Genomic DNA, 288358 nt, shown 5'->3' on the forward strand with positions numbered 1-288358 from the left:
TATCTTTGGGAATGAAGGGTTTTTCCCTGAGCTGTCGCATAGGGAGTGTATGTTAGTTTTTTGTAGCTTTTTTTTAAGTTGACGTGTGAGGAGCGCCCCAGGTTTGTTACTTTGGATATATAATCTAAGTTTAGATTTTTTTAAGTGCATGTTCGTATTGGTATCAAAAAGATTCTGTAATTCAGTTTGTAAACCTTTTAGCTGATCTAATATTAGAGTTGAATTTGATGTTTTATGTAGCTGTTCAAGAACCTTCATTTGTGTACGTAGTTTTTTTTCATGCAAGCGCTCCTTTCATTTTTAATCTTAGCTGCTATAGCGATACATAGGCCACAAATGCCTTGTGAGTAAGCCAGACTGTTGTATCGCTAATGTCAGGAGTGTTGTTTGTAGAAAAGAATTCTGTCAGTTGGGTTAGAGGCAGCTGTGGCTGTATTATTTATCAGGGTTAGAGTTAGAAGGAGCATGATTGTATGAATATATTTCTCGTATATCCATGTGTATGGGTGAATGATCTGACCATGAAATGCTCTATGAGCGCTGGAGATCTTCTGCATTAGGTGGTTATCAACCCATATCGTATCTATACGGGAGTATCTAAGGTGTGGGGTTGAAAAGGTAAAATCTCTTAGATTACCCTTTAAGCATCTCCAGGTGTCATGTAGTTCAGGTGACCACAAGATGTTTAAGGGCATCTGAATGGTATCTGGTGGGGTTTGAGGTATCTAGGTGTTTATCCAGGATATAATTTTAGTCCACCATCAATAGGTTGCCTTTTTGCATATCCTCACTTTACTAACCTCCCTGGCGGTACGCAGTTTCTGAGGATGGGTCCGCGGGAGGGATTTTTTGAATTAAAGTTGTTGTAGCCTTTGTAGCTAGCACCTCACTAGCTACCATTGTCCCCAAGTCCCCCCGCACCCTTCTGATCCCCCTGATCGCCACCGCTATACAGTACCTAGCCGCCATCCCGCGAGAGCCGCAGCCTCCCCAATGAGCTTCAGTCGTTGCTATGGCGATGATCGGACATGATGTCTGACGTCATCGACGTCATGCGCAATCCCGATCCTCCCCATAGCGAAGACTGGAGCCGATTGGAGAGGCTGCGCCATCGCGGGATCCGGGTGCGGGGGTACATATAACGGCGGCGAACGGGGGTGATCAAAAAAGAGTGGAGGGATTTGGGGGACAATGGTAGCTAGTGAGGTGCTAGCTACAAAGGCTACAACAACTTTAATTCAAAAAATCCCTCCCGGGGCAGAGAAATCCTACACTTGGGGTTACCGCCAGGGAGGTTAAGGATCTTCTGCAGAAAGGCAACTTGAAAAGTATTTGGTAGACAGATATTCACAATAGTGTAGAAGACATTATTCAATTCAGCCACCAAGATTATATACCTGCCATGTGGGTCTATGTAGGTATTATGGATTTGGCACGATATCTTTCTATGTATGGCTAGCATTACACCTGTTGTTTTAGAATTTGAAAATACGTGTATGATTTCATGATATTTAGAGTGGATACAGATAGGTGCTTTATTCAATTGTAAGTGAATCTCTTGTATTCCTAAAATATCAGCTTTGAGTTTAATGGCTTGATTCCACATCATTGATCTGTTAAAAGGGGAATTCAACCCCTTAAGATTTATACAACTCTCATTATTGGGAAGTGATAAAGTTGTAATTACAATGATTAGAGATGCTCGGTCGGATTCCACGGAAATGACATTTCCGAATTTCCGCATCGAAATTCGGAAATCGGTAATGGAAGTGCGGTAGGCGGATTTTCGCTGAAATTTCCGCCGACTTTAACATCAATTTTCTCAAAAACTACAAGGTCTCTTTGAAAGATTTTTTTTCCTCTTGTTCCTACTTTTCTGCTTAACATATTGAAAATTTGGTGTTTCCAGCACTTATGGGGGATTTGGTATTAACCTCTAAAGTTGGCGTCATACCGCATAGCGGTTCCAATGCGGATTTTCACTGTAATTTCTGCCGAATTTAACATCGATTTTCTCAACAACTAGAAAGGTCTTTTTGAAATATTTTTTTCCCTCTTGTTTCCACTTTTCTGCTTAACAAACCCTACAATGTTGGTGTTTGTAGAACCTATGGGGGCTTTGCTATTAACCGCCAAAGTTGGCCACTGTTGACTGTAATGTAAAATGCAGAAAATTTGCATTAGTGATATGTGGTTTGATGCCAACTTTAGAAGTTAATAGCAAAGCCCCTATAGGAGCTGGAAACACCACATTTTCAGGGAATGTTAAGCAGACAAATGGAAACAAGAAGGAAAAACATTTTTCAAAAAGACTTTGTAGTTTTTGAGAAAATCGATGTTAAAGTCGGCAAAAATTACCCTGAAATTCCGCATTAGAACTGCTATGCGGTATGACACCGACTTTACAGGTTAATAGCAAAGCCCCCATAGGAGCTAGAGACTAGTGTTGGGCGAACAGTGTTCGCCACTGTTCGGGTTCTGCAGAACATCACCCTGTTCGGGTGATGTTCGAGTTCGGCCGAACACCTGATGGTGTTCGGCCAAACCGTTCGGCCGCATGGCCGAACTAAGAGCGCATGGCCGAACGTTCCCCGAACGTTCGGCTAGCGCTGAGATTGGCCGAACGGGTCACGTGGTTCGGACCCGAACGCGCTCTGATTGGCCGAACTGTCACGTGGTTCGGGTAAATAAATACCCGAACCACGTCATATTTCCGCCATTTGTCTGTGGGTTTAGCTTTGGGTAGGCAGGCAGGGTAGTTCGCGCTCCAGCCACGCTAGCCAGGGTCCCCCCAGTCATTGTGTCGCTGCTGGGAATAGTAGTACACCGCTCGCTCAGCATTCTGTTTACTGCCACTCTGTGTACCTCGCTCAGCCACACTATATAGCATTCTGTTTACTGTTCTGTGTCTGCTGGGAATAGTAGTACACCGCTCGCTCAGCCACACTATATAGCATTCTGTTTACTGCCACTCTGTGTCTTCTGGGAATAGTGGTACACCGCTCACCCGCCACTGTATAGCATTGTGCTCTGTGTCGCTGCTGGGAATAGTGGTACACCGCTCACCCGCCACTGTATAGCATTGTGCTCTGTGTCGCTGCTGGGAATAGTGGTACACCGCTCACCCACCACTGTATAGCATTGTGCTCTGTGTCGCTGCTGGGAATAGTGGTACACCGCTCAGCCACCGCTCAGCCATTCTGTTTACTGTTCTGTGTCTGCTGGGAATAGTAGTACACCGCTCGCTCAGCCACACTATATAGCATTCTGTTTACTGCCACTCTGTGTACCTCGCTCAGCCACACTATATAGCATTCTGTTTACTGCCACTCTGTGTCTTCTGGGAATAGTAGTACACCGCTCACCCGCCACTGTATAGCATTGTGCTCTGTGTCGCTGCTGGGAATAGTGGTACACCGCTCACCCGCCACTGTATAGCATTGTGCTGTGTGTCGCTGCTGGGAATAGTGGTACACCGCTCAGCCACACTATATAGCATTCTGTTTACTGTTCTGTGTCTGCTGGGAATAGTAGTACACCGCTCGCTCAGCCACACTATATAGCATTCTGTTCACTGTTCTGTGTCTGCTGGGAATAGTGGTACACCGCTCGCTCATCCACACTATATAGCATTCTGTTTAGTGTTCTGTGTCTGCTGGGAATAGTGGTACACCGCTCGCTCAGCCACACTATATAGCATTCTGTTTACTGTTCTGTGTCTGCTGGGAATAGTAGTACACCGCTCGCTCAGCCACACTATATAGCATTCTGTTTACTGCCACTCTGTGTACCTCGCTCAGCCAAACTATATAGCATTCTGTTTACTGTTCTGTGTCTGCTGGGAATAGTAGTACACCGCTCGCTCAGCCACACTATATAGCATTCTGTTTACTGCCACTCTGTGTACCTCGCTCAGCCACACTATATAGCATTCTGTTTACTGTTCTGTGTCTGCTGGGAATAGTAGTACACCGCTCGCTCAGCCACACTATATAGCATTCTGTTTACTGCCACTCTGTGTACCTCGCTCAGCCACACTATATAGCATTCTGTTTACTGTTCTGTGTCTGCTGGGAATAGTAGTACACCGCTCACCCGCCACTGTATAGCATTGTGCTCTGTGTCGCTGCTGGGAATAGTGGTACACCGCTCACCCGCCACTGTATAGCATTGTGCTCTGTGTCGCTGCTGGGAATAGTGGTACACCGCTCAGCCACACTATATAGCATCCTGTTTACTGTTCTGTGTCTGCTGGGAATAGTAGTACACCGCTCGCTCAGCCACACTATATAGCATTCTGTTTACTGCCACTCTGTGTACCTCGCTCAGCCACACTATATAGCATTCTGTTTACTGCCACTCTGTGTCTTCTGGGAATAGTAGTACACCACTCACCCGCCACTGTATAGCATTGTGCTCTGTGTCGCTGCTGGGAATAGTGGTACACCGCTCACCCGCCACTGTATAGCATTGTGCTGTGTGTCGCTGCTGGGAATAGTGGTACACCGCTCACCCGCCACTGTATAGCATTGTGCTCTGTGTCGCTGCTGGGAATAGTGGTACACCGCTCACCCGCCACTGTATAGCATTGTGCTGTGTGTCGCTGCTGGGAATAGTGGTACACCGCTCAGCCACACTATATAGCATTCTGTTTACTGTTCTGTGTCTGCTGGGAATAGTAGTACACCGCTCGCTCAGCCACACTATATAGCATTCTGTTTACTGCCACTCTGTGTACCTCGCTCAGCCACACTATATAGCATTCTGTTTACTGTTCTGTGTCTGCTGGGAATAGTAGTACACCGCTCGCTCAGCCACACTATATAGCATTCGGTTTACTGCCACTCTGTGTACCTCGCTCAGCCACACTATATAGCATTCTGTTTACTGTTCTGTGTCTTCTGGGAATAGTAGTACACCGCTCGCTCAGCCACACTATATAGCATTCTGTTTACTGCCACTCTGTGTACCTCGCTCAGCCACACTATATAGCATTCTGTTTACTGCCACTCTGTGTCTGCTGGGAATAGTAGTACACCGCTCACCCGCCACTGTATAGCATTGTGCTCTGTGTCGCTGCTGGGAATAGTGGTACTGTATAGCATTTCTGTACTGCCACTGTACTGCTGCCAGTCAGCGTGTACTGTAAGGATAAGTGAAATGAGGAAGAAATCCGGTGAAAGAGGGAGGGGCAAGGGAAGAGGTGTTTACCCTGACGGTTCACGTACAGGCCACAGGGGAGCACCCAAGAAAACCCACTCAATACCGCCCATGGTTAAGCAGCACCAGCACATCACGCACGAGGTCCGAGTCCTCAGCCAGTTACAAGGAGCCAGTGGGCACAAAGCTGACACAACCGGCAGCGACACCACGCACACAACTGCCAGATAACCAGTCCGATGAATTACCTCAGGACACAATGGGGTATTTGCAGGAGCTATTCCCAGCCCAACAAACTTCCACCTTTCAAAGGTCAATGGAGGAACATCCAGAAATGTTGTGCCCGGATTCACAACCATTAACTGTGGGAAATGCACCGCGCACTGAAATACAAGGCGAGTCCGAGGAGGACTCGGAAACCCAAATCCCAGAGCAAGTTGGGCAGGAGGGGTTGCAATTGCAGGAGGTCGGCCGACAAGATCTGGAAGACGACGTTGGAGTGAGCTGCGCAGAGGTTGTTCTGGGGAGCTCTACTCCACGGCGGCGGCCCACAATGACATATGACGAGTTTGAGGAGATGGAAGAGGAGGGTATGGACAATGTGGACAGAGACCCAGATTTTGTTTGTGAACGAGAACATCGCCGTCGTAGCAGCAGCACAGATGAGTCTGTTGAAGAACCCACTGCTGCACGAGTTCGCCTTGTGCCACAAGGTAGGCGGCGCGCAATTTCAGGCACCACAAGCGTGGAAGTTCAAGTGAGAGGCAAAAGAGGAGCAAACAGAAATCGCCAGCAAGGCAGGTGCTCCAAAGTCTGGGCTTTCTTTGAAGACTGCACTGAGGATGTTACCATGGCGATTTGCAAGGTGTGCAAGACCCGCCTGAGCAGGGGGAAAAGTATTAACAACCTCTCCACCACCAGCATGAGCCGCCACATGCTATCCAACCATCCCACTCTGTGGGCAAACGCGGCAGGACAGGGTACCAGCAACACTGCCTCCCTTGGGTTCACCAGACTCACCACCAGACCCGCCTCAGCAGCAGCAGTAGCCCAGCCATTGCGTGGTTCACAACATTCACAAACATCAGACGACGCTGACACTGTCACTTTCCGGAGTAGTGCTCTTGAGGTCTCCCAGTGTTCATCAAACACAACAACCAACAACCCTTCCGTGTGCAGCGCTACGGTTCAGTTGTCTGTGTCGGAGATGTTTGAGCGCAAGAGGAAATTGCCAGCAAATGACCCCCGGGCCGTGGCAGTAACAGCCAGCATAGCCAAGCTTCTGGCCTGCGAAATGCTGCCATATCGAGTGGTGGAGACAAACAGCTTCAAGGGCATGATGTCAGTGGCCATCCCACGTTACGTGGTTCCCAGCCGCTACCACTTTGCGCGCTCTGCAGTGCCTGAGTTGCATGAGCACGTGGTCAGCAAAATAACCCGAAGCTTGAAGAATGCCGTTGCCTGCAAGGTTCACCTCACCACTGACACCTGGACGAGTGCGTTCGGCCAGGGTCGATACATCTCCCTTACTGCGCACTGGGTGAACCTTGTGGAGCCTGGCAGCGATTCCTCACCTGCTACGGCGCGGGTGTTGCCCACGCCGCAAACAGCTGCACCGCCGTCCCTCCCACTGGATAACAACAGCAGCACCTACCTCTCTGACTCCTTCTCCTCCAACGCATCTCAAAGCTGTACCTCATCCGGAAACGCTAACCCAGCAGCAGTAGGATCGTGGAAGCAGTGCAGCACAGCTGTTGGCATGCGTCAGCAAGCGTTGCTGAAGCTGATCTGCCTTGGGGATAAGCAGCACACAGGGGAGGAAATTTGGAAGGGAATAAAGGAACAGACGGATTTGTGGCTGGCACCGCTGGACCTGAAACCGGGCATGGTTGTGTGTGATAATGGGAGTAATCTCATTCGCGCTTTAAGGTTGGCTAAGCTGACACACATCCCTTGCCTGGCGCACGTGATGAACCTAGTAGTTCAGCGGTTCCTGAGGACATACCCAGGCGTTGCCGATCTTCTGTTGAAGGTGCGTCGAGTGGCCAAACATTGTAGAAATTCCAGTACTGCTTCGGGGGCACTCGCCAAGATGCAGGAGCGCTTCAATCTCCCCCACCATCGCTTGCTGTGTGATGTCCCTACGCACTGGAAATCTACGCTGCACATGCTAGCCCGCTTTTGTGAGCAGAAGAGTGCAGTGGTCCAGTACATGACGGCGCAGTACCGAGGCGCATCCGGACAGCTGCCAAGCTTCTGTGGATCCGATTGGGCCAACATGTTGGACCTCTGCCAAGTCCTCCAAAATTTTGAGCAATCCACGTTGCTTGTGAGCAGTGACAACTCTTCAGTCAGCATTACCATACCACTGCTGTGTTTACTGAAGAGGTCAATGTTGAAAATCAAGGAAACAGCTGTCATGATGCAACTGGGGGAATCTGAAGGAGAAAACGATCAGCGTGATGGTACCAACATCAGGCCATCCGCCTCAGGGAACGCTGGCCCCAGCAGCTATGACGAAGAAGAGGAGGAGGAACAGCTGGAGTTGGAGCAGGAATTTCATGCCACCACTGACGAGGGCCAGAGCGGTGCACGTTGGACTTCCACAATTCAGCGCGAATGGTCAGCAGAAGCAGACCAGGAGGAAGGTGACGACTATGATGCATCACAACAACTATCACAACGCTCACAAGAGGATGATGAGGATTCTGGTAGGACTCTGGCACACATGGCTCAATTCATGCTAGACTGCATTGAACGTGACCCACGCATTGTGCGCATTCTGGACAACACCAATTACTGGGTTTATACCCTTCTGGATCCACGGTACAAACACAATGTTCCAAAACTGCTTGAAGAAAGAGTCAGACAGGTCAAAATGGAAGAATACCAGCAGGCCCTTGTGGAGACTTTAGAGAGGAGATTGACATCCTCCCCCTCCTCTAGCCAGTTGTATGCCGACAGACTGACTTCCGCAAACCCAGGACGACCAGGAGGGCAGCAAACAACGCAAGCCGCAGCTAGTGCCCAAAAGGGAATGGTATCGGCAGTGTCCTTGGAGTGGGAAAATTTTCTGACACCCATGCAGCAGCAGCCCACTGAACAGCAAGCGTGCAGATCCACCTCCAACACCGATCGCCTGGAGAAGATGGTCAAGGACTACATGTCAGATGACGTAGCTGTGTCGAACAATCCATCTGCACCCTTCAACTATTGGGTATCGAAGCTAGACACCTGGCACGAACTGGCAATGTACGCAATAGAGGTGCTGGCTTGCCCGGCAGCCAGCGTTATGTCGGAAGGCTGTTTCAGTGCTGCCGGAGGCATCGTCACAGATCGGCGTATCCGCCTCTGCACAGAAAATGCAGACCGTCTGACTCAAATTAAAATGAATCAATCCTGGATTGGAAATGACTACGCAACACTCCAGGACCCCAACCAAGTAACATGACCAATAAACATCTGGGATGGTGTAGCGTTTCTGGTCCCTGTTTATTGAACCTCTCATCTGTATTACATTTATGACTACATGGCGGCAAAAAGCATTGCTGCTATATCCGCACGCTTTTTGTCCTCATGCAAGGCCTGGGTTGTTGTGTCTCAAAAAGCATGGCCTTCTCCTCCTGCGCCTCCTTCTGTTCCATCACGTCTGCTGCTGCTGGGTTAGCGTTGCCGCGTGGTCCCTGTTTATTGAACCACTTATCTTTATTACATTTATGACTGCATGGCGGTACAAAGCATGCTATCCGCACGCTTTTTGTCCTCATGCAAGGCCTGGGTTGTTGTGTCTCAAAAAGCATGGCCTTCTCCTCCTGCGCCTGCTCCTGTTCCATCACATGTGCTGCTGCTGTTGCTGGGTTAGCGTTGCCGGTCCCTGTTTATGGAACCTCTTATCTTTATTACATTTATGACTGCATGGCGGTACAAAGCATGCTATCCGCACGCTTCTTGTCCTCATGCAAGGCCTGGGTTGTTGTGTCTCACAAAGCGTGACCTTCTCCTCCTGCGCCTCCTCCTGTTCCATCACGTCTGCTGCTGCTGGGTTAGCGTTTCCGCGTGGTCCCTGTTTATTGAACCACTTATCTTTATTACATTTATGACTGCATGGCGGTACAAAGCATGCTATCCGCACGCTTCTTGTCCTCATGCAAGGCCTGGGTTGTTGTGTCTCACAAAGCGTGGCCTTCTCCCCCTGCACCTCCTCCTGTTCCATCATGTCTGCTGCTGCTGGGTTAGCGTTGCCGCGTGGTCCCTGTTTATTGAACCACTTATCTTTATTACATTTATGACTGCATGGCGGTACAAAGCATGCTATCCGCACGCTTCTTGTCCTCATGCAAGGCCTGGGTTGTTGTGTCTCACAAAGCGTGGCCTTCTCCTCCTGCGCCTCCTCCTGTTCCATCACGTGTGCTGCTGCTGGTGCTGGGTTAGTGTTACCGGTCCCTTTTCCTGGAACCTCTTCTCTGTATTACATTTATGACTGCATGGCGACAAAAAGCATGTTACCTGTGCAAAGAAACATGACATTTTCCACATTTAAAAGACAGTTTTTCCTTTGAAAATTTACAATCAATTTTCTCAAAAACTATAAGCTCTTTTTCAAATATTTTTTCCCTCTTGTACCCACTCCCAAGGTGCATATACCCTGCTAATTTGGGGTATGTAGCATGTAAGGAAGCTTTACAAAGCACGAAAGTTCGGGTCCCCATTGACTTCCATTATGTTCGGAGTTCGGCGCGAACACCCGAACATCGCTGCGATGTTCAGCGAACGTTCGCGAACCCGAACATCTAGGTGTTCGCCCAACACTACTAGAGACACCAAATGTTCAGGGTATGTTAAGCAGACAAATAGGAACAAGAAGAAAAACAATATTTCAAAAAGACCTTGTAGTTTATGAGAAAATCAATATTTAATTCGGCGGAAATTACCACGAAAATCAGCATCGGAAAGCAGAAATTGTTGCCGGAAAGCGGAATCGGTAGCGATAGCGGTAATTGGATTTTCGGACTGATCCATCTCTTTATGGGAGATTCTCAGCAAGGCTTTTATTCTTTATAAAGACATTCCCTGAAAAAGATTTATACAATGATGCTGGCCAGCCTCCCTGCTCACTGCAAACTATTCTGCCAGTTGGAGGAGCTGCCATTCACTAAGTGCTATTAAAAATAAAGTCCTGAGAATCCCCCATGAATAGATGGGCTAGTGCAAAGCCTATCGGTTCTGTCAGATTTCTACTACTTACTGTAAGTGACAGCAACATAGGAGAAAAGTAATTTACATCTCATTTTACTCTGTAAGAAACGTACTTCTTATTTGCATGTGTTTAGAAGAATCTTACATTTTATGATTTTCTGTTAGTGGTCCTTTGAAGATGTTTAGTTGTGATGCTGCAGGCTGTTGTTTATTCTCCTAGGATTATGTTGAGGATAAGGCTCTTTGTCTCACGTATCAAGAAATAAGACAAGAAAGGCGGACCTGGAAGGTTTTATATAATAAAGGGCACAAGGCACTCATTATAAGGAGCGTACTAACATCAGGCGAGGATCAGCTCAGTGTGAGATAAAGTGTGCGTCCTGCAGGTTGCAAAGCTATTGAATATAGATATGTGTAGCCACGTAGGGAATGTGATGATAGTCTTGGATGATAGCGATAGCATCAAAGTGGATGATAGCAACACAGCAACAAAGCGTGATGATAAATATAGCTGTAGAATTCACCTATTGGCTCCTGTGAATATGCAGCTACATATGAGATTCCTTTCTGGCAGGTTTCAGAGTCATATAGAAGAAGGCTGCATATATGTAACTGGTCTGTGCTGTGGAACAGAGATAAGACTTCTTTGAGTCCAGTAGAAAACCAAAAGAACAACTGAAGCAAGAGAGAGATGGAGGCTGCCATATTTGTTTCCTTTTAAGCCTTTTTCTCTAAGCCACACACAATGCCTGGCTGTCCTGCTGATCCTCTGCCTCTAATACTTTTACCCATAGCCCCTGAACAAGCATGCAGCAGATCAGATATTCCTGACATTATTCACAGATCTGACAAGATTAGCTGCATTCCTGTTTCTGGTGTGATTCAGACAATACTGCAGCAAAATAGATCAGCAGGACTCCCAGGGAACTAGTATTGTTTAAATGGAAATAAATATGGCAGCCTCCATAATCTTCTCACTTCAGTTTTCCTTTAAGGGATTTCCCAACCTTCTGCAGAGCTGTGTATGTTGTGGATGTTTGCAGCCTTGTTTTCAGATGAGAGGCCAGTTTTTAGCAGGCTGGTCTGCAGGGATGGTGGTTGGAGGAAGATGGTCCTCTGGTTCAGGCTGGTGGCAAATGGTGGCAGAGCGGCTGGCTGGGGAGAGAGAGGGTCTAGCAGGGATAGGGCTTGTGTGCTTTCCCTCAGTGCCAGTTTTCAGAAATTGAGGCCTAGTCCGCCCAGTGAGGCCTGAGCCTCGATTAGTTGCTGGGGCCGACCGGAAGAGTAGGTCTGGCACGGTTGTGCGGCGGGAGGCTCTTTTTAAAATGTTGTCCTTGCCCAGTGGATGTGAGGTTGTGGGGTTCCTTGTAGTACTGGATACACAGTGAATCGGGGATCAGTTGAAAAGGACGCCTCCATAGACATCAATGTTATTTCTGAAAATATCGGCTACAAGGTGGTGAAAAGGACGCCAGACTATTCATATCAGCTACAAGCGGGCGCCCCTTGGTAGCCCATATTTTATTTGGATACGTTCGGCTACAGTAGGGCGCTCCCATATTTTTTATTCGGCTACAAGTATATCCCAGGCCCCCTGGTGGCTGGACCGCTCAATGCCTTCCAAGGTGTTTCAACCCATAGACTGTCCAACCTCTTGGACGCAATAGAAGAGCTGAAACAGTTAGAATTTGGCCACAGACAGGCTAGAAGGGGCTTGCGAGTTACAGTAACACAAATTGCACACTATTTCAGGGTAAAAAACTGCCCACGTCTGCAGAAGGGCAGAGGACCTAACCTCACTGATTCTAATACCTGTGAATAAAAAAGGTTAAAACACACTCTGTTTTATCTATCTGGCTATACAGACAGTAGTAGTGACTCCTCAGAAAGCTAGGATTCGTTTTGTGTGGCTGAATAGTAGGTGTAGCCGAGAAATAAGTGACTTTTAGAAGTCTTTTATTATAAATGCAATATAAATAATTAATATAGACAGAAAATCATTAAAATTAACGATTAAAGGGAAATGTAACCCAGTATAAAATAAAAGGGAAGAAAATAAACAAATACTTAAGTTTCAGGTGAAATATATCCGCTGTGAGAAACAAGTTAAAGTCCTTTGTTCCAGATTGGAAGAACAGAGAACCAGCACCATGGTCCTCCGGCTGGTTCTGGTCAGATGGAAAATGGGAGAACTAGCCCCTCCCTGTATGCATCCTGGTTTTATTGAAGCTAGTTTTGGGGTGGGACAAAGCCTGCCCCCTCCAGTTTACCAACATATCACAGTCCATATCCTTGGAGAGAGATTTTAGGTGGAAGTTGTGGAACACTGCGAGTCAAAAACGATAAATGCCATATTTGTGCCGATGACAGATTCATAATCCTCCGAATGTGACAATTCCTATGACATCAAATTTGGCTACTGTAGCATGACCAGTTCATGGGAAGTTTAATAAATTTGTTGTGGCTTATTCCCGACCCTCCATATTGGTATCAAAGTGTTCAGCAAGACACCATGAATCAAATGATATAACTCCCATAACTGTCCTGGGTACGATAAACACACAAAAATCATACATTGCATCTATTTTCCCTCTGCCCCAGTGGAGTCAGCAGGTCTGATCTCCTGCTGGGTTTATCCTGTCCATAAAGGAAGCCAGCAACAGCTTTTCCCACCTCGGTGTCATTGGTCCCTGAAGCAACTCCTTTTGAACCAGTTTGTCCTGTTAACAACAATCGGTGCAGAAAAATGATTGCAATTGTGTTTTCTCATGGCTGACCCGTGACAACAAGGTTTTCAGCTACAAGGTTTTTTATTCTGCTACAAAAGGGCGCCCCTTTGTAGCCCATATTTTTTATTTGGCTACAAAGTTTTGGGCTACAAGGTTTTTTTGATTCTATTCAAAAGGGCACCCTTTTATAACTGAGATATTTGATTTGGGGGTGCAAGCGGGGGTTAGGATTAGGAATCACAAGCGTGGGGGTCTTAGGGTTAGGCACCACTAGGGGGGTCTTATGATAAGGCACCACCAGGAAGGGGTTAGGGTTAGGCACCACCAGGAAGGGGTTAGGGCTAGGCACCACCAAGGGGAGGGAGTTAGGGTTAGGCACCACCAGGGGAGGGTTCTGTGTGAGATTAGGGAGAAGTTAGGTCATAGTAATTGTAAGAAACTATACGTTGGTTGCTATTGGCAACAACACTACACCTTCGTTCCAGTACCAGCAACTCATTAGAGCTGAAACTCACTCGACTCTCATCACAGCAACAGCATAGGAGATAGAACTTCTTAGGCGTCCTCAAAGTTTAGGAGTTTATTCAGTAAGCAGATATACAGTACATGTGGTTACATCTTAGCGAAGCAGTTTGTTCTGTAGTAAGTCCTTTGCGTTACAGCTCTTGGCTCCCTTCCATGGAAACCAGGTTTTCTCTTACTATGTTACATCTAGGCTACGTTGCTCTTAGGCCTATATACAGCATACAGTTAGATAAGATGACAAGACATATTATAAATAAAAGTAAAGGGTGGAAGCCAGCAGTCACAAGAAGCAGAAGTGCCTCTCTTGGGCCCGTCACCTGCTTTAGTACTGATCACTAAAGGGTTAAAGGTGACATCACACCTCGCCTACTACTGGCTGGTACAAACCTTGTGATATAATGACAGGCACGGTCTTTACTGCGCCTGCACAAACTATGACCTTGTTCTAAGAAGTCCATGAAAATGTTCTTGTGAGAATATTTTCATAACAATAGTTCATGTTTACAGAACCAAGCTGCCTCAATGTCTGCCCATCGGGCCTAGATAAGCTCTTTAACCTTGGCTGGCTTTGTGTGAGACCCAAAACCATGTTCCAGTGTTTCTAGAAATGCTGCTAGTAGTAAAAATGTTTCTGTACCGTGTTAGCCATACAATATATTTAGGTAGAAAAAAACAAAGTCTTGTAAAAGTAATACCTTTTAATGGCTAACTGATAAAGTTCAATAATGCAAGCATTCAGGGATCTAGTCCCCTTCTTCAGGCATATTTCCAGATGTAAGCTGTAGTAAAACACTGATGCAGGGAAATGGTAAACATGAAGATGGCAGTTGTACTGGTTGCTGTTTAGCAATTAGATGTCAGGTGATCAGCAGCTTGCATAAGCTCATTGGCTCCAGCCTGCTGATCACCTGACATCTAACTGCTAAACAACAACCAGCACAACTGCCATCTTCATGTTTGCTATTTCCCTGCATTAGTGTTTTACTACAGCTTACATCTGGAAATATGCCTGAAGAAGGGGACTAGATCCCAGAAAGCTTGCATTATTGAACTTTATCAGTTAGCCATTAAAAGGTATTACTTTTACAAGACTTTGTTTTTTTTCTACCTACATATAGAAATGCTGCTTAAAGGGAGACTCTGCAAATCAAGTCTTTTAACTAAACTCAGTTAAAATAACTGCGGCCTTACATTCTAACAGTAATCACCAGGGGATCTTAGGGTTGGGCACCACCATTGAGTCTTAGGGTTAGGCACCACCAGAGAGGGGTTAGGGTTAGGCACCACCAGGAGGGGTTAGGGCTAGGCACCACCAAGGGGGGTTAGGTTTAGGCACCACCAGGGGAGGGTTCTGAGTGAGAGTAGGGAGAAGTTAGGTCATAGTAATCACCAGGGGATCTTAGGGTTAGGCACCACCAGGAGGGTTAGGGTTAGGCACCACCAAGGGTGGGTTAGGGTTAGGCACCACCAGGGGGTTAGGGTTAGGCACCACCTGGGGGGTGGTTAGGGTTAGGCACCACCAGGGGGGTTAGCCACCACCAGGGGGGTCTTAGGGTTAGGCACAATCAGGGGAGGGTTCTGTGTGAAAGTAGGGAGAAGTTATTAATTACTTTTCTCAGCTATAGAGCCCTTTTATAGCCCAACAAATTTTGCCTATAACAGCATCCTTTTTATAAACTATAACTAGCTTTTTTTGGCTACTCCAGGCACCCTTTGTAGCTGTATTTGGCATATGGGCTACACCAGGCGCCCTTTGTAGCCGAATTTGGAATATATGGGCTACACCAGGTGCCATTTGTAGCCAATATTTGGCATATATGGGCTAAAACATGTGCCCTTTGTAGCCGATATTTGGAATATATGGGCTACACCGGGCGCCCTTTGTAGCTGATATTTGGCATATATGGGCTACACCGGGCGCCCTTTGTAGCCGATATTTGGAATATATGGGCTACACCAGGCGCCCTTTGTAGCCGATATTTGGCATATATGGGCTACACCGGGCGCCCTTTGTAGCTGATATTTGGCATATATGGGCTACACCGGGCGCCCTTTGTAGCCGATATTTGGAATATATGGGCTACACCATGTGCCCTTTGTAGCCGAATTTGGCATATGTGGGCTACACCAGGCACCCTTTGTGTCATAATTCTAGCGGTTTATTTATGCAGGAAAAGCTGTCATATGGGTATGTTTTAAGTTTAATGTTCTATGCAAAATTTCATTGTAAACTGTAAAGTTAGGGTACTTCTTTAAAATATTGGTCTGGGACATCTCAGCATATTCCAGGCTGTGAAACTTATTATATTATTTTAGTTTAGAAGCTAAAACATTTTTGTTTCATGCTAAAAGCATCTTTCAAATGTCAAGGTTGTAGATAAGTGTACTGTGTGAAGATTGAAAAGAAGAAGTTTAAAGAGTAACTGTCAGGCTGCAAAAGCTAATTTAAACCTCTATTCTCCCGTGTTAAACAGTTTAGAAGGAAGCCAAAAAGGCAATACTGAAGTTAAAAATCTCTCTTACTTTTGATGTGTGCTGAACTGCAAGGCTGTTAGACCCAAGCTCTCAAAAGGACGAAAGGCCGCATACCATACTGCAAAGCATTCTGGGGCTGCTTGGGTCCTCCGCTCGGCTGCTAGTGAGAAAGTACAGGCTCATGTTACAACAGCGTAGCACTGAAAAATCTCCAGGCAGAGTACACTGCATGAGTCCGCTATTGTTCCTAGCCACATGGCTAATTAATATTCACTGCACAGTAGTGTTTTCCATTACGGATCTTTTGTGTGAGTGGAATCATCAGGAAGCAGGGAGGATATGACATCACAATTGGCTTCATAGGAGACAGACAAACATGGAACTGCCATGAGCTTTCAGGAGCATCATTATCTGCAAATACTATATAAAGATTCTGTGAAATCCAAACGTGGACAGTGAAATGCATATGTAATGTAAGTACAGCCAATATTTAGCTACTGATAGATGTGTTTTTTTTCTCTGAGACCTTATACCTAACAGCTCCTCTTTAAAAGTCACGTTATTGCAGCATATATATATATATATATATATATATATATATACATATGAATTAGTAGGGATTAGATTGTGAGCTCCTTTGAGGGACAGTTAGTGACAGGACTATATATATACTGTACAGCGCTGCGTAATATGTCGGCGCTATATAAATACTAAATAATAATAATAATAGTAATATATATATATATATATATATATATATATATATATATATATATATATATATATATATATATATATTTGCTCAGTTATTACATATAAATATTAATAACCAATACAGTCCTTCTAATAATAATTGTTAAACCTATAATTACATATAATAGAATCTATTACTTTGAAATACATTAAAAGCTGGATTCTGCCAGTGATACTTTGGCACAGTAAAACATTTTCATAAGATTGTTTTAGTTCTAGAAGATTGTTTATATGTTCTTCTTGCTTGAAGGAGGTCTCAGCTAGCTAAACACTGATAATACATGCTATGTTTTGGGAAAATTCATCATCTATATAAAACAATAAGAGGTTTTCCCAATTATTTAAAAATTATTCAATGATGACCTCTGCCGGTGGAAAATAGTAAATGTATTTATTTCTAAAAGACAAATTTCTAGAACAGGATTTACAATTATTAAGTTTTAATGTGCAATTATATTTTATATGATTAATTGTTTTAAGAATAATTATATAATAAGCTTTATATTTAAATAAGTATATTAGAAGCCCTGTATGTTTCAATAAGCCTTAAATTGCTGAAGACTTTTTACTGGGTCAACATGACCAATTTTATTTCTGCAAAAGGACAGACACATTCCAAACTAATTAGCAGAAGGACACATTATCAGAAATGCGTCATGAATGACATTGTTTAACCTCCCTGGCGGTAAGCCCGTGCTGAGGCACCGCTCAGGCCCCGCTGGGCCGATTTGCATAATTTTTTTTTTGCTACACGCAGCTAGCACTTTGCTAGCTGCGTGTAGCATCCGATCGCCGCCGCTACCCGCCGATCCGCCGCTATTCCTTGCGCCGCGGCCGACCCCCCCCCCCAGACCCCGTGCGCTGCCTGGCCAATCAGTGCCAGGCAGCGCTGTGGGGTGGATGGGAGTCCCCTTTGACGTCACGACCTCGATAACGTCGGTGACGTCATCCCGCCCGTTGCCATGGTGACGGGGGAAGCCCTCCAGGAGATCCCGTTCTTTGAACGGGATCTCCTGATTTTCGATCGCGAGGGGCTGGGGGGATGCCGCTGAGCAGCGGCTATCATGTAGCGAGACTTTGTCTCGTTACATGAAAAAATTTTTTTTAAAAAAAAACACTATTTTGCTGCCCCCTGGCGGATTTTTTTAAACCGCCAGGAGGGTTAATGTTTGAAAGTCTTATGTCTGAGGCAAATAAGTCAACCAGCAGACAAGATGGCTGGTTATAGAGGGTTCAAACCCCACTATGCCAGATTTACATGATAGCAACGCTTTAAGGGCTGGTCCTTTACTGAGCTAGCAATCATGAAAAAGTCAATTACCGCTCAGGTTGTTGACATCTGTAGCTGATCTTGGCATATGGGCTACACCAGGTGCCCTTTGTAGCCGATATCCTACTAATATTATAAATGGGAAAGTTGGGATGTTTAGATGTTTGGATGTTTGTTACTCGATCACGCAAAAATGGCTGAACGGATTTGAACAAAATTTGGCACACACATAGTACATTACCTGGAATAACATATAGGATACTTTTTATTCCTATATCCAAAAAGTGGGTGGAGACAAATTTCACTGAAAACTTAAACTGCAGCCATTCTTATACTGTTATTGGCAGGGTTTTCAAACTTTGCACAGTTGGTTACTGGGTAACTGGGATTAATATTCATAAAAGTGGGTGGAACCTACAAAAGGCAATCAAAATTCACCTATTGATTTTAAAGGGGAATATTTCATTGTTGCCATTCTTACACTGTTAATGGCACAAGCCTCAAACCTGGTAAAGTTAGTCATTGGGTGACTGTGGTTCAAATTCAGAAAAGGGGGAGAGCCACAAACAGCCAAGCAGATTTTTTTATTTTAATGCAAATTATTGATGCCAAAGACCACAAAGCTCACAAACTTGGTCATTGAGTAATTGTGTGTTAGGGTTAGAAAAAGTGGGTGCAACCAACACCAACCAAATACATACCCGGGCAATGTCGGGACATCAGTGGGCGAAGACAAATACAAATTTCACTGGAAAATGTAAACTGCAGCCATTCTTACACTGTTAATGGCAGGGTTCTCAAACTTTGCACAGTTGGTCACTGGGTGACTGGGATTAATATTCATAAAAGAGGGTGGAGCCTACGAAAGCCAATCCAAATCCATTTATTGCTCAATTGCTGCCATTCTTGTGATGTTAATGGCACAAGCTTCAAACCTGGTACACTTGATCATTGGGTGACTGGGGTTCAAATTCAGAAAGGGGGTGGAGCCACAAACAGCCAATCAGATTTGTTTCATTTCAATGCAAATTATTGATGCCAAATACTGCAAAGCTCAAAAAGTAGGTAATTGAGTAATTGTGTGTTAGAGTTAGAAAAGTGGGCAGAGCCAACACCAGCCAAATACATACCGGGGCAACGCCGGACCATCAGCTAGTTTGGCATATATGGGCTACACCAGGTGCCCTTTTTTCCAGGCGCCTTTTTCAAATGGACGCAGTGTATCGCTGGGTTGGTCGGGCTGGGGTGAGCAGGAAGAAGGAAGATGCAGCCTTCCTTAGCTCTGGTGTCCAAACCAGGATGCTGTGGATGGAGAGCAGGCTCCGGATTTTCTTTAAAGCATTCCCAGATGGTTGGCAGGCTCAGCTGTGGAGCAGTCTTTTGGCAACAGTGTTGTTGGATGATTTTATATGCAGGGTGGCTCTGGATATTTTTGCTGTGTCAGGAGCACAAGGAATATGCTGTCATCCACCATCGCTTGTCCTCACTTTACCCATAGCTGCTCCAATCCAATATAGCAATATAGCAATGGGGGCGTGATCAGGGGTGTGGCAGGGGTGTGGCTTAAGTATGCTATGACTCTTGTAGGAAAACCACATTCATGTAGTCACGGCCCTAAACAACACACTTAGACTGTTGTAGGGAAATTAGACCATCTATGACTACAACTGAACATTGTAAGAGGTTAGAACATCAGATGGCAAGTCTCTCTAAGGGACAATGGGTGGTGGGCATTGTTCAGTATTCCCTGTACAGAACTGCAGCAAATCTTACAGAGTTACATAATAATAATAATGTTTTACAGGAATTTTATATTTGGCAGAGGACCTGAATTTGTTTCAGTCCAATCTTAACAATATGACATGCTTTGGCCAGACTCGTCCTTTACTCCTCACTGCTGGTAGAGATGTGAGTGTTTGTGGAATGTGACTGAAGAATGTGTTTTCTCCTTACAGCGATCTCAGACTTGAAGCCGTCATTGGATTGCAGTGAATTTACAGTGACCGTGTCCTTCAGCGAATGTCTCCTCACCTACCTCAACTATGATCTGAAATCAATGTTTCTCAGCGACACTTCACCATACTGCATTTGGACTTATGATTACTTTCAGAATAACATTACTGTGACAGCCATTCAACTCCTGGCTGTCCCTGGATATTGTGGGAACGTTGTCACAGTAAGAGAAATTCCATTTTTTCAGTTACAAATATCATGTAGTGACCATGCAAGTGGCAAGTGGGACTATATGGGTAGTTCTGGAATGAGAGGGGTAGGTTCTCACAATCTGATGACAGCTGGAGTAAGTGAATTTGAGTCCTCAAGTGTGTTCAATAACCATGTCACTGGGGCCTCTATAGTATATCCCTTATTTGCGTAATTTTGCGTTGCCCTAAAGCGACAGATGCAAATTTTGCCGCTGAAATGCAAATTTATATCTTCGGAATTGCCATACAAAACCATAATTCGGAATTCTGTAATCAGAATTTTCGTCCCGCAATTTTGTGTTTTGCCGCGTTTAACACAAAATTTCATAATTTTGTGTTTTCTATAGAAACAGTCATTTTAATTACAAAAATTGACATAATTTCAGTAATAATGTCAATTTAAGTAATTACTAAACTCAGGAAAATCACTCATTGATTGCAATTATTGATAATGCAAGGGTCCCTGCACGTGCTGTCGCTTTAAATGTATCAGGAGGCTCTATCTGCAGCCACTTCTAAGACAGGTGCTCTTTGTCAAGGTGCACTTAGTGGTCATGCATGCTGAGACACTTGGTTTTGGGCCTTGCAATATCTGATAATGCAAAGGTGCTGTCACTTTAAATATATCAGAAGGCTCTGGACTGGAACACAAATTTGAGAACGTCCGAATTGCCACATTAAACATGAAATTCCGATTTATTTCTGTTACGAAAACCAATCGTAATTACGAAATTTTGTGCAAACACAAAATTTCACATAATTTTGCAACATTCTGAATTTCCGATTACACCCGTAATCGTAATTTCACGAATTACAAGAAATTTCACGTAATAGTAATTAGGTCATTACTCTCACCACTAAATGAAGTGACCAGCACAGCGTTCACGGCGGGACTTAAACGTCGTCAATTAGCAAACAGGAACATGTGTTCCCCGAGCCATTTATAGTGCCTGTGAATAGATGATGCTTTGACTGCACCAACTGTTCGGTCCTCACCCCTCCCCCCCAAATGGCAGCCTGGATGAAAGGGCGGATGTCACATCCTACTTTAGTTGCTACGAGGAGACTTGCATATTCACCATGTTGGCTTTGGCGAGCCAAAAAGGAAGCCCGTGATTCAGGAGATCCAGAGGAGTTCAAGAAACGCATCTGAAAAAATGAATGTGGAGAATGGGCCTTACAGAAGTTTCATAACCACAACCAGAACCCTTCAGCTTCCTACAATCTGCAGTGTGAGAACAATCATCCAATCATTAGCAGATTGTACACTGACTTGCGTTAAAGGGAACCTAAACAGAGAAGGATGTGGATTACTCTTTTTAAAATAATGTCAGTTGCCCGACTCTCCTGCTGATCCTGTGTCTCTAATAGAGTTGTCTCGAACCTCCGATTTTAGGTTTGCGAACCTCGAACGCGAACTTTCGCAAAAAGTTTGGGTTCACATGAACTTTGTTAACCGCAATGGACTTCAATGGGCAGGCGAACTTCCAAAACTATAAACACTGTTTCTGGCCACAAAAGAGATGGGAAAGATGTTTCAAGGGGACTATCACCTGGAAGGGGTCAGTGACTACAAGTGGATTTTTTTTTTTCAAAAAGACTTTATACTTTTTGAGAAAATCAATTTTAAAGATCTCGTACCGAGTGTGGGAAATGTTCCAACCGCCGCCGACTTTAACGATTAATAACAAAGCCCCCTTAAATGCCAGAAACACCAAATTTGCATGGGAATGTTAAAAAGAACAGTGGGAACAATAAGAAAAACATTTTTCAAAAAGACCTTATACTTTTTGAGAAAATCGATTTTAAAAGTTCAAAGGAAAAAACGTATACATTGCCTTCAAAGACAGATCGTGGGAAACAATTCCCTACGACTTTAGCAGTTAATAGCAAAGGCCCCTTACATCCTAGCAACACCAAATGTGCAGGATATGTTAAAAAGATAGCAGGGAACAATATTTAAAAAAAATAAAAATTATAGTTATTTTTATATTTAATTTTTTTTTGTAATGTCCAGAGTGTGGGAAATCCCCCCCCCCCCGGAGCCCTTGTCCAATCCATGGACAAGGGGCTCTTCCCCACCTCCGGTGCCCCAGGAGAAGGTGGGGGCGATGGGAGGGGGGAGTTCATGGTTTCATCTGGGAGTCCCCTTTAAGAAGGGGACCCCAGATGCCCACCCCCTCCCAGGAGAAATGAGTATACCCATTACCTATTTCCACAAAGGGTTAAATGAAATGAAAACACAAGCACAAAAAAAGTCCTTTGTGGAAATGGGTAAGGGGAGGGGAGTGGGCATCTGGGGTCCTCTTCTTAAAGGCTATCCCAGCCTGCATAGGGGACAAGGGGTTACAGAGAGCTCAGGATGGGGGACCCCACGTAATTTTTTGGGGAAATTTCCCACACTCTGGACATAACAAAAAAAAAGTTTATTTTTTTTTAAATATTGTTTCCCACTATCTTTTTAACCTATCCTGCAAGTTTGGTGTTGCTAGGATGTAAGGGGCCTTTGCTATTAACTGCTAAAGTCAGCGGGAATTGTTTCCCATGATCATGATTAACCGGCATTCAAATGTATACGTTTTTTCCTTTGAACTTTTAAAATCGATTCTCTCAAAAAGTATACGGTCTTTTTGATTTTTTTTTCCTTTTGTTCCCACTGTTCTTATTAACATTCCCATGCAAATTTGGTGTTTCTGGCATTTAAGGAGGCTGTGCTATTAACCGCTACAGTCGGCGGGCGTTGGAACATTTCCCACACTCAGTAGAGATCTATAAAATGTATTTTCTCAAAAAGTATAAGGTCTTTTTGGAAAAAAATCCTCTTGTAGTCACTGACCCCCTCCACGTACGCAGGAATAACCATAGATATCACCATGAAATAAATTTGGTGTTTATAGCATCTAATAGGGCTTTGCTATTAACCACCTTAGCGGTATGGACGAGCTCAGCTCGTCCATTACCGCCAGAGGGTGCCGCTCAGGCCCTGCTGGGCCGATTTACATGAAATAAAGAGCAGCACACGCAGCCGGCACTTTGCCAGCCGCGTGTGCTGCCCGATCGCCGCCGCTCTGCGGCGATCCGCCGCGAGCAGCGGCGAAAGAGGGTCCCCCCAGCCGCCTGAGCCCTGCGCAGCCGGAACAAATAGTTCCGGCCAGCGCTAAGGGCTGGATCGGAGGCGGCAGACGTCAGGACGTCGGCTGACGTCCATGACGTCACTCCGCTCGTCGCTATGGCGACGATCTAAGCAAAACAAGGAAGGCCGCTCATTGCGGCCTTCCTTGTTTATTCCGGGCGCCGGAGGCGATCAGAAGAACGCCTCCGGAGCGCCATCTAGTGGGCTTTCATGCAGCCAACTTTCAGTTGGCTGCATGAAATATTTTTTTTTTTATTTAAAAAAAACCCTCATGCAGCTGCCCTGGCGATCTTAATAGAACGCCAGGGTGGTTAACCATTAAAGTTGGCACCATTAAAGTCTATGGGAAAAATGCGAACTCAAACTTTTTTTGGGAAAAATATTTGTGGTTCACGTCGAACGCGAACCTCTGAGGTTCGCACGACCAAGTTCACCGGCAGACCGTTCGGGACTACTCTAGCCCCTAATACTTTTAGCCAAAGCCCCTGAACAAGCATACAGATCAGGTGCTCTGACTGAAGTCAGACTGGATTAGCTGCATGCTTGTTTCAGGTGTGTGATTCAGCCACTACTGCAGTCATAGAGATCAGCAGGATGACAGGCAACTAGTATTGTTTAAAAGGAAATATCCATAACACTCTCAGTTAAAGGATACCACAACTGACATGTGGCATAATGAGATAGACATGTGTATGTACAGTGCCTAGCACACAAATAACTATGCAGTGTTCCTTTTTTTCTTTCTCTGCCTGAAAGAGTTAAATATCAGGTATGTAAGTGGCTGACTCAGTCCTGACTCAGACAGGAAGTGACTACAGTGTGACCTTCACTGATAAGAAATGCCAACTATAAAACACTTTCCTAGAAGAAAATGGCTTCTGAGAGCAAGAAAGAGATAAAAAAAAGGGTGAAATTCTTATCAGTGAGGGTCACACTGTAGTCACTTCCTGTCTGAGTCAGGACTGAGTCAGCCACTTACATACCTGATATTTAACTCTTTCAGGCAGAGAAAGAAAAAAAGGAACACAGGATAGTTATCTGTGTGCTAGGCACTGTACATACCCATGTCTATCTCATCATGTCACATGTCAGTTGTGGTATCCTTTAAGGTTCCCTCAGGAGGTTTTCACATTTTGTGCCCCCCCCCCCCCCCCCCCCGGAGAGATCCCGCAGCTGAAAACCCAAATGCCTGGCACCCCCCGATCGCCGCCGCTCCCCCGTTTATACATTACCCAGCCTGGATCCAGCGATCGGCGCAGCATCCCCGGACAGCTCCGGTCCTCTCTATAGGGAGGATCGCACAGGACATCATGCGCAAACCCGACCCTCCCCATAGTGAAGACCTGAGCTGTGCATGGAGGCTGTCTGATCGCTGGATCCAGGCTGCGTAATGTATTAACAGGGGGATCGGGGGGGGGGATTGCGAGGGATCCAGGGGTGCCCAACACTAGTACTAGCTAGCCTAGTGCTAACTATAGGATTTACAGTCATTTGGAACTAAACATTCATGAAGGGGGACTCCTGGGGCCACAGAGCGGTATGCCCGACACAGTGTCAGGCATACCGCTAAGGAGGTTAAGGGTGTGATTTTCAGTGAGTGATCGTATTTACATTCAGATCATTTAGATAGTTAGAAAAGATCATTTTTAATCAATATGTAGCTTTAAACTCCCCGACTCCTCCTGATATGAAGCCACGCAGCCCGCATGCACAGATTGAGGGAATTGCTGTGACACACATCCTGCGCTGCAGTGAATAACGGGAGGGATGAGGTTGTGCAGATTTCCTTGTAAGTAAAATGTTGGTAATGGTGCTGTGTGATTGGCAGCGGTAGGGATCTTACGCTACTCGCTTATCGCACCAATCTGTGCAAACAGATCAATCTCTCTCTGATCTGGATCCGATCAAATCCCTCCATACACAGCACACAGGTTACAATAGATATCACCATGAAATTTACTGAAAATCTATTGATTTGCAAACTTGTACTGTTCAGCATAACACATCGTTATGGGCTATCGATCTGCTGCCGCTCCTCTGACACGTGTGATTGACAGATATTGTCTGGTCAAACATAATTTCAATGTATTTTTTGCCAAAAATCAATGTATTTATGTGTTACCTAAGAATCTTGTCCACCACTATCGGCACTACATACGAAGCACCAGATGGACGTGTAGTTGTTCAGAAGTGGCCAGGAAATGTGACACCTGCCACACATGTCACTGGTGGAGTGTCCAGGAGAAGACAGTGTGGTCTCCTGTGTCAGGAGTGTGGTCTTCTGTGTGGTGTTCGGTCTGATGATGTCATCACTGGGCGTCACTCTGCCACCTGAGTCTCCTGTTTCTAGGAGAAGACTTAGTCTATAATGATATCACATTAAGGAGAATGGGAATATCATGTTTATACAATGTTTCCTTCATCTATCTACTGTATGTCTGCCTAATTTCCCTGTATAATGATGAAGTTCTTATTTCACCTGCAGTATGACTCCGGCACAATATTTGTTTCCAATAACGTGACCATCAATCCGATCGCTGGCGTCTCCACAAGCCTGACTCCGTACAGCATCAACTTCACGTGTGCCTACAGCCTGTCCTTCCTCTCCATCCCAGCGTAAGACCTCTGCTCTGCCTACAAAGCATCGAACTATAATACAGTGTATATATTGTACTCCTGACCACAGATTATGCTCTCTTCAGTCATTATGTCTGGATGTTATTTTACAGGCCCGTCTTCCCATCAGGACTGAGTGGAGCCTGGGGATTACCTGTCACCATTTCTTTGTATTTAGATGAAGCATTCAGCGTTCCAGTGCCGACAACGACAGTCATCTACGCTTTTGACACCATCTATCTGGCGGCGTTTGCACCTAATTTTGCAAATGTCTTAGTCGTGAGGGTGGATCAGTGTGTGGCCTCCTCCACGGATAATCGCACCTATAACGTCCCGCTTGTGTCCGGAGGGTGAGTGCAATACCTGCTGCGTAACTTTATAAAATAATGACCACCTAATATTATTATTCATCTGATATTCAGCTGCAAGACCGCCCATAAAGGTTATTTTAGGCCAGCTTATGATAGGTTTATTCTTTTCCCCTATCACTCACGGTCTCAATGGGCAAAAAATTACACACATTAAGAGATGGAGAACCGATTGAGCCCTTGATTGAGATATTTGATCTGCCTCAAATTAACAGACCAGACTCGGTATCTCAAACCGAGTCAGATATATAAAGACGATGAAGATAGGTTATTAATCTTGGTTGGGAAACTGAATGGAAAATTTGTCATGCTGGCAAACATATATGCACCAAACAATGGCCAATGTGCTGTTATTAAAAAAAGCCCTAATTTAAAGTGCCGCTTTGTTTTGAGGTGTGGCTATCCATTTTTTAGAAGCGGCACGCCGCTTCTTTCGTGGATGGGGGCCTCAAGTTATGGACTGTTTGGGGCCACCAAAACCTTAGCTGCACCCCTGATATTGGGAAATATTATGCAGATCTATATAGTATAAAGCCGGAGATTTCAACAATATCAATAACAATAATATTTTTATAGTGCTTTTCTCCCTGGGGACTCAAAGCGCTGTGACCCTGCATTATGCAGTCTCAAAGGCTCGGGAAAAGAGGTGAGTTTTTAGCCTTTTTTTTAAAGCTGTCCAGAGAAGGAGCCTCTCGTACTGATTGTGGAAGTGAGTTCCATAGAGTAGGGGCTGCGTAGGAAAAGGCCCGAGCACCAAATGTTAAAGGGATACTGTACGGGGGTCAGGGGAAAATGAGTTGAACTTACCCAGGGCTTCTAACGGTCCCCCGCAGACATGCTGTGTTGGCGCAGCCACTCACCGATGCTCCGGCCCCGCCTCCGGTTCACTTCTGGAATTTCAGACTTTAAAGTCTGAAAACCACTGCGCCTGCGTTGCCGTGTCCTCGATTCCGATGATGTCATCAAGAGCACACAGTGCAGGCCCAGTATGATCTGTGTCTGCGCAGTACACTCCTGGTGACATCAGCGGGAGCGAGGACACGGGCTTGCAGGCGCAGTGGTTTTCTGACTTTAAAGTCAGAAATTCCAGAAGTGAACTGGAGGTGGGGCCGGAGCATCGGTGAGTGGCTGCGCCAACACAGGATGTCTGTGGGGGACCATTAGAAGCCCCGGGTAAGTTCAGCTCATTTTCCCCCGACCTCCTACAGTATCCCTTTAAGTGTATCCTGGGAATAACCAGCTTCATCTTGTTGGCAGAGCGGAGGTTGCGTGGAGGGGCATAAAGTTCCAATAGATCCGCTATGTATTTGGGTCCCATGTGGTGTAGAGCCTTGAATGTCAGCAGGCAGATCTTAAAATTGATTCTCCATTTTACTGGCAACCAGTGAAGAGTTTGCAGTACTGGGGGGGGGGGGGGGGGGGGTGATGTGTGAGCTGCGGGGGGCATTGGCTAGGAGTCTGGCTGCAGCATTCTGTACTAGCTGTAAGGGGCACAGAACCTTATCTGTAGATCCGATGAACAGGGCGTTGCAGTAGTCTAGGCGGGAGGATACAAATGCATGAACCAGGGCAGGTAGGTCTTCAACTGGGATAAAGTGTTTGATTTTCGCTATATTTCTTAGATGGAAGAATGAAGACTTGATGACAGCTGATACCTGCTGTCTGAGTTTTACATTTCCATCCAGGATCACCCCAAGGTTTTGCACAGAGTCTTTATACTGTACAGTATCTCCCCCAATTGCTAGTTTGAGGTGGTGAGCGTTTTGAACTTTATCCATCATGTGTGGACCACCTACCACCAACACCTCTGTTTTGTCAGAGTTCAGCCTCAGCCAGCTGGTGTTCATCCAATTTTGTAAATCCACTAGACACGCATCTATGGATACTGATGGGTGCCAGGCTTGAAGGACAGATACAGTTGTGTGTCATCTGCATAACAATGGTATCCTAGGCCATAGTTCTGGATTATTTTGCCCAGTGGGAGCATGTAGGCTGCAAAGAGTAATGGTGATAGTACAGAACCCTGTGGAACTCCATAGGGAAGTGGCACTGGATTAGAGTAGTGTGTGCCCAGACATACTTGCTGTGTCCTGCCAGATAGGAAGGTCTGAAACCAGCTAAGAACAGTACCCCTTAGGCCACAGTAATTCTTCAGTCACTGGATTAGTATTTCATGATCCACAGTATCAAATGCTGCTGACAAGTCAAGAAGAATCAATATTGAGCAATCACCCTTGTCCCTTGCAGTAAGTAGATCATTCATTACTCAGACTAATGCCGTTTCAGTGCTGTGCCTTTTCCTGAATCCTGACTGAAAAGTATCAAAGATGTTGTTATCTGTAAGCCTGGCTTCTAGCTGGTTGGCGACTGCTTTCTCGATAACTATTGATAGGAATGGTAACTTTAGTTGGTCACAGAATCAGGATCTAGTGATGGTAATATGAACAGGTGTCTTACACAAGTAAATTTACCAAAAATTACAGTCGAGGACAAAGATATGCTGGATGCCCCCGTAACAGAAATAGAGTTTATAGAAGCAGTAAACTCACGTAAAATCGGTAAGAGTCCAGGTCCCGATGGGTTCACCTCAGAGTTCTATAAAGCATTCATACAGGAGATAGCACCTGACTATTGTTTAATGAATAACCTGGATGAGAGCGAGACCTTTTCCAGATAATCTAATCTGGCCACAATCACCCTAATACATAAAGAAGGAAGGGCTCCCCTACAGTGTGGCAACTATGGTCCCATTTCTGTCATTAATATTGATGGTAAAATATATTCAGAAATTCTAACAATAAGACTGGAAAAGGTGTTAGATCAGCTGCTGGGGAAGGGGCAGATGGGTTTTAGGAAATCAGGCAGACTATCGGGGAAGCGGGAAAAAAGGGCGCAGGCAGCTAGTGGACAAAAAGGGCGCCGCCATTCACTCTCATAATAAATAACGTTTAATCGGCGCCGAGCAGGAAAAAAGGGCGCCGGAATTAAATAAAGTTTACAAACCGCGCCCGGAGATTTTTAATGATTTATAACTGTGCTTGTGGTGATTTAAGTTTATAAAATGCACCCGTGCCGAATAACGTTTATAAAAATACTAAACATATTTATCTTATTTAACTAATTAAAACATTATTTAAAGTTTTATCCCTTACTGTTTGTAAAACATTATTATTCACAAAATAAAGCGATCAGAACGTAACGTAAATTGCAATATATTTTTTGCAGCCACAATTAGTAAAATATTATTATCCACATAATAAAGCGATCAGTAAGGGGGATGGTTAGGGTTAGGCACCACCAGGGAGGTCTTAGGTTTAGGCACCACCAGGGTGGTCTTAGGTTTAGGCACCACCAGGGGGGTCTTAGGTTTAGGCACCACCAGGGGGGTCTTAGGTTTAGGCACCACCAGGGGGGACTTAGGTTTAGGCACCTCCAGGGGGGTCTTAGGTTTAGGCACCACCAGGGGGGGTCTTAGGTTTAGGCACCACCAGGGCGGTCTTAGGGTTAGGCACCACCAGGGGGGTCTTAGGTTTAGGCACCACCAGGGGGGTCTAGGGGTTAGGGATAGGTACAGGGAGGGTTCTGTGTTAGAGTAGGCTTAGGTATAGTTTTAGTAAAATTTTAGTAATACTTACTAATGTTTTACAACACTTATTACGAACGTAGTTATATTTATATCATCGTTATAAAGAATATTTTCAGATTTTATTATAAGAACAAATCATAAATGAAGGTTATTCACAATAATATACAATTATAACAATTAAACATATATTATTGTTTTTTAAATAAATGTAATTAGGGCTCTTTCACATCACAGGGTGCGTTGGAGAACGCTCAAAGCATACGTTTTGTTGTATGCATTTTAATGCGTTTTGATATGCGTTGCACTGCAGTGAGTGTGCGTTTTTAATCCGTTTTCAATGCGTTACAGCACATAGAAAAACGCAGGTAATTTTTTTTCTTTTAGTTTTCAATTTTCTACATTGTTCCTCTGTTGCATTCTGGGACTGATTGCCTGCGTTAACGGATTAAAAACGCGCATAGTGTGCGTTTTACATTGACTAGGCCCCGTTCAGACTGCAGAACGCAGACCGCAACGCATGCGGACCGCAACGCGTACGAACGCACACCATCCGCGTTCGTATGCGTTGCGTGGCTGATCCCATCACTGAAAAGTGAATGGGACAGCCATGCGTTTTTACAAAAAATGCGTGCAGCATGCGTTCCCGGACCGCACAGGTCCGGAACGCATGCAGTGTGAACATCAGACATTGCACTCTATGCAATGTCTGATGTCGTGCGTGTCGGCCACCTGCACGCGTTTCCAAAACGCGGCTGGAAACGCGTGCAGTGTGAACGGGGCCTCACATTGTAACGCATAAAGCTAGCGTCGGCCGAAAAACTGCGCCTGGGTGCAGTGTAACGCAACGCACAAAAAGGCTGTGTTATATATGAAAGCTACAATGAAAGTCTATGGACTTTCATTTCACCTTGGGTAACGCAAACTTTACCCTTTGCGTTGAAACTAAGAAAATCTGCCCTAATGTGAAAGAGCCCTTACTTTTGAAACAGGGAAGATTAACGTTTTCACAATTGACGATTTCATAAACATTATTTAGTGATTTATAATTTTGTTAAACATTATTTGTAAACCAAATATAGCACACTATTTTTATAAACGCTATTAATGATTAATTATTAATTAGCGTTTACACCCCGCGCCCTTTTTGTCCGGGCGCCCTTTTTGTACGTACGCGACTATCGGATAGCATATTTCCAGCAATAAACTTTATATATGTTACGGCCAGAACCCGAAGTTTGGCCACTTCGGGTTCTTGCCGGCCAATGTGTGAACTGGCCGCGGCGGTGCGGCCAATGTGAGAAATGAAATGATTCCAGTAAAGATTAATGTATGTTCCGGCCATCTCGCTGCGGCCAAATGTGTCAAAAGTGCGTTTATTTAATGAAATAAAGCCGACGGCAATGTAACAAATGAATCCTCCGGCTTCAGCTTTCTCTCCTCCCCCCCGCCTCTCTCTCTCTCTCCTGGCAGCCGGCGGGGACATGCGTGTGCCCCCAGAGTCCTTCGTCGCAGCAGGGAATCCTGCCGTTCGTTCCTGCGGGTGCTGGCAGAAGTAATGTCTGCAGCCTCTGCACTCTGCTGCCCTGGTGCGACGAACGACTCTCGGGGACACGCATGTCCCCGCCGGCTGCTCGGTGTTCTATAGGAGAGAGAGAGAGGCAGGGGGGAGGAGAGAGAGCTGAAGCCGGCGGCTTCATTTGTTACATTGCCGCCGGCTTTATTTCATTAAATGAACGCACTTTTGAAAACAGCGAGACGACCAGAACATACATTAATCTTTACTGGAATCATTTCATTTCTAACATTGGCCACACCGCCACGGCCAGTTCGCACATTGACCGGCCAGAACCCGAAGTGGCCGGCCAGAACGCAAAGTGGCCAAACTTTGGGTTCTGGCTGTAACATATATAACGCAAACAACCGTAACAAAATGCCATCTTAGTGGCCATTGACGCTGAAAAGGCATTTGACCGTATTTTGAAACCATTTATGTACACAACTTTAGAACCCTACGATATTGGTCCCATCTTTATTAAATTAATTAAAAATTGATATCTAAACCAAATAGCTAGCGTAAAAATGAACGGTTCTCTGACACACTCCTTCCCTTTGGGGAACGGCGTGAGGCAGGGCTGTCCAATCTCGCCAACATTATTTAATTTAGGCATAGTAGTATTAGTACGTATGATTCAGTCCAATAAGGAGATATCTGGGTGGCAAATAGGTAATTATGAAAACAAACTACTACCTTGTGCGGATGACCTGCTCTTGAAGTTGACCAATCCCTTGGCGTCTTTCGAAGCCGCAAACAAAATAATAACTGAATTTTCAAAATACTCCTATTTTAAAATAAATAATTTGAAAACTACGGTATTAAATATAAAAAGCCCTGACTCAATATTGAGCACCCTTCAACAAAGATACAGTATTAATTAAACCAACTCCCATATTAAACATCTCGGTAACAATTTATGTAGTGAATTCGATGATCACATCGGTACAAAAAGATTGTGAGAAATTATTGAATAAAATGAAAAATGGTCAATTTTATTCCTAAAATAATATTTATAGTACAAAATCTGCTGATAGACGCCCAGAGGAGTTGGTATAATATCTGGAGCAAAATATTTCAGAATTTCATATGGAGAACACCAAACCGCAGAATTTTGTATAAGATAATAAGTAGGCATAAGTTATTGGGGGAATGGGGGCACCAAATGTTTTCAATTACAAAGAATTTTAGATCTTAAGGTTTGTAACCAGAAGAGATTCTGGGCAACATATGAAAGGAGTCTGTTTAATTACGACATTCTGGATTCATGGCACCCCCACACGGGGTAAAAACTCTACCCCTCTGCCAAACATCCCCTATTAGCCCCAGCAATTAAAACGCACATGGAAGTGATAAGATCTATGTCGAGGAGTAATGACATATCATTACTAACTACTTTAGGCCCTGTTCAGACTATGTGCGTTCCTAGCCGTTTTTACAGAACGCATACAGAAATATTTTATGCATAGAAATGGCTACTAATATTTTCTAATGGCCTCGTTCACATGTATGCGTATGAGACGCATACGTTACTCATCCGCATTGCTGCACACAGTTCTGTGCGTCACGCACAAAAACGGATGCAATAAAAGTCTATGGATGAGTATCAAAAAGGCGTACTATTGCATTTTAGCATACGTTTCCCTCTGCGGTTCCCAGAATTCTTTTTTTTTTTTCCCTGGGTCACGTGTGTGTGCAAAACGCATTAGAAAACGCATTCGAACGCAAGAAAAACCAATGCATTTTTCAACTTGCGTTTCTTTGAATTTATACGCGTTCTACAAACGCTGACAGTCTGAACAGGGCCTTACACAAAAATCCAAACTTTCAACCTGGTTTATCTCCAGGATGGTTTTGGAAAAGTGGGCTCCCTCCGGATGTCAGCATTTTAGACTTGGTTGGGCATAGATAAAGTTAGAACAGATAATGGATTATGGTGTTATCAGGTCAGTAGCCTCCTTTCGAAACATAAGGACAATATCCGTAAAGACATAAATATTTATGAAAGGAGTTTTCTCCATTCTGGGGTGGGGAAGGCAATGACAGCTAAGTTCTATTTTTTGCTAGATAGTTCCCAAACAGATCCTCTACCTTAGTTCTGTAGAAATTGGGAACAAGACCTAACCCATATCCCAAACTTAGATTGGGCAGTAGTTTTTCAGGAAATTTGGACACCAAGCTATACTTGTAAGGGATCGCTCCTCTCGGCCGCAGTATAGTCTGAGGCAGCGACAGAGGTAGAGTCAGCTGACACTTAGGCAGGGGTTTATGTAACAGGTGGTGGTATGTGATGCTGACCCTGGCTGGGATTGAGCCCTGGTCTCTCATGTCAGAGGTGGTGCTCTTGGCCACTATACTATAGCTGACACACAGTCAGGAGGTTTACTGGTTACTATTGGTTACTCAGCTGGCATGTATTGCCACCCGCGTCGGCTGATCTCTCTCTCAGCTGATACTTAAACAAGATGAATGCCTGCGTGTGATTGGCTGCTGTGTGCATGTGGCCGGCCACTGATTGGATGCTGTCAGTATTTAAACCTTGCTGTGACACTTGCATCTTGCCTGTGATAGCTTCTAGCTTGCTGGTTGTGCTGTTACCTGCTGTTTATATTATATTATCTGGACTTTGACCTCGGCTTTGATTACTGGACCTCCCTTGTCTGCTGCCTGAACTGACCTCTTGCCTGGAATATCGTGACAACCCTTGCTGCCTGGTTTGATTTTGGAAACGTTCTTTGACTACTCTCTGCCTTGCCCTCCGGTACTGTGATATTTCTGCTTACCCGTGTATGACCCTGGACTGTTGCTGCGGTTTGCAAGGCCGGATCTTGGAGATGTTGTGTAGATGGAAATTGCAGGCCCTAGCTACGGTTTGGATGCGGGGGGTGAAGGGGAGGGCTGAGTCCAGGGTGACCCCCATGCAGTTGTCTTGTGTGGTTGAATGATTGTGCCATTGACAGTGACGTATAGGTCTGAGGGGGGTGAAACAGCACGGGGTGGGAAGATTAGGAGTTCAGTCTTATCCAGGTTTAACTTTAGGAACCTGGCAGACAACCAGGATGAGATAGCTGAGAGGCTGGAGGATACCTTCTCCATGGTGGTGGTGGAGAGGTCAGTGGTATGGAGGTTTTTCTTTTCTTGGTTCTTCTTTTCTTGGTTCTGCTTCTTCTTGTTGTTTTTCACTTGGTTGGCTAATAGAACTCCTGCCTTGTTCCTTTAAGCACCTCACTCTTTAAAGGACACACCAGATGTGAGAGGGATATGGAGGCTGCCATATTTATTTCCTTTTAACCTCCCTGGCGGTCTATTAAAACCGCCAGGGGGCAGTGCAGCTTCCCCTGTCGCCATGGCGACGATAGGGATGATGTCAGAGGGCATCCCGATCCACCCCTCAGCGCTGCCTGGCACTGACAGCGCTGCCTGGCACTGATTGGCCAGGCTGCGCACGGGGTCTGGGGGGGGCGGCGCGGCGGGTAGCAGCGAATCAGCGTGGAGCGGCGGTGATCGGTTTGTACATGCAGCTAGCAAAGTGCTAGCTGCGTGTACCAAAAAAAAAATATGCAAATCGGCCCACCTGGGCCTGAGAAATCCTTTGCGGCAGCATAGCCCTAACTCAGTTCGGGCTTACCGCCAGAGAGGTTAAACAGTACCAGTTGCCTGGCTATCCTCCTGATCCTCTGCTTCTAATACTTTTAGTCATAGCCCCTGAACAAGCATACAGCAGATCAGTTGCTTCTGACATTAATGTCATATCTGATGAACCTGCATGATAGTTGGGCATGTTGGCACAATAGTTTGGCAGGTTGATCCACCAGTTGGATTGGGCAAACCACCAGTTATCATGTCGTACACATGCCCAACTATCGTCCAACAGACCAAGTTTAGATGAATTGGATGGAATAGTTGCACATGTGTATGAGCTTTGAGACGCAGCAAGATAAACATAGCAGAGAGTCACATGGAGGCTGCCATTTCCCTGACTGGCGGCTGATTGGTCCATGCTCCAGTCTTCCATCTTTGGGCTCCTGCATGTCCATGTACACCCTCTGCTAGCAGTCTCCCTCCTCTTGCTGCACTTACGTATATTGCATATCTACTGCTAGGTTTATTGCTGAGTAATGACAATGACATGTTTTCTTGTTGACAGGTGTGCAGTTTCTGGTGATGTGACAGTACTATGGAATGGCAATGCTACTGAATCCAGAATCAGCATTAATACACTGAGGTTTAATGGACAGAGCAGTCTCTACATCTTCTGTGATGTGCGCCTGTGTCTCAAGACCGACAACTGCAGCCAGGTGAGTGTGTCTATGTGATGTCACCACAAGGGGGTGTGGCCAGGTGTGATGTCACCACAAGAGGGTGTGGCCAGGTGTGATGTCACCACAAGAGGGTGTCGCCAGGTGTGATGTCACCACAAGAGGGTTTGGCCAGGTGTGATGTCACCACAAGAGGGTGTGGTCAGGTGTGATATCACCACAAGAGAGTGTGGTCAGGTGTAATGTCACCGCAAGTGGGTGTGGCCAGGTGTTATGTAACAACAAGAGGGTGTGGCCAGGTGTGATGTCACCACAAGAGGGTGTGGCCAGGTGTGATATGCGCCTGTGTGTCAGGACCGACAGCTACAGCCAGGTGAGGAGGAGAGATATCTGTCAGCATATAATAATCTGGTCAGAATGCAAGCACACAATCATAGTCCTCGCTAGGGATGAACTACGATCTCACATAGTAGTCATTTTTCAACGAAAGTCCCAATTATGACGCAAAATCATAATGCAAAATTTCAAACTATTATTTTTTGTTTGTTTGTTTTGTTTTTGTTTCAAGAAAAGTTTCATTAGAAACAAAAACTGAGAAAACACCAAACATAGGCAATTGTTATGAAACTCAAAACAGAGATACATACAATCAACAGTTGCGTTATGTAAAAAAAATATAATTACAAGCATAACAATCCTTAATATGAAACACATGCTCATAAGAAATGTACTGGTACACAGACATACTTAACATATACAAACACAACAGATATATGTAGTAAAGACCACCGGGAAACTTGTCTAATAACCCAGCGAGGGTCAACTACTGTGAAATTAATTTCAAATATAATCACAATTAGAATGTGTCATTTTGCATTGACTTGTAATTTTGCAAAAATCATCTATGTGAATAAGCCCATTGATTTCAATTCATTTGGTGAAAAAAAAAAATCAACCGAGTTAATTGAAGGGTGCTGCTATATTAATTTAGAGCTGCCTATTCCTCAAGGTCTGGGGTATCCCCTTCCCCCTACCAATACTTGGAGCAAAAAAAGTTAATACAGAGGGTGGCGCTACAAACAGGCAGAGCTGAGACTCGAACACTGGTTGCCTGTGTCAAAGGCAGAGCCCTCAACCACTACACTATCCAACCACCACTGGCTGGACTATTCCGGGATGTATAGTTATTATGCACACAATCCAATATATATATATATATATATATATATATATATATATATATATATATATATATATATATATATATATATATATATATATATATATATATATATATATATATATATATGTATATATATATATATATATATATATATATATGGATAACGTCAGTTTTTCTGGTATATAAATTTGTTTATTAAAAGTACAATTTCACATAAAGCCTGGCATTTTTATCAGACCTTAATATTTATGTGAAATTGTACTTTTAATAAACAATTTATATACCTAGAAAAACTGACGTTATCCTTTCATATATATATATTGGATTGTGTGCATAATAACTATACATCCTGGAATAGTCCAGCCATGGTGGCTGGATAGTGTAGTGGTTGAGGGCTCTGCCAGTGTTCGAGTCTCGGCTCTGCCTGTTTGTAGCGCCACCCTCTGTATTAACTTTTTTGGGAAAAAAAATGTCAGCATGCCTGCCCATAAATGTGGACGCACACACTCATTTATGCAAAAAATATGTTGGAAACACTTTAGTGAATTCTGGGAACGTCATTCCAGATGACTTGTGAAAATAGCTGGAAATGAAGACTGCATGCAAATCATAATTACAATCAAGATTGTGACTGCTAAAATTATGTGAAAATTCATGAAAGGTAAATTATCCATTCTGATCAACATGACTTCTCTCCGCCATGTTCCCTGGAGTTCTGGGCAGCCACACTTTGCCTCCAGTTACTGGAAGGTGACATCAGGTGCTGCATCCGGATAAGGAGCTACGTAAAACTGGCTAAACAGAGCTTTGGAATAACACTCAACGTCTGTGTATTGTTATTGATGTAAATTGTATATACATCGGAATACACAATTCTTTCTGACGCACGTTTCACACTTTCTATACAGTTGTTATACAGCTGAAGGTCTTTATCTGGGGCTGATATCCAGGGATGGTGACCTTCTATCTAATTCACAAAGGGAAGGGCATCAGATGGTGTTTGGCCTGTGTGTGGTTTGGTGTCCATGCAGATTGACATGTTACCCAAAATAACAACATAATTAAACTTAGGAATTATGGGTGCTGCAAGGATCCTGAAAGATCCAGGACGTTCTGGGGCACCAAGAAAGGAAGCAGAGTAACGACACATCATGTGGCCCCCAGCAATGTTCACCCCAGTTCTCTTGCCTCTCCTTGGTGACCATTATGGCATGGTGACATAACAATCCTGACTCTGACTATAACAAATACATTTATGTTATCCATGGGAAGGGCCACAGTAAGGCCACAGGCCAGATAGATGATCTCTGTACTGTATGAGGTGAAAGCACAGACGCCACAAGTGCATTTAGGAAGGACTCCGCAGCTGATTTTATAGAGAGAGAGGGGTCCAGGAGGGAGGAACACCTGATTGGCTGCCATGTGTCTGCTGACTCTGGGGTGAGTGGTCAATTTTTGACTCCATGTATAAGTATGCGGGGGCGAATCAAACGCACCATCAGTTCACTGGTTGGCAAACAGCCGATGATTGCCAGGAACTGTCCTCCGGCAAATAGTTCCGGCCATCTCTACAGGTGAGGTTAGGTGAGGTGACGTTAGGTTTGTTGAGGTTAGGTGAAGTTAGGTTAGGTGAAGTTAGGTTAGGTGAGGTTAGGGTAGAGAGATTTATCGTCCGTCAGTGTCCTGATTACTCAAGATGTAAAGTACGGCAAATTTCTGCAACTCACACATGATTCTTTAAAAATACATAAAAATCTAGTTCTTTCTTAATCTCATACTTCTCTTTATTTTCTGCAGTGTAATCTCTCCATCCCGGATTCTGGCACCAAAGAGATGGTCGTTGCGGTAAACCTGACAGGTACACGGTCCTTTCTTTCCTTCATACATAATTTATTTCTAGATAGCAGGCCTATTCTCTACAGTGTATACATAGTGTTGGGCGAACATCTAGATGTTCGGGTTCGGGCCGAACAGGCCGAACATGGCCGCGATGTTCGGGTGTTCGACCCGAACTCCGAACATAATGGAAGTCAATGGGGACCCGAACTTTTGTGCTTTGTAAAGCCTCCTTACATGCTACATACCCCAAATTTACAGGGTATGTGCACCTTGGGAGTGGGTACAAGAGGAAAAAAAATTAGCAAAAAGAGCTTATAGTTTTTGAGAAAATCGATTTTAAAGTTTCAAAGGGAAAACTGTCTTTTAAATGCGGGAAATGTCTGTTTTCTTTGCACAGGTAACATGCTTTTTGTCGGCATGCAGTCATAAATGTAATACAGATAAGAGGTTCCAGGAAAAGGGACCAGTAACGCTAACCCAGCAGCAGCACACGTGATGGAACAGGAGGAGGGTGGCGCAGGAGGAGAAGGCCACGCTTTGAGACACAACAACCCAGGCCTTGCATGAGGACAAGAAGCGTGCGGATAGCAATTTGCATTTTGTCGCCATGCAGTCATAAATGTAATACAGATGAGAGGTTCAATAAACAGGGACCGGAAACGCTAACCCATCACAGATGTTCATTGTTCATGTTACTTGGTTGGGGTCCGGGAGTGTTGCGTAGTCGTTTCCAATCCAGGATTGATTCATTTTAATTTGAGTCAGACGGTCTGCATTTTCTGTGGAGAGGCGGATACGCCGCCGATCTGTGACGATGCCTCCGGCAGCACTGAAACAGCGTTCCGACATAACGCTGGCTGCCGGGCAAGCCAGCACCTCTATTGCGTACATTGCCAGTTTGTGCCAGGTGTCTAGCTTCGATACCCAATAGTTGAAGGGTGCAGATGGATTGTTCAACACAGCTACGCCATCTGACATGTAGTCCTTGACCATCTTCTCCAGGCGATCAGTGTTGGAGGTGGATCTGCACGCTTGCTGTTCTGTGGGCTGCTGCTGCATGGGTGTCATAAAATTTTCCCACTCCAAGGACACTGCCGATACCATTCCCTTTTGGGCACTAGCTGCGGCTTGTGTTGTTTGCTGCCCTCCTGGTCGTCCTGGGTTTGCGGAAGTCAGTCTGTCGGCGTACAACTGGCTAGAGGGGAAGGATGTCAATCTCCTCTCTAAAGTCTCCACAAGGGCCTGCTGGTATTCTTCCATTTTGACCTGTCTGGCTCTTTCTTCAAGCAGTTTTGGAACATTGTGTTTGTACCGTGGATCCAGAAGGGTATAAACCCAGTAATTGGTGTTGTCCAGAATGCGCACAATGCGTGGGTCGTGTTCAATGCAGTCCTAGGCCGAAGAGGTCATAGCCTAGGGTCACAAAACCTGTTTATTTGGGCAATTTCAATGGTGGCGAGTCTGACGTACATAAATCGCAGCAATGGCCGTTAGCAACGTCTGAATCTCACGAAATGTCTCATGCAGGTAGAAGACATATTGTTAGACTTGGATTCCAAAGATGGGGTCCCTACATCTCTGCAAACCAGAGTTACAGGGGTCCAAAATTGGTAAAATCCCCCATAGGATTTCATTGCCTCCCTATTTCACTTTCCAAAATCTCACACCATTTCAAAGGGCAATGGCTCAGCAGTGGCAAAACTCACCAGTCATGTTCCCCCTAAGGGTCCCTACAATGCTAGAAAATTTGGTACTGCTGAGCCATTGCCCTTTGAAAAGATGTGAGATTTTGGAAAGTGAAATAGGGAGGCAATGAAATCCTATGGGGGATTTTACCAATTTTGGACCCCTGTAACTCTGGTTTGCAGAGATGTAGGGACCCTATCTTTGGAATCCAAGTCTAACAATATGTCTTCTACCTGCATGAGACATTTCGTGAGATTCAGACGTTGCTAACGGCCATTGCTGCGATTTATGTACGTCAGACTCGCCACCATTGAAATTGCCCAAATAAACAGGTTTTGTGACCCTAGGCTATGACCTCTTCGGCCTAGGACTGCATTGAACGCGACCCACGCATTGTGCGCATTCTGGACAACACCAATTACTGGGTTTATACCCTTCTGGATCCACGGTACAAACACAATGTTCCAAAACTGCTTGAAGAAAGAGCCAGACAGGTCAAAATGGAAGAATACCAGCACTCCCTTGTGGAGACTTTAGAGAGGAGATTGACATCCTCCCTCTCCTCTAGCCAGTTGTACGCCGACAGACTGACTTCCGCAAACCCAGGACGACCAGGAGGGCAGCAAACAACACAAGCCGCAGCTAGTGCCCAAAAGGGAATGGTATCGGCAGTGTCCTTGGAGTGGGAAAATTTTATGACACCCATGCAGCAGCAGCCCACAGAACAGCAAGCGTGCAGATCCACCTCCAACACCGATCGCCTGGAGAAGATGGTCAAGGACTACATGTCAGATGACGTAGCTGTGTTGAACAATCCATCTGCACCCTTCAACTATTGGGTATCGAAGCTAGACACCTGGCACAAACTGGCAATGTATGCAATAGAGGTGCTGGCTTGCCCGGCAGCCAGCGTTATGTCGGAACGCTGTTTCAGTGCTGCCGGAGGCATCGTCACAGATCGGCGGCGTATCCGCCTCTCCACAGAAAATGCAGACCGTCTGACTCAAATTAAAATGAATCAATCCTGGATTGGAAACGACTACGCAACACTCCCGGACCCCAACCAAGTAACATGAACAATGAACATCTGTGATGGGTTAGCGTTTCCGGTCCCTGTTTATTGAACCTCTCATCTGTATTACATTTATGACTGCATAGCGACAAAATGCAAATTGCTATCCGCACGCTTCTTGTCCTCATGCAAGTCCTGGGTTGTTGTGTCTCAAAGCGTGGCCTTCTCCTCCTGCGCCACCCTCCTCTTGTTCCATCACGGGTGCTGCTGCTGGGTTAGCGTTACCGGTCCCTTTTCCTGGAACCTCTTATATGTATTACATTTATGACTGCATGCCGACAAAAAGCATGTTACCTGTGCAAAGAAAACAGACATTTCCCGCATTTAAAAGACAGTTTTCCCTTTGAAACTTTAAAATCGATTTTCTCAAAAACTATAAGCTCTTTTTGCTAAAAAAATGTTTCCTCTTGTACCCACTCCCAAGGTGCACATACCCTGTAAATTTGGGGTATGTAGCATATAAGGAGGCTTTACAAAGCACGAAAGTTCGGGTCCCCATTGACTTCCATTATGTTCGGAGTTCGGCTCGAACACCCGAACATCGCGGCCATGTTCGGCCCGAACCCGAACATCTAGATGTTCGCCCAACACTACACGTGACCCGTTCGGCCAATCACAGCGCTAGCCGAACGTTCGGGTAACGTTCGGCCATGCGCTCTTAGTTCGGCCATATGGCCGAACAGTTTGGCGAACACCATCAGGTGTTCGGCCGAACCCGAACATCACCCGAACAGGGTGATGTTCTGCAGAACCCGAACAGTGGCGAACACTGTTCGCCCAACACTATGTATACACTCTGTGTGTCTGTGTTGTGTATATGTATATTGTGTATATGTATATTAAGCACATGTATAAAGTATGTATATACAACATAATAGCTGAGTGCCACTAATGAACAGAAACTGCAACAATTATCTCTAGAATGAAGAAATCTCAGAATGCAGTTCCTAAAAGTTGTCATAAGGGGCCGGGTAGCTATTATTAGTTCTTACTGTAGCCAGAAGACGATATAAACAGACTAGTCTTGATGAAGGGCGAGTATGCAGTTGATACCAGTGAGCAGGGACAAGTGTTGTAGCTGCAATACTAATGGAGATAGCATGCACTCAGTCGCTGTGTCTGCACTAGGCAAAAGCGGAAAGGAAAAGTGAGGAAATTAATCTGTACTGAAGTGTGGGCAATGGTCCGTGTATATGGGGGGGTGTAAGCTGGAGCAGGGAAGGGTAGGATAAATATGGTAGGGGTAGTATGAAGAGGGGAGGGGTAGGATGGAACAGGGAGGGGTAGGAGGGAGCAGAGAAGATGGGAGGGGGGTAGGATGGAGAAAGGAGGGGTAGGATGGAGATGGGGAGAGCATGAATGGGTAGAAAAGCGCAGTGAGGAGTAGGCTGGAGAGAGGAGGAGTAGGCTGGAGAGAGGAGGGGTAGGAGCTAATGCTAATGTTTTGCTTTGGCAATGCTAAATGATTTGGCCCTGCCAATAAAATTTTTTTTAGATTTGAATGGAGGTGGGAGGGATAGTGCAGGGAGGAGTAGAATAGAGTGTGGATGGATAGGATGGAGTAGAGAGGGGAAGGGTAGGATGGAAAGGGGAGGGGTAGGGTGGAGCTAGAAGAGGTAGGATGGAGCCACGAGGAGTAGCATGGAGGGGGGGGGGGTTATGATGGAGCTGGAAGGGGTAAGATGGAAATGGGAGGATTAGGGTGGAGCAGGTAGGAATAGGATGAAGAGAGGGAGGGATAGCATAGTGTAAAAGACAATAATACCTGCGCCAAATACAGTAAAATACCATACTTTTTATTAACCACCCTGGCGGGTTTTTTTTAAATAAAAAAAAAACTATTTCATGCAGCCAACTGAAAGTTGGCTGCATGAAAGCCCACTAGAGGGCGCTCTGGAGGCGATCTTCCGATCGCCTCCGGCGCCCAGAATAAACAAGGAAGGCCGCAATGAGCGGCCTTCCTTGTTTTGCTTATATCGTCGCCATAGCGACGAGCGGAGTGACGTCATCGACGTCAGCCGACGTCCTGACGTCAGCCGCCTCCGATCCAGCCCTTAGCGCTGGCCGGAACTTTTTGTTCCGGCTACGCTGGGCTCAGGCGGCTGGGGGGACCCTCTTTCGCCGCTGCTCGCGGCGAATCGCCGCAGAGCGGCGGCGATCAGGCAGCACACGCGGCTGGCAAAGTGCCGGCTGCGTGTGCTGCTTTTTATTTGACAAAATCGGCCCAGCAGGGCCTGAGCGGCAGCCTCTGGCGGTGTTGGACGAGCTGAGCTCGTCCAGACCGCTCAGCAGGTTAAGTACCTAGATTAAAATCAAATGTAGCAGCCTCCACCTGATAGATATTAGAGGAAGAATGACACCTTTGTGCTAAGTGACATCATAACTCCACCACTAAAACCTCCTTTATGATTCCACACTCTGGCGTTTTCTATCTACCTATGCTTGTTCTATCAGGACATTCACTCAGATAGTTTTCATCAAGGACAAATCCTCTTATTGATATGTCCTAATTTTCCAATTATATATTTCGCCAAGAATATGTCCAGCTTCACAGTCACCAATAGACGTTCTTCCGCTTTACTCGGTATAACTTGCAATGAAGGAACTTTGCTGTCTATAAATCACGAGGAATCTGAGACCCTCTCCTCTCCCCTTTCCTGGATCATCACGCTAAAAGTGAGTTAAAACGAGGTGCACCTCCGCAAGTATTAATGACTCTATTTACCATTTTCATTGCAAGTTATACCGAGTAAAGCGGAAGAACGTCTATTGGTGACTGTGAAGCTGGACATATTCTTGGCGAAATATATAATTGAAAGATTAGGACATATCAATAAGAGGATTTGTCCTTGATGAAAACTATCTGAGTGAATGTCCTGATAGAACAAGCATAGGTAGATAGAAAACGCCAGAGTGCGGAATCATAAAGGAGGTTTTAGTGGTGGAGTTATGATGTCACTTAGCACAAAGGTGTCATTCTTCCTCTAATATCTATCAGGTGGAGGCTGCTACATTTGATTTTAATCTAGGTACTTCATAAAAAGTATGGTATCTTACTGTATTTGGCGCAGGTATTATTGTCTTTTATAATTTTAAAACGTAGGGGTGGGGAGCTCAACCCCTTTTATATCTTGCAGCCTGACTAAAATTTAACCTGAAGCGCCTGCAACCACAAATCAGGGATAGCATAGTGCAGGGAGGGGTAGAATGGAAAGAGGAGGAGTAGGGTGGAGTGGAGAGGGGTAGAATATTGCATGGAGGAGTAAAATGGAGTGGGAGGTGTAGAATGACAAGAGGGGGAGGAGTAGGATGGAGTGGGAGGGGTAGGATGGAGAGAGGAGGGTTAGGATAGAGCGGGGAGGGGTAGGATGGAATGGGGAGGGGTATGATGGAGTAGGAGGGGTAGGATGGGGAGAGGAAAAGTAGGATGGAGTGGAGAGGGGTAGGATAGGGTGGGGAGAGGTAGGACATTAAATGGAGGAGTACAATGGAGTTGGAGGGGTAGGATAGAGAAAGGAGGAGGAGTAGGATGAAGTGGGGAAGGGTAGGATGGAGTTGGGAGGGGTAGGATGGAGCTGGGAGGAGTAGGATGGAGAGAGGAGGAGTAGGATGGAGAGAGGAGGAGTAGGATGGAGTGGGAGGGGTAGAATGGAGAAAGGAGGAGGAGTAGGATATAGTGGGAGGGGTAGGATGGAGAGAGGAGGGTTAGGATAGAGCGGGGAGGGGTAGGATGGAGTAGGAGGGGTAGGATGGGGAGAGGAAGAGTAGGATGGAGTGGAGAGGGGTAGGATGGAGAGAGGAGGAGTAGGATGGAGTGGGAGGGGTAGAATGGAGAGAAGCATATTTTTAGCAATACAAACTACTGAATTTCTTGTATAAATCAATATATACTGTATTGTATAAAGCAATATATTTGTATGTAAATTGCCTATATCTAAATCTGTGTTGCTCTCTTTGTCTTTCAGACTCGGGATGTTACAGTAAGTACAGATCACACAGTCACACCGCTCACTGCTGCTCAGGCCAGTCTGTCACAACTTAGCAGAGGAGGTGCAAATATAATCCACCAATCAGATCAGTGATGTTGGGATGTACCATGGACGGGTCGGGGGGGTGGGGGCGGAGTGGGCGGATAACTGTGTACAGGTTTGTGTACAGGACACACATTCACCGATACTGGTATCCTGTAAATGCTCGAGTTACTTAGATAATGTGGGTCACACTAATTGTGCAGTGTGCACTATGTTTCCAGTGGAAGAAATAGCAACTTTATGCAGTTGTAATCATTCTTCAAAGCAAACCACCAGAATATCTTTCCCACTGACTTTGATGAAGTCAGGGCCGGTGCTTCCGTAGAGGTAAAGGGGGCAATTGCCCCAGGGCCCTAGACTTTTACTGCATGTTTTAACTTTTGGGGTCCATCTGAAAACTGCAAAACCAGGATTCCACCACACATCTGGAGGAGAACTCCCAGAGGTCCTGACTGAGGACAGTGTGCAGGAGGTGTTCAGCAGAGCCAAAGGCAGAGGAAAGTTCTGGGGAATAATAGACAGGTACTCAGAATGTGAGCAGCAACTGACAGATGGCCAGGGAAAACTTGGCAACCCAAATAGCACTGAGCCCATCTTTCATGGCCTGGTCTTCTCTCTGCAGGTGGAGGATTTCCCATGTGTAGAGACTGTGCCGGGTCCTGCAGCTCTGGTCCATGTTACTGTCCAAGCGGCTTACAATGCATCCCAACGACTGAATGTACGACACAGACTAACGAGTGCTGCCCCTCTGGCTTATACTGGGATAGCAGCAACACATGCTGCACAGGTGAGTGCTGCCCCCTCTGGATTATACTGGGATAGCAACAACACATGCTGCACAGGTGAGGACTGCCCCTCTGGCTTATACTGGGATAGCAACAACACATGCCGAACAGGTGAGTGCTGCCCCCTCTGGCTTATACTGGGATAGCAACAACACATGCCGAACAGGTGAGTGCTGCCCCCTCTGGCTTATACTGGGATAGCAACAACACATGCTGCACAGGTGAGTGCTGCCCCCTCTGGCTTATACTGGGATAGCAACAACACATGCTGCACAGGTGAGTGCTGCCCCCTCTGGCTTATACTGGGATAGCAACAACACATGCTGCACAGGTGAGTGCTGCCCCCTCTGGATTATACCAACAATACATGCTGCACAGGTGAGTGCTGCCCCCCTCTGGCTTATACTGGGATAGCAACAACACATGCTGTACAGGTGAGTGCTCCCCTCTGGTTTATACCAATAATACATGCTGCACAGGTGAGTGTCCCCCCTCTGGATTATACCAATAATACATGCTGCACAGGTGAGTGCTGCCCCCTCTGGATTATACCAATAATATATGCTGCACAGGTGAGTGTCCCCCCTCTGGCTTATACAAATAATATATGCTGCACAGGTGAGTGCTGCCCCCATCTGGATTATACCAATAATACATGCTAAAAACAAGGAACACCAAGAGCCCCAATAGTGTAATATGTACTGGTAAATGGGTACTAGATAGAGTAAATATTAATACTCACAAACCAGGGTTACCATTAGGCAACCACTGTAAAGGCAGGCGGGGAGATTTTCCTGACCCCACTCAGGAATAAGAAGTCGCTCTCTGTAGATGAGAAAAAGGGGGTTCAACCCTCCACCCAGGGTGGACTCAATATTATGCAGGAGAACAGAGGCGCCAAAAGGATAAAAGGAAGCTAAATGAGCTTAAATACCAAATTCTTGGTAATTAGAGGAGGTAGTGGTGGACTTACCTCCTCCAAGTAGACACACAACGACTGTAGTAAAGACAGTCAATATATTTTATATATGAACTCCAAATATGCAACACGTTTCGCAGGTTTGATCCCGCTTCATCAGGCAATAACAACGGAGCAATAGCATATGTGGTCAGTAGAGGAGCCAGGCACCACATCTATTTACCAAGAATTTGGTTTTTAAAGAGACACTGAAGCGAAAAAAAATATATGATATAATGAATTGGTTGTGTAATATGAATAATTACTAGAAGATTAGCAGCAAAGAAAATATTCTCCTATTTTTATTTTCAGGTATATAGTGTTTTTCTAACATTGCATCATTCTCTAATATGTGCAGATTGCACAACACTCTGCATTCAAAATGATTCTTTCTGAGCAGTCTGTGAACTAATGACCTCTCCTCTAGCAGAGGAAAAGACATTTGTTTACTTACAGTTGAGATAATAAAAGTCAGAAGAAAGCCCTCTCCAGGACTTTGAAAGTCGTAGGGCTTGATTCACAAAGCGGTGCTAACAGTTAGCACGCTGGTGAAAAGCCCTTTATCATGCCTAAACTCAGTTTAGGCATGATAAGTTTAGGTGTGATAAGTTTAGGTGTGATAAGTTTAGGCATGATAAGTTTAGGTGTGATAAGTTTAGGCATGCTAAGTTTAAGCGCCAACTGCGTTAGCACCGCAGTGCACAGCTGATCAAAAGTTTTACGCTAGCAAAGACTGGTGCACTTTGTATAAAGTTTAATGGCGCTGCTTTGCGTGCGGGACTTTGCAAGCGATCTAAACTTATCTAAACTTAGCATGCCTAAACTTATCACACCTAAACTTATCACACCTAAACTTATCACGCCTAAACTGGCTTTTCACCAGCATGGTGCAATGGTTATCATGCCTAAAGTCTTTTAGGCATGCTAACTGGGTTAGCACCGCTTTGTGAATCGAGCCCGTAGAGCTTAATGGCTTTTTTGCATAGAGATAACAACCGGAATTTCTTAACTCTTCCTGTACTGGAAACAATTAGACTGATGTATCTGATCTTAATGTTTTATTTCTTAGCTGTACTACACATACAAATCATAATATCATCATTTTTTTTCCGCTTCAGTGTCTCTTTAAGCTCATTTAGCTTCCTTTTATCCTTTTGGCGCCTCTGTTCTCCTGCATAACAACACATGCTGCACAGGTGAGTGCCCCCCTCTGGTTTATACCAATAATACATGCTGCACAGGTGAGTGTCCCCTCTGGTTTATACCAATAATACATGCTGCACAGATGAGTGCCCCCCTCTGGTTTATACCAATAATACATGCTGCACAGGTGAGTGCCCCCCTCTGGTTTATACCAATAATACATGCTGCACAGGTGAGTGTCCCCTCTGGTTTATACCAATAATACATGCTGCACAGGTGAGTGCTGCCCCCCTCTGGCTTATACCAATAATACATGCTGCACAGATGAGTGCCCCCCTCTGGTTTATACCAATAATACATGCTGCACAGATGAGTGCCCCCCTCTGGTTTATACCAATAATACATGCTGCACAGGTGAGTGCCCCCCTCTGGCTTATACCAATAATACATGCTGCACAGGTGAGTGGCCCCCCTCTGGCTTATACCAATAATATATGCTGCACAGGTGAGTGCTGCCCCCATCTGGATTATAGTGGGATATCTCTCATTTATTCCTCACATTCACTCCCTAACCAGCTCCCCTCATCTCCAACTCAAAACCATATCTCAAATCGGACCTTTTCTCACTCAGGACACAACCAAAATGTTAGTACATGCTATTATTATATCTTGCTTGGACTATTGCAATATATTGCTTGGTGGACTTCCAACTAACCGACTAGCACTGCTCAATTCTGTACTGAACTCGGCTGCTCGTCTCATTCATCTCTCCTCCCGCTCTTCCTCTGCTGCTCCTCTCTGTCAAGCTCTTCACTGGCTGCCAATTAACCAGAGGATTCAGTTCAAACTCTTAACCCCTAACTTACAAAGCTCTCCACAATCTCTCTCCCCGGTACATCTCCTCACTAGTCTCCAGATACCAACCCAAACGCAATCTCAGTTCTGTAATTTCTGTAATCTCAGTATGAGCTTATTTTGTCCTCCTCTAGAATTACCTCCTCACATTCACTTATAGAAGACTTCTCACGTGCCTCACTCCTCCTCTGGAATTCCCTTCCACAGCATATCCATCACTCTCCAACCTTTGCTATCTTTAAAAACTCCCTTTTTCTGACAAGCATATGCTCTAACTTAGGTCATTCTGCTTCAACCTCTCAAATTGTACTCCTTACTAGATAGATAACCTAAACACACACTGCCTGTATGCATACCACATACCTCCCCACCTCTTGTTACCCCCTTTAGATTGTAAGCTCACAAGGGCAGGGTTCTCTCACCTTTTTGTGTCATGTAATTTGTTGTTCATTTCATAGCTTGCTCTCTGTTATACATTTTAGTCATCATATTATATCTGTCGCTGTAATCACCAGTTCTGTATTTTGCACCAGTGTCCATATTTGATGTATATCATTGTCTGTATCGTTATGTATCCCTTGTTTTCCTACTTTGTACAGTGCCATAGAATATGTTGGAGCTTTATAATAATTATAATTATCATACATGCTGCACAGGTGAACACTAGGGATTTGTGAAATCATCGTTGGCAGATTTTTATTGGACTCCTGGATAGTCAGTGAGAATTTTGCAAACCAATTTCACGAAACTGGCACATTCGATTAGACAAAACAGTTGCAATCAGAAGTAAAACGATGGTAGATTGAAGAAAGATGGTTAATCAAATATGAATTTTGATCAATATTAATGGCTAAAATCGATCAAACTAACTTTTTCTTTTTACAATCTTTATTCGGAAAATCCTTGTTCTTTCCAATCATGACTTCATGGCGAAATTGACTTGCCAATTAGTGAGAATCTCGCCAAGGGAAATTAGGGCTAATTTGCTGTGAGATCAAACATTTTGGTGGTTGGATAATGTATGGCTGAAGACCCCTCCGGTGACACAGGAGACCGGGGTGTGTATCCTGGCTGGAGCTGAAACCTTTTCAGTAAAGAGTCCTCGGACAAAGCAATGTACACACTCTGGATGAAATGTGGCTGAGGTGGTCGATAACAACCGTCTCTGCCACGTACCTAGTGTGTGTACAGCATCCCGATATCTCATCCAGTGATCATCCTGGTGGACTGACCCGGCTGAGCGCATTGTCTTCCTCACTCACCATGCCTGCTCTGTGATGTAGATTGTGCAGCGCTCCATAGCACAACCCTGCCTGCATAGCTTCAGAACACATGGCTAGAGACCAGGGACACATCTGTACAGGCTCGAGGGGTGGAGCACCCAGTCCCTTTGGGTCTCATGGCTCATAAGTGTGTTCCAGGCTGGAGACTCCCGGACAGAGCGTGGCTGCATCTCTCCCACAGGAGAAAACTGCTATACCAATCTTACCATCTCATTTCATTACTCTGCTCTGATACAGAAAACAAATGTCCACAGATTGAGAGCTGCTGTATTATGTTATTTCAGGTACACCCCAGTGTCATCCGCCGTGTGCTGCTGACGAGGTCTGCAATGCCGGAAGCTGTAAATGTAGCCAGACCATATACCAGAACCAAAGTAAGTCACCCTGGTCTTGTGTTTCATGTATGGTTATTACTCCTGACTACGTCTCACACTGACATTTAGGGGTGTTGTTGTCGTTTTGGTCAAAGCAACTTAAAGAACGCCTCCAACGTGTTTTTGAAGCCAAAAAAATTGGTCAGGTGTGAAGATTTGAATGACTTTGGCAATGACCAAACTGTGATGGTTACATAACTGGTTCAGAACATCTCCACATTTGCAGGAGTTGCTGGTCTGTTCCCAATATGCAGTGGTTAGTACCTTCCAAGAATTGTCAAAAGGACAACCAGTGAGCTGGGGATGGGGTCAGTCAGAATGATGATGTGAAGCCTGGCCACCTCTGAAGTGGCTACAACGAACACGTGAGCATCAGACCCAGTCCATGGAGCACTAGGAGAAGGTCACCTGGTCACCTTGGCCTCCATATCTCTCTTATTACAGTTGTCATTTAAAGTGGAAATCCAGCATGTAGGATAAATTCAAGGGTTCCTCTTCTTACAGCAAGTTATAAATACCTGCTGTTATTTAATCTCCCAAATCCTTCCCATAGCTCGGGGGCTGGCCTCTTCCGGCATGTAGCCCCGCCTCTGCTTAAATACTCCATTAGGTTTTCTCTATCTCGAGAATTTATGCTGGATTTCCGGATTAACAAACCTTCAGCTAACATCTAGGTGACGGATATGACAGGACACCTTCGCAGGATTCCATACCTTGGCTGGTTACAATATTTTGGCAATGGAGTAGACCTTCAGAATATTATGATTATTATTCAGGTGTTTTTAATGTTTTCACTGGTTAATGTGTATAACTTAATTTCAGGCCACAGGAACATCAGCGAGACTATGAAAAGCACATTGGAGTATGATTATAGAATTAACATTACATTATGAATATGGAAGGCACATTAAACTGAGAGCAGGGATTAGCAAGAGCACAGACTGATTGCAGTTATATATATATATACAGTGGGTTGCAAAAGTATTCAGCCCCCTTGAAGTTTTCCACATTTTGTCATATTACTGCCTCAAACATGAATCAATTTTATTGGAATTCCACGTGAAAGACCAACACAAAGTGGTGTACACATGAGAAGTGGAATGAAAATCATACATGATTCCAAACATTTTTTACAAATAAATAACTGCAAAGTGGGGTGTGCGTAATTATTCAGCCCCCTTTTGATCTGAGTGCAGTCAGTTGCCCATAGACATTGCCTGATGAGTGCTAATGACTAAATAGAGTGCACCTGTGTGTAATCTAATGTCAGTACAAATACAGCTGCTCTGTGAGGGCCTCAGAGGTTGTCTAAGAGAATATTGGGAGCAAAAACACGGTGAAGTCCAAAGAACACACCAGAAAGCTCAGGGATAAAGTTATTGAGAAATTTAAAGCAGGCTTAGGCTACAAAAAGATTTACAAAGCCTTGAACATCCCACGGAGCACTGTTCAAGCGATCATTCAGAAATGGAAGGTGTATGGCAGAACTGTAAAGCTACCAAGACAAGGCCGTCCACCTAAACTCACAGGCCGAACAAGGAGAGCGCTGATCAGAAATGCAGTCAAGAGGCCCATGGTGACTCTGGACGAGCTGCAGAGATCTACAGCTCAGGTGGGAGACTCTGTCCATAGGACAACTATTAGCCATGCACTGCACAAAGTTGGCCTTTATGGAAGAGTGGCCACAAGAAAGCCATTGTTAACAGAAAAGCATAAGAAGTCCCATTTGCAGTTTGCCACAAGCCATGTGGGGGACACAGCAAATATGTGGAAGAAGGTGCTCTGGTCAGATGTGACCAAAATGGAACTTTTTGGCCAAAATGCAAAATGCTATGTGTGGCGGAAAACTAACACTGCACATCACTCTAAACACACCATCCCCACTGTCAAATATGATGGTGACAGCATCATGCTCTGGGGGTGCATCTCTTCAGCAGGGACAGGGAAGCTGGTCAGAGTTGATGGGAAGATGGATAGAGCCAAATACAGGGCAAACTTGGAAGAAACCCTCTTGGAGATGCAAAAGACTTGAGACTAGGGCGGAGGTTCACCTTCCAGCAGGACAACGACCCTAAACATAAAGCCAGGGCAACAATGGAATGGTTTAAAACAAAACATATCTATGTGTTAGTATGGCCCAGTAAAAAGTCCAGATCTAAATCCAATTGAGAATCTGTGGCAAGATCTGAAAACTGCTGTTCACAAACACTGTCCATCTAATCTGACTGAGCTGGAGCTGTTTTGCAAAGAAGAATGGGCAAGGATTTCAGTCTCTAGATGTGCAAAGCTGATAGAGACATACCCTAAAAGACTGGCAGCTGTAATTGCAGCAAAAGGTGGTTCTACAAAGTATTGACTCAGGGGGCTGAATAATTACGCACACCCCACTTTACAGTTATTGATTTGTAAAAAAAATTCGGAATGATGTATGATTTTTGATCCGCTTCTCACGTGTACACCACTTTGTGTTGGTCTTTCACGTGGAATTCCAATAATATTGATGCATGTTTGTGGCAGTAATGTGACAAAATGTGGAAAACTTCAAGGGGGCCGAATACTTTTGCAACCCACTGTAATTACATGAATCCTGAAAGAGGGCCAAATGAGGAAGAAAGAGAGACAGGGGGGCAGGGTTCCCAAAGAGGGACAGTTGTGAGCTATGGTCTCCATTTTGACAAGTTTCAGTTGCTTTTATTGTCCATGTTTCCGGCTGTTGTGAACATTTGTCTTTCTGCAGAGGGTTATCACCTGTTTACATGTAGATTGACCACGTCCCTCATTAGCTGTCTTTTCCTTTAAGTAGGTCCCCAGGAGGAGGAGCATCTGTGAGTGTGTGCAATAGCAGCCATGGTGGTTTGGCTTTAGGTTGTAGCCCACTTGCCCCTCTGCCAACATAGCCATTTATTTATTGGTGTGAGCGGTGCAATGTGTCACCCTTCCAGAGATAGTACGTAGATTTTTAAAGGTTAAGAACCACAAATGGCTTTCAGCCTGAAACCCGGGTACCAATGCATGAAGTGTTTGCTTATGTGCCGACTGGAGCAGGTAGAGTAGAGACCAATGCTAAGGAGGGAACTGTGAAAGTTGGCCTGGCCTAGTTCAACATATCCTGCGGTTTTGTTTTGTAGCAAAGATCCTCCATTTTGACGGTATAGAAAGGATGTAAAGCTATGACTCCATAGTCTGCAGTCAAACAAATGTTCACAGTAGCCTTGGAGTATTGTACTGTGAACTAGCAGGACATTAGATTATGACTATGATGGGACATTAGACTAAAACTGTGGTAGGACAACAGACTATGGGCTTGATTCACTAAAGGGTGCTAACACAGTTAGCACGCCTAAAAGCTTTGCACGTGCAAACTAGGGTGCTAAGTAGTTTGCACGGCAAAGCTGTTACTGTTCACGGGTCGTAAAAGTTTGCGTGCGTAAAGTTTTGTGTGCACCGCTTCACGTGAAAAATCAGTCGCTTTGCGTGCAAAGTATGCTTATCACGCTACTTAGCACGCAAAGCGGCTGATTTTGCACGTGAAGCGGTGCACCCAAAACTTTGTGTGCGAAGCACGAAACTTTGCATGCACAATCTTTTGCGCACATATTAGCCCGTGCAAAGCCAGTTTGCACGTGCTAAGTGGCTTTTCACTGGCGTGCTAACAGTTAGCACGCTTTTCTGAATAATGCCCTATGACTAGGCACATCAGATGGAGTGCGTCTCTGAGGAACAGTGGGTGATAGCAGAGGTGTAGCTAGGCTTTTCAGCGCCCCGGGACAATGGCAGTTTTTGCACCGCCTCTGGACAAATTGGGCATGGCCACGCATCAGAATGTGGGCGTGGTCATGGGTGGAGCCAAATGTACAAATGCTGTTTAGATAGCCAGATGTGCCCCCCCATTAAATAGCCAGGTGTGGCTCACTTCCCCTCGTAAGGATAGCCAGATGTGCCCCCCTTGTTCTGCTGCTGTTAACACTTCAGAGTGAGGGAGAAGCAGGGGCGCTTTGGGCAGCCAGCGGGCCGCCTCTCACTTACTTGGGGGTGCAGCGGCCATGCTCTGCGCCCCCTTACAGTTCTGCGCCCGGGGTCTGTGTCCCCCCTTACTCCCCCATAGCTACGCCTCTGGGTGATAGACATTGCTCAGTGTTCCATGTAAAGCACTGAAGGACATCTTATAGAGATATAGATAATAATAATAATTGACAGGAATTTATATCTGGCAGAGGATCTGGCTTTGTTTCAGTCCACACCTAACAATATGACCTGTTTGGGCCAGACCCGTCCTTTTATTCCTCACTGCTGGTAGAGATGTGAGTGTGGAATGTGACTGAAGTATTTGTGTGTTTTCTCCTTATAGCGATCTCAGACATGAAGCCGCCATTGGTGTGTAGTGACTTTGCAGTGACCGTGTCCTTCAGCAAATGTCTCCTCACCTACCTCAACTATGATCTGACCTCAATGCGCATCAACAACAACAACTCTTCACCTGACTGCAATCTTGCTTATGACGGCGTTCAGAATGGCATTAATGTCAGAAGCATTGAAACCAAGATCATCCCTGGATATTGCGGGAACGTTGTCACAGTAAGAGAAATTCCATGTCTGCAGTTAATGGAATCCTGTAGTGACTAGGATGGAAAGTGGGATTCTCCAGGTGGTCCGAGATAGAGGGGGGAATGTACTCACAATCTATGAGCCCTTTATTCCCATCCTTGTTGCTATGGCGGGGGTGTTCCCTTGAATAATTTGCACTGTTATCCAACAATCTGATAGGTTAAACAGTCCTAACCTTGTCTTCCCAGTGACATAAATCCCACCCACCTCCTCTCATTGCACAATCTTACAGGCTAGTGAGAAGGAGGTGGGTGGGACATGTGTTACTCAGGGGAAGGAGAATAGCACTACATCCAGGTCAGCTCTGGCCCGGAGTGAAGATCACTGGAAGGATTACCACCCCAGTTTTAGGAGGATGGGAGGAAGGATCTTATGGAAGAACCCCCCCTTGCCTTCCTATCTGTGACCACCATCTTTCATGGTCACTATAGTGCCCCATTATATAATATAACAATACTGTTTATGTATGAAGAGTTATTGCACATAGTATTTGGTTATCGTAAAGAACGGTGTTGTCAAATTTCTGTACCTCGGTAATACCAGGATGGCAATCATTAGTACCTGTAGCAATAAGTTTAGGTGCAGTAGTACAAACATGCAGCATTCAGCGCATCGAAACCTAATGTAAGGAATTGGAGCCCATAGCCTTACCGTCCTCCCTGGGACAGATAGTGCATCTAACTAATCCTGCACGGGAGCTGCTAGTACCTACATATGTACCATGGGGACACACCAGCAAGCTGTAATAGGGGAAGAGGGGAAGCACTAGATAAAATCCTGGCCACAAAGGATCAAATACAATCTACAAAACATAAAATCCAGGCTCCTCACCTTGAGCTAGGACATTGGAGCAGATTTAATGGGGACGTGCTGGAAGTTCATTTGGATTTTAAGGCACAGTAGTGCTTGTTGCTCCCTAGGCAGTTCAAAGAGCCTACATAAATCCCCATTTATGGGGTCATGTTTCGCAAGCACTGGTACTATTTTCCAGGCTTTCCGGTTCTCCTACGTTCTCCAGTTATGGTGGACATGATAAATGAATCCTGCCCAGGCTTTCTGGATCTCCTGTGTTCTCCAGCCATGGTGTACCATAATAAATTAATCCTGTCCAGGGTTTCTGGATCTCCTAGGTTCTTCAATGTTCTCCAGCCATGGTGGACCATAGTAAATTATCCCTGCCCAGGCTTTCTGGATCTCCTATGTTCTCTAGTTACAGTGGTCCATAGTAAAATATCTCCCAATTTCAACCAATTGGATTTCCAAATCATCTATATAAACCTCGGCAGTAAAGCCCCTTGTTAGATTCAGACCTGTTACCCTGGAATAGAAGAAAACGCTTTCCTGAAGCCAAGTAGTGATCAGAGGAGAAAATCCCAGGATCAATTTTTCTACTATTTATAGTTGGAAGTGTTTTATGCTGGGGAAGGTACGTTTCTGTACCGTGTATCGACCAGCTGATCCGGCCAGCTGATAATATTCAGCTGGCCCGATCATGCCGCTCGGCCCCCGCCCGCTCTATTCCCGTCGGCGGACAATGGCAGGGAATCGAGCGGTGATAAGGAAGCGCCGGCGGGGACGAGCGGTAATCGATCTGCGCGCACGGACGAGAGGGGGCGCGGCTGGGGTCGATCCTGGGGCTAATCGGCCCGTGTATTCCCAGCATTAGTCTCTTCCTTCTGGAATACATTTGATCTTTTATTTCAAACTAAAGAAGCTCTGAAAGGAAAATATTATTATTATTGATGTATAAAGCACCAACATATTCCGTGGCGCTGTACAAAGTAAGAAACAAACATGGGGTACATAATAATACAGACAATGGTGTACACTAATATACAAGATACATAATTAGTGACAAAATACAAAGAATGATACAAAATACAAATTATACAATTGGTAATGACAGTGATAAAACTAACATGATGAATAAAATGTATAATGGTTACCGAGACACAAAAGGGGGAGAGAACCCTGCCCTTGCGAGCTTACAATCTAAAGGGAATGGGGGGGGGGGGGGACAGGAGGAGGGGTAGTATGCAGCAAATATATAGAGGCAGTGTGTTTTAGGATACCTAGTAGGAGTGCAATTTGGTCTTAGTACAAAGGAAAGTGGCCTAAGGTAGAGCATATGCTTGTCGGAACAAGTGTGTTTTTAGAGAGGGTTTAAAGGCAACAAAGGTTGGCGAGTGACGGATGTGTTGTGGGAGGGCATTCCAGAGGAGGGGTGCAGCGCGTGCGAAGTCTTGTAACCGTGAATGTGAGGAGTTGATTCTAGAGGAGGACAACAGAAGATCATGTGCCGATCTGAGATTGCGATTGGGTTTGTATCTGGAGATTAGTGAGGATATGTACCGGGGAGAGAGATTGTGGAGAGCTTTGTAGGTTAGGGTTAGCAGTTTGAACTGGATCCTCTGGTTAATTGGCAGCCAGTGAAGAGCTTAACAAAGAGGAGCAGCAGAGGAAGATCGAGAAGAGAGATGAATGAGACGAGCAGCTGAGTTCAGTACTGACTGGAGCGGGGCCAGTTTGTTAGATGGTAGTCCACAAAGTAGTACGTTGCAGTAGTCCAGACGAGAAATTATTCCACCTTATCACAGTCGCTCTGTAAAGACAGCTCTCTCACAATGGGCCTGATTTACAAAGCGGTGCTAACAGTTAGCACGCTGGTGAAAAGCCCTTTATCATGCCTAAACTCAGTTTAGGCATGATAAGTTTAGGTGTGATAAGTTTAGGTGTGATAAGTTTAGGCATGATAACTTTAGGCGTGATAAGTTTAGGAGTGATAAGTTTAAGCGCCAACTGGGTTAGCACCGCAGTGCACAGCTGATCAAAAGTTTTGCGCTAGCAAAGTCTGGTGCACTTTGCATAAAGTTTAATGGCGCTGCTTTGCGTGCGGGACTTTGCCAGCGATCTAAACTTATCTAAACTTATCATGCCTAAACTTATCACACCTAAACTTATCACACCTAAACTTATCACGCCTAAACTGGCTTTTCACCAGCGTGGTGCAATGGTTATCATGCCTAAAGTCTCTAACTGGGTTAGCACCGCTTTGTGAATCGAGCCCAATGACTGAAGATTTTCCTCCAACGTCCAGGGTGACCCTTGTGTCTATGGTGGTGACCTGATGTGACATCAGGTCATTTATAGCTTATTCATGAACAGCTGTCTTTACCCCACTTTAGTCTCCTCTATAGATGAAATACTGTACGTTTTTTTCAGTTAGCGTTTCCTTGTGTCCGAGGTCCTCTAAACCTTTTTTTGTGAAGTTATTGCCTCTTCTCATATGGTGAGACCATCCAGAAATCTCTCTGCTGGGGCCTGATTCACAAAGCGGTGCTAACAGTTAGCACCCTGGTGAAAAGCCCTTTATCATGCCTAAACTCAGTTTAGGCATGATAAGTTTAGGTGTGATAAGTTTAGGTGTGATAAGTTTAGGCATGATAAGTTTAGGTGTGATAAGTTTAGGCATGATAAGTTTAGGTGTGATAAGTTTAGGCATGCTAAGTTTAAGCGCCAACTGCGTTAGCACCGCAGTGCACAGCTGATCAAAAGTTTTACGCTAGCAAAGACTGGTGCACTTTGTATAAAGTTTAATGGCGCTGCTTTGCGTGCGGGACTTTGCAAGCGATCTAAACTTATCTAAACTTATCATGCCTAAACTTATCACACCTAAACTTATCACACCTAAACTTATCACGCCTAAACTGGCTTTTCACCAGCATGGTGCAATGGTTATCATGCCTAAAGTCTTTTAGGCATGCTAACTGGGTTAGCACCGCTTTGTGAATCGAGCCCCTAGACTTAAACTTGTATCTCGGCACTGACAAAGCCAAAGGCTGGAGTCACACTGAACCTCAGAGGCTTTCTGCGTTTCCAGGGAGGAACAGTTAGGTGTCAGTTACAGTAATCGAGATGGAAAGATATTGTAATGAGAACATCGGTGATGTGTTTCTATAATGTAACAAGCAGGCACGTGCAGAGGGGGGTGCTCTGGGTGCCCAGGCACCCCCCTTTTTAAAATCAGCAAAAAGGCCCCTCTGATCGCGCAAAATAAGCCCCGCCCCTACCGCGGTAAGCCCCGCCCACCCGCGAGAACCTCCGCCTCCGCCTGAGGCACTTTCAGGTGAAGAGGCCTGGATAGGAATCCTAGTGTGCCATACTGACCTCACCCTCCACCTAGGACCCATACTGACCTCTACCTCCCCAAGCACTCATAGTGACTTCTCCCTCACCCACAGGGACCTCTCCATCCACCTAGCACCCACAGTGACTTCTCCCTCCCCAGCACCCACAGTGACCTCTCCCTCCACTTAGCACCCACAGTGACCTCTCCCTCCACCTAGCACCCACAGTGACCTCTCCCTCCACCTAGCACCCACAGTGACCTCTCCCTCCACCTAGCACCCACAGTGACCTCTCCCTCCACCTAGCACCCACAGTGACCTCTCCCTCCACCTAGCACCCACAGTGACCTCTCCCTGCACCTAGCACCCACAGTGACCTCTCCCTCCACCTAGCACCCACAGTGACCTCTCCCTCCACCTAGCACCCACAGTGACCTCTCCCTCCACCTAGCACCCACAGTGACTTCTCCCTGCACCTAGCACTCACAGTGACCTCTCCCTCCACCAGCACCCACAGTGACCTCTCCCTCCCACAGTGACCTCTCCCTCCACCTAGCACCCACAGTGACCTCTCCCTGCACCTAGCACCCTCAGTGACATCTCCTTCCCCAGCACCCACAGTGACCTCTCCCTCCACCTAGCACCCACAGTGACCTCTCCCTCCACCTAGCACCCACAGTGACCTCTCCCTCCACCTAGCACCCACAGTGACCTCTCCCTGCACCTAGCACCCACAGTGACCTCTCCCTCCACCAGCACCCACAGTGACCTCTCCCTCCCACAGTGACCTCTCCCTCCACCTAGCACCCACAGTGACCTCTCCCTGCACCTAGCACCCACAGTGACATCTCCTTCCCCAGCACCCACAGTGACCTCTCCCTCCACCTAGCACCCACAGTGACCTCTCCCTGCACCTAGCACCCACAGTGACCTCTCCCTCCACCAGCACCCACAGTGACCTCTCCCTCCCACAGTGACCTCTCCCTCCACCTAGCACCCACAGTGACCTCTCCCTGCACCTAGCACCCACAGTGACATCTCCTTCCCCAGCACCCACAGTGACCTCTCCCTCCACCTAGCACCCACAGTGACCTCTCCCTGCACCTAGCACCCACAGTGACCTCTCCCTCCACCAGCACCCACAGTGACCTCTCCCTCCCACAGTGACCTCTCCCTCCACCTAGCACCCACAGTGACCTCTCCCTCCACCTAGCACCCACAGTGACCTCTCCCTGCACCTAGCACCCACAGTGACATCTCCTTCCCCAGCACCCACAGTGACCTCTCCCTTACTCAGCACCCACAGTGACCTCTCCCTCCACCTAGCACCCACAGTAACCTCTCCCTCCACCTAGCACCCACAGTGACCTCTCCCTCCACCTAGCACCCACAGTGACCTCTCCCTCCACCTAGCACCCACAGTGACCTCTCCCTCCACCTAGCACCCACAGTGACCTCTCCCTCCCCCAGCACCCACAGTGACCTCTCCCTCCACCTAGCACCCACAGTGACCTCTCCCTGCACCTAGCACCCACAGTGACCTCTTCCTCCACCTAGCACCCACAGTGACCTCTCCCTCCACCTAGCACCCACAGTGACCTCTCCCTCCACCTAGCACCCACAGTGACCTCTCCCTGCACCTAGCACCCACAGTGACCTCTCCCTCCACCAGCACCCATAGTGACCTCTCCCTCCCACAGTGACCTCTCCCTCCACCTAGCACCCACAGTGACCTCTCCCTGCACCTAGCACCCACAGTGACATCTCCTTGCCCAGCACCCACAGTGACCTCTCCCTCCACCTAGCACCCACAGTGACCTCTCCCTGCACCTAGCACCCACAGTGACCTCTCCCTCCACCTAGCACCCACAGTGACTTCTCCCTGCACCTAGCACGCACAGTGACATCTCCTTCCCCAGCACCCACAGTGACCTCTCCCTCCACCTAGCACCCACAGTGACCTCTCCCTGCACCTAGCACCCACAGTGACCTCTCCCTCCACCTAGCACCCACAGTGACCTCTCCCTCCACCTAGCACCCACAGTGACCTCTCCCTCCACCTAGCACCCACAGTGACCTCTCCCTGCACCTAGCACCCACAGTGACCTCTCCCTCCACCAGCACCCACAGTGACCTCTCCCTCCCACAGTGACCTCTCCCTCCACCTAGCACCCACAGTGACCTCTCCCTGCACCTAACACCCACAGTGACCTCTCCCTCCACCTAGCACCCACAGTGACCTCACCCTCCACCTAGCACCCACAGTGACCTCTCCCTCCACCTAGAACCCACAGTGACCTCTCCCTCCACCTAGCACCCACAGTGACCTCTCCCTCCACCTAGCACCCACAGTGACTTCTCCCTGCACCTAGCACCCGCAGTGACCTCTCCCTCCACCAGCACCCACAGTGACCTCTCCCTCCACCTAGCACCCACAGTGACCTCTCCCTCCACCTAGCACCCACGGTGACATCTCCTTCCCCAGCACCCACAGTGACCTCTCCCTCCACCTAGCACCCACAGTGACCTCTCCCTCCCACAGTGACCTCTCCCTTCACCTACCACCCACAATCACCTCTCCTTCCCCAAATCTAGCAGTGATCCTGCCTACCCCAGCACCCACACTGACCTATCCTTCCCCCAGCACCCACAGTGATCTTTCCCTCCCCAGAGGCTACCCTCCTGTCCCCTGCAGCACTTACAGGGACCTCCCATCCCAAAAGCAGCGCCCACACTGATCTCTCCCAACACACAGCATCCACAACTACTCCCTCCTCCAATAACTACAATGACCTCTCCCAGCACCCACAGTGACCTCCCCTTCCTCCAGCACTCATACTGACCTCTACCTCCCCCAGCAACCACACTGAGCACTACCTCCCCTAGCAGCAACCATGCCATTCATAGCAGTACCCACAGTGACCTCCCACTCCCTGCACCCACCGCAATCCCACCAATATTCAGCACCCACATTACACTCAACCAGTAACCCCCATTATAGCAAGCACCCAGTACTTGCACCAAGCAACTTTCACCTAATACTTATATCCGACCTCCATATGGCACTTAGTACTTGCATCATTCACCCTATAGCTGGCACCCAGTACTCACACCCACTTGGCACAGTACTTGCACATTATCTGAACTCACATAAACCAGTACTAACACCCAAAGTACCTGCACTCAGAATCCACATGACACACAATGCCCACCCATAGCTAGCACCTAGTGCAGGCAATGCACCAAGTATTCGCACCAATGTACCTGCACCCAACACCGACATGTTTCATCTGCAGTAGTTCCAGTTGCACTAAGCCTCCACTTGGTGCCCAGCACAAACACCAAACACTCACATATGACATCTAGTACTTGCACCCAGAACTCACAAGGGCTTGAGTAACTGCAATCAACACCTACATGATGCTTGACACCAACCCATACAGCCAGAATGCACATGACACCCTGTGCCAGCACCCAGAACCCACATGGCACCCTGCTTCTGCATTTAGCACTCACATGACAACAAATACCCCACTAGCCAGCACCCATTACCCAGATGTTACCATGTACTCGCTCCCAGTATCCACTTGGCACTCAGTATTTGCACCTAAGACCCACATGACACCCTATAACCCCCATAATCAACACCCACATGGCATAGTACTGACACAGCACAAAGTTCCAAAGCCATTATATGCACCTAGTACCCATCCATGGCCAGCACTCAAATAGCAACTAGTACCCACCCGTGGTCTGAACCCATATGAGACTCAGTACTCTCCCATGGCACACATCCAGACCACACATGGCACTCCCTACTCACTCATGTCCAACACTCACATGGCTCCCTGTACCAATTAGCACTCACATGGCACCCACTATTGTTTATCACCATCTGCTACTCATTCAGCACCCAATACAGCATAGCACCCACTGCAAATAAACACCCAATACAAACTGGACCTTGGTACCCACAGCAGCTTGACACGGACTGTACTTTGGCACATCGGCACCCACTGCAAATTAGCACAAACTGGACCTTTGCATTTTACCACCCTCTGCATCTGGGCACCCACTGCACCTTGGCACTTACTGCAGTTTTGCATCTACTAATGCTTAGCAACCACTGCATATTGGCAACCACTGCTTCTTTGCCTGAAAAGAAGCTTGGGTGCTTATCTAGAGGGACAAAGGTCCCAGTAATGAAAGGTGAATCCATGCCTACATCAGGCTCCACTGTGCCCACTCTAATAGTGCGCACCTATGACTGCTGATTTGAGGGTGGTGGCACCAAAGAAGTTGGTTGGAAGAAGACACAAAGTCTGCCTGATACTTCTATAAAGGTGTGTGTGTGTGTGTGGTGGGGGGTTAAGACTGCCTAGTGCTTTCTGGAGAAGGGGTATGACATACACAATTTAGCACGATTTATCGATTAGGGCCCCTTTTTCAAATTTGAGCACCCCCCCTTGAGAATCCTCTGCACGGCCCTGGTAACAAGTCTCCTTTTATCCGCAGTACAATTCCACCGTTTACATTATTTCCAACAACGTGACTATCGACCCCACAGAGAGTAACCTCACCGTAGGCCAGAACCCGCTCAGCATGAACTTCACCTGTGAATACGGCCTGACCTCAGCTTCTGTCTCACCGTAAGAACACATTGTTACTTTGTAATATTAAGAAACTGCATATTAATGTACAACCTAGTTCCTATAGAAGTCAGGACGTTGTGCAAAATGTAAATTAAAACACAATTTGTAAATTATGAAAACATTATATTTAACTCAAAGACAAAATAGCAAACACTGAATCTGAGAATTGTTACTGATATGTTACTAATTTATGAAGGATATTTGCTGCTTGATTTGATGCACCATGTCCTCCATGTGCTCCTCTGTCCTGCATATCCTCCTCTGTCCTCCATGTCCTCCTCTGTCCTCCTCTGTCCTCCATGTCCTCCTCTGTCCACTATGTCTTTCTCAGTCCTACATGTCCTCCTCTGTCCTCCATGTCCTCCACTGTCCTCCATGTCCTCCATGTCCTCCTCTGTCATCCATGTCCTCCTCTGTCCTCCATATCCTCCTCTGTCCTCCTCTGTCCTCCATGTCCTCCTCTGTCCTCCATATCCTCTTCTGTCCTCCTTTGTCCTCCATATCCTCTTCTGTCCTCCATGGCCTCCTCTGTCCTCCTTTGTCCTCCATGTCCTTTTCCGTCCTCCTCCTTTGCCCTCTATGTCCTCCTTTGTCCTCCATGTGCTCCTCTGTCCTCCATGTCCTGTTCTGTCCTCCATGTCCTCCTCTGTCCTCCATGTCCTCCTCTGTCCTCCATGTCCTCTTCTCTCCTCCTCTGTCATCTATGTCCTCCATGTGCTCCTCTGTCCTGCATATCCTCCTCTGTCCTCCATGTCCTCCTCTGTCCACTATGTCTTTCTCAGTCATCCATGTCTTCCTCTGTCCTCCATGTCCTCCACTGTCCTCCATGTCCTCCTCTGTCCTCCTCTGGCCGCCATGTGCTCCTCTGTCCTTCATGTGCTCCTCTGTCCTCCATATCCTCTTCTGTCCTCCTCTTTCCTCCTCTGTCCTCCATATCCTCTTCTGTCCTCCTCTGTCCTCCTCTGTGTGCAGGAAACAGGTCAGCTCTCCCTGCTCTGTGGCTTGTATACTCTACATTCAGCTGCTCATGTTATATTCCTGTGATGCTTGTGATTCCTTACAGACCTGCGCACCCCTCTGGGATCAGTGGAACCGGCTCATTTGATCTTGTTATGGTGGCGTATAAGGATGCAGACAACACCATCTTCATACAGGACAGGGATGTGGTGCAAGCTGGGAGTGACATCTATCTGGCAGTCTATGCACCGCACACTGATGGAGAAATCTTTCTGCTGAGGGTGGATCAGTGTGTAGCCTCCTCCACCAATAATCGCACCAACAGCGTCCCACTTGTGTCCGGAGGGTGAGTGCAATACGTGCAATATATGCTGCTAGTACTACAACTGCAATATCTTGTAATGTGGTGCCCAGAACTGGATTCCATATTCCAGATGTGGCCTTACTAGAGAGTTACACAGGGGCAATATTATGCTCGCATCTCCAGTTTTTATTTCCCTTTTCCCAAAAATGTTATTTTATGAGGAAGCCCCACAAAAATATATGATTACAAATGTACATAAGCAGATTAATACTATAGTCCACCAGATAATGTCCGTGAAGAGTTTTCCCTGAGTGGAGTGAAGGATCACCAGAGTCTGTATTCAAGAGTCCTTTCCCAGCTTACACCAGGTAGTTTTCATAAATCCAGGACAGATATAGCCACCCCCACACCTGTATTACAGCACTCACCGTCCTTAACCACTTGAGGACCACAGTCTTTCTACCCCTTAAGGACCAGGCACTTTTTCCCCATTCAGACCACTGCAGCTTTCACGGTTTATTGCTCGCTCATACAACCTACCACCTAAATGAATTTTGGCTCCTTTTCTTGTCACTAATAAAGCTTTCTTTTGGTGCTATTTGATTGCTCCTGCGATTTTTACTTTTTATTATATTCATCAAAAAAGACATGAATTTTGGCAAAAAAATGATTTTTTTAACTTTCTGTGCTGACATTTTTCAAATAAAGTAAAATTTCTGTATACATGCAGCGCGAAAAATGTGGACAAACATGTTTTTGATGAAAAAAAACCCATTCAGCCTATATTTATTGGTTTGGGTAAAAGTTATAGCGTTTACAAACTATGGTGCAAAAAGTGAATTTTCCCATTTTCAAGCATCTATGACTTTTCTGACCCCCTGTCATGTTTAATGAGGGGCTAGAATTCCAGGATAGTATAAATACCCCCCAAATGACCCCATTTTGGAAAGAAGACATCCCAAAGTATTCACTGAGAGGCATAGTGAGTTCATAGAAGATATTATTTTTTGTCACAAGTAAGCGGAAAATGACACTTAATGACAAAAAAAGAAAAAAAAAAGTTTCCATTTCTGCTAACTTGCGACAAAAAAAAATGAAATCTGCCACGGACTCACCATGCCCCTCTCTGAATACCTTGAAGTGTCTACTTTCCAAAATGGGGTCATTTGTGGGGTGTGTTTACTGTCCTGACATTTTGGGGGGTGCTAAATTGTAAGCACCCCTGTAAAGCCTAAAGGTGCTCATTGGACTTTGGACCCCTTAGCGCAGTTAGGCTGCAAAAAAGTGCCACACATGTGGTATTGCCATACTCAGTAGAAGTACTATAATGTGTTTTGGGGTGTATTTTTACACATACCCATGCTGGGTGGGAGAAATATCTCTGTAAATGACAATGTTTTCATTTTTTTTACACACAATTGTCCATTTACAGAGTTATTTCTCCCACCCAGCATGGGTATGTGTAAAAATACACCACAAAACACATTATACTACTTCTCCTGAGTACGGCGATACCACATGTGTGGCACTTTTTTGCACCCTAACTGCGCTAAAGGGCCCAAAGTCCAATGAGTACCTTTAGGATTTCACAGGTCATTTTGCGACATTTGGTTTCAAGACTACTCCTCATGGTTTAGGGCCCCTAAAATGCCAGGGCATTATAGGAACCCCACAAATGACCCCATTTTAGAAAGAAGACACCCCAAGGTATTCCGTTAGGAGTATGGTGAGTTCATAGAAGATTTTATTTTTTGTCACAAGTTAGCGGAACATGACACTTTGTGAAAAAAAACAATTAAAATCAATTTCTGCTAACTTGTGACAAAAAAGTAAAAACTTCTATGAACTCACCATACTCCTAACGGAATACCTTTGGGTGTCTTCTTTCTAAAATGGGGTCATTTGTGGGGTTCCTATACTGCCCTGGCATTTTAGGGGCCCTAAACCATGAGGAGTAGTCTGGAAATCAAATTCCGCAAAATGACCTGTGAAATCCTAAAGGTACTCATTGGACTTTGGGCCCTTTAGCGCAGTTAGGGTGCAAAAAAGTGCCACACATGTGGTATCTCCGTACTCGGGAGAAGTAGTACAATGTGTTTTGGGGTGTATTTTTACACATACCCATGCTGGGTGGGAGAAATAACTCTGTAAATGGACAATTGTGTGTAAAAAAATCAAAAGATTGTCATTTACAGAGGTATTTCTCCCACCCAGCATGGGTATGTGTAAAAATACACCCCAAAACACATTATACTACTTCTCCCGAGTACGGCAATACCACATGTGTGGCACTTTTTTGCACCCTAACTGCGCTAAAGGGCCCAAACTCCAATGAGTACCTTTAGGATTTCACAGGTCATTTTTGTTTCAAGACTACTCCTCACGGTTTAGGGCCCCTAAAATGCCAGGGCAGTATAGGAACCCCACTAATGACCCCATTTTACAAAGAAGACACCCCAAGGTATTCCGTTAGGAGTATGGTGAGTTCATAGAAGATTTTATTTTTTGCCACAAGTTAGCGGAAATTGATTTGAATTGTTTTTCTTCACAAAGTGTCATATTCCGCTAACTTGTGACAAAAAATAAAATCTTCTATGAACTCACCATACTCCTAACGGAATACCTTTGGGTGTCTCCTTTCTAGAATAGGGTCATTTGTGGGGTTCCTATACTGCCCTGGCATTTTAGGGGCCCTAAACCGTGAGGAGTAGTCTTGAAACCAAATGTCGCAAAATGACCTGTGAAATCCTAAAGGTACTCATTGGACTTTGGGCCCCTTAGCGCACTTGGGGTGTAAAAAAGTGCCACACATGTGGTACCGCCGTACTCAGGAGAAGTAGTATAATGTGTTTTGTGGTGTATTTTTACACATACCCATGCTGGGTGGTAGAAATATCTCTGTACATGACAATTGTTTGATTTTTTTTACACACAATTGTCCATTTACAGAGAGATTTCTCCCACCCAGCATGGGTATGTGTAAAAATACACCCCAAAACACATTATACTACTTCTCCTGAGTACGGCGATACCACATGTGTGACACTTTTTTTGCAGCCTAGGTGCGCTAAGGGGCCCAACGTCCTATTCACAGGTCATTTTGAGGCATTTGTTTTCTAGACTACTCCTCACGGTTTAGGGCCCCTAAAATGCCAGGGCAGTATAGGAACCCCACAAGTGACCCCATTTTAGAAAGAAGACACCCCAAGGTATTCCATTAGGTGTATGGCGAGGTCATCGAAGATTTTATTTTTAGTCACAAGTTAGTGAAAAATGACACTTTGTGAAAAAAACCCAATAAAAATCAATTTCCGCTAACTTTTGACAAAAAATAAAATCTTCTATGAACTTGTCATACACCTAACAGAATACCTTGGGGTGTCATTTTTCTAAAATGGGGTCACTTGTGGGGTTCATATACCGCCCTGGCATTTTACGGGCCCAAAACCGTGAGTAGTCTGGAAACCAAATGTCTCAAAATGACTGTTCAGGGGTATAAGCATATGCAAATTTTGATGACAGGTGGTCTATGAGGGGCCGAATTTTGTGGAACCGGTCATAAGCAGGGTGGCCTTTTAGATGACAGGTTGTATTGGGCCTGATCTGATGGATAGGAGTGCTAGGGGGGTGACAGGAGGTGATTGATGGGTGTCTCAGGGGGTGATTAGAGGGGAAAATAGATGCACTCAATGCACTGGGGAGGTGATCGGAAGGGGGTCTGAGGGGGATCTCAGGGTTTGGCCGAGTGATCAGGAGCCCACACGGGGCAAATTAGAGCCTGATCTGATGGGTAGGTGTGCTAGGGGGTGACAGGTAGTGACAGGAGGTGATTGATGGGTGTCTCAAGGTGTGATTAGTGGGGGGAATAGATGCAAGTAATGCAATGGCGAGGTGATCAGGGCTGGGGTCTGAGGGTGTGGGCGGGTGATTGGGTGCCCTAGGGGCAGATGGGGGTCTAATCTGATGGGTAGCAGTGACAGGGGGTGATTGATGGGTAATTAGTGGGTGTTTAGAGGAGAGAACAGATGCAATGCACTTGGGAGGTGATCTGACTGCGGGTCTGCAGGCGATCGGATGGTGTGGGTGGGTGATCAGATTGCCCGCAAGGGGCAGGTTAGGGGCTGATTGATGGGTGGCAGTGACAGGGGGTGACAGGGGGTGATTGATGGGTGATAGGTGATTGGCAGGTGATTGACAGGTGATCAGTGGGTTATTACAGGGAAGAACAGATGTAATTAATGCACTGGCGAATTGCTAAGGGGGGGTCAGAGGGCAATCTGAGCGTGTTGGCGGGTGATTGGGTGCCCGCAAGGGGCAGATTAGGGTCTGATCTGATAGGTAAAAGTGACAGGTGGTGATAGGGGGTGATTGATGGGTAATTAGTGGGTGTTTAGAGGAGAGAATAGATGTAAACAATGGATTTGGGAGGTGATCTGATGTCGGATCTGCGGGCGATCTATTGGTGTGGGTGGGTGATCAAATTGCCCGCAAGGGGCAGGTTAGGGGCTGATTGATGGGTGGCAGTGACAGGGGGTGACAGGGGGTGATTGATGGGTGATAGGTGATTGGCAGGTGATTGACAGGTGATCAGTGGGTTATTACAGGGAAGAACAGATGTAATTAATGCACTGGCGAATTGATAAGGGGGGGGAGGGGGGGTCTGAGGGCAATCTGAGCGTGTGGGCGGGTGATTGGGTGCCTGCAAAGGGGCAGATTAGGGTCTGATCTGATAGGTAACAGTGACAGGTGGTGATAGGGGGTGATTGATGGGTAATTAGTGGGTGTTTAGAGGAGAGAATAGATGTAAACAATGGATTTGGGAGGTGATCTGATGTCGGATCTGCGGGCGATCTATTGGTGTGGGTGGGTGATCAAATTGCCCGCAAGGGGCAGGTTAGGAGCTGATTGATGGGTGGCAGTGACAGGGGGTGACAGGGGGTGATTGATGGGTGATAGGTGATTGGCAGGTGATTGACAGGTGATCAGTGGGTTATTACAGGGAAGAACAGATGTAATTAATGCACTGGCGAATTGATAAGGGGGGGGGAGGGGGGGTCTGAGGGCAATCTGAGCGTGTGGGCGGGTGATTGGGTGCCTGCAAGGGGCAGATTAGGGTCTGATCTGATAGGTAACAGTGACAGGTGGTGATAGGGGGTGATTGATGGGTAATTAGTGGGTGTTTAGAGGAGAGAATAGATGTAAACAATGGATTTGGGAGGTGATCTGATGTCGGATCTGCGGGCGATCTATTGGTGTGGGTGGGTGATCAGATTGCCCGCAAGGGGCAGGTTAGGGGCTGATTGATGGGTGGCAGTGACAGGGGGTGACAGGGGGTGATTGATGGGTGATAGGTGATTGGCAGGTGATTGACAGGTGATCAGTGGGTTATTACAGGGAAGAACAGATGTAATTAATGCACTGGCAAATTGATAAGGGGGGGTCAGAGGGCAATCTGAGCGTGTTGGCGGGTGATTGGGTGCCCGCAAGGGGCAGATTAGGGTCTGATCTGATAGGTAAAAGTGACAGGTGGTGATAGGGGGTGATTGATGGGTGATTGATGGGTAATTAGTGGGTGTTTAGAGGAGAGAATAGATGTAAACAATGGATTTGGGAGGTGATCTGATGTCGGATCTGAGGGCGATCTATTGGTGTGGGTGGGTGATCAGATTGCCCGCAAGGGGCAGGTTAGGGGCTGATTGTTGGGTGGCAGTGACAGGGGGTGATTGATGGGTGATTGACAGGTGATTGACAGGTTATCAGGGAGGATAGATGCATACAGTACACAGGGGGGGGGGGTCTGGGGGGGGGTCCTGGGGAGAATCTGAGGGGTGGGGGGTGATCAGGAGGGGGCAGGGGGCAGGGGGGGAGATAAAAAAAAATAGCATTGACAGATAGTGACAGGGAGTGATTGATGGGTTATTAGGGGGGTGATTGGGTGCAAACAGGGGTCTGGGGGGTGGGCAGGGGGGGGTCTGAGGGGTGCTGTGGGCGATCAGTGGGCGGGGGGGGGGCAGATCAGTGTGTTTGGGTGCAGACTAGGGTGGCTGCAGCCTGCCCTGGTGGTCCCTCCGACACTGGGACCACCAGGGCAGGAGGCAGCCTGTATAATACACTTTGTATACATTACAAAGTGTATTATACACTTTGTAGCGGCGATCGCGGGGTTAACATCCCGCCGGCGCTTCCGTATGGCCGGCGGGATGTTACGGCGGGTGGGCGGAGCCAGTTGCTGGGGGAAGCGCGCGTCATCAATGACGCGATCGCTCCCCCGGCTAAGGAAAAGGACGCACCGCCTTAAGGCGTATTGCGGTCCTTAGGGGATCCACTTTGCCGCCGCCCATGGGCTGTGGGCGGTCGGCAAGTGGTTAAAGGATACCCGAAGTGACATGTGACATGATGAGATAGACATGTGTATGTACAGTGCCTAGCACACAAATAACTATGCTGTGTTCCTTTTTTTCTTTCTCTGCCTGAAAGAGTTAACTATCAGGTATGTAAGTGGCTGACTCAGTCCTGACTCAGACAGGAAGTGACTGCAGTGTGACCCTCACTTATAAGAAATTCCAACTATAAAACACTTTCCTAGCAGAAAATGGCTTCTGAAAGCAAGAGCAACAGATAAAAATGGGAATTTCTTATCAGTGAGGGTCACACTGTAGTCACTTCCTGTCTGAGTCAGGACTGAGTCAGCCACTTACATACCTGATATTTAACTCTTTCAGGCAGAGAAAGAAAAAAAAAGGAACACAGCATAGTGATTAGTGTGCTAGGCACTGTACATACACATGTCTATCTCATCATGTCACAGGTCACTTCGGGTGTCCTTTAACCACTTAAGGACCGCGGTGTTAAACCCCCCTAGTGACTAGGCCATTTTTTAAATAATTAGGCCACTGCACCTTGAAGGCCTCGCTGCAGGGCCGCACAATTCAGCACACAAGTGATTACCCCCCCCCCCCTTTCTGCCCACCAACAGAGCTTTCTGTTGGTGGGCTCTGATTACTCCCAGCATGGTTTTTTTTTTTGTGTTTGCTTTTTTTGAGAAATATTTATTCTACTTTTTTCTAAAATAAATACACCTATTTTATTATTTATTTTTTTACAGCTGTTTCCCTCCCTCCCCCCGCTAGCCAATGACAGTAACTGGCTGTCATAGGCTTCAGCCTATGACAGCGGATCGCTCCAATGGGTCCCAGGGAGACAGCTGAGTGACACGGCTGTCCCCTGTACAGTGCTGCCATAGATCGCAGCACTGTACTATGTAAATAGATGGCGGTTTCACCATCTAACAGTGTCCTAGTGTCGCCGATGGGAGGCTGATGTTGGAGCTCCGCTCCATCATTCAACCGGGGATGTGCGTATCGGCGTGCATGATGCCCTGCAATCTCTGCCCCTAGAACTTCATGCTAATCGGCGTGGAGCGGTCGGCAAGAAGTTATTGACCTTCAGTCAGGTCCGTAGACGTCTTGGGACTGTTATTGGGTCGTCCCACACCTCCCTGGCAGAGCTGGTATGTGGAAGTAGGTCCACGTCTTCTCTCCAGACGGGATCAGAGACGTAGTGTGACCATCTATCAGCTGTGCACGCGGCGGCTGTTAGTCACTACAAGATCGGTTCAGAGAACGTGGTGCAGAGCCCACCAGTGGTCCACAAGCAGGGAGAGCCCGTGTCTAGATTACTCAAGCGCTTTTGTCAACAAATGGTGTGTAAGTGCAATGGTTGTTTAACTTTTAATATATTTTTATGCTTCAATATTCACCACCTTCTCCCTTGGTTTCTCACACCACGAGTGAGCACCTTGACACACCCCCACCATGTCCGCAATCACCCAGTAATCCTCCTTTAGTCTCCGGAGGTAGGATTAATAGCATATGGGGGGATGACAGTTAGGATCCAGTAATCGCCTTCCAATCAATGAACTGCGGGACTAAGAAGGTGGAGGTGAATATTGATGCCCATAGCGGAGTCACACTATCTGCTTCTATCTCTCTGTTTTTTTCTATATGACGTGTTGGCCTAGAGCAGAGTCTAAACCAGAGGGAATCCGAAGTGCCACTGTGGTGTAAACATACAGACTCTTGGTTGTTATCTGTGTGGACATTTATCAGGTTGACCAGGTTTAGCTAAACAGGTCTGGAGCGCTGCTTTGGTTGGGAGTATTAGTTTGTGACTTTCTTACATCAGAAGGTACTAAGCGCGCACCACGTACAAAGATAAACTGACCTCTTTTGCATAATTCCTAAGCGCAATTGTAGTGATTGTTTTATGAAATGTATAACTGTGCCCAGTGTGTGCATTTACACATTACCTGCCCGGTATCAGCGGGTTCCACATACACGCTAGCGGCGCATAGCATCTGACGTCAGACGCTATTCACCGCTAGCATGTACACGACTATGCGGCTGCCCAGCAAGATGGACTGTCGCTGCACAGAGGCTGCTACTGGACAGGTAATGTATAAATGCACACACACATACACCGCAGTCACCAACTGATTCAGGAGAAAAAGAACTGTACTCTGCTGCCAGAGGGATGAGCATGCATTTCCCACCAAAACCTTTACCAGATTTTCACAAAAGCTGCACTATATGTATTTATAATTTAGTAATCCTGCCTCCTCACAGCTGTGCGGTTACTGGCAACGTTTCTGTGGTCGTCTATGGAAATGGGAAGTCCCTGGAGACCAGAATCAGGGTTAATACATTGAATTTCAGAAGACAGAGCAGCCTCTACATCTACTGTGACGTGCGGATATGTGCTGGAACCAGCGACTGCAGCCAGGTGAGTGTGACAATGTGATGTCACCACAAGAGGGTGTGGCCAGGTGAGATGTGTGAGACATCACCACAAGAGGGTGTGGCCAGGTGGGATTTCACCACAAGAGGGTGTGGCTAGGTGTGATGTATGTGATGTCAGCACAACAGGGTGTGGCTAGGTGTGACATCAGTACAAGAGGATGTGGTCAGGTGTGATGTCAGCACAAGAGTGAGTGGCCAGGTGTGATGTCAGCACAAGAGGGTGTGGCCAGGTGTGATCTGTGTGACATCACCCCAAGAGGGTGTGGCCAGGTGTGATCTCAGCACAAGAGGGTGTGGCCATTTGTGATGTCATCACAAGAGGATGTGGCTGGGTTTGATGTCAGCACAAAAGGGTGTGGCTGGGTGTTACGTCAGCACAAGAGGGCGAGGCCAGGTGTGATGTCAGCACAAGAGGTTGTGGCCAGGTGTGATGTCAGCACCAGAAGGTGTGGCCAGGTGTGATGTCAGAGCTCATCAGCAACACAAGCAGTGTACGCCACTTAGGAACTCATATATGATGTATTGCATGGGCTATGTAAGGCTGTATAGGATATAGCAGCCATCTTGTGTAACTTGTATCTTGTGGGAGCCTCGATTTCCTGTATGACCGTCATTTTGTGTGGGCCTGGGCAGTGTGGATGATTTGGAGAGAGGGCAGACTCTCCATCTTCAATGCAAAGTGGTGAGGGTTTGCATTCCCTCTGAAGTCTACACATAATGGCATGTAAGTATCCCCCCCTGCCAGCAGCTGACATTCAGTGGCACACTTGAATGAGAGACCTGGCCTGTAGGCATTGTTAAAGGGAATCTGAACTGAGATTATTTAAAATAAACACATGATGTACCTGCAAATTAATATAACATACAGGTAGTCCCCGGTGAACAAACAAGATAAGGACTGTAGGTTCATTCTTAACCTGAATCTGTTCTTAAGTTGGAACACTGTGCCATCCCTCTCCCCTTTACCTCCTCTGTGCCCCCCTGTACCTCTGGTGTCCCCCTCTGTGCCCCCCTGTGCCTCTGGTGTCCCCCTCTGTGTCACCTCTGCCCTCTGTAACTTGGACCAGTGCTTTTCAGCGCTGCTAGATTTGGGCGCAGCCATAGACTGTAATGGGAATCAGTCTATAGCAGCGCTCAGTGAGTAACGTCAGAAGACGGAGCCGAAGTTGCTTAAAAATCACAATAATTCGGCCTCCAGCAATCGCTGGAAGCCAAATTACATCATTCCCCCATTACCCATGGCGGCCTAGAGGGGGAACAGTAATTAATATGGCCCGGACTTGTGCAGAAGAAGGATCAGCCTTATACCGGCTGTATCCTGCGCCCAAGTCTACCAGCGCCGATTTCAAATGTATGCCTGCGCCTGCTTATACAAGTTTAAAAGCCATTTTTTTCTTTGAATTTTTTAAAATCATTTTTTTTCAAAAACTACAAGTCCAATTTGAAAAAAAAAAAATGTTTTTGACTTGTTCCCATGGAAACACAGAATCCATGTCGTTCGTATTGGCTGGTCATTTGTAAGTCGGACGTTCATAAGTCGGGAACTACCTGTACTTACCTCGCCGTCAGTTCCTCTCAGAAGCTAACCATTGTCTTCTAACAACGATTCATTTCAGTTCTGACAAGATTTTGTCAGAACTTAAATATATCAGTTGCTGTCAGTTATATATCAGTTGCTGTCAGTAAAAACTGGAAGGACAACTGATGAGAACGGTAATGTCCATGTTTCCCTATGGCTCAAGTGGGCGAAATTACAGTGTAACAGTGCGCTGACCAGGAAGCTGTTATGGGGTAATGGCCGGTTTCAAAATGGAGGATGGAGAATTCCATTGATCACAGTGGACAAACAGGAAATGGGAGAGGATAAAGAGATTGATGAGTAGCCTACATGGGAGGTAAGTATGACGTGTGTATGTATGTTCTGACTTTTAATTTTCAGTTCAGGTTTAAGCTAATAAGGTGCAAACATCTTATTGTCACATGTAAATACCTTGACTGTTTTCAGTGTCTCAGAGGCTACAGAGCGAGGATGCAGGAAGGAAACAGTGATATTTGCATGTGAAAGCAAGCTTGGGTGTACCAGAGATCCTGGCACTGATCTTTATAGAAAAGTAGGAAATTCATTTTGGTTTAGAAGTGGGACTGGGAAGCTACAAGGCTACATGTCCCCCTATAAAAACCAACTCTCAGAGCCAGTAAGTGTCTTCTCATGAAGGTAGCGCTTGAGCGAGGGGAGTCCACTGATTCCTGAACAGATCTTGTGTCTTTCCACACCAAAGTTCAGACCTTATCGCTGGTAAAGTCCAATTCCTTCTTTTTTTTTTCTTTTTTTTTGATAAACAAAATTGTCTTGTTGTGTGCCTTTGTACTTTTTTATTTAGTTTTTGTAAATATTTTGTATATATTTCTTTCTGTCGCTTTTCCACTTTTTTGGACTATTAAATCTTTATTTAATAAGCTAGTTTTCTGAGTACTAAGCAGAGCTTTGCATCTCCTAGAAAGATCCTGCAGTGTAATTGTGCTACAAGTTCAGTGTCTAATAATTGTATGCTCGGATTGTACATTATTACCGTGTGAGATTGCGTGTGTGAGTGGTGTTCTCATACATTGGCCTAAAGCACATAGCTGACCCAATGTACATAAATGCTAGTCGAAGTGTCTAGCAGTACCATCGTGGACGACGGCTGGTGGTGGCAGAGTGTGGTTGTCGAAGTGTCTAGCAGTACCATCGTGGGCGACTGCTGGTGGTGGCAGAGTGTGGTTGTCGAAGTGTCTAGCAGTATCATCGTGGACAACTGCTGGTGGTAGCAGAGTGTGGTTGAGGGATGGCAGCCTTGTGTTAGCTTGGATAAGGCCCCTCTCAATCTGGTTGAAACCGCGTACGTTAAAAAAGGGCGCCGGGAAAAAAGGGCGCACGGTTTTAAACGATAAGCATGAATAACGTTTAAAAAAAAATTGTGCTATATTTCATTTAAAAATAATGTTTTATAAAGTTATAAATCATTAAATAATGTGTATGAAATCGGCAATTGTAAAAATGTTAATCTTCCCTGTTTAAAAAGTGAAATTTATAATAACGTTTTATAAAACATTAATAAGAATGTTACTAAAGCTATAACTAACCCTACTCTCACACAGAACCTTCCCTGTACCTATCCCTAACCCCTAGACCCCCTGTTGGTGCCTAACCCTAAGACCCCCCTGGTGGTGCCTAACCCTAACCACCCCCCTGGTGGTGCCTAGCCCTAAGACACCCCTGGTGGTGCCTAACCCTAACCACCCCCCCTGGTGATGCCTAAACCTAAGACCCCCCTGTGATAAGCATTAATAACGTTTTAAAAAATATTGTGTGGTTTTTCGTTTAAAAATAATGTTTTAAAAAATATTGTACTGTTTTTCATTTAAAAATAATGTTTAAAAAATTATAAATCATTAAATAATGTGTAATCATGAGAAGCAGTTATAAAACATTAAAAGTCTCCGGGCGCCGCTTTTAAAACATTATTTTTCTCCGGCGCCCTTTTCTCCTGTTGGGCTGCAGCATGAGGGGAGAGCATGACAACCTATATCGACAGGGAGGGGTACAGTCAGTTTTATTTTATTAAAAAAGGCTGATCAGAATACACACACAACAACCTTCCTATTACAGCTGTGTAGCCAGAGGACACAGAGGAAGTGGTGGTGGGTTGCGGAGGATTGTGGGAGTGTTCCTCTGTAGGCGTGTCCTCATCCTTAACCCCATCAGTTCCCTCCCACCTTTCTATCAGAGCTGTGAAGCCAGAAGACATTAGGGGGGGGGGGGTGGGTTGCAGTGGATTGTGGGATTGTTCCTCTGTAGGCGTGTCCTCATCTTTAACCCCATCAGCCCCCCCCCCCCCTCCCTTCCCCTCAGAGCAGTGAAGTCAGTGGACACATTGGTAGGGGTGGCGGGTTGTATTGGATTGTGGGAGTGTTCCTCTGTAGGCGTGTCCTCATCCTTAACCCCTTCAGCCCCCCCCCCTTCCTATCAGAGCAGTGAAGTCAGTGGACACAGTGGTAGGGGTGGCAGGTTGTATTGGATTGTGAGATTGTTCCTCTGTAGGCGTGTCCTCATTTTTAACCCCATCAGACCTTTCTTGGCCACAGAATGGAGGTGTGCACTCTGATTGGCAGCTGTGAGGTCAGAAAGTTTGTGGAAGGTTTCACATTTAGTTCTGCTGCAGAAAATGCTGGTTTATTGGTGGATCGGTGGGGCTCTGGAAATGTACTGCTACCACATATAGGGCTTGATTCACTAAAACATATAGCACACCTTATCATAGTTAACGTGCCTTATCAGAGTAGCATAGCGAGCGCTACGAACTTGTGCCTGCTAATTGGCAATGATGAGAGCTCCACTCGTCCTGCCCTGAGCCCCTGCGGGTTCGTAGCACTCACTATGCTACTCTGATAAGGCGTGTTCACTTTGATAAGCATGCTAATTAGTGAATCAAGCCCATAGTCTTCAGGAGGTGACACCACCCGTTTATGTATAAAGAGAGGCATAATGGTGGATTAGCCAATGAGCTTTGAATTCACCAAACAAGATGAATGGTGCCATCATTGAAAGGAATTTCAGCAGCTGGGTGGCAACTATTGAAATGCCAGAAAACACGGCTTACCCATTCAGCTGCCTGGAACCTTCCCGGAGATCGATACCTCAGAGAAGGAAGAGTCAGGAGCTGATAGAGCAGTAGGCTGAATACTGAAGGGATCAAGAATGTAAGAAAGTGAAATCACCAACCCCCAAACATCCACTCTATTACCTAGTGGAGAGTTCCCTCCTGTCTCCACTCAGGACAGCTGGGCACTTGGTAGAGAAGCTCACGCTGCAGGGGAAACGCACCAATGGTGGGATGGAGGATATATTAGCATATCAGACACTGTTTACAGCCTGTTCAGCTGTCCTGCTGCTGGTGGCATGGGTGCTCGGATACCGCTTTTCAAAATCCGGATTGGATTCAGATCCAGATGCCCAGATATCCGATCCGGGTCGGGTATCCGAATTCAAACTTGTCTGATCCGAATCCGAATTGGATATCCGACCTCAGTATCCGGGGTACCCGGGCGGATTTGGATATCTGGATAGAAAAAAATGGAAGTGGGCTTTAAATTGCTTTAAAAACGTTTTTTAGGGTATATGAGGCATGTAGCATCATTATTTTTTAAAGGGGAACACTAATTGATGATGTGGGGACTTAAAATCCCCCCCCCCTACAAAAAAAAAATGGCTGTCAATTAACATCAGGACTAGGTTTCAGACAGCGGTCGTGCAGCCCACATGGGGCTTGATTCACAAAGCGGTGCTAACTGTTAGCACGCCTGTGAAAACCCCCTTAGCACGTCTAAACAAACTTTTCGCGCATAAAACTTTACGCGCGCAAAACTTTATGCGCGTAAAACTTTATGCGCGTACTGCACAGAGCACAGGGCGCACCGCGCGAAGTGCCCATTAAAGCCTATGGGACTTAGTGCGCGTAAAACTTTGCGTGCGTAAAACTTTACGCGCGCAAAGTTAGAGCACGATCTGATTGAGAAATCCGGTGCTAACCTACTTAGCACCCTGGTTAGCGCGTCTAAAGACTTTAGACGTGCTAAGTAGGTTAGCACCGCTTTGTGAATCAAGCCCATTGTGTCCAAAGTCCAACCGCACAACTGGGACATGACAGTTTTCAGCCCAGACACCTCCAAAAAATTATGCAGCAATTGTGTTTTGGGTTAAATATAGGTGGTATCAGCACAGCAGCAGTGGCCTGTGGCACCCTGGCGGTGGGAGCAGCACAGTCAGCAGGAGCAGGGCAATGCAGCAGCAGCAGGTGTAACGTCTGCCAGGAGCATGCCGGGCGTGGCACTTGGCAGTGGCACTTGGCATGTGGCACTTTGCATGTGCCACGTGACACGTGCCAAGTGACACGTGACACGTGCAAAGTGCCACGTGCAAAGTGTCAAGTGCAAAGTGCCACGTGCAAAGTGAATAGTGCAAAGTGCCACATGCCACGTGCAAAGTGCCACGTGCAAAGTGCCACGTGCAAAGTGGCAAGTGCAAAGTACCACGTGCAAAGTGCCAAGTGCAAAGGGCCACGTGCCAAGTGTGTGGCACTTGGCAGTGGCACTTGGCATGTGGCACTTTGCACTTTGTACGTGGCACTTTGCACGTGGCACTTTGCATGTGACACGTGCCAAGTGACACGTGCAAAGTGCCACGTGCAAAGTGTCATGTGCAAAGTGCAAAGTGCCACGTGCAAAGCGAATAGTGCAAAGTGCTACATGCCACGTGCAAAGTGCCACGTGCAAAGTGTTATGTGCAAAGTGCCACGTGCAAAGTGAATAGTGCCACGTGCAAAGCGTCACGTGCAAAGCACCACATGCCACGTGCAAAGCACCACGTGCAAAGTGCATAGCGCCACGTGCAAAGTGCATAGTGCCACGTGCAAAGTGAATAGTGCCACATGCAAAGTGTCAAGTGCAAAGTACCACGTGGCAAGTGCAAAGTGCCAAGTGCAAAGGGCCACGTGCCAAGTGCAAAGTGCCAAGTGCCACGTGCCTAGTGACACGTTACACTTGCCAAGTGCAAAGTGCCACCTGCCAAGTGCAAAGTGCCACTTGCCACGTGCAAAGTGCCACGTGCAGGTGCCACGTGTAAAGTGCCACGTGCAAAGTGCATAGTGCCAAGTGCAAAGTGAATAGTGCCACATGCCAAGTGCAAAGTGCCACGTTCCACGAGCCAAGTAACAGTCAGACAGCAGAGGAGAGGACACTAACTGTCACTGCTCAGCAGCACAGCAGTTCTGTAGTAAGCTAACACAGTAGTACTACTACTCTAACAACTACTAGCACTGACTGCAGTACTACAGTACTAACTACACAATAACACAGTAATCCTATTCCCTAACCTAACCTATACTGTAGCTAGCTAAGGCTAATAGCTGGCCAGCAGGCATCAGCTGGAATGGTGGTCTGTGCACAGGCTCAGCACACACACAAACACATAGCAGCTGCCTGCAACCCTGCAGCACACACTCTGACTGTCACACAATGAAATCAAGCTAATTAACAATACAACAATAGTGTAGTGATAGTGAAGGGGTTAATCACTGAACAGCTTTAGGTTTATCACTGTGTACAGCCCTTGCTAGGCCAGCAGCACTGGAGCATGTCTCTCAGTGAGCATTCACAAGCTAGGACGATATTTCTCATCATGGAAGCCCGCCTTATTATACAGGGGGGGCCTGGCCAGGGTTCCTTTCTGTGATTGAGTGCCAGGGTATTCACAAACAAGAACACTACATGTTACGGAGGAACACCCTCCTTCATCAGGTCTAAAACAGCAATGAAACATACCCAGACAAATATATATACAATCACATATAAAGGACCACACCCTTGGTGGGTCCACCCACCAGTTAATTAACCCTATAATCCCAGGTTATATAATGCAAGCGGTCATATGGCACTCCTCATCGGCTACCAAATAAAATAATGCAAAGAACTGACCGTGAACCAGGCACTTCCGATCGAGGACTGCCACAAAACCACCTATGGATAAAACATGCAGTTAAAACTGATGTACATACCAACTTTTTTTTAGCAATAGTGCACTAACGTTCAATGCATCTTATAAAGTGACGTATGGCTTTACAAAAAACATTTGAGCGGCAACCGCTCATTCATCCCCCTAGGGGCTACCACATCCAAAGTGTTGATCCAACGTGCCTCTTTTTGTTTTAATACCTTCTCCAAGTCTCCACCTCTATTTGTAGGTGTCACAGCTTCTAAAACGCACCATCTTAATTGTGCAGCGTTGTGACCCGCTGCGTCAAAGTGTCTGGCTACAGAGGTATTGTAACTGCCACGCTTCCCTTCTGCAAAGTTACTGATCGCCCTCTTATGCTCTTGTATGCGGGACCTTACAGCTCTAGTAGTTTTCCCTACATACATTTACGCTGGGAGCCCTCTGATTGGCTCAATGAGGTCAGGTGGGGCTGGCCAGGGTTCCCTTCTGTGATTAGTTGCTAGGGCTTCTGCTGGGAGTCCCTGGGAGCCTTCTGATTGGCTCAATGACGCCATCTCCTTAGTTACAGTATTCAGATCCAGATATCTGCCGGATATCCATGGATATCCGGGTATGCGACCAAATATCTGCAGATAGCTATCCGGATTTGCACAGAAATCCAGAATCCAAATCCGAATCGGATAGCTAAAAGGTCGGATATCCGGGTTACTCGGATATCCGGAATCTGGATGAGCAGCACTGGGTGGCGGATCATGTATTTTGCTGGGAAACCATCTGAATGTTGCCGACTAGTGGTGGAGCATGGTGCAGCAGCATGGAGGACTGGTTCAGCCCCCCCCCGCCCCCCCCTGTCTCCCGAGTCATTCATACCTCTCGTTACACTGACAATGCCGTGTGTTGGGAATGTCTCCATCTAGTGGTGGAGCATGGTACAGCAGCATGGAGGACTGGTTCTCCACCCCCCCCCCCCCCCCCCCCCCGTGTCTCCCGAGTCATTCATACCTCTCGTTACACTGACAATGCCGTGTGTTGGGAATGTCTCCATCTAGTGGTGGAGCATGGTACAGCAGCATGGAGGACTGGTTCAACACCCCCCCCCCCCCCCCCCCAGCGTCTCCCGAGTCATTCATACCTCTCGTTACACTGACAATGCCGTGTGTTGGGAATGTCTCCATCTAGTGGTGGAGCATGGTACAGCAGCATGGAGGACTGGTTCACCCCCTCCCCGTGTCTCCCGAGTCATTCATACCTCTCGTTACACTGACAATGCTGTGTGTTGGGAATGTCTCCATCTAGTGGTGGAGCATGGTACTGCAGCATGGAGGACTGGTTCAACACCCCCTCCCCCTCCTCCCCCCCCCCCCCCCAGCGTCTCCCGAGTCATTCATACCTCTCGTTACATTGATTTTCCAAGAAGATAAACCCTTGATTTTTCTCTATTGTACAGTGTGACTCCAGCACAGTCTCAAGCCTGGAAGTGCAGCAGGTGGTACACTTAGAAGGTGAGTGAATTTGAATTATAGATAGTGATGTATAGTGATTATAGATAGTAGGCTGCTTCATCATAATTTTGCATTGTAATTAGCAACAACAATGCAAAATCATGCAGATAGGAGAAAGCAGGCTGGCACTGGCAAAGTTCAAAGCATAAAACTAGCTTTATTTCATCCGGCTGTTAGATTTAAAACGTATGAAGCATAGATCACATATATGAGATTGCCTACCCTTCTGTTGATGGCTGCGGGGCAGTGTGGGGGCAGTGTGGGGGCAGTGGGGTTGCCTAACGACCGTTTCGCTCCTTGAGCGTCTTCAGAGGTTACTGAACTTTGCAAGTGCCAGCCTGCTTTCTCCTATCTGCATGATTGATGTTTGTATACTCCCTGGCTCTGGCATACAATTACCCTATCTGCTGCCTCTGAACTTCCACCATCAATGCTTGCTAACAATGCTGTCTGCCAGCTGCTGCTAAATTGCTGTAGTGCCTGTTCTGTTTTCTACATTTACCCTGCACAATGCAAAATCATAATGCAAAGTTTTGTACCAACTTTAGCCTCAGCTACAGTTTATCTACGTTCTCTGTGACTTCATCTAAGCCATGAGGACGTAGATATACGTCTTGTAGCAGAATCACAGCTGTGCATGATTGGGCTGGCTCCTGTGTACACCTCCAGCACTATCTGCTGCCGCACTAATTGGTGAAAAGGAATATACGTTCCCTGAGCCAATAAGATTGATTTTTACCATTAAAAATATTTTTCTTTTCACAGTTGATAGTAAAAAATACACACAGAGTAGCATTATTTCAGAATCAAATATCCTCACCATAAATGTGACAGGAACATAATCTAAGTTTTGTGATAAACTGTAGAAATAGCCAAACCAAATTTGTGTTGTTGTTGTTGTTTTTTTATCTACATTAGCACTTTTTATTTTTAAACTAAAATTAAATTTTAGTAAATCTGAGAAAAAGGTGTGTTTTTTTTTTCTATTTTTTTCCCTCTTTATCTCGTTGAAATGCATGGAAAACAAAATTGTTTAGGGAAAAATAGCCATTCAATAAAAGTCTAGTTTATCTTGAAAAAAACAATATATATTTTATTAAGGTGTCATAAGTAGGGATAAAGTTATTGCTCATTAAATTGGGACATAGCTAAAATGTCAAAACTGCTCTGGTCCATAAGGAAGAAACAAGGGGCTTGATTCACAAAGCGGTGCAAAGTGTTTGCACGCCTGTGAAAAGCCCTTTATCACGCCTAGGGCTCGATTCACAAAGCGGTGCTAACCCAGTTAGAGACTTTAGGCATGATAACCATTGCACCACTCTGGTGAAAAGCCAGTTTAGGTGTGATAAGTTTAGGCATGATAAGTTTAGGTGTGATAAGTTTAGGCATGCTAAGTTTAGATAAGTTTAGATCGCTTGCAAAGTCCCGCACGCAAAGCAGCGCCATTGAACTTTATACGAAGTACACCAGACTTTGCTAGCGTAAAACTTTTGATCAGCTGTGCACTGCGGTGCTAACGCATTTGGCGCTTAAACTTATCATGCCTAAACTTATCACACCTAAACTTATCATGCCTTAACTTATCACACCTAAACTTATCATGCCTAAACTTATCACACCTAAACTTATCACACCTAAACTTATCATGCCTAAACTGAGTTTAGGCATGATAAAGGGCTTTTCACCAGCGTGCTAACTGTTAGCACCGCTTTGTGAATCAAGCCCTAGGGGCTCGATTCACCAAGCGGTGCTAACCCAGTTATCACGCCTAAAGGACTTTAGGCGTGATGACCTCTTCACCACTGAGTTAGCACCGTTTTTGGCTGCACTTCGCGCGAAGTTATCGCGCGCAAAGTTTTGCGCGCGCACCCGCACAGGCGCGCGCGCAAAGTCCCATAGGGTTTAATGGGCGCATCGCGCGAAGTGAGGGGCGCTTCGCGCGCACGCACGCGGGAGCGCGCGCAAAACTTTACGCGCGGAAACTTCGCGCGAAGCCCTTCTTATCATGCCTAAAGTGACTTTAGGCGTGAAGAGGGCCTTTTCACCACGGTGCTAACACTTTGCACCGCTTGGTAAATCGAGCCCTAGGTGTGATAAGTTTAGGCATGATGGGCTCGATTCACAAAGCGGTGCTAACCCAGTTAGCATGCCTAAAAGACTTTAGGCGTGATAACCATTGCACCACGCTGGTGAAAAGCCAGTTTAGGTGTGATAAGTTTAGGCATGATAAGTTTTAGGTGTGATAAGTTTAGGCATGCTAAGTTTAGATACGTTTAGATCGCTTGCAAAGTCCCGCACGCAATGCAGCGCCATTAAACTCTGTGCGAAGTGCACCAGACTTTGCTAGCGCAAAACTTTTGATCAGCTGTGCACTGCGGTGCTAATGCAGTTGGGGCTTAAACTTATCACTCCTAAACTTATCACGCCTAAATTTATCATGCCTAAACTTATCACACCTAAACTTATCACACCTAAACTTATCATGCCTAAACTGAGTTTAGGCATGATAAAGGGCTTTTCACCAGCGTGCTAACTGTTAGCACCGCTTTGTGAATCAGGCCCTATAAGTTTAGGTGTGATAAGTTTAGGCATGATAAGTTTAAGCGCCAACTGCGTTAGCACCGCAGTGCACAGCTGATCAAAAGTTTTACGCTAGCAAAGACTGGTGCACTTCGTATAAAGTTTATTGGCCCTGCTTTGCATGCGGGACTTTGCAAGCGATCTAAACTTATCTAAACTTAGCATGCCTAAACTTATCACACCTAAACTTATCATGCCTAAACTTATCACACCTAAACTGGCTTTTCACCAGAGTGGTGCAATGGTTATCATGCCTAAAGTCTTTAACTGGGTTAGCACCGCTTTGTGAATCGAGCCCTAGAAGTGATAAGAAGAAACTCGCGCGATCTCCCGCGCGCAAAGTTTTGCGCGCGTAGCGCACCGCGCTGCGCGCGCAGTGTGCCGTGCTTCGCGCGCAGCGTCCATTGAGCCCTATGGGACTTTGCGCGCGCAGCGCGGTGCGCTACGCGCGCAAAACTTTGCGCGCGGGAGCTTCGCACGAAGAGCAGCACAAATCGGTGATAACTCAGCTTTGCACCGCTTATCACGCCTAAAGTCTTTTAGGCGTGATAACTGAGTTATCACCGCTTTGTGAATCAAGCCCAAGGTGCTTGATTCACAAAGCGGTGCTAACAGTTAGCACGCTGGTGAAAAGCCCTTTATTACGCCTAAACTCAGTTTAGGCATGATGGGCTCGATTCACAAAGCGGTGCTAACCCAGTTAGCATGCCTAAAAGACTTTAGGGGCTCGATTCACAAAGCGGTGATAACCCAGTTAGAGACTTTAGGCATGATAACCATTGCACCACTCTGGTGAAAAGCCAGTTTAGGTGTGATAAGTTTAGGCATGATAAGTTTAGGTGTGATAAGTTTAGGCATGCTAAGTTTAGATACGTTTAGATCGCTTGCAAAGTCCCGCACGCAAAGCAGCACCATTAAACTTTATACAAAGTGCACCAGACTTTGCTAGCGTAAAACTTTTGATCAGCTGTGCACTGCGGTGCTAACGCAGTTGGCGCTTAAACTTAGCATGCCTAAACTTATCACACCTAAACTTATCATGCCTAAACTTATCACACCTAAACTTATCACACCTAAACTTATCATGCCTAAACTGAGTTTAGGCATGATAAAGGGCTTTTCACCAGGGTGCTAACTGTTAGCACCGCTTTGTGAATCAGGCTCATGGCATGATAACCATTGCACCATGCTGGTGAAAAGCCAGTTTAGGCGTGATAAGTTTAGGTGTGATAAGTTTAGGCATGATAAGTTTAGGCATGCTAAGTTTAGATAAGTTTAGATCGCACACAAAGTCCCGCACGCAAAGCAGCGCCATTAAACTCTATGCGATGTGCACCAGACTTTGCTAGCGCAAAACTTTTGATAAGCTGTACACTGCGGTGCTAACCCAGTTGGTGCTTAAACTTATCATGCCTAAACTTATCACACCTGGGGCTCGATTCACCAAGCGGTGCAAAGTGTTAGCACCGTGGTGAAAAGGCCCTTATCACGCCTAAAGTCACTTTAGGCATGATAAGAAGAAACTCGCGCGAAGTTGCCGCGCGTACGCGCGTAAGTGCGCGCGCAACACCCGACGCTTCGCGCGAAGCTCCCATTAAGCCCTATGGGACTTTGCGCGCGCACTCACGCGCGTACGCGCGAACGCGCTTACGCGCGGTAACTTCGCGCGAAGAGCAGGAAAAATCGGTGATAACTCAGTGGTGAAAAGGTCATCACGCCTAAAGTCTTTTAGGCGTGATAACTGGGTTATCACCGCTTTGTGAATCGAGGCCCTAAACTTATCGGGCCTGATTCACAAAGCGGTGCTAACAGTTAGCACCCTGGTGAAAAGCCCTTTATCATGCCTAAACTCACTTTAGGCATGATAAGTTTAGGGGCCTGATTCACAAAGCGGTGCTAACAGTTAGCACGCTGGTGAAAAGCCCTTTATCATGCCTAAACTCAGTTTAGGCATGATAAGTTTAGGTGTGATAAGTTTAGGTGTGATAAGTTTAGGCATGCTAACTTTAAGCGCCAACTGCGTTAGCACCGCAGTGCACAGCTGATCAAAAGTTTTACGCTAGCAAAGACTGGTGCACTTTGTATAAAGTTTAATGGCGCTGCTTTGCGTGCGGGACTTTGCAAGCGATCTAAACTTATCTAAACTTAGCATGCCTAAACTTATCACGCCTAAACTGGCTTTTCACCAGCATGGTGCAATGGTTATCATGCCTAAAGTCTTTTAGGCATGCTAACTGGGTTAGCACCGCTTTGTGAATCGAGCCCTAGGTGTGATAAGTTTAGGTGTGATAAGTTTAGGCATGATAAGTTTAGGTGTGATAAGTTTAGGCATGATAAGTTTAAGCGCCAACTGCGTTAGCACCGCAGTGCACAGCTGATCAAAAGTTTTGCGCTAGCAAAGCCTGGTGCACTTCGTATAAAGTTTAATGGCACTGCTTTGCGTGCGGGACTTTGCAAGCGATCTAAACTTATCTAAACTTAGCATGCCTAAACTTATCACACCTAAACTTATCATGCCTAAACTTATCACACCTAGGGCTCGATTCACAAAGCGGTGCTAACCCAGTTAGCATGCCTAAAAGACTTTAGGCATGATAACCATTGCACCATGCTGGTGAAAAGCCAGTTTAGGCGTGATAAGTTTAGGGGCTCGATTCACAAAGCGGTGCTAACCCAGTTAGCATGCCTAAAAGACTTTAGGCATGATAACCATTGCACCATGCTGGTGAAAAGCCAGTTTAGGCGTGATAAGTTTAGGTGTGATAAGTTTAGGTGTGATAAGTTTAGGCATGATAAGTTTAGATAAGTTTAGATCGCTTGCAAAGTCCCGCACGCAAAGCAGCGCCATTAAACTTTATACAAAGTGCACCAGTCTTTGCTAGCGTAAAACTTTTGATCAGCTGTGCACTGCGGTGCTAACGCAGTTGGCGCTTAAACTTAGCATGCCTAAACTTATCACACCTAAACTTATCATGCCTAAACTTATCACACCTAAACTTATCACACCTAAACTTATCATGCCTAAACTGAGTTTAGGCATGATAAAGGGCTTTTCACCAGGGTGCTAACTGTTAGCACCGCTTTGTGAATCAAGCCCTAGGTGTGATAAGTTTAGGTGTGATAAGTTTAGGCATGCTAAGTTTAGCTAAGTTTAGATCGCTTGCAAAGTCCCGCACGCAAAGCAGCGCCATTAAACTTTATACAAAGTGCACCAGTCTTTGCTAGCGTAAAACTTTTGATCAGCTGTGCACTGCGGTGCTAACGCAGTTGGCGCTTAAACTTAGCATGCCTAAACTTATCACACCTAAACTTATCATGCCTAAACTTATCACACCTAAACTTATCACACCTAAACTTATCATGCCTAAACTGAGTTTAGGCATGATAAAGGGCTTTTCACCAGCGTGCTAACTGTTAGCACCGCTTTGTGAATCAGGCCCCTAAACTGGCTTTTCACCAGAGTGGTGCAATGGTTATCATGCCTAAAGTCTCTAACTGGGTTAGCACCGCTTTGTGAATCGAGCCCTTTGAATAGTGATAATCATTAACAAACTGTTCCCCATCCTCTTCTTGCACCACTGACACTGTAGTTGCCATTGGCAGTGATTGCTATGTATAGAGTGCTTGGGGGTAATCAGTAACAAGCTGCTCCCCATCCCCTTCTTGCTCCTCTGACACTGTAGTTGCCATTGGCAGGGATTGCTATGTATAGAGTGCTTGGGGGTAATCAGTAACAAGCTGCTCCCCATCCCCTTCTTGTACCTCTGACACTGTAGTTGCCATTGGCAGGGATTGCTATGTATAGAGTGCTTGGGGGTAATCAGTAACAAGCTTCTCCCCATCCTCTTCTTGCTCCTCTGACACTGTAGTTGCCATTGGCAGGGATTGCTATGTATAGAGTGCTTGGAGGTAATCAGTAACAAGCTGCTCCCCATCCCCTTCTTGCACCTCTGACACTGTAGTTGCCATTGGCAGGGATTGCTATGTATAGAGTGCTTGGGGGTAATCAGTAACAAGCTGCTCCCCATCCCCTTCTTGCACCTCTGACACTGTAGTTGACATTGGCAGGGATTGCTATGTATAGAGTGCTTGGGGGTAATCATTAACAAACTGTTCCCTATCCTCTTCTTGCACCACTGACACTGTAGTTGCCATTGGCAAGTTTTGGCGCGCTGTATCAATTGTTATGTATAGAGTGCTTTGGGGGGCCCCATGTAAAACTTGCATCGGGGCCCAAAGCTCCTAAGCTACGCCACTGTATCTGGGTATTCAGATCCGAATTAGATCCAAATAGTGAGAAGTGGTATCCGAGCAGCACTGGCCACTATTCCCCTTAAGATATGTAGCAATCTGGTAACGATATCATGTAGGGGGATTTGCTATTAACCTCCAACATTCTAATGGCAATCAGCAAAAATTGTGTTTAAATTTCGCCCATTTGGCCCCCTAACACTCTAAAGAATGAAGACATGGCCCTTGGCATGAAAAGTTTGGGTACTCCAGGCATAGATAGGAGAGTTCCGGTGACAATAGCGGTAATGATAGTAAAATACTGGTAAAAGTTACTGATATGATGTTCTATCATACTGTTCAGTGTGAGTGCAGATAGTGCAGGGAGGCCGAGAGGATGGATATCAGGGCCAGTAATAGCTGTTTATTATCCTTTACTGACCTCCTCCTTGGGCAGATTGTTTAGTATTTGCACAAAGTGGATTGAAGGACAGTTTGTGAAATATTCAGTGAATAAATCTGTATATCTGTAACGATTAGAAGTCCTGGATTCAGCTTCCCCTGCAAGTATTAATCTATATTATTCTGTTTCTCTTTCAGATGTTGCGTGTTACAGTAAGTACACATCTAACTTAAATACAGTGGAGCCATCACATTGATTCTGTGTTACACAGGGCTGGATTTGTGGGAAGGCCAGGGACTTAGGCGGTGGGAGGGCTGGGGGTGGGACACACACTGATTCTGTGTTACACAGGGCTGGATTTGTGGGAAGGCCAGGGACTTAGACGGTGGGAAGGCTGGGGGTAGGACACACACTGATTCTGTGTTACACAGGGCTGGATTTGTGGGAAGGCCAAGGACTTAGGCAGTGGGAAGGCTGGGGGTGGGACACACACTGATTCTGTGTTACACAGGGCTGGATTTGTGGGAAGGCCAGGGACTTAGGCAGTGGGAAGGCTGGGGGTGGGACACACACTGATTCGGTGTTACACAGGGCTGGATTTGTGGGAAGGCCAGGGACTTAGACGGTGGGAAGGCTGGGGGTGGGACACACACTGATTCTGTGTTACACAGGGCTGGATTTGTGGGAAGGCCAGGGACTTAGGCGGTGGGAAGGCTGGGGGTGGGACACACACTGATTCTGTGTTACACAGGGCTGGATTTGTGGGAAGGCCAGGGTCTTAGGTGGTGGGAAGGCTGGGGGAGGACACACTGATTCTGTGTTACACAGGGCAGGATTTGTGGGAAGGCCAGGGTCTTAGGCGGTGGGAAGGCTGGGGGTGGGACACACACTGATTCTGTGTTACACAGGGCTGGATTTGTGGGAAGGCCAGGGTATTAGGCGGTGGGAAGGCTGGGGGTGGGACACACACTGATTCGGTGTTACACAGGGCAGGATTTGTGGGAAGGCCAGGGACTTAGGCGGTGGGAAGGCTGGGGGAGGACACACTGATTCTGTGTTACACAGGGCTGGATTTGTGGGAAGGCCAGGGTCTTAGGCGGTGGGAAGGCTGGGGGAGGACACACTGATTCTGTGTTACACAGGGCTGGATTTGTGGGAAGGCCAGGGTCTTAGGCGGTGGGAAGGCTGGGGGTGGGACACACACTGATTCGGTGTTACACAGGGCAGGATTTGTGGGAAGGCCAGGGTCTTGGGCGGTGGGAAGGCTGGGGGTGGGACACACTGATTCTGTGTTACACAGGGCTGGATTTTTGGGAAGGCCAGGGTCTTGGGCGGTGGGAAGGCTGGGGGTGGGACACACACTGATTCAGTGTTACACAGGGCTGGATTTGTGGGAAGGCCAGGGTCTTAGGCCGTGGGAAGGCTGGGGGTGGGACACACACTGATTCTGTGTTACACAGGGCAGGATTTGTGGGAAGGCCAGGGTCTTAGGCAGTGGGAAGGCTGGGGGTGGGACACACACTGATTCGGTGTTACACAGAGCTGGATTTGTGGGAAGGCCAGGGACTTAGGCGGTGGGAAGGCTGGGGGAGGACACACTGATTCGGTGTTACACAGGGCTGGATTTGTGGGAAGGCCAGGGTCTTATGCGGTGGGAAGGCTGGGGGTGGGACACACTGATTCTGTGTTACACAGGGCTGGATTTGTGGGAAGGCCAGGGACTTAGGCGGTGGGAAGGCTGGGGGAGGACACACTGATTCTGTGTTACACAGGGCTGGATTTGTGGGAAGGCCAGGGTCCTAGGCGGTGGGAAGGCTGGGGGAGGGACACACACTGATTCGGTGTTACACAGGGCTGGAGTTGTGGGAAGGCCAGGGTATTAGGCGGTGGGAAGGCTGGGGGTGGACACACACTGATTCTGTGTTACACAGGGCTGGATTTGTGGGAAGGCCAGGGTCCTAGGCGGTGGGAAGGCTGGGGGTGGGACACACACTGATTCGGTGTTACACAGGGCTGGATTTGTGGGAAGGCCAGGGTCTTAGGTGGTAGGAAGGCTGGGGGCAGACACACTGATTCAGTGTTACACAGGACTGGATTTGTGGGAAGGCCAGGGTCTTAGGTGTTGGGAAGGCTGGGGGTGGGACACACACTGATTCTGTGTTACACAGGGCAGGATTTGTGGGAAGGCCAGGGTCTTAGGCAGTGGGAAGGCTGGGGGTGGGACACACACTGATTCGGTGTTACACAGAGCTGGATTTGTGGGAAGGCCAGGGTCTTAGGCGGTGGGAAGGCTGGGGGTGGGACACACTGATTCTGTGTTACACAGGGCTGGATTTGTGGGAAGGCCAGGGTCTTAGGTGGTGGGAAGGCTGGGGGTGGGACACACACTGATTGGGTGTTACACAGGGCTGGATTTGTGGGAAGGCCAGGGTCTTAGGCAGTGGGAAGGCTGGGGGTGGGACACACACTGATTCTGTGTTACACAGGGCTGGATTTGTGGGAAGGCCAGGGACTTAGACGGTGGGAAGGCTGGGGGTGGGACACACACTGATTCTGTGTTACACAGGGCTGGATTTGTGGGAAGGCCAGGGACTTAGGCGGTGGGAAGGCTGGGGGTGGGACACACTGATTCTGTGTTACACAGGGCTGGATTTGTGGGAAGGCCAGGGACTTAGACGGTGGGAAGGCTGGGGGTGGGACACACTGATTCGGTGTTACACAGGGCTGGATTTGTGGGAAGGCCAGGGACTTAGGTGGTGGGAAGGCTGGGGGTGGGACACACACTGATTCTGTGTTACACAGGGCTGGATTTGTGGGAAGGCCAGGGTCTTAGGCGGTGGGAAGGCTGGGGGAGGACACACTGATTCTGTGTTACACAGGGCTGGATTTGTCGGAAGGCCAGGGTCTTAGGCGGTGGGAAGGCTGGGGGAGGACACACTGATTCTGTGTTACACAGGGCGGGATTTGTGGGAAGGCCAGGGTCTTAGGCGGTGGGAAGGCTGGGGGTGGGACACACACTGATTCGGTGTTACACAGGGCAGGATTTGTGGGAAGGCCAGGGTCTTAGGCGGTGGGAAGGCTGGGGGTGGGACACACTGATTCTGTGTTACACAGGGCTGGATTTTTGGGAAGGCCAGGGTCTTGGGCGGTGGGAAGGCTGGGGGTGGGACACACACTGATTCAGTGTTACACAGGGCTGGATTTGTGGGAAGGCCAGGGTCTTAGGCCGTGGGAAGGCTGGGGGTGGGACACACACTGATTCTGTGTTACACAGGGCAGGATTTGTGGGAAGGCCACGGTCTTAGGCAGTGGGAAGGCTGGGGGTGGGACACACACTGATTCGGTGTTACACAGAGCTGGATTTGTGGGAAGGCCAGGGACTTAGGCGGTGGGAAGGCTGGGGCAGGACACACACTGATTCTGTGTTACACAGGGCGGGATTTGTGGGAAGGCCAGGGTCTTAGGCCGTGGGAAGGCTGGGGGTGGGACACACACTGATTCTGTGTTACACAGGGCAGGATTTGTGGGAAGGCCAGGGACTTAGGCGGTGGGAAGGCTGGGGGAGGACACACTGTTTCTGTGTCACACAGGGCTGGATTTGTGAGAAGGCCAGGGTCCTAGGCGGTGGGAAGGCTGGGGGTGGGACACACACTGATTCTGTGTTACACAGGGCTGGATTTGTGGGAAGGCCAGGGACTTAGGTGGTGGGAAGGCTGGGGGTGGGACACACACTGATTCTGTGTTACACAGGGCTGGATTTGTGGGAAGGCCAGGGTCTTAGGCGGTGGGAAGGCTGGGGGAGGACACACTGATTCTGTGTTACACAGGGCTGGATTTGTGGGAAGGCCAGGGACTTAGGCGGTGGGAAGGCTGGGGGAGGACACACTGATTCTGTGTTACACAGGGCAGGATTTGTGGGAAGGCCAGGGTCTTAGGCGGTGGGAAGGCTGGGGGTGGGACACACACTGATTCTGTGTTACACAGGGCAGGATTTGTGGGAAGGCCAGGGTCTTAGGCGGTGGGAAGGCTGGGGGTGGGACACACTGATTCTGTGTTACACAGGGCTGGATTTTTGGGAAGGCCAGGGTCTTGGGCGGTGGGAAGGCTGGGGGTGGGACACACACTGATTCAGTGTTACACAGGGCTGGATTTGTGGGAAGGCCAGGGTCTTAGGCCGTGGGAAGGCTGGGGGTGGGACACACACTGATTCTGTGTTACACAGGGCAGGATTTGTGGGAAGGCCAGGGTCTTATGCGGTGGGAAGGCTGGGGGTGGGACACACACTGATTCGGTGTTACACAGGGCAGGATTTGTGGGAAGGCCAGGGACTTAGGCGGTGGGAAGGCTGGGGGAGGACACACTGATTCGGTGTTACACAGGGCTGGATTTGTGGGAAGGCCAGGGTCTTATGCGGTGGGAAGGCTGGGGGTGGGACACACTGATTCTGTGTTACACAGGGCTGGATTTGTGGGAAGGCCAGGGACTTAGGCGGTGGGAAGGCTGGGGGAGGACACACTGATTCTGTGTTACACAGGGCTGGATTTGTGGGAAGGCCAGGGTCCTAGGCGGTGGGAAGGCTGGGGGAGGGACACACACTGATTCGGTGTTACACAGGGCTGGAGTTGTGGGAAGGCCAGGGTATTAGGCGGTGGGAAGGCTGGGGGTGGACACACACTGATTCTGTGTTACACAGGGCTGGATTTGTGGGAAGGCCAGGGTCCTAGGCGGTGGGAAGGCTGGGGGTGGGACACACACTGATTCGGTGTTACACAGGGCTGGATTTGTGGGAAGGCCAGGGTCTTAGGTGGTAGGAAGGCTGGGGGCAGACACACTGATTCAGTGTTACACAGGACTGGATTTGTGGGAAGGCCAGGGTCTTAGGTGTTGGGAAGGCTGGGGGTGGGACACACACTGATTCTGTGTTACACAGGGCAGGATTTGTGGGAAGGCCAGGGTCTTAGGCAGTGGGAAGGCTGGGGGTGGGACACACACTGATTCGGTGTTACACAGAGCTGGATTTGTGGGAAGGCCAGGGTCTTAGGCGGTGGGAAGGCTGGGGGTGGGACACACTGATTCTGTGTTACACAGGGCTGGATTTGTGGGAAGGCCAGGGTCTTAGGTGGTGGGAAGGCTGGGGGTGGGACACACACTGATTGGGTGTTACACAGGGCTGGATTTGTGGGAAGGCCAGGGTCTTAGGCAGTGGGAAGGCTGGGGGTGGGACACACACTGATTCTGTGTTACACAGGGCTGGATTTGTGGGAAGGCCAGGGACTTAGACGGTGGGAAGGCTGGGGGTGGGACACACACTGATTCTGTGTTACACAGGGCTGGATTTGTGGGAAGGCCAGGGACTTAGGCGGTGGGAAGGCTGGGGGTGGGACACACTGATTCTGTGTTACACAGGGCTGGATTTGTGGGAAGGCCAGGGACTTAGACGGTGGGAAGGCTGGGGGTGGGACACACTGATTCGGTGTTACACAGGGCTGGATTTGTGGGAAGGCCAGGGACTTAGGTGGTGGGAAGGCTGGGGGTGGGACACACACTGATTCTGTGTTACACAGGGCTGGATTTGTGGGAAGGCCAGGGTCTTAGGCGGTGGGAAGGCTGGGGGAGGACACACTGATTCTGTGTTACACAGGGCTGGATTTGTCGGAAGGCCAGGGTCTTAGGCGGTGGGAAGGCTGGGGGAGGACACACTGATTCTGTGTTACACAGGGCGGGATTTGTGGGAAGGCCAGGGTCTTAGGCGGTGGGAAGGCTGGGGGTGGGACACACACTGATTCGGTGTTACACAGGGCAGGATTTGTGGGAAGGCCAGGGTCTTAGGCGGTGGGAAGGCTGGGGGTGGGACACACTGATTCTGTGTTACACAGGGCTGGATTTTTGGGAAGGCCAGGGTCTTGGGCGGTGGGAAGGCTGGGGGTGGGACACACACTGATTCAGTGTTACACAGGGCTGGATTTGTGGGAAGGCCAGGGTCTTAGGCCGTGGGAAGGCTGGGGGTGGGACACACACTGATTCTGTGTTACACAGGGCAGGATTTGTGGGAAGGCCAGGGTCTTAGGCAGTGGGAAGGCTGGGGGTGGGACACACACTGATTCGGTGTTACACAGAGCTGGATTTGTGGGAAGGCCAGGGACTTAGGCGGTGGGAAGGCTGGGGCAGGACACACACTGATTCTGTGTTACACAGGGCGGGATTTGTGGGAAGGCCAGGGTCTTAGGCCGTGGGAAGGCTGGGGGTGGGACACACACTGATTCTGTGTTACACAGGGCAGGATTTGTGGGAAGGCCAGGGACTTAGGCGGCTGGAAGGCTGGGGGAGGACACACTGTTTCTGTGTCACACAGGGCTGGATTTGTGAGAAGGCCAGGGTCCTAGGCGGTGGGAAGGCTGGGGGTGGGACACACACTGATTCTGTGTTACACAGGGCTGGATTTGTGGGAAGGCCAGGGACTTAGGTGGTGGGAAGGCTGGGGGTGGGACACACACTGATTCTGTGTTACACAGGGCTGGATTTGTGGGAAGGCCAGGGTCTTAGGCGGTGGGAAGGCTGGGGGAGGACACACTGATTCTGTGTTACACAGGGCTGGATTTGTGGGAAGGCCAGGGACTTAGGCGGTGGGAAGGCTGGGGGAGGACACACTGATTCTGTGTTACACAGGGCAGGATTTGTGGGAAGGCCAGGGTCTTAGGCGGTGGGAAGGCTGGGGGTGGGACACACACTGATTCTGTGTTACACAGGGCAGGATTTGTGGGAAGGCCAGGGTCTTAGGCGGTGGGAAGGCTGGGGGTGGGACACACTGATTCTGTGTTACACAGGGCTGGATTTTTGGGAAGGCCAGGGTCTTGGGCGGTGGGAAGGCTGGGGGTGGGACACACACTGATTCAGTGTTACACAGGGCTGGATTTGTGGGAAGGCCAGGGTCTTAGGCCGTGGGAAGGCTGGGGGTGGGACACACACTGATTCTGTGTTACACAGGGCAGGATTTGTGGGAAGGCCAGGGTCTTATGCGGTGGGAAGGCTGGGGGTGGGACACACACTGATTCGGTGTTACACAGGGCAGGATTTGTGGGAAGGCCAGGGTCTTAGGCGGTGGGAAGGCTGGGGGTGGGACACACACTGATTCTGTGTTACACAGGGCTGGATTTGTGGGAAGGCCAGGGTCTTAGACGGTGGGAAGGCTGGGGGTGGGACACACTGATTCTGTGTTACACAGGGCTGGATTTTTGGGAAGGCCAGGGTCTTGGGCGGTGGGAAGGCTGGGGGTGGGACACACACTGATTCAGTGTTACACAGGGCTGGATTTGTGGGAAGGCCAGGGTCTTAGGCGGTGGGAAGGCTGGGGGAGGACACACTGATTCTGTGTTACACAGGGCTGGATTTGTGGGAAGGCCAGGGACTTAGGCGGTGGGAAGGCTGGGGGTGGGACACACACTGATTCGGTGTTACACAGGGCAGGATTTGTGGGAAGGCCAGGGTCTTAGGCGGTGGGAAGGCTGGGGGAGGACACACTGATTCGGTGTTACACAGGGCTGGATTTGTGGGAAGGCCAGGGACTTAGGCAGTGGGAAGGCTGGGGTTGGGACACACACTGATTCTGTGTTACACAGGGCTGGATTTGTGGGAAGGCCAGGGGCTTAGGCGGTGGGAAGGCTGGGGGAGGACACACTGATTCTGTGTTACACAGGGCTGGATTTGTGGGAAGGCCAGGGACTTAGGTGGTGGGAAGGCTGGGGGAGGACACACTGATTCTGTGTCACACAGGGCTGGATTTGTGGGAAGGCCAGGGTCTTAGGCGGTGGGAAGGCTGGGGGTGGGACACACACTGTTTCTGTGTCACACAGGGCTGGATTTGTGGGAAGGCCAGGGTCTTAGGTGGTGGGAAGGCTGGGGGTGGGACACACACTGATTCGGTGTTACACAGGGCTGGATTTGTGGGAAGGCCAGGGTCTTAGGCGGTGGGAAGGCTGGGGGAGGACACACTGTTTCTGTGTCACACAGGGCTGGATTTGTGGGAAGGCCAGGGACTTAGGCGGTGGGAAGGCTGGGGGTGGGACACACACTGATTCGGTGTTACACAGGGCAGGATTTGTGGGAAGGCCAGGGACTTAGGCGGTGGGAAGGCTGGGGGTGGGACACACACTGATTCGGTGTTACACAGGGCTGGATTTGTGGGAAGGCCAGGGACTTAGGCGGTGGGAAGGCTGGGGGTGGGACACACACTGATTCTGTGTTACACAGGGCTGGATTTGTGGGAAGGCCAGGGACTTAGGTGGTAGGAAGGCTGGGGGAGGACACACTGATTCTGTGTTACACAGGGCTGGATTTGTGGGAAGGCCAGGGTCCTAGGCGGTGGGAAGGCTGGGGGTGGGACACACACTGATTCGGTGTTACACAGGGCTGGATTTTTGGGAAGGCCAGGGTCTTGGGCGGTGGGAAGGCTGGGGGTGGGACACACACTGATTCAGTGTTACACAGGGCTGGATTTGTGGGAAGGCCAGGGTCTTAGGCCGTGGGAAGGCTGGGGGTGGGACACACACTGATTCTGTGTTACACAGGGCAGGATTTGTGGGAAGGCCAGGGTCTTAGGCAGTGGGAAGGCTGGGGGTGGGACACACACTGATTCGGTGTTACACAGGGCTGGATTTGTGGGAAGGCCAGGGTCTTAGGCGGTGGGAAGGCTGGGGGTGGGACACACTGATTCTGTGTTACACAGGGCTGGATTTTTGGGAAGGCCAGGGTCTTGGGCGGTGGGAAGGCTGGGGGTGGGACACACACTGATTCAGTGTTACACAGGGCTGGATTTGTGGGAAGGCCAGGGTCTTAGGCCGTGGGAAGGCTGGGGGTGGGACACACACTGATTCGGTGTTACACAGGGCAGGATTTGTGGGAAGGCCAGGGTCTTAGGCGGTGGGAAGGCTGGGGGTGGGACACACACTGATTCGGTGTTACACAGGGCTGGATTTGTGGGAAGGCCAGGGTCTTAGGCCGTGGGAAGGCTGGGGGTGGGACACACACTGATTCGGTGTTACACAGGGCAGGATTTGTGGAAAGGCCAGGGTCTTAGGCGGTGGGAAGGCTGGGGGAGGACACACTAATTCTGTGTTACACAGGGCTGGATTTGTGGGAAGGCCAGGGTCTTAGGCGGTGGGAGGGCTGGGGGTGGGACACACACTGATTCAGTGTTACACAGGGCTGGATTTGTGGGAAGGCCAGGGTCTTAGGCCGTGGGAAGGCTGGGGGTGGGACACACACTGATTCGGTGTTGCACAGGGCAGGATTTGTGGAAAGGCCAGGGTCTTAGGCGGTGGGAAGGCTGGGGGAGGACACACTGATTCTGTGTTACACAGGGCTGGATTTGTGGGAAGGCCAGGGTCTTAGGCGGTGGGAGGGCTGGGGGTGGGACACACACTGATTCTGTGTTACCCAGGGCTTGATCACAACCAGCCAGATAACCAGCTACACAACCAGACTCACAGCTAGCCACACAACCAGTCACAGAACCAGCTACACAACCAGGCTCACAAGTAGCCAGAGGACCAGCTAAATGAGCAGGCTCACAACCAGCCACACAGCCAGCTACACAACCAGGCTCATAGCTAGCTACACAACCAGCTACAGAACCAGCTACACAACCAGGCTTAAGGCTAGCCTCACAACTAGCCACATGACCAGCCACAAACCAGCTATACGACCATGCTCACAACTAATCACATGACCAGCTACAGGACCAGGCTCACAACTATCCACATGACCAGTTACTGGACCAGGCTCACAACTAATCACATGACCAGCTACAGGACCAGGCTCACAACTATCCACATGACCAGCTACAGGACCAGGCTCACAACTATCCACATAACCAGTTACAGGACCAGGCTCACAACTATCCACATGAGCAGTTACTGGACCAGGCTCACAACTATCCACATGACCAGCTACAGGACCAGGCTCACAACTATCCACATGACCAGTTACTGGACCAGGCTCACAACTAATCACATGACCAGCTACAGGACCAGGCTCACAACTATCCACATGACCGGTTACTGGACCAGGCTCACAACTAATCACATGACCAGCTACAGGACCAGGCTCACAACTATCCACATGACCAGCTACAGGACCAGGCTCACAACTATCCACATGACCAGTTACAGGACCAGGCTCACAACTAGCCACATGACCAGCCACAAACCAGCTATATGACCATGCTCACAACTAATCACATGACCAGCTACAGGACCAGGCTCACAACTATCCACATGACCAGTTACTGGACCAGGCTCACAACTAATCACATGACCAGCTACAGGACCAGGCTCACAACTATCCACATGACCAGCTACAGGACCAGGCTCACAACTATCCACATGACCAGTTACTGGACCAGGCTCACAACTAATCACATGACCAGCTACAGGACCAGGGTCACAACTATCCACAAGACCAGTTACAGGACCAGGCTCACAACTATCCACATGACCAGCTACAGGACCAGGCTCACAACTATCCACATGACCAGTTACTGGACCAGGATCACAACTAATCACATGACCAGCTACAGGATCAGGCTCACAACTAATCACATGACCAGCTACAGGACCAGGCTCACAACTATCCACATGACCGGTTACAGGACCAGGCTCACAACTATCCACATGACCAGTTACTGGACCAGGCTCACAACTATCCACATGATCAGTTACTGGACCAGGCTCACAACTATCCACATGACCAGTTACTGGACCAGGCTCACAACTATCCACATGACCAGTTACTGGACCAGGCTCACAACTATCCACATGACCAGTTACTGGACCAGGCTCACAACTATCCACTTGACCAGTTACAGGACCAGGCTCACAACTATCCACATGACCAGTTACTGGACCAGGCTCACAACTATCCACATGACCAGTTACTGGACCAGGATCACAACTATCCACATGACCGGTTACAGGACCAGGCTCACAACTAGCCACATGACCAGTTACTGGACCAGGCTCACAACTATCCACATGACCAGTTACTGGACCAGGCTCACAACTATCCACATGACCGGTTACAGGACCAGGCTCACAACTAATCACATGACCAACTACAGGACCAGGCTCACAACTATCCACATGACCAGCTACAGGACCAGGCTCACAACTATCCACATGACCAGTTACAGGACCAGGCTCACAACTAGCCACATGACCAGCTACAGGACCAGGCTCACAACTATCCACATGACCGGTTACAGGACCAGGCTCACAACTATCCACATGACCAGTTACTGGACCAGGCTCACAACTATCCACATGACCAGTTACAGGACCAGGCTCACAACTATCCACATGACCAGTTACTGGACCAGGCTCACAACTAATCACATGACCAGCTACAGGACAAGGCTCACAACTATCCACATGACCAGTTACAGGACCAGGCTCACAACTATCCACATGACCAGTTACTGGACCAGGCTCACAACTATCCACATGACCAGTTACAGGACCAGGCTCACAACTATCCACATGACCAGTTACTGGACCAGGCTCACAACTATCCACATGACCAGTTACTGGACCAGGCTCACAACTAATCACATGACCAGTTACTGGACCAGGCTCACAACTATCCACATGACCAGTTACTGGACCAGGCTCACAACTATCCTCATGACCAGCTACAGGACCAGGCTCACAACTATCCACATGACCAGCTACAGGACCAGGCTCACAACTATCAACATGACCGGTTACAGGACCAGGCTCACAACTATCCACATGACCAGTTACTGGACCAGGCTCACAACTAGCCACATGACCAGCCACAAACCAGCTATATGACCATGCTCACAACTAATCACATGACCAGCTACAGGACCAGGCTAACAACTATCCACATGACCAGTTACTGGACCAGGCTCACAACTATCCACATGACCAGCTACAGGACCAGGCTCACAACTATCCACATGACCAGCTACAGGACCAGGCTCACAACTAATCACATGACCAGCTACAGGACCAGGCTCACAACTATCCACATGACCAGCTACAGGACCAGGCTCACAACTATCCACATGACCAGTTACTGGACCAGGCTCACAACTAATCACATGACCAGTTACAGGACCAGGCTCACAACTATCCACATGACCAGTTACAGGACCAGGCTCACAACTATCCACATGACCAGCTACAGGACCAGGCTCACAACTATCCACATGACCAGTTACTGGACCAGGCTCACAACTAATCACATGACCAGCTACAGGACCAGGCTCACAACTAATCACATGACCAGCTACAGGACCAGGCTCACAACTATCCACATGACCAGTTACTGGACCAGGCTCACAACTAATCACATGACCAGCTACAGGACCAGGCTCACAACTATCCACATGACCGGTTACAGGACCAGGCTCACAACTATCCACATGACCAGTTACTGGACCAGGCTCACAACTATCCACATGACCAGTTACTGGACCAGGCTCACAACTATCCACATGACCAGCTACAGGACCAGGCTCACAACTATCCACATGACCAGCTACAGGACCAGGCTCACAACTAATCACATGACCAGCTACAGGACCAGGCTCACAACTATCCACATGACCAGCTACAGGACCAGGCTCACAACTATCCACATGACCAGTTACTGGACCAGGCTCACAACTAATCACATGACCAGTTACAGGACCAGGCTCACAACTATCCACATGACCAGTTACAGGACCAGGCTCACAACTATCCACATGACCAGCTACAGGACCAGGCTCACAACTATCCACATGACCAGCTACAGGACCAGGCTCACAACTATCCACATGACCAGCTACAGGACCAGGCTCACAACTAATCACATGACCAGTTACAGGACCAGGCTCACAACTATCCACATGACCGGTTACAGGACCAGGCTCACAACTATCCACATGACCAGTTACAGGACCAGGCTCACAACTAATCACATGACCAGTTACAGGACCAGGCTCACAACTATCCACATGACCAGTTACAGGACCAGGCTCACAACTATCCACATGACCAGTTACTGGACCAGGCTCACAACTATCCACATGACCAGTTACTGGACCAGGCTCACAACTATCCACATGACCGGTTACAGGACCAGGCTCACAACTATCCACATGACCGGTTACAGGACCAGGCTCACAACTATCCACATGATATGATGAATGACTGTAGCAAGTTTGAAGCTTTTGGCATTAACAGTGTAAGAATGGCAGCAGTTTAAATATTCCCCTTGAAAATCAATAGGTGAATTTTGATTGGCTTTTGTAGGCTCCACCCACTTTCTTGAATGTTAATCCCATTCACCCAGTGACCAAGTGTGGCAAGTTTGAGAACCCTGCGATTAACAGTCTAAGAATGGCTGCAGTTTTCATTTTCACAGTGAAAATGAACGGCTTAAATTTGATTGGCTGTTTTATGCTCCGCCCACTTTTCCTGGATTTGTAACCTCGGTCACCAAGTGTCCAACTGTGCCAAGTGTGGGGACTCTGGCTCAATTACTGTGAGAATGGCAGCCTTTTCCATTTTTTCCATTGACATGAATGGGTGAAATCTGATTGGCTGTTTGTAGCTCCGCCCACATGTGCAGGGGGGGCGCGAGACCCCCAGAACATATCATCCCAGGTAGTAACGGATCTGTGTACCAAGTTTCGTTCAAATCGGTCAAGCCGTTTTCGAGTGATCGCGGCACATACACACGCACACACACACACACAAACATACAACTGATTTTAAATATATATATAGCTATCCATTCAGTCACAGACAACTCTTGGTGAGTCTATGGGTTAGCTCTCTCAATGCTGTCCCATCTTGTACCATTTCCATTTGAGCTGCCAATGCAAAAATCTAAATGATGCATACATTGAGACAATCATAAGAAAGAACGCTGCCTATAGACATCGGAGCAGCCAATAGATAGGAAGTGTCCAGTGCAATAATGAAAAAGTGCTGAGATACTTATCCCAGGTAAGTAGGTGGTGGTACAGGTGTCGGTAATGCAGTAGGAAGGGACGGAGAACCCCCTCAAACGACCTCACTAGTATCGTGGGTGTTACCCCCCTTTTTCAAGGAGAGGAGGGACAGCCGATCAGAGAATTAAAAAAAATATAACAAATAAAATAAAAAACAAAATAAAACAAAAAAACAAAAAAATCAGTCTTGTGATTGGTTTGAAATTACAGCGGTAATCTGATTTTTGCTGAAAAATGCTGCATTCTGATTGGTCCAATGCTTCCGAGTTCTGTGATTGGCCTAAAATTACCAAGTTGCGGTAAATCGGATTTCGGCAGAATTCCTTCTACAGATTTTCAAATTCCAATTGCAGATGCAGAAATGTACAGCACAATGGAAGATGATGCTTCTATAAAATAATAACAGCATAAGCAATCTATTAGTTTGTTGTTATGTGCCCAGATAACAGCCCTGCCCTCACCTCACCCGCTGATCTCTTGTCTTGGTTGTTCTCTGCAGATGGAACTGGCGTGATCTGTGAGGCTGCAGACTGTGCCGGAACCTGTGTTGCTGGTATCGGATGTATCTGTGCAGATTCTATAACCTCCTGCATTCCTACAACAGGGTGCCCATTACAGACTAATGACTGCTGCCCCTCTGGCTATCAGTATTATACTGATATGGCGTGCTGCACAGGTGAGTGACCTCTGATCTCTGACTGATCCTACCATGATGCTGTATACTCTGTAGTCATGGTGATTGCCAGTTCACTGCTCTGTTCTCTGACTGCTGCTACCATGGTGCTGTATACTCTGTAGTCATGGTGTTTGCCAGCTCACTGCTCTGTTCTCTGACTGCTGCTACCATGGTGCTGTATACTCTGTAGTCATGGTGTTTGCCAGCAGCTCACTGCTCTGATCTCTGATTACCATGGTGCTGTATGCTCTGTGGCCATGGTGATTGCCAGCTATACAGTGGCTTGCAAAAGTATTCGGCCCCCTTGAAGTTTTCCACATTTTGTCACATTACTGCCACAAACCTGAATCAATTTTATTAGAATTCCATGTGAAAGACCAATACAAAGTGGTGTACACGTGAGAAGTGGAACGAAAATCATACATGATTCCAAACATTTTTTTTTTTACAAATAAATAACTGCAAAGTGGGGTGTGTGTAATTATTCAGTCCCCTTTGGTCTGAGTGCAGTCAGTTGCCCATAGACATTGGCTGATGAGTGCTAATGACTAAATAGAGAGCACCTGTGTGTAATCTAATGTCACTACAAATACAGCTGCTTTGTGACGGCCTCAGAGGTTGTCTAAGAGAATATTGGGAGATCAACAACACCATGAAGTCCAAAGAACACACCAGACAGGTCAGGGAAAAAGTTGAGAAATTCAAAGCAGGCTTAGGCTACAAAAAGATTTCCAAAGCCTTGAACATCCCACGGAGCACTGTTCAAGCGATCATTCAGAAATGGAAGGAGTATGGCACAACTGTAAACCTACCAAGACAAGGCCGTCCACCTAAACTCACCGGCCGAACAAGGAGAGCATTGATCTGAAATGCAGTCAAGAGGCCCATGGTGACTCTGGACGAGCTGCAGAGATCTACAGCTCAGGTGGGAGACTCTGTCCATAGGACAACTATTAGTCATGCACTGTACAAAGTTGTCCTTTGTGGAAGAGTGGCAAGAAGAAAGGCATTGTTAACAGAAAGGATAAGAAGTCCCGTTTGCAGTTTGCCACAAGCCATGTGGGGGGCACAGCAACCATGTGGAAGAAGGTGCTCTGGTCAGATAAGACCAAAATGGAACTTTTTGGCCAAAATGCAAAACGCTATGTGTGGTGGAAAACGAACACTGCACATCACTCTGAACAAACCATCCCCACTGTCAAATATGGTGGTGGCAGCATCATGCTCTGGGGGTGCTTCTCTTCAGCAGGGACAGGGAAGCTGGTCAGAGTTGATGGGAAGATGGATGGAGCCAAATACAGGGCAAACTTGGAAGAAAACCTCTTGGAGTCTGCAAAAGACTTGAGACTGGGGCGGAGGTTCACCTTCCAGCAGGACAACGACCCTAAACATAAAGCCAGGGCAACAATGGAATGGTTTAAAACAAAACATATTCATGTGTTAGAATGGCCCAGTCAAAGTCCAGATCTAAATTCAATCGAGAATCTGTGGCAAGATCTGAAAACTGCTCTTCACAAACGCTGTCCATCTAATCTGACTGAGCTGGAGCTGTTTTGCAAAGAAGAATGGGCAAGGATTTCAGTCTCTAGATGTGCAAAGCTGATAGAGACATACCCTAAAAGACTGGCAGCTGTAATTGCAGCAAAAGGTGGTTCTACAAAGTATTGACTCAGGGGGGCTGAATAATTACGCACACCTCACTTTGCAGTTATTTATCTGTAAAAGATGTTTGGAATCATGTTTGATTTTCGTTCCACTTCTCACGTGTACACCACTTTGTATTGGTCTTTCACATGGAATTCCAATAAAATTGATTCATGTTTGTGGCAGTAATATGACAAAATGTGGAAAACTTCAAGGGGGACGAATACTTTGCAAGCCACTGTATTACCTACACTGGGGCAGCTATATTACCTACACTTGGGGCAGCTGTACTACCTATGCTGGGGCAGCTGTACTACTTATGCTGGGGCAGCTGTACTACCTACACTGGAGCTACCTACACTGGGGCAGCTGTACTACCTACACTGGAGCAGCTGTACTACCTACACTGGAGCTACCTACACTGGAGCAGCTGTACTACCTACACTGGAGCTACCTAAAGTGGAGCTAGCTACTCTGGGGCAGCTGTACTACTTACACAGGGGCAGCTGTACTACCTACACTGGAGCTAGCTACTCTGGGGCAGCTGTACTACCTACACTGGGGCAGCTGTACTACCTACACTGGAGCTACCTACACTGGGCCAACTGTACTACCTACACTGGGGCAGCTGTACTACCTACACTGGAGCTACCTACACTGGGGCAGCTTTACTACCTACACTGGAGCTACCTAAACTGGAGCTAGCTACTCTGGGGCAGCTGTACTACTTACACAGGGGCAGCTGTACTACCTACACTGGAGCTAGCTACTCTGGGGCAGCTGTACTACCTACACTGGGGCAGCTGTACTACCTACACTGGAGCTACCTACACTGGGCCAACTGTACTACCTACACTGGGGCAGCTGTACTACCTACACTGGAGCTACCTACACTGGGGCAGCTGTACTACCTACACTGGGGCAGCTGTACTACCTACACTGGAGCTACTTACACTGGGGCAGCTGTACTACCTACACTGGGGCAGCTGTACTACCTACACTGGGGCAGCTGTACTACCTAAACTGGGGCAGCTGTACTACCTAAACTGGGGCAGCTGTACTACCTACACTGGGGCAGCTGTACTACCTACACTGGGGCAGTTGTACTACCTACACTGGGGCAGCTGTACTACCTACACTGGGGCAGCTGTACTACATACACTGGAGCTACCTACACTGGGGCAGCTGTACTACCTACACTGGGGCAGCTGTACTACCTACACTGGGCAGCTGTACTACCTACACTGGAACTACCTACACTGGGGCAGCTGTACTACATACACTGGAGCTACTGACACTGGGGCAGCTGTACTACCTAAACTGGAGCTACCTACACTAGGGCAGCTGTACTACATACACTGGAGCTACCTACACTGGGGCAGCTGTACTACCTACACTGGGGCAGCTGTACTACCTACACTGGGACAGCTGTACTACCTACACTGGGGCAGCTGTACTACCTACACTGGGGCAGCTGTACTACCTACACTGGAGCTACCTACACTGGGGCAGCTGTACTACCTACACTGGGGCAGATGTACTACCTACACTGGAGCTATCTACACTGGGGCAGCTGTACTACCTACACTGGGGCAGCTGTACTACCTACACTGGGGCAGCTGTACTACCTACACTGGAGCTACCTACACTGGGGCAGCTGTACTACCTACACTGGAGCTACCTACACTGGGGCAGCTGTACTACCTACACTGGGGCAGCTGTACTACCTACACTGGAGCTACCTACACTGGAGCAGCTGTACTACCTAAACTGGGGCAGATGTACTACCTACACTAGAGCTACCTACACTGGGGCAGCTGTACTACCTATACTGGGGCAGCTGTACTACCTACACTGGGGCAGCTGTACTACCTACACTGGAGCTACCTACACTGGGGCAGCTGTACTACCTACACTGGAGCTACCTACACTGGGGCAGCTGTACTACCTACATTGGAGCTACCTACACTGGGGCACCTGTACTACCTACACTGGGGCAGCTTTACTACCTACACTGGACCTACCTACACTGGGGCAGCTGTACTACCTACACTGGGGCAGCTGTACTACCTACACTGGGGCAGCTGTGCTACCTAGACTGGGGCAGCTGTACTACCTACACTGGAGCCACCTACACTGGGGCAGCTGTACTACCTACACTGGGGCAGCTGTACTACCTACACTGGAGCTACCTACACTGGGGCAGCTGCACTACCTACACTGGAGCTACCTACACTGGGGCAGCTGTACTACCTACACTGGAGCTACCTACACTGGGGCAGCTGTACTACCTACACTGGGGCAGATGTACTACCTACACTGGAGCTATCTACACTGGGGCAGCTGTACTACCTACACTGGGGCAGCTGTACTACCTACACTAGGGCAGCTGTACTACCTACACTGGAGCTACCTACACTGGGGCAGCTGTACTACCTACACTGGAGCTATCTACGCTGGGGCAGCTGTACTACCTACACTGGGGCAGCTGTACTACCTACACTGGAGCTACCTACACTGGGGCAGCTGTATTACCTACACAGGGGCAGGTGTACTACCTACACAGGGGCAGCTGTACTACCTACACTGGAGCTACCTACACTGGGGCAGCTGTACTACCTACACTGGGGCAGCTGTGCTACCTACACTGGAGCTACCTACATTGGGACAGCTGTACTACCTAAGCTGGGGCTGCTGCACTACCTACACTGGGGCAGCTGGACTACCTACACTGGGGCAGCTGGACTACCTACACTGGGGCAGCTGCACTACCTACACTGGGGCAGCTGTACTACCTACACTGGGGCAGCTATATTACCTACACTGAGGCAGCAGTACTACCCATGCCGGGGCAGCTATATTACCAACACTGGGGCAGCTCTACTACCTACACTGGGGCAGCTGTACTACCCATGCCGGGGCAGCAATATTACCTGCACTAGGGCAGCTATATTACCTGCACTGGGGCAGCTGTACTACCTACACTGGGGCAGCTATATTACCTACACTGAGGCAGCTGTGCTACCTAGACTGGGGCAGCTGTACTACCCATGCTGGGGCAGCTATACTTATACTGGGGAACTATACTACCTATACTGGGGCAACTTTATTGCCTATACATGCCCACTTTCCAGTGCATAGACACACCCCTTTTTGACCACACACCCTGTTGCGGCAACCCCCCCCCCCCCCGCCTTAAGTTCAAAGCTGCCCCTAGAGAAGATCCAGCACCTGCAGAGCACCCCCTAAAAAAATTTTCCTGGAGCCGCCACTGTTCTGTAGTCATGGTGATTGCCAGCTCACTGCTCTGATCTCTGACTACCATGGTGCTGTATGTTCGGTAGTCATGGTGATTGCCAGCTCACTGCTCTGATCTCTGACTACCATGGTGCTGTATGCTCGGTAGTCATGGTGATTGCCAGCTCACTGCTCTGATCTCTGACTACCATGGTGCTGTATGCTCGGTAGTCATGGTGATTGCCAGCTCACTGCTCTGATCTCTGACTACCATGGTGCTGTATGCTCTGTAGTCATGGTGATTGCCAGCTCACTGCTCTGATCTCTGACTACCATGGTGCTGTATGCTCTGTAGTCATGGTGATTGCCAGCTCACTGCTCTGATCTCTGACTACCATGGTGCTGTATGCTCTGTAGTCATGGTGATTGCCAGCAGCTCACTGTTATGATCTCTGACTGCTGCTACCATGGTGCTGTATGCTCTGTAGTCATGGTGATTGCCAGCAGCTCATTGCTCTGATCTCTGACTGCTTCTACTATGGTGCTGTATGCTCTGTAGCAGTGGCGTCCGTACCATTGGGCGCAGGGATAGAGTGACCAGACGTCCCTGATTGCCCGGGACACGTCCCGGATTCGGGGTCCGCTGTCCCAGGCTTAATGAGGTCCCGGGAAACGTCCCGCTTTCAGCAGCGGGACGTCCCGGCCTCGGGACTCTGGCCACTCTCTCCTCAATGAACTGGCAGCGGCGTCTATAGACGCCGTGCCAGTTCATTGCCCGCAGCCCCGCTCCAGCCTCCTCTTCCGGTGTCTGTTTCCGACACCGGCAGGCGAGCAGGGCTACGGCAAGATGGCTGCCGAAGCCCTGTACTGGAGACCTATTTGTGTCTCCAGTACAGGGCTTCGGGCGCCATCTTGCCGTAGCCCTGTCAGCGCGGGAGAGAAGAGCAGGAGGAACAAGACGGTCCCGGGACGGAGCAGCGCGCCAGAGGCCGGACACTTCTGCCAGGTGAGTAAATCATTGCTTTCTTTTCCAGGTAAAATGTTTGCCCGCATTAGGTTTCTTTTCCAGGTGAAATGTTTGCCCGCATTGTTTCTTTTCTAGCGAAATGTTTGCCCGCATTGCGTTTCTTTTCTAGCGAAATGTTTGCCCGCATTGTTTCTTTTCTAGCGAAATGTTTGCCCGCATTGTCTCTTTTCTGGTGAAATGTTTGCCCGCATTGTTTCTTTTCTAGCGAAATGTTTGCCCGCATTGCGTTTCTTTTCTAGCAAAATGTTTGCCCGCATTGTTTCTTTTCTAGCGAAATGTTTGCCCGCATTGTTTCTTTTCTGGTGAAATGTTTGCCCGCATTGTTTCTTTTCTAGCGAAATGTTTGCCCGCATTGCGTTTCTTTTCTGGTGAAATGTTTGCCCGCATTGTTTCTTTTCTAGCGAAATGTTTGCCCGCATTGTTTCTTTTCTTGTGAAATGTTTGCCCGCATTGCGTTTCTTTTCTGGGGAAATGTTTGCCTGCATTGTTTCTTTTCTAGCGAAATGTTTGCCCGCAGTGCGTTTCTTTCCTGGTGAAATGTTTGCCCGCATTGCGTTTCTTTTCTGGTGAAATGTTTGCCCGCATTGTTTCTTTTCTAGCGAAATGTTTGCCCGCATTGCGTTTCTTTTCTGGTGAAATGTTTGCCCGCATTGTTTCTTTTCTAGCGAAATGTTTGCCCGCAGTGCGTTTCTTTTCTAGCGAAATGTTTGCCCGCATTGCGTTTCTTTTCTGGTGAAATGTTTGCCCGCATTGTTTCTTTTCTAGCGAAATGTTTGCCCGCAGTGCGTTTCTTTTCTGGTGAAATGTTTGCCCGCATTGTTTCTTTTCTAGCGAAATGTTTGCCCGCAGTGCGTTTCTTTTCTAGCGAAATGTTTGCCCGCAGTGCGTTTCTTTTCTGGTGAAATGTTTGCCCGCATTGCGTTTATTTTGTACCGACATGTTGCCCGCATTGCGTTTATTTTGTACCGACATGTTGCCCGCATTGCGTTTATTTTGTACTGACATGTTTGCCCGCATTGCATTTATTTTATACTGACATGTTGCCTATTGCGTTTATTTTCTGGTGTCCGGGGTAACTGTTACTGCATTTATTATTTAATGGTCATAGATGGCTATGTTTGCTGCTTTGTGGTTACGGTATACTATTAGCATCACACAGTTTCTGCACACCCATGATGCAAAGTCTCGTTTGTCCACATCATGGCGTAAACACTGCTTTCTTATGCCTCGCTGTTACATCATTACGTTAGCTCCGCCCATACAATGTCATGGCCACGCCCATTTTTTCGGCGCGGCGCGCAACCCCCCCAGTCTTCGCCGCTGCGCGCTCAGTCCTCCCCACTTTTCGACACCCCCCCACGCCCCCCTCCCCGTCCCAGGTTGGACCCACAAAAATATGGTCACTCTACGCAGGGAGGCGTGGCACCCTGGGTGACTGACACTCAGGGGGGTGTCGCCATGACCCCCCATGGAAGGGGAAGAGCAGCGCTAGGAGGAGGAGTAGGGGACAGCAGCGGGGAGGGAGGACAGATCCCCCCCCTCACCTGGGTCCCCTTCTTCCGCCTCTCTTCCCCGCCGCAGCCCACCCGCGCCCGGTTCATCTCCCCGCAGCCGACTGCGGGGACTGCCTCCCAGAGGCAGAGCAGGGCTATGGGAAGATGGCTGCCAAAGCCCTGCATTGGAGACTATTTGTGTCTCCAGTACAGGGCTTTGGGCGCCATCTTCCCGTAGCCCTGCTGAACTCTGCCTGTCAGCGCGGGAGATTTACACTGGCTGCAGGAGGGTTGTCGCTGGAGGATCGTCAGGGAGCTGCGGATGTGAGGCCAGCCAGGTGAGTGAAAACATTTTTTTCTTACAGGTTTATTTTCTGGTAAATGCTCCCTGCATAGTGATTATTTTCTGGTGAATGCTTCCCACATAGCGATTATTTTCTGGTGAATGCTGCGCACATAGCGATTATTTTCTGGTGAATGCTCCCCACATAGCGATTATTTTCTGGTGAATGCTGCGCACATAACGATTATTTTATGGTGACTGTTGCCCACATAGCAATTATTTTCAGGTGAATGCTGCGCACATAATGATTATTTTCTGGTGAATGCTGCGCACATAATGATTATTTTCTGGTGAATGCTCCCCACATAGTGATTATTTTATGGTGACTGCTCCCCACATAGCGATTATTTTCTGGTGAATGCTCCCCACATAGCGATTATTTTCTGGTGAATGCTGCGCACATAGCGATTATTTTCTGGTGAATGCTGCGCACATAACAATTTTTTTTCTGGTGAATGCTGCGCGCATAACGATTATTTTCTGGTGAATGCTGCGCACATAATGATTTTTTTCTGGTGAATGCTGCGCGCATAACGATTATTTTCTGGTAAATGTTGCAAACATAACGATTATTTTCTGGTGCATGCTGCGCACATAGCGATTATTTTCTGGTGAATGCTGCGCACATAGCGATTATTTTCTGGTGAATGCTGCGCACATAATGATTATTTTCTGGTGAATGCTGCGCACATAACGATTATTTTCTGGTGAATGCTGAGCGCATAACGATTATTTTCTGGTGAATGCTGCGCACATAACGATTATTTTCTGCTGAATGCTGCGCACATAGCGATTATTTTTTGTTGAATGCTGCGCACATAATAATTATTGTCTGGTGAATGCTGTGCACATAACGATTATTTTCTGGTGAATGCTGCGCACATAGCGTTTATTTTTTGGTGAATGCTGCGCACATAGCGATTATTTTCTGGTGACTGCTGCGCACATAACGATTATTTTCTGGTGAATGCTGCACAAATAATGATTATTTTCTGGTGAATGCTGCGCGCATAATGATTATTTTCTGGTGAATGCTGCAAATATAACAATTATTTTCTGGTGAATGCTGCGCACATAGCGATTATTTTATGGTAAATGCTGCGCACATAACGATTATTTTCTGGTGAATGCTCCCTGCATAATGATTATTTTCTGGTGAATGCTGCGCACATAGCGATTATTTTCTGGTGAATGCTGCGCACATAATGATTATTTTCTGTTGAATGCTGCACGCATAGTGATTATTTTCTGGTGAATGCTGCGCACATAACGATTATTTTCTGGTGAATGCTGCCCACATAACGATTATTTTCTGGTGAAATGCTGCCCACTTTACGATTTCTGGTGAAATGCTGCTCTCTTTACGATTATTTTATGGTGAAATGCTGCTCTCTTTATGATTATTTTATAATGAAATGCTGCACACTTTACGATTTCTGGTGAAATGCTGCTCTCTTTACGATTTTTTTATGGTGAAATGCTGCTCTCTTTATGATTATTTTATGGTGAAATGCTGCCCACTTTACGATTTCTGGTGAAATGCTGCTCTCTTTACGATTATTTTATGGTGAAATGCTGCCCACTTTACCATACAGGGAGCACCTATACCTGGCATTACCCACCGTGGCACAGTTAGTATGCCACACGGTTTCAAACGCCCTAAGTACATCACTGCTCTGTAGTCATGGTGATTGCCAGCTCTCTGCTCTGATCTCTGACTACCACAGTGCTGTATGCTCTGTGACCATGGTGATTGGCAGCTCACTGCTCTGATTTCTGACTACCATGGTGCTGTATGCTCTGTAGTCATGGTGATTGCCAGCTCACTGCTCTGATCTCTGACTACCATGGTGCTGTATGCTCTGTAGTCATGGTGATTGCCAGCTCACTGCTCTGATCTCTGACTACCATTGTACTTTTCATGAACGTTAGTCTGTCCACCGACTTGGTGGACAGACGGGAGCACTTCTTGGTGACCACACCATCGGCTGCACTGAAGCATCTCTATGACAGCACGCAGCTCTGACCACCCTGCTGCAGCTTCTTGCACAGCTCATGCTCCTTCCAATGGTGGATCCGCAAGTGGGAGTGAAGGCCTCCATTGAGACTGTACTCATTCATGTAGGGGCACAGCCATGAATTTCAGGGGGTCTCAGAGCTGGAATGGTGAGAAGGAGGATGGGGATAGCCTCTGGGGGATCCTGAGGCTTCCCTCTACCAAGGTAAGTATGTCACTCTTTCTGTTTGTAAAGTCACAGGTTTGCTGTGGTAGTAAAGTTTTACCGGATAAGCAGTTGTGGAAGTTCTGGAATAACCCGATCTGTTCTCTGCTTCTGTCTTCATTTCTTAGATGCCCCGATATGTAACCCTTCGTGTGTATTGGATGAGATCTGTAACGCCGGGACCTGTGAATGTGATAAATACTACTACATGTACAAGAGTAAGATATAGAAAGAGATTATAGCCTGACTATTGCAGGGGGGGGGGGGGGGGATTGTGGCAATAAAGAGGTATCTAGATGAAGAGATGCTATTTACAGTCTAAATCCATTGAATTATAGCTCCACTCTATAAGCTCAGTAAGCTCTCCCAAAGCTCTAATGCATCCGCGAGACACTTCCAAATTCTCTGATTGCCCAAATACTTCGAAGTCCAAAGTATTGAACCAACCAGAGAGTGCAAAACTTTACTGCAGAAATTGGAATACTTTGGAAATGTTATGCCAATCACACGCTCAAAAATACTCAGCAGTACCTGCGTCTTGGGATTGATCTAGATTTACCACCGTAATCCAATTTCCAAGGTAAACTTTTGCTTTCTCTGATTGGCCAAATACTTTTGACTCGGAACTATTGGGCAAATCGGAGAATGTAAAAGTTTACCATGGAACTTGGAATACCACGTGAGTTTTAGGCCAATCAGAAGACTCGAAAATACTCGGTATTATCCGACTTCTGTAATTGGTCTTAAATTTCCAGCTTGCGATACTGCAGCATTTACACAAATTTCTGATGCTGATTTCTGATGTTGAATGTTGATTTCCACTCGCACTCGGTAGTACAATGGAAATTTTCCAACCATCCCTATTAATCACTTCTGACCGTAAGGTTGATGCTATCTATCTATCTATCTATCTATCTATCTATCTATCTATCTATCTATCTATCTATCTATCTACACAGTATTTATATAGATATACTAGCTGATGACCCGGCGTTGCCCAGGTATGTATTTGGCTGGTGTTGGCTCCACCCACTTTTTCTAACCCTAACACCCAATTACTCAATGACCAAGTTTGTGAGCTTTGAGGTCTTTGGCATCAATAATTTGTATATTCCCAAAGAAATTAAATCAGATTGGCTGTTTGTGGCTCCTCCCCTCTGCAGCATTTGAACCCCAATCACCCAATGACCAACTGTAGCAGGTTTGAGGCATTTGCTATTAACAGTGTAAAAATAGCAGCAATTTAAATATTCCCCTTGAAAATCAACAGGTGAATTTTGATTGGCTTTTATAAACTCCACCCACTTTTCTGAATATTAATCCCAGTCACCCAGTGACCATCTGGGTAAAGTTTGAAAACCCTGCTATTAACAGTGTAAGAATGTCTGCAGTTTATATTTTCTTGTTTTTGGCTCCGCCCACGTTTTGTAACCCAGACACAAAGTAACTCAATGACCAAGTTTGTGAGCTTTGGGGTCCTTGGCTTCAATAATTTATATTTTCCCAGCGACTTCCCATTGAAATTAAACAAATCTAATTGGCTGTTTGTGGCTTCGCCCTTTTTCTGAATTTGAACACCAGTGACCCAATGACCAACTGTACCAGGTTTGAGGCTTGTGCCATTAACAGTGCAATAATGGCAGCAATTTAAATTTTCACCTTAAAAATGAACAGGTGAATTTTGATTGGCTTTTTCAGCTCCACCCACTTTTCTGAATATGAATCCCAGTCACCCAGTGACCACCTGTGTCAGGTTTGAGAACCCTGCCATTAACAATGTAAGAATGGTTAAAGTTTACATTTTCCAATGTAAAAAGTTAGTTGTTTTTGGCTCTGCCCACTATTTCTAACCTTGAAATACAGTCACTCAATGACCAAGTTTATGAGCTGTGGGGTCCTTGGCATCAATAAGTGACATTTTCCCATTGCAATTAAACAGTAGCCAGATCCCACTAGTAGAGGTAGCCAGATGTCCCCGTAGTATAGGTAGGCAGATGTCCCCCCCAGTATAGGTAGACAGATGTCCCCCCAGTACAGGTTGACAGATGTCCCCCCCAGTAGAGGCAGACAGATGTCCCCCCAGTACAGGTAGACAGATGTCCCCCCAGTACAGGTTGACAGATGTCCCCCCCAGTATAGGTAGACAGATGTCCCCCCCAGTACAGGTAGACAGATGTCCCCGTAGTATAGGTAGGCAGATGTCCCCCCCAGTACAGGTAGACAGATGTCCCCCCAGTACAGGTAGACAGATGTCCCCCCCAGTATAGGTAGACAGATGTCCCCCCCAGTACAGGTAGACAGATGTCCCTGTAGTATAGGTAGGCAGATGTCCCCCCCAGTATAGGTAGACAGATGTCCCCCAGTATTGGTAGCCAGATGTCCCTCCAGTACAGGTAGACAGATGTCCCCCCAGTATAAGTAGCCAGATGTCCCCCAGTATTGGTAGCCAGGTGACCCCCTAGTATAAGTAGACAGATGTCCCCCAGTAGAGGTAGCCAGGTGACCCCCTAGTATAAGTAGACAGATTACTCCCTTAGTAAGCCAGCATGCATCAGAACGCAAATGCTGACCGATTGACTGATTTCCCTCCAAAATCAATCGATCCCGTCAATCTGTCCATGCGGAAGATTTCGCTCGATTGCCGGCGGGTCGGGAGTGCATCGATAGTGGCATTCGAATATCCGACGACTGACGCTAGAGGCAATATATTACCAGTTCCGCCGGGGCATGTCCCTGCTGTCCCCGCGGTCCCTTTTCCCTGCTGGGCTCCGGGTGGCTTCACTTTACTTACTGTCAGGGGAAGTTTAAACAGCAGAGCGCCCTCTACTGTTTAAACTTCCCCTGATCTGAGCGCTGTCCGGCTGATCTGAGCGCGCCCAGCCGGACTGCAGCTCTCTTAAGCTGCTCCAGACCTTGTCTCAGACTTCTACACCTTTAAACCTATTTGTGCTGAAACTGGACTCAAAATACAGAGGAATTCCACCCACCACGACCAAGGCTACAACTACAACCAACCAGAACAATCGGATTACTTTGGATGGCAGAGATTTAAACTGGATTGAAATCCTCCATGAAGCTCACCTCTGCTGAACACACCAAGCCTTCTAACAGCTGACCTGAAACAAGACCTTCAACCTCTCTGGAAACTTGATTGCCTGTGATTGCCCTCACTCCACCCTGTGAGTAATCCTTTATACATTATCCAAGGCATATGCACCAAGTGACTATTTTCCACATTTATGTTATCATTTATCTTCTAAAACAAGGAACTTTACTTAAAATAAATCTATGATCCAACTCTGTGTAGGAATGAAAGGATTTTGCATAGACCCCCTTTGATCCCAGCAGGACTCCAGAAGTACAAGCTATCTGAACAAGTCTATTGTCTCTAATGTCAACATACAAATACTCATCAAAGGACCTTTTCTCTGCATGCCCTCCCAAGAATCAATTACAAATTAACACCTCTCTGGCTCTACTCTTAAAATCCTTTGGGATACTCAGGAAATGCAGAAGGGGGCGGAGAGGTAGTGGATCCAAGTATAAAAAACATATTTGCCCTCAGAAAAGCTTAATCACAGCTACACTCTGCAATGCCAGATCGATAAATAATAAGACTGCAACTATACATGACCTAATAGAGCTCTCTGATTTGACCTTTTTGACAGAGACCTGGCTTGGGAAGCATGCAGGCCCAACTCTTGAAGCAACCGTGCCGGCCAATTATTCAATCTTGCACTGTGAGAGACAAGTCGGCAAGGGTGGGGGGGTTGCCATATGCTTCAGATCCTCCTTGAACATAAGGCCCCTGCCCATAGGCCCCACTGAAACCTTTGAATGTATTGCAGCTCAACTGTCAGCAGAAGTAAACATCAACATATTGCTCATATACCGCCCCCCAAAAAATGGTCCAGCCTTTCTTAAGGAAATATCTGAACTCTTATCCTGCGTAACAGTGGAACACCCTAGATGGATCATCCTGGGAGACTTCAATGCATGGGTGGATGATCACGACTCCCAGCTAGGAAGTGAACTACTTCTCATAATGAATGAACTGGGTTTCTCTCAGGCTATCAACCTCCCCACCCATACGAAAGGGCACACCCTGGATCTTATATTTCATTCCGGACTTTTAATATCACACATGGATATAAACCCAGTGGTATGGTCAGACCACCACACCATCCACTTCTCTCTGACAGCACCAGCGATAAAACACAGAGGGAAAGAACTCATAAAATACCGTTCACTGAAAGATGTCTCACCCCAGCACGTTCAGAATATCCTCAACTTCGACGCATTAACCAATCATTGCGCAGACCCAGACTCCATGGTCCTGATTTACAACCATGCAGTGTCATCTGCCTATGACGCCCTCGCTCCAGTTCGCATCAAACGATCTACACCACTTCACCATGCACGGTGGTTTGACAGCTCACTAAAGGACCTAAAGAAAGAAGTGCGCAGACTAGAAAGGAAGTGGCGAAAATCTCAGAATTCAAAAGATAAACACACCCTTGTCTCTCACCGGGAAAGCTACCAAAATGCGATCACCAAGAAAAAATCCTCCTACCTATCACAGGAGATCGCAAAGGCCGCCAACAGACCAGCCCAACTATTCCGCACAGTTGATAGACTATGTAATCCATCCTGTCTAAAACCCACTATAACTCCCTCAAAGGAGCTATGTGAGAAATTTGCCTGCTACTTTGCTGACAAAGTATCTTCTATTCGGTCTCTCATTCAGTCCACAGTACCCAAGATTCATGCAACTAATGGAAATAGCTGCAAAAACAACCTAACATCCTGGACTGACTTCAAAAGTATTAGTGAGGAAGAGATCTCAGACATCCTCTGTCGTCTCCACCAGACAACCTGCGACCTGGACCCTGGACCAACTAAACATATGCTGAAATGCCCTGACCTGCTTGGTCCAGCATTTCACAAAATAGTAAATTGCTCTCTGCAAGCAGGGAGGTTTCCTACCTCTCTAAAAGAAGGAATCATCAAGCCCCTTCTCAAAAAACCTTCCATGGATCCAGATGCTATGAGCAGCTACAGACCTGTCTCCAACCTCCCCTTCTTAGGTAAAGTTATTGAAAAGGCTGTCTATCTGCAACTTGAAACCAGGCTGTCAGTAAACAACATCCTGGACCCTCTACAATCTGGCTTTAAGAAACACCACAGCTGTGAAACAGCCCTCATCCAAGTCTGCAACGATCTGCTCATGGCAAGGGACAGAGGGGAATGCTCCATCCTAATCCTGTTGGATCTCTCAGCTGCTTTTGATACAGTTGACCATGAAATCCTGCTTAACAGACTGCAGGAGTACTGTGGCATCAGTGGATCAGTCCTCCAGTGGTTCAGATCATTCCTGACTGACAGAACACAGAGAGTATCCCTAGGACCTATAATGTCCAAACCTGCACCTCTACAATTCGGAGTGCCACAAGGATCAATCCCATCCCCTCTGCTGTTTGCAATCTACATGTTGCCACTCGGTACACTTATCCAACGACATGGCCTGACGTACCACTGCTACGCCGATGACACACAGCTATACCTGTCCTTCAAACCTGGTGGAACAGACCCTACCCCAAAAATAAACTCTTGCTTAGCTGAGCTTCAGGCATGGATGAATGATAACTGGTTGAAACTGAATGCTGACAAAACTGAGGTCCTGTTTGTCCAAAGCCAGTGCTCGCCATCAAAACAGCTCTATCCTAAAGCAACACCAATCAGGATTGGGAATTCAGACATAAACAGCTCCAACCTTGTGCGCAGCCTTGGCGTACTAATCGATGGGGAATTGAGTTTCAGAAACCAAATTTCATATGTAGTTAAATCTTCCTTCTTTCATCTGAAGAACATTGCAAAGATTAAACATCTGATTCCCCCAGAGGATCTTCAAACCCTAGTCCACGCCTTCATCACATCACGGCTGGACTACTGCAATGCCCTTTATGCTGGCCTCCCCAAAAAAGACTTGCGTCGCCTGCAATTAGTGCAGAATGCTGCTGCCAGATTGCTAACAAACCAGCCTCGCCACTGTCACATTACACCGATCCTTCGCTCACTGCACTGGCTACCAGTAGAATGGAGAATACTCTTCAAGATTGGACTGCTGACATTCAAATCCCTGCACAATCTGGGCCCTGGATACATGAAGGACTTGCTGAAGCTGCACCACACCTCTCACAACCTCAGATCAGCAAGTTCTATAAACTTGGTCACTCCCAGAGTGCACCTCAAAAAATCTGGAGACAGAGCCTTCTGTCATGCTGCCCCTACTCTTTGGAACTCCCTACCACACCCAGTAAAGACAGCACCATCCCTGGAGCTATTCAAATCCAGACTGAAAAGCCACCTGTTTAGCCTGGCATTTCCAGATTTATAAAATTCTTCCTCTGTACCACGATGGTCGGAGCCATGCTTATGCGCTTTGAGTCCCACGGGAGAAAAGCGCTTTACAAATGTTATTTGTTGTTGTTGTTGTTGTAAAGTGAAGCCAGAGCCCAGAGCGGAGAAGAGACAGCGGAGACCGGGGGACTCGCGCCAGCCGGATCAGGTAATGTATGCGGGGGAGGGGGGGGCGGTGGCAGCGGCAGCTCCACAGATTGTGAATCAGTTTCATAGTGAAATTGATTCAAAATCTGTTTGCAGTGTAGGCAGCCAAGAGATCCCTCTGTGATCAGATTAGATCAGAGAGGGATCGATCTACTGGTCGATCTGGTGGCAATCGACCAGTGTATGGCTGCCGTAATTATCAGTATGTCTGTGTTGCTGAGTTAAGTGTTTGTGTTTTCTATTTGCAGCGCTGGCAGACGTGATGCCGTCAGTAGACTGTGGTAGTGATACTGGCGTGATTACATTATCTATCAGTAAATGCCTCCTGGTCTCCCTGATCTATGACTACACATCTCTGCGGATCAATCACAACTCCTCAGTGGAATGCAGCAGCACATACACAGATACTGTGAACGGCACCACCAGAGGAGTCATTCAAGATAAAATCGGCCTCAGTTCCTGCGGCAATGTGATCACGGTAAGACTGGTCTCTATCCTTCCTCAGCCCAGCACCAAAGCCCCATCGCTAGCCTGGAGTGGGGAGGGGATTGTTATAACATCCTGCTTCCTGTGTCCATCACTTCCTGTTCCTGTGACCTCCATAGACAGGAAGCACAGGGTGACAGGGTCAGCAATAAAAACTTCACAGATTCTAATGTTTCCCCACTTTACTACAGAAGTATTTTTGTTATAATGAATATGACGGCTTGGTGGTCAGATCGGTGCATGGAGGAAACAGAATAAGCTTATAACTACACCTCTAAAAGTGCATATAAGAAGTTTTCGCATGCACCATGTCAACAATAAATATCAATTAGCACAAAAACAAGAATTGACTCTTGGGTGCATGCGAAAAAGTAGAAAACCTTTAGGCCTCTTGCACACTGCAAGTGATTCCGATTCAGATTCCGCTTTTTAATCAGTTTTTACATCCGATTCAGATTCCGATTTGTAGTTTGCTCCCTGCACACTGCAAATCGGAATCGGATGTAAAAACTGATTAAAAAGCGGAATCGGAATCGGAATCATTTGCAGTGTGCAAGAGGCCTTAATCTTCCATATACAAATACAACACATATTTCTGTATAAAAACTTCATCAAGAAGTCAAGAGTGCATTTGTGTAATCAAAAAAAAAAAAAAAAAAAAAATCACACGCAAGACAAAACAACAACAGAGCAACCACCCTGATGGCCTTAAAGTGAACCTTAACCCATTCGCGTTCCGTCGTTTTCACGTGAGAAATGTTCACCTCCCATTCATTAGCCTATAACTTTATCACTACTTATCACAATGAACTGATCTCTATCTTGTTTTTTCCGCCACCAATTAGGCTTTCTTTGGGTGGTACATTTTGCTAAGAGCCACTTTACTGTAAATGCATTTTAACAGGAAGAATAAGAAAAAAACGGAAAAAATTCATTATTTCTCAGTTTTCAGCCATTATAGCTTTAAAATAATACATGCCTCCATAATTAAAACTCATGTATTGTATATGCCCATATGTCCCGGGTATTACACTGTTAAAATTATGTCCCTATCACAATGTATGGCGACAATATTTTATTTGGAAATAAAGATGCATTTTTTCCATTTTGCATCTATCACTATTTACAAGTTTAAAATAAAAAAAAATATAGAAATATTTCATCTTTACATTGATATTTAAAAAGTTTAGACCCTTAGGTAAATATTTACGTTTGTTTGTTTTTTTATTGTAATGTTTTTTGTTTTTTTTTTATAGTAAACATTTTATTTGGGTAGTTTTGGGAGGGTGGGAGGTAAACAATAGATTTATAATGTAAATGTGTGTTTTATTTTTTTTTTTACTTTCAGTTGTAGTATTACTTTTTGGCCACAAGATGGCCATGAGTTTGCGTAACACATGCTTAGAGTGACGCATCGGGGAAGGAACAGCCAGAAAAAGCACAGCTTCCCGAGAGAAGCTGTCGCTTTTTCAGCGGGGGAGAGCAATCAGTAATCGGGCACCATAGCCCGATTCACTGATTGCCTGGCTAACGAACCGCGGGCCGGGAGCGCGCGGTAGCGCGCATGGTTCCTGGACGTAGTTTCTACGTCCAGGAACCAAAATAGGTTAAGTCAACTATAAAAAATGAGATTTACTCACCTGGGGCTTTCCTCAGCCCCCAGCAGCCGATCGGTGCCCTCGCAGCCCCGCTCTGACGCTCCAGGACCTGCCGGCGAACACTTCCGGTTTGGCCATCACCGGCCGACAGGCATGGGAACACGAGTGATTGTTCGCGTTCCCAGCCTGTATATTGCCCCCCCATGCTGCTATTGCGGCCTCTTCTGCGGGTATCTTCTTAAAAAGGCGGCAAAATGAATGGCAGTTTAGGCGCCAAAACCTGACCTTTAGGCGCCAAAACCTGACCTTGCCCCAGGCGCAACTTGGTCTTGATCCGTCCCTGTGTATACTACTTTTGAGCTTCAAAAGATATCAAATGGTAATCCGGAGACTTTCAGTTATTATTAGACTTCATACAATCCAATGGAAAGTGTACGGTAATTGTCATACCTCCCAACATTTTAAAATTAGAAACCGGGACACAGGCCACACCCCTAACCACACCCTTAACACACACCCCAGTCATGCCTACCATAACAATTTTTGAAGTTTTTTTTTTTTTTAAATTAACATTGATGCCCTTATATCCTACTAATATAATAAATGGGAAAGTTCGGATGTTTGGATGTTTGTTACTCGATCACGCAAAAATGGCTGAACAGATTTGTATGAAATTTGGCACACACATAGTACATTACCTGGAATAAAGTATGGGGTACTTTTTATTCCCACAACCAATAAGGGGAGGAGACAAATGCAAATTTCACTGGAAAATGTAAACTGCAGCCATTCTTACACTGTTAATGGCAGGGTTCTCAAACTTTGCACAGTTGGTCGTTGGGTGACTGTGATTAATATTCAGAAAGGTGGGTGGAGTCTATAAAAGCCAATGAAAATTAACCTATTGATTTTCAAGGGGAATATTTACATTGCTGCCATTCTTGCACTGTTAATGGCACAAGCCTCAAACCTGGTACAGTTGATCATTGGGTGATTGGGGTTCAATTTCAGAAAGGGGGTGGAGCAACAAACAGCCAATTAGATTTGTTTCATTCCAATGCAAATTATTGTTGCCAAACACCGCAAAGCTCACAAACTTGGTAATTGAGTAATTGATTCATTGTGTGTGAGCGTTAGAAAAGTGGGCACAGCCAACACCAGCCAAATACATAAGCGGGCAATGCCGGGTCATAAGTGGGCGGAGACAAATACAAATTTTACTGGGAAAATGTAAACAGCAGCCATTCTTACACTGTTAATGGCAGGGTTCTCAAACTTTGCACAGTTGGTTACTGGGTGACTGGGATTAATATTCAGAAAAGTGGGTGGAGCCTACAAAAGCCAATCAAAAATTACCTATTGATTTTTCAGGGGAATATTTCATTGCTGCCATTCTTGCACTGTTAATGGCACAGGCTTCAAACCTGGTACAGTTGATCATTGGGTGACTGGGGTTTAAATTTATAGAAGGGGGTGGAGCCCCAAACAGCCAATCTTATTTGTTTCATTTTAATGCAGGCTATTGATGCAAAAGACCGCAAAGCTCACAAACTTGGTCATTGAGTAATTGAGTAATTGTGTGTTAGGGTTAGGAAAAATGGGCGCAGCCAACACCAGCCAAATACATAATCGGGCAATGCCGGGTCATCAGTAGGCGGAGACAAATGCAAATTTCACTGAGAAAATGTAAACTGCAGCCATTCTTACACTGTTAATGGTAGGGTTCTCAAACTTTGCACAATTGGTCACTGGGTGACTGGGATTAATATTCAGAGAAGTGGGTGGAGCCTACAAAAGCCAATCAAAATTCACGTATTGATTTTCAAGGGGAATATGTAATTGCTGCCATTCTTGCACTGTTAATGGCACAAGCCTCAAACCTGGTACAGTTGGTCATTGGGTGACTGGGGTTCAAATTCAGACAAAGGGGTGGAGCCACAAACAGCCAATCAGATTTGTTTAATCTCAATGCAAATTATTGATGCCAAAGACCGCAAAGCTCACAAACTTGGTTATTGAGTAATTGTGTGTTAGGGTTAGAAATAGTAGGCGGAGCCAACACCAGCCAAATACATACCTGAACAATGTTAGGAAATAAGTGGGTGGAGAAAAATACAAATTTCATTGTGCAAATGTAAACTGCAGCCATTCTTACACTGTTAATGGTAGGGTTCTCAAACTTTGCACAGTTGGTCACTGGGTGACTGGGATTAATATTCAGAAAAGTGGGTGGAGCCTATAAAAGCCAATCAAAATCCACCTATTGATTTTTAAGGGGAATATTTAATTGCTGCCATTCTTGCACCGTTAATCACCTGTACCTGGTACAGTTGGCCATTGGGTGATGTGGCTTCAAATTCAGAAAAGGGGTGGAGCCACATCCAATCAGATTAATTTTATTTCATTGCAAATTATTGATGCCAAAGACCGCAAAGCTCACATACTTGGTCATTAAGTAATTGTGTGTTAGAGTTAGGAAAAGTGGGCAGAGCCAACACTAGCCAAATACATACCCGGGCAACGCCGGGCGTCCAGCTAGTTTTTTAATAAGTATATACCTCATACACCCTGCCCATGGGGAGGGTGAGGATGGGTGCCATTCAGCTTCCTGCTTCCTGTGATGTCACAGGAAGCAGAGTGAAGTTGGATACCGGTACGCATGGATGGACGCGGTAAGATGACAGCCCACTCCGCTCAGCTGCGCACTCTGCTAGCAGGGAGGGGGGACACCGGGGGGCAGATTCCAAGGGAGGGAGGGAAGGAGGTAGTAATGTATTGACGGCATCCCGCATCCCACTTAGGCGCGGCTGGCGCCTCGATCATTTTTTTTATCCTCACTGCCCACTGCAGGACTTGGCTCATACCGGGATAGAGGGAGAGCCCCCCAAAATTGTGACAGTCCCGACAAAAACGCGCTAAGTTAACGCGCAAAACGTTGCACCTAGTGCGTCTAAAATGTCGCACGGTGCGCCGTTTTGGGCATCACTAAACTTTGCGCGTGATCAATGAAAGCTGTGGGCGTGCTAAAAGCACCCTTTTGTGAATCAGGCCCCTCATGGATTTAGGTGTAAAACTAGTTTGAATAATAGGGGGGATACCTTTAGGCTACAGCATATGCATTGATTGATATATTGATACAATTATTATTATTATTTATTGGATTTATATAGCGCCAACATATTACGCAGCGCTGTACAATAAATAGGATTACAGACAATGATAACAGGGGTGACAGAACAATACAAGTAATAGACAATAGATACAACAATACAGGTAATAGCAATAAGATACGCAACACAATGCAGATAATAGTACAATGCCAGATCATAAACTGGAGTGGTAGTGGTAACAAGTCCCATAATTCTGGGTAAAGTGCACACAGTCAAGTATGATACATAAGGGGAGAGGGCCCTGCCAAAGGCTTACAATCTAGAGGGAGGTGTGGTGACACAAAAGGAGGGGGTGCAGCAAGAAGTTATGGGCAGAAAGGATTAGAGCAGTGTTGAGTTGATGTAGGCCTCCTTGAAGAAGTGAGTTTTGAGTGCTTTTTTGAAGGTGTTGAAGGTGGGAACGAGCCTGATGGGCTGTGGGAGAGAGTTCCACAGGATGGGGGCAGCTCTGGTGAAGTCCTGCAGTCTGGCATGGGAGTGTGAGATGCGTGGGGTGGTTAAGAGGAGGTCGTTGGAGGAGCGAAGTGGACGGCCAGGTGTATATCTGCTGACCAGGTCAGAGATGTAGGTTGGGCAGGACTTGTGTATGGATTTGTGTGCCAAACATAGGATCTTAAAGCTGATTTTGAAGCGAATTGGAAGCCAATGAAGGGATTTGCGTAGGGGAGTCGTAGAGACAGAGCGGTGGGAGGAGTAGATGAGTCTGGCTGCTGCGTTCATGATGGATTGTAGGGGGCGGGTTTGAGGAAGGTCTGACAGGAGGGAGTTGCAGTAGTCTAGGCGGGAGATGATGAGGGCATGGACAAGGAGTTTGGCAGCGTCTGGGGTCAGGAATGGCCGGATCTTGGAGATGTTGCATAAATGTAAATAGCAGGCCCTAGCTACGGTTTGGATGTGGGAGGTGATGGGGAGGGCTGAGTCCAGGATGACACCCAGGCAGCGGGCTTGTGTGGTTGGACGAATGATTGTGCCATTGACAGTGACGTATAGGTCTGCGGGGGGTGAAACAGCACGGGGCGGGAAGATTAGGAGTTCAGTCTTGTCCAGGTTTAACTTTAGGAAGCTGGCAGACACCCAGGATAAGATAGCTGAGAGGCTGTAGGATACCTTCTCCATGGTGGTGGTGGAGAGGTCAGTGGTATGGAGGTAAATATGGGTGTCATCTGCATATAGGTGATGCTAGTTGATATAGTTTTATATGAGATCTCTCTATTATACACTCATATTATATCTCTTTATCTGAGACTACATTATGAATTCTATTTTATTTTTTTACCAGTTTTACACCACTCAGACTACAGACTGTTTACAGAGCACAGCAACCATGGGCTCATATCATTTATATAATTGTATGTTTTAAAAATGAGTTGGATACTTGTATTGTTTTTTCCTAATTCCTTTTATGGTTCTATCTAGTGGTATGTATCAATGTTACATACGGGTTGGAACTTGCTCTTGTATGTGTATTGTTTGTTTCATGCCTCTCAGACAATTCAAGTCTACAGTTGGGGGGTTAGTCCACCATTATCTCCCATTTTTTAAATGCTTTCAGTGTATTATCCTGATGTGTTTGTGTCATTATTTCTGCAGGTCAATACAACCACATTCGTCATTCAGAACAGTCTAACCATTGATCCCGGGGTGTTGTATACAAGCAGACCGTGGCTGAAAACCATCTGGAGAAACTTCAGTTGTGCCTACAGCTTGTCTCGGCCTCCTATCACACTGTAAGAGCAATGACCCCCAAATCTACCTCTCTGCTCCAATATCTGTGTCCCATCCCTCTCTGCTCGTACTCTCTCAGTTCATACGTACATAATTAGTTAGTTTGGTTGAAAAAATACATCTGTTCACCACATCCAACCAGAATAATTCAATAAATAAATAAGCATTGGGTACCTCTCTCCTCCACACCCTCACATATCCCAGTTGCAGAAAAGCTTTACAAGGCTTGGGTGTAATGCCTTTGCGCATAAGCAATACTGTCTGTTTACAAATCACAAGTGTAATGCTTGGGGGGGTTATACTGTGACCACTCAGAGCAAAAAGGCTGGTAGCTGATTAATGGAAGAGGATAGACAGGCTGCCCAGAGCAACTGCAGCTCTGGGCTTCTGATATCACTACAAATAAGACGCAATGGCAGCGCAGTGCGATGTTGTGCTGCCCTTGCGATAGCAAGCACTCAGACAGGTACAAGACAGGACTATAGATTGGAGTGTAACTAGACAAGTAAGACACAATGGCAGCGCAGTGCGATGTTGCATTGCCTTAGCGATAGCAAGCACTCAGACAGGTACAAGACAGGACTATAGATTGGAGTGTAACTAGACAAGTAAGACACAATGGCAGCGCAGTGCGATGTTGCGCTGCCTTAGCGATAGCAAGCACTCAGACAGGTACAAGACAGGACTATAGATTGGAGTGTAACTAGACAAGAAGACACAATGGCAGCGCAGTGCAATGTTGCATTGCCTTAGCGATAGCAAGCATTCAGACAGGTACAAGACAGGACTATAGATTGGAGTGTAACTAGACGAGAAGACACAATGGCAGCGCAGTGCGATGTTGTGCTGCCCTTGCGATAGCAAGCACTCAGACAGGTACAAGACAGGACTATAGATTGGAGTGTAACTAGACAAGTAAGACACAATGGCAGCGCAGTGCGATGTTGCGCTGCCTTAGCGATAGCAAGCACTCAGACAGGTACAAGACAGGACTATAGATTGGAGGGTAACTAGACAAGTAAGACACAATGGCAGCGCAGTGCGATGTTGTGCTACCCTTGCGATAGCAAGCATTCAGACAGATACAAGACAGGACTATAGATTGGAGTGTAACTAGACAAGTAAGACACAATGGCAGCGCAGTGCGATGTTGTGCTACCCTTGCGATAGCAAGCATTGAGACAGATACAAGACAGGACTATAGATTGGAGTGTAACTAGACAAGTAAGGCACAATGGCAGCACAGTGCGATGTTGTGCTGCCTTAGCGATAGCAAGCACTCAGACAGGTACAAGACAGGACTATAGATTGGAGCGTAACTAGACAAGTAAGGCACAATGGCAGCACAGTGCGATGTTGCGTTGCCTTAGCGATAGCAAGCACTCAGACGGGTACAAGACAGGACTATAGATTGGAGCGTAACTAGACAAGTAAGGCACAATGGCAGCACAGTGCGATGTTGCGCTGCCTTAGCGATAGCAAGCACTCAGACAGGTACAAGACAGGACTATAGATTGGAGCGTAACTAGACAAGTAAGGCACAATGGCAGCGCAGTGCGATGTTGTGCTACCCTTGCGATAGCAAGCACTCAGACAGATACAAGACAGGACTATAGATTGGAGCGTAACTAGACAAGTAAGACACAATGGCAGCGCAGTGCGATGTTGTGCTACCCTTGCGATAGCAAGCATTCAGACAGATACAAGACAGGACTATAGATTGGAGCGTAACTAGACAAGTAAGACACAATGGCAGCGCAGTGTGATGTTGCATTGCCTTAGCGATAGCAAGCATTCAGACAGATACAAGACAGGACTATAGATTGGAGCGTAACTAGACAAGTAAGACACAATGGCAGCGCAGTGTGATGTTGCATTGCCTTAGCGATAGCAAGCACTCAGACAGATACAAGACAGGACTATAGATTGGAGTGTAACTAGACAAGTAAGACACAATGGCAGCGCAGTGCAATGTTGTGCTACCCTTGCGATAGCAAGCATTCAGACAGATACAAGACAGGACTATAGATTGGAGTGTAACTAGACAAGTAAGGCACAATGGCAGCACAGTGCGATGTTGCGTTGCCTTAGCGATAGCAAGCATTCAGACAGATACAAGACAGGACTATAGATTGGAGCGTAACTAGACAAGTAAGACACAATGGCAGCGCAGTGCGATGTTGTGCTACCCTTGCGATAGCAAGCACTCAGACGGGTACAAGGCAGGACTATAGATTGTAGTGTAACTAGACAAGTAAGGCACAATGGCAGCACAGTGCGATGTTGCGTTGCCTTAGCGATAGCAAGCACTCAGACAGATACAAGACAGGACTATAGATTGGAGTGTAACTAGACAAGTAAGACACAATGGCAGCACAGTGCGATGTTGCGCTGCCTTAGCGATAGCAAGCATTCAGACAGGTACAAGACAGGACTATAGATTGGAGCGTAACTAGTAGCAACCGCAGCTCACAGTCACGTCCACAGAAGCAGAGCAAGCTAACAACAGTCACCAGCAAGCATCCACCTAGGCAAGACTACAGGACAGAACGTAACTAATAGCAACTGCAGCCTATAGTTACGTTCCCAGAAACTAGAGTAGCAGGAATACTACCAGTCACCAACGTGGTGATGGCAGAATCCAAGCTATCAGGATAATGGACTTCACTGACCCACCGAGGATGCAGCGAACGTCCATCAGGCATGGAAACAAGGCAATACACAATAATACAGAAAAATAACAAACAGCTCAACTAACGGATAAACATATATTAGCAAGTCTGTATATATATTTATCAAGAAACTAGCTCAAGCACAAGTAATAAGGTCGCATTGAACTACAATAACAGAACTATACAGAGCAGCACAGTGCCCAGCAGACCAGCGTACTGACCGCTATGATGGGCGAGGTCTAAAAGGGGAGACAGACTTTTATGCCGGCATCGACCAATGGATACAGGTATGCAAATTTCCACACAGCTGAATGGTAATCATTCAATCCTGAGCTGGCTTGATTACCATGTGCTAGCCGGTTGTGAATGCAAAAGACTCCCATAAGAAATACATGCAGTACTATGTAACAACATGCATGCAGGAAATCCAGGGCTATCTGGCCGCAGCTCAGCTGTAGTAAGCCATTGGTGGAATGATGACAGCATCCTGAGCTGCCCAGACCTGCAGAGCGATTGCAAATGACAATGAGGCCCATTGCGAATGTACAACCGAATGCAAGAAAACCAGCCAGAACTGTCCGTTTGCAGCTCCACTGCAATGGAGAGAACAGGCTACAGGAGGGATCCTTACTGTGAGAGATCGCAGAAAAGCCGCCACATGTGCTACTGAGCAGGCGGCTGATTCCGCGTCCAGTGCGGCGGTTGGTACGCGGAAGCGTGTGTTTGGCAGCAGGGCAGAATGCGGAAAAGCCGCCGCATGCAACAACAGTAAGAGATGCGCTGTGCTCATCACAGCAGCACCATGACCCCTGCGGGTTCCAAGCGAACCCACAAAGGGTTAATTTTCTGGGAGGGGTTAGCTGGGGGGAGGTTTGAATTGATTGGTCGAGGGGGGGAGGGCGCTAGGTAGTGTGTGAAGGGAGAAGGATAACGCCCGTCATCCTCCATTAGGCAGCGAAAGTGAATGGCCCACCCGCCCACCACCCGCCTACTGCCTATAGAGCGCCCCGACTATAGATTGGAGTGTAACTAGACAAGAAGACACAATGGCAGCGCAGTGCAATGTTGCATTGCCTTAGCGATAGCAAGCATTCAGACAGGTACAAGACAGGACTATAGATTGGAGTGTAACTAGACGAGAAGACACAATGGCAGCGCAGTGCGATGTTGTGCTGCCCTTGCGATAGCAAGCACTCAGACAGGTACAAGACAGGACTATAGATTGGAGTGTAACTAGACAAGTAAGACACAATGGCAGCGCAGTGCGATGTTGCGCTGCCTTAGCGATAGCAAGCACTCAGACAGGTACAAGACAGGACTATAGATTGGAGTGTAACTAGACAAGTAAGACACAATGGCAGCGCAGTGCGATGTTGCGCTGCCTTAGCGATAGCAAGCACTCAGACAGGTACAAGGCAGGACTATAGATTGGAGCGTAACTAGACAAGTAAGACACAATGGCAGCGCAGTGCGATGTTGCGCTGCCTTAGCGATAGCAAGCACTCAGACAGGTACAAGGCAGGACTATAGATTGTAGTGTAACTAGACAAGTAAGACACAATGGCAGCACAGTGAGATGTTGCGCTGCCTTAGCGATAGCAAGCACTCAGACAGGTACAAGGCAGGACTATAGATTGTAGTGTAACTAGACAAGTAAGACACAATGGCAGCACAGTGCGATGTTGCGCTGCCTTAGCGATAGCAAGCACTCAGACAGGTACAAGACAGGACTATAGATTGGAGCGTAACTAGACAAGTAAGGCACAATGGCAGCACAGTGTGATGTTGTGCTGCCTTAGCGATAGCAAGCACTCAGACAGGTACAAGACAGGACTATAGATTGGAGTGTAACTAGACAAGTAAGACACAATGGCAGCACAGTGCGATGTTGCGCTGCCTTAGCGATAGCAAGCACTCAGACAGGTACAAGACAGGACTATAGATTGGAGCGTAACTAGACAAGTAAGGCACAATGGCAGCACAGTGCGATGTTGCGCTGCCTTAGCGATAGCAAGCACTCAGACGGGTACAAGACAGGGCTATAGATTGGAGCGTAACTAGACAAGTAAGGCACAATGGCAGCACAGTGCGATGTTGCGCTGCCTTAGCGATAGCAAGCACTCAGACGGGTACAAGGCAGGACTATAGATTGTAGTGTAACTAGACAAGTAAGACACAATGGCAGCGCAGTGCGATGTTGTGCTGCCTTAGCGATAGCAAGCACTCAGACAGGTACAAGACAGGACTATAGATTGGAGTGTAACTAGACAAGTAAGACACAATGGCAGCGCAGTGCGATGTTGTGCTACCCTTGCGATAGCAAGCATTCAGACAGATACAAGACAGGACTATAGATTGGAGTGTACCTAGACAAGTAAGACACAATGGCAGCGCAGTGCGATGTTGTGCTACCCTTGCGATAGCAAGCACTCAGACAGATACAAGACAGGACTATAGATTGGAGCGTAACTAGACAAGTAAGACACAATGGCAGTGCAGTGCGATGTTGTGCTACCCTTGCAATAGCAAGCATTCAGACAGATACAAGACAGGACTATAGATTGGAGCGTAACTAGACAAGTAAGACACAATGGCAGCGCAGTGTGATGTTGCGTTGCCTTAGCGATAGCAAGCACTCAGACAGATACAAGACAGGACTATAGATTGGAGTGTAACTAGACAAGTAAGACACAATGGCAGCGCAGTGCGATGTTGTGCTACCCTTGCGATAGCAAGCACTCAGACAGATACAAGACAGGACTATAGATTGGAGTGTAACTAGACAAGTAAGACACAATGGCAGCGCAGTGCGATGTTGTGCTACCCTTGCGATAGCAAGCACTCAGACAGATACAAGACAGGACTATAGATTGGAGTGTAACTAGACAAGTAAGACACAATGGCAGCGCAGTGCGATGTTGTGCTACCCTTGCGATAGCAAGCATTCAGACAGATACAAGACAGGACTATAGATTGGAGTGTAACTAGACAAGTAAGACACAATGGCAGCGCAGTGCGATGTTGTGCTACCCTTGCGATAGCAAGCATTCAGACAGATACAAGACAGGACTATAGATTGGAGTGTAACTAGACAAGTAAGGCACAATGGCAGCACAGTGCGATGTTGCGTTGCCTTAGCGATAGCAAGCATTCAGACAGATACAAGACAGGACTATAGATTGGAGCGTAACTAGACAAGTAAGACACAATGGCAGCGCAGTGCGATGTTGTGCTACCCTTGCGATAGCAAGCACTCAGACGGGTACAAGGCAGGACTATAGATTGTAGTGTAACTAGACAAGTAAGGCACAATGGCAGCACAGTGCGATGTTGCGTTGCCTTAGCGATAGCAAGCACTCAGACAGATACAAGACAGGACTATAGATTGGAGTGTAACTAGACAAGTAAGACACAATGGCAGCGCAGTGCGATGTTGCGCTGCCTTAGCGATAGCAAGCATTCAGACAGGTACAAGACAGGACTATAGATTGGAGCGTAACTAGTAGCAACCGCAGCTCACAGTCACGTCCACAGAAGCAGAGCAAGCTAACAACAGTCACCAGCAAGCATCCACCTAGGCAAGACTACAGGACAGAACGTAACTAATAGCAACTGCAGCCTATAGTTACGTTCCCAGAAACTAGAGTAGCAGGAATACTACCAGTCACCAACGTGGTGATGGCAGAATCCAAGCTATCAGGATAATGGACTTCACTGACCCACCGAGGATGCAGCGAATGTCCATCAGGCATGGAAACTAGGCAATACACAATAATACAGAAAAATAACAGGGCAGAATGCGGAAAAGCCGCCGCATGCAACAACAGTAAGAGATGCGCTGTGCTCATCACAGCAGCACCATGACCCCTGCGGGTTCCAAGCGAACCCACAAAGGGTTAATTTTCTGGGAGGGGTTAGCTGGGGGGAGGTTTGAATTGATTGGTCGAGGGGGGGAGGGCGCTAGGTAGTGTGTGAAGGGAGAAGGATAACGCCCGTCATCCTCCATTAGGCAGCGAAAGTGAATGGCCCACCCGCCCACCACCCGCCTACTGCCTATAGAGCGCCCCCTAGTGACTGCAGCTCTGGCCTAACTCTGCTACTGCCTATAGAGCACCCCCTAGTGGCTGCAGCTCTGGCCTAACACTGCTACTGCCTATAGAGGGCCCCTAGTGGCTGCAGCTCTGGCCTAACACTGCTACTGCCTATAGAGCACCCCCTAGTGGCTGCAGCTCTGGCCTAACACTGCTACTGCCTATAGAGGGCCCCTAGTGGCTGCAGCTCTGGCCTAACACTGCTACTGCCTATATAGCACCCCCTAGTGGCTGCAGCTCTGGCCTAACACTGCTACTGCCTATAGAGCGCCCCCCTAGTGACTGCAGCTCTGGCCTAACACTGCTACTGCCTATAGAGCCCCCCCTAGTGGCTGCAGCTCTGGCCTAACACTGCTACTGCCTATAGAGCACCTCCTAGTGGCTGCAGCTCTGGCCTAACACTGCTACTGCCTATAGAGCACCCCCTAGTGGCTGCAGCTCTGGCCTAACACTGCTACAGTCTATAGAGCGCCCCCCTAGTGGCTGCAGCTCTGGCCTAACACTGCTACTGCCTATAGAGCACCCCCTAGTGGCTGCAGCTCTGGCCTAACACTGCTACTGCCTATAGAGCGCCCCCTAGTGGCTCCAGCTCTGGCCTAACACTGCTACTGCCTATAGAGCACCCCCTAGTGGCTGCAGCTCTGGCCTAACACTGCTACTGCCTATAGAGCACCCCCTAGTGGCTGCAGCTCTGGCCTAACACTGCTACTGCCTATAGAGCATCCCTAGTGGCTGCATAGTTCTACTTTACTGATGTATATTGCCCTGTGTGTATCCCACTGGTTCTGTGCTCTCCCCTGTCTATTTCTTGCTTATACGTAGAAATGGTTGATGTTATATATGTCTCTTATCTCTCTGTCTCCTGTATGTCACATATCTCCCTACAGTGGGACAAACAGTCTTCCTCTGAGAGTTGCTGCATACAGCGATCCGCAGTACGCTATGGCAATACTGGAGACCGACACCTTCCACACCGGTGACATCATCTATCTGGTGCTCACAGCATCTGCCTCACTGGGGATTGACTCTACCCTGAGGGTGGAGCAGTGTGTGGCATCCTCCACCGATAATCGTACTGACAGCGTCCCGCTTGTGTCTGGAGGGTAAGTGCAATACGTGGTCTCTGTAACACTGTGCAATAAGGGAGGGGATGGGGAGACCTTCAGACTGGGGGGCAACAGACAGGGGCAGAAGGCAGGGAGGGTCTGTGTGTAACCTGCAGCACCACGGAAGATATGAATATAAATAATAATAATGTTACAGTGTCAATACACTGGCAGATGGCCAACAGATTCAACAAATACCTAGATCTCTCTGGAAATCTGATCATAAAGGGAACCATTTCTGGCACACACTGCTAAAAGAAATCTGTCTGTCTGTCTGTCTGTCCGTCCGTCCGTCCATCTGTCTATCTAGCTATCTATCTAAAGATCTATGGTATCGCCATCATGCAGCGATGACTGCTCCCCTGTGCAGAGTGTGGGCAGCAGAGCTCACACTCACCTGTCCGCTGGTGCACTCCACCTCTTCCTGCCCACACTCCATACCCGCCATTGCCCATGTACCCCATGACTATATACATGCCACCAGGTCACGGGACATATGAGCACTGGTGGGGGCCGGTGAGAAGACTCAGGAGGAGCCAGTGGACAGGCGAGTGTAAGCTCTGCTGCCAACATTCTGCACAGGGCCCAGGGGAGCACATTCTACATGGGAGGGGAGACCAGGAGGGGGGGGATCCATTGGCCGTCCCAAAATATACTTTCTGATCGCCCCCTTTTAAAGATATTTTCATCTTGAGCAATCAACAGCTTTGATTAATTTCAGATAGAAATCTATTGCAAGTATGATCGGATGGCCATGTAAGGGCATAACTGGGGGGGGCAGGGGGGGGGCAGAGCTGTGCGGGCCCACACCCCTCCCCTCCCCTCCCTCCCACATGCAGAGTAGCACAGGGGCCAGAGTAATGTTACCTGCTCCCGCACTGTGTGTCTCCTCCATGCAATACAGCTGCACACTCTCTGCTGCCATTCGCTGGCTCCCGATCATATGACCGATGTGAGTCACATGATCGGTAACCGGTGAATGGCAGCTGAGATTGTGTGGCTGTGATGCGTGGAGGAGACCAGCAGCACCGGAGCAGGTAAGTATTACTCTGGTCCCTGCACTATTCTGCATGCGTGTCGGGGCAAGGGGTGTGCGGAGGGGGGTTAAAGTGGGGAGAAGTTTAAATTCCAGGAGGCCCCATGACAATTTTGCAGGGGGCCCCATGGGCTGTGGTTATGCCAGTGGCTGTGGCATCGATCTGGCAGATTCGTTCATCTTATCTCTCCCAGTTGTGATGAGTGATTCCCATGCAAACTATAAGCAGCAATATGGAGATTCCTGGAGTCAGCTGCCCAGAGTGTGGCCTGAAGTGTCGGGATAAAATATCAGGAATCTCCATCACCCATCAGGAGCACCGACATGTCTTCTGAAAGGGCAGAAGTGACCAGATCATGGCGATGTTAGTGATCAGAGGAGAGTGAGTCATCATTCCATAATCCTCTATAATAAAACCTACCTGTCCCTGCATCATCATCTCGCCCTGTCTGTGTGTCTGTGGTTTTCTGTACTTCGCATGTGCCGTTGGGACAGGAGGACGGGACAGGGAGCCGGGCGGACGGGTGCGCGCGGTGGGCGGCGGGTGGTCAGGTGCGAGCGCGGTGGGCGGCGGGTGGTCAGGTGCGTGCGCGGTGGGCGGCGGGTGGTCGGGTGCGTGCCCGTGCGGTGGGTGCGCACATGCGCACTAACATGGAGGGCGGGGGTGGTGGTATCACTACCTAGAGCTCGTTTTTAAACAGGCTTAGGTAGACTAGTGCTATAAGAAAGGACAATCTGGCCTTTACTGTAAACATGTAGTGACAGTAAACACTTCTCCAATGCATCAGTAATCACAGTGTAATCTTGTTTTATCCGCAGCTGTGCTGATGCTGGCGTAGTCATCACAGAGAACGGGATCAGTTTAGAGTCCAGATTGAGCATCAATACTGTGAATTTCATTGGATATCCGGGCCTCTACATCTTCTGTAATGTGCGACTTTGTATCGGAACCAGCTACTGCAGCCAGGTGAGGTAACCATATAAACGCATCACTGTGATGTCACGGTGCAGCTGTGATGTCATAGCTCTCAGGCAATCATCGCTGAGGTGCCAAGTTATATGTCCCAGCTCTTGTAGAGACTCCTGGAATGAAATTAAAGGTCTCAGAACCAGTCATGAAAGTGAATTTCTACTATAGCCGGGAAACTGACCTTCCCTCAGATCCATACAATTACATCTGAGCAATTACCGCAGACTGGCCCCCTCCCTCGGCTCTTTCACGTTTTTGAACATGAAGTTTATCAGCTGCTGGTCACACTGACGAGGCGCCTTCATACATACGTTGTGAGGGAACCTGTTTGGGAAAGAGGCACTACAAGTTTTCACTTCTGTTTTTACTTTTTCGTATGTTTTTTTTTTTTTTTTATGTTGAAATAGCCTTTCTTGCTATCTTTCATATCTTGTGCCTACATAACTCAATCTGTTCTCCGAGCCAGGCCTTCTCAGGCTAAATATCTGATAGTGAGTTTGGCCTGAAGACCCTCGATCTTTAAATCTTTCTCATTACTGCATGTTGGAATAGGTAATTCCTTGTTAACATTTTATTTTTGTTTATTGAGAATTTAATTTCAGTAAAAAAAAAAAAAAAAAAAAAAGATTTGGTAAAAAAAAAAAAAAGTCAATGACTTACCTTCTTTCATACTTTATTTCCGCAGTGTTCCGGTTCCAACCCATCGCTAGACATGGCTCTGATGCAGACAATACATTTTAAAGGTATCTCTTCCACCCTTATCTACTGTTCAAAGTGTCCTTTCATAGGTTTGTTGTGGAGAGAAGTGTTAGGAGGAGACACTGGCCTCAGTGCATCGGTCCGCCAAGGCTGAAGATCTCTCCTGTCTGTTATTTCCTGTGACCACAAATGAGGCCCCCACAATTTGCACAATTTCCTCCCTATTTCCTGCAAGCTACAAAGAGTAACCTTGTGCTGTAGACATATGGGGTAGATTCTACTAATGTTTAAATCACTGAATAATCTGGGCCCTGGATACATGAAAGAAATGTTACAGCTGCGTAGCAATCCCCCTCCACAGGTTCTAATAATCTAGTCATACCCAGAGTCCCCCTGAAAACGTTTGCCTTCTGTCAGTAGCATAGCTAAGGAGGTATTGGCCCCTGTGCAAGATTTACATGGGGCCCCCCAAGCAATCTATACATAGCAATTGATAGGGTGCACCAAAACCTGCCAATGGCAACTACAGTGTCAGAGGGGCAAGAAGGGGATGGGGAACAACTTGTTAATGATTACTACTATTCAAAGTATCCAAGTATCTAAAGAAGTGATCAGCACAGGACCAATAGAGAGCTAATACTGCAGTTGAGGGGGGGCCCCTCTGGCCCAAGGGCCCCGATGCGGTCGCAACCTCTGCACCCCCTATTGCTACGCCCCTGCCTTCTGTCATGCTGCTCCTGCGTTAATGGACTCCTTACCTCAGCAGATTAGATCAGCTCCATCTCTGGACGTGTTTAAATCCAGACTGAAAACCCACCTGTTCAGTTTGGCATTTGCAGAAATATAATTTCATTGAGTTAATACGTCATCCTACTACCAATTACTGAGAGACCCTAGGCGCTTTGAGTTCTATGGGAGAAAAGCACTATAGAAATGTTGTTGTTATTTTTGTAGATTCATGGAACCAAATTAGACTTAATGTGTGTGTAGGCAGTGCATGTTTTCCAAGTTATCTGGGTTACACACAAATAATACATTTCTAGTGGTTTAGGTCACCCCGAGCTGCTTGGTTACTCTAACACACAAATAATATAACTCATTGTGTAATTTCACAATGTTCAGTAGATATGGTCCGAAATGCTAATTTCCGTTTTTGATTTCCACATTCCGATGCAGATTTTAGCGGTAATTTCCACCGATTTAACATCAATTTTCTCTTGTTCCCACTCTTTTGCTTGCTGGAAAATGTGGTGTTTCCAGCACTTACAGGAGCTTTGCTATTAACCGCTGAAGTCGGTGGCTGTAGACTGTTATGTAAAATGCAGAAAATCTGCATTACCAATATGCGGTATGACGCCGACTTTAGAGGTTAATAGCAAAGCCCCTATAGGAGCTAGAGACACCAAATGTTCAGGGTATGTTTAGCAGAAGATTGGGAACAAGAGGAAAAAAAAAAACTTTCAAAAAGACCTTGTACTTTTTGAGAAAATCAGTGGTAAACTCAGCAGAAATTACAGTGAAAATCCGCATTGGAACCACTATGTGGTATGATGCCGATTTTAGAGATGAATAACAAAGCCCTGATGGGTGCTAGAAACCCCACATTTTCAGGGTATGTTAAGCAGAAGACTGGGAACAAGAGGAAAAAAAATCTTTCAAAAGGACCTTGTACTTTATGAGAAAATTGATGTCAAAGTCGGCAAAAATTTCCGCGATTTCCGCGAAAATCCGCCTACCGCGCTTGCATCACCGATTTCAGAATTTCAATGCAGAAATGCAATTTCCAATTGGAAATGCTGAAATTGCATTTCTGCGGAATGCGAATGAGCATCCCTACTGTTCAGCTCTGTTGTTTGTGTAACAGGCAATGTAGGTGCTCCATATACTGTATAATGAGAGTTATGCAAATCCCATAAGTAACATCATTCTTGTAAAGTATGGACCATGCAGGCTGGTATAGCTCTGGCTGGGGAGCCCCACACAGTCCTAGCTCTGAATTCTGGCTATCCCAGCCTGCATGGGTGACAAGGGGGGTACAGAGGCTTGGTAGGGGAGTCTGTTTTCTTAAAATGTATTAAATGTGTATACAGAACTTGCAACCCGCCATATTAGTAAAGTTTATGCAGCAAAATGTCTTTTTTCTAAGTTTAAAAATACTTTTTTTTTCTCTCATTATTTTATTTTATTATTTTTTTCCCATAAACTATAAGGTCTTTTTTTTACTTTTTCACAAATAATCAAAATTCACATAATTATACATCATTGGAAAATTAGAAAACTAGTTACGTGCAAAATTAATGACAAATTTCCCAGGCATTTTGTATCACAATTTTAATGTACTTTTTATCACCCTGAGGACTAATGACTTCTGTTCTTGTTGTTTTGCAGCGGCCGCATGTTACAGTAAGTATATCCTGCCCCATCATACTAATCCCAGAGATTCCTCCCTTCTGCCACAACTTTCTACTACAGTGCTGATGGCCACACCCCCTCCATCCAAGTTCCGCCCCCCTTCTATTGCATGAATGATTGTTTCAGCTATTGCATGTTTGTGTGGAGCTAAAGCAAATCTAGTGTGATAATTAATTGTCTGTGTATTAGTAATAGAGTCTCAGATTGTTGTTTTAGGCCCCTTTTACACTTGCGCGCTGCGCCGCCCCACCCTGCGCTTTTTCGCCACTAGAGAGGGTTGGAAACGCCCATTTCTGATTCTGCTGAATTTCCGATTTCCGCCAATGACAATTTCTGTGTTTTCGATTTTCCAATTCTGATTACTTTTTGCTGAAAAATTCAGCATTCCCTGATTCGTCCAGTGCTGCCAAGCTCTGTGATTGGGCTAAAATAGCCAAGTTGTGGTAAATTGAATGTTCAACGAAATTTCAACTCAGAAAAATCCAAATGAGCATCCCTTACCCGCCATTTCCCCGCCACAAGCGCCATGCAAGTCTATGGAGACTTGTACAGTCCACACGATGCGACGCTGTACGGCCAAAGTATCAAAGTCACCACAATCCCGAAGCAAAGTCTGCAGCACATTACCGCATAATCCTTGCCTACTGCAGGCAGTGTGCACGATCGGAGTGTGGTGTGACGCGGTGCACATGCCCAGCAGGGAGCACGCCACAGAGTGGAGGGCGGTGCTATGCATATGACTCTGCCCAGCACACAGTACATCACTAGCCAGGGCAGTGCTATGCATATGACTCTGTCCAGCAGTAAGTACTTTACTGAGTGGAGGGTGGGGCTATGCATATGACCCTGCCCAGCAGGAAGTACATCACTGAGTGGAGGGCGGGGCTATGCATATGACCCTGCCCAGCAGGAAGTACATCACTGAGTGGAGGGCGGGGCTATGCATATGACCCTGCTCAGCAGGGAGTAAATCACTAGCCGACCTGTCACAGGGCCCCTAGTAGCCGGACCGCATAATGCCTTCCAATCGGTTTCAGCAGACAGACCCTGCAATCTGTGGTCGCAATCGGTGCTCAGAAATCGCGGGAATTTTGGCAGCAGCCCGACAAGAAGGGAGCCTGTGAGTTACAGTAATTACAAATTACACACTACTTCAGGGTATAACTGCCACCACCTCTGTTACCATGGGACAGAGGAGCCCACTGACCGACTGACTCTAGACCTGCAAATAAAACGGTTAAACACACGCTATTTTATCTAGCTATCAACAATAGTAGCGACTCTTCAGAAGTCAGGGTTCAGTTTGTGCGGCTGAATAATAGGGTAGCTGGACAAATAAAGGACGTTAGCGTCGTTTATTAAATATGCAATATGAATAATTAATATATACAGAAAATCGTTAAAATCAACAATTATAGAGACATTAATAGCCCGTATGAGAATAAAAGGGAGAAAGTACTTAGATTCGTGGAAATATGTCCTTTCTGTGAAAACTTGTAAAGTTCCTTTGTTTCAGTTCAGAAGCAAAGTTCAGGCAAGATGGCCGCTAACCACATGGTCCTCTGGCTAGCAGCAGCATGCTCTTGTGAAGATGGGATTTGGAGGACTGAGGTCCACCTGCTGGCAATGTGCTTTTGATGAAGCTGGTTTGGGGGCGTGGCAACGCCTGCCCCCTCTGAATTACCCACCAATGACAGTTCATTCCCCCTGAGAGAGATGTTAGGTTTAAACTTATAAAATGTTGTAACTCATAAACAATACATGACATCTTTATGGGGATAGCAGATTCATAATTGTCAGAAAATACCGATTAATATGACATCAGACGTGATTAGGGCAGTGGGTCCAGTTCCTGAGAAGGGTCATACACCAATAACCGGACGGGTTATTGCAATGAATTTTATATCAGCACATTGGGCAGATTTTAACGAATAAGACTATATGAATTTCATAGCTGTGCTATACACGGTCTCCATGTAACAGACAGAAATCATGCATTCAAATCTGCCCCCATCGGTGCTGCACTGGCTAGCTCTTCCAGGGCCACCTGGGGAGATAGCTTCCTGGCTTCCTTTCAAGCAGCCATATGGCTGAAGCAATTGACACCTCTGCTAAGGCCACATTCAGTCACATGCTTATTACAAATCACAGGCATCCTGTACCTTAGGTTACTGAACTATTTCTCTGCTGAGGGAGGGAGAGATCCCAGGTTTGACTGCCTGGTATCCACAGACAGGCAATCCAGATTTGGCAACGCAACGACAATCGAGGCAGGAAACCGACTGCTATTGCATTTTCTGGTCTCACGGCTCGTCCGTCACAGGCAGGGCTATGCATATGACCCTGTCCAGCAGGGAGTACGTCACTAGCCAAGGGTGGGGCTATGCATATGACCCTGTCCAGCAGGGAGTACATCATTAGCCGAGGGCGGGGCTATGCATATGACGCTGTCACCCAACCGTGGCGCAGTGTCATATGAAGGCTGATTTCTGCGATGCATTGTGGAACCAACAAGTGTAGAACCGACCTGAAGAGCTGAAATTCTAATGTGAATGTAAACAGCAGCCGGGACAGTGCGATGCCAAATCTGATGCTTAACCCCTTCCTGACCGCCTAACGCCAATTGGCATCGGGAAGGAGCTCTGTAAACAACCTGCCTGTCATGATCGGGGCTGGCAGGCTGTAAAAGAAAAAAAAATATGCTGTAAACACTTGTACAGCGCTGCGATCTCCTGCAGTACAATTTTTTTTTTTGCAAATTGGACTTGTAGTTTTTGAGAAAATTGATTTAAAAAAAATCAAAGAAAAAAGGGCTTTTAAAATTGTATAAGCAGGTACAGAGGGCAGAGGTGACATAGAGGGGGACACTGGAGGCACAGGGGGGCACAGATGAAGTACAGGGAGCAAAGATGGCACAGTGTTCTGACTTAAGAACAGATTCAATGTCAATAATCCAAGTCCGACTGGCACACCATATCAATTCTCCAAGCGAGTTTATTGTTTGCACAGCATGACAATTGTTTCGGGGCCACGGAGGGTCCCCTTCATCAGATAAAGTGCAGACATATCGGTGGCCCCGCACAATTGTCATGCTTTGCAAACAATAAACTCGCTTGGAGAATTGGTATGGTGTGCCAGTCGGACTTGGATTATTGACATTGGATTGATGCTGCTTTCGCATCAAGACTGAGCACCCAAACCACACACGGTAAGGTGTGCCAATCTTAAACCTAAAATCGTATAAGAACAGATTCAGGTTAAGAACAATTGATGATTGGTGGTGGCTCTGCCCCCTTTTCTGAATTTGAACCCCAGTGACCCAATGAACAAATGTACCAGGTTTGAGGCTTGTGCCATTAACAGTGCAAGAATGGCAGCAATTTCCATATTCCTCCTGAAAAACAACCGGTGAATTTTGATTAGTTTTTTAGGCTCAACCGACTTTTCTGAATATGAATCCCAGTCACCCAGTAACCAACTGTGCAAAGTTTGAGAACCCTGCCATTAACAGTGAAGAAGGGCTGCAGTTTACATTTTCCCAGGATAATCTGTTTTTGACTCCACCCACTTTTTGTAATCTTGGCACGCAATGACCAAGTTTTGAGCTTTTGGGTTCCTGAAAATGGTGTAAATTGAAGCATTTTATCCAGCAAAGAAATATGATTGGCTGTTTGTGGCTCCTCCCCTTTAGTGAATTTGAACCCCAGTCACTTAATGATTGAAATGCCTGAAACTCTGTGCCGATCAATTAGCTCCTGTATTCAGACATATTCAAAGCATCTCTCGAACTCTCAATTGTTCCGGACTGTTTTAAAAGCTCAACTATTGTACCAATTCCAAAAAATTCAAAACCTACATGTTTAAATGATTACAGGCCTGTTGCCCTGACATCATTGGTCATGAAAGCATTCGAAAAACTGATAATGACTTATCTGAAATCCATCACAGATCCCCTGCTGGACTCTTTGCAATTTGCCTACAGGCCTAACAGATCCGCAGACGATGCCGTGAACATGTGTATGCATTATGTACTACAGCATTTAGATATCCCAGGAACCTACACCAGGGTTTTATTTATAGATTTCAGCTCTGCATTTAATACCATAATTCCATCACTGCTGCACAGCAAGCTCTCCCAGCTACACATACCTGAATCCCTCTGCAAATGGATAACCGATTTCCTAACCGACAGAAGACAGCGTGTTAGACTTAGTAAACTCACATCAAGCTCTCTGACAGTCAGTACTGGTGCACCCCAGGGCTGTGTGCTTTCCCCACTGCTCTACTCACTTTACACCAATGACTGCATCTCCACAGATCCATCTGTTAAGGTTCTGAAGTTTGCAGACGACACAACAGTAGATGGTCTCATACAAAACGGGGATGAGTCTGCATACAGGCATGTGGTGGGACAGCTTTCCTCCTGGTGCAGCAGCAACAACTTGGAACTAAATGCTCTCAAAACTATGGAGATGATAATAGACTTTAGGAGATCTCCCCCCAGCACCTTCCCTTAAAACCACCCTGGCGTTCTATTAAGATCGCCAGGGTGGCTGCGGGAGGGTTTTTTTTAAATTTAAAAAAAACTATTTCATGCAGCCAACTGAAAGTTGGCTGCATGAAAGCCCACTAGAGGGCGCTCCGGAGGCGTTCTTCCGATCGCCTCCGGCGCCCAGAATAAACAAGGAAGGCCGCAATGAGCGGCCTTCCTTGTTTTGTTTAGATCGTCGCCATAGCGACGAGCGGAGTGACGTCATGGACGTCAGCCGACGTCCTGACGTCAGCCGCCTCCGATCCAGCCCTTAGCGCTGGCCGGAACTTTTTGTTCCGGCTACGCTGGGCTCAGGCGGCTGGGGGGACCCTCTTTCGCCGCTGCTCGCGGCGAATCGCCGCAGAGCGGCGGCGATCGGGCAGCACACGCGGCTGGCAAAGTGCCGGCTGCGTGTGCTGCTCTTTATTTGAACAAAATCGGCCCAGCAGGGCCTGAGCGGCAGCCATCGGCGGTGATGGACGAGCTGAGCTCGTCCATACCGCTAAGATGGTTAACCATAAATGGATCCACAATAACCCAAGTAGAGTCATTCAAGTTTCTTGGGTCCACGATCTCACACAACCTAAAATGGGATAACAATACGGCCACTATTGTCAAGAAAGCGCAACAGAGGATGTACCATCTACGGCAGCTGAAAAAGTTTGGCCTACCTCAAAATCTAATGGTGCAGTTCTACATTGCAATCATCGAATCCACCATAACATCATCTATGACTGTATGGTTCAGCTCCTGCTCAGCATTAGAAAAGGGGAGGCTGCAGCGCATCATCCGAACAGCGGAAAGGATAATTGGCTGTAGCTTACCTTCCCTGCAAGATCTTTACGCTAGCAGGTGCAGAAAGAGAGCAACCAAAATTGCCTCTGACCCCTCCCACCCTGCTCACTCCATCTTCCCAAGATTCCCTCTGACCCCTCCCACCCAGCTCACTCCATCTTCCAGCGCATGCCTTCAGGAGTAAGATTCCGGTCAGTTGCTACCAAAACCTCCAGACACAGGAACAGCTTTTTTCCTCAAGCGGTAGCCATACTTAATGCTGAACCACGTTAGAGCTGCTAGGACTTGAAAGTAATCAGCACAGAATTTTAAATGAATAACTCTCACATTTCTTACTGCCACTATACTTGCATAAATGTCCTTGACTTGTAATATACACACTGTCTGTCCTTGTATTGTTTTTGTTTGTGTTTGTTAAGCAACTGCCAAGACAAATTCCTTGTAGGTGCAAACTTACTTGGCGAAAATAAATTGATTCTGATTCTGACTGTAGCAGGTTTGAGGCCTCTGCCATTAACAGTGTAAGAATGGCAGTAGTTTCAATATTCCCCTTGAAAATCAATAGGTGAATTTTGATTGGCTTTTGTAGGCTCCACCCACTTTCCTAAGTATTAATCCCAGTCATCCAGGGAACAACTGTGTCGCGTTTGCTAACCCTGCCAATAACAGAATGGGTGAAATCAATCTAACAAATCTGATTGGCTGTGTATGGCTCCACTACCTTTAGTGAATTTGGACCCCGGTCAACCAATGACTGTTTTAGGTTTGAGGCCTCTGCCATTAACAGTGTAAGAATTGTAGCAATGTAAATATTCCCCTTGAAAATCAATTGATGAATTTTGATTGGCTGTTGTAGGCTCCACCCACATTTCTGAATATCAATCCCAGTCACCCAGTGACCAAGTGTGGCAAGTTTGAGAACCCTACCATTAACAGTGTAAGAATGGCTGCAGTTTATATTTTCCCATGTAAAAAAGTAGTTTGTGGCACCACCAACTGGCATCAAAAATGTGTGAATGGAAGCAGTTTATCCACCAAGGAAATCTGATTGGCTGCTTGTGGCCCCGCCCCTTTAGTGAATTTGGACCCCCAGTCACCCAATGACCGACTATAGCAAGTTTGAAGCCTCTGCCATTAAAAGTGTAAGAATGGCAGCAGTTTAAATATTCCCCTTAAAAATCAATAGGTGAAATTTAATTGGCTGTTGTAGGCTCCACCCACTTTCCTGAATCTTAATCTTATTCACCCAGTGACCAAGTGTGCCAAGTTTGAGAATCCTGTGATTAACAGTCTAAGAATGGCTGCAGTTTACATTTTCCCATTTAAAATGAATGGCTGAAATTTGATTGGCTGTTTTATGCTCCTCCCACTTTTCCTGGATTTTTAACCTCAGTCACCAAGTGACCAACGGTACCAAGTGTGGGGACTCTGGCTTAATTACTGTGAGAATGGCAGCCTTTTACATTTTTTTCCATTGGCATGAATGGGTGAAATCTGATTGGCTGTTTGTAGCTCCGCTCAGGTGTGCAGGGGGGACGCGAGACCCCCAGAACATATCATCCCAGGTAGTAAGGGATCTGTATGCCAAGTTTTGTTCAAATCGGTCAAGGTGTTTTCGAGTGATCGCGGAACATGCATACATACATACATACATACATACATACATAGATACATACACACACATACATACATCCGATTTTACACAGTATATATATAGATGCAGTTGCCATATTTGCTTTTGCGCACAAATAATATTGTCTGTTTAGAGATTACAAGTTCCCAAAGTGCAGTTTATCTCCTCTGAAAGCTGCCATTGCATTGTACTGCATAGCTGCTGTATTTATATATTATAATTTATTCTGTTATTACTTTTCAGCTCTATCTGGTTCTACAATGTGCGCAGTTCATAGTCAGCAGGCTGCTGGCTATATACTAATTGCAGCAGACAAAGTAATGTAAACAAAAAGATAATGTTATCACCTCTTTGGATGTGGCCATTTTTTTTTGTTGTGCTTGTAGGTTTAAGGCTGTAAATAAACTGCAGCCATTCTTACACTGTTAATGGCAGGCTTCCCAAACTTGACACAGTTGGCCACAAGGTGACTGGGATTAATATTCAGAAATGTGGGTGGAGCCTATAACAGCCAATCAAAATTCACCTATTGATTTTGAAGGGGAATATTTACATTGCTACCATTCTTACACTGTTTATGGCACAAGCCTCAAACCTGGTACAGTCAGTCAGTCACTGGGTAACTGGAGTCCGCATTCACTAAAGGGGGTGGAGCCACAAACAGCCAATCAGATTTGTTAGATTGATTTCAGCCATTCTGTTTTTGGCAGGGTTCTTAAGCTTGACACAGTTGGTCACTGGATGACTGTGACTAATAGTCAGGAAAGAAAATTTGTAGAAAACTTTAATGAAATGATAGATTGTGTCCCGTGTGGAGGCGGGTTTGACCTTGTCATGAAAGGAAATTAGTTTTGTCTTTTTTGTCAGTTTAATCATTTTATGAACAGCTGGGTGCCTTTTTTATAATTTTAAGGTGTTATTTCTGTGATGATGAGTGGGGCCGAGGTGCGAGAATGGAGCAATGATATATTCTTCTTTATGAATAGCGCCCCGTGTTCAGACATGTAGCGTCACACTATATGGAGAGCGCTGTGAGTGACAAGCCTTGTTTTCTGTCTGTAGGCGGGAACATGACGATGTGCGGCAGCTGCGGCGGTTCCTGCGATATGGGCTCATGCTTCTGCGCAGATGGGCTGGAGTCCTGCGTACCGACCGCCGAGTGCCTATCCCAGACTAACGGCTGCTGCCCCTCCGGCTATTACTATGACGCCAACCATACCTGCTGCTCAGGTGAGCCCTCCGGACCCCATCCCTGATCTCTGCTGAAAAATGTATTATAATATGATGCTCCTCCCCTTCTATTGTCCCCGAACCCCCAGCTCTGATCCCTCTGGAGAGACTTGTATTATAATATTATGCCCCTCCTCTTCTCTCCTCCGGACCCCCAGCTCTGTTCCCCCTGGTGAGAATTGTATTATAATATTATGCCCCTCCCCTTCTCTTGTCCCCGAACCCCAGCCCTGATCCCTCTGGTGAGAATTGTATTATAATATTATGCTCCTCCCCTTCTCTTCTACCTGGACCCCAGCCCTGATCCCTCTGGTAAGAATTGTATTATAATATTATGCTCCTCCCCTTCTCTTCTACCTGGACCCCAGCTCTGATCCCCCTGGTGAGAATTGTATTATAATATTATGCTCCTCCCCTTCTCTCCTCCCTGGACCCCCAGCTCTGATCCCTCTAGTGAGAATTGTATTATAATATTATGCTCCTCCCCTTCTCTTGTCCCCGAACCCCAGCCCTGATCCCTCTGGAGAGACTTGTATTATAATATTATGCTCCTCCCCTTCTCTCCTCCCCGGACCCCAGCTCTGATCCCTCTGGTAAGAATTGTATTATAATATTATGCTCCTCCCCTTCTCTTCTACCTGGACCCTGAGCTCTGATCCCTCTGGAGAGACTTGTATTATAATATTATGCTCCTCCCCTTCTCTCCTCCCTGGACCCCCAGCTCTGATCCCTCTAGTGAGAATTGTATTATAATATTATGCTCCTCCCCTTCTCTCCTCCCTGGATCCCCAGCTCTGATCCCTCTGCTGAGAATTGTATTATAATATTATGCTCCTCCCCTTCTCTCCTCCCTGGACCCCCAGCTCTGATCCCTCTGGAGAGACCTGTATTATAATATTATGCTCCTCCCCTTCTCTCCTCTTTGGACCCCCAGCTCTAATCCCTCTGGAGAGACTTGTATTATAATATTATGCTCCTCCCCTTCTCTCCTCCCTGGACCCCCAGCTCTGATCCCTCTGGTGAGAATTGTATTATAATATTATGCTCCCCCTCTTCTCTCCTCCCTGGACCCCCAGCTCTGATCCCTCTGCTGAGAATTGTATTATAATATTATGCTCCTCCCCTTCTCTCGTCCATGGACCCCCAGCTCTGATCCCTCTGGAGATACTTGTACTTTAATATTATGCTCCTCCCCTTCTCTCCTCCCTGGACCCCCAGCTCTGATCCCTCTGGAGAGACTTTTATTATAATATGATGCTCCTCCCCTTCTCTCCTCCCTGGATCCCCAGCTCTGATCCCTCTGCTGAGAATTGTATTATAATATCATGCTCCTCCCCTTCTCTCCTCCCTGGACCCCCAGCTCTGATCCCTCTGGTGAGAATTGTATTATAATATTATGCTCCTCTCCTTCTCTCCTCCCCGGACCCCCAGCTCTGATCCCTCTGGAGAGACTTGTATTACACAATATTATGCTCCTCCTCTTCTCTCCTCCCTGGACCCCCAGCTCTGATCCCTCTGGAGAGACTTGTATAATAATATTATGCTCCTCCCCTTCTCTCCTCCCCGGACCCCCAGCTCTGATCCCTCTGGAGAGACTTGTACTATAATATTATGCTCCTCCCCTTCTCTCCTCCCTGGACCCCCAGCTCTGATCTCTGCTGAGAATTGTATTATAATATTATGTTCCCTCCCCTTCTCTCTTCCTCGGACCCCCAGCTCCAATCCCTCTGGTGAGAATTGTATTATACTATTATGCTCCTCCCCTTCTCTCCTCCCTGGACCCCCAGCTCTGATCTCTGCTGAGAATTGTATTATAATATTATGCTCCTCCCCTTCTCTCCTCCCCGGACCCCCAGCTCTGATCCCTCTGGTGAGAATTGTATTATAATATGATGCTCCTCCCCTTCTCTCCTCCCCGGACCCCCAGCTCTGATCCCTCTGGAGAGACTTGTATTATAATATGATGCTCCTCCCCTTCTCTCCTCCCTGGACCCCCAGCTCTGATCCCTCTGCTGAGAATTGTATTATAATATTATGTTCCTCCCCTTCTCTCTTCCTCGGACCCCCAGCTCTGATCCCTCTGGAGAGACTTGTACTATAATATTATGCTCCTCCCCTTCTCTCCTCCCTGGACCCCCAGCTCTGATCCCTCTGGAGAGACTTGTACTATAATATTATGCTCCTCCCCTTCTCTCCTCCCTGGACCCCCAGCTCTGATCTCTGCTGAGAATTGTATTATAATATTATGCTCCTCCCCTTCTCTCCTTCCCGGACCCCCAGCTCTAATCCCTCTGGAGAGACTTGTATTATAATATTATGCTCCTCCCCTTCTCTCCTCCCCGGACCCCCAGCTCTGATCCCTCTGGTGAGAATTGTATTATAATATGATGCTCCTCCCCTTCTCTCCTCCCCGGACCCCCAGCTCTGATCCCTCTGGAGAGACTTGTATTATAATATGATGCTCCTCCCCTTCTCTCCTCCCTGGATCCCCAGCTCTGATCCCTCTGCTGAGAATTGTATTATAATATTATGTTCCTCCCCTTCTCTCTTCCTCGGACCCCCAGCTCTGATCCCTCTGGAGAGACTTGTACTATAATATTATGCTCCTCCCCTTCTCTCCTCCCTGGACCCCCAGCTCTGATCCCTCTGGAGAGACTTGTACTATAATATTATGCTCCTCCCCTTCTCTCCTCCCTGGACCCCCAGCTCTGATCTCTGCTGAGAATTGTATTATAATATTATGCTCCTCCCCTTCTCTCTTCCTCAGACCCCAGCTCCAATCCCTCTGGTGAGAATTGTATTATAATATTATGCTCCTCCCCTTATCTCCTCCCCGGACCCCCAGCTCTGATCCCTCTGGAGAGACTTGTATTATAATATTATGCCCCTCCTCTTCTCTCCTCCCTGGACCCCCAGCTCTGATCCCTCTGGTGAGATCTGTATTATAATATTATGCCCCTCCTCTTCTCTCCTCCCTGGACCCCCAGCTCTGATCCCTCTGGAGAGACTTGTATTATAATATTATGCTCCTCCCCTTCTCTCCTCCCTGGACCCCCAGCTCTGATCCCTCTGGTGAGATCTGTATTATAACTTTATGCTCCTCCCCTTCTCTCCTCCCCGGACCCCCAGCTCTGATCCCTCTGGAGAGACTTGTATTATAATATTATGCTCCTCCCCTTCTCTCCTCCCCGGACCCCCAGCTCTGATCCCTCTGGAGAGACTTGTATTATAATATTATGCTCCTCCCCTTCTCTCCTCCCCGGACCCCCAGCTCTGATCCCTCTGGAGAGACTTGTATTATAATATTATGCCCCTCCCCTTCTCTCCTCCCTGGATCCCCAGCTCTGATCCCTCTGGTGAGACTTGTATTATAATATTATGCTCCTCCCCTTCTCTCCTCCCCGGACCCCCAGCTCTGATCCCTCTGGAGAGACTTGTATTATAATATTATGCCCCTCCCCTTCTCTTGTAGACGCTGTATTCTGTAATCCTGCCTGCGCTGCTGATGAGATCTGTACTTATGGGACATGTCAGTGTGAGAAGTCTTTCTATCGGGGATTTAGTAAGTACCACCATTTTATGCTGTATAGTTTCTCTCACTCAAGTAGCCAGACCAGTTACCAATAACCCAGCACCTTTGCAATGCGAGTGTCATGGCGTCACCCTGAGTTATACTGTCTTTTAAACACATTTCCATGCAAATAAATATGCAGTCTGTTGACTGTTACATTTTGAGGAGAACTGACCAGAGATTTAGGATGCTACAACTTGTCACACACAATGTCCCTTTGGCTCCCATTTTAATCCTGGGCCCTTGAAAAGATGAGCATAGCTCCCCTTGCTTGTGTGGTTTAGTGTCACACACAGTGTGGCTGATCAGTGTGAGCACAACTTAGTTGAAGTGTCACATTGTAACTCTTACTGTGAAATGTTCCGCAGAGGCGGTGCTTTTCATTATGTGTGTCTTTGTACCCACCCCCTAGCTCCTCCTACCAGGAGCCCATCCAACCATCACAAAGAAACCCTCCCATGCAGGGAAGCTGTGCTGGGTGTTGAAATCAGGGGAGAGTTATACAATAGATGATGGTATAGTAAAAATGTATACTTGTGTAGTACATTATACATCGGCCGACCCCGGAGATCTGTGTCTTATGTGTGTGTCTTGTGTCCAGCAGTGGCAGACATGAAGCCGTCAGTGCAGTGTGATGTGGACATTGCCACTCTCTCCGTCAGTAAGTGTCTACTCACCTACCTGGGCTATGACTCCTCCTCCCTGCACTTCAATGACCCGCTGTCACTCGTGTGCAACAACAGCTACGAGACTACAGAGAATGACCGCAAGATGGAGAACCTGGAGGGGCGACTGATCCCCGGCTGGTGTAACAATGTTCTCACCGTAAGTTACGCCTGCTCTCTATATCATGATAGCTACTCATAAGTGAGCAGAGGGCCACCTTATTACAATCCAGCAATGTTACCTATTTATTTTTATAAAGTCGTTTTGTGGCAGTATACCCCGATGGGGCTGGACTCTGTTTCTTCATGTGATGATTACCTATTTGTTTATCCAGAAGGTGCAACGTAACATCTCAGAGTTGGACAAGACTCCTTCATCAAGGTTCTTGCTCAGAGGTGGTCATTAGGACAGTGCATTTATACTTTTTACTTGTGATGAAGGGACCTGAGTGATTCTGAAACACCACATTGTTTAATCTGGATTAATACCAATTTTTGGGGAATATAAAACACACTTTTCCCCCAAAATATATTCCAATTACAGGGAGTTCCTGACTTACGATTGCCCTCCGATACGAACCGCCAACCCACCACGATGTCAGAGACACGTGTATTGTCCCTGTCTCTTCTTCTGCTCCCTCTGTGTCCTCCTCCACTCCTCCCCTGAATAAATTCAAGAAACAGCAGCGCATCTCACCTAATCCATTGGAGCCAGTGGCGATCAGCAAACCTCTCCTCTACCTCACTGCTCCCCTAGTGCTGTCTCCTGCTGATCGCATCATCAGCAGAGGCCGGCACTAGGGGAACAGTGAGAGATAGGAGAGTTGTCTGGTTGCCATGGGATCTAATTGGCACCATTGACTTCAATGTAATTCGCTTAACTGCTTTGGTAAACCACCAGAAGTTCGAGGAAATCCTCGCCAGAGGTGTTCCCGCTCACCGCTCATCTCTTGATCCAGAGCTCATTTTTCCTAAACTTGTCTAATCTTTATTCTTATCCTGTAGTGAAGATTGATGAGAGGAATCTGTTGTGTATTTCAGTTAGTTATGTTTCGGCAATCCTTGCCCTGGTCCGTCATATCCACATGTCCTCCCTCCTCAGGAAATCAGATCATCAGTGCTTGTTGTCAGGGGTATTATTATGAGGTAACATGGTCTCCTTGTCTCCACAGTATGATAACGGCACATTCTTTACGACTAACAGCCTGAATATTGATGGGCTTACTGGCAATGGCAGTCTTATCACGGTGGAACCATACAGTATGAGTTTCTCCTGCCCGTACAACCCCTTCCTCGGCTTTGTCACAGCGTAAGTCATGGTTTTATGATGTCTTTGTCTGTTTCATCGAATGTTTGGGTTTTCTATTGAAATTGCTTTCTTTGCTTTGCCACTCGTATCCCTCCATGTGGCCAGACCTACATCCAATGGCCAGACCTACATCCGGCTAATATTACTGGACATACATATGAGGCCTATTCGTAAAAATGAGGAAATATACATTTATCTTCAGTTCTTTCCTGCATCATTCTCTGTTTTTTACCATTATATTTATTTTATTTTTGATGTATTTATTGATACAATCAAACAGAGATAAGCAAATGGTTTCACATTTGACAGGGAATTTACAACCACATCAAATGATTTGCAATGATACACACTTGGATTTTACCGTACCCAGTGTTTCAAAAGAGAAGGCAAGTACATAACTTCATAGTGTCAGCAAATTCATAATGCTTAGCTCTGAAGCTCATTGAGGGAACTTAGGTTCTGGCCTCCATGTGTGGCTCTCAAGCCAAAATTATGGCCTGCTATTAGATAAGACAGCCATCTTCTCTCTATTTAGCCCAGAATTCAAATCTGGTCTCGGCAATGACTGTTATATATCATACTATACCAAAACTCAACATAATTTAGAACAACCAAAAACAAAATCCTAAACCCTAATATAGCCCTCTCCCCCTGGTACAATCTCCCGCATTCTATCTTATGACTTATGCTGCGTACACACTGGCGACTATGGTCGTTTGAAACAGCTAATTAACGATCGTTCCGCCGACAATCGGGGAATAAACTTTACCCAACGATCATTAACACGAACGACAAAAGAACGACATCGAGAAGATGGAAATATCCAACCTGACGGATCGTATCTACCGACAATCGTTACAAAACTATAGTGTGTACAGACATCGGCCGAGAACGATCGTTACAAGAGCCAATGTGCCTGCGTTGAATTCTGCCCAGCTTCAGTACTTCCTTTGTAGTGTGGCCGTAAAGATTACCTTGCTCATTTCAATTAAACTTTGTGCTCAAGTTAACAATCATATATTTGTATCTATTGTAACTAGTGATGCTCGGATACCCCTTTTTATTATTCGAGTTTGGTCGAATTCGAATAGTAAATTATTCGAATTCAGTCGAATATTCGAGTCGAATATTTTTTACTATTCGATTCGACCTCGGACTTCGAGCTCACTATTCGAGTCGGTATTCGAGCTCATTATTCGAGCTGACTATTCGAATTGGCCTTAAATAGCTTCCAACACTTGTTTTGAGTGTGAATGATGCAAGAAACATCTTTTTTTCCAAGTAACAACAGCAAGTGATTATGTGGGGATGTTCCTTTAAAAAAAAAAAGGTGGAAAGAGAAGTTGTGTCCAGAATTTTGTTCAGTACTGTATATACTTCTTCTTCTTCTTCTTCTTCTTCTTCTTCTTCTTTTTTATCTTCTATATCTTCTTCTTCTTCTTCTATATCTTCTTCTTCTATATCTTCTTCTTCTACATCTTCTTCTATATCTTCTTCTTCTTCTTCTATATTGTCTTTTTCTTCTTCTTCTTCATCTTCTTCTTCTTCATCTTCTTCATCTTCTTCATCATCATCTTCTTCTTCATCTTCTCCTTCATCTTCTTCTTCATCTTCTTCATCTTCTTCTTCTTCTTCATCTTCATCTTCTTTTTCTTCTTCTTAATCTTCTTCATCTTCTTCATCTTCTTCATCTTCTTCTTCTTCATCTTCTTCATCTTCTTCATCTTCTTCACCTTCTTCATCTTCTTCATCTTCTTCTTCATCTTCTTCTTCATCTTCTTCATCTTCTTCTTCTACATCTTCTTCATCTTCTTCATCTTCTTCACCTTCTTCATCTTCTTCTTCATCTTCTTCATCTTCTTCATCTTCTTCTTCATCTTCTTCTTCTACATCTTCTTCATCTTCTTCATCTTCTTCTTCTTCACTTATTTCTCTTTTATATTTTTTTTTAAAAGAAATGCAGCTATTTTTGAGCGTAATAAATAGCTGGTGGCGCACGCATGTTGGAAGCGCCATTGTATGTGCTACCTGGCAGTGGAAACACACAGACAGCAGGAGGTAAATTCAGCAGCAGCAGCAGGAGGAGGCGGATGATTGTGTGGCAGCAGGCAGTCAATGAGGCAGGCAGCGAGACATAATAGGCTGTGTGGTACCTAGCGGTGGTACCAGGCCGTAAATACACAGCATGAGGTTCCAGACAGCGGTCGTGAAGCCCACATCATGTCCAATACACAACTGGGACAACACAGTTTTCAACCCGGACACCTCTAAAAATAATATCACACAGTATTAATAAAAAGTATATATAATTTTTTTGTTTTTTTAAAGAAATGCAGCTATTTTTGAGCGTAACAAATAGCTGGTGGCGCACGCATGTTGGAAGCGCCATTGTATGTGCTCCCTGGCAGTGGAAACACACAGACAGCAGGAGGTAAATTCAGCAGCAGGAGGAGGAGGATGAGTGTGTGGCAGCAGGCAGTCAATGAGGCAGGCAGCGTGACATAATAGCCCTGGTACCTAGCGGTGATACCAGGGCGTAAATAAACACAACAGGAAGTTCCAGACAGCGGATGTGCAGCCCACATTGTGTCCAATACACAACTGGGACAACACAGTTTTCAACCCGGGCACCTCAGAAAAATTAAACCTTTTTTTTTATGTTTTTTTGGTTTTGTTTGTAAAACAAATTACACAGATATATAGCTATTGTTTGACGTAATAGCTGGTGGCATAGTGGCAGCAGAAGGTAAATCTGTGTACCCTGGCGTTGGGAAACACAGACAGACAGCAGCAGCAGCAGGAGGAATGGAGGAGTAATTATGTGAGCAGCTATTGTTTGACGTAATAGCTGGTGGCAGAGTGGCAGCAGAAGGTAATTCTGTGTACCCTAGCAGTGGGAAACACAGACAGACAGCAGCAGCAGCAGGAGGAATGGAGGAGTATTGTGAGTGTGGCAGCAGGCAGGCAGCGTGACATAATTGCCCTGGTACCTAGCGGTGATACCAGGGCGTAAATAAACACAACAGGAGGTCCCAGACAGCGGTCGTGCAGCCCACATTGTGTCCAATACACAACTGGGACAACACAGTTTTCAACCCGGGCACCTCAGAAATTTTTTTTTTTTTTTTTTATGGTTTTTTGGTTTTGTTTGTAAAACAAATTACACAGATATATAGCTATTGTTTGACGTAATAGCTGGTGGCATAGTGGCAGCAGAAGGTAAATCTGTGTACCTTGGCGTTGGGAAACACAGACAGACAGCAGCAGCAGCAGGAGGAATGGAGGAGTAATTATGTGAGCAGCTATTGTTTGACGTAATAGCTGGTGGCAGAGTGGCAGCAGAAGGTAATTCTGTGTACCCTGGCAGTGGGAAACACAGACAGACAGCAGCAGCAGCAGGAGGAATGGAGGAGTATTGTGAGTGTGGCAGCAGGCAGGCAGCGTGACATAATAGCCCTGGTACCTAGCGGTGATACCAGGGCGTAAATAAACACAACAGGAGGTCCCAGACAGCGGTCGTGCAGCCCACATTGTGTCCAATACACAACTGGGACAACACAGTTTTCAACCCGGGCACCTCAGAAAAATTAAACCTTTTTTTTTATGGTTTTTTGGTTTTGTTTGTAAAACAAATTACACAGATATATAGCTATTGTTTGACGTAATAGCTGGTGGCAGAGTGGCAGCAGAAGGTAAATCTGTGTACCCTGACAGTGGGAAACACAGACAGACAGCAGAAGGGCAGTACACAGCAGCCCACTGTAGGTGTAAAATGTGTGGCTGCAGGCGACGTAATAGTCAAAGTGAACCAGGCTGGCTTAGTGAGCAGGAGCCAGGAGGTGGTAAAGGGTGGTAAGGCACATTAACGATGGTTCTTCAGTTCATGTCCCCCTCTCGCCGACAACAGGGGCCAGGAACTCGCCTTCCACCCACGCCTGGTTCATCTTGAGAAATGTCAGTCTGTCCACAGACTTGTGAGACAGACGTGAGCGTTTCTCGGTGACCACTCCACCAGCTGCACTGAAGCAGCGCTCGGACAGCACGCTGGAAGGGGGACAGGACAGCACTTCCAGGGCGTACTGCGCCAGCTCGCTCCAGATCTCCAGGCGCTTGACCCAATACTCCATGGGATCAACAGGGGCATCGCTGTCAAGCCCGCTGTAGGACCCCATGTAGTCAGCCACCATACGGGTCAGGCGCTGGCTGTGACCGGAGGAGGATGCTGCTGCATGCACCTCCTCTCTAGTCACTGCTGCCAGAGCCTCTACAGTCCTGTAGAGCTCGTTGCTGAGAGACAGCAGGTCTGTGGGGCGCTTGCTGCTGGATGCAGGCACCTGCTGCTGCCTCTGTGCTGGCTGGACAGTGGGGGTGGAAGGCTGAGGGAAGGCTTCCTCCAAGCGCTCAACAAGGGCCTGCTGCAAGCTCCTTATTTGTTGCGCTGGGTCTCCTCCTGCAGGCGGCAGGAACTGGCTCAACTTCCCCTTGAGGCGTGGGTCCAACATCATGCTGATCCAGATCTCCTCCCTCTGCTTCATCTGGATCACTCTGGGGTCCCTGCGCAGGCACGCCAGCATGTGCGCTGCCATTGGGAAGAGGCGGGCCACGTGTGCTGGCACATCGATGGCAGTGCTGCTGTCCTCATCCTCCTCCTCTGCCGCCTCATCCTCTCTCCACCCCCGCACCAACTCAGCTGCGCTGTGCTGATCCCCCTCATCAGCAGCAAGGTCAGGGACCTCCACCAAGTCTTCCTCCTCCTCCCCCTCAGAGGTGGACTGTGCAGCTGCTTGCCGCTCCTGGTGGTCCAAGGCTGCCGCTCCCTGTTCCAACAAAGCATCGAGGGCCCTGTTCAGCAGACAAACCAGGGGCACCCACTCGCAGACCATAGCATGGTCCCTGCTCACCATGTTAGTGGCCTGCAGAAAGGGAGCCAGCACTAAGCACACCTGCTGCATGTGCCTCCAGTCATCATCGGGGGCGATGGACGGGATGTTGCTGGTCTTGTCCCTTCTCTGAGCGGCGGAAACAGTGGCCAGGGCAAGGTACTGGTTGACAGCGTGCTTCTGTTCAACCAGACGCTCCAACATCGCCAGGGTGGAGTTCCAGCGAGTCGGAACGTCAAGGATCAGCCGATGGCGTGGCAGCTCCAGCTCCTTTTGCACGTCTTCCAGGCTCGCACAGGCTGCAGCCGAGCGCCGGAAGTGACGCACAACGTTCCTTGCCGTTTCCAGCAGTTCGCCCATCCCCTGGTAGGTGCGCAAGAACTTCTGCACCACCAGGTTCAGCACGTGGGCAAGACAGGGGATGTGGGTCAGGTTTCCCCTGTCTATTGCGGCAACCAGATTGGCCCCATTGTCGGCCACCACCTCTCCGACTCTGAGGCCTCTGGGGGTCAGCCAAATCCTCTCCTGCTCCTGGAGTTTGGCCAACACATGGGTTGCCGTCAGCTTGGTCTTCCCAAGGCTGACCAAGTGCAGCAGCGCTTGGCAGTGGCAGGCCTTCACGCTGCTGCTGAGGCGGGGGGTTTGACCAGGTGTGCCGGAGGATGGCAGAGGATCGGAGGAACCTGCTGCAGTTCCCCTGACCCTGCGGGGTGGCACCACCCACTGTGTTGCTGCTGCTGCTGTGCCCGCTGCTGCTCTCCCATCCTCACCCCCTTCCACCAAGCTGACCCAGTGGACAGTGAAGGACAGGTAGCGGCCTGTCCCGAAGCGGCTGCTCCAGGAGTCCATGGTGACGTGGACCCTTTCACCAACCGCGTGCTCCAGCCCTTGCTCCTCATTGGCCATCACAAAGCTGTGCAGTGCAGGAATGGCCTTGCGGGCGAAGAAGTGTCTGCTGGGGAGCTGCCAGTCTGGGGCTGCACAAGCAAGCAGCGCACGCATGTCGCTCCCCTCCTGCACGAGCGTGTACGGCAGGAGTTGGGAGCACATGGCCCGTGCCAGCAAGCCGTTCAGCTGCCGCACGCGACGGCTGCTGGGAGGCAGAGCCCTAACCACCCCCTGGAAGGACTCGCTCAAAAGGCTCTGGCGTGGCCTTTTGCTGGCACAGGAATCAGCGGACACAGCAGAGGAGGCCACTGAGGACTGGCTGCCAGAACAGGCCTCAGTGTCGGCGGCAGGAGTTGCAGAGGGGGGAGGAGCAGTGCGTTTCCGCACTCCTGCTGGTGCTGCTGGAGGAGCAGGAGGGCGGGTGGCTGCTGTTGCTGCTGCTGCTGATGATGAAGGCTGTGCAGTGATGGGTGTGGTGCCACTGCCAGCACCAGATGCCTTCAGCCTCTGGAACTCCTCATGCTGGTGGAAATGTTTCGCAGCAAGGTGGTTGATGAGCGAGCTGGTGCTGAACTTTAAGGGGTCTGCACCTCTGCTCAACTTCCGCTGACAGTGGTTGCAAGTGGCGTACTTGCTGTACACTGTGGGCATGGTGAAAAATCGCCAGATTGGTGACAAAAACAACCCCCTACGGCATGGAACCGCTGCTGCCTGTCTCCCTGTGGTGGTTGGGGGGGGCTTGGGTGCGGCTGGTGGTGGTACTGGCAGATGCTGCTGCTGCTGCTGCTGAGCCTGAGACACCAGCAGGCTGTGGGACCTGCCTACTGCTGCCAATGCTTGCAATGATGCGCCTCCTTGCAAGGCCCACAAGCGCATCCTCCTCCTCAGAGCTGCTGATGACGACATCCCCTGGAGCTGGTGGCACCCAGTCTCTGTCTGTCACCGTGTCATCATCATCCTCCCCCTCCTGAAACATGTCCTGCTGGGATGATGACCCCCAAACTCCTCTCCTGATGCATGGATGGGCTGCTTGACTGTCGCCACAGTCTTGCTGTCCAATCCCTCCTCCCCCAAAGTGCCCATCAGCATCTCCTCCTCAAAATTGCCAACAACAGCAGACAATACCCTGATGGTGCCTGGGGTAAAAATACTGCTGAGTGACAGGTCGCCAACTTGTGACGGTGTACTGGCCTCCTCCCCAGGCCCTGCTGGGCGGCTGCTGCGAACAGGGGTGGTGGTGGTGGTGAGGGTGGAGGCCTCAGATGCAGAGCTGATGGCGGGCTGCTCATCCTCCGTCATCAGTTGCACCACAGTGTCTGCATCCTTTTCCTCAATGGGACGTTTCCGACCCGGCTGGAGGAAAATCGGAGCAGGTGCTACACTCTGCTGCTGCTGTGTCTCTGCAGCGTGAGTTGCAGATGCTCCTGCTGGGCGGCGCCCAAGGCGTCCACGGCCAGTGGCTATAGGAGGAATGTTAGCCACTGACGCTGCTGCTGCGGAACTGTGCATGGTGGCGCGGCCGCGCCCGCGGCTTACCACAATGCTGCTCCCTCTCCTCCTGATTCCCTTGCTGCCCTTCCCCTTGCCCAAACCGCACTGGCTGCCACTTCCAGACATCTTCGATGTTTTGGGCGTAAACACAAATTTTTTTAAAAGGGCGGGTGAAAAGTGGGGTACTTTAATGGAGTGGGTTGGTGGGCGAGGTGACTGAGTGAGTGTCTAGTACAGTAAGTAAGTAGTAACAGTCAGGAAGTACAACTAGCAGTTACAATAATCAGTAGTAATCACAAGGAAATAGAGTGTGTGTACACTACAGACAGTGAGTGCACGTGCAAACACGCGCAGGAGCTAGCCTATGAACAGAGACTGAGTGAGTGTCCCTAGTACAGTAAGTAAGTAGTAACAGTCAGGAAGTACAACTAGCAGTTACAATAATCAGTAGTAATCACAAGGAAATAGAGTGTGTGTACACTACAGACAGTGAGTGCACGCACGCGCAAACACGCGCAGGAGCTAGCCTATGAACAGTGACTGAGTGAGTGTCCCTAGTACAGTAAGTAAGTAGTAACAGTCAGGAAGTACAACTAGCAGTTACAATAATCAGTAGTAATCACAAGGAAATAGAGTGTGTGTACACTACAGACAGTGAGTGCACGCACGCGCAAACACGCGCAGGAGCTAGCCTATGAACAGTGACTGAGTGAGTGTCCCTAGTACAGTAAGTAAGTAGTAACAGTCAGGAAGTACAACTAGCAGTTACAATAATAAGTAGTAATCAGAAGGAAATAGAGTGTGTGTACACAGACAGTGAGTGCACGCACACGCAGGAGCTAGCCTATGAACAGTGACAGTGAGTGGCCTAGTACAGTTACAGTATATAACTACAATACAAATTACAATCAATCAGTAGTAAAGGACAGCAGAAATACTGGTATAGATGAGAAATAAACAGAGGACAGGAGAGAACAGCTGCCCACACAGGCAGGCCCTGAGGCCTAAAGCTGTAAGCCTGCAGCAGCTGTCTCTCTCTATGTAACACAAAAGCTACTAACTAAAATACAATGTCTATCTAACTAACAACAATATAGGTGTATATAGGAGGTGTATGTGAGCAAAAACGCTAGGTGATTGACCACAATAAAGCTCTTGCTAAGCCAACGCACAAAGGAGCAGATCTCTCTCTGTGCAAAGTCAGGCAAGGACGGAGAAACGGAACATGGCGGCCGCTATTTATATGGTAGGGGCTGGCCAGGGTCCCCCTCAGTGATTGGCTGCCGTCAGAGGGCCTGGGAGCCCTCTGATTGGCTCTAAGGACATCAATCTGGGCTATGACGCTATTCGAGCTCGGTATTCGAGCTCGAATAGCGCTGTTTGCTCGAATAGCGCGAATAGTGAATGAGCTATTCAAGTTTACTCGAATAGCCCATTCGAATACCTGCAGCTATTCAGAGCTCGAATACCGAGCTCGAATAGCTGAAAAAGAGCTCTAATATTCGAGCTACTCGAATATTCGAGCTCTGCTGAGCACCACTGATTGTAACTCCATGTCGGTGTGTTTTCTTTAATTTTATATAAATATGTACTCAACATTTCCTTCTGATCGTTCTTTTCTGCGAGAACGATCGTTAAAATGTGTATGATGATCGCTGCATCCCGTCGTTGCATTCCTATCGTTGCCGTATCGTTCGTCTTTCAATTATCGTTCCTAGCGAACGATCGTTATCGCAAGTGCGTACGTAGCATTAAATTCCAAGTAGGCCCAGATACCCTCCTACTTTATCCTTCTAAACCACTCGGTGTACTCAAATGGCTTCCTAAGTTGAATATTTTGGTCTCTAGTGAACTTTTTTCCTATAAACCATCCCCAAGTTTTGTAAACATTTTTTTTTTTACTAGTACTTTTATTGAACATATGCTCATTAAATATACAGCATTCCAATTATCAATATATAATTAATTAACCAAATATAATATGTTCAAGAACGCAAACTTCACAACAATTTCCTTAAGGTAATGTGATCTGTTTATACAAAAATACAGCAAAATGAACAAACAAAAGGAATTCCTAATTAAACCAAAGAAAAAAAAAAAAAGAAAAAAAAAACAATGTAGAGGATGATCTTTCTACCCTACAAAGCTCAACATATGATCCATCTTTCTTCTCAGACCTGGTACTAGACCTAATACAACAGTAGAATATATGATAACATACAACCCACGGTCATGGAGTGGATTAGGTTGTAGTTATCAAACATTGTTCTCAGCCATATGACGGCTTATAGACCTTATACGGATTATTCTGATGCTACAAACTTTGATAAATGTCCACCGTGCCTGAACTATAGCCAAGTTGAAAAGAAGAAATATGGCTAATGAGTAAGTCTGTCATACATTCGTTCAGGACCATCCCATTCATTTTCTGAGAGAACTGATGGAAGTTTGGAGCCTGGTAACACGTAATATCAAAGCCCAGAAGTGGAAAAGTAAGGAGCCAACAGACCTGACAGTTTGGTTTGCAAATATCTACCGTTTTTGGGAGGATTTTGAAATGGAAGGGATGGAGAGTGAGGCTCTAAAAGAGGGTTGTAAGAGGAGGGTTTTAAGAGATCTTTGGAGAGACTTGCTATTTGAGGATGAGGAATAAAAAAAAGATGAAAGGAAGGAAAAGAAAAATAGAATCTTAGACCTTAGCTGGGTGTATAAAAATGAAGTTGGATGGGAATAAGGGAACTCCAATTACCTGGGAGGAGTGTATCCTGGTGAGCGTGTGTGTATATCGGTGTGAGAATGAATGAACGCTTGGGATGGATGTAATAAGAATATTGTTTCAAGTGATGAGCACAAATTTTGCATAGACATAATTTTGCATCAAAATTTGCAACTATGATGCAAAATCGTAATGCGAAATTTCTGGAAAAATCTTAATTCATTTCATCTGTAATTGTAATCATTTGTAATTTCACATAATTTTAACATCATTTTGTGCAGCAGTTAATAGAAACACCCCCATACAAGCTATTGCCTCCAAAATTACTACATATGTTTAAATATGCAAAGGAAATATGCTTTGTAAACGGTAACTTTTCTGAGTTCAACCCGTTCCCGACCACCTAACACCGAACGGCGTCAGGAAGGTGGCTCCCCCCAGAACCGCCTAACTGACGTCAAGTCCTGGAGGTGGAGATTAGCGGGGATCGCCCCTGCAGAGTTTAACCAGCCTGCCTGCCGCGATTGCGGACTGAAAAAAACAAAACGCTGAAGGTGCTTGTACAGCGCTGCGATCTAGTGCAGCTCTGCACGAGGGATAGCTCTGTCACTGAGCTGTCCCCAGGAGAGGCTCACAAAGTGATCCCTCTCATAGGCTGATGCCTATTATGAGAGGCAATCGTTGTTATTGGATCTCAGGGGGAGGGAGGGGAGGTTGGAGAGTTAAATGTTAAAAAATAGTCATTTTTAATAGAAAAAAAAGAACATTTCAATTAATTTGAAAACAAAAAAAATGTTGTGGCAGCAATCAGAAAGCTCTGTTGGTGGCAAGAAAAGGAGGCAAGATTTGTGTGCTAACTTGTAGGGTCGTGCAGCGAGCTGTTAAAGCTGCAGTGTGCTGAATTGTAACAAATGGCCTTGTCACTAGAGGAGTGTAAGCCTGTGCTCCTCAAGAGGTCAAAAAACTTTGCATTTTTTTAAAATGTTCTCAACAACTACAAGGTCTTTTAGAAAAATTCCTTTGTGGTGTTTTTTTTTTTTTTAACCCACTATTCCCCTTAAAGAGGAGCTGTTAGGTATAAGGTCTCAGAGAAAATAAACACATATATCAGTAGCTAAAGATTGGCTGTACTTACATTACATATGCATTTCACTGTCCACGTTTGGATTTCACAGAATTTTTATATAGTATTTGCAGAGATTGATGCTCCTGACAGCTCATGGCAGGCTCCATGTTTGTCTGTCTCCTATGAAGCCAATTGTGATGTCATATCCTCCCTTTCCTTTCTTCCTGATTGATGATTCTTTAGCCCTTCCAAGTTCCAGCCCTCAGACACTCCCACCAGTCTCTGGTCTAACGGGGCATATTGTCTGGCACTCAGCGGGGAGGGGGGATCTTTGAACCGAATCTTTGAATTATTTGCAGCAGATTGAGAGAAGCTGCAGTTCCTGTTTCTTCCAGACATCCACTGTGAATCGAATCTCGGATGATTCGACTCACAAAAAAGATCTGGATCACAGATCCGAATAGTTCAGGATCCAGACAACACTACAGTGCAGTGAATATTAATTAGCCATGTGGCTAGGAACAATAGTGCAGTATACTCTAATGCAACATGTGCACTGTGAACAGCACATTGATTTTACAGTGCTGTGAGTTGGGCTGCAAGTTACAGGCTGCTGTAACGTGAGCCTGTAATGTCCCACTGTGAAAGCAGCCTTAGGGCGGGATAGGGAAATGAAGGAGATGACCTCTATGCGCTCCCTGTGCAGTGGAGAGAAAAAAACCTCCCAGCATGCTCTGCAGCTTCTGTTATGCGGCCTCCTTAGGAGCTTGGGAATAAAGAGGATTGCTATTCAGCCAACAACAAAGTAAGAGAGATTTTTAACTTCAGTATTGCCTTTTTGGCTTCCTTCTAAACTGTTTAACACAGGAGAATAGAGGTTTAAATTAGCTTTTGTAGCCTAACAGTTACTCTTTAATATATTTAGCAATTGTGGTGACAATAGCATGTATGGGGACTTTGCTATTCACTGCTAACGTTGGCATGAAATTACTTGAAAATTACACAAAATTGTGAATGACTACACAAAATCAATTGAATTTACAAATCGTAATTACGTACAGGCATTATTGCAAAAATGTATGTGAAAATTTGCGTAATCGTAATTAGCTGATTATGATCATCTTTTGTAGTTCCTATTAATAATCATTTATTTTTAAATAAATATTGACTATACTAATTACAATGCGAAAATGAGGCAAACCAAAAGCCAGACACAAGGAGTATCGCAGTAAAGCCTGCAGTCGAGTCTGGCCAAACTTCAGCTTCATGACCACACCTGAAACCTGCTGCTGCCACAGGTGTCAGATTGCCTGCCTGATTTGTCACCACCAATTTTTTTTACCAAATTTGCTAACCTGCTGCCATCGGGGGTGTCCGCATAACCAAAATCAGGCACTCCAGTCCAAACCACCAAAGCCAAATGTGCCAAATCCACCAAATAGATGTCCCCAATCCCCATATCACATCACAGCTTAGCTGTAAGGTAGACTTTCTCATCCACGCTCTTTGATCTGATTTATTTGTGTTTGTTAAATTCAATAACATTGTTTTGCAGAATCGTGGAGCTCACAGGGCCATTTGGAGAAGGTCCGTACGCTGTCATCATGGCTGCCTATAAAGACCCGAAATACACCACTATGCTAAGCCTGAAGGAGTCTGTCAGTTATAGCGATGTCATCTATCTGTCATTTGTGGGACTAAGTGTCAACGTGAGCTGGCTGGTAGTGAGAGTGGATCAATGTGTGGCCTCCACAAGTGATAACCGCACAAACGCCATACTGCTTCTCTCCGGAGGGTAAGTCTGTGGAGAAACTCACATTTACAATCAGTCTCTGGAAGCCCATTTCCAGGAAATAGAATATATGTTACCAGTGTATCATCAGTAGAGCCTGTTCTGGTTTTCTTCTGGTGCGTATGCCCTCCTAACTTGGAGGATCTTCCCTCACTTCCTGTCCGTGGACCTCAGTAGCTATAACATGAATCCTGTTGGTCCCCGGAAGAAGAAGGGAGTGGCAGCAACACTAATTTATTGGAGATCCTAACTCTACCCACTCTTCAGTTGGAGAGATTTACCCACTTCCTGTCTGAACAAAACTTGAGGAACACACTCTAAAATGTAGACCAAGAAAGTGATAAAACCCGGAGAGGATTATAATGTCCAACTTTTTTGGAATAAACTCTTCCCAGGAGTACGTGTTAAGGAGACATTAACAGATTTTGTTCTGAAGCTTCTTGCTTCGAGTTTACAGGCCACCTCCCCCAGGTTTTACTCAGCAGTAGCACTTGCAGGTAATACTTTCCTGTTTTCCTGGTAAAGGCTCAGGTGCGATTATTGGGGGCGCTTAAACAGACTCAGGGGTGCTGCCATAACCTCAGCTATTTTCATGGAACAAGAGTCCCTTATAATAGGCATATTTCATCAGGTTCTGCTCTGATATAATCAAGAACAAATTATTTAGGATGGCCACAATTACACGTTTTGGCGCGCCACATATCCCCATATAAAGCTGTGATAGTCACAGCTTGAGAAGGGATCTATATGATGCCTCAAAATGTTGTGTATTTGTGTCAGTCCTCAATAAAATAGCACAATACTTCAGATGGTGCCAGCTTTCCTTTCTTTCCTTGTTGTGACGCGTTTGGTGATCGGGCTGCTGTAGCACATGCAGTAATGTATACGGACTGTGTGCATCCCTACATATCTCTACTGGTATTAGAGAACACATTATGGAACCTCATATAGTCGTGTCACAGTCTATACTGAATTACATGTGACACAACTGGTTCCCGGGAATCACTGAAAATCCATCTAGAGAGATACAGAAATGGTGGCCCTGTGATTGGCACATATACTTTTGCTGGTGGGTAGCTGTTCACATTTAACAAACGTCCTCTGAACATCTTCTGGTATCCAAGTGTATTTAAATATTTAGAAGAAATGAGGGCTTCTTCTGATGCCGGGGATGCTCTCCTAGAATTATGCTTCATAAGAAAGTGGTTTTCATGTCAGTCCCACCCACACAGGAATGTTGTATTCTGCCTGTCATTATGACTCATGAAACCAGCCCCGATTGTCTTTGGATTGTGACATTCAAGGTTCTCAGAAGGCCTCATCCATGTATCTTTTATTTGCAGCGTTCCAGTTACTGATAAATTAGAAGTGTTGGAGAATGAGGTGTCTCTGCAATCCAGAATGATGGTTAACACCTCCAGTTTTGACGGTTACGATGCAGTGTTCCTGTTCTGTGATGTGGAACTGTGTAACAGAGATTATCACTGCTGCCAGGTAAGAGAAAATCACCCTCTTTTCCCCATTCATAAGGTTTTACTAGAAGTTTATCAGCACAGGTCAATTTCCACTTGGACATTACCTTTGGCATTTGGTTTTCCCATATGAGAATTTTCACATTTTTTTTATGCAAATTTCAATGCAAATTTTTGTATGCGTCTAACAATCATTACATGGGAAACTGATCTATGGGGCAGAAATCTGCAACATGCAATCCATATTTTTTCATTTTACACTTGGGGCTTGAATTACTAAACTGTGATAACTCATATCATGATAGTTTTCATGCGCATTTTCACGTTTGCACGCAATCACAAATGTTTACGTGAAAACGTAGTCGTTTTTGCAATCGCAAATTTTTGTCCAAAAACGCGGTTGTTTTCACGCGATAATGTACGATTGTGCGCAATAATTCGTGATTGTGTGCAAATGCAAAAATACATGTGAAAACGGCTATCACAATTTAGTGAGCCTTATCCCCGCCGCGGAGAGCAGCGGTCCACGAGGAAGCTACTTTAGCGAAACAATTGTCGACCTGACAGGTCTCTGTGGGTGGTAAGATCCGTTGGAACGGTGATGTTTTGCTGATACATTTACTGCACTATGTTGTCTTTTGAATGCGAAGCCTGCTAATAAATATGGCAGTTTAACACCAGCTGGTGCCCATGTGAGGACGTTGTTTTTTGATGACAGTTTAGTGAATGAAGCCCTTAAAGTGAGTGGCATCCTGTATACATTTACTGGGCAGCCCCAACTCCAGTCTGAAATGCACTAGTTCCTCAGGGGTGGTCCTTTCAACAAGGAACAGGAAGGGCACCTTCCCAGGAGCAGGCCTTGAAATCTGAATTCTGTAGAAGGCCTTGCTCACACTCTGGAAGGATGACACTCTCTCTGCATGGCAATCTGTCACTCAGAGTTCTACTATCTGTTTGGTTTCTCTTGAATGTATGTGAGCAGCCAAACTGACAGTTATTCTAGATTAAATTGTACTTTTGTCCATAATAAGAGGAATGTTTTTGGAACAAAATAAATCATAAAGAGCTGCCTGTGGATTAGTGATAGTTTAGTTTAGAGAGCTCCTTGTAGATAGTAGCTTGGCGAGCTCCCTAGGGATGTGTAGTCACTTGGAGAGCTGTCTGTGGGCGGATCATATCCTGGAGAATTGCTTGTGGATGGATGATAGTTTAGTTTGGAGATCTCCTTGTAGATGATAGTAGCTTGGAGAGCTCCCTGGAGATGTGTAGTGACTTGGAGAGCTCCCTGTGAATGAGAGGCCTTGCGGATGGGTGGTAGCTTGGAGAACTCTTTGTGGGTGGTAGCTTGGAGGACGTTCTGTGGATGGGTGGTCACTTGGAGAGATGTTTGTGGACATGAGGAATGTCTTGTGATTGCTTGGAGAACCTCCTATACATGGGCGGTAGCTTTAAGTGCTCTCTGTAGATGGGTGGTAGCTTGGAGAGCTCTTGTGGATGGTAGCTTGGAGAAAGTCCTGTGGATGGGTGGCCACTTGGAGAGCTTTATGTAGATGGGTGGTAGCTTGTAGAGCTTCATGTGGACATATAGCAGCTGTGGATGGGTTGTGGTCACTTGGAGAGCTTTATGTAGTTGGGTGGTAGCTTGTAGAGCTTCATGTGGACAGATAGCAGCTGTGGATGGGTTGTGGTCACTTGGAGAGCTTTATGTAGATGGGTGGTAGCTTGTAGAGCTTCATGTGGACAGATAGCAGCTGTGGATGGGTGGTGGTCACTTTGAGAGCTTCCTGTGGCTGGCTGGCAGCTTGGCCAACTCTCAGAATTAGACAGTTTTGTGGAAGTTGACATTGGCCGAATATGGGCATGTGCGCTATCTCCTGATCTCGGTACATATAATGCCATCACATGGCAGATGATCTGTTATTTGGTCCTTATTCCTTATGGCAAACATCGCCCCCTGCAGTGAGTGAGATTTGTTTGTTCTCCAATCTTGTCTGCTTAAAGCCAGGCCCACACAATGAAATAATTGTCCAATCTGGCAAGTAACCAATTAATGTGTCATCAGAAATGGGGGGGGGGTCCTGGCTATGGTTAATTGCCCAAAACTGATTGGGAGTTTATTGGGTGGTTTGTGGGAATCAATAGGACACATTTGATCAGAGTGATTGAATGTGTTGTAAATGTTGATTACATATCCATTAGCGGAGGAGACTGGATTTACCTTACAGTTGCCAACCAGCAGGTGTAGAGGTCCAAACTGGCAGTTGTGTACAGTCAATTGCTGCTCTTCAAGAATGTTTATGAAGAACAGGGATGAATAGATTATGATTAACACAGCAGATTTACTCACACAAGAGGAACACACCCTTCCTCCGATATATCCCTGCAAATCACTTTGGACCTTCTTTTTAAAAAATATAAACACTTAGCAGACACGGTCATTCGGATGACCCCTGGATCAAGCATTTGTACAATCACATGTTATATAACTATTTATAAGTATGATGCACTGTAAGCGTAGTTCTAAAAACAAAATTCAATAAATATCATCACAATTTTATTTTTTACAGTGTGATACGACTTCACCATTACCAACGCAAGTGAAGTTAATGGTGCCTTTTAAAGGTCGGTATTTCCAAGTAACACCAGTATGGATCTTCTTATAGGCTGATATTCCTAGCCAGGTGCTTATGGGGAAGGATGTGGTCACACTGGACCCAGAAGCCCTGACTTACCGGGGTTCTCATGGGCCGATATCCCTCAGCCAGGCTCTGATGGAGAAGAATGTGGTCACACTGGACCCAGAGGCCCTGACTTACCGGGGTTCTCATGGGCCAATGTCCCTCAGCCAGGCCCTGATGGAGAAGGATGTGGTCACACTGGACCCAGAGGCCCTGACTTACCGGGGTTCTCATGGGCCGATAACCCTCAGCCAGGCTATGATGGAGAAGGATGTCATACTGGACCCAGAGGCCCTGACTTACTGGGGTTTTCATGGGCCGATATTCCTCAGCCTGGTTCTGATGGGGAAGAATGTGGCCACACTGGACCCAGAGGCCCTGACCAACCGGGGTTCTCATGGGCCGATAACCCTCAGCCAGGCTCTGATGGGGAAGGATGTGGTCACACTGGACCCAGAGGCCCTGACTTATTGGGGTTTTCATGAGCCGATATTCCTCAGCCTGGTTCTGATGGGGAAGGATGTGGCCACGCTCGACCCAGAGGCCCTGACCAACCGGGGTTCTCATGGGCCGATAACCCTCAGCCAGGCTCTGATGGGGAAGGATGTGGTCACACTGGACCCAGAGGCCCTGACTTATTGGGGTTTTCATGAGCCGATATTCCTCAGCCTGGTTCTGATGGGGAAGGATGTGGCCACGCTCGACCCAGAGGCCCTGACCAACTGGGGTTCTCATGGGCTGATATCCCTCAGCCAGGCTCTGATGGGGAAGGATGTGGTCATGCTGGACCCAGAGGCCCTGACTTAACGGAGTTCTCATGGGCTGTAGAACATTGGAGAACATAAGTCATCAAGCTAACCTGGTTGTCAGTTCTTGATAGAGGGTCTGCTACTACCCGGGGACAGTCTGCAACTGCAATTGCCTAGGCTATATCAGACCACAGTGAGAGGAAGGTGTAGAAGCTACTCCGTCTGATTACAGCTTGTCATCATAACAAGTCATAGTTATGTAGGTTCAAAAAAGAAATGTCCTTCAGGATCACCTCGTCGAGTCTATCCGTACAGTAATCTGGAGGAAAAAAAGACACAAGGGTAGAAAGGATCTCTCTAGTTGACTCGAGATACCCCCATCCCAAACCTAACTGTTATAGCTGTCAATTCATTGCCAAGATAGACAAGCCCAAATTATTCAACCATCCTTTGTAAGTGAGACCTTCCATACCTTTGGTTAGAGCAGTCAATGGCATGTAAAAAGCAATTACTTCCCACCGTACCATATTGCCAACCCCATGTAGAACCACCCTTTCCCAAAATGAAATGACATTCCCCCTCAACATCTTAGCTGTCCCCCAAAGTAAATCCCTTTGTCGAAGTTTGATTAATCTTCCCCCTTGTGACATCTCTCACTATGGTCTGATATAACCCAGGTGTCAGACATGTGTCAACTAAACACTAGTAGACAAAGCTTATCGAGTCGATTTATTCTCTCTGATGTCCTCCAGCTGGAGAATCCTCAGTAATTCAGACCTCGTGATGAGACAAGCAGACAGGGAGGACATTGATGTATGTAAGTCACACAGCAGACTGACTCACGTAGAGATGTAATATTGAATATCTATAAGCTCTCCCATGAATGCCATGTGTTGTGACTCTTATATGAATCTACTCATCACTTCTGTTTATTTCTCAGTGATTCCAGCCGTGGAGCTCGCAGTAATATTTCATTATGCGCAATTCTTCTTCTATCGCGGTGCAAACCTTATCATTCACGTTCAGCAGAAACTGACATGTGATCCCAGCGCTGCGCCTTTAACCCGCGTCATCCAGATCGCCGTTCCACATTCACTCACAAGGCGCCTCTTTTCACCAAAAATAATAACAACTAAAGACATAAACGTGCGTCAAACTAAAGCCATAATAGCTTCTACACCACACTACAGACTGACTCACACAGGAGCAAACATCAAACTAAAGCCCTCAATGAAATGTGTCTGCCTTCCATAATAGGTTCTACACCACACTACAGACTGACTCACACAGGAGCAAGTGTCAGACTAAAACTCTCGATGGGATGTTTCTGCCTTCCATAGCAGGTTCTACACTACACTACAGACTGACTCACACAGGAGCAAATATAACCATTCGCCAGATAAGCTGGCACACCGTATAAACGTATATCACAGCTATTTTAGCATGATTACATTTGCATCATTTTTACTGGCTAAATTAAATGTTTATTAAATAGAAGTTGAATTTCTTTATAAGTGTTGTTTTGAATAAAACAAATATAAACACATTAGAAAACAAACCCACAAAACTCATAAATACAACTGATAAAAGGTATTCTATAACAATGTGTAAAGCTGATAAAACAGTTGAATTACACCTGGTTACTGCTCAAAACTGATGTAAGTCCATATTCTTCACCCTTGTGACCTGTTTCTGCTGCAAGCTCTTTATTCGCTGTGGAGTGTAAGGCTTGGATCCCATGTGTGTAGAAAATGTACAGGAAGGGGATCCTTTTATTAAAAAATAGAAAAAAAAATGCATCATTTGCTGCAATGCGGAGTCCTGAACTGCTCTATTTTTCTGGACCAGCAGATGTGTTGGCCATATCAACCTATAGTGCAATGCATCCACCCCGGGCAAGAATGTGAGGTCTAAAGGTGGCCATACACTGGTCGATTTGCCATCAGATTCGACCAACAGATAGATCCCTCTCTGATGGAATCTGATCAGAGAGGGATCGTATGGCTGCCTTTACTGCAAACAGATTGTGAATCGATTTCAGCCTGAAACCGATCACAATCTGTGGTGGTGGGGCTGCCGCCGCTCCCCCCCTGCATACATTACCTGCTCCGCCGACGCGAGTCCCCCGGTCTCTGCTGTCTTCTTCTCCGCTCTGGGCTCCGGACCGTTCCTGCAGCTACTGAACTTCCTGTCCAGGGGAAGTTTAAACAGTAGAGGGCGCTCTACTGTTTAAACTTCCTGCCGGGACAGGAAGAAGTGAAGCCTGCTGGGCTCGGAGCCCAGCGTGGAGACGGAGCAGCGGTGACAGCGGGGACTCGCGCCGGCGGAACAGGTAATGTATACCCGCTGTATTGCGTCGGTCGTCGGGCATTCGAGCGCCGCTAGCGACGCACTCCCGACCCGCCGGCGATCGAGAAAAGTCTTCCGCACGGATGGATCGACGGGAGTCGACAGGAACGATCGATTTCAGACGGAAATTGATCGTTCTGTCATCGGTGTGCGTGGCGATTTCACAGCCGATTGAAACAGCTGTATATCGGCGGAAAAACCGTTAGGTGTATGGGCCCCTTAATATGGAGAGGAGCACACACTGAGCTGGTCCACTCTGTTCCAACCCAAACCGGCCATAGAAAATGGAAACCAAGCCTTTGAAGAGGTGTGTGGAGACCTCCCTCAAGTGGAGAACATCTGCCCACCATACTGTCAGGTGAATCGTTCTCTGGCTATGGTCTCTACATTCAGTGTGGAGAGTTAGAGAAGAGGTGTGTGGAGACCTCCTCCAGGTGGGGTGAGGAACATCTGTCTACCATGCTGTCAGGTGAACTATTTACTTGCCATGGCCTTGACATCCAGTGTGGAGGGTTGGAGAAGAGGTGTGTGGAGACCTCCCTCAGGTGAGGATCATCTGCCCATCATACTGTCAGGTGAACCATTTGCTTGCTATTGCCTCTACATTCAGTGGAGAGAGTTAGAGAAGAGGTGTGTGGAGACCTCCCTCAGGTGAGGATCATCTGCCTATCATACTGTCAGGTGAACCATTCTCTGGCTATGGTCTCTACATTCAGTGTGGAGAGTTAGAGAAGAGGTGTGTGGAGACCTCCTCCAGGTGCGTGAGGATCATCTGCCCATCATACTGTCAGGTGAACCATTCTCTGGCTATGGTCTCTACATTCAGTGTGGAGAGTTAGAGAAGAGGTGTGTGGAGACCTCCTCCAGGTGGGTGAGGATCATCTGCCCATCATACTGTCAGGTGAAACATTTGCTTGCTATGGCCTTGACATCCAGTGTGGAGGGTTGGAGAAGAGGTGTGTGGAGACCTCCCTCAGGTGAGGATCATCTGCCTATCATACTGTCAGGTGAACCATTCTCTGGCTATGGTCTCTACATTCAGTGTGGAGAGTTAGAGAAGAGGTGTGTGGAGACCTCCCTCCAGGTGCGTGAGGATCATCTGCTCACCAAACTCTCAGGTGAACCATTCTCTGGTGGTCTCTACATTCAGTGGGGAGAGTTAGAGAAGAGGTGTAGGGAGATGTTCTGGTGATATGGTGAGGAACATCTGCCCACACTGCCCTGTGAACCATTCTTACCCTGACGTACTAAAACATGCAGCACTGGGAGATGTAGTAGCATCCTCCATCATCCAAGGTTTCCTCAGTATCGCACACTGGACTCCATACATTCATCTATGAATGCCAATATTGATGAACGCTGACTCATTGCCAAATCAGATTCTTCAAAATTAAGAGGTAAGTAGCTGTAATTTATCCATCTCTTGACATTGTAATTCTACTCTATAACATATATGCTTTCTTTACAGATACTCCCATGATGTGGTAACAATACTACCACTCTAATATTGGCTCACATTCCCACACTGGTGCGCTCCTCGGATGTACAAGGTCTTCAGAGATGAAGAGGCCACTCATGGACCTTGATAGAGCTGGTAAGTGATCTATCAATGGATTTTACATGTTCTTGTAATACATAAGTCATGTTTTCTGAAGTTACTACCTGCTAAAGATATATTTGTTGTCCATCCAGCAATGACTTAGGACTGGAGTAACTATAAAGTGTTGTGAATGACAGTCCATGCATGGGGACCAGCTCCCAGAGGATTCTGTACCCCATCACCGGGCAATGAAAGTCTATAGAGACTTTTTTACTATGACGTTACTGCGTGACGCAACGGAAGTGACGTTTTCGCAGGTCAAGAAATATGTTTTTGCTACAGCGCTGTGACGATATGTGTCAGCCCTGAAGTCATGTTAGTCTATGGTGACGCGTGAATGTTTAAAAAATTACCATGGCATGGTCGCAGCGCGCATGCACGGAAGTGTATTTGAACAATACACTTCTGAATACCCGAACCAGGAAGTGACAGCAAGCATGCATAACTTCCTGCTTGGCCGGTCACCAGACAGGGAACAACGTGCAGTAGCGAGGTGTTCCATGAAGGCCTGTTTTTTGGGCACTCGCTATACTAGAGTACAGCAAGAAGTACCTGAGATGAGTGAGGCTGGGTACACACATAACATAACATAAAAGGCTGCGTTTTATGTCATGTTTTCATTATATGTTGTGTGCGATTTTGCTGTGTTTTGACTACGTTTTTGGTGCATTTGCATTTACTTTTGTTTTTGTTTTTTTTACTGCAGATGTGTTTTTCAAGCGTTTTAATGCATTTGCGGTTCGTATATACAAAACTGGTATGTGTTTTGTATGCGTTTTTCATGCATTTTTTATATTTCTATTTATGCAAAACACTAGGAAGACAACAGGAAGTGGAAATACATCGCAAAACTATTTTCTATGGAAAAAACACAAAGAAAAAAGAAAACAACGAAAACGCATGAAAAACGTATACCATTGCGTCCCTATTGACTTTCATGCATTTTTGAAGGTTATGCAAAAAAAACAAGCGTTTTAGAAAATGCACGCATCAAAAACTCATATGTGTTTTTGATATGTGTTTTTCCTGCGGCCCATAGACTTTCATTAACGGCAAAAACGCAATTTTTTCCGCAATGCTAGCATTTCTGCTAAGTGTGCACCTAGCCTGATACATACCTATACATACCTGGGGCTTCCTCCAGCCCCCTTCAGGCTGATCCCTCACCATCCTCCCTGGTAGTGTTGAGCCGACATTTTTGAAATTTCGTTTTTTCTTAATTACGGACGCGAATTTTGTCGCTATGACACGAATTCATAATTTCGTACTTAATGCAAATCGTAATTTGGAATTCGTAAATGAAATTTTGGTTTCGTAATTTCGTGTTTCGTTGCAAATTCGTGTTTAACACGAAATGTAGTAATTTCATCTTTTCTATAGAAACAAAGTTATTTTAATTACGAAAATGGACGTAATTTTGTTTCTAATAGTAATTATGCACATTTAGGTAATGAATAAACTCAGGAAAGTCACTCATTGATTGCAATTACTGATTGCAATTACTGATAATGCAAAGGCCCCTGCACATGCTGTCGCTTTAAATATATCAGGAGGCTCTCTCTGCAGCCACTTCTAAGACAGGTGCTCTTTGCCAAGGTGCACTTAGCAGTCATGTTGAGAGTTGAGACACTTGGTTTTGGGCCTTGCAATATCTGAAAATGCAAAGGTAACTGCAAGTGCTGTCACTTTAAATGTATCAGGAGCCTCTGGACTGGAACACAATTTTGAGAAAGGTTGAATGTGTTAAACATGAAATTTTGATTTGTTTGTGTTACGTAAACTATCGTAATTACGAAAAAGATCGTAATAACTAAATTCCCCATGAACACGAAATTTTGCGTAATTTCGTGAAATTCACGAAATTTCGATTACGACCATAATCGTAATTCCGTGAATTACGCAACATTTCGTGTAATCGTAATTAGGTCATTACTCTCATCACTACTCCCCGGCCACCTGGCTCCTCCCAAGTCGGGGTGTACTGCGCATGCATGGCCGCGCACCTCCCCATTGTCCTCCCATCGCCAGGAGAGTTCTGTGTCTTTGCACAGTTGCATTAATCCCCCCATATTGCTAATACTGTAACCCCTACATTCAGCAGTACTAACTTTAAGTACAACATTTAATTTAGGTACAAGTGATTGCAAAATTACGGATGATATCATTACGGTTACAAGCAAAATTTACTATGAATTCACTCACCATCCTGCATCATAGAATAAAGATTTGAGCAGCATTCACACAGTGGGACTGATTCCCTAAACTGCGACAACTCAAATCACGGCCGTGCTAGCGTTTTGCATAATGGTTTACGCGCGCAAATGTACATTTTCGTACACATCTGCGCAGGCAAATTCGCGTTTGCGCACACAAATGTTAGCATGCCTGTGATATGAGTTATCACGGTTGAGTGAATCAAGCCCACTTAGTGTGCGGAGTGGACTGCAGACTTTACATTGAGGAAGAAGTCCTGCATTTCACGGTTCTGCACCTGTTTGCAGTTGTGCAACTGGAACCGTTCCTGTTAAATACAACCAGTTGGTGGAGCAGCGTGCTGCTTTGAATGCTTATTTGCTGTCCTGTCAGCTGTACTTGATATGTTCTGATATGATGGTTGGTAATTCTCTCCACCTAATAGCAAACACATTTCTGTAACTCCAGGACTGGCTTGCTAAATGCTGACCAGTATTTTTCTCAGTGTTCTTGTAGGAAAAGCTCCATAAATTATTTGTGGGACGTGTGATAGCTGCTATCGATGGGACATCCTGAGGATCCGCCACATTCTCCTCTTCTGCCTTACTTCCCTTAATTGTCACATCACATCTCTATTCCAGGAAAGAGGAGGCATCCCGTACCTTGGATGGGTCTATAATACTCTACCCTTCTCACCAGTCACCACCAGTGGGACGTTCTGAGGAGACGGTGGAGGAGATCAGCAAGGCTGGAAGACAGACCAGAGAGGAGAATCCAGAGAAACAGACCAGAGAGAATTGAGATCATCCAATCATCCCATCACTAGCCCCAGACCAGGTAACACCTTCCTGCAGGAGACTAAAATATTCCCTGTGACCAAAGTCTGGCCTCAGGAGATGGATAAATTATATAATGAATTATTAGATGCTCTTATAATATCTCGTCTGGACTATTGTAATATACTACTATGTGGACTACCAACTAACAGCACCACTCCAATCTGTACTCAACTCGGCTGCTCGTTCCATTCATCTCTATTCTCGCTCTTCCTCTGCTGCTCCCAGGGGCTTAGCAATAGGGGGTGCAGAGGTAGCGGCCACATCGAGGCCCTTGGGCCAGAGGGGCCCCCGAGGGGCCCTCCCTCAACTGCAGTATTAGCTCTCTATTGGTTCTGTGCTCATAATAATCACTTCTATAGATACTTTGAATAGTGGTAATCATTAACAAAGTGTTCCCCATCCCCTTCTTACACCTCTGACACTGTAGTTGTCCTTAGCAGGTTTTGGTGCGCCGTATCAATTGTTATGTATAGAGTGCTTGGGGGGCCCCATTGCAAAACTTGCATCGGGGCCCACAGCTCCTTAGCTACACCACTGGCTGCTCCTCTCTGATCGGCTGCCAATTAACCAGAGGATCCATTTCCAACTCTTAACACCAACCTACAAAGCTCTCCACAATCTCTCCCCGGTACATCTCCTCACTAGTTTATAAAGACCAACCCCAGCCGCAACTTTTCCCATCCTCTAGACCCACCTCCTCACATTCAAGCATATAAAATTTCTCATGTGCCTTACCACTCCTCTGGAGTTTCCTTCCAAAACAAATCCATCACTCTCCAACCCTTAAAATCTTTAAGCACTTCCTGCTCACTTTTCTAACAAACATACACTGTAACTTAGGCCATTTCCCTTTAACCTTTGGCCAAGCTTTGCTACTTACTAAAGAGTATCTACAGTGAGAATAGGTAATGAGTGTAATAACAGGCTCTGTCTGCATGATGGATGATTGGGAGGGGGGGTGAAATACTCACCTGTCACCTGTCCTGACGATTCATCCAGGCAGGTGAATGCTCCACCTCCCTGTCAGAACAGGCCCAGGCATTTTATTTTTTAAGTCGGTGCCAGGGCTCTGTGCACGCCCACCTGCATGGCTTCCGCTCCCAACTGAGCAGCTACCAATCAGGATGCAGCTTCCGCATCCTGATTGGTGGCTGCCGAGCTGGGGGCAAGCCGAGGCCACGCAGGCGGAGGTTTCCAAAGACCTTCAGCAGTCTCCAGAAACATGGCTGCACTGCCGAGGAGGGGGCGGAGCAGCTCTGTCTGCTGATGAGGGGGCGGAGCAGCTCTGTCTGCCGAGGAGGGGGCGGAGCAGCTCTGTCTGCCGAGGAGGGGGCGGAGCAGCTCTGTCTGCCAAGGAGGGGGTGGAGCAGCTCTTTCTGCCTGAAGACTTAAGGACAGGTAATGTATACAACCCTGCGACCCCCCCAATCTGTCCTCATGCAGATAGAGCTCTGTCTATTTCACTGGAAGCACTCTTACATAAAACCTAAACCATGCTGGCCATTATCCATTTCCCCTTTTTCTCCATAGTTTCCTCCTAGGAGACAATTTTTCATCTTCTGTTTAAACTAACTTTCCAGCACTCTAGACTAGAGGGAGGTCCCTGCCCTTGTGAGCTTACAATCTAGAGGGTAGTGGGGTGGAGACACTAGGGGGAGGAGCATGCCCTGGTGAGCTTATAATCTAGAGGGTAGTGGGGTGGATACACTAGGGGGAGGAGCCTGGCCTTGTGAGCTTACAATCTAGAGGGTAGTGGGGTGGAGACACTTGGGGGAGGAGCCTGGCCTTGTCAGCTTACAATCTAGAGGGTAGTGGGGTGGAGACACTAGGGGGAGGAGCATGCCCTGGTGAGTTTCTAATGTAGAGGGTAGTGGGGTGGATACACTAGGGGGAGGAGCCTGGCCTTGTGAGCTTACAATCTAGAGGGTAGTGGGGTGGAGACACTTGGGGGAGGAGCCTGGCCTTGTCAGCTTACAATCTAGAGGGTAGTGGGGTGGAGACATAGGGGGAAGTTCCTGCCCTGGTGAGCTTACAATCTAGAGCAAGGGTGTCCAACTCAAATACAGAGTGGGTCAAAATTGAACGATGAGTCCTAGTTTACAAGCCAAACTCAATGTCTACTGGCCACATTCCTCCTTTATAATGTTCCCTGGTGTCAAATGGGCCCCTCCAACCCCTATACAGTTCTCTGGTGTCTAGTGGTGCTCCCTCACCTTTACAGTTCCCTGGTGTCTAGTGGCACCCACTCTCCCCTATACAGTTCCCTGGTGTCTAGTGGTGCTCCCTCCCCTTTACAGTTCCCTGGTGTCTAGTGGCACCCACTCTCTCCTATACAGTTCCCTGGTGTTTAGTTAGTTCCCTTTACCTTCCATGTGGCTTCCCTGGTGGTCTAGGGCTTCACCTCCAATATAGCTTCTCTGGTGGTCTAGAGTGGTCCAGACATAATGCAAAGTCAGGAAACTACTTGAGGGCCTAATTTAATGGCTCTGAGGGCCAGATTTGGCCCGTGGGCTGGAGTTTGACATTTGACACTGAGGGAGGTTCCTGCCCTAGTGAGCTTACAATCTAGAAGGTAGTGGGGTGGAGACACTGGGGGCGCAGACAAAGTGGTTAGCAGATGAGGCAGTGAGCTAAGTATAAACTTGTTTGAACAGGTCTTGAGGGTCAGATCTGCCGGTCGGCACTCCCAGATTGCCTCACTTCAGGATAGCCAGTAACAGAGCCGGGACAAGGTCCTTCAGCACCCAAGGCTGAGACTGCAAAGTGCGCCCCTCCATCCCTCCCACCCCAGCCGCCACACACTGATTGCTATTACACTAAGAGGCGCCCCAGGGCCCCCAACATCGCCAACACCTTAATCTCTAGTTATCTGGCTTGCAGTCACTGCTATGTATGTCCTTTTCTTATTTCTTTCTGCTTCATACACAATTAGGAATGACAGCTGAATGAATTGTGCACCCCCTCTTACACTGCGCCCTGAGGCTGGAGCCTCTTCAGCCTCTGCCTCGGCCCGGCCCTGGCCAGTAATCATACAAATCATGCAAATCAGTCAGTGACATAGGCAAATAATTCCTTCACATCACAGGCCATCTAGACATACATTCACATACACTGATCTATCGAACTACTACATCATATTCAGGATCCGTCACCATATAAAGCATCCTGCAGAGAAATGCATTATCTGACAGACTCTGATCAGGAAAGACTCTGACCAGGAAAGACTCTGAGCAGGAGAGACTGTGACCAGGAGGGACTCTGACCAGGAAAGACTCTGAGTAGGAGAGACTGTGACCAGGAGGGACTCTGACCAGGAAAGACTCTGAGTAGGAGAGACTGTGACCAGGAGGGACTCTGACCAGGAGGGAGTCTGACCAGGAAAGACTCTGAGCAGGAAAGACTCTGAGCAGGAGAGACTGTGACCAGGAGAGACTGTGACCAGGAGAGACAATGACCAGGATGGACTGTGACCAGGAGGGACTCTTGTCACGGAACAGCCGTGAGAAAAGAGAATGCAATCGCAATCAGTTTGCTGCACCGATTGTCATTGCGTTGCCAGATCTCGATTGTCTGTCTGTGGATACCTGCAGCCCAGCTTGGGGTCTCTCCTTGCTCTCAGCAGAGAAATAGCTCAGTAACCTAAAGTGCAGGATGGCTCTGTTGACTTGTTAATTAGCATGTGACTGGGATCTGGGCCTTAGCAGAGGTGGTAGTAGAGTCTTTTCATGAAGCCTGTTGTCTGCACTGTCCCAAGGTTGTTTAATTAGCAAGGAACAAAGGATTTCCTGTCACAGGCAGATCACAGCTAATTGTGAGCTGGTCTTTTGAAAAGAACACCATTTGGTGCTCCAACAAAGAAAGGGAGCTTCCCCACAGCAGACTTACCGGAGCCATGTAGACAGGCTTAAGAATACATGGAGTTTATCATTTTTAGCATGTTTTAGGAATACCGGGCATATGAGAGGTCTGAAAGTTATCTCATTCTGCTGGTCCGGGTCTGGTGAATATTTTAATATTAAATTGAGGCCACTGACATACCCAGAACCCGAGGTATTCCACTATTTCGTAACCGGGCATGCGAATGCGCCCGAGTTTGATGTCCTCTGAACTGTCATATTCTGAGGAGCATGAATCTGTGGCCGTTATGTGTGTGTGATAAGCATATGCCGAGATATGGAAAATGTCATATTTGGTGGGCACCTGGAACCCACCCAGGGGATTAACAGCACCCTTTCCAGCCCCTGGGCTGAACCCGAGACTCCACCCAAAGATGGGGATCATTTAAAAGTGTTTACCAGTGACTCCTCCCTGAGTCCTCCAAATCCCATCTTCATTAGAGCATGCTGCTGCTAGCCAGAGGACCATGTGGTTAGCGGCCATCTTGTCTGAACTTTGCTCTTGAACTGAAACAAAGGAACGTTACGAGTTTTCACAGAAAGGACATATTTCCACCACGAACCTAAGTACTTTCTCCTTCTTATTTTAATACTGGCTACTAATGTTTCTATAATTGTTGATTTTAATGATTTTCTGTATATATTAATTATTTATGTTGCATTTGTAATAAACGATGCTACCGTCATTTATTCGTTCAGCTACCCTATTATTCAGCAGCACAAACTGAACCCTGGTCTCTGAAGAGTCACTACTATTGTTGCTAGCTAGACAGAATAGAGTGTGTTTAACTATTTTATTTGCAGGTCTAGAATCAGCCAGTCAGTGGGCTCCTCTGTCCCATGGTAATAGAGGTGGTGGCAGTTATACCCTGAAATACTGTGTAAATTGTAATTACCGTAACTCAACCGATTGGAAGGCATTTTGCGGTCCGGCCACTAGGGACCCTGTGACAGACTCTCACCAGGAAAGACTCTGAGCAGGAGAGACAATGACCAGGAGGGACTGTGACCGGGAGGGACTCTGACCGGGAGGGACTTGGACCAGGAGAGACTGTTACCAGTAGGAACTCTGAGTGGGAGGGACTCTTTCCTGTAGGGACTGTGACCGGGAAAGGACTCTGACCAGGAGAGACTCTGACCAGGAGAGACTCTGACCAGGACTCTGACCAGGAGGGACTCTGACCAGGAGGGACTCTGACCAGGAGAGACTCTGACCAGGAGGGACTGTGACCAGAAGAGACTGTAACCAGTGGGGACTCTGACCAGGAGGAACTCTGACCAGGATGAAATATGATCAGGAGAGACTCTGACCAGGAGAGACTCTGATCAGGAGAGACTCTGACCAGGAGAGACTGTGACCAGGAGGGACTCTGACCAGGAGGGACTGTGACCAGGAGAGACTCTGACCAGGAGAGACTCTGACCAGGAGAGACTGACCAGGAGAGACTCTGACCAGGAGAGACTCTGACCAGGAGAGACTCTGACCAGGAGGGACTCTGATCAGGAGGGACTCTGATCAGGAGAGACTCTGACCAGGAGAGACTCTGACCAGGAGAGACTCTGACCAGGAGGGACTCTTATCAGGAGAGACTCTGACCAGGAGAGACTCTGACCAGGAGAGACTCTGACCAGGAGGGACTCTGATCAGGAGAGACTCTGACCAGGAGAGACTCTGATCAGGAGGGACTCTGACCAAGAGAGACTCTGACCAGGAGGGACTGTGACCAGGAGAGACTCTGATCAGGAGGGACTCTGACCAGGAGAGACTCTGACCAGGAGAGACTCTGACCAGGAGAGACTCTAACCAGGAGGGACTCTGACCAGGAGGGACTGTGACCAGGAGAGACTCTGACTAGGAGGGACTCTGACCAGGAGAGACTGACCAGGAGAGACTCTGATCAGGAGGGACTGTGACCAGGAGAGACTCTGACCAGGAGGGACTGTGACCAGGAGAGACTCTGATCAGGAGAGACTCTGACCAGGAGAGACTCTGACCAGGAGGGACTCTGACCAGGAGGGACTGTGACCAGGAGAGACTCTGACCAGGAGAGACTCTGACCAGGAGAGACTGACCAGGAGAGACTCTGACCAGGAGAGACTCTGACCAGGAGAGACTCAGATCAGGAGGGACTCTGATCAGGAGAGACTCTGACCAGGAGGGACTCTGACCAGGAGAGACTCTGACCAGGAGAGACTCTGACCAGGAGGGACTCTTATCAGGAGAGACTCTGACCAGGAGAGACTCTGACCAGGAGAGACTCTGACCAGGAGGGACTCTGATCAGGAGAGACTCTGACCAGGAGAGACTCTGATCAGGAGGGACTGTGACCAAGAGAGACTCTGACCAGGAGGGACTGTGACCAGGAGAGACTCTGATCAGGAGGGACTCTGACCAGGAGAGACTCTGACCAGGAGAGACTCTGACCAGGAGAGACTCTAACCAGGAGGGACTCTGACCAGGAGGGACTGTGACCAGGAGAGACTCTGACCAGGAGAGACTCTGACCAGGAGAGACTCTGACCAGGAGGGACTCTGATCAGGAGAGACTCTGACCAGGAGAGACTCTGACCAGGAGAGACTCTGACCAGGAGGGACTCTGATCAGGAGAGACTCTGACCAGGAGAGACTCTGATCAGGAGGGACTGTGACCAGGAGAGACTCTGACCAGGAGGGACTGTGACCAGGAGAGACTCTAACCAGGAGGGACTCTGACCAGGAGGGACTCTGACCAGGAGAGACTCTGACCAGGAGAGACTCTGACCAGGAGAGACTCTGACCAGGAGAGACTCTGACCAGGAGGGACTCTGACCAGGAGGGACTGTGACCAGGAGAGACTCTGACTAGGAGGGACTCTGACCAGGAGAGACTGACCAGGAGAGACTCTGATCAGGAGGGACTGTGACCAGGAGAGACTCTGACCAGGAGGGACTGTGACCAGGAGAGACTCTGATCAGGAGGGACTCTGACCAGGAGAGACTCTGACCAGGAGAGGCTCTGACCAGGAGGGACTCTGACCAGGAGAGGCTCTGACCAGGAGAGACTCTGACCAGGAGAGACTCTGACCAGGAGGGACTCTGATCAGGAGGGACTGTGACCAGGATAGACTCTGACCAGGAGGGACTGTGACCAAGAGAGACTCTGACCAGGAGAGACTCTGACCAGGAGAGACTCTGACCAGGAGAGACTCTGACCAGGAGAGACTCTGACCAGGAGGGACTCTGATCAGGAGAGGCTCTGACCAGGAGAGACTCTGACCAGGAGAGACTGTGACCAAGAGAGACTCTGACCAGGAGGGACTGTGACCAGGAGAGACTCTGATCAGGAGGGACTCTGACCAGGAGAGACTCTGACCAGGAGAGACTCTGACCAGGAGAGACTCTAACCAGGAGGGACTCTGACCAGGAGGGACTGTGACCAGGAGAGACTCTGACCAGGAGAGACTCTGACCAGGAGAGACTCTGACCAGGAGGGACTCTGATCAGGAGAGACTCTGACCAGGAGAGACTCTGACCAGGAGGGACTCTGATCAGGAGAGACTCTGACCAGGAGAGACTCTGATCAGGAGGGACTGTGACCAGGAGAGACTCTGACCAGGAGGGACTGTGACCAGGAGAGACTCTAACCAGGAGGGACTCTGACCAGGAGAGACTCTGACCAGGAGAGACTCTGACCAGGAGGGACTCTGACCAGGAGGGACTGTGACCAGGAGAGACTCTGACTAGGAGGGACTCTGACCAGGAGAGACTGACCAGGAGAGACTCTGATCAGGAGGGACTGTGACCAGGAGAGACTCTGACCAGGAGGGACTGTGACCAGGAGAGACTCTGATCAGGAGGGACTCTGACCAGGAGAGACTCTGACCAGGAGAGACTCTGACCAGGAGGGACTCTGACCAGGAGAGGCTCTGACCAGGAGAGACTCTGACCAGGAGAGACTCTGACCAGGAGGGACTCTGATCAGGAGGGACTGTGACCAGGAGAGACTCTGACCAGGAGGGACTGTGACCAGGAGGGACTGTGACCAGGAGAGACTCTGACCAGGAGAGACTCTAACCAGGAGGGACTGTGACCAAGAGAGACTCTAACCAGGAGGGACTCTGACCAGGAGGGACTGTGACCAGGAGAGACTCTGACCAGGAGAGACTCTGACCAGGAGAGACTCTGACCAGGAGGGACTCTGATCAGGAGAGACTCTGACCAGGAGAGACTCTGACCAGGAGAGACTCTGACCAGGAGGGACTCTGATCAGGAGAGACTCTGACCAGGAGAGACTCTGATCAGGAGGGACTGTGACCAGGAGAGACTCTGACCAGGAGGGACTGTGACCAGGAGAGACTCTAACCAGGAGGGACTCTGACCAGGAGGGACTCTGACCAGGAGAGACTCTGACCAGGAGAGACTCTGACCAGGAGAGACTCTGACCAGGAGGGACTCTGACCAGGAGGGACTCTGACCAGGAGGGACTGTGACCAGGAGAGACTCTGACTAGGAGGGACTCTGACCAGGAGAGACTGACCAGGAGAGACTCTGATCAGGAGGGACTGTGACCAGGAGAGACTCTGACCAGGAGGGACTGTGACCAGGAGAGACTCTGATCAGGAGGGACTCTGACCAGGAGAGACTCTGACCAGGAGAGGCTCTGACCAGGAGGGACTCTGACCAGGAGAGGCTCTGACCAGGAGAGACTCTGACCAGGAGAGACTCTGACCAGGAGGGACTCTGATCAGGAGGGACTGTGACCAGGATAGACTCTGACCAGGAGGGACTGTGACCAAGAGAGACTCTGACCAGGAGAGACTCTGACCAGGAGAGACTCTGACCAGGAGAGACTCTGACCAGGAGAGACTCTGACCAGGAGGGACTCTGATCAGGAGAGGCTCTGACCAGGAGAGACTCTGACCAGGAGAGACTGTGACCAAGAGAGACTCTGACCAGGAGGGACTGTGACCAGGAGAGACTCTGATCAGGAGGGACTGTGACCAGGAGAGACTCTGATCAGGAGGGACTCTGACCAGGAGAGACTCTGACCAGGAGAGACTCTGACCAGGAGAGACTCTAACCAGGAGGGACTCTGACCAGGAGGGACTGTGACCAGGAGAGACTCTGACCAGGAGAGACTCTGACCAGGAGAGACTCTGACCAGGAGGGACTCTGATCAGGAGAGACTCTGACCAGGAGAGACTCTGACCAGGAGGGACTCTGATCAGGAGAGACTCTGACCAGGAGAGACTCTGATCAGGAGGGACTGTGACCAGGAGAGACTCTGACCAGGAGGGACTGTGACCAGGAGAGACTCTAACCAGGAGGGACTCTGACCAGGAGAGACTCTGACCAGGAGAGACTCTGACCAGGAGAGACTCTGACCAGGAGGGACTCTGACCAGGAGGGACTGTGACCAGGAGAGACTCTGACCAGGAGAGACTGACCAGGAGAGACTCTGATCAGGAGGGACTGTGACCAGGAGAGACTCTGACCAGGAGGGACTGTGACCAGGAGAGACTCTGATCAGGAGGGACTCTGACCAGGAGAGACTCTGACCAGGAGGGACTCTGACCAGGAGAGGCTCTGACCAGGAGAGACTCTGACCAGGAGAGACTCTGACCAGGAGGGACTCTGATCAGGAGGGACTGTGACCAGGAGAGACTCTGACCAGGAGGGACTGTGACCAAGAGAGACTCTGACCAGGAGAGACTCTGACCAGGAGAGACTCTGACCAGGAGAGACTCTGACCAGGAGAGACTCTGACCAGGAGGGACTCTGATCAGGAGAGGCTCTGACCAGGAGAGACTCTGACCAGGAGGGACTCTGATCAGGAGGGACTGTGACCAGGAGAGACTCTGACCAGGAGAGACTCTGACCAGGAGAGACTCAGACCAGGAGGGACTCTGATCAGGAGGAACTGTGACCAGGAGAGACTCTGACCAGGAGGGACTGTGACCAGGAGAGACTCTGATCAGGAGAGGATCTGACCAGGAGGGACTCTGACCAGGAGGGACTCTGACCAGGAGGGACTGTGACCAGGAGGGACTGTGACCTGGAGAGACTCTGACCAGAAGAGACTCTGACCAGGAGAGACTCTGACCAGGAGGGACTCTGACCAGGAGGGACTGTGACCAGGAGGGACTCTGACCAGGAGAGACTCTGACCAGGAGGGACTCTGATCAGGAGAGACTCTGACCAGGAGGGACTCTGACCAGGAGGGACTCTGACCAGGAGAGACTCTGACCAGGAGGGACTCTGACCAGGAGAGACTTTGACCAGGAGGGACTGTGACCAGGAGGGACTGTGACCAGGAGGGACTGTGACCAGGAGGGACTGTGACCAGGAGGGACTGTGACCAGGAGAGACTCTGACCAGGAGAGACTCTGACCAGGAGGGACTCTGACCAGGAGAGACTCTGACCAGTAGGGACTGTGACCAGGAAGGACTCTGACCAGGAAGGACTGTGACCAGGAGGGACTCTGACCAGGAGGGCCCACCCCTTGTGTCCTATTACCATACCTCCTTCTCTGCCTCTCATATCTCACTCCTGAGGACGGCAGTGAAGCAGCGCAGGCGCGCATGAGTGAGATCTGAGAGGCAGAGGAGGAGGTAATAGTATACAAAGGCTGATAGTTTTGGAGACAGGGATAGGCGACCAATCCAAGCAGACTTTGTATACAACCAGCCAATTGCTGGTAAGGTACATCGCTTGCCGTGATTGGCTGGTTATTATTATTATTATTTTGTATTTATATAGCGCAAATATACATGAGAAGTAAAAGACACTGTACAGTCATGACATTGAATAGAATAAATACAAATACATACATAGTTGATGTGTAGTTGGTACATGTACATATGTTAAAATGACAGCGGTATGAGAAACACTAGGAGGAGGCCCCTGCCCTTCCGAGCTTACAATCTAGAGGGTAGTGGGGAGGAAACACTAGGAGGAGGTCCCTGCCCTTGCGAGCTTACAATCTAGAGGGTAGTGGTGAGGAAACAAAAGGGAAGGAAACACAGGGGTTAGTGAGTGAGCCAGTGTGCCTTCAGTGCTGCTTATAGCAAATTATAGGCTTGTCTGAACAGGTGTGTTTTCAGAGTACGTTTGAAGGTTTCCAGACTCGTGGCATGACGAACCGGCTGAGGGAGGGAGTTCCAAAGGAGAGGGACAGCCCGTGAGAAGTCTTGGATGCGAGAGTGAGAGGAGGTGCCTAGGCTGGAGGACAAAAGGGTCTCCTGTGAGGAACGGAGGGTCCGGGCGGGGAGGTCTCTGGAGATTAAAGAGGAAATGTATGGAGGCGATAGCTTGTGTAGAGCTTTGTACGCAAGCGTGAGAAGTTTAAACTGGATCCTTTGGGCAACTGGTAACCAATGGAGGGATTGGCAGAGAGGGGCTGCCTCAGAGGATCTAGAAGAGAGGTGGATGAGACGGGCCGCAGAGTTTAGTAGGGATTGGAGAGGTGCCAGTCTGCGTTTTGGTAGACCACAGAGTAGGGTGTTACAGTAGTCGAGACGGGAGATGATTAGGGCTGGTTGTGGTATATTGGCTGGGTACTACATACTGTACAGCACCAGTATCTGTATCTGTTTATACAGTATAGCACCAGTGAATACAGTACAGTATACAAATGTCCAACAGCCAAGAGGGGTAGTCTTATAGGGCGAGTATATCCAAAAATGTATAATTTAACTGGAAGAGTTGGGAGTCGTCTTATTTGCTCAGTCGTCTTCTTATACGCTGGAAAATATGGTAGTTTATGTTATATTGGCCAGAAGAGACACCTTGCTCTAATAATGTTGTGTTTCCTGCAGGATAATGAAGCTGTGTGCGCTGCTACTGCTGTTCCTTATCCCGGCCCCCGGATCTCAGGCACAGCAAGGTAAGCGTACGGCCTGGAGGGTACAGGGGCTCAGCTCTCTGAGTCTATCTGTCCTACAAATATATAGTTGATTAATTGGTGATGACCATGTACTCTGTAATGTGCTGCAGAAGATGTCAGTGCTATATAAATACATAATAATAATATGGTAGGACATTAGACTATGACTATGGTAGGATTAGAGTGTGAGCTCCTCTGAGGACAGTCAGTGACATGACTATGTACTCTGTAATGTGCTGCAGAAGATGTCAGTGCTATATAAATACATAATAATAATATGGTAGGACATTAGACTATGACTATGGTAGGATTAGATTGTGAGCTCTTCTGAGGACAGTCAGTGACATGCCTATGTACTCTGTAAAGTGCTGCAGAAGATGTCAGTGCTATATAAATACATAATAATAATATGGTAGGACATTAGACTATGACTATGGTAGGATTAGATTGTGAGCTCCTCTGAGGAGAGTCAGTGACATGACTATGTACACTGTAATGTGCTGCAGAAGATGTCAGTGCTATATAAATACATAATAATAATATGGTAGGACATTATACTATGACTATGGCAGGATTAGAGTGTGAGCTCCTCTGAGGACAGTCAGTGACATGACTATGTACTCTGTAATGTGCTGCAGAAGATGTCAGTGCTATATAAATACATAATAATAATATGGTAGGACATTAGACTATGACTATGGTAGGATTAGAGTGTGAGCTCTTCTGAGGACAGTCAGTGACATGCCTATGTACTCTGTAAAGTGCTGCAGAAGATGTCAGTGCTATATAAATACATAATAATAATATGGTAGGACATTAGACTATGACTATGGTAGGATTAGATTGTGAGCTCTTCTGAGGACAGTCAGTGACATGCCTATGTACTCTGTAAAGTGCTGCAGAAGATGTCAGTGCTATATAAATACATAATAATAATATGGTAGGACATTAGACTATGACTATGGTAGGATTAGAGTGTGAGCTCTTCTGAGGACAGTCAGTGACATGCCTATGTACTCTGTAAAGTGCTGCAGAAGATGTCAGTGCTATATAAATACATAATAATAATATGGTAGGACATTAGACTATGACTATGGTAGGATTAGATTGTGAGCTCCTCTGAGGAGAGTCAGTGACATGACTATGTACACTGTAATGTGCTGCAGAAGATGTCAGTGCTATATAAATACATAATAATAATATGGTAGGACATTAGACTATGACTATGGTAGGATTAGATTGTGAGCTCCTCTGAGGACAGTCAGTGACATGACTATGTTCTCTGTAATGTGCTGCAGAAGATGTCAGTGCTATATAAATACATAATAATAATATGGTAGGACATTAGACTATGACTATGGTAGAATTAGATTGTGAGCTCCTCTGAGCACAGTCAGTGACATTGGCTATATACTCTGTAAAGTACTGCAGGAGATGTCAGTGCTATATAAATACATAATAACAATATGGTAGGACATTAGGCTATGACTATGGTAGGATTAGATTGTGAGCTCCTCTGAGGACAGTCAGTGACATGACTATGTACTCTGTACAGTGCTGCAGAAGATGTCAGTGCTATATAAATACATAATAATAATATGGTAGGACATTAGACTATGACTATGATAGGATTAGATTGTGAGCTCCTCTGAGGACAGTCAGTGACATGACTATGTACTCTGTAATGTGCTGCAGGAGATGTCAGTGTTATATAAATACATAATAACAATATGGTAGGACATTAGACTATGACTATGGTAGGATTAGATTGTGAGCTCTTCTGAGGACAGTCAGTGACATGACTATGTACTCTGTAACGTGCTGCAGGATATGTCAGTGCTATATAAATACATAATAATAATATGGTAGGACATTAGACTATGACTATGGTAGGATTAGATTGTGAGCTCCTCTGAGGACAGTCAGTGACATGACTATGTACTCTGTAATGTGCTGCAGAAGATGTCAGTGCTATATAAATACATAATAATAATATGGTAGGACATTAGACTATGACTATGGTAGGATTAGAGTGTGAGCTCCTCTGAGGACAGGTCAGTGACATGACTATGTACTCTGTACAGTGCTGCAGAAGATGTCAGTGCTATATAAATACATAATAATAATATGATAGGACATTAGGCTATGACTATGGTAGAATTAGATTGTGAGCTCCTCTGAGGGCGTCTAGTGAAAAATGGCGCCGGCAAAAAAATGGCGCCCCCTTCTGCCCGATATATGTTTAAAACGATATTTATCGTTTTAAAGGTTAAAATAGTGCAGAACGAAATTTATCGTTTTAAAACTGTTTTTTTTTTTTGGTCCTGCCTGAACGATATTTATCGTTTTAACCCCTGCTTTGCTGCCGTTTTGAAAATATCTGCCCGCCGGCTTTAATGTTTAATAGCAAAGCCCCCTTAAAAGCTAAAAACACCAAATTTGCAGGGAATGTTAAGAAGAAAATTGTGAACAAGAGGAAAATTTTTTTTTTCAAAAAGACCTTATAGTTTTTGAGAAAATCGATTTTGAATATTCTTCTTCTGACCGTGGGAAAATTAAACGCCCGCTGACTTTAGCGGTTAATAGCAAAGCCCCTTTAAGTGCCAGAAACACCAAAATGTGTAGGGAATGTTAAGAAAAATAGTGGGAACACGAAGAAAAAAAAATTGTTCAAAAAGACCTTATAGTTTTTGAGAAAATCGATTTTAAATCTTCAAAGGAAATGTAACTATTTAAATCGCGTACTGACATTCCCGTGGAAACTTTTTCCGCCGACTTTAGCAGTTAAAGAGACACTGAAGCGAAAAAAAAATTATGATATTATGATTTGTATGTGTAGTACAGCTAAGAAATTAAACATTAAGATCAGATACATCAGTCTAATTGTTTCCAGTACAGGAAGAGTTGAGAAACTCCAGTTGTTATCTCTATGCAAAAAAGCTATTAAGCTCTCCGACCAAGTTAGTCGTGGAGAGGGCTGTTATCTGACTTTTATTATCTCAACTGTAATTGAAATGTTTACTTTTCCTCTGCTAGAGGAGAGGTCATTAGTTCACAGACTGCTCTGAAAGACTCATTTTGAATGCTGAGTGTTGTGTAATCTGCACATATTATAGAATCATGCAATGTTAGAAAAAACACTATATACCTGAAAATAAAAGTATGAGAATATTTTCTTTGCTGCTAATCTTCTAGTAATTATTCATAGTACACAACCAATTCATTATATCATATTTTTTTTTTCGCTTCAGTGTCTCTTTAATAGCAAAGTCCCCTTAAATCCTAGCAACACCAAATTTGCAGGATATGTTAAAAAGATACTGGGAAACAATATTTAAAAAAAAAATTGAAATTTTTTTTTTTTTTTTTTTTTTAATTAAAATTTTTGGGTTATGTTCAGAGTGTGGGAAAAGTTTTGAAAAAAATGACGTGGGGTCCCCCCTCCCGAGCCTCTGTAACCCCTTGTCTCCCATGCAGGCTGGGATAGCCAGAATGCGGAGCCCCGGCCGACTGGGGCTTCGCACCCTGAGCTATACCAGCCCGCATGGTCCATGGTATGGGGGGGCTTCGGGGGGGAGGGGCGGCCAAGCCTTCCCCTCCTCCCCGGAGCCCTTGTCCAATCCATGGACAAGGGGCTCTTCCCCGCCTCCCTTGCCCCAGGTGGAGGCGGGGGCGACGACTCCCTGGGGGGGGGGTCATGGTGTCATCTGGGAGTCCCCTTTAAGAAGGGGACCCCCAGATGCCCACCCCCCTCCCAGGAGAAATGAGTATAGGGGTGCAGGAGTACCCCTTACCCATTTCCATAAAGGGTTAAATGAAATAAAAACACAACCACGAGAAAAGTCCTTTAATGTTCTAAATTAACCAGAAATACTTACTGTGGTGATATATTGGGGTGCTGATGATGTTAGGAATAAAGGAATATATTCTTTCATTTTTCTGCCTGTGTTCCGTGTAAGTCTGCCAGAAGGGAGCTGTTACCTTGAGTTGCTTGGGGCCAGGAAATGGGTGATTGTCTTGACCATGAGGTGCTTTGAGTCTGTATGCAGTTCCTCTGAGAGTGCTAATGGGATTATCTGCCTGGCTGTTTGAACTCAGGAGATGGCCCATTGTCTCAATACACTAAGCCAGAGGACCAGTGTCTGGAGACTAACACAGGAACCTCTGAAATGTACATGACAGGCTATTAGAAATGGGTGAAGTCCTTTTGATACCATTTTTTACCTGTGGAAATTGAATATCTCTGGAAGCAGGGGGCTGGGACATTAGCATACAGTTCCTCTGGACAGCCAGAAAACAGGTAATTAGGAAACACTTAATCAGACAGTTGCTTTGAAGCAGATCACACAGGACATCCTGCTGCAATGTGAAAGCCTTAATCAATTGTCACCTGTAACCTGGGGAGATTGGAGGTTAACAAAGTCTTTTGTTGTATAGGACACTGTTCACATGTGGATGTCAGATCTCTGGGAAATCAAATTATGTCTGAGGATGTTATTAAATCTAGCTTCCCCCCGTCCACACAGGCTTACAGCCTCCAGGCGTATTTCATAGTATAAAACCGCAGCTAGGATAGCCACAACTTGTAGTTCTTGGAGGTAGCTCACACGGCTAGAACTAACCTGGTTCCTGACCAGAAGTGCGTACCGCCCGCAACAACACCAGATCGATACGCTGGTACGTTTATTTCCCGTTTATTTTGGTAAGCAAAATCGCTTTGTGTGTTATCTTTGTACATTTTATCTTGTAACTATTTTTACTTTGTTTTTTTTGTAATCTTTTTGTATATATTCAGTTCTGCACTGTTTTATGTTTTTTCTGAAATATTAAATTATTATTTAATAAGTTTGACTTCTGCCGTACTAAACTAACACTCATAGCCTAGAAGAGACTGAAGTGTAACCGTGTATAAGTTCATGCCTAATTGTACGCTTGAGCAACACTACCGTAGGAAATTGTAATTGCATTGTGTGTGGGGGCGTTTGTCATACGTTGGCCTAAGCGCGCAGCTGACCCAACGTACGAACAACGCCAGTGCGAGTAGCTAACAGTATCGTTCGGAACGACTGTTAGTGGGTCTTTGCTTCACGACAGTGTAAGATTGCAACTGTGTGTGTGTGTGGGTGCGTGGCGTTCCCGTATTTGGCCTAAGCGCAAAGCTGACCCAAATACGAAAACGCGGAGTGCGCGCTGAGGACTCGACAGCCGAGTGGAAGTGTCTAGCAACGCTAGTGGTGGCAGTGAGAGGTGTTTTGAGGGGTTCCAGCCTTGTTTGTAGCTTAAATAAGGCTGTTCCCCGCTTAATCTGGTCAAACCCGCAGTCGGGAACCGTATACGCAGGCGTGCCGCGGGCCGGTTCTTGACATAATTGGTGGCAGCGGTGGGATCGTTTAGTAAATTAGTACGCAGTTTAGCTCGCTATTCTGAGTACTAAAGGCTGGAAGCTTGCTAGAAGCAACTAGCCTACAGAAGTCTACTCAGTGCAGAATCTATATACTTTTTTTTTTGTTCAAAGATACACACTTGGTGTTTGCTTTCCCTCCCCCCCTTTTTTTTTTCTTTTTATTTTGTGCAACACGATGGCTCAGAAAGCATCCAGCTATGCAAGGCAAAACAAAGAGATACTACTCAACCTGTGTGAGCACAAAGGCATCGAGACGGTGAGCGGCCAGACTAAGGAGCAGTTAGTTCGTGCGCTCGAGGAGCATGATGAGGCAGAACGAGCCCGTGCTTCAACGTCAGCAGATGCAGCTCACGACACGCCAGAGGAGGAATCGCTCCCGCCACAGGATGCGAGTGGAGACGATGTCCTGGATGATCCACCTAACACGGAGATGACATCTCTGGAAGCCGACCTACAGCTACTAGGTTCGGCTGAGCCCGAACTGCGCCTAAAGCTGATTCTGGAACATCGGCAAGCAGAGAGGGAACAAGCTGCCCAGCGACTCCAGGCCGAGAGGGACAGACTCCGGGCAGAGGAGGGAAGAGCTGAACGGCAACACCAGCTGGAGCTGGCTAAACTTCAGCAGCAGAACCGGTCTGCTGGACCCGCAGAACGCGAAGGTGAGCGAGTCCACAGAATCCCCCTGGATAAGTTCCCCGCTATGGACAAGGACTCTGACATAGACACTTTCCTACAGGGGTTTGAAAGGACTTGTCGGCAGTATGGGGTGCCCCGTGAGCAGTGGGCAAGATACCTCACACCAGGGCTGAGAGGCAAGGCCCTGGAGGCGTTTGTGAGTCTCCCCCAGGAGGAAGAAACAGACTTTGAGGCAATTAAGAAAGCCATCATTGCGCGATACCACCTCACGCCAGAGGTGTATCGCAAACGTTTCAGGACAGTGCAGCGAGGTCCTAATGACAGTTACCTGGATCATGCTTGCAACCTGCGCACTGCCTTCCAGCAGTGGGTAAAAGGACTGGCTGTTGAAACCTTTGATGCCCTGCAGGAACTGATAATAAAAGACCAGTTCCTCCACACTTGCCCTGTTGAGGTCCGGCAGTTTGTACGGGACCGAGAGCCAAAGACCGTGGATGAGGCCGCGAAAGTTGCTGATGCCTACACGTCCAATCGAGCATCTGATTTTCGGAGGACTACGGCGCCCAGCTGGAAGGGAGAAAAGCCTGCGAGACCTTCTCCTCTGAGCACCTAGCGAAGCCAGGTCCCGCAGCCGCCTGGAGGTAGAACAGCCACCGTTGACACTCGGAGATGTTTTGCCTGTAACAAACCGGGTCACATCAGTGCTACATGCCCAGAAAAGAAGAAGGAAGCCCCAAACTCTGGCGGGGCCCGGAATGCGTTGTGTGCCACCAGGAATGCAGGTAGCTATGCAGAGAATCTGCAACCTGTCACGGTTGGGGATACGGTTACCACCGGTCTAAGAGACACTGGAGCAGAGGTGACTCTAGTGCACCCCCAGCTTGTGAACCCTGAGGAGTACATTCCTGGCAAGACTATGGCTGTCAAAGGAGTTGGGGGTGTCACCCCCGCCATACCCACCGCCTTGGTCCACCTGGATTGGGGGGCCGGCAGCGGAATGAAAGAAGTGGGGGTAACGGATGCCATCCCCACAAACGTTTTGTTGGGTACTGACCTGGGACGGTTAGTGGCCCGGTATGAGCCTACTCCACACCCCATGGGGCCTGCACCCCCAGCAGAAGTTCAGGACTCTTGCAAGGTACTGTGTGATAATGCTGTGCAAGCGGGGAGTGCTGGTGAGGCCCCAGGGGCTACGGACTGTGTACTAGGAGCCAGCCCTAGTGAGTCTCCAGTACCCAGGCCTGGAGGAGGACATGTTGTTACCATTAATCCAGATAAAGTTGATGTAATATGTGATGTGTTGCATATTGACATGTGTACAGTGAACGCTCCGTCAGCTGCAGTGGGGACCCGCAGTGCTCACCGGGCTGCAGCAGACAAATTGTCCACTGAAGGGGCTGATGTCACTAAGTCGGGCTCTTCCACTTCAGAGCCTGGCTCTGAGAACCCAGAGGCCTCTCAGTTTGCCACCTCCCTGGTGCCTGTGGCCGACAGCGCTGAGTTCTCCGAGGCTGTGCGACTTGATAGCAGCCTGGAAGAGCTCAGGAGTCTGGCGGACAGGGCACCGGTGGAGGGCGACAGAGTGAGGGTGTACTGGGAACACGGCAGACTGTACAGAGAGGTTATTCCCTCTGAGCCGTCTGAAGTGGAGGAGGCCGACCGGCAGTTGATTGTTCCTCACAGGTACAGGGAGCAGCTATTGAGAATAGCACATGAGGTGCCCCTGGCTGGTCACTTGGGGATCCGCAAGACCAAATCCCGGCTTGCCCACAATTTTTATTGGCCCCACATGGGGACAGATATTGCTGATTTTTGCCGGTCTTGTGTCGCCTGTCAGCGGGTCGGCAAAGCAGGTGACACCGACAAAGCCCCACTGAGGCCCTTACCCATAATAGAGGAGCCCTTCCAAAGGGTTGCTGTTGACATAATTGGGCCTCTAGCGGTACCCAGCAGCACAGGGAAACGTTTCATTCTTACGGTGGTAGATTATGCCACTCGCTACCCTGAAGCTGTAGCCCTGAGCTCCATACGGGCAGACAAGGTTGCGGACGCATTGGTGCGCATTTTCTCACGGGTCGGTTTTCCCCGCGAAATGCTCACCGATCACGGCCCGCAATTCATGTCGCGCCTAATGGAATGCCTCTGTAAGCAGATGCAGGTAGAACACATCATGGCCAGCCCTTACCACCCCCAGACAAATGGGTTATGTGAGCGGTTTAATGGTACTCTAAAACAGATGCTAAGGGTGTTTGTTGAATCGCAAGGGAGAGACTGGGAGCGATACCTGCCCCACTTACTGTTTGCTTATCGTGAGGTGCCCCAGGCATCCACCGGGTTCTCGCCCTTTGAGCTATTATATGGGAGGAGGGTACGCGGACCCCTCGATCTCATTCGAGAGGTCTGGGAGGGGCAGGATATGGGCCCCGGGGTCTCCATAGTGGAATACGTTCTGAAGTTCCGGGAAAAGATGGACACCCTGGTGGGGTTAGTGCGAGAGAATCTGACTCAAGCCCAGGCCACCCAGAAGCAGTGGTATGACCACGGGGCTAGGGAGAGAGTTTATGAGGTAGGTCGCAAGGTATGGGTCCTAAACCCGATGTGACAGAATAAGCTGCAGGCCGCTTGGGATGGGCCCTATACCATACATAGGAAGATTAGTGATGTGACCTATGTGGTCGCGCTGGATGACCGAGGTAAGCAGCTGAAAACATACCATGTAAATATGTTAAAGGAACATCATGCTAGAACCGCTTGCGCTCTCCCTGTCTGCAGTTTGCTACCGGACGGTGAAGCAGAGGCCCTGGTTGACATCCTGGCATCCACCCAGGAAACCGACTCTGTTACCGAGGTGCAGATCAATCCGGAGTTGACAGCAGAGCAGCAGGCTGGGCTATCTGATGTGCTGACCCTTTACCGTGGTACCTTTACAGCCCGCCCTGGTCTGACCAGCCTGGCTGTACACCATGTTGACACCGGAAATAACAAGCCGGTTAGACAGTCAGCCTATAGAGTCTCCCCTGAGGTTCAGGCCCACATCAGCAAGGAGATTGAGGAAATGCTGTCACTAGGGGTGATCCAACGGTCGCACAGCGCATGGGCATCACCTGTAGTGCTAGTACCCAAACGGGACCAGACCACTCGGTTCTGTGTAGATTATCGAAAACTAAATTTGATAACTGCATCAGATGCTTACCCAATGCCGAGGGTCGACGAATTGTTAGATAAGCTAGCTGGCGCGCAATATCTAACAATCGTGGATTTGAGTCGGGGATACTGGCAGGTCCCTCTAACAGCTGAGGCACGGGAGAGGTCTGCCTTTATCACCCCCTCAGGTCTGTTTGAGTTTAATGTGATGCCTTTTGGGATGAAAAACGCCCCAGCCACCTTCCAAAGGGTTGTAAATGGTCTCCTGGAAGGTTTGGAACACTGCGCTGTCGCCTACCTAGATGACATCGCCGTGTTTAGCGCCAACTGGAACGACCACTTAGCGCAGCTGTCACAGGTTTTGGGGCGCATCACTGCAGCAGGACTAACAGTCAAGCCTAGCAAGTGTCAGATAGGCATGAAACAGGTACAGTACCTGGGACATGTGGTGGGGGGGGGAGAGCTTCGTCCAGATACTGGGAAGGTAGATGCCATTGTGTCCTGGCCCACCCCCCACACGAAGAAGCAGATTCAGTCCTTCTTAGGGACTGCGGGGTACTATAGAAAGTTTGTCCCCAGCTACAGTGCCCTCGCCAAGCCCTTGACAGACCTCACAAAAAAGAAGCTGCCCAAGCAGATTCTCTGGACACCAGAATGTGAACAGTCATTCACAGCTCTGAAGAGGGCCCTAGCCAGCCCTCCCGTGTTGCAAGCGCCAGACTTCAGCCGACGGTTTGTAGTCCAGACGGACGCCTCAGCCTTTGGCCTAGGTGCTGTATTAAGCCAGGTAAACCAAACTGGGGAAGAACATCCGATTCTGTACTTAAGTCGGAAGCTGCTACCCCGGGAGGTAGCTTACGCCACCATAGAGAAGGAGTGCTTGGCAATTGTATGGGCCCTACAAAAGCTGCAGCACTATCTCTACGGTCGTGTATTCACCGTCGTAACCGACCACAACCCTCTTAGTTGGTTACATCGGGTTTCTGGGGACAATGGAAAACTGCTGAGATGGAGCTTAGTTCTCCAACAATATAGCTTCACCATTCAACATAGGAAGGGGAGCAATCATGGGAATGCTGATGGACTGTCCCGTCAAGCAGAACCAACAATGTAGGTGCTGGCAGGATAATCTGGGAAGATCATCTGCCTTGCCCCATTCTAAAGAGGGGAGTTGTGGTGATATATTGGGGTGCTGATGATGTTAGGAATAAAGAAATATATTCTTTCATTTTTCTGCCTGTGTTCCGTGTAAGTCTGCCAGAAGGGAGCTGTTACCTTGAGTTGCTTGGGGCCAGGAAATGGGTGATTGTCTTGACCATGAGGTGCTTTGAGTCTGTATGCAGTTCCTCTGAGAGTGCTAATGGGATTATCTGCCTGGCTGTTTGAACTCAGGAGATGGCCCATTGTCTCAATACACTAAGCCAGAGGACCAGTGTCTGGAGACTAACACAGGAACCTCTGAAATGTACATGACAGGCTATTAGAAATGGGTGAAGTCCTTTTGATACCATTTTTTACCTGTGGAAATTGAATATCTCTGGAAGCAGGGGGCTGGGACATTAGCATACAGTTCCTCTGGACAGCCAGAAAACAGGTAATTAGGAAACACTTAATCAGACAGTTGCTTTGAAGCAGATCACACAGGACATCCTGCTGCAATGTGAAAGCCTTAATCAATTGTCACCTGTAACCTGGGGAGATTGGAGGTTAACAAAGTCTTTTGTTGTATAGGACACTGTTCACATGTGGATGTCAGATCTCTGGGAAATCAAATTATGTCTGAGGATGTTATTAAATCTAGCTTCCCCCCGTCCACACAGGCTTACAGCCTCCAGGCGTATTTCATAGTATAAAACCGCAGCTAGGATAGCCACAACTTGTAGTTCTTGGAGGTAGCTCACACGGCTAGAACTAACCTGGTTCCTGACCAGAAGTGCGTACCGCCCGCAACAACACCAGATCGATACGCTGGTACGTTTATTTCCCGTTTATTTTGGTAAGCAAAATCGCTTTGTGTGTTATCTTTGTACATTTTATCTTGTAACTATTTTTACTTTGTTTTTTTTGTAATCTTTTTGTATATATTCAGTTCTGCACTGTTTTATGTTTTTTCTGAAATATTAAATTATTATTTAATAAGTTTGACTTCTGCCGTACTAAACTAACACTCATAGCCTAGAAGAGACTGAAGTGTAACCGTGTATAAGTTCATGCCTAATTGTACGCTTGAGCAACACTACCGTAGGAAATTGTAATTGCATTGTGTGTGGGGGCGTTTGTCATACGTTGGCCTAAGCGCGCAGCTGACCCAACGTACGAACAACGCCAGTGCGAGTAGCTAACAGTATCGTTCGGAACGACTGTTAGTGGGTCTTTGCTTCACGACAGTGTAAGATTGCAACTGTGTGTGTGTGTGGGTGCGTGGCGTTCCCGTATTTGGCCTAAGCGCAAAGCTGACCCAAATACGAAAACGCGGAGTGCGCGCTGAGGACTCGACAGCCGAGTGGAAGTGTCTAGCAACGCTAGTGGTGGCAGTGAGAGGTGTTTTGAGGGGTTCCAGCCTTGTTTGTAGCTTAAATAAGGCTGTTCCCCGCTTAATCTGGTCAAACCCGCAGTCGGGAACCGTATACGCAGGCGTGCCGCGGGCCGGTTCTTGACACTTACCTGTACCTTTAAGAAAAAAATCCCACGCCAATCAGGTCCCACGACAGTATCCTCTATCTTGCGATCTTCTGATACATGTTGATTGAAGATCTCCGCCGCCCCGACGCCACACACGCCGCCTCCGCCGCACTCACTGCTCTCAGCTATACTAAGTATAGCTGAGAGTTGCGTCTATGCGTCTATACAGACGCATTAGCGCTAGCTGCCGCTGCCCTCCCTGCCTCCCCCCACCTGTCACCCTCACCCATGCTGGCACCCAATGCACCCATGGGTGCCAGCATGGGTGAGGGTGACAGGTGGGGGGAGGCAGGGAGGGCAGCGGCAGCTAGCGCTAATGCGTCTATATAGATGCATAGACGCAACTCTTAGCTATACTAAGTATAGCTGAGAACAAAAAGCATCTTTACATTTTGGCTCCAAGGCTCCCCATTGGTTCCTTATCGACCAATGGGGATCCTCCTGATCCTCCTGATCCCCATTGGTCTGTTAAGGAACCAATGGGGACCATTGGAGCTAAAATGTAAAGATGCTTTTTGCTCTTAGCTATACTAAGTATAGCTAAGAGCAGTGAGTGCGGCGGAGGCGGCGTGTGTGGCGGCGGGGCGGCGGAGATCTTCAATCAAGATGTAACTGAAGGTCGCAAGATGGAGGATACTGTCGTGGGACCTAATTGACGTGGGATTTTTTTCTTAAAGGTACAGGTAAGTATTTCTGGTTAATTTAGAACATTAAAGGACTTTTCTCGTTGTTGTGTTTTTATTTCATTTAACCCTTTGTGGAAATGGGTAAGGGGTACAAAGTAGCCCTATACTCATTTCTCCTGGGAGGGGGGCAGGCATCTGGGTTCCCCTTCTTAAAGGGGACTCCCAGATGCCACCATGAACCCCCCCCAGGGAGTCGTCGCCCCCACCTCCTCCTGGGGCACCGGAGGTGGGGAAGAGCCCCTTGTCCATGGATTGGACAAGGGCTCCGGGGGGGAGGGGAAGGCTTGGCCGCCCCTCCCCCCCGAAGCCCCCCCATACCATGGACCATGCGGGCTGGTATAGCTCAGGATGCGAAGCCCCAGTCGGCCGGGGCTCCGCATTCTGGCCATCCCAGCCTGCATGGGAGACAAGGGGTTACAGAGGCTCGGGAGGGGGGACCCCACGTCATTTTTTTCAAAACTTTTCCCACACTCTGAACATAACCCAAAAATTTTAATTTAAAAAAAAAATAAATAAAATTTTTCAATTTTTTTTTTAAAATATTGTTTCCCAGTATCTTTTTAACATATCCTGCAAATTTGGTGTTGCTAGGATTTAAGGGGACTTTGCTATTAACTGCTAAAGTCGGCGGAAAAAGTTTCCACGGGAATGTCAGTACGCGATTTAAATAGTTACATTTCCTTTGAAGATTTAAAATCGATTTTCTCAAAAACTATAAGGTCTTTTTGAACAATTTTTTTTCTTCGTGTTCCCACTATTTTTCGTAACATTCCCTACACATTTTGGTGTTTCTGGCATTTAAAGGGGCTTTGCTATTAACCGCTAAAGTCGGCGGGCGTTTAATTTTCCCACGGTCAGAAGAAGAATATTCAAAATCGATTTTCTCAAAAACTATAAGGTCTTTTTGAAAAAAAAAAATTTCCTCTTGTTCACAATTTTCTTCTTAACATTCCCTGCAAATTTGGTGTTTTTAGCTTTTAAGGGGGCTTTGCTATTAAACATTAAAGCCGGCGGGCAGATATTTTCAAAAGCAAAGCAAGGGTTAAAACGAAAATTATCGTTTGGGAGCAATACAAATATAAACGATAAATATCGTTTTTAAAGCCGGCGCCGTTTTTTAGCTGTCAAAAACGAAAAATAACTAGCGATAGTGGTTCTCTATGGGGCGCCGTTTTTTAACTACGATAACTGGCGCCATTTTAAACGGACCCGCTCTGAGGACAGTCAGTGACATGACTATGTACTCTGTACAGTGCTGCAGAAGATGTCAGTGCTATATAAATACATAATAATAATATGGTAGGACATTAGGCTATGACTATGGTAGGATTAGATTGTGAGCTCCTCTGGGCACAGTCAGTGACATTGGCTATATACTCTGTAAAGTACTGCAGGAGATGTCAGTGCTATATAATTACATAATAATAATATGGTAGGACATTAGACTATGACTATGGTAGGATTACAATGTGAGCTACTCTGAGGACAGCCAGTGACATGACTATGTATTCCTTAAAGTGCTGCAGAAGATGTCAGTGCTATATAAATACATAATAATAATATGGTAGAACATTACACTATGACTATGGTAGGATTCAATTGTGAGCTCTTCTTAGGACAGTCAGTGACATGACTATGTATTCTTTAAAGTGCTGCAGAAGATATCAGTGCTATATAAATACATAATAATATTATGGTAGGACATTATGACTATGACTATGGTGGGATTAGACTGTGAGCTCCTCTGAGGACAGTCAGTGACATGACTATGTACTCTGTAATGTGCTGCAGAAGATGTCAGTGCTATATAAATACATAATCATAATATGGTAGAACATTAGACTATGACTACGGTAGGATTAGATTGTGAGCTCCTCTGAGGACAGTCAGTGACATGACTATGTACTCTGTAATGTGCGGCAGGAGATGTCCGTACTATATAAATACATAATCATAATATGGTAGAACATTAGACTATGACTACGGTAGGAATAGATTGTTTTTGTAATTTTTCTGATTGGGTCTGCATTCTTCTGTAAACTCCAGGACAAAATTCCGACTTGTGACGGCCCAGACTTCACACAAACAGTGGTTACAAACCTCTCTTCTGTTATGTGGGTTGAGTGAGTAGGAGCCAGCAGTGAGGTCTATCTGGCCTGGTCATAATACATAGTGCAGGCGAAACTTGAACAATTAGAATATTGTGCAAAAGTCAGTTTATTTCAGTAATTTCACTTAAAATGTGCTGCTATGACGTTGGAACCCTTTGTAGGTGATTTAGATAAATTAGCAGTTAGGGCTGGTGCACACCGGCGGTTTGAGGTTTTTAGCAAACCGCAAACGTGCCTCCTGCTGCACGTTTGCGGTTTTCAAAAAACCTCAAGCCGCCGGTGTGCACCATCCCATTGAAATACAATAGCCACGCAGACTAACAGGCGGATGCGGCCGGCGGATCGCATCCAAATCCGCTCGGTGTGCACTGCGCCTTTCAGGGCCGGTTTAAGCAACAATGGGGCCCCAGGGCAAAATAAACCTGGGGGCCCCCCCCAATAGATACCCCGGAACAAAAATCGGCATTAAGGGACCTTTTTTGCAGCTGGTATAGTCAGGGTGTGAAGCCCCAATCGGTCGGACCTCCACATTCTGGCTACCCCAGCCTGCATGGGGCACAAGGGGTTAAAAAGTTTTCAGGAGGGGAGACCCCACATAATAAAAAAAAAAATTCCTACACTCTAAACATACAAAAAAAAAAAAATTAGGAAAAAATGCCAGGGATCTTCATGCAGCCATATTGCGGCTGTATAGCGATCCCTGGCCAAAGCGCTGCGGCTGCGTATAGACCCCCTGGAAACCCCGTCAGGAAATTTATTGCGCTTTCGTTTGATACATGTAAAATTACACTACCGTTAGGTTTGCTACTAAAAGTGACATTTACCGCATTTAAAAGCATACTTTTTCCCTCAAAACTTTAAAATCGATTTTCTCAAAAACTATAAGGTCTTTTTGAAAAATTGTTTTTTCCTCTTATTCCCAATGATCTCCTTAACATATCCTGCAAATGTAGGGTTTCTAGCCTTTAAGGTGGATTTGCTATTAACCATTAAAGTCGGCAGGTTTTTTAAATGTGTATTTTTTTTCCTTTGAAACTTTAAAATCGATTTTCTCAAAAACTATAAGGCCGATTTGAAAATTTTTTTCCTCTTGTAGCCACTGGGGGCCCCTAAAAGCTCTGGGGCCCTGGGGCAATTGCCCCCTTTGCCTCTATGGTAGCGCCGGCCCTGGCGCCTTTGAGCTGAGAATTTTGAACCTTTTCATAATATTCTAATGAGCTGAGATTTCGATTTTGGGGATCTCATTAGCTGTAAGCCATATTAATCAACATTCTAACAAATAAAGGCTTGAAATATCTGGCTTTGCATATATAGTCTGTTTCATATATTAGTTCAACTGTTAATTGGAATTACTGAAATAAATGGACTTTTGCACGATAATCACATTTTCTGAGTTTCACCTGTAGATCGTTCTTAGGCTTATTTTGATAAACAATAATTCTGGACCTGCTGTAACCTATCAATTTGTCATGGCTGTCTGCAAAGCCAGTTAATGTAGCCTTCAGACTTAAAGTACTCATACATCTAGCAATTTTGGTGGCCAGTCGACCAAGAGACTGATCGAATCTGATCGTAGAGAGAGATTTTGGGTAACCTAAACCGCAGGCTGATTCCTGATCAATTTCAGCATGAAATCTTATGAGAATCGACCTGGTGATGCTACCTCATCACGCCCGGCCGCTGACCCCCTAATATTCCAAATGATATTGCTATATGATATAGCAGCCAAGTTGGTTTAATGGTGGATAAAAATAAAAAAAATCCACTTACCTGGGGCTTCCTCCAGCCCCTTGCAGCCATCCTCTGCCCTCGTTGCAGCTCTGCTCCCTGCCGGTGGCCCGGGGTCACCTCCAGTAGAAGAGGCCTAGTTGCGCTCCAGCGGCGGCTCACGTAGTCGTGCTGATGTCATCCGGACTGTACTGCGACTCTGTGAGCCGCACGCTAGAGCGCAGCAATGCTGACCTGGATGGTGACCTGGCGAGGTCGGCATCTGTCCCGGAGGCCACTGGAGCTGTGGCGAGGGCACAGGACGGCTGCCAGGGGCTGATGGAAGCCCCAGGTAAGTGGATTTTTTTTTATTTGTATGCATCTTGGACCTTCCCTTTAACTCTTATCTTGTTGGAGCTTCCATTTCCTGTATGACCGTCATTTTGTGTGGGCCTGGGCAGTGTGGTTGATTTGGAGAGAGGGCAGACTCTCCATCTCCAATGCAAAGGGGCGAGGGTTTGCATTCCCTCTGAAATCTACACATAATGACATGTAAATGTCGCACCCCCGCCAACAGCTGACATTCAGTAGCACACTTGAATGAGAAACCTGGCCCGTAGCCATTGTTAAGCTAAGATCAATGCAAACGCCTTATTGTCACCTGTAAACACCTTGACAGGGAACAGCCAACACATTTGAATGAGGCCACTTGGGTTGTCGGAGCTAGGAAATGTCGGGTGTCTGCCTATAATTACCAAGATGTAGTTCAATTAATTAAAATTTTCAATTTCCTTTGGAAATTGGTTTTGTTGCCTAGAGCTACATTCTGGGCTATAAAACAGATCCTAATATGAGGAATAGGTGTACTTCTCAGGAGCTAGCCACACGCTAGGGGTTACCTGACTTCTGGTCAGAACTGCGTGCTACCGCAAACAACGCTCCGACCTTTACGCTGGTAAAGTTCGATTTCTGTTTTATTTCCTTTGTATTTGATAGCAAATCATCTTGTGTGTGCCTTTGTACTATTTACTTTGTTTTTGTAAATATCTTTGTATATATTTCTTTCTGCACTGTTCTACTTTTTGGGAATATTAAATCTTTATTTAATAAGCTAGTCTTCTGAGTACTGAGCAGAGCTTTGCATCTCCTAGAGAGAGACTGCAGTGTAATTGTGTTACAAGTTCAGCGCCTGATTGTACGCTCGGATTGTGCATTGTTACCGTGTGGGATTGCATTGGGTGTGTGGTGTTCTCGTACTTTGTCCTAAAGCTCGTAGCTGACCGAAAATACGTAAAACACCAGTCTGAGTGTAAGGAGCTTGACGGCAGAGTAGTAATTGTCGAAGTGTCTAGCAGTATCATCCTGGGTGACTGCTGGTGGTGGCAGACTGTAATTGTCGAAGTGTCTAACAGTATCATCCTGGGTGACTGCTGGTGGTGGCAGAGTAGTAAATGTTGAAGTGTCTAGCAGTATCATCCTGGGTGACTGCTGGTGGTGGCAGAGTAGTAATTGTCGAAGTGTCTAGCAGTATCATCCTGGACGACTGCTGGTGGTGGCAGACTGTAATTGTCGAAGTGTCTAGCAGTATCATCCTGGGTGACTGCTGGTGGTGGCAGAGTAGTAATTGTCGAAGTGTCTAGCAGTATCATCCTGGACGACTGCTGGTGGTGGCAGAGTAGTAATTGTCGAAGTGTCTAGCAGTATCATCCTGGGTGACTGCTGGTGGTGGCAGAGTGTAATTGTCGAAGTGTCTAGCAGTATCATCCTGGACGACTGCTAGTGGTGGCAGAGTGTAATTGTCGAAGTGTCTAGCAGTATCATCCTGGGTGACTGCTGGTGGTGGCAGAGTAGTAATTGTTGAAGTGTCTAGCAGTATCATCCTGGGTGACTGCTGGTGGTGGCAGAGTAGTAATTGTCGAAGTGTCTAGCAGTATCATCCTGGACGACTGCTGGTGGTGGCAGACTGTAATTGTCGAAGTGTCTAGCAGTATCATCCTGGGTGACTGCTGGTGGTGGCAGAGTAGTAATTGTCGAAGTGTCTGGCAGTATCATCCTGGGTGACTGCTGGTGGTGGCAGAGTAGTAATTGTCTTAGTGTCTAGCAGTATCATCCTGGACGACTGCTGGTGGTGGCAGAGTGTAATTGTCGAAGTGTCTAGCAGTATCATCCTGGGTGACTGCTGGTGGTGGCAGAGTAGTAATTGTCGAAGTGTCTAGCAGTATCATCCTGGGTGACTGCTGGTGGTGGCAGAGTAGTAATTGTCAAAGTGTCTAGCAGTATCATCCTGGACGACTGCTGGTGGTGGCAGAGTAGTAATTGTCGAAGTGTCTAGCAGTATCATCCTGGACGACTGCTGGTGGTGGCAGAGTAGTAATTGTCGAAGTGTCTAGCAGTATCATCCTGGACGACTGCTGGTGGTGGCAGAGTGTAATTGTTGAAGTGTCTAGCAGTATCATCCTGGGTGACTGCTGGTGGTGGCAGAGTAGTAATTGTCGAAGTGTCTACCAGTATCATCCTGGGTGACTGCTGGTGGTGGCAGAGTAGTAATTGTCGAAGTGTCTAGCAGTATCATACTGTTACGATTCATACTGTATCATCTCCTGCCTGCTGGTGGTGGTATTGAGTTGGACTGCCCTGGACTTCCACTATCCACCAGCAGGTGGCTTATCATTACATTTAAGGACTTGCAGTTCTTTGTATGGCCTGCAGAGGCCTCTAATGTGTCTCTGAGCAATTACCACCAGATGCTTCCTATTACATGGACTATATAAGTCTGCCTCTTCCTGCAAGTCATTGCCAGAACTTCCTTGTTACAGGTCTGAGTCTCTGGTCACCCCTGTTCCTGATACCTGGTTTCTTGTACCCTGCCCTGTGATCTGTTTATCTGCTACTGAACCTCTGCTTGTCCTGACTCTGCTTATGCTTACCCCTCTGTACCTTGTATGTATCTGATTACCTGTTGCTGACTTTATTCCGTTTTGACCTGTCTTTGCCTGCTCCTTTTGATACCGCGTTGTTGTATATAATTGCTTGTACATATATATCTCGTGCACACCGTTTGTAAATAGATAGTTAGATAGTTAGGGGTTATATATTTTGTCACTGCTTCCCGGGTTATTTGTGTATATATTGTGTGCTGTGCATATATGGTATGGTATTTACATTCACGCTTGTATGTATGCTTGCATTATTGCATTTGCAATAAAACATTATTTTTGCACCTTAATTCCTGGTTCCAGTGTCTGTATACTGCAAACTGTGGTCAAACCCTGTTTCTCCGTTCAGGCCCCTGACAGTAAGTTCTGGCCATATATACACTGACCACTGCAGCTATACTGCACACTGATACCTGGCTGTTCTGTCCAAAAATGGATCTGCAACAAATTGATTATTATGCATTGCTTGCTGATGAGGATAAAGCTGAGTGTCGTGCAGTTTTTGCTGATTTCTCTAAAGCTGAATTGCAGCAGCTGATTAGCCAGACATATAGTTATGTCAAATTAGGAATAATTCGTACACAAGATATTGAAAGTTTAGCCAGGATCTGGAATGATCTTGCATACCCAAAAATGACAAATATTTGCATGCAACCTGATTCTGACCAAGGTGTAGTCAGTGATTATGATCCACCGTTTGACAATTATGCCATAGAAGCTCTGATTAACTTGTTTGAGGATGACAGGGAATATTTTCTTGATCATTACTCAAACAAAGGTAAACAGAGCGTGCAGGCTTGCATAGATTCCCTCCAGTCCCTGATCACTCAGGGTATATGCAAGTATGGGAAAGCCTCCCTTCTGCTAAATGCATGGCAGAGAATTATCTCTGCAGGTTCCACAGCTCCTGCCTTACCTGTTATAAGTCCTGTCCAGGTTGATTTTACTTCTGAACAAGTTAACATGTACTATAGTTATTTGAAGAGAGACAGAAAAGCATTTTTTGACTTTTACATTAAGCAAAGCTTTGCATTTGTCTCTGGATGTAAATGTGCGGTTGAGAGTCTATTGTCTGACAGAAAATGTAAGCCTGAGTCAGCCCATGCTTTGATCAATGCATATTCAGAAATCTTGTCATTATGCACACCTCCTGTTAACCCTCTGAATGCCACTCACTCCCAGCCCACTGCAGTTAAACAGCTGCAAAGTCAGTCTCCCAGCAAAGAAGAATTTAATTTTATTTTTGACTCTGAACTGATTGATGATTTGTTTGATTTTCTGAGAAAGGATAGAGAAGGATTTATTAAGTATTACTGTGACAAAAGTGAAGGTTTTGTGTCTGCCTGTATATGTGCAACTGAGACATTGATTGCGCATAGGCTTTGCAAGTATGAATCCGCTTCTGCCTTAATTGCTGCCTATTTAGAAGTCCTGCCAGTAAGAAATTCTTCAGTTAACCCTCTGAATGCCACTCACTCCCAGCCCACTGCAGTTAAACAGCTGCAAAGTCAGTCTCCCAGCAAAGAAGAATTTAATTTTATTTTTGACTCTGAACTGATTGATGATTTGTTTGATTTTCTGAGAAAGGATAGAGAAGGATTTATTAAGTATTACTGTGACAAAAGTGAAGGTTTTGTGTCTGCCTGTATACGAGCAACTGAGACATTGATTGCGCATAGGCTTTGCAAGTATGAATCCGCTTCTGCCTTAATTGCTGCCTATTTAGAAGTCCTGCCAGTAAGAAATTCTTCAGTTAACCCTCCGAATGTCTGTCACATTCAGAATCCTCAGCCCACAGCTACTAAACAGCTTAAATGCCAATCGCCCATTACAAAACAATTTGATTTCATTTTTAACTCTTGTCGGGCGTTTTGTCAATGTTTGTATAACTTGTTTAAAAATAAATATAAAATCAAAAATGTAAATGTAATGCTCCTGGGAAAATAGGAGGAGCTAAAATACAAACATACGCCTAACTGTGTGAGCTTGTTTTCCGAGGTTTTACAGTACTGGTTTAAACATGCAAATAAATGTGGACCAATTTATAAAAATATCAATTTAATATCGAATAAATATTACAATATCAAAACAATATAATATTGCACTTTTGATATAAAACAAAACTCATAAGGTCATTCTTATAATAAGCAATGAGCTGGATAATAATTTCAGTAAAACATCAAAATGTTATTATACTTATTCACCAATACAAAAGGCTTAAACCAATTAGCAGTCAACTCAAATACAGTGCAGAGTTATGACTCATCAAATATGGCCGTCGGCCCTGTTACTCAATTTACCACAGGGTCTCTGGAGACAAAATGGATGAATTGAACGACAACAAAATGGCTGTTATCAAAATCAAAATGGCTGCTATCAAAAACAAAATGGTGGCTATCAAAAACAAAATGGTGGCTATCAAAAATCAAAATTGCGCAGTCCAAAATCAAAAATGCGCTATCCAAAATAAACTGGCTGATGTCAGCTATACCATTCAATATAACAAATTTAGGATGACTCAGTGGATCTGACGACTGGGCGTTGCCCCACAATCGCTATGCAATCAACTATAAATGACAGGAATTTTCCCTCTGTCTACACTTTAACCTCCGCTGGCCTGTGTTACTACACAGAGCAGGCGGGTAAAATACATATAATTTTGGAATAAGATATCTATTGAGTCGTCCTAAATTTGGCTAGGTGTGGCTTGCACATGCTGCGGCAAAGTATCAAAATATCTAGAGGAGGTAGCTTGAAAGGTCTAGTTTTTATTTTATCCAAGACTGAGTTAAACAGCCAGTTATCAATGAACATATGGTAGAACTTAGGTGAGTTGTTTCCAACTTGCAACTTTGGAAAAGCTCACCCCTTTTTAAAATATCAACCAATGAAATTCAATCAATACATCATATGTTCAGATATTCTGCGCTGTAATAAGCCGTCTAACTAACAAGAAAATCAGAACTGGGTTCAAGTATAGTCACCAAGATGGCCTCTGGGCGTGTTCCTCTTAGGCGTGGCTGTGTTCAGATGGCATGAATCCTCTATGTCCTGGTCTGCTCAGATCTCTTGATGGTCTGATTCTCCTTCATTCAATGACCCCTCTCCTCTTATTCCCCTCACTACCTATGGTCCTGCCCAGGAGATTAAATCTTCTAGCCTATCACTGGGCAGTGGGAGTGACCAATGGGAGCTTTCTGTGACTAATCTTTAACCCAAGTGTAATACTGGCTTTCACCCTTTGTAGGTGCTGTTGGCTAACTAATCACAGACTTACTGGGATATTTGGCAAACTAAAAACAAAAATCATGTTTTATTATAACCCAACAGTGAATAAATCAATGTTATAAACATTTCATATCTTATGGATAGCTGATCTGGATGGGATCATTGGTTATTATTTAGTATACAGTGACCTTTTCTATCATATCCAAGATAGATTTGATTTTATCCAAAATCATAGTGGCATATTGAAAACCACCATGGACCTCCTTATATAAAACATTGTTTTTGTTAGCATGGTTTTATATCTCTAACATTATTGTTTAATATACAACACTGGTAACCATATAACATTTCTATACCATTCTGGATATATTCATTCAGGGAATCTTTATATTAACACGTATACATTTTCAATAACATTTTCATATTGTTACTGGTTTGCCCAGCTATAAGAAAAATAAAGGTATTTCCTAAGCCTTGTTTTTGTGTCTGGACTTTGGAAACACAAATATTGCATAGAAACCTTGCATGGGTTTTGGTTTCACATTCAATGTAGCCAGGTTTGAGCCATTGTATACAGATATTAGTCCATTTTTTAAACACACTATTGTCACTCAGACTCCTCTTGTTTGCTATCTTGTCAAGTGTTTTGACCTAAAACAAAGAATGGTCTGATATCATTGTTCCCAGTAAGGTGAATGGGATTACCCATTGCAAATAGCACATCAGCTGACTGCCTGTTGTTCAACATCTGACCTTCCTTTAGAGACACATACAAGTCAGCCTTGCATGGCAATATTACATCGCCATATTAAAATATGCTCTGCCTTTCTCAATGATCAATGTATATGTTAACCTATAATCACCCTACATTAAGAAGTCTTTGTCTTCTGTAACCTAAGGAAAGGAAATTATTAGGTCTATGTGTATCTGATCATACACAGTTCAGTTTATCGGAAAAACGATATTCCGCCATATGGAAATCTCGACACATCCCCCTTTTCTTTTGGAATGTTCCAGTGTGTGATCATTTCAAAAGAACAACAAGGATTAATAATCGTTTTTCGTCTGCTTCATTCCCGTGGGAACACGTTGTGAACAAATCTTTATGTTTTGTATTGGTAATCCAAATATGAAAGGGAAAAATGGACTTTAAAACATCGTCTTCATCACATTGAAGTTCATGTTTCACGCTTCAAGAAAAATAAACCTGGCAAATGATACTCCGGATGTAAACAAACAGGTTTCCTCTTGCTGCAAAGGTAGCAAACAGCAACTGTAACAGCGATGAACTGCTTTGGCCTTTGGTTCAAACAAAAGGATTTTCCGGATCTGCTTCAAGATTTGAACAACTCACTCCTGTGAGTATCTGGTGTGGAACAGGTATCAGACTTGCATCTCCATCAAATGGACCTCGGATACATCAGCTCGTCATTTAACGACACATCGCGGGTTTAGGCTCATCTGGACCCTCTAGGATAGGAACATCTATCTGGTCATGATGAACTCCGCTGTATCCGGTAACATCACGGATGCTGGATCTGGCATCACTCGTGGCTCGGCACTCTTCCCCAAGATAAGGACTGCGTAAAGGATGGCAATCGTCAGGTGGGGCATCTTTGCGCCGGATTGGAATCTTTGTGTCCATATGGATTCTAGTAGAGATTAACACATCATTAGGTATACCTGTCAGGAGAAAAATAATTTGTTAGCACACATTTCCAGATTGCTCAATTCTCCGCAACTGTGAGCTAGGGTGACAAATACGCAGTTGATTAATATGTACCCATTTTTCAACAAAGTCATCCCCCTTAGGGATTTTAACCTTGTAAACCACAGGAGACAATTTATCAGTGATTGGATATGGACCTTTCCATGCAGGGAGGAACTTCTTTTCCTTTACCTGGTCTCTGGCGAAATTGTACAGATACACCTTATCGTCAACCTGATACTCCTTTTGGGTAGTTTTGAGGTCATAGTACGTTTTCGTACTGACTGCGGCTCTTTCGATGTTTCTTTGAGCAAATGCGGAGGCATGCTGGAGGTGCTTTCGTAAGTTCTCCACGTATTGATGTGCAGTAGTTGCATTCATCAAGTTGTGATCTGTGGTTTTGTAAAGCAAATGCTGGGGTAACACCATCTTTCTACCTGTGAGCATCTCAAATGGGGAAAGTTTAGTTGCTGCGCTTGGAGTAGCTCTAATAGCCATAAGAACTAGTGGCAGCTTGACATCCCAGTCTTTACCTGATTCGCTAACAAATTTTTTCAGGATATTTACAATGGATTGATTGTAACGCTCCACTCCACCACTAGAGGCTGGTCGGTAAGCTATGTGTAGCTTCCGTTTTACCCCTAGGATTTCCCACATTTTGGTCATTACTTCACTGGTGAAGTGACTTCCGCGATCGGATTCGATGCGCTGTGGAAGACCAAATCGGGAAAATATGTGGTTAATGAGCAGTGATGCGCACACACTGGAACTGCATGTTTTACTCGGTAGACATTCTACCCATTTAGTGAACAGGCATGTTACGGTTAACATATACCGGTTTCCTTTTGAGGACGTTGTTACTGGACCAATAAAATCGATCTGGATGTCTGACCATGGCATGGATATTCCTCTTTTCATCAGCGGTGCCCTGTGAGTGGGACCTTGTGGCTGGAATTGAGGACATATCAAACACCCTTGACAATATGTCCTGACATCCTGTAACATGTGTGGCCAGTAAGCGTAGTCTCTTAATAACTCATACGTTATTTTCTCTCCTCGATGACCAGCTGTCGGGGCATCATGAGCATGTTGTAACATTAGACCCCGATATGCTGCGGGTACTACCCACTGCGTAATACCATTTTTCGAGGTTCGTATCAGCAATCCATCCTGTAATGAAAATTGTGACACACCTTTCATCAGAATACGTAATTCTTCGTTGTCACTGCAGTCTTCCACGGTGATGGGATAATCATGTGGACTTCCAATATGTTTATAAAACAAACCAATAACGGGATCCCCCTTTTGGCTCGCAATGAGATCCTCATTAGGAGAATCTTGACACCACATTGCCACACTGGGTTGAGACTAGTGTTGGGCGAACATCTAGATGTTCGGGTTCGGGCCGAACAGGCCGAACATGTCCGCGATGTTCGGGTGTTCGACCCGAACTCCGAACATAATGGAAGTCAATGGGGACCCGAACTTTTGTGCTTTGTAAAGCCTCCTTACATGCTACATACCCCAAATTTACAGGGTATGTGCACCTTGGGAGTGGGTACAAGAGGAAACAAAAATTTAGCAAAAAGAGCTTATAGTTTTTGAGAAAATCGATTTTAAAGTTTCAAAGGGAAAACTGTCTTTTAAATGCGGGAAATGTCTGTTTTCTTTGCACAGGTAACATGCTTTTTGTCGGCATGCAGTCATAAATGTAATACATATAAGAGGTTCCAGGAAAAGGGACCGGTAATGCTAACCCAGCAGCAGCACACGTGATGGAACAGGAGGAGGGTGGCGCAGGAGGAGAAGGCCACGCTTTGAGACACAACAACCCAGGCCTTGCATGAGGACAAGAAGCGTGCGGATAGCATGCTTTGTACCACCATGCAGTCATAAATGTAATAAAGATAAGTGGTTCAATAAACAGGGACCACGCGGCAACGCTAACCCAGCAGCAGCACACGTGATGGAACAGGAGGAGGCGCAGGAGGAGAAGGCCACGCTTTGTGAGACACAACAACCCAGGCCTTGCATGAGGACAAAAAGCGTGCGGAGAGCATGCTTTGTACCGCCATGTAGTCATAAATGTAATAAAGATAAGAGGTTCAATAAACAGGGACCACGCGGCAACGCTAACCCAGCAGCAGCAGCAGCAGCAGCACACGTGATGGAACAGGAGGAGGCGCAGGAGGAGAAGGCCACGCTTTGTGAGACACAACAACCCAGGCCTTGCATGAGGACAAAAAGCGTGCGGATAGCATGCTTTGTACCGCCATGTAGTCATAAATGTAATAAAGATAAGAGGTTCCATAAACAGGGACCGGCAACGGTAACCCAGCAGCAGCAGCAGCAGCAGCAGCACACGTGATGGAACAGGAGGAGGCGCAGGAGGAGAAGGCCACGCTTTGTGAGACACAACAACCCAGGCCTTGCATGAGGACAAAAAGCGTGCGGATATAGCAGCAATGCTTTTTGCCGCCATGCAGTCATAAATGTAATACAGATGAGAGGTTCAATAAACAGGGACCGGAAACGCTAAACCATCCCAGATGTTCATCGGTCATGTTACTTGGTTGGGGTCCAGGAGTGTTGCGTAGTCGTTTCCAATCCAGGATTGATTCATTTTAATTTGAGTCAGACGGTCTGCATTTTCTGTGGAGAGGCGGATACGCCGATCTGTGATGATGCCTCCGGCAGCACTGAAACAGCGTTCCGACATAACGCTGGCTGCCGGGCAAGCCAGCACCTCTATTGCGTACATTGCCAGTTCGTGCCAGGTGTCTAGCTTCATGCCCGGTTTCAGGTCCAGCGGTGCCAGCCACAAATCCGTCTGTTCCTTTATTCCCCTCCAAATTTCCTCCCCTGTGTGCTGCTTATCCCCAAGGCAGATCAGCTTCAGCAACGCTTGCTGACGCATGCCAACAGCTGTGCTGCACTGCTTCCACGATCCTACTGCTGCTGGTGCTGGGTTAGCATTTCCGGATGAGGTACAGCTTTGAGATGCGTTGGAGGAGAAGGAGTCAGAGAGGTAGGTGCTGCTGTTGTTATCCAGCTGTTTGCGGCGTGGGCAACACCCGCGCCGTAGCAGGTGAGGAATCGCTGCCAGGCTCCACAAGGTTCACCCAGTGCGCGGTAAGGGAGATGTATCGACCCTGGCCGAACGCACTCGTCCAGGTGTCAGTGGTGAGGTGAACCTTGCAGGCAACGGCATTCTTCAAGCTTCGGGTTATTTAGCTGACCACGTGCTCATGCAACTCAGGCACTGCAGAGCGCGCAAAGTGGTAGCGGCTGGGAACAACGTAACGTGGGATGGCCACTGACATCATGCCCTTGAAGCTGTTTGTCTCCACCACTCGATATGGCAGCATTTCGCAGGCCAGAAGCTTGGCTATGCTGGCTGGCTGTTACTGCCACGGCCCGGGGGTCATTTGCTGGCAATTTCCTCTTGTGCTCAAACATCTCAGAGACAGACAACTCAACCGTAGCGCTGCACACCGAAGGGCTGTTGGTTGTTGTGTTTGATGAACACTGGGAGACCTCAAGAGCACTAGTCCGGAAAGTGACAGTGTCAGCATCGTCTGATGTTTGTGAATGTTGTGAACCACGCAATGGCTGGGCTACTGCTGCTGCTGAGGCGGGTCTGGTGGTGAGTCTGGTGAACCCAAGGGAGGCAGTGTTGCTGGTGGTACCCTGTCCTGCCGCGTTTGCCCACAGAGTGGGATGTTTGGATAGAATGTGGCGGCTCATGCTGGTGGTGGAGAGGTTGTTAATACTTTTCCCCCTGCTCAGGCGGGTCTTGCACACCTTGCAAATCGCCATGGTAACATCCTCAGTGCAGTCTTCAAAGAAAGCCCAGACTTTAACTGGCTGAGGACTCGGACCTCGTGCGTGATGTGCTGGTGCTGCTTAACCCACTGCTGGACGCTTGAGAGGTCATCCAAGTAATTATCTGGTCCTGTTCTTTTGGATCTGTGAGGGTTGTTGTCCTGGACAACATGGGCAGTATTGAGTGGGTTTTCTTGGGTGCTCCCCTGTGGCCTGTACGTGAACCGTCAGGGGAAACACCTCTTCCCTTGCCCCTCCCTCTTTCACCGGATTTCTTCCTCATTTCACTTATCCTTAAAGTACACGCTGACTGGCAGCAGTACAGTGGCAGTACAGAAATGCTATACAGTGGTGGGTGAGCGGTGTACCACTATTGTCAGCAGTGACACAGAGCACAATGCTATACAGTGGCGGGTGAGCGGTGTACTACTGTTCCCAGCAGACACAGAGTGGAAGTAAACACAATGCTATATAGTGTGGCTGAGCCGTGTACACAGAGTGGCATTAAACACAATGCTATATAGTCTGCTATATAGTCACCCCGAACAGGGTGATGTTCTGCAGAACCCGAACAGTGGCAAACACTGTTCGCCCAACACTACTGGGAGGGAACGCAGATTTTAGTACCTAAACACACGATACAACATGTTTTCCGGGGTCGGACTCTGAGGCACATACAGATGGTCCCGATCATCATCCTCATCATACAACTCTTCTCCTGAGTCTGACCCACCCACCACCTCTGCCACCCCAACATCCCCAGACACAGACCCCTCATCGTCCTCAACATTAACTTGGGATGCTGGCCTGAGCCAGACCTCCTCCTCCACATCAGGCCCCATCATCTCCTCAATGGCAGCCCTCATTAATCGCTCTGGCGACGGACTGATGGACACAACGTTCTCCTCCGGGGAGGGCTGCTGCTGACCACTGGCTGCTGGGGTGGATGTTATAGCTTGCGTGGGGCGTTGGCTGTTGCTGTTGTTGGGAGTGCTGCTCACAGCGGAGGTCTCTGGGGAACTCATGTTGAGCTCATATAGTGGTTGACGGTGAGTGGAGTATTACTGATCCCAGCAATATACACACTGACTGGCAGAGTACGCAATGCTATATAGTGTGGCTGAGCGGTGTACACAGAGTGGCAGTAAACACAATGCTATATAGTCTGGCTGAGCGAGCGGTGTACTACTGTTCCCAGCAGAATCAGAGTGGCAGTAAACAATGGTATATAGTCTGGCTGAGCGGTGTACACAGAGTGTCAGTAAACAATGGTATATAGTCTGGCTGAGCGGTGTACACAGAGTGTCAGTAAACAATGGTATATAGTCTGGCTGAGCGGTGTACACAGAGTGGCAGTAAACACAATGCTATATACTCTGGCTGAGCGAGCGGTGTACTACTGTTCCCAGCAGACACAGAACAGTGAACAGAATGCTATATAGTGTGGCTGAGCGAGCGGTGTACCACTATTCCCAGCAGACACAGAACAGTGAACAGAATGCTATATAGTGTGGCTGAGCGGGCGGTGTACCACTATTCCCAGCAGACACAGAACAGTGAACAGAATGCTATATAGTGTGGATGAGCGAGCGGTGTACCACTATTCCCAGCAGACACAGAACAGTAAACAGAATGCTATATAGTGTGGCTGAGCGAGCGGTGTACCACTATTCCCAGCAGACACAGAACAGTGAACAGAATGCTATATAGTGTGGCTGAGCGGGCGGTGTACCACTATTCCCAGCAGACACAGAACAGTGAACAGAATGCTATATAGTGTGGATGAGCGAGCGGTGTACCACTATTCCCAGCAGACACAGAACAGTAAACAGAATGCTATATAGTGTGGCTGAGCGAGCGGTGTACCACTATTCCAAGCAGACACAGAACAGTGAACAGAATGCTATATAGTGTGGCTGAGCGAGCGGTGTACCACTATTCCCAGCAGACACAGAGTGGCAGTAAACAGAATGCTATATAGTGTGGCTGAGCGAGGTACACAGAGTGGCAGTAAACAGAATGCTATATAGTGTGGCTGAGCAAGCGGTGTACTACTATTCCCAGCAGACACAGAGTGGCAGTAAACAGAATGCTATATAGTGTGGCTGAGCGAGGTACACAGAGTGGCAGTAAACAGAATGCTATATAGTGTGGCTGAGCAAGCGGTGTACTACTGTTCCCAGCAGTGACACAATGACAGGGGGGACCCTGGCTAGCGTGGCTGGAGCGCGAACTACCCTGCCTGCCTACCCAAAGCTAAACCCACAGACAAATGGCGGAGATATGACGTGGTTCGGGTATTTATTTACCCGAACCACGTGACCGTTCGGCCAATCAGAGCGCGTTCGGGTCCGAACCACGTGACCCGTTCGGCCAATCACAGCGCTAGCCGAACGTTCGGGGAACGTTCGGCCATGCGCTCTTAGTTCGGCCATATGGCCGAACGGTTTGGCCGAGCACCGTCAGGTGTTCGGCCGAACTCGAACATCACCCGAACAGGGTGATGTTCTGCAGAACCCGAACAGTGGCGAACACTGTTCGCCCAACACTAGTTGAGACTCCTTTTGGGCCTGCCCCCTAGTGGTGACATTTACTTCGATAGTTCCCATGAGGTCATTGATATCGAAGATCTCACCATCAATGGCTGCTTTCTTAGCGAGGGAATCTGCTAAATCGTTCCCATCTTTATCAGCGCCAGGGTGTTTTGAATGACCCCTTACCTTTTTCCAATAAATGGTAAGACCGTGGGTATTAACAAGCTCATCGATTTTACAGAACAGTTTACCATGTTTGACTGGCTTTTTGTTACTCCTTGTCATGCTAGTTCTTTTCCAACTGGGAAAATATTCCACAAAACTGTTCCGAACATACTCAGAATCTGTTATCAAAACAAACTCCTTAAGGTCATGTTCGATAGCCATTTGTATAGCTTTATACACAGCAGCAAGTTCTGCGACCTGGCTACTTTTGGGACCAATTTTGTATCCCGCAGATATCTCTGGAAATATATTATTCCATACGATGCCGATACCTGCAACCAGCATCTTTTCATCACCTTCTGTGTGAAAAGAACAGCCATCAACATATGCACATGGTAGTGACTTGCAGTACTCTTCTTCATAGGATTTATATGGAGATAAAGATTGCTCTTCCAGAAAATCGTTTTCTGGTGGCTCATCTTTATGTTCCACATGAGTACAATCATGGAGTTCAGCTAATCCTTGAGCAACTGGATTTTTAGTATCCTGTTTATATTTGATTTCCAGTGGCCATCCCATTAGGGACATTGTCCATGCCGTTATCCTACTGTTTGACAGGTTACCTTCTTTTATTTGATCACTTTGTAAATATTGTAGTGATTGGTGTGCAGTTTCCACAATGATCTTTTCACCTTGAATAAAACTTCTGAAATATTGCAAAGCCCACACAGTTGCTAATAATGCCTTCTCGCAATTATTAAATTTGATTTCAACTGGTGATAGTGATTTGCTGGCATAAGCAATTATTTTATTCAGTCTTTCTTGCTTTTGGAAAAGAACTGCACTTACACTCTTGTCGGTAAAACCTGTTTCAACATAGAAGGGTTTACCACCTTCTGGATAAGCAAGGCATGGGGCCTGTATGAGTTTTGTTTTAAGCTCAGATACAGCTTGTTCATGGCACTCATTCCATTCCCACTGTACTCCTTTCTTTAGTAGCTGTAATAGCGGTTTTGTAATCTCAGCATAGTTATCTATGAACTTGCGAGAATAATTCATCATCCCCAGGAATGATCTCAGTTCCTTGAGATTTGTGGGGGACTTTGTATTTTTGATAGCTTCCACTTTCTTTTTCTGTGGAGTAATTCCTTCTGCAGTAATTTCATGCCCTAGGAAATTTACCTTAGATCGGCACCATTGAGCTTTCTGTAGGGAAAGTTTAATACCTGCTTCTCTTAGTTGATTTAATACATATCTCAACTCTGAAATATGTTCCTCAAAGACTGTACTTTTGATAAGGATATCATCGACATAAGTTAGGGTACCTCGTTCTGCTGCATCAGGCATTGCTTTGTGCATAAACACAGCAAATTCGTGGCCTGCGTTGATGTATCCGAAAGGCGTACGGGTCCACGCAAATTGTCTATTACCGAATGTGAACGCCAGTTTGTATTGATCCCTTTCATCCACTTTAATTGTCCAATATCCTTGTGCGCAGTCAAGGGCTGTGAATATTTTAGACCCTTGGATTTGCGCCAAGCATTGGTCAATGTATGGTACGGGCCAACCAGACATGTAGACACGTTTGTTTAGTTGTCTCAAGTCTGAGCATAGACGGAACTGACCATTCGGTTTGAGGACTCCGAGTACTGGATGATTGAAGGAACTGTGTACTGGTCGGATAATACCTTTCTTTTCCAGGTTCTTAACTATTTCCGATAGTGACTCGTAGGCTGCTAGCGGAAGTCGATATTGTTTGATAAACACAGGGGGTGCGTCTGGATCAGTCAGGATTCTCGTAACATGCAGGTTAGTTTCCCCACAGTCATAAGAGTCCTTGGCAAACATATCCTGGAAATCCCAGAACAGTTGCCTTAGCTGCTGTCGTTCTGATTCATTAGAACATCCATCAGCTATAGAGAGCTGTTCTTCCACCCGTTCCTGAAATTCTGGGAAAATCTCAGGTTGACCTACCTCATAAGCTTCTTCAAGCCTATTAGTTAGGTCGTTTGGGGTGTAACATGCTTGATCCTTACCCTGCTGGAGTGTTTGATACTCACTTTCATTGATCTCATGGTTAAAAATCAATGATGTTTCCTCGACATGACATGTACCTTCCTCAGGACTGAAAGGATAAACAGAGTGTATGCTGAACAATCCTTCAGGTGTTGAGAAATATTGTTGGTCCACTATTTGTTCTTCTGTCAAATATTCATCAGGTATTAATCCAATGACTTCATTTTGGAATCCAAAAGTGTAATATTCTGAGTCAATGGCTAAGCCAATCATTGTATCCTCCTGTAACGTGATACTATGAGGGCTCATGTTTTGCATGACCATGTATAATGGTTCCTGATGAATATTTATTAGGGGAATTGGTTTTACCTTCAACCCCAATTGTTGCATCCGATTGGATAAACAAATCAATGCATCTGCATTTCTCATCTTTTGCCCCTTCTTTACTCGAATGGGTAAAAGAAATGATTTGCAACCTTCAGGGATTTTTACTTTTTCAGCGACAGTGATATCCACTGCATATGGTATTCGCTGTCCCCATCTCAGGGCTTGTTCTCTATCCTGGAATTCCTCTGGGTTTCCGGATAATTTGGACCACAGAACATTATTGACCAGATCAACCTGTATGGCAAATCGGTGAATAATGTCGTTTCCTAAGTACATTTGGTACTGTGGCTCCTTTAACACATTGAAGACATGTTTTGCAGATTTGTTTCCTAGAGACACAGATAAAATGCATTTTGCAATCACATTATGACTCTGGTTATCGTTATCCAGATCGTGTATCCATTCCTGTGTGGAAATAAATTTGATGACCTGAGGGTCTGTAACCTGCTTCAGCAGTCCTAGGCCTATGTAGCTGGCCTCAGATTTGAGGTCCAACTTGGCATATTTTACCCGAGCAATATTATTTACCTGCACGGGAACCAGCACAGTATCATTGATTTTCTCGATTTCAACCAATGCCTGTGTATGCTTGGTTATGCCTGCCACTTCCTGGTTTCCCCCTTTAAAGGAAATAGTTAACACATCCTCTTCAAGGACTATCTTTTCAATCTTATCCTTTCGGATATTTATGATGTGAAAAGCAGTGTTAGCATTTTCCTCGGGTTTACCGTTTTTCAGGATCGTGACTTCTGGTATCTGACTGTTCCGGAAATGGATTTCAACAGAGTTAGGCCTTTCCTCAATCATATGGCAGCTGCGTTGCAATTGTGCATTGCTGGAGCGCTCAAAATCAATTGGAGTATTGACTTGAGCCCATATTGCTTCATTTATGAAGTCAATTATGGAATTTAGTCGTTTGAGCAAATCGATTCCAATGATCAATCTATCATATGGAAGATCAACAATCAAAGTTGGATGTTTAATGATCTTTTTACCGATCTTATATGTCAGCCAGGATGTGCCTTTTACTTGTAAACTATTACCACCAACGCTTATCAACGCACCGTCAAAGGCTTTTAATCTTGGCTTCCTTTGTGATGAATCCAAGATCTGCTGGTAATAGTTAAAAGACAGAATAGTAACCTGGGAACCGGTATCCAGTAAACCTGGGATCGGTCCGATACATCCATCTTGTAGATGGGTATCGATAAAATACCGGCCATCTACCTGTTCAAGATTGCAAAGAAAATTGGAATGTTTTTCCATTTGTTGCTTCAGAGAATAATCTCTCTGCAGCGTCAGGGTATTAGGAACTTGTTCCTCCTGATTCCGCCTGCAAGGCATTTGGGTTCCCATGGATTCTACCAATGGGACAATCTGAACAGAGGGTACTTCATGCTCTGGCTCAAATGACACAATATCACATATTTGTGTTGAAATATCGAGAACATTAGACTTCCCTTCCTCGACCTGGGATAGGTCGGTACATTGCAAGTCATTTTCATTAACGGTATTTAGTACTGCCATATCCGTTTCCGTATAGTGATTTGTCTCGGTTTCCTTTAATTGGCAGAGCTGGGCCCTGCCTCCCCAGCTAAAAAATCCTCATGCTGTCTTCCTGCAGATCCCTGAGCCAACTTACCCATCATGTCACTCAATTTGTTCACTTGATCAACAAGCTGATCAAACCTATTAGGTCGGCGAGGGTTCTGGTTCCTGGGATCATATCTGTTCCCTGCGGGTGATCCACTCCTAGGTGAGTTAGGTGGTGATCTACCCCTAGGTGAATTAGGTGGGTGCTGTCTCCTTTCCCACTGCTGCCTGGGTCGGTTATCCCATTGTCTATATCTTTGGGGACGTCTGTACCCCTGGGGTTCTCTATATCCCTGGTAACCTCTATACCTTTGACTACCCTGGTTTCCTTGGTAACCCTGGTATCCTTGATACCTGCGATTGAACCGAGGACGGTAGACCTGGTTCTCAGAACCTGAGCTATCCCTATCTGACCCTTTAGGATTTTGTGGTCTGTTTTGATTAGGGTTTTGTTGCTGTCTTTGGCCCTGCTGGATAGGTACTTTTGCAGGAGGTATTTTCTTCTGTTGGGATTCAAGGTTTAGGTCCGCTTTCACTTTGGTTTCTTCTACTCTGTGCTCTGGGTACTTTCTGTTGTTCCTCCCACTTACGTTGGAACTCCCACTGATATTGAACAGCAGTGTCGCTGAGGTAACCATTTTCTCTAGGGAGTTTCCGAAGTCTAACTCATTGGCCATGCTTAACTTTATTTGGGTAGGCAATGCATCGTAATATGCCTGTTTAAAATCAAGAGACTCCCAGTTAGGATTCCGATATGCCAAACTGTAAGAGTTTTTTAGCACAGAAAGGAATTCTCGGGGGCTCTGATCGGGTCGACAAGTAAGTCGATACACATCTCGTTTTGCTTCTGAGATAGTGCGATACGGCCCAAACTCCAGCTTCACTTCGTGTGAAACTGCTTGCCATCTAATGATACCTCGCTCCTTAAATGAGGTGAAATGGTGGCGGTATCTGTCATCAAAAACCCATGGGAGAAATCTGATTTTGTCTGCTTCAGACAGATTTAAAGAGTCCATAGTGGATTCATACAACTCCATGTGGGATGCTATTTGCGCTGAACCCTTTTTAGTGAACTTTGGCACAGCGGTGTTTAAGAATTTTATGATGCTGGCCGAGCTCTGTTTTTCTTGGGGGTACTGATTATTTCCCCGATTTGACTTCCCCCTATACGTACCTTTCCCCCTTCTTGGGATAGGGCTGGATTCTCGCTTTCTCTCATCAGCCTCCAATTCATCTGAATCAATATCAGCAAGGGAGTCGTGACCTTTATGGGAATCATCATACCTAGGGGCCCTCATTTGCATATCTCTCTCTGGAGAGGAATCCAAATGTTGATCTTTAGGGACCCTTGTACTGTCATCGATTATGGTATTCATAGTCTTACATACCGTCTCCATACGATCCAACATGCCTTGCCATTTTAGGTCATATGGAGTGAGTATTGGCGGGCAAGGGCTGGATGATCTATCGAGTCTACCTGCCTGTTGGATTTTGAAGTACTGCTGTTGTAGTTCTTCAAAATCCTGTTTAAGTCTGCGATGCGCTTCACGATTCCGTTCGGCGTCTCTTTCCAGACTTTTGATCGCTACCTCCCTGTCTGAAATATCAATCATTAATTGGTCTCTATCAGCCCTTATAATTTGAAGATCTGATTCCACATCCCGTAACTGGGAGTTCAATGATTGGACGTTTCCCTCTGTTCCTTGCAATTGGGATCTCAACTGTACAATCTCTTTTTTCCTATATTGTGCAAGAATATCTACCTCTAATAACCCATATAACACAGAGGGTAGGGCGCCTAACAACCTCTTCTTCAGTTCGGAATCCGAGGTTATTGTGGTCATACATGAAAGATAATGATCAACCATACCTTTAGATTGAAATATACAATCAGCTTCCTGTTTTACACTTTTCCTCATTCTGCCTATCCATTCATCTACTTCCTCATTATGTTTTAGTTGTATAAATATAAATTCCACAATTTTTCGGAACGTCTGTTCCAAATGCAGTTCTGAATCACTACCTGTAGCACTCATGATTCAATAGCCAATGCAATAAAACCAGCTCAATAAGACGTTTTTACACTGTTTAAACCAGTAATGGAAAGTAAACGGATCTCGCTGGGGCCTCCAATCTATATGTTGGGCGTTTTGTCAATGTTTGTATAACTTGTTTAAAAATAAATATAAAATCAAAAATGTAAATGTAATGCTCCTGGGAAAATAGGAGGAGCTAAAATACAAACATACGCCTAACTGTGTGAGCTTGTTTTCCGAGGTTTTACAGTACTGGTTTAAACATGCAAATAAATGTGGACCAATTTATAAAAATATCAATTTAATATCGAATAAATATTACAATATCAAAACAATATAATATTGCACTTTTGATATAAAACAAAACTCATAAGGTCATTCTTATAATAAGCAATGAGCTGGATAATAATTTCAGTAAAACATCAAAATGTTATTATACTTATTCACCAATACAAAAGGCTTAAACCAATTAGCAGTCAACTCAAATACAGTGCAGAGTTATGACTCATCAAATATGGCCGTCGGCCCTGTTACTCAATTTACCACAGGGTCTCTGGAGACAAAATGGATGAATTGAACGACAACAAAATGGCTGTTATCAAAATCAAAATGGCTGCTATCAAAAACAAAATGGTGGCTATCAAAAACAAAATGGTGGCTATCAAAAATCAAAATTGCGCAGTCCAAAATCAAAAATGCGCTATCCAAAATAAACTGGCTGATGTCAGCTATACCATTCAATATAACAAATTTAGGATGACTCAGTGGATCTGACGACTGGGCGTTGCCCCACAATCGCTATGCAATCAACTATAAATGACAGGAATTTTCCCTCTGTCTACACTTTAACCTCCGCTGGCCTGTGTTACTACACAGAGCAGGCGGGTAAAATACATATAATTTTGGAATAAGATATCTATTGAGTCGTCCTAAATTTGGCTAGGTGTGGCTTGCACATGCTGCGGCAAAGTATCAAAATATCTAGAGGAGGTAGCTTGAAAGGTCTAGTTTTTATTTTATCCAAGACTGAGTTAAACAGCCAGTTATCAATGAACATATGGTAGAACTTAGGTGAGTTGTTTCCAACTTGCAACTTTGGAAAAGCTCACCCCTTTTTAAAATATCAACCAATGAAATTCAATCAATACATCATATGTTCAGATATTCTGCGCTGTAATAAGCCGTCTAACTAACAAGAAAATCAGAACTGGGTTCAAGTATAGTCACCAAGATGGCCTCTGGGCGTGTTCCTCTTAGGCGTGGCTGTGTTCAGATGGCATGAATCCTCTATGTCCTGGTCTGCTCAGATCTCTTGATGGTCTGATTCTCCTTCATTCAATGACCCCTCTCCTCTTATTCCCCTCACTACCTATGGTCCTGCCCAGGAGATTAAATCTTCTAGCCTATCACTGGGCAGTGGGAGTGACCAATGGGAGCTTTCTGTGACTAATCTTTAACCCAAGTGTAATACTGGCTTTCACCCTTTGTAGGTGCTGTTGGCTAACTAATCACAGACTTACTGGGATATTTGGCAAACTAAAAACAAAAATCATGTTTTATTATAACCCAACAGTGAATAAATCAATGTTATAAACATTTCATATCTTATGGATAGCTGATCTGGATGGGATCATTGGTTATTATTTAGTATACAGTGACCTTTTCTATCATATCCAAGATAGATTTGATTTTATCCAAAATCATAGTGGCATATTGAAAACCACCATGGACCTCCTTATATAAAACATTGTTTTTGTTAGCATGGTTTTATATCTCTAACATTATTGTTTAATATACAACACTGGTAACCATATAACATTTCTATACCATTCTGGATATATTCATTCAGGGAATCTTTATATTAACACGTATACATTTTCAATAACATTTTCATATTGTTACTGGTTTGCCCAGCTATAAGAAAAATAAAGGTATTTCCTAAGCCTTGTTTTTGTGTCTGGACTTTGGAAACACAAATATTGCATAGAAACCTTGCATGGGTTTTGGTTTCACATTCAATGTAGCCAGGTTTGAGCCATTGTATACAGATATTAGTCCATTTTTTAAACACACTATTGTCACTCAGACTCCTCTTGTTTGCTATCTTGTCAAGTGTTTTGACCTAAAACAAAGAATGGTCTGATATCATTGTTCCCAGTAAGGTGAATGGGATTACCCATTGCAAATAGCACATCAGCTGACTGCCTGTTGTTCAACATCTGACCTTCCTTTAGAGACACATACAAGTCAGCCTTGCATGGCAATATTACATCGCCATATTAAAATATGCTCTGCCTTTCTCAATGATCAATGTATATGTTAACCTATAATCACCCTACATTAAGAAGTCTTTGTCTTCTGTAACCTAAGGAAAGGAAATTATTAGGTCTATGTGTATCTGATCATACACAGTTCAGTTTATCGGAAAAACGATATTCCGCCATATGGAAATCTCGACACTCTGATCAGATTGATCACTTATATGGTTATTTAAAGAGAGACAAACAAGGGTTTTATGAATCTTACTTTGAGAAGGGGGAATTGTATGTGCCTGCCTGTGTTCGTGCAACCGAGTCATTGATGCTGCATAAGCTCTGTAAGCGTGAATTTGCTTCTATGTTGATTACTGCCTGGCGTGAAATTCTTTCTTCCTGTTTCCACTCTCCTCCTTCTGCTCATTCTCCATGTATCTCTTCTTGTGTCCAGAACTCAGAACCTGCAATAGTTAAAAAACCTGTAAAATCAGCAACATTACAAACCGCTATCAGATCCACACCTTGGTCCTGGCAGTATCCAGTTATATCAAGAGAACCTGCTGTTCCAGTTTCCAGAGTGGTCACCAAAACCAGACGCAAATACTTTCCTACAGCTTCCATTACTCCAGTCATCTCACCTTCCGTACAGCCTCCAGTCATCTCGCCTCCTGTGCAGCCTCCAGTCATCTCGCCTCCTGTGCAGCCTCCAGTCATCTCGCCTCCTGTGCAGCCTCCAGTCATCTCGCCTCCTGTGCAGCCTCCAGTCATCTCGCCTCCTGTGCAGCCTCCAGTCATCTCGCCTCATGTGCAGCCTCCAGTCATCTCGCCTCATGTGCAGCCTCCAGTCATCTTACCTCCTGTGCAGCCTCCAGTCATCTTACCTCCTGTGCAGCCTCCAGTCATCTTACCTCCTGTGCAGCCTCCAGTCATCTTACCTCCTGTGCAGCCTCCAGTCATCTTACCTCCTGTGCAGCCTCCAGTCATCTTACCTCCTGTGCAGCCTCCAGTCATCTTACCTCCTGTGCCGCCTCCAGTCATCTCACCTCCTGTGCAGCCTCCATCCAACTCCTGTCTGATGCAGCCTCCGGTTAATGTTTCGATGACACCTGTTATACAAACTCTTGCCTTCCTCTCACAGCTCTTGCAGACTTGGTATGCTCCAGAATCCAGTCCAGCCGTGTGTTTGTCTGCAGAGCCTTGCCTTCCGCCTGCAGAGACTTTGCCTCCATCTGCAGAGCCTTGTGCTCAGTCTGCAGAACCTCACTTCCAACCTACAGAGACTTCAAAACAGCCTGCAGAATCCTGCTCACAGTCTGCAGAGCTTTGCATCCAGTCTGCAGAACTATGTTCCCAGTCTGCAGAGACTTCTAGTCAACCTGCAGAATCCTGCTCACAGTCTGGAGAGTTTTGCATCCAGTCTGCAGAAAACGGCATACAGCCTACAGAATTTCAATCTAGTATCCTGCCCACTCAGTTTCAGTTCCAGCTCGCACAGGCCCAGTCCGCACAGTCTCAGTGCCAACTCGCACAAACTGTATCAGGGTCTCAGCCAAAGGTCCAGTCAAGCGCTCAGCCAACGGTTCAGCCATGCGCTCAGCCAACGGCCCAGCTAAGTACTAAGCCAAAGGTCCAGATCCATTAAGTTATACAGTCTGTTGCCCTGCCTGAAACTACTGAGCCTGTTGCCCTGTCTGAAGTTTCCCAACCTGTTAACCTGCCTGAAGTTTTCCTGCCTTCTGTTTCACCTGATGTTATGCAATCTGCTGCCCAGCCGTCACAGACTTTTGTTGCTGCCCAGTCTCCACAGACTTTTGCTGCTGCCCAGTCTCCACAGACTTTTGCTGCTGCCCAGTCTCCACAGACTTTTGCTGCTGCCCAGCCTCCACAGACTTTTGCTGCTGCCCAGCCTCCACAGACTTCTGCTGCTGCCCAGCCTCCACAGACTTCTGCTGCTGCCCAGCCTCCACAGACGTCTGCTGCTGCCCAGCCTCCACAGACGTCTGCTGCTGCCCAGCCTCCACAGATGTCTGCTGCTGCCCAGCCTCCACAGATGTCTGCTGCTGCCCAGCCTCCACAGATGTCTGCTGCTGCCCAGCCTCCACAGATGTCTGCTGCTGCCCAGCCTCCACAGATGTCTGCTGCTGCCCAGCCTCCACAGATGTCTGCTGCTGCCCAGCCTCCACAGATGTCTGCTGCTGCCCAGCCTCCACAGATGTCTGCTGCTGCCCAGCCTCCACAGATTTCTGCTGCTGCCCAGCCTCCACAGATTTCTGCTGCTGCCCAGCCTCCACAGATTTCTGCTGCTGCCCAGCCTCCACAGATTTCTGCTGCTGCCCAGCCTCCACAGATTTCTGCTGCGGCCCAGCCTTCACAGACTTTTGCTGTTGCCCAACCACTAGAGACTCCTGTTATCAACGCTCCTGATGCTTCCAAGACTGCTGTCTGCCCTGTTGGTACCAAGCCTGCTGCAGCGCCTGATGTCTGCCAGTTTCCTGCTCTGTCTGAGACCTGCCAACCTGTTGTCCACTCTGATCCTGTCCAGTCTCCTCCTCAGCCTGTTGATGCCTGCCAGTCTCCTGCCAAGCCTGTTGGTGCCTGCCAGTTTCCCGTTCAGCCTGATCCTGTCCAGCCTTCTGCTCAGCCTGATGATCCTGTCCAGCCTTCTGCTCAGACTGATGATCCTGTCCAGCCTTCTGCTCAGACTGATGATCCTGTCCAGCCTTCTGCTCAGACTGATGATCCTGTCCAGCCTTCTGCTCAGACTGATGATCCTGTCCAGTCACCTGCTCAGTCTGAAGATCCTGTCAAGCCTGATGATACCTGTCAGTCTCCTGCTCAGCCTAATGGTCCTGTCCAGTCTCCTGCCAAGCCTTATGCCTGCCAGTCTCCGGTCCAGCCTGATACCTTGTCTGATATCCTCCAGTTTCCTGAGATCCTGTTTTCTACATTGCTCTCTGTCCAAAAGATGCTGGTCTGGATTTGGTTGGCATTATTTCCCTCCCTGCCCACCCAGGTTTGCCTTTTACTGCCTCCTGTATTTGTTGCGGCTTTTTGGGTCCTGCCTGATGTTGTACAGTCTTTTATCCAACTTGCCATCCTGCCTGGACGTTTACAGCTTATGTTACAACATCCAAAGACCACGTTTTTAAAGTGTTTTCCCTCCCTGCCCTCCCAAGCTTGGCCTCTGCGACCCACCTGGCCAATGTTTGGGTTGTCTGCCCTCTTGTGGGACCCTGATGGACATTTTCTAAAGACACTGTGGAGCGTCCTGAGGCCGCTCCTTCAGGGGGGGGTACTGTTACGATTCATACTGTATCATCTCCTGCCTGCTGGTGGTGGTATTGAGTTGGACTGCCCTGGACTTCCACTATCCACCAGCAGGTGGCTTATCATTACATTTAAGGACTTGCAGTTCTTTGTATGGCCTGCAGAGGCCTCTAATGTGTCTCTGAGCAATTACCACCAGATGCTTCCTATTACATGGACTATATAAGTCTGCCTCTTCCTGCAAGTCATTGCCAGAACTTCCTTGTTACAGGTCTGAGTCTCTGGTCACCCCTGTTCCTGATACCTGGTTTCTTGTACCCTGCCCTGTGATCTGTTTATCTGCTACTGAACCTCTGCTTGTCCTGACTCTGCTTATGCTTACCCCTCTGTACCTTGTATGTATCTGATTACCTGTTGCTGACTTTATTCCGTTTTGACCTGTCTTTGCCTGCTCCTTTTGATACCGCGTTGTTGTATATAATTGCTTGTACATATATATCTCGTGCACACCGTTTGTAAATAGATAGTTAGATAGTTAGGGGTTATATATTTTGTCACTGCTTCCCGGGTTATTTGTGTATATATTGTGTGCTGTGCATATATGGTATGGTATTTACATTCACGCTTGTATGTATGCTTGCATTATTGCATTTGCAATAAAACATTATTTTTGCACCTTAATTCCTGGTTCCAGTGTCTGTATACTGCAAACTGTGGTCAAACCCTGTTTCTCCGTTCAGGCCCCTGACACATCCTGGACGACTGCTGGTGGTGGCAGAGTAGTAATTGTCGAAGTGTCTAGCAGTATCATCCTGGGTGACTGCTGGTGGTGGCAGAGTAGTAATTGTCGAACTGTCTAGCAGTATCATCCTGGGCGACTGCTGGTGGTGGCAGACTGTAATTGTCGAAGTGTCTAGCAGTATCATCCTGGGTGACTGCTGGTGGTGGCAGAGTAGTAATTGTTGAAGTGTCTAGCAGTATCATCCTGGACGACTGCTGGTGGTGGCAGAGTAGTAATTGTCGAAGTGTCTAGCAGTATCATCCTGGACGACTGCTGGTGGTGGCAGAGTTGTAATTGTCGAAGTGTCTAGCAGTATCATCCTGGGTGAATGCTGGTGGTGGCAGAGTAGTAATTGTCGAAGTGTCTAGCAGTATCATCCTGGACGACTGCTGGTGGTGGCAGAGTAGTAATTGTCGAAGTGTCTAGCAGTATCATCCTGGACGACTGCTGGTGGTGGCAGAGTATTAATTGTCGAAGTGTCTAGCAGTATCATCCTGGACGACTGCTGGTGGTGGCAGAGTGTAATTGTCGAAGTGTCTAGCAGTATCATCCTGGGTGACTGCTGGTGGTGGCAGAGTAGTAATTGTCGAAGAGTCTAGCAGTATCATCCTGGACGACTGCTGGTGGTGGCAGAGTGTAATTGTCGAAGTGTCTAGCAGTATCATCCTGGACGACTGCTGGTGGTGGCAGAGTAGTAATTGTCGAACTGTCTAGCAGTATCATCCTGGGTGACTGCTGGTGGTGGCAGAGTGTAATTGTCGAAGTGTCTAGCAGTATCATCCTGGGTGAATGCTGGTGGTGGCAGAGTAGTAATTGTCGAAGTGTCTAGCAGTATCATCCTGGACGACTGCTGGTGGTGGCAGAGTAGTAATTGTCGAAGTGTCTAGCAGTATCATCCTGGGTGAATGCTGGTGGTGGCAGAGTAGTAATTGTCGAAGTGTCTAGCAGTATCATCCTGGACGACTGCTGGTTGTGGCAGAGTAGTAATTGTCGAAGTGTCTAGCAGTATCATCCTGGACAACTGCTGGTGGTGGCAGAGTAGTAATTGTCGAAGTGTCTAGCAGTATCATCCTGGACGACTGCTGGTGGTGGCAGAGTGTAATTGTCGAAGTGTCTAGCAGTATCATCCTGGGTGACTGCTGGTGGTGGCAGAGTAGTAATTGTCGAAGTGTCTAGCAGTATCATCCTGAGTGACTGCTGGTGGTGGCAGAGTGTAATTGTCGAAGTGTCTAGCAGTATCATCCTGGACGACTGCTGGTGGTGGCAGAGTAGTAATTGTCGAAGTGTCTAGCAGTATCATCCTGGACGACTGCTGGTGGTGGCAGAGTAGTAATTGTCGAAGTGTCTAGCAGTATCATCCTGGACGACTGCTGGTGGTGGCAGAGTGTAATTGTTGAAGTGTCTAGCAGTATCATCCTGGGTGACTGCTGGTGGTGGCAGAGTAGTAATTGTCGAAGTGTCTAGCAGTATCATCCTGGACGACTGCTGGTGGTGGCAGAGTGTAATTGTCGAAGTGTTTAGCAGTATCATCCTGGACGACTGCTGGTGGTGGCAGAGTAGTAATTGTCGAAGTGTCTAGCAGTATCATCCTGGGCGACTGCTGGTGGTGGCAGACTGTAATTGTCGAAGTGTCTAGCAGTATCATCCTGGGTGACTGCTGGTGGTGGCAGAGTAGTAATTGTCGAAGTGTCTAGCAGTATCATCCTGGGTGACTGCTGGTGGTGGCAGAGTAGTAATTGTCGAAGTGTCTAGCAGTATCATCCTGGACGACTGCTGGTGGTGGCAGACTGTAATTGTCGAAGTGTCTAGCAGTATCATCCTGGGTGACTGCTGGTGGTGGCAGAGTAGTAATTGTCGAAGTGTCTAGCAGTATCATCCTGGATGACTGCTGGTGGTGGCAGAGTAGTAATTGTCGAAGTGTCTAGCAGTATCATCCTGGGTGACTGCTGGTGGTGGCAGAGTGTAATTGTCGAAGTGTCTAGCAGTATCATCCTGGGCGACTGCTGGTGGTGGCAGAGTAGTAATTGTCGAACTGTCTAGCAGTATCATCCTGGACGACTGCTGGTGGTGGCAGAGTGTAATTGTCGAAATGTCTAGCAGTATCATCCTGGGTGACTGCTGGTGGTGGCAGAGTAGTAATTGTCGAAGTGTCTAGCAGTATCATCCTGGGTGACTGCTGGTGGTGGCAGAGTGTAATTGTCGAAGTGTCTAGCAGTATCATCCTGGACGACTGCTGGTGGTGGCAGAGTAGTAATTGTCGAAGTGTCTAGCAGTATCATCCTGGGTGACTGCTGGTGGTGGCAGAGTAGTAATTGTCGAAGTGTCTAGCAGTATCATCCTGGGTGACTGCTGGTGGTGGCAGAGTAGTAATTGTCGAAGTGTCTAGCAGTATCATCCTGGGCGACTGCTAGTGGTGACAGAGTGTAATTGAGGGACAGAAGCCTTGTGTTAGCTTGGATAAGGCGGCTTCCTCTCTTGATCTGGTCAAAAGCCCTGTCAGAAACTGTCACTGCAGGCTTACCATGGGTTCCTGACAAGCATGTGGGCCCAAGGTTTTCCAACATGTCAGCCCAAAATTGATTGTATTGTCAATCAGACTTGCTCTTGGCAGCACCGATTTTCATCCAATTCCATTATAATGATAGAATTGGATGGTCAATCAGCCACCAAATCGAGTAATCTATAGGCATCTTTAATATCAATACATTTAAGGGGAAAGGGCAGGCAATAGCTGCCTCACCATGGCCACCATAATGGCCAGAAACGGCCCTGCTGATGTGAACCATGAAGGTTTGGGCTGAAGGCCGCTCATCATGGCAACGTGTAAACTGCGGGTGAGGGTGATGGAGCTGATCTCTTCCCTTTATGGAATCCAGAAACTCCTTTTTTGAATTTGTGATTCATCATTGAGCCTAAAAACCGTGAATGTACATCTGTAATGTGTTAACTGTTTTTCCTTCTTTTGTCTTCTAGATTTGAGCGGTAAAGTTTTTGTCTTCCCAGAAAAAAACAGTTTAAATTATGTGATCCTGAAGGCAAATATCACAAGGCCACTGGAGAATGCCACCGTCTGTGTCAGCCACTACAGCGACCTGATCGGCCGCTACGTTATCTTCTCTCTATCCACGCCTGGAAAGAACAACGCCTTCCTTATCTCCAGAGATGCCCCCAGTAACGTCTACTACATCGCCATAAACCAGCAATCAGTTTCATTCAAGGGAGTGGTGGTGGGGTTAGACTGGACATACACCTGTGTGGCCTGGGAATCTCAGACTGGAGTGGTCCGGCTTTGGGTGAATAATAAACTCTATCCCAGAAAAGTTGCAGGGAGAGGGTCTTCTATTGCGCCCAGTGCCAGTGCAGTCCTGGGACAGGATCGAGACCCCTTTGGAAGAATGATTCTGTCATTTGCTGGTGAAATATCTAATGTCAACATGTGGGATTATGCCTTCACATGGGACGACATAAGTGGAAATTCATTCAATTCATTTAGAAGATACACAAGAAAGGTCATCTCCTGGACAGCTCTACGCTACGAAATTAATGGGAATGTTCTCCTCCAACCAACCAATTATTGATGGGATTTGGGGTTGGGGGGAGAAGGGGGATAAATCTTTTAAAGTTAAAATATACTGTATGTTATATAGAATATAACATCACTATATACAATAAATAATTTTTGTTAATGAAGACCAATAAAATGTTACCTTTCATCCTTAGTCGGCCCTATCTGTCTAGTAAACTTGCTGAACTCCGCTGGAAAAGTCTAAGAGTTGTGAAGAATCCCCAGAATGCTCCTCTCTCATTGTCATTAGTTCAGAGGTTTGAACTAGTCATGATCGTAATATGCTTATTATGATTCTGCGCAATTTCACGTAAAATTTTGCAATCATGGCCACACATAATTACAATGTGGCAATTCAATTAATTTTGCGTAATCCATTCATAATTGCATATCATTTTGTGTCAACTTTAACAGTTAAGAACTAAGCCCCCGCACATACGATCCTCACCAAAATTGCTATGTACGTTAACCTCTACATGTCAGCTGTATCGTGTATTTATGCCCCACTGCACAACGCTTCACAACCGGGGCGTAAATACACTCACCCGCATTGTTTACCTCACCACTCCTGATTGCTGCACCGCTGTCCTCCATAGACCACTCAGCAGGTATCACCTTCAGCTAGCTAATGCTGGGAATACACCTTACGTTTTCCGCTGCACCGCTGTCCTCCATAGACCACTCAGCAGGTATCACATTCAGCTAGCTAATGCTGGGAATACACCTTACGTTTTCCACCACACCGCTGTCCTCCATAGACCACTAGAGTTGGGCCGAACCTCCGATTTTAGGTTCGCGAACCGGGTTCGCGAACTTCCGCGGAAGGTTCGGTTCGCGAAGTTCGCGAACTGCAATAGACTTCAATGGGGATGCGAACTTTGAAAAAAAAAAAAATTATGCTGGCCACAAAAGTGATGGAAAAGATGTTTCAAGGGGTCTAACACCTGGAGGGGGGCATGGCGGAGTGGGATACACGCCAAAAGTCCCCGGGAAAAATCTGGATTTGACGCAAAGCAGCGTTTTAAGGGCAGAAATCACATTGAATGCTAAATGACAGGCCTAAAGTGCTTTAAAACATCTTGCATGTGTATACATCAATCAGGTAGTGTAATTAAGGTACTGCTTCACACTGACACACCAAACTCACCGTGTAACGCACCGCAAACGGCTGTTTGTGTAGTGACGGCAGTGGCGGGTTCACTGAACAGGAATACAGTGGCGGGTTCACAGAACAGGTATGCAGTGGCAGGTTCACTGAACAGGTATACAGTGGCGGGTTCACTGAACAGAACAGGTATACAGTGGCGGGTTCACTGAACAGAACAGGTATACAGTGGCGGGTTCACTGAACAGAACAGGTATACAGTGGCGGGTTCACAGAACAGGTATGCAGTGGCAGGTTCACTGAACAGGTATACAGTGGCAGGTTCACTGAACAGGTATGCAGTGGCGGGTTCACAGAACAGGTATGCAGTGGCAGGTTCACTGAACAGGTATACAGTGGCGGGTTCACTGAACAGAACAGGTATACAGTGGCGGGTTCACTGAACAGAACAGGTATACAGTGGCGGGTTCACTGAACAGAACAGGTATACAGTGGCGGGTTCACAGAACAGGTATGCAGTGGCAGGTTCACTGAACAGGTATACAGTGGCAGGTTCACTGAACAGGTATGCAGTGGCGGGTTCACAGAACAGGTATGCAGTGGCAGGTTCACTGAACAGGTATGCAGTGGCAGGTTCACTGAACAGGTATGCAGTGGTGGGTTCACAGAACAGGTATGCAGTGGTGGGTTCACAGAACAGGTATGCAGTGGTGGGTTCACAGAACAGGTATGCAGTGGTGGGTTCACAGAACAGGTATGCAGTGGCGGGTTCACTGAACAGAACAGGTATACAGTGGCGGGTTCACTGAACAGAACAGGTATACAGTGGCGGGTTCACTGAACAGAACAGGTATACAGTGGCGGGTTCACTGAACAGAACAGGTATACAGTGGCGGGTTCACTGAACAGAACAGGTATACAGTGGCGGGTTCACTGAACAGAACAGGTATACAGTGGCGGGTTCACAGAACAGGTATGCAGTGGCAGGTTCACTGAACAGGTATGCAGTGGCAGGTTCACTGAACAGGTATGCAGTGGTGGGTTCACAGAACAGGTATGCAGTGGTGGGTTCACAGAACAGGTATGCAGTGGTGGGTTCACAGAACAGGTATGCAGTTGCAGGTTCACTGAACAGGTATGCAGTGGTGGGTTCACAGAACAGGTATGCCGTGGTGGGTTCACAGAACAGGTATGCAGTGGTGGGTTCACAGAACAGGTATGCAGTGGTGGGTTCACAGAACAGGTATGCAGTGGTGGGTTCACAGTACAGGTATGCAGTGGTGGGTTCACAGAACAGGTATGCAGTGGTGGGTTCACAGTACAGGTATGCAGTGGTGGGTTCACAGAACAGGTATGCAGTGGTGGGTTCACTGAACAGGTATGCAGTGGTGGGTTCACTGAACAGGTATGCAGTGGTGGGTTCACAGAACAGGTATGCAGTGGTGGGTTCACAGAACAGGTATGCAGTGGTGGGTTCACTGAACAGGTATGCAGTGGTGGGTTCACAGAACAGGTATGCAGTGGTGGGTTCACAGAACAGGTATGCAGCCAGGAACAAGCTAAGCCTAACTAATCTTTCCCTATGAGAGACAGTCTGCAGCAGCTCGCCCTACTCTCACTAACGCAGGCACACGAGTGACCGTAATGGCCGCCGCTGCCTGCCTTTTATAAGGCGGGGAGTGGCTCCAGGGGCTAGTGTAGCCTAATTGGCTACACTGGGCCTGCTGACTGTGATGTAGAGGGTCAAAGTTGACCCTCATGGTGCATTATGGGGCGAACCGAACTTCCGCAAAAGTTCGCCTGCGGGACGCGAACGCGAACCACTGAAGTTCGCATGGAACCGTTCGCAGGCGAACCGTTCGGCCCAACTCTATAGACCACTCAGCAGGTATCACCTTCAGCTAGCTAATGCTGGGAATACACCTTACGTTTTCCGCCGCACCGATGTCTTCCATAGACCACTCAGCAGATATCACCTTCAGCCACACCTTACGTTTTCTGCCGCACCGCTGTCCTCCATAGACCACTCAGCAGGTGTCACCTTCAGCTAGCTAATGCTGGGAATACACCTTACGTTTTCCGCCGCACCGCTGTCCTCCATAGACCACTCAGCAGGTATCACCTTCAGCTAGCTAATGCTGGGAATACACCTTACGTTTTCCGCCGCACCGCTGTCCTCCATAGACCACTCAGCAGGTATCACCTTCAGCTAGCTAATGCTGGGAATACACGTTACGTTTTCCCCACCACCGCTGTCCTCCATAGACCTCTCAGCAGGTATCACCTTCAGCTAGCTAATGCTGGGAATACACGTTACACTTTCCGCCGCACCGCTGTCCTCCATAGACCTCTCAGCAGGTATCACCTTCAGCTAGCTAATGCTGGGAATACACGTTACGTTTTCCCCCGCACCGCTGTCCTCCATAGACCACTCAGCAGGTATCACCTTCAGCCAGCTAATGCTGGGAATACATGTTACATTTTCCGCCGCACCGCTGTCCTCCATAGACCTCTCAGCAGGTGTCACCTTCAGCTAGCTAATGCTGGGAATACACGATACGTTTTCCGCCGCACCGCTGTCCTCCATACACCACTCAGCAGGTGTCACCTTCAGCTAGCTAATGCTGGGAATACACGTTACATTTTCCGCCGCACCGCTGTCCTCCATAGACCTCTCAGCAGGTATCACCTTCAGCTAGCTAATGCTGGGAATACACCTTACGTTTTCCGCCGCACCGCTGTCCCCCATACACCACTCAGCAGGTATCACCTTCAGCCAGCTAATGCTGGGAATACACGTTACATTTTCCGCCGCACCGCTGTCCTCCATAGACCTCTCAGCAGGTGTCACCTTCAGCTAGCTAATGCTAAGAATACACGTTACGTTTTCCGCCGCACCGCTGTCCTCCATAGACCACTCAGCAGGTATCACCTTCAGCTAGCTAATACTGGGAATACACGTTACGTTTTCCACCGCACCGCTGTCCTCCATAGACCACTCAGCAGGTATCACCTTCAGCTAGCTAATGCTGGGAATACACGTTACGTTTTCCCCCGCACCGCTGTCCTCCATAGACCACTCAGCAGGTATCACCTTCAGCTAGCTAATGCTGGGAATACACGTTACGTTTTCCCCCGCACCGCTGTCCTCCATAGACCACTCAGCAGGTATCACCTTCAGCCAGCTAATGCTGGGAATACATGTTACATTTTCCGCCGCACCGCTGTCCTCCATAGACCTCTCAGCAGGTGTCACCTTCAGCTAGCTAATGCTGGGAATACACGATACGTTTTCCGCCGCACCGCTGTCCTCCATACACCACTCAGCAGGTGTCACCTTCAGCTAGCTAATGCTGGGAATACACGTTACGTTTTCCACCGCACCGCTGTCCTCCATAGACCACTCAGCAGGTATCACCTTCAGCTAGCTAATGCTGGGAATACACGTTACGTTTTCCACCGCACCGCTGTCCTCCATAGACCACTCAGCAGGTATCACCTTCAGCTAGCTAATGCTGGGAATACACGTTACGTTTTCCCCCGCACCGCTGTCCTCCATAGACCACTCAGCAGGTATCACCTTCAGCCAGCTAATGCTGGGAATACATGTTACATTTTCCGCCGCACCGCTGTCCTCCATAGACCTCTCAGCAGGTGTCACCTTCAGCTAGCTAATGCTGGGAATACACGATACGTTTTCCGCCGCACCGCTGTCCTCCATACACCACTCAGCAGGTGTCACCTTCAGCTAGCTAATGCTGGGAATACACGTTACATTTTCCGCCGCACCGCTGTCCTCCATAGACCTCTCAGCAGGTATCACCTTCAGCTAGCTAATGCTGGGAATACACCTTACGTTTTCCGCCGCACCGCTGTCCCCCATACACCACTCAGCAGGTATCACCTTCAGCCAGCTAATGCTGGGAATACACGTTACATTTTCCGCCGCACCGCTGTCCTCCATAGACCTCTCAGCAGGTATCACCTTCAGCCAGCTAATGCTGGGAATACACGTTACATTTTCCGCCGCACCGCTGTCCTCCATAGACCACTCAGCAGGTATCACCTTCAGCCAGCTAATGCTGGGAATACACGTTACATTTTCCGCCGCACCGCTGTCCTCCATAGACCACTCAGCAGGTATCACCTTCAGCTAGCTAATGCTGGGAATACACCTTACGTATTCCGCCGCACCGCTGTCCTCCATAGACCTCTCAGCAGGTATCACCTTCAGCCAGCTAATGCTGGGAATACACGTTACGTTTTCCCCCGCACCGCTGTCCTCCATAGACCACTCAGCAGGTATCACCTTCAGCTAGCTAATGCTGGGAATACACGTTACGTTTTCTGCCGCACCGCTGTCCTCCATAGACCTCTCAGCAGGTATCACCTTCAGCCAGCTAATGCTGGGAATACACGTTACGTTTTCCGCCGCACCGCTGTCCCCCATAGACCACTCAGCAGGTATCACCTTCAGCCAGCTAATGCTGGGAATACACCTTACGTTTTCTGCCGCACCGCTGTCCTCCATAGACCACTCAGCAGGTATCACCTTCAGCTAGCTAATGCTGGGAATACACGTTACGTTTTCCGCCGCACCGCTGTCCTCCATACACCACTCAGCAGGTATCACCTTCAGCTAGCTAATGCTGGGAATACACGTTACGTTTTCCACCGCACCTCTGTCCCCCATAGACCACTCAGCAGGTAACACCTTCAGCCAGCTAATGCTGGGAATACACGTTACGTTTTCCGCCGCACCGCTGTCCTCCATAGACCACTCAGCAGGTATCACCTTCAGCCAGCTAATGCTGGGAATACACGTTACGTTTTCCGCCGCACCGCTGTCCTCCACAGGCCACTCAGCAGGTGTCACCTTCAACTAGCTAATGCTGGGAATACACGTTACGTTGTCCGATGCACCGCTGTCCCCCATAGACCACTCAGCAGGTATCACCTTCAGCTAGCTAATGCTGGGAATACATGTTACGTTTTCTGCCGCACCGCTGTCCCCCATAGATCACTCGGCAGGAATCACCTTCAGCTAGCTAATGCTGGGAATACACATTACGTTTTTAGCCGCACCGCTGTCCCCCATAGACCACTCAGCAGGTATCACCTTCAACTAGCTAATGCTGGGAATACACCTTACGCTTTCCGCCGCATCGCTGTCCTCCATAGACCACTCAGCAGGTATCACCTTCAGCCAGCTAATGCTGGGAATACACGTTACGTTTTCCGCCGCATCGCTGTCCTCCATAGACCACTCAGCAGGTATCACCTTCAGCTAGCTAATGCTGGGAATACACGTTACGTTTTCCGCCGCATCGCTGTCCTCCATAGACCACTCAGCAGGTATCACCTTCAGCTACCTAATGCTGGGAATACACGATACGTTTTCTGCCGCACCGCTGTCCTCCATAGACCCCTCAGCAGGTATCACCTTCAGCTAGCTAATGCTGGGAATACACCTTACGTTGTCCGCCACACCGCTGTCCTCCATAGACCACTCAGCAGGTATCACCTTCAGCTAGCTAATGCTGGGAATACACGTTACGTTTTCCCCCGCACCGCTGTCCTCCATAGACCACTCAGCAGGTATCACCTTCAGCTAGCTAATGCTGGGAATACACGTTACGTTTTCCCCCGCATCGCTGTCCTCCATAGACCACTCAGCAGGTATCACCTTCAGCTAGCTAATGCTGGGAATACACATTACGTTTTCTGCCGCACCGCTGTCCTCCATAGACCACTCAGCAGGTATCACCTTCAGCTAGCTAATGCTGGGAATACACGTTACGTTTTCTGCCGCACCGCTGTCCTCCATAGACCACTCAGCAGGTATCACCTTCAGCTAGCTAATGCTGGGAATACACGTTACGTTTTCCCCCGCACCGCTGTCCTCCATAGACCACTCAGCAGGTATCACCTTCAGCTAGCTAATGCTGGGAATACACCTTACGTTTTCCGCCGCACCGCTGTCCTCCATAGACCACTCAGCAGGTATCACCTTCAGCTAGCTAATGCTGGGAATACACGTTACGTTTTCCCCCGCACCGCTGTCCTCCATAGACCACTCAGCAGGTATCACCTTCAGCTAGCTAATGCTGGGAATACACGTTACGTTTTCTGCCGCACCGCTGTCCTCCACAGGCCACTCAGCAGGTATCACCTTCAACTAGCTAATGCTGGGAATACACGTTACGTTTTCCCCCGCACCGCTGTCCTCCATAGACCACTCAGCAGGTATCACCTTCAGCTAGCTAATGGTGGGAATACACGATACGTTTTCTGCCGCACCGCTGTCCTCCATAGACCACTCAGCAGGTATCACCTTCAGCTAGCTAATGCTGGGAATACACGTTACGTTTTCCGCCGCACCGCTGTCCCCCATAGACCACTCAGCAGGTATCACCTTCAGCTAGCTAATGCTGGGAATACACGTCACGTTTTCCCCCGCACCGCTGTCCTCCATAGACCACTCAGCAGGTATCACCTTCAGCTAGCTAATGCTGGGAATAAACCTTACGTTGTCCGCCGCACCGCTGTCCTCCATAGACCACTCAGCAGGTATCACCTTCAGCTAGCTAATGCTGGGAATACACGTTACGTTTTCCGACGCACCGCTGTCCTCCATAGACCACTCAGCAGGTATCACCTTCAGCTAGCTAATGCTGGGAATACACCTTACGTTTTCCGACGCACCGCTGTCCTCCATAGACCACTCAGCAGGTATCACCTTCAGCTAGCTAATGCTGGGAATACACGTTACGTTTTCCGACGCACCGCTGTCCTCCATAGACCACTCAGCAGGTATCACCTTCAGCTAGCTAATGCTGGGAATACACGTTACGTTTTCCGCCGCACCGCTGTCCTCCACAGGCCACTCAGCAGGTATCACCTTCAACTAGCTAATGCTGGGAATACACGATACGTTTTCTGCCGCACCGCTGTCCTCCATAGACCACTCAGCAGGTATCACCTTCAGCTAGCTAATGCTGGGAATACACCTTACGTTTTCCCCCGCACCGCTGTCCTCCATAGACCACTCAGCAGGTATCACCTTCAGCTAGCTAATGCTGGGAATACACGTTACATTTTCCGCCGCACCGCTGTCCTCCATAGACCACTCAGCAGGTATCACCTTCAGCTAGCTAATGCTGGGAATACACGTTACGTTTTCCGCCGCACCGCTGTCCCCCATAGACCACTCAGCAGGTATCACCTTCAACTAGCTAATGCTGGGAATACACGTTACGTTTTCTGCCGCACCGCTGTCCCCCATAGACCACTCAGCAGGTATCACCTTCAACTAGCTAATGCTGGGAATACACGTTACGTTTTCCGCCGCACCGCTGTCCCCCATAGACCACTCAGCAGGTATCACCTTCAACTAGCTAATGCTGGGAATACACGTTACATTTTCCGCCGCACCGCTGTCCTCCATAGACCACTCAGCAGGTACCACCTTCAGCTAGCTAATGCTGGGAATGCACGTTACGTTGTCCGCCGCACCGCTGTCCTCCATAGACCACTCAGCAGGTATCACCTTCAACTAGCTAATGCTGGGAATACACCTTACGTTTTCCGCCGCATCGCTGTCCTCCATAGACCACTCAGCAGGTATCACCTTCAGCTAGCTAATGCTGGGAATACACGTTACGTTTTCCGCTGCACCGCTGTCCTTCATAGACCCCTCAGCAGGTATCACCTTCAGCTAGCTAATGCTGGGAATACACCTTACGTTTTCCGCCGCATCGCTGTCCTCCATAGACCACTCAGCAGGTATCACCTTCAGCTAGCTAATGCCGGGAATACACCTTACGTTTTCCGCCGCATCGCTGTCCTCCATAGACCACTCAGCAGGTATCACCTTCAGCTAGCTAATGCTGGGAATACACGTTACGTTTTTTGCCGCACCGCTGTCCTCCATAGACCACTCAGCAGGTATCACCTTCAGCTAGCTAATGCTGGGAATACACGTTACGTTTTCCGCCGCACCGCTGTCCCCCATAGACCACTCAGCAGGTATCACCTTCAGCTAGCTAATGCTGGGAATACACGTTACGTTGTCCGCCACACCGCTGTCCCCCATAGACCACTCAGCAGGTATCACCTTCAACTAGCTAATGCTGGGAATACACGATACGTTTTCTGCCGCACCGCTGTCCTCCATAGACCACTCAGCAGGTATCACCTTCAGCTAGCTAATGCTGGGAATACACCTTACGTTTTCCCCCGCACCGCTGTCCCCCATAGACCACTCAGCAGGTATCACCTTCAGCTAGCTAATGCTGGGAATACACGTTACGTTTTCCGCCGCACCGCTGTCCCCCATAGACCACTCAGCAGGTATCACCTTCAACTAGCTAATGCTGGGAATACACGATACGTTTTCTGCCGCACCGCTGTCCTCCATAGACCACTCAGCAGGTATCACCTTCAGCTAGCTAATGCTGGGAATACACCTTACGTTTTCCCCCGCACCGCTGTCCTCCATAGACCACTCAGCAGGTATCACCTTCAGCTAGCTAATGGTGGGAATACACGATACGTTTTCTGCCGCACCGCTGTCCTCCATAGACCACTCAGCAGGTATCACCTTCAGCTAGCTAATGCTGGGAATACACGTTACGTTTTCCGACGCACCGCTGTCCTCCATAGACCCCTCAGCAGGTGTCACCTTCAGCTAGCTAATGCTGGGAATACACCTTACGTTTTCCGCTGCACCGCTGTCCTCCATAGACCACTCAGCAGGTATCACCTTCAGCTAGCTAATGCTGGGAATACACGTTACGTTTTTTGCCGCACCTCTGTCCCCCATAGACCACTCAGCAGGTATCACCTTCAGCTAGCTAATGCTGGGAATACACGTTACGTTTTCCGCCGCACCGCTGTCCTCCATAGACCACTCAGCAGGTATCACCTTCAACTAGCTAATGCTGGGAATACACGATACGTTTTCCGCTGCACCGCTGTCCTCCATAGACCACTCAGCAGGTATCACCTTCAACTAGCTAATGCTGGGAATACACCTTACGTTTTCCGCCGCATCGCTGTCCTCCATAGACCACTCAGCAGGTATCAGCTTCAGCTAGCTAATGCTGGGAATACACGTTACGTTTTCCGCCGCATCGCTGTCCTCCATAGACCACTCAGCAGGTATCACCTTCAGCTAGCTAATGCTGGGAATACACGTTACGTTTTCCGCTGCACCGCTGTCCTCCATAGACCCCTCAGCAGGTATCACCTTCAGCTAGCTAATGCCGGGAATACACCTTACGTTTTCCGCCGCATCGCTGTCCTCCATAGACCACTCAGCAGGTATCACCTTCAGCTAGCTAATGCTGGGAATACACGTTACGTTTTTTGCCGCACCTCTGTCCCCCATAGACCACTCAGCAGGTATCACCTTCAGCTAGCTAATGCTGGGAATACACGTTACGTTTTCCGCCGCACCGCTGTCCCCCATAGACCACTCAGCAGGTATCACCTTCAACTAGCTAATGCTGGGAATACACCTTACGCTTTCCGCCGCATCGCTGTCCTCCATAGACCACTCAGCAGGTATCACCTTCAGCTAGCTAATGCTGGGAATACACGTTACGTTTTTTGCCGCACCTCTGTCCCCCATAGACCACTCAGCAGGTATCACCTTCAGCTAGCTAATGCTGGGAATACACGTTACGTTTTCCGCCGCACCGCTGTCCTCCATAGACCACTCAGCAGGTATCACCTTCAGCCAGCTAATGCTGGGAATACACGTTACGTTTTCCGCCGCACCGCTGTCCTCCATAGACCACTCAGCAGGTATCACCTTCAGCTAGCTAATGCTGGGAATACACGTTACGTTTTCTGCCGCACCGCTGTCCTCCATAGACCACTCAGCAGGTATCACCTTCAGCCAGCTAATGCTGGGAATACACGTTACATTTTCCGCCGCACCGCTGTCCTCCATAGACCTCTCAGCAGGTATCACCTTCAGCTAGCTAATGCTGGGAATACACGTTACGTTTTCCGCCGCACCGCTGTCCCCCATAGACCACTCAGCAGGTATCACCTTCAGCTAGCTAATGCTGGGAATACACGTTACGTTTTCCGCCGCATCGCTGTCCTCCATAGACCACTCAGCAGGTATCACCTTCAGCCAGCTAATGCTGGGAATACACCTTACGTTTTCCCCCGCACCGCTGTCCTCCATAGACCACTCAGCAGGTATCACCTTCAGCTAGCTAATGCTGGGAATACACGTTACGTTTTCCGCCGCACCGCTGTCCCCCATAGACCACTCAGCAGGTATCACCTTCAACTAGCTAATGCTGGGAATACACCTTACGTTTTCCGCCGCATCGCTGTCCTCCATAGACCACTCAGCAGGTATCACCTTCAGCTAGCTAATGCTGGGAATACACGTTACGTTTTTAGCCGCACCGCTGTCCTCCATAGACCACTCAGCAGGTATCACCTTCAGCTAGCTAATGCTGGGAATACACGTTACGTTTTCCGTGGCATCGCTGTCCTCCATACACCACTCAGCAGGTATCACCTTCAGCTAGCTAATGCTGGGAATACACGTTACGTTTTCCGCCGCACCGCTGTCCTCCATAGACCACTCAGCAGGTGTCACCTTCAGCCAGCTAATGCTGGGAATACACCTTACGTTTTCTGCCGCACCGCTGTCCTCCATAGACCACTCAGCAGGTGTCACCTTCAGCTAGCTAATGCTGGGAATACACGATACGTTTTCCCCCCGCACCGCTGTCCTCCATAGACCACTCAGCAGGTATCACCTTCAGCTAGCTAATGCTGGGAATACACCTTACGTTTTCCCCCGCACCGCTGTCCTCCATAGACCACTCAGCAGGTATCACCTTCAGCTAGCTAATGCTGGGAATACACGTTACGTTTTCTGCCGCACCGCTGTCCTCCATAGACTACTCAGCAGGTATCACCTTCAGCTAGCTAATGCTGGGAATACACGTTACGTTTTCTGCCGCACCTCTGTCCTCCATAGACCACTCAGCAGGTATCACCTTCAGCTAGCTAATGCTGGGAATACACGTTACGTTTTCTGCCGCACCGCTGTCCTCCATAGACTACTCAGCAGGTATCACCTTCAGCTAGCTAATGCCGGGAATACACCTTACGTTTTCCGCCGCATCGCTGTCCTCCATAGACCACTCAGCAGGTATCACCTTCAGCTAGCTAATGCTGGGAATACACGTTACGTTTTTTGCCGCACCTCTGTCCCCCATAGACCACTCAGCAGGTATCACCTTCAGCTAGCTAATGCTGGGAATACACCTTACGTTTTCCGCCGCATCGCTGTCCCCATAGACCACTCAGCAGGTATCACCTTCAGCTAGCTAATGCTGGGAATACACGTTACGTTTTCCCCCGCACCGCTGTCCTCCATAGACCACTCAGCAGGTATCACCTTCAGCTAGCGAATGCTGGGAATACACGTTACGTTGTCCGCCGCACCGCTGTCCTCCATAGACCACTCAGCAGGTATCACCTTCAGCTAGCTAATGCCGGGAATACACCTTACGTTTTCCGCCGCATCGCTGTCCTCCATAGACCACTCAGCAGGTATCACCTTCAGCTAGCTAATGCTGGGAATACACGTTACGTTTTTTGCCGCACCTCTGTCCCCCATAGACCACTCAGCAGGTATCACCTTCAGCTAGCTAATGCTGGGAATACACATTACGTTTTCTGCCGCACCGCTGTCCTCCATAGACCACTCAGCAGGTATCACCTTCAGCTAGCTAATGCTGGGAATACACCTTACGCTTTCCGCCGCATCGCTGTCCTCCATAGACCACTCAGCAGGTATCACCTTCAGCTAGCTAATGCTGGGAATACACGTTACGTTTTTTGCCGCACCTCTGTCCCCCATAGACCACTCAGCAGGTATCACCTTCAGCTAGCTAATGCTGGGAATACACGTTACGTTTTCCGCCGCACCGCTGTCCCCCATAGACCACTCAGCAGGTATCACCTTCAGCTAGCTAATGCTGGGAATACACGTTACGTTGTCCGCCACACCGCTGTCCCCCATAGACCACTCAGCAGGTATCACCTTCAACTAGCTAATGCTGGGAATACACCTTACGTTTTCCGCCGCATCGCTGTCCTCCATAGACCACTCAGCAGGTATCACCTTCAGCTAGCTAATGCTGGGAATACACGTTACGTTTTCCCCCGCACCGCTGTCCTCCATAGACCCCTCAGCAGGTATCACCTTCAGCTAGCTAATGCTGGGAATACACGTTACGTTTTCCGTGGCATCGCTGTCCTCCATACACCACTCAGCAGGTATCACCTTCAGCTAGCTAATGCTGGGAATACACGTTACGTTTTCCGCCGCACCGCTGTCCTCCATAGACCACTCAGCAGGTGTCACCTTCAGATAGCTAATGCTGGGAATACACGTTACGTTTTCCGCCGCACCGCTGTCCTCCATAGACCACTCAGCAGGTATCACCTTCAGCTAGCTAATGCTGGGAATACACCTTACGTTTTCCGCCGCACCGCTGTCCTCCATAGACCACTCAGCAGGTGTCACCTTCAGCTAGCTAATGCTGGGAATACACCTTACGTTTTCCCCCGCACCGCTGTCCTCCATAGACGACTCAGCAGATATCACCTTCAGCTAGCTAATGCTGGGAATACACGTTACGTTTTCTGCCGCACCTCTGTCCTCCATAGACCACTCAGCAGGTATCACCTTCAGCTAGCTAATGCTGGGAATACACGTTACGTTTTCTGCCGCACCGCTGTCCTCCATAGACCACTCAGCAGGTATCACCTTCAGCTAGCTAATGCTGGGAATACACGTTACGTTTTCTGCCGCACCGCTGTCCTCCATAGACCACTCAGCAGGTATCACCTTCAGCTAGCTAATGCTGGGAATACACGTTACGTTTTCCGCCGCACCACTGTCCTCCATAGACCACTCAGCAGGTATCACCTTCAGCTAGCTAATGCTGGGAATACACCTTACGTTTTCCCCCGCACCGCTGTCCTCCATAGACCACTCAGCAGGTATCACCTTCAGCTAGCTAATGCTGGGAATACACGTTACGTTTTCCGCCGCACCGCTGTCCTCCATATACCACTCAGCAGGTGTCACCTTCAGCTAGCTAATGCTGGGAATACACGTTACGTTTTCCGCTGCACCGCTGTCCTCCATAGACCACTCAGCAGGTGTCACCTTCAGCTAGCTAATGCTGGGAATACACGTTACGTTGTCCGCCGCACCGCTGTCCTCCATAGACCACTCAGCAGGTATCACCTTCAGCTAGCTAATGCTGGGAATACACGTTACGTTTTCCGCCGCACCGCTGTCCTCCATAGACCACTCAGCAGGTATCACCTTCAGCTAGCTAATGCTGGGAATACATGTTACGTTTTCCCCCGCACCGCTGTCCTCCATAGACCACTCAGCAGGTATCACCTTCAGCTAGCGAATGCTGGGAATACACGTTACGTTGTCCGCCACACCGCTGTCCCCCATAGACCACTCAGCAGGTATCACCTTCAGCTAGCTAATGCTGGGAATACACGTTACGTTTTCCGCCGCACCGCTGTCCTCCATAGACCACTCAGCAGGTATCACCTTCAGCTAGCTAATGCTGGGAATACATGTTACGTTTTCCCCCGCACCGCTGTCCTCCATAGACCACTCAGCAGGTATCACCTTCAGCTAGCGAATGCTGGGAATACACGTTACGTTGTCCGCCACACCGCTGTCCCCCATAGACCACTCAGCAGGTATCACCTTCAGCTAGCTAATGCTGGGAATACACGTTACGTTTTCCGCCGCACCGCTGTCCTCCATAGACCACTCAGCAGGTGTCTCCTTCAGCTAGCTAATGCTGGGAATACACGTTACATTTTCCGCCGCACCGCTGTCCTCCACAGGCCACTCAGCAGGTGTCACCTTCAACTAGCTAATGCTGGGAATACACGATACGTTTTCTGCCGCACCGCTGTCCTCCATAGACCACTCAGCAGGTATCACCTTCAGCTAGCTAATGCTGGGAATACACGTTACGTTTTCCGCTGCACCGCTGTCCTCCATAGACCACTCAGCAGGTATCACCTTCAGCTAGCTAATGCTGGGAATACACGTTACGTTTTCCGCTGCACCGCTGTCCTCCACAGGCCACTCAGCAGGTATCACCTACAGCTAGCTAATGCTGGGAATACACGTTACGTTTTCCCCCGCACCGCTGTCCTCCATAGACCCCTCAGCAGGTATCACCTTCAGCTAGCTAATGCTGGGAATACACGTTACGTTTTCCGCTGCACCGCTGTCCTCCATAGACCACTCAGCAGGTATCACCTTCAGCTAGCTAATGCTGGGAATACACGTTACGTTTTCCGCCGCACCGCTGTCCCCCATAGACCACTCAGCAGGTATCACCTTCAACTAGCTAATGCTGGGAATACACGTTACGTTGTCCGATGCACTGCTGTCCTCCACAGGCCACTCAGCAGGTGTCACCTTCAACTAGCTAATGCTGGGAATACACGTTACGTTTTCCGCCGCACCGCTGTCCTCCACAGGCCACTCAGCAGGTGTCACCTTCAACTAGCTAATGCTGGGAATACACGATACGTTTTCTGCCGCACCGCTGTCCCCCATAGACCACTCAGCAGGTATCACCTTCAGCTAGCTAATGCTGGGAATACACCTTACGTTTTCCGCCGCACCGCTGTCCTCCATAGACCACTCAGCAGGTGTCACCTTCAGCTAGCTAATGCTGGGAATACACGTTACATTTTCCGCCGCACCGCTGTCCTCCATAGACCACTCAGCAGGTGTCACCTTCAGCTAGCTAATGCTGGGAATACACCTTACGTTTTCCCCCGCACCGCTGTCCTCCATAGACCACTCAGCAGGTATCACCTTCAACTAGCTAATGCTGGGAATACACGTTACGTTTTCGCCCGCACCGCTGTCCTCCATAGACCACTCAGCAGGTATCACCTTCAACTAGCTAATGCTGGGAATACACGTTACGTTTTCGCCCGCACCGCTGTCCTCCATAGACCTCTCAGCAGGTATCACCTTCAGCTAGCTAATGGTGGGAATACACGATACGTTTTCTGCCGCACCGCTGTCCTCCATAGACCACTCAGCAGGTATCACCTTCAGCTAGCTAATGCTGGGAATACACCTTACGTTTTCCCCCGCACCGCTGTCCCCCATAGACCACTCAGCAGGTATCACCTTCAGCTAGCTAATGCTGGGAATACACGTTACGTTTTCCGCCGCACCGCTGTCCTCCATAGACCACTCAGCAGGTATCACCTTCAGCTAGCTAATGCTGGGAATACACCTTACGTTTTCCCCCGCACCGCTGTCCTCCATAGACCACTCAGCAGGTATCACCTTCAACTAGCTAATGCTGGGAATACACGATACGTTTTCCGCCGCACCGCTGTCCTCCATAGACCACTCAGCAGGTATCACCTTCAGCTAGCTAATGCTGGGAATACACGTTATGTTGTCCGCCGCACCGCTGTCCACCATAGACCACTCATCAGGTATCACCTTCAACTAGCTAATGCTGGGAATACACCTTACGTTTTCCGCCGCACCGCTGTCCTCCATAGACCACTCAGCAGGTATCACCTTCAGCTAGCGAATGCTGGGAATACACGTTACGTTGTCCGCCGCACCGCTGTCCCCCATAGACCACTCAGCAGGTATCACCTTCAGCTAGCTAATGCTGGGAATACACGTTATGTTGTCCGCCGCACCGCTGTCCTCCATAGAACACTCAGCAGGTATCACCTTCAGCTAGCTAATGCTGGGAATACACCTTACGTTTTCCGCCGCACCGCTGTCCTCCATAGAACACTCAGCAGGTATCACCTTCAGCTAGCTAATGCTGGGAATACACGTTACGTTTTCCCCCGCACCGCTGTCCTCCATAGACCACTCAGCTGGTATCACCTTCAGCTAGCTAATGCTGGGAATACACGTTACGTTTTCCCCCGCACCGCTGTCCTCCATAGACCACTCAGCAGGTATCACCTTCAGCTAGCTAATGCTGGGAATACACGTTACATTTTCCGCCGCACCGCTGTCCTCCATAGACCACTCATCAGGTATCACCTTCAACTAGCTAATGCTGGGAATACACCTTACGTTTTCCGCCGCACCGCTGTCCTCCATAGACCACTCAGCAGGTATCACCTTCAGCTAGCGAATGCTGGGAATACACGTTACGTTGTCCGCCGCACCACTGTCCTCCATAGACCACTCAGCAGGTATCACCTTCAGCTAGCGAATGCTGGGAATACACGTTACGTTGTCCGCCGCACCGCTGTCCCCCATAGACCACTCAGCAGGTATCACCTTCAGCTAGCTAATGCTGGGAATACACGTTACGTTTTCCCCCGCACCGCTGTCCTCCATAGAACACTCAGCAGGTATCACCTTCAGCTAGCTAATGCTGGGAATACACCTTACGTTTTCCGCCGCACCGCTGTCCTCCATAGAACACTCAGCAGGTATCACCTTCAGCTAGCTAATGCTGGGAATACACGTTACATTTTCCGCCGCACCGCTGTCCTCCATAGACCACTCAGCAGGTATCACCTTCAGCTAGCTAATGCTGGGAATACACGTTACATTTTCCGCCGCACCGCTGTCCTCCATAGACCACTCAGCAGGTATCACCTTCAGCTAGCTAATGCTGGGAATACACGTTATGTTTTCCACCGCACCGCTGTCCTCCATAGACCACTCAGCAGGTATCACCTTCAGCTAGCTAATGCTGGGAATACACGTTACGTTTTCCGCCGCACCGCTGTCCTCCATAGACCACTCAGCTGGTATCACCTTCAGCTAGCGAATGCTGGGAATACACGTTACGTTGTCCGCCGCACCACTGTCCTCCATAGACCACTCAGCAGGTATCACCTTCAGCTAGCGAATGCTGGGAATACACGTTACGTTGTCCGCCGCACCGCTGTCCCCCATAGACCACTCAGCAGGTATCACCTTCAGCTAGCTAATGCTGGGAATACACGTTACGTTTTCCCCCGCACCGCTGTCCTCCATAGAACACTCAGCAGGTGTCACCTTCAGATAGCTAATGCTGGGAATACATGTTACGTTTTCCGCCGCACCGCTGTCCTCCATAGACCACTCAGCTGGTATCACCTTCAGCTAGCGAATGCTGGGAATACACGTTACGTTGTCCGCCGCACCACTGTCCTCCATAGACCACTCAGCAGGTATCACCTTCAGCTAGCGAATGCTGGGAATACACGTTACGTTGTCCGCCGCACCGCTGTCCCCCATAGACCACTCAGCAGGTATCACCTTCAGCTAGCTAATGCTGGGAATACACCTTACGTTTTCCGCCGCACCGCTGTCCTCCATAGACCACTCAGCAGGTGTCACCTTCAGATAGCTAATGCTGGGAATACACCTTACGTTTTCTGCCGCACCGCTGTCCTCCATAGACCACTCAGCAGGTATCACCTTCAGCTAGCTAATGTTGGGAATACACCTTACGTTTTCCGGCGCACCGCTGTCCTCCGTAGACCACTCAGCAGGTATCACCTTCAGCTAGCTAATGCTGGGAATACACGTTACGTTGTCCGCCACACCGCTGTCCTCCATAGACCACTCAGCAGGTATCACCTTCAGCTAGCTAATGCTGGGAATACACGTTACGTTTTCCGCCGCACCGCTGTCCTCCATACACCACTCAGCAGGTATCACCTTCAGCCAGCTAATGCTGGGAATACACCTTACGTTTTCCGCCGCACCGCTGTCCTCCATAGACCACTCAGCTGGTATCACCTTCAGCTAGCTAATGCTGGGAATACCCGTTACGTTTTCCGCCGCACCGCTGTCCTCCATAGACCACTCAGCGGGTATCACCTTCAGCTAGCTAATGCTGGGAATACACGTTACGTTTTCCCCCACACCACTGTCCTCCATAGACCACTCAGCGGGTATCACCTTCAGCTAGCTAATGCTGGGAATACACGTTACGTTTTCCGCCGCACCGCTGTCCTCCATATACCACTCAGCAGGTATCACCTTCAGCTAGCTAATGCTGGGAATACACGTTACATTTTCCGCCGCACCGCTGTCCTCCATAGACCACTCAGCAGGTATCACCTTCAGCTAGCTAATGTTGGGAATACACCTTACGTTTTCCGGCGCACCGCTGTCCTCCGTAGACCACTCAGCAGGTGTCACCTTCAGCCAGCTAATGCTGGGAATACACCTTACGTTTTCCGCCGCACCGCTGTCCTCCATAGACCACTCAGCTGGTATCACCTTCAGCTAGCTAATGCTGGGAATACCCGTTACGTTTTCCGCCGCACCGCTGTCCTCCATAGACCACTCAGCTGGTATCACCTTCAGCTAGCTAATGCTGGGAATACACCTTACGTTTTCCCCCACACCGCTGTCCTCCATAGACCACTCAGCAGGTGTCACCTTCAGCTAGCTAATGCTAGGAATACACCTTACGTTTTCCGCCGCACCGCTGTCCTCCATAGACCACTCAGCAGGTATCACCTTCAGCTAGCTAATGCTGGGAATACACCTTACGTTTTCCCCCACACCGCTGTCCTCCATAGACCACTCAGCAGGTGTCACCTTCAGCTAGCTAATGCTAGGAATACACCTTACGTTTTCCGCCGCACCGCTGTCCTCCATAGACCACTCAGCAGGTGTCACCTTCAGCTAGCTAATGCTAGGAATACACCTTACGTTTTCCGCCGCACCGCTGTCCTCCATAGACCACTCAGCAGGTATCACCTTCAGCTAGCTAATGCTGGGAATACACGTTACGTTTTCCGCCGCACCGCTGTCCTCCATAGACCACTCAGCAGGTATCACCTTCAGCTAGCTAATGCTAGGAATACACCTTACGTTGTCCGCCGCACCGCTGTCCTCCATAGACCACTCAGCAGGTGTCACCTTCAGCTAGCTAATGCTGGGAATACACGTTACGTTTTCCGCTGCACCGCTGTCCTCCATAGACCACTCAGCAGGTATCACCTTCAGCTAGCTAATGCTGGGAATACACGTTACGTTTTCCCCCACACCGCTGTCCTCCATAGACCACTCAGCAGGTATCACCTTCAGCTAGCTAATGCTGGGAATACACGTTACGTTTTCCACCGCACCGCTGTCCTCCATAGACCACTCAGCAGGTATCACCTTCAGGTAGCTAATGCTGGGAATACACTTTACGTTTTCCCCCGCACCGCTGTCCTCCATAGACCACTCAGCTGGTATCACCTTCAGCTAGCTAATGCTGGGAATACACCTTACGTTTTCCGCCGCACCGCTGTCCTCCATAGACCTCTCAGCAGGTATCACCTTCAGCTAGCTAATGCTGGGAATACACGATACGTTTTCCCCCGCACCGCTGTCCTCCATAGACCACTCAGCAGGTATCACCTTCAGCTAGCTAATGCTGGGAATACACCTTACGTTTTCCCCCGCACCGCTGTCCCCCATAGACCACTCAGCAGGTATCACCTTCAGCTAGCTAATGCTGGGAATACACCTTACGTTGTCCGCCGCACCGCTGTCCTCCATAGACCACTCAGCAGGTATCACCTTCAGCTAGCTAATGCTGGGAATACACGTTACGTTTTCCGGCGCACCGCTGTCCTCCATAGACCACTCAGCTGGTATCACCTTCAGCTAGCTAATGCTGGGAATACACGTTACGTTTTCCGCCGCACCGCTGTCCTCCATAGACCACTCAGCAGGTATCACCTTCAGCTAGCTAATGCTGGGAATACACGTTACGTTTTCCGCCGCACCGCTGTCCCCCATAGACCACTCAGCAGGTATCACCTTCAGCTAGCTAATGCTGGGAATACACGTTACGTTTTCCCCCACACCGCTGTCCTCCATAGACCACTCAGCAGGTATCACCTTCAGCTAGCTAATGCTGGGAATACACGTTACGTATTCCGCCGCACCGCTGTCCTCCATAGACCACTCAGCAGGTATCACCTTCAGCTAGCTAATGCTGGGAATACACGTTACGTTTTCCACCGCACCGCTGTCCTCCATAGACCACTCAGCAGGTATCACCTTCAGCTAGCTAATGCTGGGAATACACGTTACGTTTTCCGCCGCACCGCTGTCCTCCATAGACCACTCAGCAGGTGTCACCTTCAGCTAGCTAATGCTGGGAATACACGTTACGTTTTCCGCCGCACCGCTTTCCTCCATAGACCACTCAGCAGGTGTCACCTTCAGCTAGCTAATGCTGGGAATACACGATACGTTTTCCGCCGCACCACTGTCCTCCATAGACCACTCAGCTGGTATCACCTTCAGCTAGCGAATGCTGGGAATACACCTTACGTCTTCCGCCGCACCGCTGTCCTCCATAGACCACTCAGCAGGTATCACCTTCAGCTAACTAATGCTGGGAATACACCTTACGTTTTCCACCGCACCGCTGTCCTCCATAGACCACTCAGCAGGTATCACCTTCAGCTAGCTAATGCTGGGAATACACGTTACGTTTTCCGCTGCACCGCTGTCCTCCATAGACCACTCAGCAGGTATCACCTTCAGCTAGCGAATGCTGGGAATACACGTTACGTTTTCCCCCGCACCGCTGTCCTCCATAGACCACTCAGCAGGTATCACCTTCAGCCAGCTAATGCTGGGAATACACGTTACATTTTCCGCCGCACCGCTGTCCTCCATAGACCACTCAGCAGGTATCACCTTCAGCTAGCTAATGCTAGGAATACACCTTACGTTGTCCGCCGCACCGCTGTCCTCCATAGACCACTCAGCAGGTATCACCTTCAGCTAGCTAATGCTGGGAATACACGTTACGTTTTCCGCCGCACCGCGGTCCTCCATAGACCACTCAGCAGGTATCACCTTCAGCTAGCTAATGCTAAGAATACATGTTACGTTTTCCGCCGCACCGCTGTCCTCCATAGACCACTCAGCAGGTGTCACCTTCAGCTAGCTAATGCTGGGAATACACGTTACGTTTTCTGCCGCACCGCTGTCCTCCATAGACCACTCAGCAGGTATCACCTTCAGCTAGCTAATGCTGGGAATACACCTTACGTTTTCCGCCGCACCGCTGTCCTCCATAGACCACTCAGCAGGTGTCACCTTCAGCTAGATAATGCTGGGAATACACGTTACATTTTCCCCCGCACCGCTGTCCTCCATAGACCACTCAGCAGGTATCACCTTCAGCTAGCTAATGCTGGGAATGCACGTTACGTTTTCTGCCGCACCGCTGTCCTCCATAGACCACTCAGCAGGTATCACCTTCAGCTAGCTAATGCTGGGAATACACATTACGTTTTCCGCCACACCGCTGTCCTCCATAGACCACTCAGCAGGTGTCACCTTCAGCTAGCTAATGCTGGGAATACACGTTACGTTTTCTGCTGCACCGCTGTCCTCCATAGACCACTCAGCAGGTATCACCTTCAGCTAGCTAATGCTGGGAATACACCTTACGTTTTCCGCCGCACCACTGTCCTCCATAGACCACTCAGCAGGTGTCACCTTCAGCTAGCTAATGCTGGGAATACACGTTACGTTTTCCGCCGCACCGCTGTCCTCCATAGACCACTCAGCAGGTATCACCTTCAGCTAGCTAATGCTGGGAATACACGTTACATTTTCCGCCGCACCGCTGTCCTCCATAGACCACTCAGCAGGTGTCACCTTCAGCTAGCTAATGCTGGGAATACACCTTACGTTTTCCGCCGCACCGCTGTCCTCCATAGACCACTCAGCAGGTATCACCTTCAGCTAGCTAATGCTGGGAATACACCTTACGTTTTCTGCCGCGCCGCTGTCCTCCATAGAACACTCAGCAGGTATCACCTTCAACTAGCTAATGCTGGGAATACACGTTACGTTTTCTGCCGCACCGCTGTCCTCCATAGACCACTCAGCTGGTATCACCTTCAGCTAACTAATGCTGAGAATACACCTTACGTTTTCCACCGCACCGCTGTCCTCCATAGACCACTCAGCAGGTATCACCTTCAGCTAGCTAATGCTGGGAATACACGTTACGTGTTCCCCCGCACCGCTGTCCTCCATAGACCTCTAAGCAGGTATCACCTTCAGCTAGCGAATGCTGGGAATACACCTTACGTTTTCCGCCGCACCGCTGTCCTCCATAGACCTCTCAGCAGGTATCACCTTCAGCTAGCTAATGCTGGGAATACACCTTACGTTTTCCGCCGCACCGCTGTCCTCCATAGACCTCTCAGCAGGTATCACCTTCAGCTAGCGAATGCTGGGAATACACCTTACGTTTTCCGCCGCACCGCTGTCCTCCATAGACCACTCAGCTGGTATCACCTTCAGCTAGCTAATGCTGGGAATGCACGTTACGTTTTCCGCCGCACCGCTGTCCTCCATACACCACTCAGCAGGTATCACCTTCAGCTAGCTAATGCTGGGAATACACCTTACGTTTTCCGCCGCACCGCTTTCCTCCATAGACCACTCAGCAGGTATCAACTTCAGCTAGCTAATGCTAGGAATACACGTTACGTTTTCCGCCGCACCGCTGTCCTCCATAGACCACTCAGCAGGTATCACCTTCAGCTAGCTAATGCTAAGAATACATGTTACGTTTTCCACCGCACCGCTGTCCTCCATAGACCACTCAGCAGGTGTCACCTTCAGCTAGCTAATGCTGGGAATACACCTTACGTTTTCCGCCGCACCGCTGTCCTCCATAGAACACTCAGCAGGTATCACCTTCAGCTAGCTAATGCTGGGAATACACCTTACGTTTTCCGCCGCACCTGCTGTCCTCCATAGACCACTCAGCAGGTATCACCTTCAGCTAGCTAATGCTGGGAATACACGTTACGTTTTCCGCCGCACCGCTGTCCCCCATAGACATCTCAGCAGGTATCACCTTCAGCTAGCTAATGCTGGGAATACACCTTACGTTTTCTGCGGCACCGCTGTCCTCCATAGACCACTCAGCAGGTATCACCTTCAGCTAGCTAATGCTGGGAATACACGTTATGTTTTCCGCCGCACCGCTTTCCTCCATAGACCACTCAGCAGGTATCACCTTCAGCTAGCGAATGCTGGGAATACACCTTACGTTTTCCGCCGCACCGCTGTCCTCCATAGACCACTCAGCAGGTATCACCTTCAGCTAGCTAATGCTAAGAATACATGTTACGTTTTCCGCCGCACCGCTGTCCTCCATAGACCACTCAGCAGGTATCACCTTTAGCTAGCTAATGCTGGGAATACACGTTACGTTTCCCGCCGCACCGCTGTCCTCCATACACCACTCAGCAGGTATCACCTTCAGCTAGCTAATGCGGGGAATACACGTTACGTTGTCCGCCACACCGCTGTCCCCCATACACCACTCAGCTGGTATCACCTTCAGCTAGCTAATGCTGGGAATACACCTTACGTTTTCTGCCGCACCGCTGTCCCCCATAGACCACTCAGCGGGTATCACCTTCAGCTAGCTAATGCTGGGAATACACGTTACGTATTCCGCCGCACCGCTGTCCTCCATAGACCACTCAGCAGGTATCACCTTCAGCTAGCTAATACTGGGAATACACGTTACATTTTCCACCGCACCGCTGTCCTCCATAGACCACTCAGCAGGTATCACCTTCAGCTAGCTAATGCTGGGAATACACGTTACGTTTTCCGCCGCACCGCTGTCCTCCATAGACCACTCAGCAGGTATCACCTTCAGCTAGCTAATGCTGGGAATACACGTTACATTTTCCGCCGCACCGCTGTCCTCCATAGACCACTCAGCAGGTATCACCTTCAGCTAGCTAATGCTGGGAATACACCTTACGTTTTCCGCCGCACCGCTGTCCTTCATAGACCACTCAGCAGGTATCACCTTCAGCTAGCTAATGCTGGGAATACACCTTACGTTTTCCGCCGCACCGCTGTCCTTCATAGACCACTCAGCAGGTATCACCTTCAGCTAGCTAATACTGGGAATACACGTTACGTTTTCCGCCGCACCGCTGTCCTCCATAGACCACTCAGCAGGTATCACCTTCAGCTAGCTAATGCTGGGAATACACCTTACGTTTTCTGCCGCACCGCTGTCCTCCATAGACCACTCAGCAGGTATCACCTTCAGCTAGCTAATGCTGGGAATACACGTTACGTTTTCCCCCACACCGCTGTCCTCCATAGACCACTCAGCAGGTATCACCTTCAGCTAACTAATGCTGGGAATACACGATACGTTTTCCGCCGCACCGCTGTCCTCCATAGACCACTCAGCTGGTATCACCTTCAGCTAGCGAATGCTGGGAATACACCTTACGTCTTCCGCCACACCGCTGTCCTCCATAGACCACTCAGCAGGTGTCACCTTCAGCTAGCTAATGCTGGGAATACACCTTACGTTTTCCGCCGCACCGCTGTCCTTCATAGACCACTCAGCAGGTATCACCTTCAGCTAGCTAATGCTGGGAATACACGTTACGTTTTCCGCCGCACCGCTTTCCTCCATAGACCACTCAGCAGGTGTCACCTTCAGCTAGCTAATGCTGGGAATACACGATACGTTTTCCGCCGCACCACTGTCCTCCATAGACCACTCAGCTGGTATCACCTTCAGCTAGCGAATGCTGGGAATACACCTTACGTTTTCCGCCGCACCGCTGTCCCCCATAGACCACTCAGCAGGTATCACCTTCAGCTAGCTAATGCTGGGAATACACGTTACGTTTCCCGCCGCACCGCTGTCCTCCATACACCACTCAGCAGGTATCACCTTCAGCTAACTAATGCTGGGAATACACATTACGTTGTCCGCCACACCACTGTCCTCCATAGACCACTCAGCAGGTATCACCTTCAGCTAGCTAATGCTGGGAATACACCTTACGTTTTCCACCGCACCGCTGTCCTCCATAGACCACTCAGCAGGTATCACCTTCAGCTAGCTAATGCTGGGAATACACCTTACGTTTTCCACCGCACCGCTGTCCTCCATAGACCACTCAGCAGGTATCACCTTCAGCTAACTAATGCTGGGAATACACCTTACGTTTTCCACCGCACCGCTGTCCTCCATAGACCACTCAGCAGGTATCACCTTCAGCTAGCTAATGCTGGGAATACACGTTACGTTTTCCGCTGCACCGCTGTCCTCCATAGACCACTCAGCAGGTATCACCTTCAGCTAGCTAATGCTGGGAATACACCTTACGTTTTCCGCCGCACCGCTGTCCTCCATAGACCACTCAGCAGGTGTCACCTTCAGCTAGCTAATGCTGGGAATACACGTTACGTTTTCCGCCGCACCGCTGTCCCTCATAGACCACTCAGCAAGTATCACCTTCAGCTAGCTAATGCTGGGAATACACGTTACGTTTTCCGCCGCACCGCTGTTCCCCATAGACCACTCAGCAGGTATCACCTTCAGCTAGCTAATGCTGGGAATACACGTTACGTTTTCCGCTGCACCGCTGTCCTCCATAGACCACTCAGCAGGTATCACCTTCAGCTAGCGAATGCTGGGAATACACCTTACGTTTTCCGCCGCACCGCTGTCCTCCATAGACCACTCAGCAGGTATCACCTTCAGCTAGCTAATGCTGGGAATACACCTTACGTTTTCCGCCGCACCGCTGTCCTCCATAGACCACTCAGCAGGTATCACCTTCAGCTAGCTAATGCTAAGAATACACGTTACGTTGTCCGCCACACCGCTGTCCCCCATAGACCACTCAGCAGGTGTCACCTTCAGCTAGCTAATGCTGGGAATACACATTACGTTGTCCGCCGCACCGCTTTCCTCCATAGACCACTCAGCAGGTATCACCTTCAGCTAGCGAATGCTGGGAATACACGTTACGTTTTCCCCCGCACCGCTTTCCTCCATAGACCACTCAGCAGGTATCACCTTCAGCTAGCGAATGCTGGGAATACACGTTACGTTTTCCCCCGCACCGCTTTCCTCCATAGACCACTCAGCAGGTATCACCTTCAGCTAGCGAATGCTGGGAATACACGTTACGTTTTCCCCCGCACCGCTGTCCTCCATAGACCACTCAGCAGGTATCTCCTTCAGCTAGCTAATGCTGGGAATACACGTTACATTTTCCGCCGCACCGCTGTCCTCCATAGACCACTCAGCAGGTATCACCTTCAGCTAGCTAATGCTAGGAATACACCTTACGTTGTCCGCCGCACCGCTGTCCTCCATAGACCACTCAGCAGGTGTCACCTTCAGCTAGCTAATGCTGGGAATACACGTTACGTTTTCTGCCGCACCGCTGTCCTCCATAGACCACTCAGCAGGTATCACCTTCAGCTAGCTAATGCTGGGAATACACGTTACGTTTTCCGCCGCACCGCTGTCCTCCATAGACCACTCAGCAGGTATCACCTTCAGCTAGCTAATGCTGGGAATACATGTTACGTTTTCCCCCGCACCGCTGTCCTCCATAGACCACTCAGCAGGTATCACCTTCAGCTAGCGAATGCTGGGAATACACGTTACGTTGTCCGCCACACCGCTGTCCCCCATAGACCACTCAGCAGGTATCACCTTCAGCTAGCTAATGCTGGGAATACACGTTACGTTTTCCGCCGCACCGCTGTCCTCCATAGACCACTCAGCAGGTATCACCTTCAGCTAGCTAATGCTGGGAATACATGTTACGTTTTCCCCCGCACCGCTGTCCTCCATAGACCACTCAGCAGGTATCACCTTCAGCTAGCGAATGCTGGGAATACACGTTACGTTGTCCGCCACACCGCTGTCCCCCATAGACCACTCAGCAGGTATCACCTTCAGCTAGCTAATGCTGGGAATACACGTTACGTTTTCCGCCGCACCGCTGTCCTCCATAGACCACTCAGCAGGTGTCTCCTTCAGCTAGCTAATGCTGGGAATACACGTTACATTTTCCGCCGCACCGCTGTCCTCCATAGACCACTCAGCAGGTGTCACCTTCAGCTAGCTAATGCTGGGAATGCACGTTACGTTTTCTGCCGCACCGCTGTCCTCCATAGACCACTCAGCAGGTATCACCTTCAGCTAGCTAATGCTGGGAATACACGTTACGTTTTCCGCCGCACCGCTGTCCTCCATAGACCACTCAGCAGGTATCACCTTCAGCTAGCTAATGCTGGGAATACACGTTACGTTTTCCGCCGCACCGCTGTCCTCCATAGACCACTCAGCAGGTATCACCTTCAGCTAGCTAATGCTAGGAATACACCTTACGTTGTCCGCCGCACCGCTGTCCTCCATAGATCACTCAGCAGGTATCACCTTCAGCTAGCTAATGCTGGGAATACACGTTACGTTGTCCGCCGCACCGCTGTCCTCCATAGACCACTCAGCAGGTATCACCTTCAGCTAGCTAATGCTGGGAATACACGTTACGTTGTCCGCCGCACCGCTGTCCTCCATAGACCACTCAGCAGGTATCACCTTCAGCTAGCTAATGCTGGGAATACACGTTACGTTTTCCGCCGCACCGCTGTCCTCCATAGACCACTCAGCAGGTATCACCTTCAGCTAGCTAATGCTGGGAATACACGTTACGTTTTCTGCCACACCACTGTCCTCCATAGACCACTCAGCAGGTATCACCTTCAGCTAGCTAATGCTGGGAATACACCTTACGTTTTCCGGCGCACCGCTGTCCTCCATAGACCACTCAGCAGGTATCACCTTCAGCCAGCTAATGCTGGGAATACACGTTACGTTTTCCGGCGCACCGCTGTCCTCCATAGACCACTCAGCAGGTATCACCTTCAGCTAGCTAATGCTGGGAATACACCTTACGTTTTCCGGCGCACCGCTGTCCTCCATAGACCACTCAGCAGGTATCACCTTCAGCTAGCTAATGCTGGGAATACACCTTACGTTGTCCGCCGCACCGCTGTCCTCCATAGATCACTCAGCAGGTATCACCTTCAGCTAGCTAATGCTGGGAATACACGTTACGTTGTCCGCCGCACCGCTGTCCTCCATAGACCACTCAGCAGGTATCACCTTCAGCTAGCTAATGCTGGAAATACACGTTACGTTGTCCGCCGCACCGCTGTCCTCCATAGACCACTCAGCAGGTATCACCTTCAGCTAGCTAATGCTGGGAATACACGTTACGTTGTCCGCCACACCGCTGTCCCCCATAGACCACTCAGCAGGTGTCACCTTCAGCTAGCTAATGCTGGGAATACACGTTACGTTTTCCGCCGCACCGCTGTCCTCCATAGACCACTCAGCAGGTATCACCTTCAGCTAGCGAATGCTGGGAATACACGTTACGTTGTCCGCCACACCGCTGTCCCCCATAGACCACTCAGCAGGTGTCACCTTCAGCTAGCTAATGCTGGGAATACACGTTACGTTTTCCCCCGCACCGCTGTCCTCCATAGACCACTCAGCAGGTATCACCTTCAGCTAGCTAATGCTGGGAATACACCTTACGTTTTCCGCTGCACCGCTGTCCTCCATAGACCACTCAGCAGGTATCACCTTCAGCTAGCTAATGCTAAGAATACATGTTACGTTTTCCGCCGCACCGCTGTCCTCCATAGAACACTCAGCAGGTATCACCCTCAACTAGCTAATGCTGGGAATACACCTTACATTTTCCGCCGCACCGCTGTCCTCCATAGACCACTCAGCAGGTATCACCTTCAGCTAGCTAATGCTGGGAATACACGTTACGTTTTCCGCTGCACCGCTGTCCTCCATAGACCACTCAGCAGGTATCACCTTCAGCTAGCTAATGCTGGGAATACACGTTACGTTTTCCGCCGCACCGCTGTCCTCCATAGACCACTCAGCAGGTATCACCTTCAACTAGCTAATGCTAGGAATACACCTTACATTTTCCGCCGCACCGCTGTCCTCCATAGACCACTCAGCAGGTGTCACCTTCAGCTAGCTAATGCTGGGAATACACGTTACGTTGTCCGCCACACCGCTGTCCCCCATAGACCACTCAGCTGGTATCACCTTCAGCTAGCTAATGCTGGGAATACACGTTACGTTTTCCGCTGCGCCGCTGTCCTCCATAGACCACTCAGCAGGTATCACCTTCAACTAGCTAATGCTGGGAATACACGTTACGTTTTCTGCCGCACCGCTGTCCTCCATACACCACTCAGCAGGTATCACCTTCAGCTAACTAATGCTGGGAATACACGTTACGTTTTCCGCCGCACCGCTGTCCTCCATAGACCACTCAGCAGGTATCACCTTCAGCTAACTAATGCTGGGAATACACGTTACGTTTTCCACCGCACCGCTGTCCTCCATAGAGCACTCAGCAGGTATCACCTTCAGCTAGCTAATGCTGGGAATACACGTTACGTTTTCCGCCACACCGCTGTCCCCCATAGACCACTCAGCATGTATCACCTTCAGCTAGCTAATGCTGGGAATACACGTTACGTTTTCCGCCGCACCGCTGTCCTCCATAGACCACTCAGCAGGTATCACCTTCAGCTAGCTAATGCTGGGAATACACCTTAAGTTTTCCGCCGCACCGCTGTCCTCCATAGACCACTCAGCAGGTATCACCTTCAGCTAGCTAATGCTGGGAATACACGTTACGTTTTCCGCCGCACCGCTGTCCTCCATAGACCACTCAGCAGGTATCACCTTCAGCCAGCTAATGCTGGGAATACACGTTACGTTTTCCGGCGCACCGCTGTCCTCCATAGACCACTCAGCAGGTATCACCTTCAGCTAGCTAATGCTGGGAATACACCTTACGTTTTCCGGCGCACCGCTGTCCTCCATAGACCACTCAGCAGGTATCACCTTCAGCTAGCTAATGCTGGGAATACACCTTACGTTGTCCGCCGCACCGCTGTCCTCCATAGATCACTCAGCAGGTATCACCTTCAGCTAGCTAATGCTGGGAATACACGTTACGTTGTCCGCCGCACCGCTGTCCTCCATAGACCACTCAGCAGGTATCACCTTCAGCTAGCTAATGCTGGGAATACACGTTACGTTGTCCGCCGCACCGCTGTCCTCCATAGACCACTCAGCAGGTATCACCTTCAGCTAGCTAATGCTGGGAATACACGTTACGTTTTCCGCCGCACCGCTGTCCTCCATAGACCACTCAGCAGGTATCACCTTCAGCTAGCTAATACTGGGAATACACGTTACGTTTTCCGCCGCACCGCTGTCCTCCATAGACCACTCAGCAGGTATCACCTTCAGCTAGCTAATACTGGGAATACACGTTACGTTTTCCGCCGCACCGCTGTTCTCCATAGACCACTCAGCAGGTGTCACCTTCAGCTAGCTAATGCTGGGAATACACCTTACGTTGTCCGCCGCACCGCTGTCCTCCATAGACCACTCAGCAGGTATCACCTACAGCTAGCTAATGCTGGGAATACACGTTATGTTGTCCGCCGCACCGCTGTCCTCCATAGACCACTCAGCAGGTATCACCTTCAGATAGCTAATGCTGGGAATACACCTCACGTTTTCCGCCGCACCGCTGTCCTCCATAGACCACTCAGCGGGTATCACCTTCAGCTAGCTAATGCTGGGAATACACGTTACGTTTTCCGCCGCACCGCTGTCCTCCATAGAACACTCAGCAGGTATCACCTTCAGCTAACTAATGCTGGGAATACACCTTACGTTTTCCGCTGCATCGCTGTCCTCCATAGACCACTCAGCAGGTATCACCTTCAGCTAGCTAATGCTGGGAATACACCTTACGTTTTCCGCTGCACCGCTGTCCTCCATAGACCACTCAGCAGGTATCACCTTCAGCTAGCTAATGCTAAGAATACATGTTACGTTTTCCGCCGCACCGCTGTCCTCCATAGACCACTCAGCAGGTATCACCTTCAGCTAGCTAATGCTGGGAATACACGTTACGTTTTCCGCTGCACCGCTGTCCTCCATAGACCACTCAGCAGGTATCACCTTCAGCTAGCTAATGCTGGGAATACACGTTACGTTTTCCGCCGCACCGCTGTCCTCCATAGACCACTCAGCAGGTATCACCTTCAGCTAGCTAATGCTGGGAATACACGTTACGTTTTCCGCCGCACCGCTGTCCTCCATAGATCACTCAGCAGGTATCACCTTCAGCTAGCTAATGCTGGGAATACACCTTACGTTTTCCACCACACCGCTGTCCCCCATAGACCACTCAGCTGGTATCACCTTCAGCTAGCGAATGCTGGGAATACACCTTACGTTTTCCGCCGCACCGCTGTCCTCCATAGACCACTCAGCAGGTATCACCTTCAACTAGCTAATGCTAGGAATACACCTTACATTTTCCACCGCACCGCTGTCCTCCATAGACCACTCAGCAGGTGTCACCTTCAGCTAGCTAATGCTGGGAATACACGTTACGTTGTCCGCCACACCGCTGTCCCCCATAGACCACTCAGCTGGTATCACCTTCAGCTAGCTAATGCTGGGAATACACGTTACGTTTTCCGCTGCGCCGCTGTCCTCCATAGACCACTCAGCTGGTATCACCTTCAGCTAGCTAATGCTGGGAATACACGTTACGTTTTCTGCGGCACCGCTGTCCTCCATAGACCTCTCAGCAGGTATCACCTTCAGCTAGCTAATGCTGGGAATACACGATACGTTTTCCGCCGCACCGCTGTCCTCCATAGACCACTCAGCAGGTATCACCTTCAACTAGCTAATGCTGGGAATACACGTTACGTTTTCCCCCGCACCGCTGTCCTTCATAGACCACTCAGCAGGTATCACCTTCAGCTAGCTAATGCTGGGAATACACGTTACGTTTTCCGCCGCACCGCTGTCCTCCATAGACCTCTCAGCAGGTATCACCTTCAGCTAGCTAATGCTGGGAATACACCTTACGTTTTCCGCCGCACCTGTTGTCCTCCATAGACCACTCAGCAGGTATCACCTTCAGCTAGCTAATGCTGGGAATACACGTTACATTTTCCGCCGCACCGCTGTCCTCCATAGACCACTCAGCAGGTATCACCTTCAGCTAGCTAATGCTGGGAATACACGTTACATTTTCCGCCGCACCGCTGTCCTCCATAGACCACTCAGCAGGTATCACCTTCAGCTGGCTAATGCTGGGAATACACCTTACGTTTTCTGCCGCACCGCTGTCCTCCATACACCACTCAGCGGGTATCACCTTCAGCTAGCTAATGCTGGGAATACACGTTACGTTTTCCACCGCACCGCTGTCCTCCATAGACCACTCAGCAGGTATCACCTTCAGCTAGCTAATGCTGGGAATACACGTTACGTTTTCCCCCACACCGCTGTCCTCCATAGACCACTCAGCAGGTATCACCTTCAGCTAGCTAATGCTGGGAATACACGTTACGTTTTCCGCCGCACCGCTGTCCTCCATAGACCACTCAGCAGGTATCACCTTCAGCTAGCGAATGCTGGGAATACACCTTACATTTTCCGCCGCACCGCTGTCCTCCATAGACCACTCAGCTGGTATCACCTTCAGCTAGCTAATGCTGGGAATACACGTTACGTTTTCTGCCGCACCGCTGTCCTCCATAGACCACTCAGCAGGTGTCACCTTCAGCTAGCTAATGCTGGGAATACATGTTACGTTTTCCGCCGCACCGCTTTCCTCCATAGACCACTCAGCAGGTATCACCTTCAGCTAGCGAATGCTGGGAATACACCTTACGTTTTCCGCCGCACCGCTGTCCTCCATAGACCACTCAGCAGGTATCACCTTCAGCTAGCTAATGCTGGGAATAAACGTTACATTTTCCGCCGCACCACTGTCCTCCATAGACCACTCAGCAGGTATCACCTTCAGCTAGCTAATGCTAAGAATACATGTTACGTTTTCCGCCGCACCGCTGTCCTCCATAGAACACTCAGCAGGTATCACCTTCAGCTAGCTAATGCTGGGAATGCACGTTACGTTTTCCGCCGCACCGCTGTCCTCCATAGACCACTCAGCAGGTATCACCTTCAGCTAGCTAATACTGGGAATACACCTTACGTTTTCCGCCGCACCGCTGTCCTCCATAGACCACTCAGCAGGTGTCACCTTCAGCTAGCTAATGCTGGGAATACACGTTACGTTTTCCGCTGCACCGCTGTCCTCCATAGACCACTCAGCAGGTATCACCTTCAGCTAGCTAATGCTGGGAATACACGTTACGTTTTCCGCCGCACCGCTTTCCTCCATAGACCACTCAGCAGGTATCACCTTCAGCTAGCGAATGCTGGGAATACACCTTACGTTTTCCGCCGCACCGCTGTCCTCCATAGACCACTCAGCAGGTATCACCTTCAGCTAGCTAATGCTAAGAATACATGTTACGTTTTCCGCCGCACCGCTGTCCTCCATAGAACACTCAGCAGGTATCACCTTCAGCTAGCTAATGCTGGGAATACACCTTACGTTTTCCGCCGCACCTGCTGTCCTCCATAGACCACTCAGCAGGTATCACCTTCAGCTAGCTAATGCTGGGAATACACGTTACGTTTTCCGCCGCACCGCTGTCCTCCATACACCACTCAGCAGGTATCACCTTCAGCTAGCTAATGCTGGGAATACACCTTACGTTTTCTGCGGCACCGCTGTCCTCCATAGACCACTCAGCAGGTATCACCTTCAGCTAGCTAATGCTGGGAATACACGTTACGTTTTCCGCCGCACCGCTTTCCTCCATAGACCACTCAGCAGGTATCACCTTCAGCTAGCGAATGCTGGGAATACACCTTACGTTTTCCGCCGCACCGCTGTCCTCCATAGACCACTCAGCAGGTATCACCTTCAGCTAGCGAATGCTGGGAATACACCTTACGTTTTCCGCCGCACCGCTGTCCTCCATACACCACTCAGCAGGTATCACCTTCAGCTAGCTAATGCTGGGAATACACCTTACGTTTTCCGCCGCACCGCTGTCCTCCATAGACCACTCAGCAGGTGTCACCTTCAGCTAGCTAATGCTGGGAATACACCTTACGTTGTCCGCCGCACCGCTGTCCTCCATACACCACTCAGCAGGTATCACCTTCAGCTAGCTAATGCTGGGAATACACCTTACGTTTTCCGCCGCACCGCTGTCCTCCATAGACCTCTCAGCAGGTATCACCTTCAGCTAGCGAATGCTGGGAATACACCTTACGTTTTCCGCCGCACCGCTGTCCTCCATAGACCACTCAGCAGGTATCACCTTCAGCTAGCTAATGCTAAGAATACACCTTACGTTTTCCGCCGCACCGCTGTCCTCCATAGACCACTCAGCAGGTATCACCTTCTGCTAGCTAATACTGGGAATACACGTTACGTTTTCCACCGCACCGCTGTCCTCCATAGACCACTCAGCAGGTATCACCTTCAGCTAGCTAATGTTGGGAATACACCTTACGTTTTCCGGCGCACCGCTGTCCTCCATAGACCACTCTGCAGGTATCACCTTCAGCTAGCTAATGCTGGGAATACACCTTACGTTTTCCGCCGCACCGCTGTCCTCCATAGACCACTCAGCAGGTATCACCTTCAGCTAGCTAATGCTGGGAATACACGTTACGTTTTCCGCCGCACCGCTTTCCTCCATAGACCACTCAGCAGGTATCACCTTCAGCTAGCGAATGCTGGGAATACACCTTACGTTTTCCGCCGCACCGCTGTCCTCCATAGACCACTCAGCAGGTATCACCTTCAGCTAGCTAATGCTAAGAATACATGTTACGTTTTCCGCCGCACCGCTGTCCTCCATAGAACACTCAGCAGGTATCACCTTCAGCTAGCTAATGCTGGGAATACACCTTACGTTTTCCGCCGCACCTGCTGTCCTCCATAGACCACTCAGCAGGTATCACCTTCAGCTAGCTAATGCTGGGAATACACGTTACGTTTTCAGCCGCACCGCTGTCCTCCATACACCACTCAGCAGGTATCACCTTCAGCTAGCTAATGCTGGGAATACACCTTACGTTTTCCGCCGCACCTGCTGTCCTCCATACACCACTCAGCAGGTATCACCTTCAGCTAGCTAATGCTGGGAATACACCTTACGTTTTCCGCCGCACCGCTGTCCTCCATAGACCACTCAGCAGGTATCACCTTCAGCTAGCTAATGCTGGGAATACACCTTACGTTTTCTGCGGCACCGCTGTCCTCCATAGACCACTCAGCAGGTATCACCTTAAGCAAGCTAATGCTGGGAATACACGTTACGTTTTCCGCCGCACCGCTTTCCTCCATAGACCACTCAGCAGGTATCACCTTCAGCTAGCGAATGCTGGGAATACACCTTACGTTTTCCGCCGCACCGCTGTCCTCCATAGACCACTCAGCAGGTATCACCTTCAGCTAGCTAATGCTAAGAATACACCTTACGTTTTCCGCCGCACCGCTGTCCTCCATAGACCACTCAGCAGGTATCACCTTCAGCTAGCTAATGCTGGGAATACACCTTACGTTTTCCGCTGCACCGCTGTCCTCCATACACCACTCAGCAGGTATCACCTTCAGCTAGCTAATGCTGGGAATACACGTTACGTTTTCCACCACACCGCTGTCCTCCATAGACCACTCAGCAGGTGTCACCTTCAGCTAGCTAATGCTGGGAATACACGTTACGTTTTCCGCCGCACCGCTGTCCTCCATAGACCACTCAGCAGGTATCACCTTCAGCTAGCTAATGCTGGGAATACACCTTACGTTTTCCGCCACACCGCTGTCCTCCATAGACCACTCAGCAGGTATCACCTTCAGCTAGCTAATGCTGGGAATACACCTTACGTTTTCCGCCACACCGCTGTCCTCCATAGACCACTCAGCAGGTATCACCTTCAGCTAGCTAATGCTGGGAATACACGTTACGTTTTCCCCCACACCGCTGTCCTCCATAGACCACTCAGCAGGTATCACCTTCAGCTAGCTAATGCTGGGAATACACCTTACGTTTTCCGCCACACCGCTGTCCTCCATAGACCACTCAGCAGGTATCACCTTCAGCTAGCTAATGCTGGGAATACACATTACGTTGTCCGCCACACCGCTGTCCTCCATAGACCACTCAGCAGGTATCACCTTCAGCTAGCTAATGCTGGGAATACACGTTACGTTGTCCGCCACACCGCTGTCCCCCATAGAACACTCAGCAGGTATCACCTTCAGCTAGCTAATGCTAGGAATACACGTTACGTATTCCGCCGCACCGCTGTCCTCCATAGACCACTCAGCAGGTATCACCTTCAGCTAGCTAATACTGGGAATACACGTTACGTTTTCCACCGCACCGCTGTCCTCCATAGACCACTCAGCAGGTATCACTTTCAGCTAGCTAATGCTGGGAATACACGTTACGTTTTCCGCCGCACCGCTGTCCTCCATAGACCACTCAGCAGGTGTCACCTTCAGCTAGCTAATGCTGGGAATACACGTTACGTTTTCCGCCGCACCGCTTTCCTCCATAGACCACTCAGCAGGTGTCACCTTCAGCTAGCTAATGCTGGGAATACACGATACGTTTTCCGCCGCACCACTGTCCTCCATAGACCACTCAGCTGGTATCACCTTCAGCTAGCGAATGCTGGGAATACACCTTACGTCTTCCGCCGCACCGCTGTCCTCCATAGACCACTCAGCAGGTATCACCTTCAGCTAACTAATGCTGGGAATACACCTTACGTTTTCCACCGCACCGCTGTCCTCCATAGACCACTCAGCAGGTATCACCTTCAGCTAGCTAATGCTGGGAATACACGTTACGTTTTCCGCTGCACCGCTGTCCTCCATAGACCACTCAGCAGGTATCACCTTCAGCTAGCTAATGCTGGGAATACACCTTACGTTTTCCGCCGCACCGCTGTCCTCCATAGACCACTCAGCAGGTGTCACCTTCAGCTAGCTAATGCTGGGAATACACGTTACGTTTTCCGCCGCACCGCTGTCCCCCATAGACCACTCAGCAGGTATCACCTTCAGCTAGCTAATGCTGGGAATACACGTTACGTTTTCCGCCGCACCGCTGTCCCCCATAGACCACTCAGCAGGTATCACCTTCAGCTAGCTAATGCTGGGAATACACGTTACGTTTTCCGCTGCACCGCTGTCCTCCATAGACCACTCAGCTGGTATCACCTTCAGCTAGCGAATGCTGGGAATACACCTTACGTCTTCCGCCGCACCGCTGTCCTCCATAGACCACTCAGCAGGTGTCACCTTCAGCTAGCGAATGCTGGGAATACACCTTACGTCTTCCGCCGCACCGCTGTCCTCCATAGACCACTCAGCAGGTGTCACCTTCAGCTAGCTAATGCTGGGAATACACGTTACGTTTTCCGCCGCACCGCTGTCCTCCATAGACCACTCAGCTGGTATCACCTTCAGCTAGCGAATGCTGGGAATACACCTTACGTCTTCCGCCGCACCGCTGTCCTCCATAGACCACTCAGCAGGTGTCACCTTCAGCTAGCTAATGCTGCGAATACACGTTACGTTTTCTGCGGCACCGCTGTCCTCCATAGACCACTCAGCAGGTATCACCTTCAGCTAGCTAATGCTGGGAATACACGTTACGTTTTCCGCCGCACCGCTGTTCTCCATAGACCACTCAGCAGGTATCACCTTCAGCTAGCTAATGCTGGGAATACACGTTACGTTTTCCGCTGCACCGCTGTCCTCCATAGACCACTCAGCAGGTATCACCTTCAGCTAGCTAATGCTGGGAATACACCTTACGTTTTCCGCCGCACCGCTGTCCTCCATAGACCACTCAGCAGGTGTCACCTTCAGCTAGCTAATGCTGGGAATACACGTTACGTTTTCCGCCGCACCGCTGTCCCCCATAGACCACTCAGCAGGTATCACCTTCAGCTAGCTAATGCTGGGAATATACGTTAGGTTTTCCGCCGCACCGCTGTCCTCCATAGACCACTCAGCAGGTATCACCTTCAGCTAGCTAATGCTGGGAATACACGTTACATTTTCCGCCGCACCGCTGTCCTCCATAGACCACTCAGCAGGTATCACCTTCAGCTAGCTAATGCTGGGAATACACCTTACGTTTTCCCCGCACCGCTGTCCTCCATAGACCACTCAGCAGGTATCACCTTCAGCTAGCTAATGCTAGGAATACACCTTACGTTGTCCGCCGCACCGCTGTCCTCCATAGACCACTCAGCAGGTATCACCTTCAGCTAGCTAATGCTGGGAATGCACGTTACGTTTTCCACTGCACCGCTGTCCTCCATAGACCACTCAGCAGGTATCACCTTCAGCTAGCTAATGCTGGGAATACACGTTACGTTTTCCGCCGCACCGCTGTCCTCCATACACCACTCAGCAGGTATCACCTTCAGCTAGCTAATGCTGGGAATACACGTTACGTTTTCCGCCGCACCGCTGTCCTCCATAGACCACTCAGCAGGTATCACCTTCAGCTAGCTAATGCTGGGAATACACGTTACGTTTTCCGCCGCACCGCTGTCCTCCATAGATCACTCAGCAGGTATCACCTTTAACTAGCTAATGCTGGGAATACACGTTATGTTGTCCGCCGCACCGCTGTCCTCCATAGATCACTCAGCAGGTGTCACCTTCAGCTAGCTAATGCTGGGAATACACCTTACGTTTTCCGCCGCACCGCTGTCCTCCATAGAACACTCAGCAGGTATCACCTTCAGCTAGCTAATGCTGGGAATACACGTTACGTTGTCCGCCACACCGCTGTCCTCCATAGACCACTCAGCAGGTATCACCTTCAGCTAGCTAATGCTGGGAATACACGTTACGTTTTCCACCGCACCGCTGTCCTCCATAGACCACTCAGCAGGTATCACCTTCAGCTACCTAATGCTGGGAATACACGTTACGTTTTCCGCCGCACCGCTTTCCTCCATAGACCACTCAGCAGGTATCACCTTCAGCTAGCTAATGCTGGGAATACACCTTACGTTTTCCGCCGCACCGCTGTCCTCCATAGACCACTCAGCAGGTATCACCTTCAGCTAGCTAATGCTGGGAATACATGTTACGTTTTCCGCCGCACCGCTGTCCTCCATAGAACACTCAGCAGGTGTCACCTTCAGCTAGCTAATGCTGGGAATACACGTTACGTTTTCCGCCGCACCGCTGTCCTCCATAGACCACTCAGCAGGTGTCACCTTCAGCTAGCTAATGCTGGGAATACACATTACGTTTTCCGCCGCACCGCTGTCCTCCATAGACCACTCAGCAGGTATCACCTTCAGCTAGCTAATGCTGGGAATACACATTACGTTTTCCGCCGCACCGCTTTCCTCCATAGACCACTCAGCAGGTATCACCTTCAGCTAGCGAATGCTGGGAATACACCTTACGTTTTCCGCCGCACCGCTGTCCTCCATAGACCACTCAGCAGGTATCACCTTCAGCTAGCTAATGCTGGGAATAAACGTTACATTTTCCGCCGCACCACTGTCCTCCATAGACCACTCAGCAGGTATCACCTTCAGCTAGCTAATGCTAAGAATACATGTTACGTTTTCCGCCGCACCGCTGTCCTCCATAGAACACTCAGCAGGTATCACCTTCAGCTAGCTAATGCTGGGAATACACGTTACGTTTTCCCCCGCACCGCTGTCCTCCATAGACCACTCAGCAGGTATCACCTTCAGCTAGCTAATGCTGGGAATACCCGTTACGTTTTCCGCCGCACCTGCTGTCCTCCATAGACCACTCAGCAGGTATCACCTTCAGCTAGCTAATGCTGGGAATACACGTTACGTTTTCCGCCGCACCGCTGTCCTCCATAGACCACTCAGCAGGTATCACCTTCAGCTAGCTAATGCTGGGAATACACGTTACGTTTTCCGCCGCACCGCTGTCCTCCATACACCACTCAGCAGGTATCACCTTCAGCTAGCTAATGCTAGGAATACACCTTACGTTTTCCGCCGCACCGCTGTCCCCCATAGACCACTCAGCAGGTATCACCTTCAGCTAGCTAATGCTGGGAATACACCTTACGTTTTCCGCCGCACCGCTGTCCTCCATAGACCACTCAGCAGGTATCACCTTCAGCTAGCTAATGCTGGGAATACACGTTACGTTGTCCGCCACACCGCTGTCCCCCATAGACCACTCAGCTGGTATCACCTTCAGCTAGCTAATGCTGGGAATACACCTTACGTTTTCTGCCGCACCGCTTTCCTCCATAGACCACTCAGCAGGTATCACCTTCAGCTAGCTAATGCTGGGAATACACGTTACGTTTTCCGGCGCACCGCTGTCCTCCATAGACCACTCAGCAGGTATCACCTTCAGCTAGCTAATGCTGGGAATACACGTTACGTATTCCGCCGCACCGCTGTCCTCCATAGACCACTCAGCAGGTATCACCTTCAGCTAGCTAATACTGGGAATACACGTTACGTTTTCCACCGCACCGCTGTCCTCCATAGACCACTCAGCTGGTATCACCTTCAGCTAGCTAATGCTGGGAATACACGTTACGTATTCCGCCGCACCGCTGTCCTCCATAGACCACTCAGCAGGTATCACCTTCAGCTAGCTAATACTGGGAATACACGTTACGTTTTCCACCGCACCGCTGTCCTCCATAGACCACTCAGCAGGTATCACCTTCAGCTAGCTAATGCTGGGAATACACGTTACGTTTTCTGCCGCACCGCTGTCCTCTATAGATCACTCAGCAGGTATCACCTTCAGCTAGCTAATGCTGGGAATACACGTTACGTTTTCCGCCGCACCGCTGTCCTCCATAGACCACTCAGCAGGTATCACCTTCAGCTAGCTAATGCTGGGAATACACGTTACGTTTTCCGCCGCACCGCTGTCCTCCATAGACCACTCAGCAGGTATCACCTTCAGCTAGCTAATGCTGGGAATACACCTTACCTTTTCCGCCGCACCGCTGTCCTCCATAGAACACTCAGCAGGTATCACCTTCAGCTAACTAATGCTGGGAATACACCTTACGTTTTCCGCCGCACCGCTGTCCTCCATAGACCACTCAGCAGGTATCACCTTCAGCTAGCTAATACTGGGAATACACGTTACGTTTTCCACCGCACCGCTGTCCTCTATAGACCACTCAGCAGGTATCACCTTCAGCTAGCTAATGCTGGGAATACACGTTACGTTTTCCACCACACCGCTGTCCTCCATAGACCACTCAGCAGGTATCACCTTCAGCTAGCTAATGCTGGGAATACACCTTACGTTTTCCGCCACACCGCTGTCCTCTATAGACCACTCAGCAGGTATCACCTTCAGCTAGCTAATACTGGGAATACACGTTACGTTTTCCACCGCACCGCTGTCCTCTATAGACCACTCAGCAGGTATCACCTTCAGCTAGCTAATGCTGGGAATACACGTTACGTTTTCCACCGCACCGCTGTCCTCTATAGACCACTCAGCAGGTATCACCTTCAGCTAGCTAATGCTGGGAATACACGATACGTTTTCCGCCGCACCGCTGTCCTCCATAGACCTCTCAGCAGGTATCACCTTCAGCTAGCGAATGCTGGGAATACACCTTACGTTTTCTGCTGCACCGCTGTCCTCCATAGACCTCTCAGCAGGTATCACCTTCAGCTAGCTAATGCTGGGAATACACGATACGTTTTCCGCCGCACCGCTGTCCTCCATAGACCTCTCAGCAGGTATCACCTTCAGCTAGCTAATGCTGGGAATACACATTACGTTGTCCGCCACACCGCTGTCCTCCATAGACCACTCAGCAGGTATCACCTTCAGCTAGCTAATGCTGGGAATACACGTTACGTTTTCCGCCGCACCGCTGTCCTCCATAGACCACTCAGCAGGTATCACCTTCAGCTAGCTAATGCTGGGAATACACGTTACGTTTTCCCCCACACCGCTGTCCTCCATAGACCACTCAGCAGGTATCACTTTCAGCTAGCTAATGCTGGGAATACACCTTACGTTTTCCGCCACACCGCTGTCCCCCATAGACTACTCAGCAGGTATCACCTTCAGCTAGCTAATGCTGGGAATACACGTTACGTTGTCCGCCACACCGCTGTCCTCCATAGACCACTCAGCAGGTATCACCTTCAGCTAGCTAATGCTGGGAATACACGTTACGTTGTCCGCCACACCGCTGTCCCCCATAGACTACTCAGCAGGTATCACCTTCAGCTAGCTAATGCTAGGAATACACCTTACGTTGTCCGCCGCACCGCTGTCCTCCATAGACCACTCAGCAGGTATCACCTTCAGCTAGCTAATGCTGGGAATACACGTTACGTTTTCCGCCGCACCTGCTGTCCTCCATAGACCACTCAGCAGGTATCACCTTCAGCTAGCTAATGCTGGGAATACACGTTACGTTTTCCGCCGCACCGCTGTCCTCCATAGACCTCTCAGCAGGTATCACCTTCAGCTAGCTAATGCTGGGAATACACCTTACGTTTTCCGCCGCACCGCTGTCCTCCATAGACCTCTCAGCAGGTATCACCTTCAGCTAGCTAATGCTGGGAATACACGTTACGTTTTCCGCCGCACCGCTGTCCTCCATAGACCACTCAGCAGGTATCACCTTCAGCTAGCTAATGCTGGGAATACACGATACGTTTTCCGCCGCACCGCTGTCCTCCATAGACCTCTCAGCAGGTATCACCTTCAGCTAGCGAATGCTGGGAATACACCTTACGTTTTCTGCTGCACCGCTGTCCTCCATAGACCTCTCAGCAGGTATCACCTTCAGCTAGCTAATGCTGGGAATACACGATACGTTTTCCGCCGCACCGCTGTCCTCCATAGACCTCTCAGCAGGTATCACCTTCAGCTAGCTAATGCTGGGAATACACGTTACGTTGTCCGCCACACCGCTGTCCCCCATAGACCACTCAGCAGGTATCACCTTCAGCTAGCGAATGCTGGGAATACACCTTACGTCTTCCGCCGCACCGCTGTCCTCCATAGACCACTCAGCAGGTGTCACCTTCAGCTAGCTAATGCTGCGAATACACGTTACGTTTTCTGCGGCACCGCTGTCCTCCATAGACCACTCAGCAGGTATCACCTTCAGCTAGCTAATGCTGGGAATACACGTTACGTTTTCCGCCGCACCGCTGTTCTCCATAGACCACTCAGCAGGTATCACCTTCAGCTAGCTAATGCTGGGAATACACGTTACGTTTTCCGCTGCACCGCTGTCCTCCATAGACCACTCAGCAGGTATCACCTTCAGCTAGCTAATGCTGGGAATACACCTTACGTTTTCCGCCGCACCGCTGTCCTCCATAGACCACTCAGCAGGTGTCACCTTCAGCTAGCTAATGCTGGGAATACACGTTACGTTTTCCGCCGCACCGCTGTCCCCCATAGACCACTCAGCAGGTATCACCTTCAGCTAGCTAATGCTGGGAATATACGTTAGGTTTTCCGCCGCACCGCTGTCCTCCATAGACCACTCAGCAGGTATCACCTTCAGCTAGCTAATGCTGGGAATACACGTTACATTTTCCGCCGCACCGCTGTCCTCCATAGACCACTCAGCAGGTATCACCTTCAGCTAGCTAATGCTGGGAATACACCTTACGTTTTCCCCGCACCGCTGTCCTCCATAGACCACTCAGCAGGTATCACCTTCAGCTAGCTAATGCTAGGAATACACCTTACGTTGTCCGCCGCACCGCTGTCCTCCATAGACCACTCAGCAGGTATCACCTTCAGCTAGCTAATGCTGGGAATGCACGTTACGTTTTCCACTGCACCGCTGTCCTCCATAGACCACTCAGCAGGTATCACCTTCAGCTAGCTAATGCTGGGAATACACGTTACGTTTTCCGCCGCACCGCTGTCCTCCATACACCACTCAGCAGGTATCACCTTCAGCTAGCTAATGCTGGGAATACACGTTACGTTTTCCGCCGCACCGCTGTCCTCCATAGACCACTCAGCAGGTATCACCTTCAGCTAGCTAATGCTGGGAATACACGTTACGTTTTCCGCCGCACCGCTGTCCTCCATAGATCACTCAGCAGGTATCACCTTTAACTAGCTAATGCTGGGAATACACGTTATGTTGTCCGCCGCACCGCTGTCCTCCATAGATCACTCAGCAGGTGTCACCTTCAGCTAGCTAATGCTGGGAATACACCTTACGTTTTCCGCCGCACCGCTGTCCTCCATAGAACACTCAGCAGGTATCACCTTCAGCTAGCTAATGCTGGGAATACACGTTACGTTGTCCGCCACACCGCTGTCCTCCATAGACCACTCAGCAGGTATCACCTTCAGCTAGCTAATGCTGGGAATACACGTTACGTTTTCCACCGCACCGCTGTCCTCCATAGACCACTCAGCAGGTATCACCTTCAGCTACCTAATGCTGGGAATACACGTTACGTTTTCCGCCGCACCGCTTTCCTCCATAGACCACTCAGCAGGTATCACCTTCAGCTAGCTAATGCTGGGAATACACCTTACGTTTTCCGCCGCACCGCTGTCCTCCATAGACCACTCAGCAGGTATCACCTTCAGCTAGCTAATGCTGGGAATACATGTTACGTTTTCCGCCGCACCGCTGTCCTCCATAGAACACTCAGCAGGTGTCACCTTCAGCTAGCTAATGCTGGGAATACACGTTACGTTTTCCGCCGCACCGCTGTCCTCCATAGACCACTCAGCAGGTGTCACCTTCAGCTAGCTAATGCTGGGAATACACATTACGTTTTCCGCCGCACCGCTGTCCTCCATAGACCACTCAGCAGGTATCACCTTCAGCTAGCTAATGCTGGGAATACACATTACGTTTTCCGCCGCACCGCTTTCCTCCATAGACCACTCAGCAGGTATCACCTTCAGCTAGCGAATGCTGGGAATACACCTTACGTTTTCCGCCGCACCGCTGTCCTCCATAGACCACTCAGCAGGTATCACCTTCAGCTAGCTAATGCTGGGAATAAACGTTACATTTTCCGCCGCACCACTGTCCTCCATAGACCACTCAGCAGGTATCACCTTCAGCTAGCTAATGCTAAGAATACATGTTACGTTTTCCGCCGCACCGCTGTCCTCCATAGAACACTCAGCAGGTATCACCTTCAGCTAGCTAATGCTGGGAATACACGTTACGTTTTCCCCCGCACCGCTGTCCTCCATAGACCACTCAGCAGGTATCACCTTCAGCTAGCTAATGCTGGGAATACCCGTTACGTTTTCCGCCGCACCTGCTGTCCTCCATAGACCACTCAGCAGGTATCACCTTCAGCTAGCTAATGCTGGGAATACACGTTACGTTTTCCGCCGCACCGCTGTCCTCCATAGACCACTCAGCAGGTATCACCTTCAGCTAGCTAATGCTGGGAATACACGTTACGTTTTCCGCCGCACCGCTGTCCTCCATACACCACTCAGCAGGTATCACCTTCAGCTAGCTAATGCTAGGAATACACCTTACGTTTTCCGCCGCACCGCTGTCCCCCATAGACCACTCAGCAGGTATCACCTTCAGCTAGCTAATGCTGGGAATACACCTTACGTTTTCCGCCGCACCGCTGTCCTCCATAGACCACTCAGCAGGTATCACCTTCAGCTAGCTAATGCTGGGAATACACGTTACGTTGTCCGCCACACCGCTGTCCCCCATAGACCACTCAGCTGGTATCACCTTCAGCTAGCTAATGCTGGGAATACACCTTACGTTTTCTGCCGCACCGCTTTCCTCCATAGACCACTCAGCAGGTATCACCTTCAGCTAGCTAATGCTGGGAATACACGTTACGTTTTCCGGCGCACCGCTGTCCTCCATAGACCACTCAGCAGGTATCACCTTCAGCTAGCTAATGCTGGGAATACACGTTACGTATTCCGCCGCACCGCTGTCCTCCATAGACCACTCAGCAGGTATCACCTTCAGCTAGCTAATACTGGGAATACACGTTACGTTTTCCACCGCACCGCTGTCCTCCATAGACCACTCAGCTGGTATCACCTTCAGCTAGCTAATGCTGGGAATACACGTTACGTATTCCGCCGCACCGCTGTCCTCCATAGACCACTCAGCAGGTATCACCTTCAGCTAGCTAATACTGGGAATACACGTTACGTTTTCCACCGCACCGCTGTCCTCCATAGACCACTCAGCAGGTATCACCTTCAGCTAGCTAATGCTGGGAATACACGTTACGTTTTCTGCCGCACCGCTGTCCTCTATAGATCACTCAGCAGGTATCACCTTCAGCTAGCTAATGCTGGGAATACACGTTACGTTTTCCGCCGCACCGCTGTCCTCCATAGACCACTCAGCAGGTATCACCTTCAGCTAGCTAATGCTGGGAATACACGTTACGTTTTCCGCCGCACCGCTGTCCTCCATAGACCACTCAGCAGGTATCACCTTCAGCTAGCTAATGCTGGGAATACACCTTACCTTTTCCGCCGCACCGCTGTCCTCCATAGAACACTCAGCAGGTATCACCTTCAGCTAACTAATGCTGGGAATACACCTTACGTTTTCCGCCGCACCGCTGTCCTCCATAGACCACTCAGCAGGTATCACCTTCAGCTAGCTAATACTGGGAATACACGTTACGTTTTCCACCGCACCGCTGTCCTCTATAGACCACTCAGCAGGTATCACCTTCAGCTAGCTAATGCTGGGAATACACGTTACGTTTTCCACCACACCGCTGTCCTCCATAGACCACTCAGCAGGTATCACCTTCAGCTAGCTAATGCTGGGAATACACCTTACGTTTTCCGCCACACCGCTGTCCTCTATAGACCACTCAGCAGGTATCACCTTCAGCTAGCTAATACTGGGAATACACGTTACGTTTTCCACCGCACCGCTGTCCTCTATAGACCACTCAGCAGGTATCACCTTCAGCTAGCTAATGCTGGGAATACACGTTACGTTTTCCACCGCACCGCTGTCCTCTATAGACCACTCAGCAGGTATCACCTTCAGCTAGCTAATGCTGGGAATACACGATACGTTTTCCGCCGCACCGCTGTCCTCCATAGACCTCTCAGCAGGTATCACCTTCAGCTAGCGAATGCTGGGAATACACCTTACGTTTTCTGCTGCACCGCTGTCCTCCATAGACCTCTCAGCAGGTATCACCTTCAGCTAGCTAATGCTGGGAATACACGATACGTTTTCCGCCGCACCGCTGTCCTCCATAGACCTCTCAGCAGGTATCACCTTCAGCTAGCTAATGCTGGGAATACACATTACGTTGTCCGCCACACCGCTGTCCTCCATAGACCACTCAGCAGGTATCACCTTCAGCTAGCTAATGCTGGGAATACACGTTACGTTTTCCGCCGCACCGCTGTCCTCCATAGACCACTCAGCAGGTATCACCTTCAGCTAGCTAATGCTGGGAATACACGTTACGTTTTCCCCCACACCGCTGTCCTCCATAGACCACTCAGCAGGTATCACTTTCAGCTAGCTAATGCTGGGAATACACCTTACGTTTTCCGCCACACCGCTGTCCCCCATAGACTACTCAGCAGGTATCACCTTCAGCTAGCTAATGCTGGGAATACACGTTACGTTGTCCGCCACACCGCTGTCCTCCATAGACCACTCAGCAGGTATCACCTTCAGCTAGCTAATGCTGGGAATACACGTTACGTTGTCCGCCACACCGCTGTCCCCCATAGACTACTCAGCAGGTATCACCTTCAGCTAGCTAATGCTAGGAATACACCTTACGTTGTCCGCCGCACCGCTGTCCTCCATAGACCACTCAGCAGGTATCACCTTCAGCTAGCTAATGCTGGGAATACACGTTACGTTTTCCGCCGCACCTGCTGTCCTCCATAGACCACTCAGCAGGTATCACCTTCAGCTAGCTAATGCTGGGAATACACGTTACGTTTTCCGCCGCACCGCTGTCCTCCATAGACCTCTCAGCAGGTATCACCTTCAGCTAGCTAATGCTGGGAATACACCTTACGTTTTCCGCCGCACCGCTGTCCTCCATAGACCTCTCAGCAGGTATCACCTTCAGCTAGCTAATGCTGGGAATACACGTTACGTTTTCCGCCGCACCGCTGTCCTCCATAGACCACTCAGCAGGTATCACCTTCAGCTAGCTAATGCTGGGAATACACGATACGTTTTCCGCCGCACCGCTGTCCTCCATAGACCTCTCAGCAGGTATCACCTTCAGCTAGCGAATGCTGGGAATACACCTTACGTTTTCTGCTGCACCGCTGTCCTCCATAGACCTCTCAGCAGGTATCACCTTCAGCTAGCTAATGCTGGGAATACACGATACGTTTTCCGCCGCACCGCTGTCCTCCATAGACCTCTCAGCAGGTATCACCTTCAGCTAGCTAATGCTGGGAATACACGTTACGTTGTCCGCCACACCGCTGTCCCCCATAGACCACTCAGCAGGTATCACCTTCAGCTAGCTAATGCTGGGAATACACCTTACGTTTTCCGCCGCACCGCTGTCCTCCATAGACCACTCAGCAGGTGTCACC

The 288358-nt window shown here is 47.8% G+C and overlaps 2 protein-coding genes and 1 long non-coding RNA gene across 5 annotated transcripts; all 3 read left to right on the top strand.

Annotated features, from left to right (window-relative positions):
- Positions 1 to 14602: 14602 nt before the first annotated feature.
- Positions 14603 to 26051, top strand: LOC137562464 (uncharacterized). Its single transcript, XR_011030120.1, has 3 exons — positions 14603 to 14684; positions 20064 to 20284; positions 25931 to 26051. It is a non-coding gene; the product is annotated as an uncharacterized lncRNA (long non-coding RNA).
- Positions 26052 to 26160: 109 nt separating this feature from the next.
- Positions 26161 to 172620, top strand: LOC137560811 (uncharacterized). Its single transcript, XM_068271946.1, has 27 exons — positions 26161 to 26411; positions 35715 to 35865; positions 38807 to 38867; positions 45572 to 45586; positions 46260 to 46424; positions 50946 to 51035; positions 55384 to 55610; positions 64283 to 64416; positions 65483 to 65722; positions 74305 to 74461; positions 83457 to 83511; positions 90922 to 90936; positions 105244 to 105420; positions 115515 to 115604; positions 122202 to 122431; positions 128798 to 128934; positions 136583 to 136798; positions 138657 to 138804; positions 139493 to 139550; positions 141895 to 141909; positions 149940 to 150107; positions 153580 to 153669; positions 154283 to 154503; positions 155516 to 155652; positions 168249 to 168488; positions 169829 to 169979; positions 172525 to 172620. The coding sequence occupies exons 1-27, from the start codon at positions 26161 to 26163 to the stop codon at positions 172618 to 172620; spliced, it is 3735 nt and encodes a 1244-aa protein (XP_068128047.1).
- A 24-nt stretch (positions 172621 to 172644) lies between these two features.
- On the top strand, positions 172645 to 238945 carry LOC137562463 (C-reactive protein-like). 3 transcript variants are annotated; one of them, XM_068273831.1, is made up of 4 exons: positions 175610 to 177327; positions 180168 to 180363; positions 192058 to 192125; positions 238200 to 238945. In XM_068273831.1, exons 3-4 carry the CDS (start codon positions 192062 to 192064, stop codon positions 238802 to 238804), a joined length of 669 nt encoding a protein of 222 aa, XP_068129932.1. In that variant the 5' UTR covers positions 175610 to 177327; positions 180168 to 180363; positions 192058 to 192061; the 3' UTR covers positions 238805 to 238945. The 3 variants fall into 3 exon arrangements, with proteins under 3 accessions (XP_068129930.1, XP_068129931.1, XP_068129932.1); XM_068273829.1 differs by lacking the exons at positions 192058 to 192125; positions 238200 to 238945 and having other exon boundaries at positions 172645 to 177327; positions 180168 to 180358; XM_068273830.1 differs by lacking the exons at positions 192058 to 192125; positions 238200 to 238945 and having other exon boundaries at positions 172645 to 177327; positions 180226 to 180358.
- The last annotated feature ends 49413 nt before the right edge of the window (positions 238946 to 288358 follow it).

The sequence above is a fragment of the Hyperolius riggenbachi genome, chromosome 3, assembly GCF_040937935.1.
Source record: "Hyperolius riggenbachi isolate aHypRig1 chromosome 3, aHypRig1.pri, whole genome shotgun sequence".
NCBI classification, from domain to species: Eukaryota; Metazoa; Chordata; class Amphibia; order Anura; family Hyperoliidae; genus Hyperolius; species Hyperolius riggenbachi.

What these genes read in the sequence shown, in the direction of transcription:
- LOC137560811 (XM_068271946.1), top strand. Translation starts at nt 26,161, where the DNA reads ATGTTATTTTACAGGCCCGTCTTCCCATCAGGACTGAGTGGAGCCTGG. An exon ending in CAGCAACACATGCTGCACAG is followed by an intron (nt 46,425 to 50,945) that starts GTGAGTGCTGCC and finishes ATGTTATTTCAG; the next exon opens with GTACACCCCAGTGTCATCCG. An exon ending in TGATATGGCGTGCTGCACAG is followed by an intron (nt 105,421 to 115,514) that starts GTGAGTGACCTC and finishes TTCATTTCTTAG; the next exon opens with ATGCCCCGATATGTAACCCT.
- LOC137562463 (XM_068273829.1), top strand. Translation starts at nt 172,645, where the DNA reads ATGGGGAAGGATGTGGTCACACTGGACCCAGAAGCCCTGACTTACCGG.